General features: G+C 38.6%; 1 protein-coding gene across 2 annotated transcripts; it reads left to right on the forward strand.

Moving 5' to 3' along the window:
• Window positions 1-52093: 52093 nt before the first annotated feature.
• LOC128648818 (chemerin-like receptor 1) lies at window positions 52094-222874 on the forward strand. Of its 2 annotated transcripts, none has more exons than XM_053701692.1 (3): window positions 52094-52204; window positions 162078-162135; window positions 217561-222874. In XM_053701692.1, the coding sequence occupies exons 2-3, from the start codon at window positions 162118-162120 to the stop codon at window positions 218605-218607; spliced, it is 1065 nt and encodes a 354-aa protein (XP_053557667.1). In that variant the 5' UTR covers window positions 52094-52204; window positions 162078-162117; the 3' UTR covers window positions 218608-222874. The 2 variants fall into 2 exon arrangements, with proteins under 2 accessions (XP_053557667.1, XP_053557668.1); XM_053701693.1 differs by lacking the exon at window positions 52094-52204 and adding an exon at window positions 138396-138462.
• Window positions 222875-288358: the final 65484 nt, after the last annotated feature.

The following is a 288358-nucleotide window of genomic DNA, read 5'->3' on the forward strand; positions in this document are numbered from 1 at the left end:
TCCTCGTATTACAAGTTGCTGAGTAATATGCACGTGGCCCGCGATATCAATAAAAATTTCAAGATTTTTTAACCACAGTTCTCACCTCTGGTTAACTAATTGGGCTTCTATGGTTTCAATAGGTTTCAGCTGCTTATGGTCAGGAATCATTACTAAGGTACTCACATAGGCCTATTGTACTAGAAATGAAGCAAACATCACAACCGATATGTCCCAGATAACCAATTTGGCATATCAGGCCGTTCTTACCTTTTTGATCACCATTGTGTATTAGTGCTATTTTTATTGACTAATTGGCTTCACTATTTGGATATGCAAATATGGATCCCAAGTTTGCTTGTTCACTTGCTCTTGGAGAACTCTGTCTCAACTTAATCATGCATGCCAGCCGTCCCCACAAGTGCAGGGTGTGTGCACTCACTGATGGTTAGGTTTATGACATGTATAGAATCTATACACAGCACATTATTAGTTTATATCATGCCATAAAGGATGACTCAAGGCACTTTCACTGTCATTATCAGGAAGTTTTATGAATTTCATCAAGTGACATCCTTTCTTAGGATTCCCTCACACAGAGGATGCTTGACCTGATCTCAAGAGGGACTAATAGAATATGTGGGGCATACCTAATATGTAGGGGCAATACAGTGCACCCATATTGCTCTGCTGCCCACCGTGGAACCAGCAAATGGCATGTCCACTTTGTGTGCAATAGCAACATGCACATTATGAACATGTTTGCAGAGTATCCTGGATCTATTTACAACTACCATATCCTCAGGCACTCATCTGTGTGGCCACAGTTGGGGGCCACAAAGTGGCCTAACAGATGGATTAGTGTTTAGTACTAATGCACAGCATGCCTACATACATTTACAAGGGACAATACAGGATTGGATGTCTTCAGACATATGTGTCTACTAAATATGTGCCAACCAAGGTTTATTTTTATCTTTAAAATGTCTCTAATGTTCTCTACATCAATAAGCACACAGCCATGCAATGTTTCTTGTCACGTCCGCAGCAGCACAGCTGTGCAGAGATTCTGTAGGCCCCATGCACTGACAAAAGAAGTCCGCAAATGACAGGGCAAGAGAGGTATTAACACGCACCAAAAGTTCACTTGTTCTCTAACAGCACAGAAGGCCAGTAACAGGGTCAGCAGCAACAAAGGCAGGATCTTCCCAGGGAAACTCCAAACATAGGACACTGACATTGGCTAACCTGAAGAGTGTTGACTTAATCTTGTAAGCATACTTTCTTTATGTGTTTCACATGCTTGCTACGGTGTTAGTGACATGACAGAGGCAGACATTTAGACAGAGGGAATTAAGCCCAGTATTTTAGGAACCTGGTGCTTTGTATTGGAAGATTAAGTCATACATTATTTTTTACATGTACATGTTTTACTTTTCAATTAAGGTCAGCTTTTGGTAGAAAGATATTGGCCTCTATTTATCAAGCTGTCAACCGCAAATACGCTGGAATTCCGCAGCGTATTTGTGGCGAGCCTGATTCGCAGTATTTATCAAAGGCTAGAGACCGGCAAAAGTAGAATTCCGCAGCGTATTTGTGGCGAGCCTGATTCGCAGTATTTATCAAAGGCTAGAGACCTGCAAAAGTAGAATTTAGTGACGTAACATACGATCCGCCGGACTCAGTCCAACACAGATCGATGCTTATGTCACTACAGATGTTCCGAACACAAGTTCTTCACAATCTGACTACTTTTGCTAGTTATCAAAGAACTAGCAGGTACGCTCGACACTTTTCCGGCCCAGCGTACCTGCTTTTCAATCCGCCGCCCTGGAGGTGGAGGATGCCATAGGAATCAATGGGAGTCAGCCACCTACATTATACTTATTAACCCCTAAACCTCCGCTCCCGGACCCTGCTGCCACCTACATTATACATATTAACCTCTAATCTGCCACCCCCTATACTGCCACCACCTACATAAAGTTATTAACCCCTATCCTACCGCTCCCGGACCCCACCGCACCTACATAAAGTTATTAACCCCTAAACTGCTACTCTCTGAGCCCACCGCCACCTACATTATACATATTAACCCCTAATCTGCCGCCCCTATACCGCTGCCACCTACATAAAGTTATTAACCCCTATCCTGAAGCTCCCGGACCCCGCCGCACCTACATAAAGTTATTAACCCCTATCCTGCTGCTCCAGGACCCAGCCGCAACTAAATAAAATGTTTAACCCCTAAACCGCCGTTCCCGGAGCCCATCGCCACCTACATTACATTTATTAACCCCTAATCTGCCCCCCCTACACCGCCACCACTATATTAAATGAATTAACCCCTAAACCTAAGTCTAACCCTAACCCTAACACCCCCCTAACTTAAATATTATTTAAATAAATTTACTATTATTAACTAAATTATTCCTATTTAAAACTACTTACCTATAAAATAAACCCTAAGCTAGCTACAATATAACTAATAGTTACATTGTAGCTATTTTAGGATTTATTTTTATTTTACAGGCAACTTTGTATTTATTTTAACTAGGTACAATAGTTATTAAATAGTTATTAACTATTTAATAACTACCTAGCTAAAATAAATACAAAATTACCTGTAAAATAAACCTAACCTTAAAAGGGCTTTTTGCGGGGCATTGCCCCAAAGTAATCAGCTCTTTTACCTGTAAAAAAAGAAATACAACCCCCCCAACATTAAAACCCAGCACCCACACACCCAACACTACTCTAAAACCCACCCAAACCCCCTTAAAAAAAAACTAACACTAACCCCCTGAAGATCACCCTACCTTGAGACATCTTCACCCAACCGGGCCGAAGTCCTCAATGAAGCCGGGAAAAGTGGTCCTCCAGACGGGCAGAAGTCTTCATCCAATCCGGCCAGAAGAGGTCCTCCAGACGGGCAGAAGTCTTCATCCAGGCGGCATCTTCTATCTTCTTCCATCCGACAAGGAGCGACTCCATCTTGAAGACATCCGACATGGAGCATCCATCCAGACCGACGACTAACGACGAATGACGGTTCCTTTATTTAGAATTCTATCAGCCAATCGGAATTAAGGTAGGAAAAATCCAATTGGCTGATGCAATCAGCCAATAGAATTGAGCTCACATTATATTGGCTGATCGGAACAGCCAATAGAATGCAAGGTCAATCCTATTGGCTGATTGGATCAGCCAATCGGATTGAACTTCAATCCGATTGGCTGATTGCATTAACCAATAGGATTTTTCCTACCTTAATTCCGATTGGCAGATAGAATCCTATCAGCCAATCGGAATTCAAGGGACACCATCTTGGATGACGTCATTTAAAGGAACCTTCATTCGTCGTTAGTCGTCGGGATCGATGGATGCTCCGCGTCGGATGTCTTCAAGATGGAGCGGAGCCGCTCCTCGTCGGATTGAAGAAGATAGAAGATGCCGCCTGGATGAAGACTTCTGACCGTCTGGAGGACCTCTTCTGGCCGGATTGGATGAAGACTTCTGCCCATCTGGAGGACCACTTCGCCCGGCTTCGTTGAGGATTTAGGCCCGGTTGGGTGAAGACGGTTCAAGGTAAGGTGATCTTCAGGGGGTTAGTGTTGGGTTGGGTGGGTTTTAGAGTAGTGTTGGGTGTGTGGTGGTGGGTTTTAATGTTGGGGGGAGTTGTATTTCTTTTTTTACAGGTAAAAGAGCTGATTACTTTGGGGCAATGCCCCGCAAAAAGCCCTTTTAAGGGCTATTTGTAATTTAGTATAGGGTAGGGATTTTTTTTTTTTTATTTTTTTTATTATTAGGGGCTTAGATTAGGTGTAATTAGTTTAAAATTATTGTATTTATTTTTTTATTTTCTGTAATTTAGTGGTTTTTTTTTGGTACTTTAGTTAATTTTATTTATTTGTATTTAATTATAGGTAATTGTATTTAATTAATTTAATTTATTTAATTGTAGTGTAGTGTTAGGTGTAATTGTAACTTAGGTTAGGATTTATTTTACAGGTAAATTTGTATTTATTTTAGCTAGGTAGTTATTCAATAGTTAATAACTATTTAATAACCATTGTACCTAGTTAAAATAAATACAAACTTGCCTGTAAAATAAAAATAAACCCTGAGATATCTACAATGTAACTATTAGTTATATTGTAGCTAGCTTAGGGTTTATTTTATAGGTAAGTATTTAGTTTTAAATAGGAATAATTTAGTTAATAATAGTAATTTTATTAAGATTTATTTAAATAATATTTAAGTTAGGGGGGTGTTAGAGCTAGACTTAGGTTTAGGGGTTAATTAATTTAATATAGTGGCGGCAGTGTAGGGAGCAGATTAGGGGTTAATATGTATAATGTAGGTGACGATGGGCTCCGGGAGCGGCGGTTTAGGGGTTAATAACTTTATGTAGGTGCGACAGGGTCCGGGAGCAGCAGTTTAGGGGTTAATAACTTTATGTAGGTGCGGGGGGCTCCAGGAGCGGTGGTTTAGGGTAAAACAGTATAGTTTAGTGTGGGTGCTTAGTGACAGTATAGCAAGAAGGCTGTAAAAAAGCCGAAGAGCAGCGAGATCGATGACTGTTAGTTAACAATAGTCTGCTGCGCATCACCTGTACTTGGTTTGCGGCTTTTTGACAGCTTTCTTGATAATTTTGGAGAGCGTATTCAGGTCCACGGCGGCAATGTTAGGCGATCTGAGGCGAGCGTATTGGGGCCGTTGAATGCAAGAAAGTCGACGGCTTGATAAATAGAGGCCATTGACTGAGATATTCTGAAATAATCATATAACTGAACGAGAAATATCAAGCAGATGCGGACAAACTTTGGAAAACATCTTTTTGGGAAAACTAAAAGGTAAATGTTCTTTGTAAAATTAATATAATTGCAGAATGCAAATTTAGCCTTGCACGACGCAGTGACTCATATCTACAGCTAACACAAGAGAAAACACAAATGACAGGCATGACGTAGTTCTTTTTTTTTTTTCTTAGAATCACCCAAATGAATAAAGAAGTCACTCCAAAGAAAGCATGACTCATTTTCAAATCTACTGCAAATCGTCCATAAATGTCCTTTTTTTTAATAAGTGCCCTGGAGGATTTCACTGTATCAAATACACATTGAAGTAACTGAGGCCTAGATTTGGAGTTCGGCGGTAAAAGGGCTGTTAACGCTCCGCGGGTTTTTTTTCTGGCCGCACCATAAATTTAACTCTGGTATCGAGAGTTCAAACAAATGCTGCGTTAGGCTCCAAAAAAGGAGCGTAGAGCATATTTACCGCAAATGCAACTCTCGATACCAGAGTTGCTTACGGACGCGGCCGGCATCAAAAACGTGCTCGTGCACGATTCTCCCATAGGAAACAATGGGGCAGTTTGAGGTGAAAAAAAACCTAACACCTGCAAAAAAGCAGCGTTCAGCTCTTAACGCAGCCCCATTGTTTCCTATGGGGAAACACTTCCTACGTCTGCACCTAACACTCTAACATGTACCCCGAGTCTAAACACCCCTAACCTTACACTTATTAACCCCTAATCTGCCGCCCCGCTATCGCTGACCCCCTGCATTACACTTTTAACCCCTAATCTGCCGCTCCGTAAACCGCCGCCACCTACGTTATCCCTATGTACCCCTAATCTGCTGCCCTAACATCGCCGACCCCTATGTTATATTTATTAACCCCTAATCTGCCCCCCACAACGTCGCCGACACCTGCCTACACTTATTAACCCCTAATCTGCCGAGCGGACCTGAGCGCTACTATAATAAAGTTATTAACCCCTAATCCGCCTCACTAACCCTATCATAAATAGTATTAACCCCTAATCTGCCCTCCCTAACATCGCCGACACCTACCTTCAATTATTAACCCCTAATCTGCCGACCGGAGCTCACCGCTATTCTAATAAATGTATTAACCCCTAAAGCTAAGTCTAACCCTAACACTAACACCCCCCCTAAATTAAATATAATTTTTATCTAACGAAATAAATTAACTCTTATTAAATAAATGATTCCTATTTAAAGCTAAATACTTACCTGTAAAATAAATCCTAATATAGCTACAATATAAATTAGAATTATATTATAGCTATTTTAGGATTAATATTTATTTTACAGGCAACTTTGTAATTATTTTAACCAGGTACAATAGCTATTAAATAGTTAAGAACTATTTAATAGTTACCTAGTTAAAATAATAACAAATTTACCTGTAAAATAAATCCTAACCTAAGATATAATTAAACCTAACACTACCCTATCAATAAAATAATTAAATAAACTACCTACAATTACCTACAATTAACCTAACACTACACTATCAATAAATTAATTAAACACAATTGCTACAAATAAATACAATTAAATAAACTATCTAAAGTACAAAAAATAAAAAAGAACTAAGTTACAGAAAATAATAAAATATTTACAAACATAAGAAAAATATTACAACAATTTTAAACTAATTACACCTACTCTAAGCCCCCTATAAAATAACAAAGCCCCCCCAAAATAAAAAATTCCCTACCCTATTCTAAAATACAAATATTACAAGCTCTTTTACCTTACCAGCCCTGAACAGGGCCCTTTGCAGGGCATGCCCCAAGAATTTCAGCTCTTTTGCCTGTAAAAAAAAACATACAATACCCCCCCCCCAACATTACAACCCACCACCCACATACCCCTAATCTAACCCAAACCCCCCTTAAATAAACCTAACACTAATCCCCTGAAGATCTTCCTACCTTGTCTTCACCATACCAGGTTCACCGATCCGTCCTGGCTCCAAGATCTTCATCCAAGCCAAGCGGGGGTTGGCGATCCATAATCCGGTGCTCCAAAGTCTTCCTCCTATCCGGCAAGAAGAGGACATCCGGACCGGCAAACATCTTCTCCAAGCGGCATCTTCTATCTTCTTCCATCCGATGACGACCGGCTCCATCTTGAAGACCTCCAGCGCGGATCCATCCTCATTCTTCCGACGACTAGACGATGAATGACGGTTCCTTTAAGGGACGTCATCCAAGATGGCGTCCCTCGAATTCCGATTGGCTGATAGGATTCTATCAGCCAATCGGAATTAAGGTAGGAATTTTCTGATTGGCTGATGGAATCAGCCAATCAGAATATAGTTCAATCCGATTGGCTGATCCAATCAGCCAATCAGATTGAGCTCGCATTCTATTGGCTGATCGGAACAGCCAATAGAATGCGAGCTCAATCTGATTGGCTGATTGGATCAGCCAATCGGATTGAACTATATTCTGATTGGCTGATTCCATCAGCCAATCAGAAAATTCCTACCTTAATTCCGATTGGCTGATAGAATCCTATCAGCCAATCGGAATTCGAGGGACGCCATCTTGGATGACGTCCCTTAAAGGAACCGTCATTCGTCGTCTAGTCGTCGGAAGAAGAGGATGGATCCGCGCTGGAGGTCTTCAAGATGGAGCCGGTCGTCATCGGATGGAAGAAGATAGAAGATGCCGCTTGGAGAAGATGTTTGCCGGTCCGGATGTCCTCTTCTTGCCGGATAGGAGGAAGACTTTGGAGCACCGGATTATGGATCGCCAACCCCCGCTTGGCTTGGATGAAGATCTTGGAGCCAGGACGGATCGGTGAACCTGGTATGGTGAAGACAAGGTAGGAAGATCTTCAGGGGATTAGTGTTAGGTTTATTTAAGGGGGGTTTGGGTTAGATTAGGGGTATGTGGGTGGTGGGTTGTAATGTTGGGGGGGGGTATTGTATGTTTTTTTTTACAGGCAAAAGAGCTGAAATTCTTGGGGCATGCCCCGCAAAGGGCCCTGTTCAGGGCTGGTAAGGTAAAAGAGCTTGTAATATTTGTATTTTAGAATAGGGTAGGGAATTTTTTATTTTGGGGGGCTTTGTTATTTTATTAGGGGGCTTAGAGTAGGTGTAATTAGTTTAAAATTGTTGTAATATTTTTCTTATGTTTGTAAATATTTTATTATTTTCTGTAACTTAGTTCTTTTTTATTTTTTGTACTTTAGATAGTTTATTTAATTGTATTTATTTGTAGCAATTGTGTTTAATTAATTTATTGATAGTGTAGTGTTAGGTTAATTGTAGGTAATTGTAGGTAGTTTATTTAATTATTTTATTGATAGGGTAGTGTTAGGTTTAATTATATCTTAGGTTAGGATTTATTTTACAGGTAAATTTGTTATTATTTTAACTAGGTAACTATTAAATAGTTCTTAACTATTTAATAGCTATTGTACCTGGTTAAAATAATTACAAAGTTGCTTGTAAAATAAATATTAATCCTAAAATAGCTATAATATAATTATAATTTATATTGTAGCTATATTAGGATGTATTTTACAGGTAAGTATTTAGCTTTAAATAGGAATTATTTATTTAATAAGAGTTAATTTATTTCGTTAGATAAAAATTATATTTAACTTAGGGGGGTGTTAGTGTTAGGGTTAGACTTAGCTTTAGGGGTTAATACATTTATTAGAATAGCGGTGAGCTCCGGTCGGCAGATTAGGGGTTAATAATTGAAGGTAGGTGTCGGCGATGTTAGGGAGGGCAGATTAGGGGTTAATACTATTTATGATAGGGTTAGTGAGGCGGATTAGGGGTTAATAACTTTATTATAGTAGCGCTCAGGTCCGCTCGGCAGATTAGGGGTTAATAAGTGTAGGTAGGTGTCGGCGACGTTGAGGGGGGCAGATTAGGGGTTAATAAATATAACATAGGGGTCGGCGATGTTAGGGGTAGCAGATTAGGGGTACATAGGGATAACGTAGGTGGCGGCGATTTGCGGTCGGAAGATTAGGGGTTAATTATTTTAAGTAGCTTGCGGCGACGTTGTGGGGGGCAAGTTAGGGGTTAATAGATATAATACAGGGGTCGGCGGTGTTAGGGGCAGCAGATTAGGGGTACATAAGTATAACGTAGGTGGCGGTCGGCAGATTAGGGGTTAAAAATTTTAATCGAGTGGCGGCGATGTGGGGGGACCTCGGTTTAGGGGTACATAGGTAGTTTATGGGTGTTAGTGTACTTAGGGTACAGTAGTTAAGAGCTTTAAACCCCGGCGTTAGCCAGAAAGCTCTTAACTCCTGCTATTTTCAGGCGGCTGGAATCTTGTCGTTAGAGCTCTAACGCTCACTGCAGAAACGACTCTAAATACCGGCGTTAGGAAGATCCCATTGAAAAGATAGGCTACGCAAATGGCGTAGGGGGATCTGCGGTATGGAAAAGTCGCGGCTGAAAAGTGAGCGTTAGACCCTTTACTCACTGACTCCAAATACCAGCGGGCGGCCAAAACCAGCGTTAGGAGCCTCTAACGCTGGTTTTGACGGCTACCGCCGAACTCTAAATCTAGGCCTGAGTTTGCCTATTTGATTTTTCAGGATTCTTTTGAAATTATTATACACACATTTCCTTAAGTGGTACATGTTCTCAACAAATATTTCTCACATATCTGTATTATTTGGTTCCATTTCTGTAGGCTCAGCTTGAATGTTCAGATCTCATCCCTTTTTACAACATCTGTAAATGTAAAAAAAATGGGTTAATGTCATGTATGTATTAATTATAGACTTTTAATATTCTTTAAAATTACCTTTCATGCAGACACTTGTGCCTTCTCAAAAGGTTGGTCTTTGTCTATTAATTTGTTTTTTTTCTCAAAAAAGTCAAGACTGAAGGATTCTCTGAAATGATGAATTTGTGATGTTTGCAAATAATATTTCTCCTTATTATACATTGCAGTTCTGACTTTTCCATTAACGGAGCTCTGTCGCAATAGAGTTTTGTTCCGCTATTGCCAAAGTACAGTAGAAGCTCAAATTCACCCATCTCCACTCTCTTTGTTGCCTCCGCCTGGGGGATTCAAGAGAAGCAAAGCATCAATACAATAGTTTTACTTGGGGTGAATGCTAGAGCATCGGCGGCCCATTTTTGCTGAATAACCTGGGTTATTCTTGCTGATTGGTGGATAAATTCATCCACCAATAAAAAAGTGCTGTCCAGAGTCTGAATCAAAAAAGAAGCTTAGATGCCTTCTTTTTCAAATAAAGATAGCAAGTGAACGAAGAAAATTTGATAATAGGAATAAATTAGAAAGTTGCTTAAAATTGCATGTTTTATCTGAATCACGAAAGAAATTTTTTTTTGGTTCAGTGTCCCTTTAAGCTTCTATAATACTTTGGCAATAATGGACCAAAAAATCTATAGCACAATTTGCTAGTGATAGCGATCCAGTAAAGGAAAAGTATCCTAAATTATTTGTTATTAGATGGACATAGGCAGTATAGATTCGCTAGTAGTTTGTAGATATTAGTAAATAGTTAAGAGATAAAAGTAAGTAGTTCATATTAATAGTTATTAGGTTAGATTTGTTAAGAGTTAATAGTAAGTAGTTCATAGGTAGTAAGATATAGTTATTAGTTAATATTTTGCATACCATGACCTTTTGTTTTCTCTTTCTGCTCAGATATGTTTTGATATATGTAAATAAAAAAAATTAAACAGTGTTAATTATCAAATATCCGCATTCACTAATAAAAATATAAATATATGTCTATATATATGTGAATACATTTATATTTTTATTTGTTATTGTTTAACATTTTACATTGCAAATAGTTCATTCAATATCACGTTACCTAAGAAATCAGATATCAGTATAGTGAAATCTGGAATTTCTGGCACAAATGAGTCTAGAAAAATATTGCTATTTTCCATAATATCTGAAATATAAGGTAAACATTCTTTGTAGGCAAACAATATGTAACTTGACAATGGACATTTTATAAAAAAGGTTCTTACCTGCTGAATGCATAAAAGGGATGTGATGGGTCCACAGAACAAATATTAATCTGTTACGAAATGTTGGAAAATGGATTTTCCAACATCAGAAGGTTCAGAAAATATTTTTCATACTATGTAAATTTTGGTCGTCTAATTTTTCCAATTATGTTCTTAGCTTTAAGTTTTAAAATTGCCTTAATTGTTTTATCTACCTTAAAACCTTCCTTTTGATGTCAGAAATCCTTTTCGAACATTACGCAACAGATTTCTCATTCTGCACAAACAAGTTGACAATATCTGCAATGTCCCTTTCATGTGGGTTCTTTGCCCTCCTCCACGATCCCATTAGGTTGATATATTGTGGCTTTAAGATGGCCACAAGCACTTCAGTTTCTTCCAGGGTAAAGCATAATGCCAACATGGCAATATTTTTAAAGACTAATGGGATTTAGGGAAGTGGTTCAATTTATATATTTTTTTTCAAGCAATTAGTAAAATGTGTTATAATTTTTTTATTGGCTGTTAGTATGGAAGTTAATTGAATTTTTGTGAAAATTTACTTTGCACTGAATTATGGTTGACGTGTGATTTGTGATTGGTTGAAAAGTGTGGTGCAGTTAGATTTGCAAATGAATCAAATTGCATTATGCATATGTCAGATACCTATTTTGGTTGTTATGAAACACAACTGACCATATACTTTATTAGTGAAGACAACAATAGCCGCCATACAAATGTCGCTTATGGATTGTAAAACCGCAAAATATAAAATACAGGCGATTACCAAACACATTAAAAATCAAGAAAAAAATATGCTTAATTAATTTGTGAACACTAGCCTTATTGGGAATGCCTTGAGATCTCTGTGCATCCAATGATTCTAGCAGAGGCCTATTTGATGTTAACTGCAAGGCCTAAGGGAAGAAGTATCACATATTGCAAAAATGAATGGATACAGCAATTTTGTAAGTGATCAGCGGCGGGATATAGATGATCCAAGGGAGCATACAGTTTCCCAGAGATCATCTATATCCCGCCGCTGATCACTTACCTCATAGGATTGAGGTTGACTCTGGTAAGCGCACTTACCCTATACCAGAAATCCGCTGGAAAAGAAAAAAACTTGTACCACCACATTGGTTTTGAACATTTTTATGTATATACCATACAGTTAACTATCATTATAGTATCTATTATTGTTCAGCGGTGCGCCTTACTTACTATTGAGAATTTCTCTTTGACTCACATTTTACACAGTGACACAGGTACACTGACTCATAACATAGGCAGCACGCTCAGATCTTATACTAATAATTCCCTGTACTCCCTACCAACATAGTGAGTATAAACCTTAAAAAAGGACAATTACATCATTAACTATTGGTAAAGTTTCTCTATACAATAGATTATACTTGAGTAAATACTCTTATTGTAGTTTTAGCGCTGGTGACCCCTCCTTTCTTTTCATATATACATATATATATACATACTTATCCCCCACAGTGTTTGTCATTACTACTTCTTGTGGAAGTTTATTCCATGAATCAATCACCCTTTCTGTAATGAACTGCTTCTGCAAATTACTCTTGAATCTGCTACCCTTCAGCTTGTGATCATGACCCCTTGTTCCATGAAAGTGATATTGAGCAACACACAATATTACAATTTAATTAAATCCAAATCAATGTAATAAAACTAAATTAAAGTTTATAGTAGGACGTGTGCAATTATTCTTTCCTTTAAACACAACTATTTAAATAGAGGTTACTTCTTTGTGCTATATAGTAGGGATGGGCATTTGATTTCGCAAGAATGAACGAAAATAACGAAAATAGTATTTTTGTTATTTTATATTTTTTTGCATACCGAAGACGCAACCATCCGTAAACGAAACTGGAAAGATAACAAAAATAATTGTGCATTATTTTCTTTTGCATTTTTGTTTTTCGTTTTCTATATAATACCTAATAACCCCTATCCTACCCCCCCTATACCGCCGCCACCTATAATAAATTTCTTAACCCCTATCCTGCGGATCCCGTACCCCGCCGCAACTAAATAAATTGTTTAACCCCTAAACCACCGCTCCCGGACCCCGCCGCCACCTATATTAAATTTATTAACCCCTATCCTGCCCCCCCTATACCGCCGCCGTCTATATTAAACTAATTAACCCCTAAACCTAAGTCTAAAACTAAACCTAACACCCCCCTAACTTAAATATTTTTATTTAGATTTAATAAATCTAAATAAAAATTACTCTTATTAACTAAATTAATCCTATTTAAAACTAAATACTTACCTATAAAATAAACCCTAATATAGCTACAATATAACTAATAATTATATTGTAACTATTTTAGGATTTATTTTTATTTTACAGGCAAATTTAAATTTATTTTAACTAGGTACAATAGCTATTAAATAGTTATCGGATGGAAGACTTCTTCAGCGCCCCTTGGCTGATGACTTCTATCGGATGGAAGACTTCTTCAGCGCCCCTTGGATGATGACTTCTATCGAATGGAAGACCTCTTCTGCGCCCCTTGGCTGATGACTTCTATCGGATGGAAGACTTCTTCAGCGCCCCTTGGATGATGACTTCTATCGGATGGAAGACCTCTTCTGCGCCCCTTGGATGATGACTTCGGCCCGGCTGGGTGAACACGATTCAAGGTAGGGAGTTAATATAATAGCTAACTAGATAAAATAAAGACAAATTTACCTGTAACATAAAAACTAACCTAAGTTACAATTACACCTAACACTACACTATCATTAAATAAATTATTCCTATTTAAAACTAAATACTTACCTGTAAAATAAACCCTAAGATAGCTACAATGTAATTAATAATTACATTGTAGCTATTTTATGATTTATATTTATTTTACAGGTAACTTTGTATTTATTTTAACTAGGTACAATAGCTATTAAATAGTTAATAACGACCTAGCTAAAAGAAATACAAATTTACCTGTAAAATAAATCCTAACCTAAGTTACAATTAAAACTAACCCTACACTATCATTAAATTAATTAAATACATTACTAGGCAATACCTACAATTAAATACAATTAAATAAACTAAACTAAATTACAAAAACAAACACTAAATTACAGAAAATAAAAAATATTACAAGAATTTTAAACTAATTACACCTAATCTAAGCCCCCTAATAAAATAAAAAAACCAAAATAATAAAAGTCACTACCCTATTCTACATTACCAAGTAATCAGCTCTTTTAACAGCCCTTAAAAGGGCTTTTTGCGGGGCATTGCCCCAAAGTAATCAGGTCTTTTGCCTGTAAAAAAAAAATACAACCCCCCAACATTAAAACCCACCACCCACATACCCCTACTCTAACCCACCCGCTACCCCCCTGAAGATCTCCCTACCTTGAATCGTGTTCACCCAGCCGGGCCAAAGTCATCATCCAAGGGGTGCTGAAGAAGTCTTCCATCCGATAGAAGTCATCATCCAAGGGGCGCTGAAGAAGTCTTCCATCCGATAGAAGTCATCATCCAAGGGGCGCTGAAGAAGTCCATCCGATAACTATTTAATAGCTATTGTACCTAGTTAAAATAAATTTAAATTTGCCTGTAAAATAAAAAGAAATCCTAAAATAGCTACAATATAATTATTAGTTATATTGTAGCTATATTAGGGTTTATTTTATAGGTAAGTATTTAGTTTTAAATAGGATTAATTTAGTTAATAAGAGTAATTTTTATTTAGATTTATTAAAATAATATTTAAGTTAGGGGGGGTGTTAGGGTTAGTGTTAGACTTAGGTTTAGGGGTTAATTAGTTTAATATAGATGGCGGCGGGAAAAGGGGGGGCAGTATAGGGGTTAATACATTTATTATAGGTGGCGACAGTGTAGGGGGGGCAGATTAGGGGTTAATAAGTTTGATATAGGCGGCGGGGTCCGGGAGCGGTGGTTTAGGGGTTAAAAATGTATTTAGTTGCGGCGGGGTACGGGATCGGCCGGATAGGGGTTAATAAATTTATTATAGGTGGCGGTGGTATAGGGGGGGCAGGATAGGAGTTAATAGGTATTATGTAGGTGGCAGAGGGGTCCGGGAGTGGCGGATTAGGGGTTAATACATTTATTATAGTTGCAGCGGGGTCCGGGAGCGGCGGTTTAGGGGTTAATATATTTATTATAGTTGCAGCGGGGTCTAGGAGCGGCGGTTTAGGGGTTAATAACTTTATTTAGTTGCTGGGGGCTCCGGGGGCAGCAGTATAGGGGGTAGAACAGTATAGTATAGTGTGGGTGCTTAGTGACAGCTTATCAATAAAGCTGTAGAAAAGCCGAAGAGCAGCGAGATCGGATGAGTGATAACTATCACAGTCCGCTGCTCATCGCCCCGTACTTGGTGCGCGGCTTTTTGACAGCTTTTTTGATAACTTTGGTGAACGTATTCAGGTCCGCGGCGGCGATGGTAGGCGAGCGTATTGGGGCCGGCGAAGGCAGATACGTACGGATCTTGATAACTAGAGGCCCATATATTAAACAAAGTTAACAATAAGGAATTATTAATTTAAAAAGTTCAGATTTTTTTTACTAAGTTAGTTATATTACTTGTGTAAGTTCATCTTACATTGCTGCTAGGCTGCAGGTGGACTTGTGTCTCTGGACATATTTGTTTTCAGTACTAAGTTAATATTTAAAAATACAATTTTTCTAATAAGTTTTAGTTCTATTAATTGCAAGGTGAAAAAGTTCCTTACATAGCTGCTAGCGCTGCTGGTGAACTAGTTGTGTCTCTGAAAGGGGCATATTTGCTTTCAGTACTAAGTTAATATTTATAAAGTCAAGTTCTCATTTTTTTAAATAAGTTATAGTTCTATTACTGAGACTTTAATAGTGCTGTTCTGCTTCTGTGTCCACATCTGCCTCCTTCCACACCATTAGTTTGTTGAGGCTATTAGTGTAGCCTACGCTGCTGTTGTGACTGTCTGTGTATTTTTAACAAACATACATTCAATTCAATCCTTTGCCCACCACTAGGGTGAAGGATCCAAGGTATCAGTGCCAATTCCAGAGAATTTGATGATAGTACTGTTCTGCCCCTTTGTCCACAAGCTACCTGCCTTCCACACCATGAGTTTGTTAAAGATACTACACTCTGGGTGCTATAACACATATCCTATCCTTCACCCACTGCCAGGATGAGGGACCAGAGAGTCTCACCTCCAATTACTGAGGCTTTCTTCCTGCTGCTGCTTCCAACTATACACTCTGTAAAAATGCTTTGTGATTTTCTATACACCTTGAGTTCTACATACTACACTCTGGGTGCTATAACACATAATCTATCCTTCACCCACCACCAGGATGAGGGACTGGAGAGTCTCAGTGCCAATTACTGAGACATTCTTCCTGATGCTGCTACAACACTACACTCTCTAAAAATTCTGCCTGTCTTCATTCTCACCTTGAGTTCTACATGCTACACTCAGGGTGCTTTAGCACATATCCTATCCTTCACCCACCGCCAGGAGGAGGAACCAGAGAATTTCAGTGCTTAATTACTGAGACTAGCTTGAAGCTTCCTACTGCTGCTGCTGACACCCTACACTCTCTAAAAATACTGCCTGACTTCATCCTTACCCTGAGTTCTACACGCTACACTCGGGGTGCTATAACACATATCATATCCTTCACCCACCGCCAGGATGAGGGATCAGAGAGTTTCAGCACTAATTACTGAGACTTCCTGCTGCTGCCATACTCCTTCTAAAAATGTTGCATGTCTTCCTCCTCGCCTTGAATTCAACACTGCCACACTACATTTGGGGTACTAAAATACAAAACAACACATATGCAATCCTTCACCCATCACCATTTGAGGGACCCTATTGAGACTTTATCTTCCTGCTGTTGCTCAACATACAACATAAAAAACACCATTCTGCATTTAATCCAACAGTGTGGATCCTTAGGAAATAGAGCATGGCTGTGTCCACAAAACAGACACCTCCGGATAATGATACATACAACTTATCCTTCAACCACCACCAAGGGCAGGGTCGTTATTCAAAGTCTTAGTGCTAATAATTAATGAGACTATTTCTTACTCATCATCATATTTCTTCTTCATCCTTCTGAAAACCAAATTATAAGCTACCTTTCTAACTAACTAGCTAGTAACTAACTATCATTAGCCTTCAAACCAAACCAACCTCTCGAACGCAACACTAGTATTACTTTAAATCATGTCATTCTCTAGTCTCTGTTGTCTCTACTACTAGTACTAACCCTTCACCTTCCCTAACCGAATGTGAGTATTAACTAAAGCATAACCATAACATAACCAAGCGACCAATCAATAGCTAGATTCCAGTAGTGCACTGCTGCTTCTGAGCCTATCTAGATATGCTTCTTATCAAAGAATAACAAAAGAAGAAATGTTAACCCCTTAAGGACAAGACCATTTTTCAATTGTCTTACCCTTAAGGACCAGGGCTATTTTTACATTTCTGCGGTGTTTGTGTTTAGCTGTAATTTTCCTCTTACTCATTTACTGTACCCACACATATTATATACCATTTTCTTGCCATTAAATGGAATTTCTAAAGATACCATTATATTCATCATATCTTATAATTTACTATAAATATTTTTATAAAATATGATGAAAAAATTGAAAAAAACACTTTTTCTATTTTTGACCCCCAAAATCTGTTACACATCTACAACCACCAAAAAACAACCATGCTAAATAGTTTCTAAATTTTGTCCTGAGTTTATAAATACCCAATGTTAACATGTTCTTTGCTTTTTTTGCAAGGTATAGGGCAATAAATACAAGTAGCACTTTGCTATTTCCAAACCATTTTGTTTCAAAATTAGCGCTAGTTACATTGGAACACTGATATCTGTCAGGAATCCCTGAATATCCCTTGACATCTATATATTTTTTTTTTAGCAGATAACCCAAAGTATTGATCTAGGCCCAATTTGATATATTTCATGCCATCATTTCACCGCCAAACGTGATCATATAAAAAAAAATGTTCACTTTTTCACAAACTTTAGGTTTCTCACTGAAATTATTTACAAACAGCCTTCCTGCAGCAGCTCCCACCCATCAATGATTGCACTATCGCTGTAAAAAAAGGTATTGCAGTGATGCCTCAATATCGAGGCATCACGGCAATACCTTGAAAACATCTGGAAGTGATCAGGATCACTTTCAGCCGCTTTAAACCCCTAACGTCGTACAGGGTACGTCGTTGGTCTTTAAAGACCAGTTTGTGTCTGACGTACCCTGTACAATGTGTGTCATTAAGGGGTTAAAGAACTTTCCAATTCTCTTCTATTATTTAAATGTGCATAATCTTTTTAGGTTTACACTTTTTGAGGCAACAGTTCCTACTAAGCATGTGCAAGATTCACATGCCAACAATTATTAAACTTAGCCAAACAACAGTTACTGACTCTTCTATTAACTTACGTAAGTAACTAATTAAAACCTAAACAACCTAAAATAACCTTAACCAACAAATAGCAAGTAACTTGTAGTATTACTAGTATTAACTAACTATTAGTAGTAGTAAACATAAATAAATGTAACACACTAACTACTAAACCATGGAAAGACTACCCCCCATATAATCTTGCAATCTATGCTAATATCATCAAATTAACCCTTTGAGTGCTAATGACGGCTCTGAGCCGTCACAGAGTTTCTCACTCTGGTGCTAATGATGGCTCAGAGCCGTCATGAGCACTCTCCCACCTTGAGGGAGATCAGGGGGCTCCTAACTGCTCCTACCCTGGCGATCGTGTCTGTAGAGTGACAGGCATCGCCGTGGCTTCACGTGATGCACGGTGACGTCACGCACAATGACGTGATGACGTCACCGCGCAACTTTATTTATACTTAACAATGTTAAGTATAGGAGGAGGGGGCATTCTGCTTAGAAGCCTGTATCTCAGGCATCTAAGCAGCTACAGACCCCCAAGACCCACTGTTGGAAAGGTAATCGCCTAACCTTTCCACCAGTGTAAATCTTGGGGGTCTGTAAAAAAAAAAAAGTTAAAAAAAATGTTTTCAAAAATTAAAAAAAACTTAGAAAATATTAGCACCCTGGTGGGAAAGTGCTTAGCACTCAAAGGGTTAAATTATCTATCTATTTTTATGCATCCACAGATGTTGTCACCAGGGATTTACAAAGGCCAACATTTTCGGTTTCATTGTGTTATGATGATCTTGTGGAAAAGAAGAATCAACATTTACCGGATGATGAGGCATTTGGATAGATGGTACGAAAACATCATCATGGACATTGTTCATTTCTCGTCTCTACCAAATATACTTCCCTATTATTCTCAATCTGTTTATCAATCATTTCCAAATTCAGAAAGATGTGTAACCTAACCAAGAATCACAGCATCAAGCCAACTTCACCAGGCGGAAGGTAATTGACAGATCAAGCAGACTTCACCAGAAGGAAGGAAGCTAAAGTATTGTGATGTAGCCCAAGCCCAGGTAAGTTTTTCTACTAATCCTTTTTCATCTTAATTTTCAGAATTAACCTAACCTTCCTATTGCTATCCTTACATTAATTTAATTTCTTTCTACTGTACTTTCTTGATAATTTATTCAACCAACTTAACGTTAAGCTGTAACCAATAACAAATCATTACTAATTCCTGCAATTCCTTCAATGGAAATAATAATAAGTAAGTATAACCCACCCCTTCAGAGGTATGAACATGAAAATAAATGTAATATTTCAGCTGTATCGGACAGCCATCGCCACCTGAACTTCAGCTTTTTAATCAACGCATCATCACGTGCGACGTTGAAGCTTGTCATTCTGTCTTTTTCCTCTGCCCTGCTGTCTGTTTAGGTACCTTTAAGTACATTTTTTTAGTTTTACCAAAAATGCTGTAAACAAAATTTAGATGTATAAATAAAAAGTAAGTTTAAAAATGACATAGATTGACAAAAATGAAGCTAATATAGCTACAGTAAGTACAGGTAGCCCTCAGTTTACGCCGGCGTTAGGTTCCAGAAGGAATGGTTGTAAATTGAGACCGTTGTAAATTGAAACCCAGTTTATAATGTAAGTCAATGGGAAGTGAGGGAGTTAGGTTCCAGGCCCCTCTCAAAATTGTCATAAGTTACACCAAATACATTATTTTTAAAGCTTTGAAATGAAGACTTTAAATGCTAAAACGCATTATAATCACACAACACAGAATATATAATTAAACTAAGTTAAATGAACAAAAACATTGCTAAACAGGATTATAAACCTAATAAAATAATCACACAACACAGACTTCACTTGCATTTTTCTGCAAACAGTTCTTTCTATGTATTCCAGTCTGAACTGATTTATAGACAGGAAGATCTTGTTCCTTTGAAATCTGCTTGATTGCTCAGGTCTGGTTAAACTGATTAATTTCAGCTTGCTTGGTTTTTCTGCAACACAAGCGGACAGCTCCACCTACTGGCTATTTTAATAAATGCACTGCTTCTCAATGCTTTTTAATAGCAGTCACATGACTGGAAAAAAAGGTTGTTATTCTGAAACGGTGTAAATTGAAACGTTGTAAACAGAGGGCCACCTGTAGTTCAAAAGAACATTTCTAATGAAAATTATTTGAAACAAATGCGACCATGAACGAAAATGAATTAAAACAAAAATTTGAATTTTTTATTGTATTTTTATTTAAACAAAAAATTAGGAAGAAACTGAAAATTTTCACCTGCACATGCCTAATTACTAATAACTAACTAACGGCAAGATTACAAGTTTTTCCCTTAACCCGGTGTGTAAATAACGCAAAAAAATTAGCGGTATCACACTCTCCATAGCGCTGCCATTACAAGTTACTGAAAAACCTTCATCAGTTGTGTGGTATGGTGCGTTAAGCTCCATACTGCACAAAATCCAAGGCCTGACTTTACGTACTCGTGCACACTTTCCCCCATAGACATCAATGGAGAGAAAGTGTTAGAAAAAACTAACACCTGCGATCGCGGAATGGCCATCGCCGTAATCCCCATTAATGTCTATGGGGACAAGAAAGTTATGTAAAAACCTAACACCCTAACATAAACCCCTAGTCTAATCCGACACCTTCCAACATCGCCAAAACTAAATAAAGTTATTAACCCCTAAACCACTGTCCCCGCAATGCTAACACCAAAATAAACCTATTAAGCCCTAAACCGCCACCCCCGCATCGTTAACACCTAAATAAACCTATTAACCCCTAAACCACCCCACCCCCGACATCGCCGACACTAAGTAAACCTATTAACCCTAAACTGCCGGCCCCCCACATCCCATATCACTAAATTAAACTATTAACCCCTAAACCTAACACTTCCCTAACTTTAAATTAAATTTACAATATAACTATCTTAAAATAAATAAAAACTTACCTGTGAAATAAAAAAAAAACTAAGATTAAACTATAAATAAACCTAACATAACTATTTTAAGAAAATAAAATAAACTACAAATAAAAATAAATAAATTACAAGATAGCATGTAGATTGCACAAATGTATTTGTGTGTGTGCGCAATACAAGTATGTTTGGAACACACGCTCTAAAAAAATCTCCTTACGTGTATAAAGCTATTACTGCATTTTATTAATGTTCATTTTGTAACATTAGCATCAGCAATGTAATCAAATTATTCTAAAGTATTGCACACGTAATTACTGTCTTAACAGTTGTTTGCAAACTACATAATGCCTTTGTCATGTTTTACATGTAATCGTAATGCATTCACACGATTATGTAATAGTCTACAAAGTGACTTTTTCTCAGTATACTCGTTTCAGTAGCAGTGTTTACATTGCACAAAAGAGATTGAACTGAATGTGTCCCCTTTCATATGTGTGCTTGCAGTTTGATTTCTCTCAATAATTGCAATTTACTTTTACTTTGTTTTCTACAAAGTACGTCCCCAATGCCTGACAGTGATTGACGTTTTTGTGCGGATATGAATTTGATGTTTGCACATTGTAGATGCATTGTGTACTTTTAACTGAAAGTTGAATGTATCAACACAAGAATTAAAGATAAAAAAATGTCTATTAAGCAATGCTATAGTTAAAGGGACATTGTACACTAGATTTTTCTTTGCATAAATGTTTTATAGCTGATCCATTTATATAGCCCACCTGGGAGTATTTTTATAAAAATGTGTAATTTTGCTTGTTTTGTAAGAACATTGTGCTAATTTTCAGACTCCTAACCAAGCCCCATAATGTCAGATGTATGTATACACGTGTTTACAAACTCCTGCAGGCTCCTGTTTATGTTATCTGTCTTTTGATATGCAGGGAAGGGGGGGGGGAGGTGGAGAGTATCTGCTCTTTTTGTTTACCCAGCCCCTTTCAGTTGGTGTCCCAGACTACCTCATCAACAGTGCTAAACTTGGAGCTTCTAAGTAAGTTTTTAAAAGGTTTTATACTGGATTTTTAGATCGCCATCTGTTCATATTCTTCTTTATAGTAGTAGCAGTTATATGAAAATTGGTGTATACTATCCCTTTAACCATTGAGAGCGCAACCCTCTTTATGTTGCACTTATGATTGTCACCCCATCCCTGTTTCTTATTACAGTTCTGAGTTACCCATGTTTCTGTCAGGAATATACCCTTCCACCTTATCCTTGCACTCCTTGCTATTCAGAATACACAATACCACCTTTAAATCCTGAGACCTGCCCACATACTATATTTAACCTGTGCTGTGACGTCAGTCCGGTGCTTAGTTATTGAGTTTATATTGTTCCTGAGCCTTATGCTAACCATTCAGTTTTGGAGATTCAAGATACCTTGGATTACAATTCCTTTATTCACATCTTATAAGCAGTTTGGGTTATCAAAACACTTTGTTCTTTTATCCTGAGTCATAACCTGCTCTGTCATACTTTTTGCCTGGGAAGTTTCAACTCGTATCCTGAACATTCTGGGTCTTACCTTCTGTTACGCTCAAGTTGTCATCATTCTATTATCACCCTTACGCTGGTATTTGGAATACAGATTTCTACAACGGTGCGCCGACACGCCCACTAGGGGACTTCATCTGCGCTCTACCAGAGATCTGAACGGTTCAGCTGTCACTCAGTAGCCGGAGCTGTTTCAGTGTTTCAAGTAACGGACAGACTTTCCTATCCACCGCTATAGTAGCTGGGGTAAGTCCCACTTTGTTCTCCTGCTTATTACGTTCTTGTGACTGAGCACATAAGACTGTGGGATATTGGCATAATATTACGAGGTGCCTGAGTTGCAGCTATTTAACTTTTTCCCCCTGAACTGCCTGCATACCTGCTTCATTAAATATATGAGACTGCTGCATGTAAATCTTGCTCACATTTCTCAGACAGTTATTGAATTTACCAATTCACTTCAAGCCGCCAGATTATTCTAAATAAAATAATCTTAAAGTGGCACAAATACATATAAGCTCTGTAGTTGAAGATCCAGTTGCTTAAATTTATACAGAACTTCATAAAGCTCTGTTACATAATAACCAAGCCTGAAATGGATCCAGCGGATCTGCCACAAATCGTTTATGGCCTTTCACAAAAGGTTGATCAACTAGGACAGGCTCTCAGAGACTTACAAGTCGAAAATGAGACCCTAAGGAAGGTTATTAAAGATTCTGTTACCTCTAAAATAATACCCCCTGAAAACTTCCCAGAACCTCAGATTACTTCACCTGATTTGATCTCTGGGGACAGGCATGTTTACCGACAATTTAAAAATGCCTGTCTCCTCACCTTTACATTGAAGCCGAAGACTTTCCTTACCGATAAAATAAAGGTATTAACAATCATGTCATACCTAAGGGGAGAGCCATGGGTCTGGGCAGCTTCCTTCTATGAAGCCAACAACCCTATAATCTCATCCTTAACTGACTTCCTGGCAGCAATGGATGAGCTGTATTTAGATACTTACTTACAACTTACTGTTGAAAGTAAGATGAGGGCTTTGAAACAAGGCTCTAAACCCGTAGAGGTGTACATCACCGAGTTCAAGCAGTATGCTACTGATTCCCAATGGAATACAGTAGCATTGAAGAATCAATTCAAGCTTGGACTGTCGGATTCAGTAAAAGACAAGTAAGCCAGGGTAGAGTTACCTGATACTTTGGAAGCCTTAATGAGGCTATCTATGCAAATAGACAGGAGACTCAGGGAAAGAAAAAGTGAACGGCATTATACAGAACCTAATTACAGGCACACTACCAACCCCTTTTAACATACAAATACTGGAGCAAGTTCTCAGGAACCTATGGATATAGGAATATTGAGAGGACCGTTAACTATAGAAGAAAGACAGAGAAGGAAGGCTAAGGCCTTATGCATGTATAGTGCCAATCCAGCACATACCGTAAAGGATTGTCCCATATTAGAGAGGAATAAGAAGATTAAGTTGATTATGAGTAATTCATCTCTCTTTTTGCAGAATAAACCTGTTTATTGTACCATGACTCTCTTTTTACAGTGGGAACATAAGCGCTTGACTTCTGAGGCAATAGTCGACACAGGGGCCTATGGAAATTATATAGATTTAGAGTTTACCACTTGAAAAGAAAACACTGCCTGTCTATTCGTGTAGTAGATAGGAATTACATTTCCAGTCGTCCCATAACACATCACACCATTCTTATTTTAGTAACAACTCACGATAACCATCAGGAATATATTCGTTTCAATGTGCTTCCTTCCCCTTTGTTCCCTATAGTCCTAGGACTCCATTGGATAAGATTACATGAACCTCTTATCGATTGGAAAACTTTAAAGCTTACTCTAAACTCACCATACTGTCGTAGAACCTGTTATAACTATTCTCCCACATTACATTTAACAGCTGAAACAGATCTCATTCCTAAGGTTTATTCATAATTTATTGAAGTCTTCAGCAAATGGGAGGCATAGAATTTGCCCCCACATCGTATTTACGATTGTCCTGAAACCAGGTTCTACTGTCCCATACGGACACCTCTACCCCTTGAGTCAACCTGAATTGACCCACTTAAAGACATATTTAGAGGAGAATTTGAAGAAGGGTTTAATTAGGCCTTCTGTGTCACCTGCAGGAGCTGTTATGCTCTTTGTTAAGAAAAAGGATCAAACATTGCGCCCTATTATCGATTATAGGGAGTTGAATAAAATTACTGTTAAAAACAGATACCTCCTCCCCTTAATCCCAGAACTTATCGAGCGCTTACACCAAACAAAGATTTTTACCAAGTTGGATCTCAGGGGGGCGTACAATTTTATACGTATAAGAGAGGGAGATGAATGGTTAACTGCATTTTGAACTAGATATGGGCTGTACAAGTACTTGGTCATGCCATTTGGCTTATGTAAGGACCCAGCAACATTTCAGCATTTTATTAATAATGTATTTAGTGATCTCCTTGATAAATGTGTAGTAGCCTACCTAGATGACATCTTAATATATTTCCAAAATTTGGAAGATCATATCAAACATGTTAGTTGGGTGCTATCAAGATTACAAGTCCATCAATTGTACGCCAAAGCAGAAAAATGTTTCTTCCATACTGATAAGATATCCTTCTTGGGTTATACCATATCCCCTGAAGGTATACAGATGCAAGAGAATAAAGTGGAAGCAGTTAAGGACTGGCCCACACCTTCCAATCGAAAAGAATTACAACACTTCCTTGGGTTCAGTAACTACTATAGGAAATTTATAAAAGGGTTTTCTGGAATTGCTAAACTTTTCTTACTGGCAGCACAACACCTTTCCAATGGAACTCGAAGGCTGCCCAAGCATTTGAATATCTAAAGACTTTTGGCTAGATTACGAGTTTGGCGTTAGCCTTAAAAAAAAGCATTGAGGGGTTCCAACGCTGCTTTTTTTTTTTTTTTACAATATTATTTTTTTTTAGTACACACATTTTATATTAACATCTTAAAATATTCAATGTCCCTTTTAATTGCAAAAAAGGGATTATTAAAAAATGGATATTTTTATTTTATTACTATCAGTGACACACTTTTTTTTTTTTTTTTTTTTATTGAGGTTTTTAAATCAGGCATACAAATAATATTCAAAATCCAGGTACAAAACTGCATTGAATAAAAATAGAACCATAGTACATTCCACATTCAAGTATAGAGGAAGTAAAGTTATCAATGCTTCTAGTACAATGTAATAAAACAAAAATGTAGTTGACAATACATTGGACAGCAGCAGTATCAGATGCCTGTCTATGGGTAAACCTTCACAAGAGAACTCAGGAGGCCACTCTTTGGCCACCAATGTTGAGATGTGAATACATATAGGATAAGGTTTAATGAGAGGAAGAGACCACTTTTGGGTCTCATCATGGAAACCTCAGGTTTATATTTTGGTGTTTTTTTAGATTACTAGGGACATCTGCATTGTATAGTAAACAAACTGTAGTCTGTATACTCTTGGTAAATGAAAAATATTGGTAAGTGGTGTCGCTCTTAACTATCCAAAGACAGCGTGGAGTAAGTGGGGATTGAGAGTAGAGTTTAAAGGTTATAATCACCTCTGCTAAAGTAATCTGCCATGGAACCAGTGAGAGTTCTTAAGTTTTAATTATGGCCATAAACTAGCTAGCTGCATATATAGAAAATAGTTTTCTTGTAAGGCAACTATGTACTCATGATCATGAACTAAATTAGAGTGCATATATAAAAAGGACAGGTATGTTGTGGCCTGGCAAGAGCACACCTAGGTGTTGCAAACTACTGACAGTCAGGCTTACCTCACTTATGTTTTCAATAGTAAGTCCTGCACAAAACATAGCAGCCCTATATTATAATATACTTATTTAATATAAACTCATACCCATGGCTCCATCACATATGCTGGAGTTTATAGCGTATGGCAAGTCTCTAAGGGAAATTAATGACTATATAGGGACCAACAGGGTCTGAGATATGAGGTGGGAGGGAATGGTAGGTGATATAACTCAATTACTGCTAGTGGATCTGTAGCAAACATGAAGCTGATGAGGAACCAATAAAAGCAACTCAGGGTAGTTAGGCAAGATGTACATTACTAGCCATAACATAACATCATAGACTGGGGCCCCCCATTAACATTATTAAACACAGGTAATACTGACCATGGTATAGAAAGATTTGCAAAGGTCAAAAAGCCTTATATAGTCTGGCCGCAAACATAGAATTAAGGCACAATAGCCATTGAATTAACTACAGATTCCATTGTGCTTATCTGAAAATTTTCTGCTTATTACTAAAACAACACATGTACTATATATATTTAAAAACAGAAAACACAATTTAAACTGATTTAACTCTCAAGTTTTTGCTAATGTTCAACACCCTTTATGGAGAGCATAACAAGTATCGCCATCATCTTATACTGGCTGCCAAACTTAGGGGTCAGGTTGGAGATTCCCACATAAATAGTTGGGAGAATAAAGTTTCTTCAAAACTCAATATGAAAACCTTCTTATATGTCTACGAGAAACATCCAAGTTGGGCCCTTACCTCACCACAGTTCTCTGAAAACAGATCGACTCAATCGTAGTGCATATAATTGCAATGAACCGGGTTGGTTACTTTTGTAAAATTGGGTCTCTTATTGTAGTCTGACTAGGAGAACAGCAGAATCTCTAGCCTACCATGTCTAGATCTATTGCAGTAGCTGGAACAGCTTTAACTTTGCAGCAAGAGGCTCAGGAACCTACGCACCTAATCAGCAGAAATGACCCACCAGGGTCCCAGCTCTCATGTGCCGAAGCAGCAGAAATAACTACACAAGTGCGCGTCCGGCTTGGCAATGGGGTTAAATAAATATGACACTGCAGCTGCACACAACCGAGACCTACTATGGTAAGTATCAGCATCGATTTTTCCCCAGTGTTTTTATTAGAGGCCCCAGTCGATGTTGTAGGTCTGGGCTTGGCGGCCTCCTGTGTCAGCACATAGTGGTTTACTGGAGGCTTCCTTTTTTTGTCTGGCCAGGATACAAGGTAGGCTGTAGCATTCCGGTCATTGACTCCATCACGCCACAATGAGGTATTCATTTGGGATGGCTCTAGGACTTTCAGACGCAATGATCCTTGTTCTAGCAAAGCCGGCATAGGCTCAAGTAGGTGCCTCTTCACTTGGGCAGCTATATCGCTGGCGGAGCCAGCCCCGACAGTCAGATCCTCCACTCTCTCATGCCTATCATCATCTGCTATCAGGTAATTATCAGCCTGTTGAGCGGTGGTTGCTTTTTTCGAAGTCTTTCATGTGTTTTGCAAGGGCCTCTGAGTAAATTTTTGTGGGGAAATCAGTAGGTCACACAATTTCTGCTCAAGTTGTGCAAAGTGATCTTCTAGGATTCGTGAGATTTCTGACTCCCACCTATCCCCGGCTTCCATCCTGTGAGCGGATGTCTGGACAAGAACTGTGTACCAGGCACAGCTAGTTATGCGGACAGAGCTGAGGCTTCAGTTATAGGGGAAGGCCTCAAAATAAATTGTCCGGTACTGAGGGCATTAAAGCCACGAAACGTAGTCTAAAACCCTATATCTCAGACTAGGTCACCAACATACAAGTCTCTCCACTACTTTAGATAAGTTATTACCAAATCTGGGTTGATAAATTGGTATATTGTGAAGATAGCTTGAGGAGCTGAAGCTCAGTGCGACCAGTAAGATGGCCGCTGCCCGGAAGTCCCCCCCAACGCTGCTTTTTAACGCCCGCTGGTATTATGAATCTGACAGGTACAGGTGTACAGCTCACTTTTTTTCTGCGATTTTAACATACCGCAAATCCCCTTACGTCAATTGCGTATCCTATCTTTTTAATGGGATTTTCCTAACGCCAGTATTACGAGTCTTGGAAAAAGTGAGCGGTACACCCTCTCCTGTCAAGACTCCTACCGCATTTAAAAGTCAGTAGTTAAGAGTTTTATGGGCTAACGCCATAGCATAAAACTCTTAACTAAAGTGCTAAAAAGTTCACTAACACCCATAAATTACCTATTAAACACTAAACCGAGCCCCCCCCCCCCCACATCACAAACACTTAAATAAAGTTTTTAACCCCTAATCTGCCGACCGGACATCGCCGCCACTTAAATAAATGTATTAGCCCCTAAACCGCCACACTCCCGCCTCGCAAACACTAGTTAAATATTATTAACCCCTACTGCCGTCCCTAACATCGTCAACACCTACCTACATTTATTAACCCCTAATCTCCCGCCCCCAACTTCGCCGCCTCTATACTAAATTTATTAACACCTAAACCTAAGTCTAACCCTAACCCTAACAACCCCCTAACTTAAATATAATTTAAATAAAACGAAATAAAATTACTATTATTACCTAAATTATTCCTATTTAAAACTAAATACTTACCTGTAAAATAAACCCTAAGCTAGCTACAATATAACTAATAATTACACTGTAGCCATCTTAGGGTTTATTTTTATTTTACAGGCAACTTTGTATTTATTTTAACTAGGTACAAAAGTTATTAAATAGTTATTAACTATTTAATAACTACCTAGCTAAAATAAGTACAAATTTACCTGTAAAATAAACCCTAACCTAAGTTAGAATTACACCTAACACTACACTATAATTAAATTAATTACCTAAACTAACTACAATTAAATACAATTAAATTAAATAAACTAAATTACGAAAAAAAACCTCTAAATTACAGAAAATAAAAAAATAATTACAAAATTTTAAACTAATTACACCTAATCTAATCCCCCTAATAAAATAAAAAAAATCCCCCAAAATAAAAAAAAATCCCTACCCTATACTAAATTATAAATAGACCCTAAAAGGGCCTTTTGCGGGGCATTGCCCCAAAGTAATCAGCTCTTTTACCTGTAAAAAAAAATACAATACCCCCCAACATTAAAACCCCCCACCCACAAACCCAACCCTACTCTAAAACCCACCCAATCCCCCCTTAATAAAACCTAACACTAACCCCTTGAAGATCACCCTACCTTGAGACGTCTTCACCCAGCCGGGCACAAGTGGTCCTCCAGAGGGACAGAAGTCTTCATCCGATCCGGGCAGAAGAGGACCTCCAGACGGCCAGAAGTCTTCATCCAGGCGGCATCTTCTTTCTTCATCCATCCGGAGCGGAGCGGGTCCATCTTGAAGCCATCCGATGCGGAGCATCCATCCAGACCGATGACTATCCGATGAATGACAGTTCCTTTAAATGACGTCATTCAAGATGGCGTCCCTTGAATTCCAATTGGCTGATAGGATTCAATCAGCCAATCGGAATTAAGGGATTAATTAAGGTGTTAATTAAGGTAGTCGTCGGTCGGATGTATGCTCCGCGTCGGCTGGCTTCAAGATGGACCTGCTCCGGATGGATGAAGATAGAAGATGCCGGCTGGATGAAGACTTCTGCCTGTCTAGAGGTCCTCTTCTGCCCGGATCGGATGAAGACTTCTGCCCCTTTGGAGGACTACTTATGCCCGGCTGGGTGAAGACATCTTAAGGTAGGGTGATATTCAAGGGGTTAGTGTTAGGTTTTATTAAGGGGGGAAAAGAGAGTGTCCAATGGCACTACCTACTATACAATAAAGTTATCCCCTATATTCATTAATAACTCATGTGAATTCTGCACATTAATAGAGTTAAAGAAATAGGTGCTATGTAGTAAGCAAGGTTTAAACAAAAACTATCAGATAGACTGGGTGGCCTTGTCTGAAAAGGACTACATTAATAGCACTCTGGGGAATACTATTACATCAAATTGTGGTAACAGAGTAACTCGCGCAAAGATGTGCAAAGAACAAAGACAAAAACTGTCTGGATAAACTAGTCTGCATTAAAAATTAACTTTTATTAGAGGCTAATTAAAATTGGAAAACACACACTTAAAAACACTCTTAGGAGCCAAGAAAATCTTTATTGTAGAACATGTAAAAGTGGGTATAGTGGATATATAATACCTTAAATGAATTAAATATATGGTATTGGGGCTGAGAACAATCACTCGTATTAAATGTACAACAGTTGAAAAAACTCAAGTAAGGTTAGTCTATGTTATGCTGCTGAGGAATTGTGATTTATATTCACTTGTATTCACTAGTCGTGATATTGGGGACTTTATATAAAATCCCTTAGAATTGATATACTCCGTGAATAGCAGCATAAATATACATGTATGGCTGTATTATAACCTGTTGAGGAGCTCAAGTGTTAACTTTGTCGTGATTGGTGTTATGAGCACTTTTGAAATTAGTTTGTGCCTCTTGGTTTAGAGTGACATGTTGCTGGACTTTAACACAACAGTGTAGGTAACATTACTAGGTGCATTTGCACACTCAATAGCGTATTCCAGCAACTATATTGTATGTCAGAAAACATAGAGGCTTTGGACTAAATAATGATATTGTCATCGATATTTAGAAAAACAAAGTCTGGCGAGCATACACACTGATATCTAAGGTACCAGTGTAATTAGAGGACACACTTCATAGTAATAATATTAGCAATAATGATATAGTGTTTTCATTGTTTGCATTGGTACTAGTGTATATTATATCTTTTAAGTGTAGAATTTACACCAAGTTGGAAGATATTATTGATCTACCATCCATAAAGTTCCATTAAATTTATCCCTGCAGGTGCAAAGATACCTGATATTGGACTGAAACTTATATAGACTTGTTATAAGATTCTTGTTTTAGATTGCCAGTACCGGTGTGATTGCACATGAATAAACACTTTAATATATAGCGTTCCTCATATTATGTGTGACAGACTATTGTGATATAAATTTCAAATATACCCATAAGTAAATACCATTTACTATAAAACCCGTGATCTAGGTAATGAGAAATTAACCGCTGCTGCCTGAACTGATCATTTCCTCTTATAAGTATACAACCGATGTGTGAGCTTAAGTTAGCTTGTGGTATCGTAACAATTCGATCTATCAGTTATGATCAGTAGGCATATGTAAGTTGCGGTTTGTCATTCCCAGGAAATATCATATAAGTGGGGTACTTAACGCTTGTTAATAAATACTTTTTAGGAATAATATATGTGCTGCTAACAGTTCAGTCTCGGTTAGTATGATTGGAGGACTGCCCTGCTGGTAGCTAAATCACAAGCTGTTTAGAGAGCAGCTGGGTAAATTCACTAGTAGTATGCTCCCGTTACCTTAACTCAGTATTGTATATAAGTATTGCATAAGCAGCAGTACCTATGTGGTTGTACTTCAATATTTCTGCTGCTGAGGTTCAGTAATACCGGATCATTAACTAGCTGCCGTAGTAAAAAGTTAAGCTATAAGCTATCCAGCGGCTATATAATCACCAGCGTTCTGCCCCAATTGTCCACACCCAAGTCAAGTTTACATTTCTTTCATGTAATTAACAAGAGTCCATGAGCTAGTGACGTATGGGATATACATTCCTACCAGGAGGGGCAAAGTTTCCCAAACCTTAAAATGCCTATAAATACACCCCTCACCACACCCACAAATCAGTTTTACAAACTTTGCCTCCAAGGGAGGTGGTGAAGTAAGTTTGTGCTAGATTCTACGTTGATATGCGCTCCGCAGCAAGTTGGAGCCCGGTTTTCCTCTCAGCGTGCAGTGAATGTCAGAGGGATGTGAAGAGAGTATTGCCTATTGAATGCAGTGATCTCCTTCTACGGGGTCTATTTCATAAGGTTCTCTGTTATCGGTCGTAGAGATTCATCTCTTACCTCCCTTTTCAGATCGACGATATACTCTTATATTTACCATTTCCTCTACTGATTCTCGTTTCAGTACTGGTTTGGCTTTCTACAAACATGTAGATGAGTGTCCTGGGGTAAGTAAGTCTTATTTTCTGTGACACTCTAAGCTATGGTTGGGCACTTTATTTATAAAGTTCTAAATATATGTATTCAAACATTTATTTGCCTTGACTCAGAATGTTCAACTTTCCTTATTTACAGTCAGTTTCATATTTGGGATTATGCATTGAATTATCATATTTTTCTTACCTCAAAAATTTGACTTTTTTCCCTGTGGGCTGTTAGGCTCGCGGGGGCTAAAAATGCTTCATTTTATTGCGTCATTCTTGGCGCGGACTTTTTTGGCGCAAAAATTCTTTTCCGTTTCCGGCGTCATACGTGTCGCCGGAAGTTGCGTCATTTTTTGACGTTATTTTGCGCCAAAAATGTCGGCGTTCCGGATGTGGCGTCATTTTTGGCGCCAAAAGCATTTAGGCGCCAAATAATGTGGGCGTCTTATTTGGCGCTAAAAAATATGGGCGTCGCTTTTGTCTCCACATTATTTCAGTCTCATTTTTCATTTGCTTCTGGTTGCTAGAAGCTTGATGTCTGGCATTTTTTCCCATTCCTGAAACTGTCTTATAAGGAATTTGATCTATTTTGCTTTATATGTTGTTTTTTCTCTTACATATTGCAAGATGTCTCACGTTGCATCTGAGCCAGAAGATACTACAGGAAAACCACTGCCTGCTGGATCTACCAAAGCTAAGTGTATCTGCTGTAAACTTTTGGTAGCTATTCCTCCAGCTGTTGTTTGTAATAATTGTCATGACAAACTTGTTAAAGCAGATAATATTTCCTTTAGTGATGTACCATTGCCTGTTGCAGTTCCCTCAACATCTAAGGTGCAGAATGTTCCTGATAACATAAGAGATTTTGTTTCTGAATCCATAAAGAAGGCTTTGTCTGTTATTTCTCCTTCTAGTAAACGTAAAAAGTCTTTTAAATCTTCTCTCTCTACAGATGAATTTTTAAATGAACACCATCATTCTGATTCTTTGGACTCTTCTGGTTCAGAGGATTCTATCTCAGAGATTGATGCTGATAAATCTTCATATTTATTTAAGATGGAATTTATTCGCTCTTTACTTAAAGAAGTACTAATTGCTTTAGAAATAGAGGATTCTAGTCCTCTTGATACTAATTCTATACGTTTGGATAAGGTTTTTAAAGCTCCTGCGGTTATTCCAGAAGTCTTTCCTGTTCCTAATGCTATTTCTGCAGTAATTTCCAAGGAATGGGATAAATTGGGTAATTCATTTACTCCTTCTAAACGTTTTAAGCAATTATATCCTGTTCCGCCTGACAGGTTAGAATTTTGGGACAAAATCCCTAAAGTTGATGGGGCTATTTCTACCCTTGCTAAACGTACTACCATTCCTACGTCAGATGGTACCTCGTTTAAGGATCCTTTAGATAGAAAAATTGAATCTTTTCTAAGAAAAGCTTATCTATGTTCAGGTAATCTTCTTAGACCTGCTATATCATTGGCTGATGTTGCTGCAGCTTCAACTTTTTGGTTGGAAACTCTAGCGCAACAAGTAACAAATCGTGATTCTCATGATATTATTATTCTTCTCCAGCATGCTAATAATTTCATCTGTGATGCCATTTTTGATATTATTAGAGTTGATGTTAGGTTTATGTCTCTGGCTATCTTAGCCAGAAAAGCTTTATGGCTTAAGACCTGGAATGCTGATATGGCTTCTAAATCAACTCTACTTTCCATTTCTTTCCAGGGAAACAAATTATTTGGTTCTCAGTTGGATTCTATTATTTCAACTGTTACTGGTGGGAAAGGAACTTTTTTACCACAGGATAAAAAGTCTAAAGGTAAAAACAGGGCTAACAATCGTTTTCGTTCCTTTCGTTTCAACAAAGAACAAAAGCCTGATCCTTCATCCTCAGGAGCAGTTTCAGTTTGGAAACCATCTCCAGTCTGGAATAAATCCAAGCCTGCTAGAAAGGCAAAGCCTGCTTCTAAGTTCACATGAAGGTACGGCCCTCATTCCAGTTCAGCTGGTAGGGGGCAGGTTACGTTTTTTCAAAGAAATTTGGATCAATTCTGTTCACAATCTTTGGATTCAGAACATTGTTTCAGAAGGGTACAGAATTGGTTTCAAGATGAGACCTCCTGCAAAGAGATTTTTTCTTTCCCGTGTCCCAGTAAATCCAGTGAAAGCTCAAGCATTTCTGAATTGTGTTTCAGATCTAGAGTTGGCTGGAGTAATTATGCCAGTTCCAGTTCCGGAACAGGGGATGGGGTTTTATTCAAATCTCTTCATTGTACCAAAGAAGGAGAATTCCTTCAGACCAGTTCTGGATCTAAAATTATTGAATCGTTTTGTAAGGATACCAACGTTCAAGATGGTAACTGTAAGGACTATATTGCCTTTTGTTCAGCAAGGGAATTATATGTCCACAATAGATTTACAGGATGCATATCTGCATATTCCGATTCATCCAGATCATTATCAGTTCCTGAGATTCTCTTTTCTAGACAAGCATTACCAATTTGTGGCTCTACCGTTTGGCCTTGCTACAGCTCCAAGAATTTTCACAAAGATTCTCGGTGCCCTTCTGTCTGTAATCAGAGAACAGGGTATTGTGGTATTTCCTTATTTGGACGATATCTTGGTACTTGCTCAGTCTTTACATTTAGCAGAGTCTCATACGAATCGACTTGTGTTGTTTCTTCAAGATCATGGTTGGAGGATCAATTTACCAAAAAGTTCTTTGATTCCTCAAACAAGGGTAACCTTTCTGGGTTTCCAGATAGATTCAGTGTCCATGACTCTGTCTTTAACAGACAAGAGACGTCTAAAATTGATTACAGCTTGTCGAAACCTTCAGTCTCAATCATTCCCTTCGGTAGCCTTATGCATGGAAATTCTAGGTCTTATGACTGCTGCATCGGACGCGATCCCCTTTGCTCGTTTTCACATGCAACCTCTTCAGCTCTGTATGCTGAACCAATGGTGCAGGGATTACACGAAGATATATCAATTAATATCTTTAAAACCGATTGTTCGACACTCTCTAACGTGGTGGACAGATCACCTTCGTTTAATTCAGGGGGCTTCTTTTGTTCTTCCGACCTGGACTGTAATTTCAACAGATGCAAGTCTCACAGGTTGGGGAGCTGTGTGGGGATCTCTGACGGCACAAGGAGTTTGGGAATCTCAGGAGGTGAGATTACCGATCAATATCTTGGAACTCCGTGCAGTTTTCAGAGCTCTTCAGTTTTGGCCTCTTCTGAAGAGAGAATCGTTCATTTGTTTTCAGACAGACAATGTCACAACTGTGGCATACATCAATCATCAAGGAGGGACTCACAGTCCTCTGGCTATGAAAGAAGTATCTCGAATTTTGGTTTGGGCGGAATCCAGCTCCTGTCTAATCTCTGCGGTTCATATCCCAGGTGTAGACAATTGGGAAGCGGATTATCTCAGTCGCCAAACGTTGCATCCGGGCGAATGGTCTCTTCACCCAGAGGTATTTCTTCAGATTGTTCAAATGTGGGGGCTCCCAGAGATAGATCTGATGGCCTCTCATCTAAACAAGAAACTTCCCAGGTATCTGTCCAGATCCCGGGATCCTCAGGCGGAGGCAGTGGATGCATTATCACTTCCTTGGAAGTATCATCCTGCCTATATCTTTCCGCCTCTAGTTCTTCTTCCAAGAGTAATCTCCAAGATTCTGAGGGAATGCTCGTTTGTTCTGCTAATAGCTCCGGCATGGCCTCACAGGTTTTGGTATGCGGATCTTGTCCGGATGACATCTTGCCAACCATGGACTCTTCTGTTAAGACCAGACCTTCTGTCACAAGGTCCTTTTTTCCATCCGGATCTGAAATCCTTAAATTTAAAGGTATGGAGATTGAACGCTTGATTCTTGGTCAAAGAGGTTTCTCTGACTCCGTGATTAATACTATGTTACAGGCTCGTAAATCTGTATCTCGAGAGATATATTATAGAGTCTGGAAGACTTATATTTCTTGGTGTCTTTCTCATCATTTTTCTTGGCATTCTTTTAGAATACCGAGAATTTTACAGTTTCTTCAGGATGGTTTAGATAAGGGTTTGTCCGCAAGTTCTTTGAAAGGACAAATCTCCGCTCTTTCTGTTCTTTTTCACAGAAAGATTGCTATTCTTCCTGATATTCATTGTTTTGTACAAGCTTTGGTTCGTATAAAACCTGTCATTAAGTCAATTTCTCCTCCTTGGAGTTTGAATTTGGTTCTGGGAGCTCTTCAAGCTCCTCCGTTTGAACCTATGCATTCATTGGACATTAAATTACTTTCTTGGAAAGTTTTGTTCCTTTTGGCCATCTCTTCTGCTAGAAGAGTTTCTGAATTATCTGCTCTTTCTTGTGAGTCTCCTTTTCTGATTTTTCATCAGGATAAGGCGGTGTTGCGAACTTCTTTTGAATTTTTACCTAAAGTTGTGAATTCCAACAACATTAGTAGAGAAATTGTGGTTCCTTCATTATGTCCTAATCCTAAGAATTCTAAGGAGAAATCGTTGCATTCTTTGGATGTTGTTAGAGCTTTGAAATATTATGTTGAAGCTACGAAATCTTTCCGTAAGACTTCTAGTCTATTTGTTATCTTTTCCGGTTCTAGGAAAGGCCAGAAAGCTTCTGCCATTTCTTTGGCATCTTGGTTGAAATCTTTAATTCATCTTGCCTATGTTGAGTCGGGTAAAATTCCGCCTCAGAGAATTACAGCTCATTCTACTAGGTCAGTATCTACTTCCTGGGCGTTTAGGAATGAAGCTTCGGTTGACCAGATCTGCAAAGCAGCAACTTGGTCCTCTTTGCATACTTTTACTAAATTCTACCATTTTGATGTATTTTCTTCTTCTGAAGCAGTCTTTGGTAGAAAAGTTCTTCAGGCAGCGGTTTCAGTTTGAATCTTCTGCTTATGTTTTTTGTTAAACTTTATTTTGGGTGTGGATTATTTTCAGCAGGAATTGGCTGTCTTTATTTTATCCCTCCCTCTCTAGTGACTCTTGTGTGGAAAGATCCACATCTTGGGTAGTCATTATCCCATACGTCACTAGCTCATGGACTCTTGTTAATTACATGAAAGAAAACATAATTTATGTAAGAACTTACCTGATAAATTCATTTCTTTCATATTAACAAGAGTCCATGAGGCCCACCCTTTTTTGTGGTGGTTATGATTTTTTTGTATAAAGCACAATTATTCCAATTCCTTATTTTATATGCTTCGCACTTTTTTTCTTATCACCCCACTTCTTGGCTATTCGTTAAACTGATTTGTGGGTGTGGTGAGGGGTGTATTTATAGGCATTTTAAGGTTTGGGAAACTTTGCCCCTCCTGGTAGGAATGTATATCCCATACGTCACTAGCTCATGGACTCTTGTTAATATGAAAGAAATGAATTTATCAGGTAAGTTCTTACATAAATTATGTTATTGCGGTACAAAGTATTATTTAAGATAGAGGTTCCTAAGGCTGACTAAAAATACATGAGCTCCAAGGGCTCATCACCAGTACCCTAGCGTCCCTAACGTCCCTAACATGTTTCGCCTCGCGGCTTTTTCAAAGGGTGAGCGCGCCGCTCACATACCGGTCATTTAAAGCCTTATGATCACGCCTCCTTAATGACGCTATTATTAGCAACCAGTCCTCTTCATCCTCATTATAGGACCCGCCTGTCATTGCTAGTTTGATACATCCTGATACATTGCTAATCACAAATGTAACCTTATTGTTATATTTGAAGTTTTACCAAGCTTGCAATAGGTTACATTGAAATGGCCTTATGCATATATATATATGCAAGCTTATTGATAAAATTTAAGATAAGAACTTAAGGTTATTACATCCTTAAGTTGATTAAGAATGTTACACAAAATATTTATATATTCGAAAATAATTACAATAACTTGATATAATCCATGTGATTTTTTTTAAAAAAACTTGTGATAATGTTTAGTGCATTAACCCTGTGGCAGCAACTTTAAAGATGTGCTGTATATAACAGGTGCTGACGACCTGCATTGTGAAAAGTATTTATAGTTTTCAAAATTATTATTATAACTAATATATTCCACCTAATTCTGTGATATCTTATGGAGGTGTTTGGTGCATTAATTCTGTGAAACCTACTACTGAAATGTGCTATGTAAAGTAAATATTAATAAACTTCATTTGAATTAGTGCATTAAATAATATTTAATCATAAATATAGTGCCTAAAAAAAGAACAAGTGACTGTGAGACATAATTATTCATGGACATAGAGGCTATAACACGAAAAGTGAACTGATAATACAGTGAACCACCATGGATGTGTGCAGAATAACGTTGAATTTTGTATTGAAAAATTAATAATAATAAATAAAATAATGATAATATAGAAATCCTGATACACCTAGTGCACAAAAATATAACCTAATATGATTATAGGTGTCTATTCTGATTGTAAAACTTTAGATGATCTTATTTGATAGTAAAGAGTAACTTATATCTAACAATAGTAGGATTAGGTTTAGACTTAATTTATAAAGCAAATATAACAATAGATATTATTTCCATTTTTCTACAATTATAATTGATCTAAACCTTATAACCTTAAGATAATTTGTTCATCTTATAAAGTGTGCATATTTATCATAAAGGCTAATTTTTAGCTATGGATATCTGTTGGTTTTGAAAGTTAATTATGATTAACTATTAAGATACTGGCGATTGTCGCAAAGATGTTTGGAGGATTGGGCTGTGTTGTCATAAAAATTGTGCTGTCTCTTGCACATTTACAGAAAAGGAGAAAGGTTATTACACTCATTTAACCCTGATGGGTAAACTGTGTTTAGGAGAAAAATCCATTTACTTTCAGCTTTTAGAAGGGTTTTTTTCTACATCTCCACCTCTGATCCCCAGTTTAACTCTTTGTATTCCAAAACATTTTAAATCACTTTGTTTTGAGTTATGTTTGTACAAAAAGTGTCTGGCCACAGAGGTGAGTTGTTTACCTGCTTGTAAGTCTTTTCTGGCATTTTTAATGTTTCTCAAATGTTCTTGCAACCTTACTCTTATTTTCCTGGTTGTCATGCCAACATAGAATAGATTACAATTGCAGCGTAATGCATATATTACCCCTTCAGTTTGACAGTTGATGTGTGCATTTACTTTATGTGGTTTATTGAACCGATCATGTATTGTTTGTAATTTCAACATGAAGCTGCATGTGGTGCAAGTTCCACATTTAAAGGAACCGTTGGTAAAAGCACTTTTGTTTTTTTCACTGGCGAGATGACTAGAGCTGATAATGTCCTTTAGGTTTCGGGTTCTTCTGTATCCCGTCTGTATTTTGTCACCCAGAATTGTTTTTAATTTGGGATCAGACATCAGGATATGCCAGTTGGATTTAAACAAGGATTTAATGTAATTACTTTTTGGATTGTAGGTTGATATAAACCTTATCTGATCTTCCTTTGGTTTTGATCTTTTTTGGAGTAATTCTGTTCGATCAGTTGTTCTAGCTCTGAATTCTGCCCTTTTAATTGCCCTTTTACTATAACCTCTTGATAGTAAACGTTCTGTGAGTTCTTTGGCTCTCTTATTGTAATTAGAGTCAGAGGAGCAATTTCTCCTCATTCTCAAGAATTCTCCTGTAGGGAGTGCTTGTATAGTATTTGGGGCATGGGCACTTGAGCTGTGTAGAACACTGTTTGTGGCTGTTACTTTTCTGTGTACATCCATGGATAATGAACCATCTTCTGTTTTTGAAATTTCCAAATCCAAAAAGTTTACTTTCATTTGGTTGGCTTCATGAGTCAATTTAATATTAAATTGATTTGTGTTCAGGATGAGGAAAAAAGAATCCAGTTCCTCTTTGGAACCCACCCAAAGGAACAGCACGTCGTCTATATATCTCACCCAGAAAGGAATTTTTTCCAGGTACTGTGAGTTGGTATCAGAGAAGACATGCTTTTGCTCCCACCAACCTAAAAATAGGTTAGCATAGGTGGGAGCGCATGCTGTACCCATCGCGGTACCTCTTGTTTGTAAATAGAACCCATTGTTAAAAGTGAAAAAGTTGTGTTTTAATACAAATTGTAATAATGTAAGGGTAAATTCATCATGCATAGGTTCTTCTTCTGAGCCCATCTCTAGGAACCATCGTACTGCCTCAGTTCCTAGCTCATGTTTGATACAAGTATACAAAGATTCGACATCAGCTGTCACAAGCCATGTCTGTTCTGAAATGTGAATATTATTCAATTGATTTAGGACATCAGTGGTATCTTGAACGTAGGAGGTAATTTGAGTGAGATAATTCCTAAGTCTGTAGTCTACATATTTACTAGCCTTTTCAGTAAGGCTATTTATTCCCGATACTATTGGTCGCCCTGGAGGATGGGCTTGATTTTTATGTATCTTCGGAATTAAGTAAAAAGTAGCAACAGTGGGGTTAGATACTTTTAGAAATTGGTATTCTTTGTTGTTAATAATATTGTCATTTTTGGCTCCTTCTATCAGATTTGCATATGCTTGAAGGTATTCCTGTGTGGGGTTATAATTCAATTTAGTATAACAGGAATTTTCCCTTAATTGTTTGTCTGTTTCAAGACGGTACATATTTAGAGGCCACAAGACAATGTTACCCCTCTTATCTGAATTTCTAATGATCGTATCCTTCCACGTTTGCATTTCTTTTAATGCTTCACGTTCCTTGGATGTTAAGTTTCCATTGGTTCTTATCTCTGGAATTTGAAGGATTTTCTCACATATGATATCACTGAAAACTTGCAGTTGAGAGCATTGGTTGATATTGGGCATGAATTTAGATTTATTTTTGATTTTGTCACGCCATTTTGTCCTTGTCTCATTTATATCATCAGAAACTGTGTTGTCTATAGTCTCATTTTCTGCAAGTAAGCCCTCCAAGTTGGTCAGAGTAATTCTCTCTTCTGCCGAGAGTGAATTATTTTCTGCATAGGTTGTTTCTTGAGATTTATTAAGAAAGAGTCTTTTTAAGGCAATTTTACGAATGTAAAGTTGTACATCTTTAATTAATTCGAATGTGTCTAATTCAGGAGTAGGGCAGAAGGTCATGCCTTTAGAGAGTACTTTTATGTGTTCATCAGTCAACAATTTTTGGGAAAGATTAATTATCCTTATTGAGTCACTCTCATCTGTGAAAACGGGCTTGGGGGTCTCTGATATGGTTTCCAGCCTTTTTTGTTGGTTTTGTGTGATGGTTGACTTTTGTTGTTCCTTTTTGGCTTTCCCCCTGCCTCTTCTGGTGTGTCTAAATTGGAAGAGGCACTTTGTCCTAAAAAATCTTTCCTTTTTCCTCTAGTAATTCTTGCGCTAGTCCCCCCTGTAGAGGTCTGTGGTTCAACATCAGATTCGGGGGTTTCTGAATCTTCACCCTCTGTATCCGAAATGTCGCTTTGTACAATAGTGACTTTAGATGATTTGGAATTTGTTGCATTGAATCTCTTTTTCCATTTGTAAACTCTATTATTGGCATAATCCGATTTGTCTCTGCCTAATTTGCCTTGTTTCATGAGTTTGATTTCTGCCTCATATTTGTCTAACTCTTTCTGGTATTGTTTGTATGCTGATTCGAATTCTTGTAATTTTGTGTTTAGATCTTGTACTTTGGTTTCTAACAGCTCATATTCTTCTTTGTCATGTTTAATTAAGATTCGCATTAGTTTTACCGAACATTCTGAGAGGGCTGTTTCCCATTCATGATTGTGTTCTGGGTTGCGAAACTCAAAAGCAGGAAAAAGCTGTATTCTCAAACCTCTAGGTATGAGGTTGAGTTCTATGTATTTTTCAAGAAAGTGATGGTTCCACCACAGTTTGTCCTGCTTAAACATTAACTTGTGAATATCTTTAAGTGTTTGGTTCATTGAATCTGTACTGATTGTAGTATTTGCTGATGGATTCTCAAACACAGAATTTAAGTCTATTTCTCTCTTTTCTTGTCTGGATTTTCTATCTGTTTCCCACTTGGAAGACATATTTATTAATTTTGGTATTAATAATACCTATAGTGTGCTCTATTGGACTGGAAACCTGTTGCCAGGCTGAACAATACTTAGAACAAAAGAGAGTGTCCAATGGCACTACCTACTATACAATAAAGTTATCCCCTATATTCATTAATAACTCATGTGAATTCTGCACATTAATAGAGTTAAAGAAATAGGTGCTATGCTGCTGAGGTTCAGTAATACCGGATCATTAACTAGCTGCCGTAGTAAAAAGTTAAGCTATAAGCTATCCAGCGGCTATATAATCACCAGCGTTCTGCCCCATGATGAAGAGGACTGGTTGCTAATAATAGCGTCATTAAGGAGGCGTGATCATAAGGCTTTAAAAGACCGGTATGTGAGCGGCGCGCTCACCCTTTGAAAAAGCCGCGAGGCGAAACATGTTAGGGACGTTAGGGACGCTAGGGTACTGGTGATGAGCCCTTGGAGCTCATGTATTTTTAGTCAGCCTTAGGAACCTCTATCTTAAATAATACTTTGTACCGCAATATGTAAACTTGACTTGGGTGTGGACAATTGGGGCAGAACGCTGGTGATTATATAGCCGCTGGATAGCTTATAGCTTAACTTTTTACTACGGCAGCTAGTTAATGATCCGGTATTACTGAACCTCAGCAGCAGAAATATTGAAGTACAACCACATAGGTACTGCTGCTTATGCAATACTTATATACAATACTGAGTTAAGGTAACGGGAGCATACTACTAGTGAATTTACCCAGCTGCTCTCTAAACAGCTTGTGATTTAGCTACCAGCAGGGCAGTCCTCCAATCATACTAACCGAGACTGAACTGTTAGCAGCACATATATTATTCCTAAAAAGTATTTATTAACAAGCGTTAAGTACCCCACTTATATGATATTTCCTGGGAATGACAAACCGCAACTTACATATGCCTACTGATCATAACTGATAGATCGAATTGTTACGATACCACAAGCTAACTTAAGCTCACACATCGGTTGTATACTTATAAGAGGAAATGATCAGTTCAGGCAGCAGCGGTTAATTTCTCATTACCTAGATCACGGGTATTATAGTAAATGGTATTTACTTATGGGTATATTTGAAATTTATATCACAATAGTCTGTCACACATAATATGAGGAACGCTATATATTAAAGTGTTTATTCATGTGCAATCACACCGGTACTGGCAATCTAAAACAAGAATCTTATAATAAGTCTATATAAGTTTCAGTCCAATATCAGGTATCTTTGCACCTGCAGGGATAAATTTAATGGAACTTTATGGATGGTAAATCAATAATATCTTCCAACTTGGTGTAAATTCTACTCTTAAAAGATATAATATACACTAGTACCGATGCAAACAATGAAAACACTATATCATTATTGGTAATATTATTACTATGAAGTGTGTCCTCTAATTACACTGGTACCTTAGATATCAGTGTGTATGCTCGCCAGACTTTGTTTTTCTAAATATCGATGACAATATCATTATTTAGTCCAAAGCCTCTATGTTTTCTGACATACAATATAGTTGCTGGAATACGCTATTGAGTGTGCAAATGCACCTAGTAATGTTACCTACACTGTTGTGTTAAAGTCCAGCAACATGTCACTCTAAACCAAGAGGCACAAACTAATTTCAAAAGTGCTCATAACACCAATCACGACAAAGTTAACACTTGAGCTCCTCAACAGGTTATAATACAGCCATACATGTATATTTATGCTGCTATTCACGGAGTATATCAATTCTAAGGGATTTTATATAAAGTCCCCAATATCACGACTAGTGAATATAAGTGAATATAAATCACAATTCCTCAGCAGCATAACACAGACTAACCTTACTTGAGTTTTTTCAACTGTTGTACATTTAATACGAGTGATTGTTCTCAGCCCCAATACCATATATTTAATTAATTTAAGGTATTATATATCCACTATACCCACTTTTACATGTTCTACAATAAAGATTTTCTTGGCTCCTAAGAGTGTTTTTAAGTGTGTGTTTTCCAATTTTAATTAGCCTCTAATAAAAGTTAATTTTTAATGCAGACTAGTTTATCCAGACAGTTTTTGTCTTTGTTCTTTGCACATCTTTGCGCGAGTTTCTCTGTTACCACAATTTGATGTAATAGAATTCCCCAGAGTGCTATTAATGTAGTCCTTTTCAGACAAGGCCATCCAGTCTATCTGATAGTTTTTGTTTATTAAGGGGGGATTGGGTGGGTTTTAGAGTAGGGTTGGATGTGTGGGTGGTGAGTTTTAATGTTGGGGGGGTATTGTATTTTTTTTACAGGTAAAAGAGCTGATTACTTTGGGGCAATGCCCCGCAAAAGGCCCTTTTAAGGGCTATTTGTAATTTAGTATAGGGTAGGGAATTTTTTTATTTTGGTGGACTTTTTTATTTTATTAGGGGGATTAGATTAGGTGTAATTAGTTTTAAAATTTGTAATTATTTTTTTATTTTCTGTAATTTAGTGTTTTTTTTCGTACTTTAGTTTATTTAATTTAATTGTAATTAATTGTAGTTAGTTTAGGTAATTAATTTAATTATAGTGTAGTGTTAGGTGTAATTGTAATTTAGGTTAGGTTTTATTTTACAGGTAAATTTGTCTTTATTTTAGCTAGGTAGTTATTAAATAGTTAATAACTATTTAATAACTATTGTACCTACTTAAAATAAATACAAAGTTGCCTGTAAAATAAAAATAAACCCTAAGATAGCTACAATGTAACTATTAGTTATATTGTAGCTAGCTTAGGGTTTATTTTACAGGTAAGTATTTAGTTTTAAATAGGAATAATTTAGTTAATACTAGTAAATTTATTTAGATGTATTTAAATTATATTTAAGTTAGGGGGTGTTTGGGTTAGACTTAGGTTTAGGGGTTAATAACTTTATTATAGTGGTGGCGACGTTGGGAGCGGCAGATTAGGGGTTGATAAATGTAGTTAGGTTGCGGCGACATTGGGGGCAGCAGATTAGGGGTTAATAAATATAATGTAGGTGTCGGAGATGTTGGGGGTAGCAGATTAGGGGTTAATAAGGGTTAATAAGTATAATGTAGGTGGCGGTGGTGTCCGGAGCGGCAGATTAGGGGTTAATAATATAATGTAGATTGCGGCGATGTCTGGGTGGCAGATTAGAGGTTAATAAGTGTAAGATTAGGGGTGTTTAGACTCGGGGTTCATGTTAGGGTGATAGGTGCAGACATAAAATGTATTTCCCCATAGGAAACAATGGGGCTGCGTTAGGAGCTGAACGCTGCTTTTTTGCAGGTGTTAGGTTTTTTTTCAGCCAAATCTGCCCCATTGTTTCCTATGGGGAAATCGTGCATGAGCACATTTAGCCAGCTTACCACTACCGTAAGCAGTGCTGTTATTGAGGTGAGGTGTGTAGCTAAATTTTGCTCTCAGCTCACTTTTTAGAGGCTAACGTTGAAAAAAAACCATAATACCAGCGTTGTTTGTAGGTGAGCGGTGAGCTGGAACTGAGCGTTAGCAACGCACGCCTTTACCGACAAAACTCGTAATCTAGCCGTTTATTTGCTACTGCTCCAATACTACCTTATCCAAATCCTGAATTACAATATTTCCTTGAAGTAGATTCCTCAGACTATGCTTTTGGTGCTGTTCTCTCCCAGAGAGAGAGCTTGAGTCATCCTCTACATCCTGTAGCCTTTTACTCCAAGGTGATGTCCCCTCCGGAAATGAATTATCTGATAGGCGAAAAGGAGTTATTGTCTATCAAGAGATCCTTTGAACATTGGAGGGATCTTCTGGAGGGTACACGTTTACCAATTATCGTTTACACTGATCATAAAAACTTAGAATTTCTGCAAAGGAGTAAAACACTTTCAGCCAGACAAGTACGTTGGAGTCTTTATTTCAGCAGATTCCACTGTCAAATAATTTACAGACCTGCCTCTAAAAATGGTAAGGCTGATGCTTTGTCTTGAAGAGACTCAAAGCCCACCTATGATCAAACCTCTAACACCATAATTCCTCATAAAAAATTCCTGCAGATCGAAATATACCAAAAAATCTTCAGACAGGGTCTGATGGACTTTACTACTTGAAGGATAAGCTTAAGCCCTCAGGTCAGACACAATTAAAGATCATGACTCTCTCTAATACAAGAACAAAGGAACTCTTGGGAAGGGATTATTGGTGGCCGAACATGATCAACGACATTTGATATTTTATAAGGGGCTGTTCCATCTGCACTACCTCAAAGTCTGAAAAAAGCCCCCTTACGGGTTGTTAATGCCCATACAGGTGCCCGAGAAGCCCTGGACCCATTTGGGTATGGATTTTATTGTTGAATTACCTATCTCCTGAGGAAAGAATACCATTTTGGTTGTAATAGACCAACTAACAAAGATGGCCCACTTCATACCCCACCATAAACTTTCGACCTCAGCAGAAACTGCTCAACTTTTCTTAGATCACATTGTGAAGATCCATGGCATCCCTTCTATTCTCACCACAGATAGAGGGAGCCAATTTACCTCTCGGTTTTGGAGACATCTCTGCCAAAAATTACAAGTCAATCATCGTTTCATTACTGCTTATCATCCCCAAACGAATGGGCAATCAGAACGCTGGAATCAATGGTTGGACCAATACTTAAGGTGCTATTGCGCGTACCACAAAAATGAGTGGAAAAATACCTTTTTATGGCTGAATTCGCTTATAACAACAGTCTCAACTCTTCATCTAAGATGACTCCTTTCTTCGCTAATAATGCTTACCATCCCAAAATGTCGTTGTTAACAACAGAAACATCCCCTTGTCCAAATGTAAGCAAAAAAAATACTACGATCTCAGAAGAAGTTCACCACCTCAATATGCAGTTGGAGACTGGGTCTGGCTTTTAACTAAAAATGTAAAGTTACAAATACCTAGTAAAAAATTAGCCAGTCTATTCAAAGGACCATTCCAGATCACACAAATCATTAACCCTAATGCATTTACTTTTCAACTTATCTCATCACTTACCATTCACCCCACATTTCATGTGACTTTGCTGAAACCAGCCAATGCTTACAGCACACAAGTCCTCAGCTTTTTGACTCTGATGTCTACAAGGCGCAGGACTTATTGGACTCCTGGGAATATAATGGCAGATTGCAGTACCTTGTCCGTTGGAAGGGTTATTCTCCGGATGACGATACTTGGGAGCCTTCATCACATATAAATGCTCCGAGACTCATCGCCCAGTTCCATAGGAGGAATCCACATCGGCCCAGATTACAAGCCATGGGACGGCTTCCTGAAGGGAGAGTCATGTCAGGAATATACCCTTCCACCTTATCCTTGCACTCCTTGCTATTCAGAATACACAATACCACCTTTAACTCCTGAGACCTGCCAACATACTCTATTTAACCTGTGCTGTGACATCAGTCAGGTGCTTAGTTATTGAGTTTATCTTGTTCCTGAGCCTTATGCTATAACCATTCAGTTTTGGAGATTCAAGATACCTTGGATTACAATTGATTCATTCACATCTTATAACCAGTTTGGGTTATCAAAACACATTGTTCTTTTATCCTGAGTCCTAACCTGCTTTGTCATATTTTTTGCCTGACCTGACTTAGGGAAGTTTCAACTCGTATCCTGAACATTCTGGGTCTTACCTTCTGTTACGCTCAAGTTGTCATCATTCTATTATCACTGTTACTCTGGTATTTGGAATACAGATTTCTACAACGGAACGCCGACACGCCCACTAGGGGACTTCATCTGCGCTCCACCAGAGATTCAGACGGTTCAGCTGTCACTCAGTAACCGGAGCTGTTTCAGTGCCTCAAGTAACAGACAGACTTTCCTATCCACCGCTATAGTAGCTGGGGTAAGTCCCACTCTGTTCTCCTGCTTATTACGTTCTTGTGACTGAGTACATAAGACTGTGGGATATTGGCATAATATTATGAGTTGCTTGAGTTGCAGCTATTTAACCTTTTCCCCCTGAACTGCCTGCATACCTGCTTCATTAAATATATGAGACTGCTGCATGTAAATCTTGCTCGCATTTCTCAGACAGTTATTGAATTTATCAATTCACTTCAAGCCACCAGATTATTCTAAATAAAATAAACTTGAGCTAAGTGACACAAATACATGTAAGATCTGCAGTTGCAAGATCCAGTTCCTTAAATTTATACAGAGCTTCATAAATCTCTGTTAAATAATAACCAAGCCTGAAATGGATCCAGCGGATCTGCCACAAATCGTTTATGGCCTTTCACAAAAGGTTGATTAACTAGGACAGGCTCTCAGAGACTTACAAGTCGAAAATGATTCAGATAGGGCATGCAATTTTTAACAACTTTCCATTTTACTTTTATCATCAAATTTGCTTTGCTCTCTTGGTATTCTTTGTGGAAAGTTAAACCTAGGTAGGCTTATATGCTAATTTCTAAGCCGTTGAACTGCCTCATATCAATGCATTTTGACAGTTTTTCACAGTTAGACACTGCTAGTTCATGTGTGTCATGAAGATAACATTGTGCTAACTCCCGTGGAATTATTTCAAAGTCAGTACTGATTGGCTAAAATGCATGTCTGTCAAAAGAACTGAGATAAAAGGGAAGTCTGCAAAGGCTTAGATACAAGGTAATCACAGAGGTAAAAGGTATATTAATATAATCTTATTGGTTATGCAAAACTTGGTAATGGGTAATAAAGGGATTATCTATATTTTTAAACAATAAAAATACTGGAGTAGACTGTCTCTTTAATTTGAATGTAAAATATGGCAGTGATGAAATGTTACTCTGTTTAAACAACAAACGGCTAGATTTAGAGTTCTGCGTTATCTGTCAAAAGCAGCGTTAAGGGGTCCTAACGCTGCTTTTGGCCGCCTGCTGGTATTTAGAGTCAGCCAGGAAAGGGTCCTATGAATAGGAAAAATCTGAAGTTCAATCCGATTGGCTGATCCAATCAGCTAATCAGATTGAGCTTGCATTAAATTGGCAGTTCCGATCAGCCAATAGAATGCGAGCTCAATCTAATTGGCTGATTGAATCAGCCAATCAGATTTTTCCTACCTTAATTCCGATTGGCTGATAGAATCCTATCAGCCAATCGGAATTCGAGGGACACCATCTTGGATGACATCATTTAAAGGAACCTTCATTTGTCGTTAGTCCGTCGGGGAAGGAGGATGTTTCGCGTCGGCGGAATGAAGATGGATCTGGAAGACAGAAGATAGAAGATGCCGCTTGGAAGAAGACATCGCCCGGATGGAAGACCACTTCTTTTCCGCTTGGATCAAGACTTCTACCGGATGGAGGACCACATCGCTCGGATTGGATGAAGACTTCGGCTCGGCTGAGTGAAGACGACTCAAGGTAGGGAGATCTTCAAGGGGTTAGTGATAGGTTTTTTTAAGGGAGTTTTGGGTGGGTTAGAATAGAGGTATGTGGGTGGTGGGTTGTAATGTTGGGGGGGTATTGTATTTTCTTTTACAGGTAAAAGAGCTGATTACTTTGGGGCAATGCACCGCAAAAAGCCCTTTTAAGGGCTGGTAATAGAGCTGATTACTTTTGTAATTTAGAATAGGGTAGGGACTTTTTTTATTTTGGGGGCTTTTATATTTTATTAGGGGGCTTAGATTAGGTGTAATTAGATTAAAATTATTGTAATATTTTTTTATTTTTTGTAATTTAGTGTTTGCTTTTTTTGTATTGTAGATTAGTTTATTTAATTGTATTTTAGTTTAGCTATTTATAGGTAATTTATTTAATTAATTTAATGATAGTGTAGTGTTAGGTTTAATTGTAACTTAGGTTAGGATTTATTTTACATGTAATTTTGTAATTATTTTAACTAGGTAGCTATTAAATAGTTAATAACTATTTAATAGCTATTGTACCTAGTTAAAATAAATACAAAGTTGCCTGTAAAATATATATAAATCCTAAAATAGATACAATGTAATTATTATTTATATTGTATCTATATTAGGGTTTATTTTATAGGTAAGTATTTAGTTTTAAATAGGAATAATTTATTTAATAATAGGAATATTATTTAGTTTAATTTAAATTATATTTATGTTAGGGGGGTGTTAGGGTTAGGGTTAGACTTAGGTTTAGGGGTTAATACATTTATTATAGTAGTGGCGATGTTGCGGGTGGGAGATTAGGGGTTAATAATTGTAGGTAGGTGGCGGTGATGTTAGGGAGGGCAGATTAGGGGTTAATAATATTTATTATAGTGTTTGCGAGGCGGGAGTGCAGCGGTTTAGGGGTTAATACATTTATTATAGTGACGGCGAGGTCCGGTCGACAGATTAGGGGTTAATAAATATAATGTAGGGTTCGGCGATGTTATGGAGATTAGGGGTTCATAGAGATAATGTAGGTGGCTGCGATGTTATGCAGATTAGGGGTTCATAGGGATAATGTAGGTGGCGACGGTGTCCAGTCGGCAGATTAGGGGTTAATAAGTATATATAATAAATATATAAGTATATAATAAAATGCAGGTGTCAGCGATAGCGGGGGCAGCAGATTGGGGTTAATAAGTGTTAGGTTAGGGGTGTTTAGACTCGGGGTTCATGTTAGGGTGTTAGGTGTAGACTTAGAGAGTGTTTCCCCATAGGAAACAATGGGGCTGCGTTAGGAGCTGAACGCTGCTTTTTTGCAGGTATTAGGTTTTTTTTTCAGCCCAAACTGCCCCATTGTTTCCTATAGGGATATCGTGCACAAGCACGTTTTTCCAGCTTACCGCTACCGTAGGCAACGCTGGTATTAAGAGTTGAAGGGAAGGTAAATTCTGCTCAACGCTCCCTTTTCTGAGCCTAACGCAGCCACTCAGACAACTCTAAATACCAGCGTTGTCTTAAAGGTGCGCTGGGAAAAAAAGCAGCGTTAGCTACGTGGGTCTTTACCGCCAAAACTCTAAATCTAGCCGATTGTTTTTTTACACATCAGTTAGTCACATATAGCACAGATTGAGCTGTGAATTAAAGCTTCAAAGTGGATTTTTCACATACATGTAATGTTATTCTCAATTAAAGGAGTTCTACCTTCTTACCATTGTTTACCAAAATCATAGGACAATTGCCCATCGTGCCTCATAGTGGTGACACCACTAAACACAAAAAGGTCAAAACTCCAGGAGCACCTATGTAGTTCCCAACAATTAAAGTGTTAATCATGGCTAACAGAGATATGCCCAATACAGTGCCCCACATAACCAGAAACTGGCTCCATTTTTTTTTTAAATAACTATAATGTAAAATAAAAATATAAATCAACAAAAATGAATATCCTAGTCCCTGAGTGTTTGGAAACCTGATAATTTTCTGGTTGTGTAACTCAGACCGTCATCAATTTGAGAAAAAAAAATAGGGAAATGAAAATGACTAAACAAGAATGCCTGATTTTTTAGAAAAAAAATGTAATGTAATTGTTTGACATCAAGAGAGTGCGTTAGCTATTTTTGATGCCTTGCCAGGAATTATGGTGCCATTTATTGTTTGTGCACGTTGCTCTAGGAAGTAGAGGGATCTAAGACTGGTATTGTTCTGCATGCTGTTCTGTAAAGCAGACCAATACGTTACTGGAATATTTATCAGAAGATTGCTAAGGTCCTGGCAGTCAGACAAGGTAATATAATTTAAGTTTTATAAGTAGATTTAAAAACAATGTTTAGTAGAGTGGACATTGTTTTTATTTATAGACAGATGTCCTTTTTGTATGTATATTGAAATGGCAATTTGATATTTGTTATTCAATTAAATATTTAAAAGTGATTCTATTTCTCACCATTTATCCACCAAATGTGTTCTTTTATTAATGTTAGCTCAATGCAAATATGTCCAGCACCCTGTAGATTTGATTACACAGGTCTATAAATTATTTGTTATAAAAAAAAGATTTTCTGATTCATATAAAATATTCTATTAAATGTTTTTTTAAGGCTTTACTAAAAAGGGACAGTAAAGTCTAAATAAGACTTTCATGATTTAGATAGATCATGCAATTTTAAACAACTTTCTATGAATCTTTTGGTACACCTTTTTGGAGCATCAATGCACTACTGGGAGCCAATGATAAAAGGCATATAGTTGAGACTACCAATCAGCATCTGGCTCCCAGCAGTGCTCTTGAGCTGTATACCTAGGTATGCTCTTAAAAAAAGGATACTAAAAGAATTAAGCAAATTTGATAGAAATATAATAGAAAGTTGTTTAAAATTTAACAATGAAAGTTTAATTTACACTGTACTGTCAGTTTCAGTAAAACCTTAAAATGTGTGTAATACAATATTGTATTTGAATTTGTTAAATTTTGACAGTAAAGTAAAAAAAACTAACTTTAATTTCCCTTTAAGAAACACTAATTGTGAACATTGGCAGATATAAAAACACAAACTTAATAAAAAGTAAACAATTATAATGTGTAGTTATACTTAAACATATCCATATGCACAGTTGTCCAATAATGTACAACTCACGTTACAAATCTGGTTGTCAAAAGTAACATGTTATAATGTCAAAATACAATTAGAATATAATATATTAAGTCATATAATATGCATGTAAAGTCTAGGAAAGCTTAATTCTCTATGACTAATGTAGAACTTATATTGTAAGTTTATTGACTATTTTCTTTGTTAATTTTTTTTTTAATTTGAGGTCTCATCTACAGATCATTTTATGGTTCAGTAAATTAAAAATATGATATGAAAAATTAAATTGTGAACCTTTTCTGTATCATCATCCATGCACAGAAATCTCCAACAAGTCTACATTTAGGTCTGTAACATTGAAAAAAATCCTAAAAAAACAGATTGAATCATTTGCATCCAGGTTTTATATTTGTAATCATTATGTTTTCCAGACTATATTTAATATGAAAATACAAAATTGATAAACATTTTTTATAAAAAATAATATAAACCAGTATAATCATTTTTTTCCCACTAAAACCTTATTTACAATATATTTTGCATTACAACTTTGGTCATAATTTTTTAATATTGAAAAATAATGAATATACAGTGGTTTTAGAACAAAATAGAATAAGAATTAATACAAAATAATAATAGAACAAAAATATAATTAACAAAGGTTTAAGACAAAAGATTCTAAAATTCCCTGGATCATCTATTGAGCAATAAGACCCCAAAGTCTATTAAATAAAAATATCTTCCACAAACAAATAAAAAATGAGGAACTGATTTCTGTATTTCAAATGTGTCTTGAACATAATATATTGAATTAAGCCGCATTTGTTGCTATTTGTTTATATTTACAGGTTTAATCACTGTCATAGAAATATACTGTTAATATTTCAGGTACTTTACTGCAGGTAATGACCCACACATAAAAACAAGCTTTTCCTTAAAGATTTTCACTGTCACACTGTACCAAATGGGATTTATTTTAACAACATATTTGGTACAGTTTGACCATGATATTAGATTGAATGCCGCTCAGTAAAGTCTGAACTTTAAAGTTGCATAATTGTAGCAGCTGAATAAATACAAGGTTGAAAAATACATCTTCTTTTAAAAACACATTTTACATAATGCAATGTTTAAAAAATGCACTATTGTAAAATGAAAAACATGCAGCCAATGTCTTCTATGGGATAAAAATATCCCATACACAAAATCTTGTTCCTAAAAGCAAAAATAACATGCAAAAAATTAAAAGCATGTTTATGTAAATTAAAGTGCCCTTGTTTTTAATAGGATTATTAAAAACCGGGCACTAATTTGTCAAAATTGACCTTCACTTTAAGCTCCATACCGCACCAAAAACAAGCGCTTATTTGACGTGCTCATGCACGCTTTCCCCATAGACATTAATGGGGAGAGCGGGTCACCTGCGATTGCGGAAAGAAAAGCTCCGTAACGCAGCCCCATTGATGTCTATGAGGAAAGTTTAAACCTAACACCCTAACATAAACCTCACGTCTAAACGCCCCTAATCTGCTGCCCCCGACATCACCGACACCTACCTACAGTTATTAACTCCTAATCTGCCACTCCCGATATCGCTGCTACCTAAATAAAGGTATTAACCCCTAATCTGCCTCTCCCGTTATCGCTGCCACTATACTAAAGTTATTAACCCCTATTCCACCACACCCCAACATCGCCCATACTATAATAAATCTATTAACCAATATTCCGCCGCTCCCCGACATCGCCACAACTAAATAAAGGTATTAACCCCTGAACCTCTGGCCTCCCACATCACTAACACTAAATAAACCTATTAAGTTTTAACCCCTAAACCCGCCAGTCCCCCACATAACAACAACCTAAATTAAACTATTAACCCCTAACCCTAATGTAACCCTAACCCTAACGTAACCCTAACACCATTTAACTTTAACATAATTAAAATAGAGCTAAATTAAACTTACAATTATTAACTAAATAAACCTATTAACCCCTAAACCACCAGCCCCCCACATTGCAACAACCTAAATTAAACTATTAACCCCTAACCCTAACATAACTCTAACCCTAACACCCTCTAACTTTAACATAATTAAAATATAGCTAAATTAAGCTTACAATTATTAACTAAATAATACCTATTTAAAACTAAATACAAACTTACCTGTAAAATAAAATCTAAGCTAGCTACAATATAACTAATAGTTATATTGTAGCTAGCTTAGTTTTTATTTTTATTTCACAGGTAAGTTTGTATTTATTTTAACTAGGTAGGCTAGTTAGTAAATAGTTATTAACTATTTACTTACTACCTAGTTAAAATAAATACAAACTTACCTGTCAAATAAAACCTAAGCTACCTTACACTAAAACCTAAAATTACTAAAAATAAAAAAACTACCATTAAAAACAAAACAAAAACGAAATTATCCAAAACATAAAAATTATTCCTATTCTAATACCCTTTAAAAAAAAACCCCAAAATAAAAAAGTCTAATCTAAAATAAGCTACCAGGGGCCCTTAAAAGGGCCTTTTGGGGGACCCTTAAAAGGGCCTTTTGCAGGGATAAGGAAAAAAGGGGGGGATGGGTAGCGCTACTGAAAGCTTAGAGCGATGTGAATGTAGAACTAGTATAGACAATGCTAATGAGCTAAAAAGTTGTATCTACAACTAGCTATGTAGTGTAACTTGGATAGATCAACTATCCGGTGTGATAAAACTCATAAATCCTTAATATAGTATTATTAAATGAGGGACAGAGAATAAAAATAATATGTATAAGTGTAAGTATAATTAGAATAAAGAATGAACATATAAAAAATTAACAATAAAATCAATTTAATAAAAGTAAAAAATGTAGTTATAATAAAAAATATATGTACTTTAGTGCAGGCACTAGATATAACAGTGTTACAATAAAATAAAATACAAATAGATATTGACAGATGATACGCTTAGAATTGAGCTGACAATCCATTTTAATGTACACAGACTAGTTAATATCTTCTTTTCTTAATGTAGCTTATTTAAACTTGTTGCAAAAAATGTAACAGACAATAATTGCCGTTTTGAGAGAAAGTTCTTATCTAGTAAGATGGTTACAGAATTACCGTCTTTGATATAGTGGATGTATCTGTTATTCGTTTGAAAAAAGTCCAGTGCCTTTGTGCTAAATAAATTAGCGCTCCGGTTTGAGAGGTCGTGCAGTAATCCAGGTAAAGCACGTTTATTGAAGACTTTCAGACCTAGTGAATTATATCACTTGTGGAGCACAGTTCGGCGTCCTCGAATGTCGGTGATAGCGAAGGGGAGCGGGTAGGTCCTGGGACTGAGGTATTTGCTGGCAGCTTTCGTCTCCTTAGTAGCTGTACCTACGGGTCCTGCTACCGGTTCCGGTGTGAGAGGTGAGGAGCTGGAACAGCTTGTAACTTCGTTTAGGTCCCAGATATTTAGGCAGCTGAACAGACCAAATGCCTTTTAGATACAAACGTTGTACAGATCATGGGTGGGAAAATTAAGCATATATATTCCACTTAAAGTATGGTGTGCGGTGTGAAGCGGGGTGGTGCGACGTGCGGTGTCCATAGGTCATGGTGCAGGCTGGGATGTCTGGTGACGACACTGGAGTCAATGGTGCTGGCGTCGGGGGGCCCGGGGCTGTGGTGCGGGATGGGACGGTGCTTCGTGTACCTCACGAGCGGTGTCCACAGGCCATGGTGCAGGCAGCGGCGCTGGTGTCAGCGAAAGCATCATCGTCGGGGATGCCAGGGCTGCGATGTGAGCAGGCGATGCCGGAGTGTGGGCCCCACAGGTCGCAGTGCGAGCAGCGGCTTGTTGAAGCCGTCCAATGACGGCGTCGATGCGACCAGTGTTGCGGTGCGAAGCAGGGCAATGTGGCTCCGTTCGGCGTCGACAAGTCATGGTGCAGGCCAGCGGCGTCGGTGGCGACGTTGCAGTGATTTCTCCTCTTGAACAGCACAAAGCACACAGTTCCCAGTGCTGCAGGTCGAGGAAACTGAAGTCTTTGGTGTCCCTGAGACTTCCAACAGGAGGCAAGCTCTAATCCAAGCCCTTGGAGAGCTTTCTCAAGCAGGACACACAGCAAAGTTTACCCTTTGCACTCTTTTCAGGCAGAAGCAGCAACTGCAGGCCAGTCCAGCAAAGCAACACAGCAAAGGGACAGTACTCCTCCTCCAGGTCTTCAGCTCTTCTCCTTGCAGAGGTTCCTTGTGAGTCCAGCAAGATCCTAGAAAGATTCCAGAAAGATTCTAAAGTCTGTAGTTTTGGGTGCTCTTCTTATACCAATTTTGGCCTTTGAAGTAGGTTTACTTCAAAGTAGATTCTCACTTGCTTGTGAAATCCTGCCTTGCCCAGGCAAGTCCTCAGGCACACACCAGGGGGTTGGAGTCTGCATTGTATGAGGGCAGGCACAGTTCTTTCAGGTGTGAATGACCACTCCTCCCCTACCTCCTAGCAGAGATGGCTCATCAGGAAATGCGGGCTACACCCCAGCTCCCTTTGTGTCACTCTCTAGTGAGAGGTGCAAACAGCCCTACTGTCAAACTGACCCAGACAGGGAATCCACAAACAAGGCAGAGTCACAGAATGGTTTAAGCAAGAAAATGCTCACTTTCTAAAAGTGGCATTTTCGAACACACAATCTCAAAACCAACTTTACTAAAAGATGTATTTTTAAATTGTGAGCTCAGGGACCCCAAACTCCACCTGTCCATCCGCTCTCAAAGGGAATCTACGCTTTAATCATTTGTAAAGGTAGCCCCCATGTTAACCTATGAGAGAGATAGGTCTTGCAACAGTGAAAACCGAATTTGGCAGTATTTTACTGTTAGGACATATAAACCATATTACTATATGTCCTATCTTAACTATACACTGCACCCTGCCCATGGGGCTACTTAGGGGTGTCTTACATGTAAGAAAAGGGAAGGTTTAGGCCTGGCAAGTGGGAACACTTGCCAAGTCGAATTGGCAGTTGAGAACTGCACACACAGACACTGCGGTGGCAGGTCTGAGACATGATTACAGGGCTACTTATGTGGGTGGCACAACCAGTGCTGCAGGCCCACTACTAGCATTTGATTTACAGGCCCTGGGCACCTCTAGTTCACTTTACTAGGGACTTACCAATAAATCAAATATGCCAATCATGGATAAACCAATCAACAGTACAATTTACCTAGGGGGCACTTGCACTTTAGCACTGATTAGCAGTGGTAAAGTGCGCAGAGACAATAAACCAGCAAAAACAGAGTCCAAAACCAGGAGGTCAGAAGGCAAAAAGACAGGGGAGACACGCCAAAAAGCTGCCAGGTCTAACACATGTCCCCTCCAGCTGAGAGTAGGGGGGAACTACCCATCCCTTGGGGAGTCCTCCTCACTAAGGCGGAAGAACCTGGAAAGACCATCAGCATTGGCGTGTTCTGTACCAGGGCGGTGTTCCACCATAAAGTCCATCCCCTGTAGGGAAATGGGCACCTCAACAGTCTTGGGTTCTCACCCCTCATCTGCATTAACCATCTGAGGGGCCTGTGGTTGGTCTGAACCCGGAAGTGAGACCCAAACAAGTAGGGTCTTAGCTTCTTCATTGCCAAGACCACAGCAAAAGCTTCCCTTTCAATTGCACTCCACCTTTGTTCCCTGCGGAGTAGTCTCCTGCTAAGAAGACTACAGGCCGGTCTAGGCCCTCTTTGTTTAGCTGCGAAAGTACTGCTCCCACACCATGCTCAGAAGCATCTGTCTGTTCCACAAACTCCTTGGAGAAGTCAGGGGCCAGTAGCACAGGGGTCGTGCACATGGCTTCCTTTAGAGTGTCAAACGCGGTCTAGCACGCCTCAGTCCAGATCACCTGTCTGGGCTGCTTCTTAGAAATCAGCTCTGTCAAGGGGGCAACAATGGTGCCATATCCCTTGACAAATCTCCTGTAGTACCCGGTGAGGCCTAAGAAGGCTCTCACCTCTGTCTGGGTCTTGGGGGGTGCCCAAGCCCGAATGGCATCAACTTTGGGTTGTCTTACATGTAAGAAAAGGGAAGGTTTGGGCCTGGCAAGTGGGTACACTTGCCAAGTCGAATTGGCAGTTGAAAACTGCACATACAGACACTGCGGTGGCAGGTCTGAGACATGATTACAGGGCTACTTATGTGGGTGGCACAACCAGTGCTGCAGGCCCACTAGTAGCATTTGATTTACAGGCCCTGGGCACCTCTAGTGCACTTTACTAGGAATTACCAGTAAATCAAATATGCCAATCATGGATAAACCAATTAACAGTACAATTTACCTAGGGGTCCAAAACCAGGAGGTCAGAAGGCAAAAAGACAGGAGAGACACGCCAAAAAGCTGTCAGGTCTAACACCCCCTAAAAAAATACAATACACGAAATAACAAACAAATAATGAAAAATAATAAAAATGATTCCTTTTCTTATAACCATTAACCCCCCCCCCTTCAAAAAAAAAAAACTAAAAAAAAAACTAATCTAGAATAAACTACCAATGTAGGGCATTGCCCTAAAGAAATCAGCTCTGTTTCTGAAAAAAAATTACAAACCCCCACTAACATTACAAATCCCCACCCCCCAGACCCACAAAATAAAAAAAACTATCTAAAAAACCTAAGCTACCCATTGCCCTGAAAAGGGCATTTGGATGGGCATTGTCCTTAAAGGGGCATTCAGGTCTTTTACTGCCCAAACCCTAATCTAAAAATAAAACCCACCCAAAAAACACTTAAAATTACCTAACACTAACCCCAAGATGATCCACTTACAGTTTTTGAAGGCCCACTTGAACGATCTTCATCCCGGCGAAGAAGTCCTCATGCAGGCGGCGAGAAGTCTTCATCCAGACGGCCTCTTCAATCTTCATCCCGGCGTCGAAGTCCTCATCCAAGCGGCAAAAAGTCTTCATCCAGGCGGTCTCTTCAATCTTAATCCAGACGGCATCTTCTATTTTGATCCCGGTGGCGCGGAGCGGGTCCATCCTGACGACATCTGGCATGGAGCATCCTCTTCATATGGTCGCCGCCGCACACTGAATCTTCAATGCAAGGTACTCAATAGGATATAAGCAGCTCTAATTCTATTGGATGATGAATCAGCAATAGAATGAGAGCTGCTTAAATCCTATTGTCTGTTCAAATCAGCCAATAGGATTTAAGCAACTCTCATTCTATTGGCTGATTCATCATGGATGAAGACTTCTCAACCCCTGGATGAGAACTTCTTTGCCAGGAGGAAGATTGTTCAAATGCCCTTTTCAGGGCAATGGGTAGCTTAGGTTTTTTAGATAGTTTTTTTATTTTGGCGGTTTGGGGGGGTGGGGGTTTGTAATGTTAGTGGGTGTTTGTAATTTTTTTTTCATAAACAGAGCTCATTTCTTTAGGGCAATGTCCTACAAAAGGCCCTTTTAAGGACCCTTGGTAGTTTGGGGGGTGGGGGTTTGTATACTGTTAGGGGGTGTTTGTTTGTTTTTTGTAGCAAAAGAGCTGTTTAACTTAGGGCAATGCTCTACAAAAGGCCCTTTTAAGGGCCCTTGGTAGTTTATTTTAGATTAGGCTTTTTTTATTTTGGGGCGGATTTTTTTTAAAGGGTAAATAGAATAGGATTTTTTTTTATTTTTTTGGATAATTTCATTTGTAATTCTAGGTTTTAGTGTAAGGTAGCTTAGGTTTTATTTGACAGGTAATTTTGTATTTATTTTAACTAGGAAGTTATTAAATAGTTAATAACTATTTACTAACTAGTCTACCTAGTTAAAATAAATACAAACTTACCTGTGAAAAGAAACTAAAACCTAAGCAAGCTACAATATAACTATTAGTTATATTGTAGCTAGCTTAGGTTTTATTTCACAGGTAAGTTTGAATTTAGTTTTAAATAGGAATTATTTAGTTAATAATTGTTTAAAAGTTTAATTTAGCTATATTTTAATTATGTTAAAGTTAGGGGGTGTTTGGGTTACGTTAGGGTTAGGGTTAGGTTTAGGGGTTACTATAGTTAAATTTAGGTTGTTGCAATGTGGGGGGCTGGCGGTTTAGGGGTTTATAGGTTTATTTAGTTAATAATTGTAAGTTTAATTTAGCTCTATTTTGATTATGTTAAAGTTAGGGGGTGTTAGGGTTAGGGTTACTTTAGGGTTTAATAGTTTCATTTAGGTTGTTGCGATGTGGGGGACTGGCGGTTTAGGTGTTAATAGATTTATTTTGTTAATTGTAATTTTAATTTAGCTATATTTTAATTATGTTTAAGTTAGGGGGTGTTAAGGTTAGGGTTACGTTAGGGTTAGGGTTACATTAGGGTTAGGTTTAGGGGTTAGTAGTTTAAATTAGTTTATTGCGATGTGTGGGGCTTTCAGTTTAGGGGTTAATAGTTTAATTTATTATATTTCATTGTGGGAGGCTTTCGGTTTAGAGATAATAGGTTTATTATAGTGGCGGCGGTGTAGGGCTTAATAACTTTAGTATAGGGCCGGATGGCAGATTAGGGGTTAATAATATTTAAGTAGTGTTTGCGATGTGGGAGGGTAACTGTTTAGGGATTAATAACTTTAGAATAGTGTTGATGATGTCGGGGAGCGGCGGAATGGGTGTTAATTAATTTTATTAGTGGCGGCGATATCGGGATCATCAGATTAGGGGTTAATAAATTTCATTTAGTGTTTGCAATGCGGGAGGGCCTCGGTTTAGGTGTTAATAGGTAGTTGATGGGTGTTAGTGTACTTTTTAACACATAAGTTATGAGTTTTATGTTACAGCTTTGTAGCGTAAAACTCATAACTACTGACATTAGATAGCGTTACGGATCTTGTCATTTTAGAGTGTAATGCTCGCTTTTTAGCCTCACCGCAAAACTCGTAATGGCAGCGCTTTGTGAATCCCATGAAAAAACGTCATTTTTACGAGTGCGGTACTGATATTGCGTTACAGGCTAAAAGGCTTGCGGTACAAATGGGACAATTTGGAGAGGGGACAGAACAAAGAGTAAACAATAATATCTTATCAAAAAACAAACTCCCAAAGAAATCCAAGCAAAGGAAGAAGGTGCCACTGGATACCAGGAGTAAAACATCCAAATTCTTTATTAGCTCATATTAAAAGGGTAGTGAACTCCATACAGAACATATGTGAGCATAGGAAAAACGTGTGACTCGTTTCGGCCAAATAGACTGTAGTCATAGACTTAAAATGAAGTAACAGGTATGTAGTATTTAAAAGCCCAAAGCTCCTCCTAATAGGAAGTACCATAGAAGTCCTCACAAAGTGTAACTCTCAAAGGTAAATATGTACAATGAAACAACCTCTTAGTTGATATATGAATATGCTATATGTTACGTATAATTAACATGAAAAAATGCTATATAAATGAAATCAACTAAGTTGTATGTCACAAATAAAACAAGAAATATATGTAAACAATAGCAAACGCAGTACCCTTATTATATTAGACCAGTAACGGGTGAGGCTAACACAGACTAGGGCCTCTATGTATGAAGATGTGTACTTTCCTGCATTCGCCGCCCCAATACGCTCACCTAAGCTAATTTTTATTTAGATTTATTTAAATAATATTTAAGTTAGGGGGGTGTTAGGGTTAGGCTTAGGTTTAGGGGTTAATAAGTTTAATATAGTGGCAGTGGTATAGGGGGGGCAGGATAGGGGTTAATAAGTTTAAGATAGGTGGCGGCATTATAGGGGGCAGGATATGGGTTAATAAATTTAATATAGGTGGCTGCGGTATAGGGGGTGGCAGATTAGGGGTTAATAGGTATTATTTAGGTGGCGGCGGGGTCCGGGAGCGGCGGTTTAGGGGTTAATATATTTATTATAGTTGCGGCGGGGTCCGGGAGAGGCAGTTTAGGGGTTAGTAAGTTTATTTAGTTGCGGCGGGGTCTGGGAGCGGCGGCGGTGTAGGTGGGGCAGATTAGGGGTGTTTAGACTCAGGGTACATGTTAGGGTGTTAGGTGCAGACACTTCCCATAGGAATCAATGGGATATCGGTTAGCAGCGAACATGAGCTCTCGCTGCTGTCAGACTCCCATTAATTTGTATGGGATCCGCCGCCTTCAGGGCGGCGGATTGAAAACCAGGTACGCTGGCCCGGAATAGTGGTGAGCGTACCTGGTAGGTATTTGATAACTACCAAAAGTAGTCAGATTGTGCCAAACTTGCGTTTGGAACATCTGTAGTGACATAACCATCGATCTGTGTCGAACTGAGTCCGGCGGATCGTAGGTTACGTCACTAAATTCTACTTTTGCCGGGCTGTAGGGCTTGATAACTAAGGCAAATCAGCCTCGCAACAAATACGCTGTGGAATTCCAGCGTATTTGCGGTTGACGGCTTGATAACTAGAGGCCTAGGTATGGAACTTGTCAAAAATTGAAGTGGTATAATATTAACCAGTTACAATGTTGATGTACAGAAATACACATAACCTAGGGCCCACAAAATAGTACTGGTAGGAAAAATTAATGTTATGTTACATATATACTGTAAGGACAATGAGGTGGAATAAAACCTTAATGGTGTTTTTAACCGGACAGACCAGTAAATTGTTCACAAAAGAGAGTTAACAATGGCACTAACTGAGTGGCAGGCCCCACAAATTATATGTGTTCTTGTAGCGCCCTTTAAATAAATGCGCTATCTATCACTTGGTATTATTGTTGTGGGTTGGTGCTGAGCATTAATTAATTATCCAAAAAGATAGTAGATAAAGAATTATCCACTGAAAGAATGCACGTAAGCACTCTTTGCCCAGACTTGAAGCAGTTAGTTCCGAATCTAATTAAAACGTAACTTTTAATTTAATATAAATAAAAAGCAAGACTAACAAAATAGGTTAAAATACACACTCTGTTGTACTCCAGGTACAGATAGACCATGAAGGTGACTATATCAGTTATATAGTATGGCCTGATTGTAAGTAAGTGTCACCACATTAGGTCATAAGTGATCTGGTTTGAGTACGTAGCAGTAATAATAATTGTGTATTCTACTGTCTAATATAGTAGGGGCATACTTCAAAATCTGAGTACTACGTGCACTATAGTACCAAGATAAAAAGATCTGTTATATTCCCTAAATAATTGCTAAGTAGTGTCTAGGAATGATGGTCACTGTCACCTTCCTAATGGATATAGGAGAGGTGTCCTAGGTACCAGTTATTATGATGCTGATCAGTTATATAGAGGGTACTTATACTGTGGACCCGTCTTGTAATTGAGAACAGGTATAAAACTCGATCTTTATTTACAGATCTATATTGATATCTCTCTTTATATCCAATAAAGTATCATAAACTATATCCACTTGTTATATATGACCCAAGCGTGGTTTGTGACGATGCATGTGTGGAGTAATGTCTGTTTTCGTTTCACCTGTGTGGCAAACGATTACTTGTAGATTTAAAGAACAGGATTGGTTATCTTAGTTATCAGTAAAAAACAAGTAGTCTTGTTTGTAAATATGTTAAGTGCGACTCCAAGCGTACACAGTATGATGTTAAGCGAGTTGCCTAATCTGTATCACCACATTATATTAAGTCAATTACAACACACGTTTGGGAAAGTTGTAACTAAATCTCGTTACAGTTTATGTCTATTATTTTATATTATGAAGCTGGAGTAATTCCTGTGTGCTATGACACGTCTGCATAAATCAGGTAAATAAAACTAACTCTAATCCCTGTAATAGAGCAGATGGTGCGGTTTCACTGTTCTATGACATGTCCACATCTATCAGTATGGTGGAACCGACTGTTATACTGTCCGGGGTAACACATACCGAAGGGCCATAGCCCTATCTTGCTATAGACGGTATCAATAATATATTAAAAATATATATAGCGCGGTAGTGTTGGTTCCTGTGTGCTATACTGCGTTAACACCCGTCAGTGTAATGGAGCTGACTTAAATCACTATCAAGGTTAATTCATACAGGAAAGCCGCTGCTCTGTCATGCTACGGTTATGTCAATACTGTGTATATTGTAGCGGTAGCGTTAATTTCTATATGTTGTGACACATTCGCGTCTATCAATAAATCTCAGCTAAACTAGATCACTGTTGAAAGTGTCCAGATAGCTAAAAATATATTGTGTTACAAATTTCTACATATAGATTAGCTATGCTGCGTTCACGTTCACTTTCAAGGATATCGCATACAAGAGAACCGCAGCCCTATCTTGCTACAGTTTGTATCAGTACTATGTATATTGTGGCGGTAGCTTTGATTTCTATATGCTATGACACATTCGCATCAGTCAATAATTCTCTGATAAATTAGATCACTGATAAGAATATCTAGGTAGCTAAATATATCTTGTATTATCAATCTATGCATATAGCATTACCCCATGCATTTGCCACTATTGGTGATTCAGCGTTCTGACAATGTCAGATATGATTCCCAAGTCAGTTAAATTACTGCCCCATATTTAAACTATGTATTCAACAAGTAAATATAAATTATGCTAGAAACTCAGCAGAGTCAAAACAGAGTGAGGTTTTTAAAAGGCGTCTAGACTGCTGACGCGTTTCGTCCGTTAGGTCTTTTCAAAGGATTTATTTTACAGGTAATTTTGTAAGTATTTTAGCTAGGTAGTTATTAAATAGTTAATAACTATTTAATAACTATTGTTAAAATAAATACAAAGTTGCCTGTAAAATAAATATAAACCCTACAATAGCTACAATATAATTATTAGTTATATTGTAGAAATCTTAGGGTTTATTTTACAGGTAAGTATTTATTTTTAAATAGGAATAATTTAGTTAATAGTAATTTTTATTTAGATTTATTTAAATAATATTTAAGTTAGGGGGGTGTTAGGTTTAGGGTTAGACTTAGGTTTAGGGGTTAATAAGTTTAATATAGTTGCGGTGGTATAGGGGGGGCAGGATAGGGGTTAATAAGTTTAAGATAGGTGGCGGCGGTATAGCGGGGGCAGGATAGGGGTTAATAAATTTAATATAGGTGGTGGCGGTATAGGGGCTGGCAGATTAGGGGTTAATAGGTATTATGTAGGTGGTGGCGGGGTCCGGGAGCGGCGGTTTAGGGGTTAATATAGTTATTACAGTTGCAGCGGGGTCCGGGAGCGGCGGTTTAGGGGTTAGTAAGTTTATTTAGTTGCGGCGGGGTCTGGGAGCGGCTGTTTAGGGGTTAATAAGTATAATGTAGGTGGCGGCGGTGTAGGGGGGCAGATTAGGGGTGTTTAGACTCGGGGTACATGTTAGGGTATTAGGTGCAGACACTTCCCATAGGAATCAATGGGATCCTCCACCTCCAGGGCGGCGGATTGAAAACCAGGTACACTGGCCCAGAATAGTGGCGAGTGTACCTGGTAGGTATTTGATAACTACCAAAAGTATTCAGATTGTGCTGAACTTGCGTTTGGAATATCTGTAGTGACGTAACCATCGATCTGTGTCGGACTGAGTCCGGCGGATCGTAGGTTACATCACTAAATTCTACTTTTGCCGGGCTGTAGGGCTTGATAACTAAGGCGAATCAGCCTCGCCACAAATACGCTGCGGAATTCCAGTGTATTTGCGGTTGACGGCTTGATAACTAGAGGCCTAGGTATGGAACTTGTCAAAAATTGAAGTGGTATAATATTAACCAGTTACAATGTTGATGTACAGAAATACACATAACCTAGTGCCCACAAGATAGTTACTGGTAGGAAAAATGAATGTTATGTTACATATATACTGTAAGGACAATGAGGTGGAATAAAAACTTCAAACTTAATGGTGTTTTTAACCGGACAGACCAGTAAATTGTGTGAAACTGGAGCAAAGGTATTTAAGATAGAGAAATCCGGTATAGATCATGTCCACTGTTTCTATTACTTTTTAAATCCAAAAGGAGAGGTGTCAATATAGACAGGAGAACTTGATAGGATATAATGGCTAATCAATAGAGTAAGTATACAAATACTACATGGCTTAATAAGTGTACTTTCTGTGTACCATTCGATGCACATACATCTAAAATAAATTAATTAAATAATATTATTAAAGGGCTACCTAAAGCACACAATATTAAGACGTATTGTATAGAGTTAACGGGTTAACAGCAAGTGACGATATTAAAGGGGCCAATTGTAGAAATATAATGAATAGTGATACTTTCCATAACAGCAAATAATAATAATGACTAATAGTGAGACCACAGTAAAGGTCTAGTGGTCGATAGAGGATAACTAAATGCTAAATGTATAGCTAACAGCTAAATGGAACATCTCCTACTCATCTATCTATGCCAATAATTGATAATGTCAAATTCTGAGTTGAATACAACAGGCAACAGACAACCGAGCTTGTATATCCAATATATCTCTTGTCTAGAGAGTATATGGAATTTATCACCTCCTCTCAGGGGTTTAACTCTTTGCTTGATTGCCTGCCACTTTAAGGACTCAACATCTCCATTATAAACTTCAAGAAAGTGTTTAGACAATGCTGACACTGCTCTCTCATTTGAAATGTAGGACAAGTGTTCTTTAATACATTTCCTTATCTCCCTTGTAGTCCTACCTACGTATTGCCTACTGCATGAGGTACACTCCACCAGGTATACCACAAACTTGTTACCGCACTTGACACATCCTTTAGTTTCAAAACATTCGGCACTAGTGGCTGAAACAAATGTAGGTGACACATTTATGTGGTCGAACGACCCACAGGACCTCTTACCACATTTAAATCTGCCCTTAATCTGCCCTTAAAGTGAAGCAACAAGCTCTTACGCTCTTCATTTTTTAGCATACTAGGCGACCAAAGGTTACGTAGGGTCAAGTTCTTTTTTTATACAAACTTACAGCCATCATTTATCACATCACATAGGACTTTGTCCCCCCGTAAACTGGGTATGTTTTTTCTAATGACATTGCATACTTGATGGTATTGATTAGAGTACAGTATGCTGTCACTAAGGTTTGTTTACTATTGACTTCTACGGCAGCTTTTTGTTTGTTAAATTTATTCTTAGGACGGAACAACTGGGCCCTCTCCATTTGATGTACCTCCCAGAATGCCTTGTTTACAACTTTTTCTGGATAATTTCTGTCTAAAAGGCGTTTTCACTCTCTATATGGTAGTCCTCCTCTAGGGAACAATTATGTTTCACCCGCATGAATTGACCTTTAGCAATCCCTTTAAATACATGTTGGGGGTGACTGCTATTAGCGTGCAAAAGAGTGTTTCAAGAGATAAGCTTCCTATATAGAGACGATCCTCTTAAGAGTCATTATTTGCCGTTAAAGTGACTTCCAAATAATTGATGGTCTTCTTATGCCACTCAAAAGTAAATTTCAAACCTACTTTATTCTCATTTAGATAGTTCACCAATTCTTGGGCTTGCAACTCATTCGAGGACCAAATTATCAGCAAATCTTCAATGAACCTCATATGTTTGACAATGTGTGAAGAAAATCTGTTTCCATCTCCATAGACGTGGAACCGCTCCCACCAACTCATGAACAGGTTGGCATAGGAGAGGGCAAACTTTGCCCCCATCACGGTCCCACACCTCTAGAGATAGAAAACATCAGAAAATTTGAAATAAATTATGCTGTAACAAGAACTCAATAGTTCTGATCAAAATGTCCCTGTGTTCCTGGGTAAGACTTGTATATCTGTCCAGATAAAATTTCACAGCTTGAACCGCAAATGTGTGGGGTATAATGGAATACAAGGATACAACATCTATCGTAATCCAGCTGTAATTGGATTCCCAATGAATTGCTCTAGTTTACTCAAGGTATGTGCCGTGTCACGTAAGTAGCTTGGAAGACCATGTACCAATGTATGGAGAAAACTATCCACCCATTTGGATAAAGGCTCTAATAGAGAGCCAATCCCAGCCACTATAGGCCTCACAGATGGGCATCACAGGACAGTCTACCTTGAGACAATCAAACGTGAGCTTATCTATGATGCCCATCTTCAAACCATCATCCAGTAGGTCCCTCAAAACTTCTCCGAAGGATGAAGTTGGATCTATTGTTAGAGTGGTATATGCTTCAGAATCTCCGAGCTGCCTCAGTGCTTTGTGGGTATATGTATCTCTATCTAACACCACAACACTCCCACCCTTATCCGGTTGTCTAATGACAATTTGAGTATTGTGCTGTAGGTGTGTGATAGCTTCTCTTTCCCTTCTGGTTAAGTTTGAAGTACATCCTGTTTGTGATTTTGAGATCTTCTACCACTCTTTTATGAAATACTTCAAGACTTTTACCTCTTGTCTTTAATGGGTAGAAGTTTGATGTGGATTTTAATTTATGTGATGTATTGGTATCTAATACATAATTGCTTCCATCTGCCCCTGACAGATCTTCTAAACTGGCGAGGATAAAAATGTCAGTAAATGACATATCGTCAAAGTTAGTCGTAATTTGTGTACTGTTAGTATGAACCTGTGTCTGAGGGTTTGACCCTGAGAAGAATTTCCTAAGAGTAAGATCTCTGACAAATCTGTTTATGTCCAGAATAGTCTGAAATAAGTCAAAATTACGTGATGGGACGAATCCTAGACCATAACTTAGGACTTTTCTCTCAAGGTCAGAGATATCATACCTGGACAAATTAATCACTGTATTATCTCTCACTGATATTTGTGTCTCGTTATGCCCCTGTTTTCCATCACTGGATATCTTTGTTGTTGGGGCTCTAGTGTATGTGAGTTCTGCATGTGGCCCCTCCTCCTCGGGGTCATAATATGTCATTTAGACAATATTTACATTTTATTATACAGCTTATACATTCAACCTAAAGGTAGTTTATATTATTGTTAATACTGTGTATACATAGCACCATCAGAAAGAAAGTAAAGTACTGTAATATTTGTTGTTTTAAATAAATGTAGACTAGCCAAATAGACAAATAGTATACCAAAGACACAGACAGAGAAGATTGTGACTTACAGGCAGGGAAAAATAGTATATTTTGATAATTTTATTTTTAAAAGAATATAAATTAAAAAGTTTGGATTTCAGAATGTTTGGATTTTGGATTTTATGTGGATTTGTACCTGTATGACAAATTCTATACACATGTACAATATACCACAATCTCCCTACTGGTTCTCTGAATCATTTACACGTTTCAATATTGTATTGTAACTAAAGAGTTTGAGTTTGAGTTTACACAATTTAATTGTATTGTCATTTAATACTGTCTAAAAGGGATCATATACATTAAACCCAAACTGTACGTGATGCTGCTTTGAACATTCCACCAGTAGCAGAGAAACCTCACATCCCACAGGGAAGTGTACTAAAACAACTGATTTCTAGACTACCTTTTTATATAGATTAGAACACTTTAGAATATTTCACCTGCAATCTCAATTGCTATGCGGATACCTTTGCAACACAGGACCATAGTGATTAAAATTTGTATAATTTAAATGTCTTTTTCTAAAAAAAAAATAGGTTATAGATAATTTGAGCTTTACAAAGCACCTTAGCTTTAAAAGTTGTTGCCATGTGTAACTTATGATGAACATTCGCAGATAGGGCACATTTACTATTGTTAGCACGGGTTAAAATAAAGTGTAACACAAATATACATATATACTTTCTAATAAAAATGTATATATATATATATATATATATATATATATAGATATTAATAAAAAAATGATATAAGGGTTAAAAGGTTATTGGTATACTACAAGGTATTTGAATGGAAAGGGCTATAATGTTTGTGGGAGTGTGTGTGTGGTGTAAATATATCTATCTACCTATATTATATATATATATATATATATATATATACTAGTCCTAAAGCCCGTGTACACGGGCCATTTTTTGCAGTACAGCGGTCCCACCCCTTGCTCTCTCTATCCCCCCTCTCTTTTGCTCTCTCTTTCTCCCCTCTCTTTTGCTCTCTCTTTCTCCCCTCTCTTTTGCTCTTTCTCTCTCCCCTTTCTTTTACTCTCTCTCCCCCCTTTCTTTTGCTCTCTCTCTCCCCCCTCTCTTTTGCTCTCTGTCTCCCCCTCTCTTTTGCTCTCTCTTTCCCCTCTCTTTTGCTCTCTCTCCCCCCTCTCTTTTGCTCTCTCTTTCCCCTCTCTTTTGTTCTCTCTCTCATTCCCTCTCTTTTGCTCTCTCTCTTCCCCCTCTGTTTTGCTCTCTCTCTCCCCTCTCTTTTGCTCTCTCTCTCCCCCCTCTCTTTTGCTCTCTCTCCCCCTCTTTTGCTGTCTCTCTCCCTCCCCCTCTTTTTGCTGTCTCTCTCCCTCTCTTTTGCTCTCTCTCTCCTCTCATTTGCTCTCTCTCTCTCCTCTCGTTTGCTCATTCTCTCCTCTCTTTTGCTGTCTCTCTCCCTCTCTTTTGCACTCTCTCCCCCCTCTCTTTTGCACTCTCTCCCCCTCTATTTTGCACTTTCTCCCCCCTCTATTTTGTGCACTCTCCCCCCTCTCTTTTGCTGTCACTCTCCTTCTCTGTATCCCCCCACTTCTGCTTTCTCTACCCCCCTCTTTAGAGCTCTCTCCCCCTCTCTTTTGTGCTCTCTCCCCCCTCTCTTTTGTGCTCTCTCCCCCCTCTCTTTTGTGCTCTCTCCCCCCTCTCTTTTGTGCTCTCTCCCGCCTCTCTTTTGTGCTCTCTCCCCCTCTGTTTTGTGCTCTCTCCCCCTCTCTTTTGTGCTCTCTCCCCCCTCTCTTTTGTGCTCTCTCCCCCCTCTCTTTTGTGCTCTCTACCCCCTCTCTTTTGTGCTCTCTCATCCCTCTCTTATGTGCTCTCTCCCCCCTCTTTTTTGTGCTCTCTCCCCCCTCTTTTGCGTTCTTTCCCCCTCTCTTTGCGCTCTCTCTCCCTCTCTTTTATGCACTCTCCCCCTCTCTTTTGTGCTCTCTCCCCTCTCTCTTTTGCTGTCACTCTCCGTCTCTTTATCCCCCCTCTTCTGCTCTCTCTATCCCCCCTCTTTAGAACTCTCTGTCTCGGCAGTCGGTCCCTGCATCTGGCCCCGACCACATCTCGTCTGGCCCTGTCCGTGTCACGCCCGCCCATGTCATGTCCAGGCCCATCCACGTCGCACCCGTCCTGCCATGCCCACATCGCACCCACCCATCCACGTCGCACCCGTCCTGCCACGCCCACATTGCACCCACCCGGCCACGTCCACTCCATCACATGCTGACGCCAGATGCCAGGTCAGTTGGAAAGCCAGGTGTGTTTGTCCTTGTGCGCAGTCTCTACTGCGCATGACAGCTTCGGACAAACACACTTGGCCTTTTATTATATAGGATATATATGTATATGTCTAAATATGTGTATGTGTATATTTATATGTACATATATATGCATATACAGGGCTTTTTTGTGGGAGTACTCACCAGTACTGAGTACCCCCACCTCTGGCAACTCATAACAGGTAATATTTGTAATCATCTTTTAAATACAGTAGTTTTCATAAGAGGGGGCTGCAAAATACATCAACATTGCAAATAATGTTGTCCCTTTGCTTTTCTCAGTTATTGAGCTGAATTTCAATCAATCAATAATCAATGAGTACCGGCCCTTTTTTTTGAGTACCATTACCTTTTCTTTTCCAAAAAAAGCACTGTGCATATACATGTGTATTTATCGGCTAGATTAAGAGTTGTGCGTTAGGTTTAAAAAGCAGCGTTTAGAGGTCCTAATGCTGCTTTTTAACGCCCGCTAGTATTACGAGTCTTGCAGGTACAGGCTCATCGCTTCCAGACTTGGGAATACCGCAAATCCACTTACGTAAATTGCGTATCCTATTTTTTCAATGGAACTTGCATAGCACCGGTATTACGAGTCTGACAAAAAGTGAGCGGTAGACCCTCTCCTGTCAAGACTGGTACCGCATTTTAAAGTCAGTAGTTAAGAATTTTACACTACAACGCCGTAGCATAAAACTCTTAACTAAAGTGCTAAAAAGTACACTAACACCCATAAACTACCTACCCCTAAAACAAGGCCCTCCCGCATAGCAAAAACTAAAATAACATTTTTAACCCCTAATCTGCCGAACCGGACATTGCCACCACTATAATAAACATATTAACCCCTAAACCGCCGCACTCCCGAAAACATTAGTTAAATATTATTAACCCCTAATCTGCCATCCCTAACATCGCCGACACCTACCTACATTTATTAAACCCTAATCTGCCGCCCCCAACGTCGCCGCCACTATACTAAAGTTATTAACTAAACTTTAGTATATATATTATTAACTAAAGTCTAACCCTAACCCCCCCTAACTTAAATATAATTAAAATAAATCTAAATAAAAATTCCTATCATTAACTAAATAATTCCTATTTAAAACTAAATGCTTACCTATAAAATAAACCCTAAGCTAGCTACAATATAACTAATAGTTACATTGTAGCTAGCTTAGGCTTTATTTTTATTTTACAGGCAAGTTTGTATTTATTTTAACTAGGTAGAATAGTTATTAAATAGTTATTAACTATGTAATAGCTACCTAGCTAAAATAAATACAAAGTTACCTGTAAAATAAAACCTAAAACATAAGTTACAATTATACCTAACACTACAGTATAATTAAATGATTTCCCTAAATTAAATACAATTAAATACAATTAAATAAAATTATCTAAAGTACAAAAAAAAGCAAACACTAAATTACAGAAAATAATAAACAAATTACAAGATTTTTAAACTAATTACACCTAATCAAATCCCCCTAACAAAATAAAAAAGCCCCCCCCCCCAAAATAAAAAAGCCCTACCCTACACTAAATTACAAATAGCCCTTAAAAGGGCCTTTTGCAGGGCAATGCCCCAAAGTAATCAGCTCTTTTACCTGTAAATGTTTTTTTTATAAAATTAGAATTTAAAATGAATAATAATTATTAAATCCCCCCAACATTAAAACCCACCACCCACACAACCAACCCTACTCTAAAACCCACCCAATACTCCCCTAAAAAAAACTAACACTAACCCCTTGAAGATCACCTTACCGAGATATATATATATATACATATACTGCATACTCTTTTGAACCCGTTCCACTCAAATACAATAAAACATGAAAAATAATTTGTATTCAATTTTAATACTTTATAATGTGTTTTTCTGTGTATTTACTGTAAATATTTTACTTTACAATGTTCTTCACATAGTAGAAATGTATTTATATATATATATATATATATATATATATATATATATATATATATATATATATATATATACTACCTTTGGTTTTAGCTCTGTTAGTCTGACACTGTTTTTTTAACAGTGCAATTCCTTAAAGTCTATGGGGAGAAGTTACCACAGTCGCAATATCCAAAGTCCTGAAGTTAACGCATACGATTTTGCTCGCACACAAACATTATACTTTCAACTTGCAATATGCACGCTAACCTGTCTGCATTAAAAGTTTACTTTCAGTGGTGTGTTAAGCCCAGGACCACTTTGAGATTTCTTCTCTCCTGGGCCCCTACCTACAGCCACACAATGCATGCTTTTAATCAAATAATTGAGAAAAAATCATACACAACATATATATGATGTTCCAACAAGAAACAAATCCAGGGAAAAAAGCAATTAGTTAATTATTAGGAACATTTAAATAAGAAAACACAACACCCTGATTGCATAATTCTGCAAACATTACTTGGAAGCACCTTTTGCTTTTATTAAAGCAGTGAGTCTCCATGAATAAGTCTCTATTAACTTTGCACATCTAGACTCTTTGTAAAGTTATTTGTAAAGTTTCACCTGTGTACTGCTCTCTTTAGCTCATTCAATAGGTTTTTCGATGGGATTGAGTTTTGGGCTTTGACTGGGCAATTTCAAGACATTGATTTTCCTTTTCTGAAGCCATGTTTTGTTCTACTTGGATATGTGCTTTGGATCATTGTCATGTTGGAATGGGAAATTACTCTTTAGCTTTAGCAAGCTTTGTTGCAAAATAGCTTGATATTTGGAGCTATTTATTAACCCATTTATCTTGACAAGAGCCCCTATCCCAGCTGAAGAAATGCATCCCTAAAACATAATGCTACAACCACGTTTCAGTCAGTATGGTTTTCCTTGGATGATGAGTTTTATTAGATTTGCACCAAAAATATCTTTTACAATTTAGAACGAAATTTTTAACCATTTGTGTTGTCAGACCAGAGCAAATTTTCACACATTTTTTGGGGTGACAAGAAATATTTTGTTAATTTTTTTAAGAAAGAATTTCTGTCTCACCACCCTATCCCATAACCCAGACACGTGTATGATACAAGAAATGATGGCCACATGGTACCATTTAAAAATCGCTGTAGCTCATTAAGTGTTGCTGTTGGCCTCTTGGTAGCCTCCTGATAAGTTTTCTCCTCGTCCTCTCATCAACTTTGAAGGGTCATCTCGGTCTTTGCAATGTCTCTGTGGTGCCACATTTTCTCCACTTATTGATGATGGTTTTGACATTGCTCCATGGTAAATCCAGTGCCTTTGATATTCTTTTATATCCCTTCCTGATTGATACATTTCAGCAATTAGCTCTCAAAGTTTCTTTGGTAACTCTAGATCATGGCTCTCAGAGTAAAATGAAACCCCAAACATTCAAGCAGATCCTACAGCAACAGCTGACTTTAATCAGAATCACTTTCATTGATGGCAGGTGTATTCTTTTTATCTACATGCATGATGTAATTGGTTAACTGTGAACACAGCTAGAGCCTCCATTATGCATACTTATGTATTTTTGTATTTTATTTAAAATGTTCCTAATAATTAACCAATAATTTAAAAATTAACAATTATTTTTTTTTTTTCTTTGGATTTTTGTTTGTCGGTTGGAAGATCACACTGTAGATGGTAAAATATGTATATAGTGTGTGTGTGTGTGTGTATATATATATATATATATATATAGATGAAGGAAGGCACTCACTGGTCTTTCAAGTGAATAATTTAATGAATAAAGTGTGACGTTTCGGGGACACACTCCCCTTCCTCAGACCTGGTCTGAGGAAGGGGAGTGTATCCCCGAAACGTCACACTTTATTCATTAAATTATTCACTTGAAAGACCAGTGAGTGCTTCCTTAATCTATATACTTACCTGCTGGCACCCTGGCATTTGCCTTTGGAAGTGAGAGTGCTCTCTTTGAACATTATATATATATACAGGGAATGCAGAATTATTAGGCAAATGAGTATTTTGACCACATCATCCTCTTTATGCATGTTGTCTTACTCCAAGCTGTATAGGCTCGAAAGCCTACTACCAATTAAGCATATTAGGTGATGTGCATCTCTGTAATGAGAAGGGGTGTGGTCTAATGACATCAACACCCTATATCAGGTGTGCATAATTATTAGGCAACTTCAAAAGAAGGACTTGACAGGCTCAGAAAAGTAAAAAATAGTGAGATATCTTGCAGAGGGATGCAGCACTCTTAAAATTGCAAAGCTTCTGAAGCGTGATCATCGAACAATCAAGCGTTTCATTCAAAATAGTCAACAGGGTCGCAAGAAGCGTGTGGAAAAACCAAGGCACAAAATAACTGCCCATGAACTGAGAAAAGTCAAGCGTGCAGCTGCCAAGATGCCACTTGCCACCAGTTTGGCCATATTTCAGAGCTGCAACATCACTGGAGTGCCCAAAATCACAAGGTGTGCAATACTCAGAGACATGGCCAAGGTAAGAAAGGCTGAAAGACGACCACCACTGAACAAGACACACAAGCTGAAACGTCAAGACTGGGCCAAGAAATATCTCAAGACTGATTTTTCTAAGGTTTTATGGACTGATGAAATGAGTCTTGATGGGCCAGATGGATGGGCCCGTGGCTGGATTGGTAAAGGGCAGAGAGCTCCAGTCCGACTCAGACGCCAGCAAGGTGGAGGTGGAGTACTGGTTTGGGCTGGTATCATCAAAGATGAGCTTGTGGGGCCTTTTCGGGTTGAGGATGGAGTCAAGCTCAACTCCCAGTCCTACTGCCAGTTTCTGGAAGACACCTTCTTCAAGCAGTGGTACAGGAAGAAGTCTGCATCCTTCAAGAAAAACATGATTTTCATGCAGGACAATGCTCCATCACACGCGTCCAAGTACTCCACATCGTGGCTGGCAAGAAAGGGTATAAAAGAAGAAAATCTAATGACATGGCCTCCTTGTTCACCTGATCTGAACCCCATTGAGAACCTGTGGTCCATCATCAAATGTGAGATTTACAAGGAGGGAAAACAGTACACCTCTCTGAACAGTGTCTGGGAGGCTGTGGTTGCTGCTGCACGCAATGTTGATGGTGAACAGATCAAAACACTGACAGAATCCATGGATGGCAGGCTTTTGAGTGTCCTTGCAAAGAAAGGTGGCTATATTGGTCACTGATTTGTTTTTGTTTTGTTTTTGAATGTCAGAAATGTATATTTGTGAATGTTGAGATGTTATATTGGTTTCACTGGTAAAAATAAATAATTGAAATGGGTATATATTTGTTTTTTGTTAAGTTGCCTAATAATTATGCACAGTAATAGTCACCTGCACACACAGATATCCCCCTAAAATAGCTATAACTAAAAACAAACTAAAAACTACTTCCAAAACTATTCAGCTTTGATATTAATTAATTTTTTGGGTTCATTGCGAACATGGTTGTTGTTCAATAATAAAATTAATCCTCAAAAATACAACTTGCCTAATAATTCTGCACTCCCTGTATATATATATATATAAATATATATAATGTAGAGAAAATAACTAATTGTGCAAACTATTTACAAATCTAGACAAGTCAGAACACTTGCCTTTCCCACAGAAACTCTCAGATTACACTGTTTCCAATGCAGCAAAGGAGTCTGGGTAAGATATGCAAATGAGGTTCACAATGACTCACCTTTTTACTTTAAAAGGTGAGTCATTGTGAACCTTATTTGCATATCTTACCCAGAATCCTTTGCTGTATTGGAAACAGTGTATTCGGAGAGTTTCTGTGGGAAAGTCTTCTGACTTGTCTAGATTTGTAAATAGTTTACACAATGAGTTGTTTTCTCTACATTTTGTATTTAGTGGAGGATTTTAAACTCACTTTTTGCCTCGCCATAATTGTTTATATATATATATATATATATATATATAATACAGTCCAAAATACAGTGTTACCCTCCTAAGGTCATCTGCCTGGGTGCAGGAATGCAATAAATAATCCTCCAAGAATAATGCACTTGCAGGTCTTTTTGAAGTAAAGCAAAATCTGTTTTAATGGAACGTTTTCAGGGAAATCATCCCCTTCATCAGCATAACAACAAGTGATAAACATGCACACCTTATATACACACTAGTGAAACAACAAATGTCAAATACCTGTGTTCAATTCAGTGAAAGCGCCAAACAAGCGTGTTGGAATGCAAACCATGCATTCCAAAGTGTATAGATGGAAAGTGTTACAATCTACCTCACTTCCGGTGTGCTAACTCTAAGCAACAAATTACTAACGTATATTCATAATGTAAAAAACATAATAAACATTTCACATTGGCATAGTGTGAGCCTGCTCTACATAGTAAATACACTAAGTAATTGCCTTTAAATAGCCTAAAACACTTTGACTTTTAGTCTATATATGTGACTGAGAAAAAACAACAGGAAATGTGCACAGTCCTAGGTTGTTAGATGGTACTTGGCTAAGTAGGTTATATGGAAGTCCTTTATATGTAGCTATTAAACAATAGCTGTATGTTTCTTAGTGATTTGAGCCTCTCCCCTCTCTGTGTGGTCTGCTAGTATTTTGATATGAGCATTCTTTAAACAGTATAAAGAAAATAGACAATACTGTGTCTTAAAGCTGTGTTTACGAATGCGGTATCAACTCACCAGCAATCGCTCTTTGTCCTCGCGGTGACCCGCGCTGCTCGATGTTTATGCTGTTCCTTCGAAAGTGCAACCGTCCGGTTATCTGTGCTGAGTAGATTTCTTGGAATGCGCGGGTGATGCCGTGCCTAACTCCTCCTCTGTAGGTGACGTAGGGGCAGGAAGATTGCCAGATTGGTAGTTGCGGGTAGAGGCGCTTCTGTCTCTCTCCGTTGTGACGAGTGTAACTGCTTCAGTGGAAAACAAAGGTATATCGAAGGAAAGCAGACCAGGGGTTAGTAAAGGCGTAAAAGGTAACCTCTTAAGGTAGCCAAGGGTACAGTACCATAAGTGTCAGATCCAGTCCTCAGGGCTCGCTAGCCATAGATACAGGAACAACAAAAAATGAAGACTTTCAGGATCGATTTCAACCAAGTGGTTTATTCAAGCATGGGTGATAGAACACTCAGTGGTATACAAGGTAGGTGTTATTGATCTGACGCGTTTCACGCATGTGCAATGCGCTTCATCAGACTTTTAGACTATATATGTGACTGTATGTGTACTGATCTGGAGACGAAACCACATATAACAACACTTACAGTTTAAGCCTACATCGCCAATCTCTACAAAGATGTATCTGCAAGGTGTAGCTAACTACATATTGATACTGTCATCACTTCCCTACTACGGGCGCACAACTCTGCACTCAATGTTGATGGTTGCCATGGTGGTTGCTATAGCGACAAGCATAAACATATGCTATCGTCAGGGGTCTTTTTGCATACCAAATTGGGTCTGTCAGCTGTATCAAACCAATAAGCGTATGCATGTACAAACCATATAAACTTCAGCCCTGCGAGCCACACCAGCAACCATCATCAGAGTAGTGGGTGTCAGTGATATGTTAAGATAGCAATATGTCGGTTACTCATACTGATACATCCTCAATCATTTTCTTCATCAGATATATAGATGATGTCTTTCTAGTCTGGCGGGGGGGGGGGGCAACATACACTATTAAACTGGATTGAACAGTTTAATAACACAGAGACACTAGTGAGGTTTAAAATCACATATAGTGACAGACAGATACATTTTCTTGACCTGAATATCTATATACAGGAGCATACTTTGGGCACTACATTATACAGCAAACCCACCGATAGGAACTCTATACTTAATGCAGCTAGCTGCCACCCCCCAGCATTACTTAGGGGTATCATTAAGTCACAAATGATCAGGGTAGTACGTAATAACTCAAAGACAATGCCACAGGGGTCTCCCAGCTACAGTATATGAGGGACAAGTTCCTCCAAAGGGGTTATAAAACACAGGTTGTGGATGATATCTTAATAGAAGTTTTAACATCTACACAAGATACCCTCATCTATAAAGAAGCAACAGCTCCTGAACAAAAAAGATTAATTATGGCAACCACTTTTGCACCAAACACTACAGAAGTGGGCAAAATATTGAGGAAATACTGGCCTATGATTCAATCGGATCCAAGACTGGCATTTACACAAGATTTTACTCCCATGATTGCGTATAGGAAGGGTACAAATCTCTGTGACATCTTGGAAAAGACGGATCCTAAGAAAAGTTATACCACGACTACCCATCAAGGGATCATGTCGGTGCTTGGGCTGCACTACGTGCAATGGCCTCATTTCTACTAAAACATTCCATCATTCACGCACAAATAAGATCTACACTATCAATCATTCTATTACATGCAGTACCACGTATGTGATATATTTGCTCTTTTGCCCATGTGCAAAACCATTGGGAAAGGATGGCCAACCACAGACGGGCCATTTGGCTTGCTCTTACTTCTGGAGAATCCGATCAGCCTGTGGACAGGCACTGTGCACAGATGACCCACCAGGTGTCCTCCATCAGATATATCCTGATAGATCATATCCCCTGCCTGGACAGGGGTGGAGATTGTGACAAGGCTTACTCAGACGGGAGGCAGAATGGATGTACCGGTTGGGCACGGTGTATCCAGGGGGTTTGAATTCACCACCGGATATTAAGGCGCTCATTTAGATTGGAGACACATACTAATGATACGGTTAAGGGTGTGGTGCACCTATACATGGGGCATGCTAGAGGTCAGGCCTCATAGGGGGTAGATCTGCCAACATTTACCCAAGTCCTGAGTGGTACTGGGACACAATGTGTTCCTCTCCATTCGGGGGATAAGACACCCACCGGGCTAGTTACCATCCTACTTTCTCCTATATCTATCTTATGGGCGGGCCGGGCGGGATACCCCATGTACACTGGACGGATACTGCAAGATCTACATAGGAGATCTACCGAAGGGAAACAGCATCACCAGATCACCATCGGGGCATTTATATAACCAAATCAATATGAGCTGAAGATTGTGAAAAAGTGTAAAAGTGGACATAAGTGTGGTTAATACGGGGCAGGGACCTCTAAAAATAAGGTCCATAATTCAATCTGTCAAAAGTTCATAATGTGGGAATATGAATAATGCAGTTTTACATGTTATTGTGCTATTTGTGCCATTGTGTGTTTATGATGGATACATAATGGAAAGGATAGGTAGAAGCAGTAGGAACAAAGATCCTATATAGTTGTATACACCGGATTGGAGATAGTTAATTGTAACTTGTATGCTATATTTTGTCTTAATGTTGGTTACAGACATTGATGTAGATTTATTTTAATTCATTTGATTCATAGTGTTTTATGTTAGCGATTGAGTAAGAGACATATCGCTATCTTAAAGGATTACTTTCTGTTATAATTTTTAAGCTAAACAACTAACATATTAAAGTTAATAAACATTAATTAAAACCTACTGACCTATATTTTCTCCAAAACAAAGTTTCATAACGTTCTAAAAGTTATATCTTTTATTCGCCGATGATGTCACGTTATCCTGCCCACTGTTTTCAGCACTGCGCGTTCAAAATACTTAAACCAATAACTTTGTGTTTAAAGCGCCATTTTGAAACCTAGGTATTGTAAGCGGATTGGTACAGAGCAAAGGATACCCACGGAGTGGGTTTGGAAAACAATTAAATTTGCAGACAAGATTTCTGATATACGGTAGAGATATGTTAATGAAATGCTATTGATAAAAAGCGTATTTGGGGTAGTTAGTTAGTAACAGGCATAGAAAATATTTACTTTCAGTGGCCCTTTAACATATCACTGACACCCACTTCTCTGATGATGGTTGCTGGTGTGGCTCGCAGGGCTGAAGTTTATATGGTGGGTACATGCATACGCTTATTGGTTTGATACAGCTGATAGACCTGATTTGGTATGCAAAAAGACCCCTGACGACAGCATATGTTTACGCTTGTCGCCATAGCAACCACCATGGCAACCGTCAACATTGAGTGCGGAGTTGTGCGCCCGTAGTAGGGAAGTGATGACAGTATCAATATGCAGTTAGCTACACCTTGCAGGTACATCTTTGTAGAGATTGACGATGTAGGCTTAAACTGTAAGTGACGTTATATGTGGTTTCGTCTCCAGCTCAGTACACATACAGTCACATATATAGTCTAAAAGTCAAACGCCTAGATTTAGAGTTCTGTGTTAGCCATCCAAACCAGCGTTAAGGGGTCCTAACGCTGGTTTTGGCCACCCGCTGGTATTTAGAGTCTTGTAGGTAAGGGTCTAACGCTCACTTTCCAGCCACGACTTTTACATACCGCAGATCCCCTTAAGTCAATTGCGTATCCTATCTTTTCAATGGGATCTTTCTAATGCTGGTATTTAGAGTCTTGGCTGAAGTGAGCGTTAGAAATCTAACGACAAGACTCCAGCCGCAGAAAAAAGTCAGGAGTTAAGAGCTTTATGGGCTAACGCCGGTTCATAAAGCTCTTAGCTACTGTGCTCTAAAGTACACTAACACCCATAAACTACCTATGCACCCCTAAACCGAGGTCCCCACACATCGCCGCCACTCTATTAAAATTTCTTAACCCCTAATCTGCCGAACGGACACCGCCGCAACCTACATAATCCTTATGTACCCCTAATCTGCTGCCCCTTACATCGCCGACCCCTATATTATATTTATTAACCCCTACTCTGCCCCCCCAATGTCGCTGCTACCTTACCTACACTTATTAACCTCTAATCTGCCGACCGGACCTCACCGCCACTATAATAAATGTATTTTTGTAAAAATCTGATTGGCTGATTGAATCAGCCAATCAGATTCAAGTTCAATCCGATTGGCTGATCCAATCAACCAATCAGATTGAGCTCGCATTCTATTGGCTGTTCCGATCAGCCAATAGAATGCGAGCTCAATCTGATTGGCTGATCCAATCAGCCAATCGGATTGAACTTGAATCTGATTGGCTGATTCAATCAGCCAATCAGATTTTTCCTACCTTAATTCCGATTGGCTGATAGAATCCTATCAGCCAATCAGAATTCGAGGGACGCCATCTTGGATGAAGTCACTTAAAGGAACCTTCAGTCGTTGGGAGTCGCCGGAAGAAGAGGATGGATCCGCGTCAGCTGCTTCAAGATGGTCCCGCTCCACGCCGGATGGATGAAGATAGAAGACGCCGCCTGGATGAACATGTCTACCGGTCCGGATGTCCTCTTCTTGCCGGATAGGATGAAGACTTTGGACCCTCTTCTGGACCTCTTCTTGCCGGATAAGATGAAGACTTCGGACCCTCTTCTGGATGGATCGGTGATACCCGGCGTCGTGAAGATAAGGTAGGGAGATCTTCAGGGGCTTAGTGTTAGGTTTTTTAAGGGGTGTTTGGGTTAGATTAGGGGTATGTGGGTAGTGGGTTGTAATGTTGGGGGGGGTATTGTATGTTTATTTAAATGCAAAAGAGCTGTTTTCTTTGGGGCATGCCCCGCAAAAGGCCCTTTTAAGGGCTGGTAAGGTAAAAGAGCTGTTAACTTTTTATTTTAGAATAGGGTAGGGAATTTTTTTATTTTGGTGGGCTTTGTTATTTTTTTAGGGGGCTTAGAGTAGGTGTAATTAGTTTAAAATTCTTGTAATCTTTTTTTATTTTTTGTAATTTAGTGTTTGTTTTTTTGTAATTTAGTTTAGTTGATTTAATTGTAGATAATTGTAGATAGTTTATTTAATTAATTTATTGATAGTGTAGTGTTAGGTTTAATTGTAACTTAGGTTAGGATTTATTTTACAGGTAATTTTGTAATTATTTTAACTAGGTAGCTATTAAATAGTTATTAACTATTTAATAGCTATTGTACCTAGTTAAAATAAATACAAAGTTGCCTGTAAAATAAATATAAATCCTAAAATAGCTACAATATAATTATTTGTTATATTGCAGCTATATTAGGGTTTATTTTACAGGTAAGTATTTAGCTTTAAATAGGATTAATTTATTTAATAAGAAATAATTTATTTCGTTAGATAAAAATTATATTTAACTTAGGGGGGTGTTAGTATTAGGGTTAGACTTAGCTTTAGGGGTTAATACATTTATTAGAGTAGCGGCGAGGTCCGGTCGGCAGATTAGGGGTTAATAAGTGTAGGTAAGGTAGCAGCGACATTGGGGGGGGGCAGATTAGGGGTTAATAAATATAGGGGTCGGCGATGTTAGGGGCAGCAGATTAGGGGTACATAGGGATAATGTAGGTTGTGGCGGTGTACGGAGCGGCAGATTAGGGGTTAATAATAAAATGCAGGGGTCAGCGATAGCCGGGGCGGCAGATTAGGGGTTAATAAGTGTAAGGTTAGGGGTGTTTAGACTCGGGGTACATGTTAGGGTTTTAGGTGCAGACTTAGGAAGTGTTTCCTCATAGGGAAACAATGGGGCTGCGTTAGGAGCTGAACGCTGCTCTTTTGCAGGTGTTAGGTTTTTTTCAGCTCAAACTGCCCCATTGTTTCCTATGGGGATATCGTGCACGAGCACGTTTTTGAAGCTGGCCGCGTCCGTAAGCAACGCTGGTATTTAGAGTTGCAGTGGCGGTAAATATGCCTGTACGCTCCCTTTTTGGAGCCTAACGCAGCCCTTCAGAGAACTCTAAATACCAGCGTTGTTTAAAAGGTGCGGGGGGGGGGGGGGGGGAAACACGCGTAGCTAACGCACCCCTTCTAACGCAAAACTCTAAATCTAGGTAAAAGTGTTTTAGGCTATTCAAAGGCCATTTCTTAGTGTGTTTACTATATACAGCAGGCTCACGCTATGCCAATGTGAAATGTTTATTTTGTTTATTTTGTTTTTTACATTATGAATATACGTTAGTAATTTGTTGCTTAGAATTAGCACACCGGAAGTGCAGTAGATTGTAACACTTCCGGTCTATACACTTTGGAACGCATGGTTTGCGTTCCAACACGATTGTTTGGCGCTTTCACTGAATTGAACACAGGTATTTGACATTTGTTGTTTCACTAGTGTGTATATAAGGTGTGCATGTTTATCACTTGTTGTTATGCTGATGAAGGGGATGATTTCCCTGAAAACGTTCCATTAAAACAGATTTTGCTTTTTTTTTTACTGCATTATTCTTGGAGGATTTTATATATATATATATATAGTTTTTGCATTTATTTTTTTGTGGAAAATACTTTCAGCTTCCTCTTTATAAAGTCCCTTCATATATTTGAAGGTTTTCTATTATGTCACCTCTTTTCCATCTCTACTCTAAACTATTGATAATTAGATCATAGAGTTTTTCTTTGTACATTTTATATTTTAGACCATGTACCATTTTAGTAGCCCTTCTTTGGACAGTTTCTAGTTTATTTATATCCTTCTGGAGATATGGGGCCCCATGTATTAAATGGTATGTGAAAAGCTTCTCAACTTGAGAAGCTGTCCGCAAGCCTGTGCTGCATATGGGCACCGGATCTGTTCTTCAGCTGGCCGGTATACATCATTACAAACTCAATGGAGTGTGTAATGCCTGCCCCTTCACTCACACAAGAGACGGGACTGTCATTCACCGAGAATGAGAAAGCTGTCTGTGATTTCTCTTCGCCACCTAAGAGGTGACGAAGAGTATAAGAAGCAGCAGTCTAATGACCGCTGCTTCTTACATTGCTGGAAGCAGGCTCACACGTGTGAACATTGCCCGCAAGGGCTCCAGAGCAGCTTACACTACTTCCTACATGGAACCCTTGGTCTCCAGAACTGTAAAGAGTATTCTAGATGACGCCTAACTAATGATCGGTAAGGTGGCATAAGAACCTTGCTATATTGCTATTTAGGATTTTAAACTTAAACACAAATGTTTGTGTTTGTTTCTGTGAATTACCCAAGTCATATAATGACTCTTTTTTTTCCAGACCACATCCTTTAAGAAAATACTTTTAGTTTGCAGAAATCCAAAAAGCCACAAAACAAAGTAGAAAGCAAATATTCATTTTTATCTGTTTTTTTATTTTAGCGCTTTTTAAAGCTAAGATTGTGGTAATGAGGTTCTTTTAGATTGATGTTACAATAGGTATTGCTTCTATATTTAAAGAACGTGTCCCTACATTAAAAAAGAGGAATTTAAATTTGTTTAAATAAGGGTTATAAATTATCATTAAAGGGGGGACAAAAAATCCCCTCGATAATTAAATATATATGGTGTAAAGTGGTAAATTAAGATATCTAATGCCCTCTAGTTTGTGCTGGGGAAGGGAGGAGCAACACTTACTAGAACCACTCTGCTGCTATGTTGTAGATTTTTTATGATTACGTTTAGAAGGATGTCAAAGACAAGTTACTTAAGCATAAAACATACTTACCTGTTGGAAAAAAAGTATCCTCCCTTCTTTTAATTGTGTTGAAGCCCACATAACCTTTAGCACTTTCCACTGCCATATCAATGTGCTTTATCGTGCATCATTCTTCTATGGGCTCTTGATTTAAGAAAACAAATAAGTGTTCCTTAGGGATCAGTAAAGTCATTGTTACATTTTCGTGATCCAGACAGAGCAAGCAATTTTAAAAAACTTTCCAATTTACTTTTTATCTAATTACTCTTATCTAATTAGTTAAGTTCTCTTGGTATTCTTTGTTGAAAAGTATAGGTAGACTCAGGAGCAGCAACGCAATACGTGCTAGCTGCTGATAGGTTGCTGCACATGTATGCCTCTTGTCATTGACTTACACAATGGGCTCAATGATTTGAAGCTCTCTGGTATTGTTAGTACTAAAAGGTCCCTCAGATAAGGTTTTGAACGCAATGTTAAATTAAGGGTTATTGATTTTAATGTGCTGGTACTCAGCGTTCGTATGGAACTGTTTATTCCCATCTTCTTTTAAGTGTCCATAAACAGGTACAAAAGCTCTGACATATGTGTCCCCATAAGCAAGCTTTTTTACCTGTTTGTGTACACTTCACAGAAGCCTTGCTTTTCTAAGGCCTAGATTTGGAGTTCGGCGGTAAAAGGGCTGTTAACGCTCCGCGGGCTTTTTTCTGGCCGCACCATAAAATTAACTCTGGTATCGAGAGTTCAAACAAATGCTGCGTTAGGCTCCAAAAAAGGAGCGTAGAGAATTTTTACCGCAAATGCAACTCTCGATACCAGAGTTGCTTACGGACGCGGCCGGCCTCAAAAACGTGCTCGTGCACGATTCTCCCATAGGAAACAATGGGGCTGTTTGAGCTGAAAAAAAACCTAACACCTGCAAAAAAGCAGCGTTCAGCTCCTAACGCAGCCCCATTGTTTCCTATGGGGAAACACTTCCTACGTCTGCACCTAACACCCTAACATGTACCCCGAGTCTAAACACCCCTATCCTTACACTTATTAACCCCTAATCTGCCGCCCCCGCTATCGCTGACCCCTGCATATTTTTTTTAACCCCTAATCTGCCGCTCCGTAAACCGCCGCAACCTACGTTCTCCCTATGTACCCCTAATCTGCTACCCCTAACACCGCCGACCCCTATATTATATTTATTAACCCCTAACCTGCCCCCCACAACGTCGCCGACACCTGCCTACACTTATTAACCCCTAATCTGCCGAGCGGACCTGAGCGCTACTATAATAAAGTTATTAACCCCTAATCCGCCTCACTAACCCTATCATAAATAGTATTAACCCCTAATCTGCCCTCCATAACATCGCCGACACCTAACTTCAATTATTAACCCCTAATCTTCCGATCGGAGCTCACCGCTATTCTAATAAATGGATTAACCCCTAAAGCTAAGTCTAACCCTAACACTAACACCCCCCTAAGTTAAATATAATATTTATCTAACGAAATAAATTAACTCTTATTAAATAACTTATTCCTATTTAAAGCTAAATACTTACCTGTAAAATAAACCCTAATATAGCTACAATATAAATTATAATTATATTATAGCTATTTTAGGATTAATATTTATTTTACAGGCAACTTTGTAATTATTTTAACCAGGTACAATAGCTATTAAATAGTTAAGAACTATTTAATAGTTACCTAGTTAAAATAATAACAAATTTACATGTAAAATAAATCCTAACCTAAGTTATAATTAAACCTAACACTACCCTATCAATAAAATAATTAAATAAACTACCTACAATTACCTACAATTAACCTAACACTACACTATCAATAAATTAATTAAACACAATTCCTACAAATAAATACAATTAAATAAACTAGCTAAAGTACAAAAAATAAAAAAGAACTAAGTTACAGAAAATAAAAAAATATTTACAAACATAAGAAAAATATTACAACAATTTTAAACTAATTACACCTACTCTAAGCCCCCTAATAAAATAACAAAGCCCCCCAAAATAAAAAATTCCCTACCCTATTCTAAATTAAAAAAGTTACAAGCTCTTTTACCTTACCAGCCCTGAACAGGGCCCTTTGCGGGGCATGCCCCAAGAATTTCAGCTCTTTTGCCTGTAAAAAAAAACATACAATACCCCCCCCCCCAACATTACAACCCACCACCCACATACCCCTAATCTAACCCAAACCCCCCTTAAATAAACCTAACACTAAGCCCCTGAAGATCTTCCTACCTTGTCTTCACCATCCAGGTATCACCGATCCGTCCTGGCTCCAAGATCTTCATCCAACCCAAGCGGGGGTTGGCGATCCATAATCCGGTCCAGAAGAGGCTCCAAAGTCTTCCTCCTATCCGGCAAGAAGAGGATATCCGGACCGGCAAACATCTTCTCCAAGCCGCATCTTCGATCTTCTTCTATCCGGAGCGAAGCGGCAGGATCCTGAAGACCTCCAGCGCGGAACATCCATCCGGACCGACGAATGAACGACGAATGACTGTTCCTTTAAGGGACGTCATCCAAGATGGCGTCCCTCGAATTCCGATTGGCTGATAGGATTCTATCAGCCAATCGGAATTAAGGTAGGAATTTTCTGATTGGCTGATGGAATCAGCCAATCAGAATCAAGTTCAATCCGATTGGCTGATCCAATCAGCCAATCAGATTGAGCTCGCATTCTATTGGCTGTTCCGATCAGCCAATAGAATGCGAGCTCAATCTGATTGGCTGATTGGATCGGCCAATCGGATTGAACTAGATTCTGATTGGCTGATTCCATCAGCCAATCAGAAAATTCCTACCTTAATTCCGATTGGCTGATAGAATGCTATCAGCCAATCGGAATTCGAGGGACGCCATCTTGGATGACGTCCCTTAAAGGAACAGTCATTCGTCGTTCAGTCGTCGGTCCGGATGGATGTTCCGCGCTGGAGGTCTTCAGGATCCTGCCGCTTCGCTCCGGATGGAAGAAGATCGAAGATGCCGCTTGGAGAAGATGTTTGCCGGTCCGGATGTCCTCTTCTTGCCAGATAGGAGGAAGACTTTGGAGCACCGGATTATGGATCGCCAACCCCCGCTTGGGTTGGATGAAGATGTTGGAGCCAGGACGGATCGGTGATACCTGGATGGTGAAGACAAGGTAGGAAGATCTTCAGGGGCTTAGTGTTAGGTTTATTTAAGGGGGGGGTTGGGTTAGATTAGGGGTATGTGGGTGGTGGGTTGTAATGTTGGGGGGGGGGGTATTGTATTTATTCTTTTACAGGCAAAAGAGCTGAAATTCTTGGGGCATGCCCCGCAAAGGGCCCTGTTCAGGGCTGGTAAGGTAAAAGAGCTTGTAACTTTTTTAATTTAGAATAGGGTAGGGAATTTTTTATTTTGGGGGGCTTTGTTATTTTATTAGGGGGCTTAGAGTAGGTGTAATTAGTTTAAAATTGTTGTAATATTTTTCTTATGTTTGTAAATATTTTTTTATTTTTTGTAACTTAGTTCTTTTTTATTTTTTGTACTTTAGATAGTTTATTTAATTGTATTTATTTGTAGCAATTGTGTTTAATTTATTTATTGATAGTGTAGTGTTAGGTTAATTGTAGGTAATTGTAGGTAGTTTATTTAATTATTTTATTGATAGGGTAGTGTTAGGTTTAATTATATCTTAGGTTAGGATTTATTTTACAGGTAAATTTTTTATTATTTTAACTAGGTAACTATTAAATAGTTCTTAACTATTTAATAGTTATTGTACCTGGTTAAAATAATTACAAAGTTGCCTGTAAAATAAATATTAATCCTAAAATAGCTATAATATAATTATAATTTATATTGTAGCTATATTAGGGTTTATTTTACAGGTAAGTATTTAGCTTTAAATAGGAATAATTTATTTAATAAGAGTTATTTTATTTCGTTAGATGTAAATTATATTTAACTTAGGGGGGTGTTAGTGTTAGGGTTAGACTTAACTTTAGGGGTTAATACATTTATTAGAATAGCGGTGAGGTCCGCTCGGCAGATTAGGGGTTAATAATTGAAGGTAGCTGTCGGCGATGTTAGGGAGGGCAGATTAGGGGTTAATACTATTTATGATAGGGTTAGTGATGCGGATTAGGGGTTAATAACTTTATTATAGTAGCGCTCAGGTCCGCTCGGCAGATTAGGGGTTAATAAGTGTAGGCAGGTGTCGGCGACGTTGAGGGGGGCAGATTAGGGGTTAATAAATATAATATAGGGGTCGGCGGTGTTAGGGGTAGCAGATTAGGGGTACATAGGGATAACGTAGGTGGCGGCGCTTTGCGGTCGGAAGATTAGGGGTTAATTATTTTAAGTAGCTGGCGGCGACGTTGTGGGGGGCAGGTTAGGGGTTAATAAATGTAATACAGGGGTCGGCGGGGTTAGGGGCAGCAGATTAGGGGTACATAAGTATAACGTAGGTGGCGGTCGGCAGATTAGGGGTTAAAAATTTTAATCGAGTGGCGGCGATGTGGGGGGACCTCGGTTTAGGGGTACATAGGTAGTTTATGGGTGCTAGTGTACTTTAGGGTACAGTAGTTAAGAGCTTTATGAACCGGCGTTAGCCAGAAAGCTCTTAACTCCTGCTATTTTCAGGCGGCTGGAATCTTGTCGTTAGAGCTCTAACGCTCACTTCAGAAACGACTCTAAATACCAGCGTTAGAAAGATCCCATTGAAAAGATAGGCTACGCAAATGGCGTAGGGGGATCTGCGGTATGGAAAAGTTGCGGCTGAAAAGTGAGAGTTAGACCCTTTAATCACTGACTCCAAATACCAGCGGGCGCCCAAAACCAGCGTTAGGAGCCTCTAACGCTGGTTATGACGGCTACCGCCGAACTCCAAATCTAGGCCTAAGTGACTAAACAGAGAATGTGTAGTACTATACAGTGCTCTCTAACCCATAGATCTTGTTATATTGTTATTGGTTCATTGTATGCCTAGGTGTATTATAGTCCTTTTTATGATATATTTTTTAATACAAACTAAAGATTGTATCCCAGTGTCTCCTTTACATTGGTGCTTTACATTGCTGGAGTGGGATACTAAAAGTGTGTTTATTACTAAGTGCTTAGTCATTAGCTGTCTATTATGTTATCCTGAAGCTATTACAAGAGAATCCAGTGATTTGATGTATTTCCATTGAGGACTACAGCGACTTAGGACTATATCCTTCATTCATCCTTTTTCATTGTACACATTATCTTATTTTATTAGTCACAGTGTTTTTCATATAAACAATTATTTGTATATCCTAACTTACTGTGTGTAAGTACAAAGGGGTTAAACACAGTAGAAATACCCCTTGGGCCCCCTGCAGAACAATGCTGGTCCCAAGTGGAAAATGCTGATGATTCAATCAGCATGGTGATTGTTCCACACCTGAGTTGTGTAACTAGCGATGCTGGTTGGATCATCTGCGTTTTCCGATCGGGACCAGCAGTGCTTTGTGAGTCCTAAGCAGGGGTAGATAGTCTTAAAGGGCCACTGTAAGTAAATAGTTTCTATGCCTGTTACTAACTAACTACCCCAAATACGCTTTTTATCAATAGCATTTCATTAACATATCTCTACCGTATATCAGAAATCTTGTCTGCAAATTTAATTGTTTTCCAAACCCACTCCGTGGGTATCCTTTGCTCTGTACCAATCCGTTTACAATACCTAGGTTTCAAAATGGCGCTTTAAACACAACGTTATTGGTTTAAGTATTTTGAACACTCAGTGCTGAAAATAGTGGGCAGGATAACGTGACATCATCGGCGAATAAAAGATATAACTTTTAGAACGTTATGAAACTTCGTTTTGGAGAAAATATAGGTCAGTAGGTTTTAATTAATGTTTATTAACTTTAATATGCTAGTTGTTTAGCTTAAAAATTATAACAGAAAGTAATTCTTTAAAACTACATACTCTAATGGATTTAATCATGTATTTTCTTTATATATATAATGGCCATTTAAGCTAATTTACAATTCTATACAGCATCAAGTATCCCTGATTACTAGATGTTTTTGAGAAACTTAAAAAAAAATGTGTTCAGTTTTTACTCAATATGCACACACAATAAATATATGAAAAACAAATGCGGTATAAAACTAACTTTGTTTCATTAATATGAATGTTAGACGCTTTGTTAAATAACTTTCAGTTTTTGTGCATGGAACAGCATTAATTTAAGTTTGTATTTGTATTCACATATTCTTATGATAAAATGAATTCATAATTTGAAATATAACTCATTTTATGTTATATTGGCCAAAATATAAATAAGGAAATGCAATAAACAAATCTTAAAAGCTCTGCTTGCTTTATTTTTAATTTATGTCTTATAGTCCTTGAATTATCATGCCGATGGTGAATTACAGCAAATTGCGCAGTTCCTTTTAATTAAATCAAGCTATTTTTACTGCCAGCTGCTGTGGAGAAATCAGCCTGTGTCCTGACAGTTCTCGTCTAGTAAAAACATGATATTCCATCAAAACACAACAGAAGGATCAGAATCAATATAATTTAGTGAGAACTGATCTGCTAATAAGAAAACAGATTTTTATTTAATGTTTTTATATAGGTGTCTATCTGGGAAATATAAGTTATTTAACAGCTTGTAAATACTGAGAATGGGCATGACATTTTAATGTTTTAATTGTAAATATAAAACAAGTACAATAAAAACAGAAAAATAGCTAATGAGCTAACATATTTTATCTTAGACCTTACTCATAGACAGTATCCTTTTCAATCTGTTAAATCTATAGCTAATCTTCAAATGTCTATTAAATCCCATTGCTTAACATACAGCTGGATGAATATCATTATTTGTTGTCATAGTATAAATATCATTAAATATATAATAATATATAATTATGTAATACATGGCACAAATACATATCACTTCCTAACATACAATGCTCAGTTGATAACACTGTTTAACATACTAGTATAAAATGCATGAATTGGGAAAAAGGCAGATATACAAGGGTCATTTAATTGAAAAGTGTATTTAAATTATAATAAAATATAAGCTCATAAACATATTAGATTAAATAAGTTAATAACCATACAATTGTCTAATGCTGAAAATGATGTCAGTTTCAATATTACAATCCCAAGGCCTCCAAGTTCTCAAATTGAAGATCCAGAACCGTAGCCAACTGCTAGTACATTGCATTCTCACTATACTAGGAATGAAATAGTTGTCCAAATCCTTATTTTGTTAAGAGGTAAAGATACAACTTTCGTTAACTATAGAATTTAAATAATCTGCCAGTAGGTTAGACAGATTTTCATGAATAGGGGCCAATTTATCAACAGTTGGGCGGACATGATCCGCTGTAGCAGATCATGTCCGCCCGACATCGCTGAATGCTGACAGCATACGCTGTAAGCGATTATCATTGCACACCCCCTGCAGATTTGTGGCCAATCGGCCGCTAGCAGGAGGTGTCAATCAACCCCTCAGAAGCGGCAGACTAGTTGAGGAGCAGCATTCTTAAGACTGCTGCTTCTTAACTGCTGTTTCTAATGAGCCTGAAGGCTCGCACAGAAACAAGGGGATCAGGGGCCATTGAGCCCTTGTTTAATTGGCCCCATAGTATGCAGATATCTTTTGAACTGAACGCTACAAGTAGTCACAAAAACAACATTGGAATCCTTTACACTATGCTATTTGGCTTTACCTTTCAATAAACTATTTGTATATAGATATTCTTTCTTGGTATTTCAGCTGGGACGACACTCCCTTATGAAGAGTCTTAAACTTAAACAACATGTCAAATGTGCATTCTTCCGAGAAATTACATATTTTTATATTTATCTAATTGAAATCTGGCATGTTTTGGATGTAGATTCAAGAAAAGCAATACGTTATTTACTGTTATACAGTAGGTGTTCAGTATAGCCCTATGACTACTCTACCATAATCTCCATTGATAGTAAATGCCACATCCAAAAATAAATTCTATCTTAAACATAAGAAAAATTCAGTCTTTTGTCATTCAAATTCAGGTATTGAAAAATGATTGTACCATCTTCTGTTTATCCAGCCAAATAAATATGAAATCATCTATTTAACTGTTCAAAAGATGTATAAATTTCCCATGAGTGATAACCGTCCCATATAGTGGTTGGCATAGAAGAGGGGTCAACATTTCATTACTACAAGTTCTGTAACATGACTAGTGATAAATAAAAAAATAGGGTGTAAAATAGGGTGACATTATAAATAAAAAAAAAAGCTTGGACATTATTTCCAAAATAGCTCACAGGTAAAAGTTGTTAGTGTAACAACTAGGATTCTAAGATGTGCTCCATAAAAATATTAGATAGCCAGCAGGTGTGATTTTATCTCATCTGAGATTTCTTACTATTCAGCTCCTCATTCTAACATCAAACATAAATAAAACCATAGTTCTGCTGCAACCCATTCACATGTAACCTCAACTAAGATTTTGGTCTAGTAACCCCTTGCCTGATTATAGCTACTAAGATTGTTGTCAATAGATGCTATTTCCTCTGCAGGTGAGTGGGGCTAAACTATAGCAGTTTGTAATTTTATCACTATCGGCTATACAAATATATGTGCTTAACCCAGTGACTCAATCAGCAGCATTAGTCAAACCACTCAGCTATGCAACTTGCACTGCTGATTGTCACACTGAGTTTCCACTTGTAAACAGCAGCTCTCTGTGGCTCCTGAATGTTACTTTGACCTTGTTTTTGTGGGAGTTAAAGGGACATTAAACTCCCATGCACAACTATAAAAGAATAGTAAATTCTCACTAGGTTAGTGCATTTCATCCTGTTCCTGCAGCTCTTTTCAAATCAGTTTCCTGTTGTAATATCTTAAAGGTGCCAGATTACTGAAGCTCCGCCTCTTTATACTGAGTTCCGCCATCTTGGAGCTATGACAGAAGCTGTGCACACTCACAGACAAGTAATATTACATGCTTTTTTACAGCTCTATTATTTGCTTGGAGTTGCTGTGCATGATACATAAAATGTATTTTTTAAAATACACTTAAAAAAAATATACAGCAATGCAGCAGCTGCAAAAATGTGCAGCTCCAGCTTTGTATCATGCACCCTAACCTGAAGCACATTATACAGTTGTCAAAAAGCTGACAACCTCATTGATATGCAAATGCCCACTGCTTCTGTCACAGGCTGTGAAAATATATGAACTCCAAGATGGCGGTGCCCAGTATGAAGAAGTGGAAAACAGGAAAACTGATTTGAAAAGAGCTCTATGAAGATGAGGAAATGCAATAGAATAGTCAGTAGTTACTATGGCCTAGATTTAGAGTTCGGCGGTAAAAGGGCTGTTAACGCTCCACGGGCTTTTTTCTGGCCGCACCATAAATTTAACTCTGGTATCGAGAGTTCAAACAAATGCTGCGTTAGGCTCCAAAAAAGGAGCGTAGAGCATTTTTACCGCAAATGCAACTCTCGATACCAGAGCTGCTTACGGACGCGGCCGGCATCAAAAACGTGCTCGTGCACGATTCTCCCATAGGAAACAATGGGGCTGTTTGAGCTGAAAAAAAACCTAACACCTGCAAAAAAGCAGCGTTCAGCTCCTAACGCAGCACCATTGTTTCCTATGGGGAAACACTTCCTACGTCTGCACCTAACACTCTAACATGTACCCCGAGTCTAAACACCCCTAGCCTTACACTTATTAACCCCTAATCTGCCGCCCACGCTATCGCTGACCCCTGCATTACACTTTTAACCCCTAATCTGCCGCTCCGTAAAACGCCGCCACCTACGTTATCCCTATGTACCCCTAATCTGCTGCCCTAACATCGCCGACCCCTATGTTATATTTATTAACCCCTAATCTGCCCCCCACAACGTCGCCGACACCTGCCTACACTTATTAACCCCTAATCTGCCGAGCGGACCTGAGCGCTACTATAATAAAGTTATTAACCCCTAATCCGCCTCACTAACCCTATCATAAATAGTATTAACCCCTAATCTGCCCTCCCTAACATCGCCGACACCTACCTTCAATTATTAACCCCTAAACTTCCGATCGGAGCTCACCGCTATTCTAATAAATGGATTAACCCCTAAAGCTAAGTCTAACCCTAACACTAACACCCCCCTAAGTTAAATATAATTTTTATCTAACGAAATAAATTAACTCTTATTAAATAACTTATTCCTATTTAAAGCTAAATACTTACCTGTAAAATAAATCCTAATATAGCTACAATATAAATTATAATTATATTATAGCTATTTTAGGATTTATATTTATTTTACAGGCAACTTTGTAATTATTTTAACCAGGTACAATAGCTATTAAATAGTTAAGAACTATTTAATAGTTACCTAGTTAAAATAATAACAAATTTACCTGTAAAATAAATCCTAACCTAAGTTATAATTAAACCTAACACTACCCTATCAATAAAATAATTAAATAAACTACCTACAATTACCTACAATTAACCTAACACTACACTATCAATAAATTAAATAAACACAATTGCTACAAATAAATACAATTAAATAAACTAGCTAAAGTACAAAAAATAAAAAAGAACTAAGTTACAGAAAATAAAAAAATATTTACAAACATAATAAAAATATTACAACAATTTTAAACTAATTACACCTACTCTAAGCCCCCTAATAAAATAACAAAGCCCCCCAAAATAAAAAATTCCCTACCCTATTCTAAATTAAAAAAGTTACAAGCTCTTTTACCTTACCAGCCCTGAACAGGGCCCTTTGCGGGGCATGCCCCAAGAATTTCAGCTCTTTTGCCTGTAAAAAAAACCATACAATACCCCCCCCCAACATTACAACCCACCACCCACATACCCCTAATCTAACCCAAACCCCCCTTAAATAAACCTAACACTAAGCCCCTGAAGATCTTCCTACCTTGTCTTCACCATCCAGGTATCACCGATCCGTCCTGGCTCCAAGATCTTCATCCAACCCAAGCGGGGGTTGGCGATCCATAATCCGGTGCTCCAAAGTCTTCCTCCTATCCGGCAAGAAGAGGACATCCGGACCGGCAAACATCTTCTCCAAGCGGCATCTTCGATCTTCTTCCATCCGGTGCGGAGCGGGTCCATCTTGAAGCAGGCGACGCGGATCCATCCTCTTCTTCCGATGTCTCCCGACTAATGACGGTTCCTTTAAGGGACGTCATCCAAGATGGCGTCCCTCGAATTCCGATTGGCTGATAGGATTCTATCAGCCAATCGGAATTAAGGTAGGAATTTTCTGATTGGCTGATGGAATCAGCCAATCAGAATCAAGTTCAATCCGATTGGCTGATCCAATCAGCCAATCAGATTGAGCTCGCATTCTATTGGCTGTTCCGATCAGCCAATAGAATGCGAGCTCAATCTGATTGGCTGATGGGATCGGCCAATCGGATTGAACTTGATTCTGATTGGCTGATTCCATCAGCCAATCAGAAAATTCCTACCTTAATTCCGATTGGCTGATAGAATCCTATCAGCCAATCGGAATTCGAGGGACGCCATCTTGGATGACGTCCCTTAAAGGAACCATCATTAGTCGGGAGACATCGGAAGAAGAGGATGGATCCGCGTCGCCTGCTTCAAGATGGACCCGCTCCGCACCGGATGGAAGAAGATCGAAGATGCCGCTTGGAGAAGATGTTTGCCGGTCCGGATGTCCTCTTCTTGCCGGATAGGAGGAAGACTTTGGAGCACCGGATTATGGATCGCCAACCCCCGCTTGGGTTGGATGAAGATCTTGGAGCCAGGACGGATCGGTGATACCTGGATGGTGAAGACAAGGTAGGAAGATCTTCAGGGGCTTAGTGTTAGGTTTATTTAAGGGGGGTTTGGGTTAGATTAGGGGTATGTGGGTGGTGGGTTGTAATGTTGGGGGGGGGTATTGTATGTTTTTTTTTACAGGCAAAAGAGCTGAAATTCTTGGGGCATGCCCCGCAAAGGGCCCTGTTCAGGGCTGGTAAGGTAAAAGAGCTTGTAACTTTTTTAATTTAGAATAGGGTAGGGAATTTTTTATTTTGGGGGGCTTTGTTATTTTATTAGGGGGCTTAGAGTAGGTGTAATTAGTTTAAAATTGTTGTAATATTTTTATTATGTTTGTAAATATTTTTTTATTTTCTGTAACTTAGTTCTTTTTTATTTTTTGTACTTTAGCTAGTTTATTTAATTGTATTTATTTGTAGCAATTGTGTTTAATTAATTTATTGATAGTGTAGTGTTAGGTTAATTGTAGGTAATTGTAGGTAGTTTATTTAATTATTTTATTGATAGGGTAGTGTTAGGTTTAATTATAACTTAGGTTAGGACTTATTTTACAGGTAAATTTGTTATTATTTTAACTAGGTAACTATTAAATAGTTCTTAACTATTTAATAGCTATTGTACCTGGTTAAAATAATTACAAAGTTGCCTGTAAAATAAATATTAATCCTAAAATAGCTATAATATAATTATAATTTATATTGTAGCTATATTAGGATTTATTTTACAGGTAAGTATTTAGCTTTAAATAGGAATAAGTTATTTAATAAGAGTTAATTTATTTCGTTAGATAAAAATTATATTTAACTTAGGGGGGTGTTAGTGTTAGGGTTAGACTTAGCTTTAGGGGTTAATCCATTTATTAGAATAGCGGTGAGCTCCGATCGGAAGTTTAGGGGTTAATAATTGAAGTTAGGTGTCGGCGATGTTAGGGAGGGCAGATTAGGGGTTAATACTATTTATGATAGGGTTAGTGAGGCGGATTAGGGGTTAATAACTTTATTATAGTAGCGCTCAGGTCCGCTCGGCAGATTAGGGGTTAATAAGTGTAGGCAGGTGTCGGCGACGTTGAGGGGGGCAGATTAGGGGTTAATAAATATAATATAGGGGTCGGCGATGTTAGGGGCAGCAGATTAGGGGTACATAGGGATAACGTAGGTGGCGGCGATTTGCGGTCGGAAGATTAGGGGTTAATTATTGTAAGTAGCTGGCGGCGACGTTGTGGGGGGCAGGTTAGGGGTGAATAAATATAATACAGGGGTCGGCGGGGTTAGGGGCAGCAGATTAGGGGTACATAAATATAACGTAGGTGGCGGTCGGCAGATTAGGGGTTAAAAATTTTAATCGAGTGGCGGCGGTGTGGGGGGAGCTCTGTTTAGGGGTACATAGGTAGTTTATGGGTGTTAGTGTACTTTAGGGTACAGTAGTTAAGAGCTTTATAAACCGGCGTTAGCCAGAAAGCTCTTAACTCCTGCTATTTTCAGGCGGCTGGAGTTTTGTCGTTAGAGCTCTAACGCTCACTGCAGAAACGACTCTAAATACCAGCGTTAGAAAGATCCCATTGAAAAGATAGGCTACGCAAATGGCGTAGGGGGATCTGCGGTATGGAAAAGTCGCGGCTGAAAAGTGAGCGTTAGACCCTTTAATCACTGACTCCAAATACCAGCGGGCGCCCAAAACCAGCGTTAGGAGCCTATAACGCTGGTTTTGACGGCTACCGCCGAACTCTAAATCTAGGCCTAAGTTTTTATAGTTGTGCACAGCAGTTTAATGTCCCTTTAAACAAATTGCAGGGATGGTAGTGATAAAATTACATAATCTAACAAATAAGATAATGTCATTTTCACTACAATGGCCTTATAATGCAAATGTTTTTTATTACATATAATGCTGTCAATACTGTTACTGTAAATTTGTCTGTGTAATACAGGAGACTGAGGCCCTGATATTCAAAACCTCTCCGCTCAGATGAGATATTCTAAAATGATCCTCCAGGACTGCGAAATCCCTAGTGTAGTGAACTATTTAAAAGGCAGATGTTGCTTTCTTCTCCAAGGGGCATTCCCTGCATTTCTGTGTGTGAAGGAGAGTCAAGCCCAGAACAATATAGCACTGCATGACATGAGAGTTCTGCTGCATTTGCACTTACTATTTTCTATTACTTTACACTTCCGATTACATTTTATTACATACAAACTTTGCACTTTCTAAATTGTATTTTATTTTCAGTACAGCAGTGTATTCAGGATTGGGATTTTGCAAAATCTAATTATAGTGCAGACCTCACTGAATGAAAGAAAAGGGGAGGAACTTGTAAATTCCAGCATAGGTTTTAACTTCAGTATTTAACTGAAGTATTTACTCTTACTGGTAAATAAGGGAGTTGGGAGATCATTCTAAATGGTATTTTATTTTTGACAATACCCCATGATTTATTGGCTGAGATTCAATAAAACCCATAATTAATATTTCACTACAAAAAAATGCTGTGACACTGCAACTCAAAAATTGGTAAATTCATAGGGATTTGTGTAATCGCTTCCTCACCACCAAGAGTTGCAAGTCACTCTCCATTATAATCAAAGGAGCATCATGTAACTGTTCATCTCTTGGCACTATGGGGCCGATTTATCATAGTGCAAGCAGACATGATCCGCTGTAGCGCAACTGGGAGAGTGAGGGTAAACACAAATATGTGCTCAACAAGACTTTATGTTTGTTAAATCTTAATTCATTAATGTGTTGCTTGCTACTTAAAATATATTTTAGATAGTAAAAAACTTTAATAGATGTGAGTAATCTGCACATGCACTATTGTTTCCTCTATAAAATGGGTTAAAAATCTGGTACAGGTTGCAAGTAAAATGTTATCTCTCTCGTGGTCGCATCCTCGGGCATAAAAAAGACTTCTCGAAGTTGCGAACGCAGGATTGTATTCCCATAGACGGAGCCTTGTTTTAAACAAAAATGTGAATAACAGGTGCAACTGCTTGCACAAACACGAGCGTAGGATTGCAATGAGATATATAAGTGTATTTTATACATAAGTATATCTGTATTTATATATGTATATATGTCTGTAAATACCTATATTCACCTATAAATACCTTTAAACATATATATAAAAATACATGTATATATATTTATATACATACATATATTTATACATGTGTTCCTATGGATTCCTATGTAAAAGCACTTTTGGCCATATTTTTTCTCTAACACCTGACATCTCATATCTTTCAGTCCTCGTAACTTTTTATTGCAATTTTTTTAAAATAATTTTTATCAGACAGTATTATTATGAATGTAACTGTACGTTTAAATGTACTTTTAAATGTATTTTTGACATTTTGTTACACTTTTTTGTCTCGCGTAACAGTTAACCAGAATTCTGAAGTTGCAGTAATCATTCTAGTGTAAATTGCGATTGCGCTCACTTGTTAGCATTTAGTTTCTACTTGTAATAAAGACGGAAGATATATAGATAGCGCACCACTAGTAGTTTAGCCCAAAATCTCTATGTATTTTCAATGTATTACATGATTTGGTCAACACGGTGAGCACCTTGGTGTGCTGCATTTTTTTTAGCTTTTCAATACATTTATTAAAAATTAAGAAACTAACAAAGATTTCAGTTTGTTGACAAGATGTCATATCACATGATGTTAACGTTAGAACCCTTGTCATTCACAGTAACACTGAGCTTGTTTTGCTAGCTCTGCCGTTACTGGCCAAGGGCATGTTCTGGCATTCCTGTTATAAAAATTGTTGACAAATATTTTATGCCAACTGAAATGTGATTTAATATTACATTTTGAATGCAGATATATTTATTTTATATTGATTTCTTTATAAAGTTCAAGAATTTCACCATTGTTAAAGTCCCTTTAATGAGTTATTATTTTGAGAAATAAAAAAAATAATGCTTAGTATAGAAAGATTAAATTCACATACCATGAAATAAAGTCAGGATGGCACATGGTTACACTATAATTTATACTGTCCGACTGCTATATTTTTTATTGGAGACAACACATACTAAGAACATAACCAACTCTCCTATAAGAAAACAGGTCTGGATCCTTTATGAACTATTACACTTATCTATGATAAAGATTTTAATTATGTTTCAAAATTAAGCTATATACTGTATGTATTGAATTAGCTTTCATTTAAAATTATAAAAGGACATTGTAATTCATCTATATGAATAAGCAACGTTAAAATATGTTGAAAATATGTTTGGCTTGAAAAACATTGGGCTCTGTTTATCAGGATTTGGATACAGATTTGGATGTCTTGCAGTGCAGGCAGGCATGAGAAAACGATAGTTAAAGGGAGGTTCTACTTAAAAATAGTTATTGTTTAAAAAGATATATAATCCCTTTATTACCCATTCCCCAGTTTTTCTAACCAACTGTTATATTAATATACTTTTTGCTTCTTGTGAAACCATTATCATTCTCCATGGGAGTGAGCACAATGTTATCTATATAGCACACTTGAATGAGCACTGTTTGGTTGTAGTTCAAGATTATTAAAAGCTAAAAAAAAACACTGAGATAAGGGGCGGCCTGCAGGGGGTTAGAAACAGACAATCATAGAGGTTATACAGTATATAAAAGGGCCATGACACCCAAATGTTGAAACACTTGAAAGTGATGCAGCATAGCTGTAAAACGCTGACTAGAAAATATCACCTGAACATCTCTATGTAAAAAAGAAAGATATTTTACCTCAAAATGTCCTAAGTATTCAAACCCCATTGCAAAGGACTTTAAGCAGCAACTCAGTATGTCTGTCCCAGGACAGGCAAGGAAGTGAGTCTTGTGCACACTCATGTTATTTCCCTATTTAGTTTAAATCGCATGAGAGTTAAGTGAAAACTCATGGGATCACAGTAAAAGAGTTCATGACCTCAGCACTGCTGATGCTGATTGGCTGCAGATCATTTTTTCATTTTTATTTGTTTTTTCCTGCAGCTGGGCAGCAGCTGAAGTATAACTTTTTACACAGACCTTACTCTAGTTAGCTGAGGAAATTGTGAGGTAAAATATCTTCCTTTTCTACATAGAAATGCTTAGGTGATATTTTCCTGTCAGCTTTTTACAGTTATACTGCATCAATTTCAAGTGAATTAGCATATGAGTATTATGTCCCTTTAATATAACAATGTTAGTTATGCAAAGCTGTGGAATGGGTAATAAAGACGTTATTTATCTTTTCAAACAATAAAAAAATCAAATAAACTGTCCCTTTAAGAAGCAGGAATCTTAAGATTGTTGTTTCTAAACTTCCTTGACACCTCTTAGCTGGTGACTAAACTGACTGGGGTGATTTACAACCTGTTCACTCATGCACTTGATTGCTTAAGAGCGGGGTGGGGGGGGGGGAGCTACATTGCAAATGCATCTGCCCATGCAATTATAAATACAGACTGCAAGATGCTCTCCATTGCGATCATAACCAGACAGGTTTCTTTGTTATGAACCTTGTTGGCCTACACAAGTATTAAAAGAGCACCCATCGTGTTTACATGTAAACAGAAGCTTTTACAAATAAGTCTAGATTATTCAAAATTTATATTAATTTGAATAGAAATTTAAAGAGTTTTAACTACACTTTTTTTTAATACTGATGATAATAATTTTTTGAATACAATGTCCCTTTAAAGAAAATCCACAGTGGTAATGGGAAGACATAAAAAATCTAAATTGGTACCAAGACCATTATTCTTTAGAAATTTAAATGTAAATTACTTTAAATTGAAGCCAGTTGATAAAAAGTTCAGCTAATGATAGTTTACTTACTGAAACGTTGGCTAAATATGCCAATGTTTCAAGTCATTGCATTCATTAGAACACTGTATCTCCTTCAATTATAAAGACTTTTGACCTCAATGTTTTCCATTTGCTTTGAGGAGAAGTTAATTTAATTTTTATTTAAAATAAATGTTTCCATCATACATTTTATGACCAATTACAGAAGTTACTTAGTGGTTACAGATATTTTATTAAGTGCTGGTTTTATTAAACAAAATTCTGTTTCTAATGCACACTTTTGATAAACTGTTAGGAATATCCATTAATTTCTTTAATAATTGAACTCAATTTATTACTCTATATCTTTTTCTTCTAATTGCATTTCATGCTCTATAAAATATGCAAGTGCATTAATTATAACTACTTATGAAAAGTGTCAAAAGATAATTTAGACTGCAGAGTTTTAATTAAAAAAATAATGTATTCTGTCTCACAGCTATCATGGTCTGTAATCTAGTGCACCACAGAAAATTAGAGGTACAATTTCATGTAAACTTCTATCTATCTATCTATCTATCTATCTATCTATCTATCTATCTATCTAGCATCTATCTATTTAATTTTACTCTATGTATCTCTATATTGTATCACTCTGTCAATCTATCATCTATCTATCTATCTATCTATCTATCTATCTATCTATCTATCTATCTATCTATCTATCTATAATCTAACTTTATCTCTGTATTTATCTCTCTCTCTCTCTCTCTCTCTCTCTCTCTCTCTCTCTCTCTCTCTCTCACACACACACACACACACTCTCTCTCTCTCTCAAACAAACAAACAAACTCATAAACTAGGTAAATGTATTGTTAATTTAAGATCACTTGGGTTATGCAGTGCAGTAATTTCTCTAGTTTATTTGCATGCTGTATTTTTAGGGAAAGAACAGAGAAGGTAATAGATATATAGATAAGTAGATAGATAGCGATATTAAACTGTAAGCAAAATACTATCGCTTAGATTACGAGTCTTGCATTAGGGTTAAAAAGCAGCATTGAGAGGTCCCAACGCTGCTTTTTAACGTCCGCTGGTATTACGAGTCTTACAGGTACAGGTGTACCGCTCACTTTTTTGGCCAGACTTGGAAATACCGCAAATCCACTTACGTCAATTGCGTATCCTATATTTTCAATGAGACTTGCAGGTATTATGAGTCTTACAAAAAGTGAGCAGTACACCCTCTCCTGTCAAGACTAGTACCGTATTTTAAAGTCAGTAGTTAAGAGTTTTACACTACAACGCTGTAGCATAAAACTCTTAACTAAAGTGCTAAAAAGTTCACTAACACCCATAAACTACCTATTAACCCCTAAACCGAGGCCCTCCCGCATCGCAAACACTATAATACATATTTTAACTCCTAATCTGACGAACTGGACATCACCGCCACTATAATAAATATATTAACCCCTAAACCGCCGCACTCCCGCATCGCAAACATTAGTTAAATATTATTAACCCCTAATCTGCCATCCCTAACATCGCCGCCACCTACCTACATTTATTAACCCCTAATCTGCCACCCCCAACGTCGCCGCCACTATATTAAAGTTATCAACCCCTAAACCTAAGTCTAACCCTAACACCCCCTAACTTAAATATAATTTAAATAAATATAAATAAAATTAGTATAATTAACTAAATTATTCCTATTTAAAACGAAATACTTACCTATAAAATAAACCCCAAACTAGCTACAATATAACTAATAGTTACATTATAGCTATCTTAGGGTTTATTTTTATTTTACAGGCAAGTTTGTATTTATTTTAACTAGGTACAATAGTTATTAAATAGTTATTAACTATTTAATAACTACCTAGTTAAAATAAATACAAAAGTACCTGTAAAATAAAACCTAACCTAAGTTACAATTACACCTAACACTACACTATAATTAAATAAATTAAATAAATTAAATACAATTAAATTAAATTATCTAAAGTACAAAAAAACCCCACTAAATTACAGAAAATAATAAAATAATTACAAGATTTTCAAACTAATTACACCTAATCTAATCTCCCTAACAAAATAAAAAAGCCCCCCCCCAAAATAAAAAAGCCCTACCCTACACTAAATTACAAATAGCCCTTAAAGGGGCCTTTTGCGGGGCATTGCCCCAAAGTAATCAGCTCTTTTACCTGTAAAAAAAAATACAAATACCCCCCCAACATTAAAACCCACCACCCACACAACCAACCCTACTCTAAAACGCACCCAATACCCCCTTAATAAAACCTAACACTAACCCCTTGAAGATCCCCTTACCAGGAGACGTCTTCACCCAACCGGGCCGAAGTCCTCAACGAAGCCGGGAGAAGTCTTCATCTAAGCTGGGCGAAGTGGTCCTCTAGACGGGCAGAAGTCTTCATCCAGACGGCATCTTCTATCTTTATCCATCTGGCGCATAGCGGGTCCATCTTCAAGATATCCGACGCAGAGCATCCTCTTCATCCGACGGCTCTTCTACAATGAAGGTTCCTTTAAATGACATCATCCAAGATGGCGTCCCTTCAATACCAATCGGAATTAAGGTAGAAAAAATCCTATTGGCTGATGCAATCAGCCAATAGGATTGAAATTCAATCCTATTGGCTGATCCAATCAGTCAATAGGATTGAGCTTGCATTCTATTGGCTGTTCCAATCAGACAATAGGATTTTTTCTACCTTAATTCCGATTGGCTGATATAATTCTATCAGCCAATCGGAATTGAAGGGACGCCATCTTGGATGACATAATTTAAAGGAATTCTCCTATCTATGGGCTAAATTATCGCACTCTCGCAAATGGGCAAATTGGCCTGTTTGCAGTAGCGCGATAATTAACCAGCTATTACAAGTGGCTGGTTATTGCTACCGTAAGTTTGCGTAGCAATTAGCGCTCCAAAACTTAACCAGATATTATATCTCTGGTTGATTTTCTAAAAGTGCCCCAAATGCACTCAAATTAGAGGGCATTGTAGTTTTTAATTTTTAAAAAATGTAGTCATATACATATGCATTTATAAATGCTGCCCACTACGCTACGCTGCCCACTACGCTACTTATCCCCTTTGCTGCGCAAGGCTCTGATGCCATTTGTGATGGCATCAGAACAAGGTTCCCATAGGAGCCTATAGAAGCGTGCTCTCATGAGCTCAATGCTTCCTAGCAATGTGAATGCAAGCTCATGTTTGCATTGCGCTTTACTTGCAATATCAGCACACATTATCTTGTGATGGTATTACAAAGTGGAGTGATAATATCTTGTTTAAAATCCTTTGAGATTATTCATTTTAAAAAAAAAAGATGATTCACTTCATTCATATGTTAAAGTTTAACTTTTAGCAAACAGATTAACTGACAGGGCTGGATTGGGCCGCCGGGATACCGGGAAAAATCCCGGTGGGCTGGCAGAGGCTGGGCTGGGGCAGCTGCAGAAGTGTGTGGAGAGGAGAGCAGCAACGTTGTGACAAACGTGTGAGGGAGCGCGCCACAGTGAGGAGGCAGTGACAGGGGAAGTAAGGGGTTTAGAACGAATGCTGGTTCCCCTTCCGTTCATGAGGAATTCAGGTTGGTTCTGCTGGGATAAGGAATGTTCAAAGTAATACAACTACAGTCACTCTGCTCACTTGCAATGCTCAGGGCAAGCTCCGGTGTTCTAAAGAAACTGGTATATCGCATAGGAATGTGTATACCACGTCACTTTAGATCACGTGACTCAGCTGCTAGAGGTGTGGTGCGCAAGAGGCCCAACCTCATCCAAACGACGGTGTTATATCTGATATTCACATGCATACGATTTTGCTACCCTCAAACTGAGCATGCTCAGTATGAGGTAATTGCATTCCACTACTGGAAGAAAATTCTGAAGGGAGAGACATTTACTTCTTAAACAGGCAACTCAACCCCACGCATGCTCAGTAGAAACAGAGGGGATTTTGTCCGATAATCCTACCCCTCAAACTGCCCATGCGTGACAGCCATATGTTTCAAATCCAATAAAGTGTTTTATTCTTAAAGGGGCAGGTGGGGAGGATTTTATCAGATATTCATACCATTATATGCCCTCAAACTGTCTTAAAGGGGTAGGTGTTTTTTGTTTTACTCATATCCCTCTGTCTTAAAGGGGCAGGTGGGGTGGATGTTATTGCTCACAATGTTTCGTTATGAGACACACTATATGGGCTCTGTGCTCTGCATGTTTCACTATGTGACACACTGTTTGGAGTCTCTGCTCTAGATGTTTTAGTATGTGACACACTCTTTGGTGTCTGTGCTCTCGCTCTTTCAGTATGTGAAACATTCTTTGGAGTCTCTGCTCTGGATGTGTTAGTATGTGACACACTGTTAGGGGTCTGTGCTTTGGATGTTTCAGTATGTGACACACTATTTGGAGTCTGTGCTTTGGATCTTTCCGTATATGACACACTATTTGGGGTCTGTTGTCTGAATGTTCCAGTATGTGACACACTGCTTGGGGTCTGTACGCTTGATGTTTCAGTGTGTGACACACTATTTGGCATCTGTGCTCTGGATGTTTCAGTATGTGATACAAAGTTTGGAGTCTGTGCGCTGGAATTTTCAGCATGTGACACACTCGTTGGAGTCTCTGATCTGCATGTTTCAGTATGTGACACACTCTTTTGAGTCTCTGATCTACATGTTTCAGTATATGACACACTCTTTGGAGTCTCTGCTCTGGATTTTTTAGTATGTGACACACACTTTGGAGTCTCTGCACTGGATTTTTTAGTATGTGACACACTCTTTGGAGTATCTGCTCTGGATGTTTCAGTACGTGACACGCTAATTTTTTATGATTATCCTGTGCCTTAAAGGTGCAGTTGAGGTAATTTAACTGATTACCCAGTGTCTTAAAGGGGTATTGGTGTGAAGTTAAACTGTTTACCTTGTGTCTTAAAGGGAAAGTTGTGTTAATTTAACTGTTTACCCTGTGTCTTAAAGGGGCATTGATGTGAAGTTTTACTGTTTACATTGTGTCTTAAAGGGACAGTTGGGTTAATTTAACTGTTTACCCTGTGTCTTAAAGGGACAGTTGGGTTAATTTAACTGATTATACTGTGTCTTAAATGGACAGTTTCAGGAATGTAACTGATTATCCTGTGTCTTAAAGGGGCAGTTGGGTGATTTTACTTTTTACCCTGTGTCTTAAAGGGACAGTTGGGGGGGAATTTAACTGATTACCCTGTGTCTTAAAGGGGCAGTTGGGGGCATTTTACTTATTACCCTGTGTCTTAAAGGGACAGTTGAGGTAATTTAACTGATAACCCTATAACTTAAAGGGTCAGTTGGGTGATTTTACTTATTACCCTGTGTCTTAAAGGGACAATTGGCAGCATTTAACTGATTACCCTGTCTCTTAAAGGGGCAGTTGGGGGCATTTTACTTTTTACCCTGTGTCTTAAAGGGACAGTTGGGGTAATTTAACGGATAATCCTGTGTCTTAAAGGGACAGTCGAGGTAATTTAACTGATTACCCTGTGTCTTAAAGGGACAGTTGGGGGAATGTAACTGATTATCCTGTGTCTTAAAGGGGCAGTTTGGTGATTTTACTTTGTACCCTGTGTCTTAAAGGGACAGTTTGGGGGAATTTAACTGATTACTCTGTGTTTTAAAGGGGTAGATAAGGGTGAATTTACTGATTACCCTGTGTCTTAAAGGGGCAGTTGAGGGGATTTTACTGATTACCCTGTGTCTTAAAGGGGTAGTTTTTGTTTTTTTACTGATATCCCTTTGTCTTAAATAGGCAGTTGGAGGAATTTAACTGATTAACCTTTGTTTTAAAGGGGCAGTTAGGGTGATTTTACTCATTAGCCTGTGTCTTAATGGAGCACCTAGGGTGATAGTACTGATTATCATGTGTCTTAAAGGGTCAGTTGGTGGGATTTTAATGATTACCCTATATCTTAAAGGGGCATGGGGGATTTTAATGATTACCCTGTGTCGTAAAGGGACAGTTGAGGTTGATTTTACTGATTACCCTCAGTCTTAAAGGAACAGTTGGGGGAATTTAACTGATTACCCTGTGTCTTAAATGGTTAGCTGGGGGGGGTGTATACTGATTACCTTGGGTGCGATCAAATATACGGCGCAGGTTTTGGCGCAAGCGTGGAAACCTGCTTCGCCCGTAATTTCACCTTGCACATCGGGGTATTGCAAATATGGCTCCGGCATTTCCTATGTGGCGTAAGTTGGATAAACTAGCGATGTCCAGAAATAAGCGTAAACTCAAATTTCTGGAGTCGCCAGTGACTTACGGCACTTTAGAAACTGCCGGCGCCTAAGAAAAGTAAAGAAAATAACAAATCTCCCGTAAAACTCTGACATGCCTCCCAAAAATAAGCCCGACACGTAAAACCCCTATATCTGCAATCCCCCCTCTCATTACTAATATTAGATGTATTAACCCCTAGACCGACAACCCCCCACAACGCAATATGCCTATTTAAACTATTAACCCCTATACCTGCCATCAAACCCACACCGCAAGTACTAACTAAAATATTAACCCCTAAATCCGCCAACCCCATCATCGCAAACTACCTCTTAAAACTATTAACCCTTAATTCGCCATTAACCCACAACGCAATAAACCTATTCAAGTATTAACCCCTAAACCGCCATAGCCTACATAGCCTATTAAATGTATTAACCCCTAATCTGCCACCGCCAATGTCGCTGCCACTATAATAAAGTTATTAACCCCTAAACCTAAGTCAAACCCTCCTAACTTAAATATTATTTAAATAAATCTAAATAAATTTACTATTATTAACTCAATTATTCCTATTTAAAACTAAATACTTACCTATAAAATAAACCCTAAAATAGCTACAATATAATTAATAATTACTTTGTAGCTATTTTAGGATTTATTTTTATTTTACAGGCAACTTTGTATTTATTTTAACTAGGTAGAATAGTTATTAAATAGTTATTAACTATTTAATAGCTACCTAGTTAAAATAAATACAAATTTACCTGTAAAATAAAAATAAATCCTAAAATAGCTACAAAGTAATTATTAATTATATTGTAGCTATTTTAGGGTTTATTTTATAGGTAAGTATTTAGTTTTAAATAGGAATAATTGAGTTAATAATAGTAAATTTATTTAGATTTAACCTAAGTTACAATTACACCTAACACTACACTATCATTAAATAAATTAAATTAATTAACTACAATTACCTAAAATTAAATACAATTAAATAAACTAAAGTACAACCTCCCCCCACACTAGATTACAGAAAATAAAAAAAATACAAGAAGTTTAAACTAATTACACCTAATCTAAGCCCCCTAATAAAATAAAAAAGCCCCCAAAATAATAAAATTCCCTACCCTATACTAAATTACAAATAGCCCTTAAAAGGGCTTTTTGTGGGGCATTCCCCAAAGTAATCAGCTCTTTTACCTGTAAAAAAAGAAATACAACCCCCCAACATTAAAACCCACCACCCACACACCCAACCTTACTCTAAAACTCACCCAATCCCCCCTTAAAAAAACCTAACACTAACCCCTTGAAGATCACCCTACCTTGAGCCATCTTCACCCAGCCGGGCACAAGTGGACCTCCAGAGTGGAAGAAGTCTTCATTTGGGCAGAAGAGGACATCCAGACCGGCAGAAGTCTTCTTCCAAGCGGCATCTTCTATCTTCTTCCATCGACGAGGAGCGGCTCTATCTTGAAGACATCCGATGTGGAGTATCCTCTTCCATCCTACCTTAATTCCGATGGGCTGATAGAATTCTATCAGCCAATCGGAATTGAAGGGACGCCATCTTGGATGATGTCATTTAAAGGAACCTTCATTCTACAGTCACCGTCGATGGAAGAGGATGCTTCGCGTCGGATGTCTTCAAGATGGAGCCGCTCCTCGTCGGATGGAAGATGATAGAATATGCCGTTTGGATGAAGACTTCTGCTGGTCTGGATTTTCTCTTCTGCCCGGATCGGATGAAGACTTCTTCCCCTCTGGAGGTCCACTTGTGCCCGGCTGGGTGAAGATGGTCAAGGTAGGGTGATCTTCAAGGGGTTAGTGTTAGGTTTTTTTAAGGGGGGATTGGGTGGGTTTTAGAGTAAGGTTGGGTTTGTGGGTGGTGGGGTTTAATGTTGGGGGGGTTGTATTTCTTTTTTTACAGGTAAAAGAGCTGATTACTTTGGGGCAATGCCCCGCAAAAAGCCCTTTTTTAAGTTTATTTAGTGTTTTTTTTTTTTGTACTTTAGTTTATTTTATTTAATTGTAGTTAATTAATTTAATTAATTTAATGATAGTGTAGTGTTAGGTGTAATTATAACTTAGGTTAGGATTTATTTTACAGGTAAATTTGTATTTATTTTAGCTAGGTAGTTATTAAATAGTTAATAACTATTTAATAACTATTGTACCTAGTTAAAATAAATACAAACTTGCCTGTAAAATAAAAATAAATCCTAAAATAGCTACAATGTAATTATTTATTATATAGTAGCTATCTTAGGGTTTATTTTAGAGGTAAGTATTTAGTTTTAAATAGGAATAATTTAGTTAATAATAGTAAATTTATTTAAATTTATTTAAATAATATTTAAGTTATGGGGGTGTTATGGTTAAGGTTAGACTTAGGTTTAGGGGTTAATAACTTTATTATAGTGGCGGCGACGTTGGCGGTGGCAGATTAGGGGTTAATACAATTAATAGGCTATGTGGGCTATGGCAGTTTAGGGGTTAATACTAAAATAGGTTTATTGCGTTGTGGGCTATGGCGGTTTAGGGGTTAATACTAGAATAGGTTTATTGCGTTGTGGGCTATGGCGGTTTAGGGGTTAATGCTAGAATAGGTTTATTGCGTTGTGGGCTATGACGGTTTAGGGGTTAATAGACTTTATTATTTATTGCGGTGGGGGATTGTGGTTGACAGATTGATGCATGCATTAGGTGTTAGTTTATTTTTGCAGACATTTTCGGGAGTTACGGTGCTCCCATACTCAGCGCAAGGCCTGCTATGGCTGCCTTTTATGGCGAGGTAAAAATGGAGTAAGATTTCTCCATTTTTGCCACGTAAGTCCTTGCGCTGGATATTGGATACTGATTTACGACGCGGCCCCATGTTAGCCTATGGGAGTAATAATTACGAGCAACGGGTGAAATATACACGCATAACTTGTATGCTACGCCGTATATGTAATACCAAAATCTCGTAAAATCGAGCGCCGGAGGATTTTGAGGGCGAAGCTGCATATGTAATGGAAGCCCTTGTGTCTTAAAAGGGTAGGTGGGTAAGGCTTTTATTGATTACATTTTGTCTTAAAGGGGCATGTGGGATAATTTTTTCGCTCACAAAGTTTTAGTATGAGACACACTATATGGGGTTTGTGCTCTGGATTTTTCAATATGTGACACTATTTAGGGTCTTTTCTTTGGGTGTTTGATTATGTGGCACAATTTTTGGTGCCTCTTCATTTTATAATTAGAAGATGCACATATATATTATAGCTAAATTATTTTAAAAATAGTTATTATATGTACACATACATATATATATATATATATATATATATATATATACACATAAACACTGTCGTGTGAAAAAGAAAGTACACCCTCTTTTAAATCTATGTTTTTTTTTAATAATATTTCCTTCTAAACACTCATTTTTTGCAAATACAGAATAATGCAACATATATCGAGAATAATGTCTAAAACCTGATTCCAGGATAGAACAGTTGGTTTCAACTATAATCTCGCTATGGCTAATTTAGCCACAGCAGTATATAGCTAAGTAGGAATTTGTTTTGGCTGGAGAGCCCCCCCCCCAACCCAATATGAAAGAGTGCTACAGGGGCTTGTAAATACTGGATCAATTTTAAGCTCTTCTGAACCTTAATTACATCAATATAAAAATACTTTATTTTGGGGCAGCTCCACCAGATATGTAGTTGGAAACTTACTTTTCCACATTCTCTCCATCATAGAGACGAACGGCTAGGGAATATTTTGTGAAGCTTTGTTGAGACCATGTGCCACCTAGTAAGGAGTTTTAAGTATAGTTCATATAGAGAAGCACAGTGTACAGCCATTTTAGAGGAAGCAATGGCACAGCTCCAATCTCGTTCTTCAAGGTCATAACCCCAATCTCGTTCCCACTTCTCCATTTGCTGACACTTCAGAAAGACAGGACAATCAAGGAGTGTCTAATAATTAAAAGACAAAATCTTTCTTGGCTGGTGGCCTGCCAGCCATTTTTGTTCCCATGATGTCCTGTCTCTAGGAGAGCAAGCCAGGAATTTCCATACTTGTAAGAGTGTAAAAAGTCTAATATATTCAAATCTCATTTTTTGAGGGGCGATAGTGAGTCATCAGTGCCCCCCCCCACATAAAGATCTTGTATGGTTCCAAGCCTACACTGTTCCCACCACCTTGGGTGTGATAAGAAAGCTTGAATAGCGTGAGCCACGGAGGGATGGGGAGCAACATACGGCTCATGTCTTAGCCTCTTTCAGGTTCTCAAGCAGGCTAGTACTATTTTATTTGTAATGTCTGAATAGATCGGGGTATGAGCTGATAAACATATTAAGTTTGTTAATTTAAGTTCTGATGGTAAAGAGGTCTATTCAATTCGTCTACATCTGGAATGGTCTTCTTCATCTGATCACAGCCCTATATTGCAGCTTTATAGTAGAGATGGATGTTGGAGACTGATAATCCTCCCATTGTAATAGGCAATTTGAGAAGCTTCAAAGATATGAGGTGAAAATTGTCTGTAATTGATTGAGATATCGCGTTGCGAATGGTGATCGGTAGGCATCGGAACAAATAAGTCAACTTAGGGAGTAGCATCATTTTAATAGCCATAGTTCTGCTATACCATGAGACTTCCGGAAAAATTCCACTTGGGGGTTAAACTCCTACATTCCCTGAGTAAGGGGTTAAACATTTTTTCAGAGGTTAAACCAAAGTCGCGAGATAGGAAAATGCCTAAATGTTTCAATTCCATGGTAGACCAATGGAAGGGAAAGAGCTGAGGAAACTTCGGGTTTTTGGGTGTCCGGTATAGCAGGAGGTCAACGCCAGAGGTGAAGCAAAAATATGCTTTGTTGCAGATAAGTAACAGTGTGTTGGGATCCATCCTTATTGATGAGTAGTCTTGTTAGATACCCCCAGTGGTATCTAATGCCTAGTTTTCTGCTGTTTAAAGGTAACTCCCAAGAAAAATCTTCTGTGTAGTAGAATATAAGTAAATATGTCTGGGAAGAGCTGTACGCATGAAAATTCTCCCTCAAATACTTGAGATCTCAGGGCTTCTTTCACTAGCTTTTCTTTGCACTGGTAATAATGTAGTTAGGCTATAGTGTCTCAAGGTTTATCTGTCGGCAAGTTTTAAGGTCTGGCAATTTTTTGTATTCAGTCGATTCGATTTTCATCGTTATTTTGGAGTCCAAGAATGGAATACAGTAGTGATATAGCAAATGTTTCAAGATCTTGTGGGGAGAGCGACTCTGGGATCCCCCTGATATGCACATTATTGCATCTGGAGCGGTCTTCAACGTCAACTAGCTTAGCTTCTAAAGCAGTGACTTGGTCAGCTACATTTTTTGTAAAATTGACCCATCTTCTTGATTCTTCTTCTAAAGTCATTAACTCCATTGGGGAGCGCACAATCTCTTTTCAGATCATCTAGTGATCTCTCCAGCTTGTCAAATCTCTTGTTGATAGAATTGTGGTGTTTATCTAGAAGCTGTTTTAGGGAGTCTACCGTATTATTAGAGCGTTCAGGAGAGTACCCTTTATGGTGATCTGAAGACCATAAGCGGGAGTGTGAATCTTCCAATCTTAGAATAGGGGAACTAGGTCCTTCTTCATCCGATCCTATAGGGTCAGGGTCCATCTGATATTGGAAGTGTTCTATCACAGATCTCTTTGGTAGAGAAGAAGATTTTAATTTATTTTTAGAATGCGCTGAAATGGTGTATCAGCTAGGGGTCCCTTACAGGGTATAAACAGTAGTTAATAGCAGATGTAGATTGTAGCTGAATCAGTAGCCAATATGCTACACAGAAAATAAGACTGGTGTAGATAGAGTATATGATTTTTTCTGGACTTAGTATATAGGCCTTACAGAAATGGTGCTCCCACCTGTAGGGTAGAAGCCACTCTTGATTTAAGTGGCCATATTGGAAATCTTAAGTCATTCAGGAAATGTCCATAAGTTTAGGCCATCCTTAGTTTAGTAGAATATAAGCACTAATATAGACTGAGTTGTGCCATACTATGTAAAGTTTTGTATTATGATTCCTTGAAAAAGCAAGTGACAGATAAGTAATATCTGCAAAACACCTTTGCCAAAAAATAAACTTTTATGTGGTGTCAAGATTTTTTTGTGCCATAAACTGGTAAATAATGGGAGACACCTGGACCTAGGTATAGGCTGAGGCTATGGGGGATAAATCCAAGTTGTGTGTCTCGCCCCAAGAAGACTGTTGAAGAGCCTGGTGCCATAGGCATTATATTATTGACGCTCTCACATTAGAGTTCCAGGGTAGTGATGTCGCGAACCTAAAAATTTGGGTTAGCGAACAGCGAACGCGAACTTCCCCAAAAGTTTGCGAACCGGCGAACCGAGCGAACCGCCATTGACTTCAATGGGCAGGCGAATTTTAAAACCCACAGGAGGGGGATCCATGGAAAAACCCCCATGGAAAATTACATAGTTGATGCAGAGTCTGGTTTTAAGCCATAAAGGGCATAAATCACCTAACATTCCTAAATTATTTGGAATAACGTGCTTTAAAACATCAGGTATGATGTTGTATCAATCAGGTAGTGTAAGGGTTATGCCCGCTTCACAGTGACAGACCAAACTTCCGCAGCGGGTACAACATTATCATCATCACACCGTACGTCCATGTGTGTAATGCTGCCTGACTGAGACATATCCCTGTTATCTACATCCTCTGGCAATAATGGTTGAGCATCAATCATTTCTTCCAACTGATGTGTAAATAACTCCTCTGACAGATCAAGTGAAGCGGCTGTGGTGCTAGTGTTGGTGGTGGCGGCAGGCGGGCGAGTGGTAACTTGAGAGGTGCCCGAAGCTAAGCTGGAGGAGGATGGTGCGTCAAGGTTCCGAGCGGAAGCTGTAGAAGATTGGGTGTCCTGTGTTAGCCAGTCAACTATGTCCTCAGAAATGTTCGAGTTCGGGGTACGTGGCCTCTGAACACTGGGCATTATTCTAGGGCCAAAGGGAATCACAGCACCACGAACACGACGGCCCCTGCGGGGTGGCCTGCCTCTGCCTGTCATTTTTTTTTCGACTTGTGGTACTATGCGTGCAAGCTACTGTGACAACAGATATGAGTAGCACTGTGCACTGGCAGAAGTTGGCAGAGTAGACGCTGTAGGCCTGACACACACGCTTGCAGACAACTAACTGCTATTCAATCTATTACAGTCAAAATTGTATTTTTTTTTTAAATGTATACTACTGTTACACCAGATATGAGTTGCACTGGTGTGACACTGTGCCCTGGCAGGCACTGAAACGCACACGTGTGAAGGAAACTGACTGCTATTATTTAACACAGTCAAAAAAGTGTTGTTTTTTTTAAATCTACACTACTGTTACACCAGATATGAGTTGCACTGGGGTGACACTGTGCCCTGGTAGGCAAGCCCTAAAACACACACGTGTGAAGGAAACTGACAGCTATTATTTAACACAGTCAAAAAAGTGTTGTTTTTTTTAAATGCACACTACTGTTACACCAGATATGAGTTGCACTGGTGTGACACTGTGCCCTGGCAGGCACTGAAATGCACACGTGTGAAGGAAACTGACTGCTATTATTTAACACAGTCAAAAAAGTGTTGTTTTTTGTGTTGTTTTTTTATAAATCTACACTACTGTTACACCAGATATGAGTTGCACTGGGGTGACACTGTGCCCTGACAGGCAGGCCCTGAAACGCACACGTGTGAAGGAAACTGACTGCTATTATTTAACACAGTCAAAAAAGTGTTGTTTTTTTAAAATCTACACTACTGTTACACCAGATATGAGTTGCACTGGGGTGACACTGTGCCCTGGCAGGCAGGCCCTGAAACGCACACGTGTGAAGGAAACTGACTGCTATTATTTAACACAGTCAAAAAAGTGTTGATTTTTTTAAATCTACACTACTGTTACACCAGATATGAGTTGCACTGGGGTGACACTGTGCCCTGGCAGGCAGGCCCTGAAACGCACACGTGTGAAGGAAACGGACTGCTATTATTTAACACAGTCAAAAAAGTGTTGTTTTTTTAAATCTACACTACTGTTACAACAGATATGAGTTGCACTGAGGTGACACTGTGCCCTGGCAGGCAGGCACTGAAACGCACACGTGTGAAGGAAACTGACTGCTATTATTTAACACAGTCAAAAAAGTGTTTTGTTTTGTTTTAAATCTACACTACTGTTACACCATTGACATAAAAGATAGAAACAAAAAAGCGCATCCGGATTCAAGTGAGTTTATTAACAATAGCGGATATGACACACAAACAGAATTGCACTTACAATGTTTATGATAAAACTTGCATTAGGTTTATAGAGATGTGCAAGGCAATGCTGACCGGATCAAAGACCACAAGCCCTCCAAGTGAAGTCTGGACCCCCTCAGTCGACCGCCAATGCAGGTACTCTCAAAAAATTACCAAACAGATTGCAATATTAACCTCAACGCGTTTCCCCCGTTTACGAACGGGCTTTCTCAAGAGGACAGGTAGTTGAAACCTGTGTTAGCACTAAATAAATAGTAATGATAGACCAATCAAAGTTAAGTTGAACAAAGTATAACACCCCTTCTAAGTGATGTCAAGACTTAACCCTTTCACATCTGTTATACATGTGGAATAGCATTCTTAGATAAATTACAGAGCTAAATACACATAAAATAGATAAAAATAAATGACATAAAATTCATACATGATCGCAATTGCATTGATATTTTTTTTAAAAATTTTGATTTAAACACATTTAAAAAGACTTAATAAGTGCCTTTTAAAATTATATCTTAAAAATGGTCCCTATGTATAAAAACACTATAATAAACATTAAAATATAATATTTTCTACATTATTTTAAAATTATGTATAAAAAAAGTGCATGGTATTTCAATATGCTCCAGTGAATGTATAAGTAAGTAGGTCATATTTGGAGCACTGATTGATGGATTTACATATGTGCTGCCACATCAATATCAATGTTCATTCCCCTAGGTGTTAGACAGTTTATCTTGTATATCCAAAAGGTTTCTAATTTCCGCAATTTCAGCAGTCTATTTCTTTCTTTGGGAGACACCCAATCTATCACCTGTATGCGTAAACTACTAGGATCACAATTGTGTTCCTCCATAAAATGCCTCGGCACACTGTGTTTGGGATATTTTTCTTTAATATTATGGACATGTTCATATATTCTCCTTTTTATTTTTATTTTTGTGCGGCCTACATAATACAGGCCACACCCACACTCAAGAAGATAGACTACATATGTGGAATGACAGTTGCTTCTAACTTTGATGTTAAACTTTTGTGTCTGATCAGAGTTCATAAATGTAGGAGAACTATTTATATGTTGACACATCACACATTTGGACCTGCCACATTTAAAGGTTCCTTTTTTACTTGTCAACCAACTAGAGTTGTTGTTACAATTTTCTGATCCTTTTTTCAGTTTACTCGGAGCCAGGATGTTTTTTAGATTTCTCCCTTTCTTGAATGTTATATCTGGGCCATTCCCTAATTGACTTCCTAGGAGGGGATCCGCTTTTAAAATAGACCAATGTTTATTAAGTATCTTCCTAATTTGTTTAGCTCCCTCATTATATGTTGTAATGAACCTAATAGGGGTCTCTCCTTGCTCCTTATCGTGTTGTTCTCTATTATCTTTCTTCTTATTTTTTATAAGTAATTCACTTCTATTCTTGAGCAGTGCTTTCTCTTTTGCATCTGTCAATAGTTTTTTATCATAACCTTTATGAATCAATTTGTTTTCTAAAATTTCGGATTCCAACTGAAATTTAGTTTCGTGAGTACAGTTCCTGCGCATACGCAGGAACTGACTGTACGGAATGTTTTGTTTCCAGCTTTTTTTATGTGCGCTGGAATAGTCTATATAACTATTTCTTTCAGTCTTTTTTCTGAAATTCGTGACTGCAATCTTGTTGGATTCATCTTTATATAAAATCAGGTCCTGGAATTCAATGGATGCATCAGAATGATTGCCAGTAAATTTTAAATTATATTCATTATTATTGATATAAGCATAGAACTCCTGGATTTCTGTTTCATTGCCCTGCCATAGAATAATAATATCATCGATAAAGCGGCTATATTGTATAATATTTTTATCAAATGTGTTTTTGGCCCATATGTACTGATTCTCAAAATGGTTCATATAAAGGTTCGCGTATGAGGGTGCGAAAGTCGTCCCCATCGCGGTCCCTTTGGTTTGTAAATATATTGAATTCTCAAAATTGAAGTAATTGTGAGACAATATAAATCTAATACTATCAATTAGGAAATGAGTATGTTCCGTAGGGAAATTGGATCTTATAAGTTCCGATTTTACTGCTTCAATACCCAAATCATGGGGAATACAAGTGTACAGAGCGGAAACATCACACGTTATCCAAAACATGTTTTGTTTCCACTCAATCCCTTCAAATTTAATTATAACTTCCTGTGTGTCTTTCAAAAAAGCTTGAGTTCTACTGACTAGGGGCTGTAAATAAAAATCCACATACTTGGATAGGTTGTCACAAAGTGAGCCAATCCCCGACACAATGGGCCTTCCCGGTGGATTGGCTACATCTTTGTGCACCTTGGGTAAATGATAGAACAATGACATAGTGGGATATGGATTTGAAACAAACATATACTCATCACTATTTAGAATGCCATCATTTTTGGCTCTTGCCAGTAAGGTCTCTAATTCTTTACTGAAAATAATAGTGGGATCCGATCTCAAAACTTTATAGGTAGAGACATCATTAAGTAGATTAAATGCTTCCCCCATATAATGATCTCTTTTCTGTATTACAATTCCTCCGCCTTTATCGGCGGAGCGAATTATAATATCCCTGTTATTGCTGAGGTTCTCTAAGGCCTTCCTTTCTAATACTGTCAAGTTGTCATTGTGTTTATTAATAAATCTGTTATCATTTTTAAAAGATGTTTCTAAATCCTTGAGTACCAATTTCGTGAAAAGAGGTATTTGCTCCCCTTGTGACCCTATGGGGTTAAATGTAGATTTCCCTTTAAAATTAGAGTGTTGAATATCAGGCCCTGAATCATGCAATGAGATATTAAACAAAGCCTCTAATTCTGCGTTGTTAGTATCAGTCCCCTCGTTACAACCATCATCATGATCGTGTGTTCCCTCTTTCTCCAATTCATGTAGAGTCCTAAGTGCTTCTATGTCTGATGCCTGAAAATATTCAATTTGTTTAGTAGGTCTATCAATTGGATTTTTAAGAAAATGCCTCTTAAGTGTAAGTTTCCTAATGTACTTATGTACATCAACAAAGGTCTCAAATTTGTTGGGTTTTGATTTAGGGGCAAAATTTAACCCTTTATTGAGCAGGCGAATATCATTATTACTTAAAGGAATATCGGCTATATTAAAGATCTCCGTTCTGGCATTATCTAATTTTTCCTTCGTCTCTCTTGATGCCTGTACTCTTCTCCCAGCTCTTGTTCCACGTCTATTTCTAATGGTCTTTTTCCTGATCTTATTAGTGATTGGACGTGGTTTGGGGAGGGTGTTATATCTGGTTCTTTTGGGTTTTCTCGATGACCTAAAAAATGTGGATGACTTACTGCAGCATTAGTTTTTGGTTTAGCCCCCGTTTTATCCCAATTGCTTTTATTAGTGTGATGATTATATAAGGGTTCAAATCTGTTTATTGTGGGAACATAATAATGATCAGAATCTTGACCCCTGTGTTGATGGGAACCTCTAAAATTGGGATAACCATCTCGATGGTAGTGGGGATTATTGTTTCTCCTCCAATTGGAGGGGGAGTCTCTATAACTAAAATTGTGACTGGGTCTATAGGATTGAGTCCTATTATATATAGGGGATTTAGTTGACATATTAGAGTCCCTAACCTGATGTGTTCTCCTATAAGGTGAGTCATTGTAATGATTATAGTGTCTGAAATTATTTGCTGTCCCAGAATGGTTGTTATAGGCAGCATTATTTCTAAAATCTTCTAAATTTTGGACACCACTATTGTAATCCATATTGTAGTTGTTAGAATATGTGCATGTAGTATCATTACTACTATTAATCTTACTGGGTTGTTTGGCTAATCTCACATCTTTAGCTTCTTGTTTATAACTATATACTCTATTTTCTTTGAAATCCTCCATATCCCTAACTAATTTTTTATGTTTTTTAGCTTGCAATTCCAAATCTAATTTTTTAATTCTAGATTGAATGCTAGCATTCCTAGTTATCCATTTTTCTTCATTCTTATATCCTTGTATGTTCTGTATTATGTTTTTAATTTCAATTTTGTTTTTTTCTAATCTCTGCTCCCTATATTTTACCAGAATTTTGATTAATTTAATAGAGCACTCATGCAGTGCCTCCTCCCACTCAGTTGCATGTTCAACTTCATCCAACTGAAAGGCTGGATGTTTAAATATCCTTAAACCTCTAGGCACAATGTTGTGTAATATATAATTATCTAATAGTACCAAATCTTACTACTACTGTTACACCAGATATGAGTTGCACTGGGGTGACACTGTGCCCTGGCAGGCAGGCCCTGAAACGCATACGTGTGAAGGAAACTGACTGCTATTATTTAACACAGTCAAAAAAGTGTTGTTTTTTTTAAATCTACACTATTGTTACACCATATATGAGTTGCACTGGGGTGACACTGTGCCCTGGCAGGCAGGCACTGAAACGCACATGTGTGAAGGAAACTGACTGCTATTATTTAACACAGTCCAAAAAGTGCTGTTTTTTTTAAAATCTACACTACTATTACACCAGATATGAGTTGCACTGGGGTGACACTGTGCCCTGGCAGGCAGGCCCTGAAACGCACACGTGTGAAGGAAACTGACTGCTATTATTTAACACAGTCAAAAAAGTGTTGTTTTTTTTAAATCTACACTATTGTTACACCAGATATGAGTTGCACTGGGGTGACACTGTGCCCTGGCAGGCAGGCCCTGAAACGCACACGTGTGAAGGAAACTGACTGCTATTATTTAACACAGTCAAAAAAGTGTTGTTTTTTAAAAATCTACACTACTGTTACACCAGATATGAGTTGCACTGGGGTGACACTGTGCCCTGGAAGGCAGGCCCTGAAACGCACACGTGTGAAGGAAACTGACTGCTATTATTTAACACAGTCAAAAAAGTAGTTTTTTTTTTAAATCTACACTACTGTTACACCAGATATGAGTTGCACTGGGGTGACACTGTGCCCTGGCAGGCAGGCCCTGAAACGCACACGTGTGAAGGAAACTGACTGCTATTATTTAACACAGTCAAAAAAGTGTTGTTTTTTTTAAATCTACACTATTGTTACACCAGATATGAGTTGCACTGGGGTGACACTGTGCCCTGGCAGGCAGGCACTGAAACGCACATGTGTGAAGGAAATTGACTGCTATTATTTAACACAGTCCAAAAAGTGTTGTTTTTTTAAAATCTACACTACTGTTACACCAGATATGAGTTGCACTGGGGTGACACTGTGCCCTGGCAGGCAGGCACTGAAACGCACACGTGTGAAGGAAACTGACTGCTATTACACTATCAATAAATTAATTAAATAAATTACCTACAATTAGCTAAACTAAAATACAATTAAATAAACTAAACTATAATACAAAAACAAACAAACACTAAATTACAGAAAATAAAAAAAATTACAAGAAGTTTAAACTAATTACACCTAATCTAAGCCCCCTAATAAAATAAAAAAGCTCCCCAAAATAATAAAATGCCCTACAGTATCCTAAATTACAAAGTAATCAGCTCTTTTACCAGCCCTTAAAAGGGCTTTTTGCGGGGCATTGCCCCAAAGTAATCAGCTCTTTTACCTGTAAATAAAAATACAATACCCCCCAACATTACAACCCACATACCCCTACTCTAAAACCCACCCAAACCCCCTTAAGAAAACCTAACACTAACCCCCTGAAGATCTCCCTACCTTGAGTCGTCTTCACTCAGCCGAGCCGAATTCTTCATCCAAGCGGGGAAGAAGAGGTCCTCCATCCGATTGAAGTCTTCATCCAAGCGGGGAAGAAGAGGTCTTCCATCCGATTGAAGCGGCATCTTCTATCTTCATCCATCCGGAGCGGCAGCATCCTGAAGACCTCCGACGCGGAACATCCATCCTGGCCGACGACTGAACGACGAATGATGGTTCCTTTAAATGACGTCATCCAAGATGGCGTCTCTCGAATTCCAATTGGCTGATAGGATTCTATCAGCCAATCGAAATTAAGGTAGGAAAATTGAATTTCAATCCGATTGGCTGATCCAATCAGCCAATCGGATTGACCTCACATTCCAGCAGTGGATCATCCACTGCTGGGCTAATCATTTTAAAAAAATGAAATAAATTGCAATATGTGAAACTGGACCTAAGCAGTACTAATAAGTAAATAAATATATAAATTCCTCCACTGTGGATTCATTTAATATTCTTTTGAATGTGATTCTGGTGTGAGGTTAGCTGGTTAAAGAGATTTAGGGCAGCCAACAGGAGCAAAGCAAGGTAAAGACTGAGGAGGAAGCATGGAGGTGCAGACAAATATAAGTTTACTCTCACTGACCAGAACAGCAGAACTTCTATGGGAAGCTGTAAAATCTGAGACAGAGAGAAAATAAAAACTATAAAAATAAACCTTACATTAATGTGTGAAGTATCAGCATGACACTATACATCAGCCCCAGCAGCACATGTCGCTTCTTTGCTAGGAACAAGTTCCCTCTAACCCTGCACTAGATAATGCTGCATGGGGAGGGGCGTGTATGCACTCATTTATTCTTCCCACTGGCACCTTTCTACAAAGCACTGTTCCCCTAACAAACTTCAGTTAGTTGATCATAGGGCCACAGCAGAAAGAGCAGGGCTAAGGGGACCAGTAGACTGGATGCTGTCTGTCCAAGGATGCATGGATACAGTGTGAGATGAGTCACACAGCCTCAAGACTGAAGAGAGCAGTGTATGCAGCTGCACAGATGCTCAAATACTCACATGCCTGCCGCTCCAGCTTTCTGCTGCATGCGCCTACAGTCAGCCCTACCCAGAAACAATCCCCACAACCAAAGCAGTTACCTGGTAACAGTGGTAACCCCAGTAGGACCTTTTTTGATGCAGTGGAAATGGCTGGATGCCGAGTTAGGGCTTTGCATTCAGTGCTGCACAGTGCACATCTAAAACAGCACATGGCAATAGCTTGGCATGTCACATGACACCGGCACGGTCTGGCACAGTTTTTAAAAAAAAAATATATAAGCAGAGTACTTTTGACTGTGACAGTATTAGGACTGAATGTGTTTGTTTTTTTTAGGACTCTTGGGCCCCTCAACAGAGACTGGGCCCTGGGCAGCTGCCCCTTTTGCCCTGTGTTAAAGACGGCCCTGCTTCTGGCCCATTGGTGCCCGGCTGGTTGAACACGGCTAAAGGTAGGGTGATCTTCAGGGGGGTAGTGTTAGGTTTTTTTAAAGAGGGATCGGGTGGGTTTTAGTAGGGGTATGTGGGTGGTGGGTTGTAATGTTGGGGGGGGGGTGTATTTTTATTTACAGTTAAAAGAGCTGATTACTTTGGGGCAATGCCCCGCAAAAAGCCCTTTTAAGGGCTGGTAAAAGAGCTGATTACTTTTTTAATTTAGGATAGGGTAGGGCATTTTATTATTTTGGGGGGCTTTTTTATTTTATTAGGGGGCTTAGATTAGGTTAGGTGTAATTAGTTTAAACTTTTTGTAATTCTTTTTTTATTTTTTGTAATTTAGTGTTTGTTATTTTTTGTACTATAGTTTAGTTTATTTAATTGTATTTTAGTTTAGATAATTGTAGGTAATTTATTTAATTAATTTATTGATAGTGTAGTGTTAAGTGTATTTGTAACTTCGGTTAGGTTTTTTTTTACAGGTAATTTTGTTATTATTTTAACTAGGTAGCTATTAAACAATTTTTAACTATTTAATAGCTATTGTACCTAGTTAAAATAAATACAAAGTTGCCTGTAAAATAAATATAAATCCTAAAATAGCTACAATGTAACTATAAGTTATATTGTAGCTATATTAGGGTTTATTTTATAGGTAAGTATTTAGTTTTAAATAGGATTAATTTATTTAATGATAGTAAGTTTAGTTTGTTTCATTTAAATTATATTTAAGTTATGGGGGTGTTAGGGTTAGACTTAGGTTTAGGGGTTGATAACTTTATTATAGTAGCGGCGACGTTGGGGGCGGGAGATTAGGGGTTAATAATTGTAGGTAGGTGGCGGCGATGTTAGGGAGGGCAGATTAGGGGTTAATACAATTTATTATAGTGTTTGTGAGGCGGGAGTGCGGTGGTTTAGGGGTTAATACATTTATTATAGTGGCGGCGAGGTCCGGTCGGCAGATTAGGGGTTAATAAGTGTAGGTAGGTGGCAGCGACGTTGGGGGGGGGGCAGATTAGGGGGTAATAAATATAATATAGGTGTCAGCGATGTTAGGGGCAACAGATTAGGGGTTCATAGGTATCATGTAGGTTGCAGCGGTGTCCGGAGCAGGAGATTAGGGGTTTAAAAAAATTATTATAGGGTTTGCGATGTGGGGGGGCCTTGGTTTAGGGGTTCGTAGGTAGTTTATGGGTGTTAGTGTACTTTATAGCACAGTAGTTAAGAGCTTTATGTTTCCACGTTAGCCCATAAAGCTCTTAACTACAGACTTTTTTTTGCGGTTGGAGTCTTGTCGGTAGAGGCTCTACCGCTTACTTCTTCCAAGACTCGTAATGCCAGCATTAGGCAAATCCCATAGAAAAGATAGTATACGCAATTTACGTAAGGGGATCTGCGGTAGCCTCGAGTCGCGAAAGAACGTGAGTGGAAGACCCTTTCCTGGCTGACTCTAAATACCAGCGGGTGTTAAAAAGCAGTATTAGGACCCCTTAATGCTGCTTTTTAACCCTAACGCAGAACTCTAAATCTAGGCGATAGTATTTTATATACTAAACTGTATTTGTATTTGGTTGTGTTTTGCCTCTCGCCAGCTTTCAACAATTTAAATATCTATGTACTCACACTTATGTAAACAGGTCAGTCTTTATTCTAACATATTTTGTCTAATGATTTTAATGATTGTAAATGGTCTACTGGTTTTGTATAATGATTGTTTTGTTTTTGTTTACTGATTTGAGCTCTCTGTGTGCACTGTGCAAGCCACCGCCATGTAAATCAGCTGTTTGTAAAAGGTTGGGTCTCTAGCGCATGCGCAGTGAGCAGCACAAACCTCCAACAGCTAATTACACATCACCGGAAGTGACGTAGGTCGCGCATTTCTATGGTAGACAACTTAATTTAGAACACGTGCGTGAAAATCAGATAGAACACCAGTGTTCTAAAGTAACAGCTGATAATACATCACCGGAAGTGACGTGGGTATACACATTCCTATGATATACCAGTTTCTTTAGAACATCGGAGCTGCACGGACACAAGGGAAGCAGCAAAGCGGTGTGAGTTTATTTTCTGCACAGGCGTCTGGTTTTCTTGCAACATGCAGCTTAATTTGACTGCACTTGTATCTAACTATGCATAAATAAAATCCCACATTCCTTTACTCAAGGATTAACCTCTTGACTACTAGAGAGCGAATAATATAATATACATAAAAATGTTTTTATAAACATCTATGAAATGTATTTGTTATTTCGGATTTGCCTGTTTTCATATTAGTTCAGAAGGTTAGCTTTCAGCAATGTAACTGTATCCTGGCTGAATCTTGTTTGGATAAAATAAAATATGTATTAGTCTTTTGCAGGCAATAGCATTTAAGTTGTTGCATATGTTTAATGTTTGAAGAAGCTCACAATTTTTTTTATTATAAGTGGTCATATATCAACAGAAACTGTTTGGAAATCAATGTGGAAACAAGTTAGCAGATTAGTAACATAATATTATCAATATAGTATACGAACAGAACTGGAGGTCAGGGCTGATTTAGTTTGGTGTACACTAAAAATAGGCTCACGGATTGTATAACCACTATCTGTAAAATTAACTATCTAGGTACAATTCTGGAGCAGTGTACATCAGACTAAGAGAGCTGACAAGTTCAAGTAAACGGTGGGGCACAATGGCCCTTGAAATATATATATTATTAATTACGCTGTATAAAACCTGATAACACCAAATTGAATATATAGAAAGTGCAAATTAAAGTAACTGGTCTCTAGCTACATTGATTTTCAAACAGTTTCTGTTGATATATGACCACCTATAGGTACTTAAGTATGTTGGTACTCTCTCTTTCTCAGTTTTTAATCTAAGTTTTATGCATTCACTACACTGTTAGACTACCCATTATTTAGCATATATTTAATAAACTTTAAGTTTTAATTTGCTCATCCCCTTGGCAACCTCCCTGCCCTGTGTTTTTCAATGTAATACCTAGAGGATTATTTTTTCCTTTGAGTGCTTTACCTATGTCCACCCTTTTCTCTACATTTATTTAAAGTCAGTCTTCATTAGCCACGCAGGTACCAACCTGTGCTGGGTGATGTTGTTCAAGTGTGGGTCTATGGGCACGTGTATACTTGATCACAATTCTGAAAGGGATTGGTGTCTTTAAATGTATTGCAGATCATGATTATGCACTGTCACTGTAAAGTAGCCTAGCCATCCAGTTTCTATCGCAGCAAAGCCCATATCAGAGTTGCAGCTAGTGGCTTCACATTGTGCTGCTGTCCTACTGCAGATGCTTTGCTGTCTTGGATAAAACTAGGGGGCATAGTTGACTGGGCTGGAGGGGGTAGGGATGGAGGGGCATGGCGGGGATGGAGGGGGCGGGGCAGGGCCGGTCTATTCAAATTTCCAAGGCTGGTCTGATTTCCCAGTCCGGCCCTGTTAACTGAATCATCATCATTTTTTTTTATTTTTTTTTAAATAATCTCAAAGTATTTTTTTTTTACTATTTTTTTATATCATGCATGATATGGACTTTTATAGAATGCCTTCACTTTTATTACATTTTTTGGGAGTCATAGCATATTAAATAAATATGAGCATTTAATTAAATGTGTATCAGTATTTTAGATTTAAAACCTTTGAAAAACGCACACATTCAAACCCAGTGTTTAGTGCTTCTTTGGTATATCACAAGTTATTATGATTGCTTGTTTTTTAATGTGTTGTTTAATCAAAAAAAAAAAATGTTAGCGCAAGATATTGTTGTACTTGCTATATTCACAAATAGGCCATTTCCCTACTTTATCCAGTCCCTTTAGGTGTCGAGTTCAGTAAGTGCAAAATGGCCATGGAGACAAAATTGGATTGTGATATTTTATCCCCTGAAAACCCATCAAAAATAGTGGCTGATAGATTGCAATCAACCCATTAATTGTTTAAACAATTTCAATTTTACTATAATCAAATTTCTGTTAGTATTCTTTGATAAAACTTAAAGGGACAGTCTACTCCAGAATTTTTATTGTTTAAAAAGACGGATAATCTTTTTATTACCCATTCCCCAGTTTTGCATAGCCAACACTTTTTACCTCTGTGATTACCTTGTATCTAAGCCTTTGTAGACTGCTCTCTTATTTCAGTTCTTTTGACTGACTTGCATTTTAGCCAAATAACTCCACGGGAGTGAGCACAATGTTATTTATTTGGCACACAAGAACTAGCGCTGTCTAGCTGTAAAAAAACCTGTTAAAATGCACTGAGATAAGAGGCAACCTTCAAAGGCTTAGAAATTACGATATGAGTCTACCTAGGTTTAGCTTTCAACAAAGAATACCAAGAGAACAAAGCAAATTTGATGCTAAAAGTAAATTGAAAAGTTGTTTAAAATTGCATGCCCTATCTGAATCACGAAAGTGCCAAAAAACGTGTACATGCTTCTGTTTACCAAGATATGCTTTCTTAGAAATTAGCTACATTTTAACAAAAGATATCAACATTTTTTTATCTTTAATTGTTGCTTTAAAACTAAACATTTTTTGCAGAAGTAGTTTTGATAAAACAAACAAAACATATTTCATGTTAATCTCATTGGTAAAAATGATACCTTTCATTATATGTATGCAACACACATATTTATTAATTTTAACCATTGTAATCTAAAAATAGATTATAAAATAGATTTATAAAAGTATAACATGCAGAAATGTCAAACGGATAGGAATAAAACCTTTGTAATACAAAAATATTCAAAACAACAGATTTTTGAACTTTGTCAGCTTGTAACACAAACCATTACAAGCAAGTTCTTGTTTTCTGAATATAAAGTGCCCAGGTCTATGTATATTTTTTTTTTTCATGTAATTTAAAATATCTATCTTCTTTGGGAGTTCAAGCGGAATATTGAAGCACAGCTAAAGGTTATATGTTCTCATGTATCACAGTTACTATTAGTTTGTCATCATCTTTGAGACATTTATCTAAATGATTTATTGCAATATGAACTACAAGTTAAATGCATTTATTTTACTTCTTTTTAATGTTGATAGGGACAATAAGTGACAAATAGCTTGTATAACGTGACTAGACTGGCCACTGATTTTCTTACAGACTCAAGGACCCTCATTCCATTGTTAGAGTTGCCGAAGCAAAAAAACTTCATGCTCAGAAACATTCCTTTAGTATACAAAACCCTTAAAGGGACAGTAAAGTCAAAATTAAACTTAAAGGGATAGTCTTCTCCAGAATTGTTATTGTTTAAAATGATAGATATTCCCTTTATTACCCATTCCCCAGTTTTGCACAACCAACACAGTTATATTCATATACTTTGTATCTAAACTTTCTGCAATCTACCCCCTTATTTCAGTTCTTTTGCCAGCTTGCATTTTAGCCAATCAGTGCTAGCTCCACTGGAGTGAGCGCCATGTTATCTATGTGGCACACATGAACTAGTACTGTATAGCTGTGAAAATCTGTCAAAATGCACTTAGATAAGAGGCGTCCTTCAAGGGCTTGGAAATTAGCTTATTAGCCTACCTAGGTTTACCTTTTAACAAAGAATTCCAAGAGCACAAAGTAAATTTGATGATAAAAGTAAATTGGAAAGTTGTTTAAAATTGCATGCCCTATCTGAATCATGAAACATTAATTTTGACTAGACTGTCCCTTTAAATGGATTGGATAACACATGAATTTTTAATCAGATTTCAAATGTATTTGTTTTATAAATTTAGCTTAGTTCTCTTGCATCTCTTGTTAAAAAGTAATCCTAGGTGAGCTCAGGAGTGTGCACACGTCACAATGTTTCTCAACCATGGGTCTCAAGTACCCCTAACAGACCAGGTTTTTATTATAGCTAAACTAGAGCACAGTTGAAATTACATATGCGTCGTCGCCCGCAAAAGCCGGCAACAACGTTTTTTATGCGATTTTGGTATTACCTTTACAGCGTAGCATACAAGTTACGAGCGTATATTTCACCCATCGGCCGCATTTTTTACTCACATAGACTAACATAGAAAGCAATTCAAATCCTTAATAGGGTGCATACTGCAGTAGGATTACTGCAAAAATCCTCAAAGTAATATAGAACGAAAGTAGCAGACGCACCACTTTGTGGTGCGTCTGCTACTTTCGTTCTATAGACTAACATAGAACTGGCGGGCAATTCGGATCGGTATCCAATATACAGCGTAAGGACTTAAAGGGACATGAAACCCACATTTTTTCTTTCATGATTTAGAAAGAGAATGCAATTTTAAACATCTTTCTAATCTACTTCTATTATCTAATTTGTTTTATTCTCTTGATATTCCTTGCTGAAAAGCATATCTAGATATGCTCAGTTGCTGCTGATTGGTTGCTACACATAGAAGCCTTGTGTGATTGGCTCACCATGTGCATTGCTTTTTCTTCAACTAAGGATATCTAAAAAATGAAGCAAAATAAATAATAGAAGTAAATTGTAATGTTGTTTAAATTTCTATTCTCTATCTGAATCATGAAAGAAAGATTTTGGGTTTAGTGGCCCTTTAAGCTCATAATTCAGAAAAGCTACTCCATTCTCATCTTGCCACACATTGCAGGCGCAGAAACCCTTGCACTGACTAAAAAAGCACCATAACTCCCTGGAAGTCCTAACAAACACCTAACGCATGCGCAATCACATACATATCAGCAACAAATCTCAAACAGTTAAACCTCTTCTAAGCACTTTATTATTACAAACAGTAGTATCCTCCCTCTGCAAGTGTATCAAACCAATCACAAACACAACCTCTCACCTGCAGCATTAAAACACCTGACAATGCACACCCTCATTAGCCACCATGTTTCCCCTGCTTTACCTGCAATATCTATAGAGACAGCATCGTGGGGCACAAGGGGTTCTGGAAGGCCTACAAGCCCCTGTTGTGGAGGATATACCTGGTGCTGCTGTGGAGGATATACCTGCTGCTGCTGGGGATGCTCTCCCTGCTGCTGATATAGTTGCTGCAGCTGATCTACTTTCTGCTGAGGTCCCTGGTCGTGGTGCTGTAGCCGTCCTTGCTCCTGCTGCTGCTGTCCCTGCTCCTCCTGCTGCTGTCTGTTCCTGGTACTGCCCCTGCTGCTGTTGTTGCTGCAGCTGGTCATAGGTCGGCAGGGCCTATAAGACATTGGCATCAGCAGAGGGGAAGAGCAAGGGCAACAAGAATCCACACGGTTAGGGTCACCCTGTTTGGAATGACAGAGGAGGAGGTCAGGGAAAAGTATTGCTTGACTTCTGCAAGCCTCATTGACCTATATGAGGTCTTGAAGGATGATATTGACCCTCAAGTGAATAGGAACTGAGCTCTGACTGGTATGCAGAAGCTGTTGTGTGTTGTGCACTTCCTGGCATCCGGCTCATTCCAGTCAACAGAGGGCCTAGCACAGTCCACCTTCCCCAGGCTCCTAGGGAAGGTTTTGACTGCCACCCACACAACCAACCCTACTCTAAAACCCACCCAATACCCCCTGACAAATACCTAACACTAACCCCTTGAAGATCACCTTACCGAGAGAAGTCTTCATCCAACCGGGCTGAAGTCCTCAATGATGCTGGGAGAAGTCTTCATCCAAGCCAGGTGAAGTGGTCCTCCAGACGGGCAGAAGTCTTCATCCAGACGGCATCTTCTATCTTCATCCATCCGGCGCGGAGCGGGTCCATCTTCAAGACATCCGACGCGGAGCATCCTCTTCATCTGGAGTCTTCTTACTGAATGAAGGTACCTTTTAAGTGACGTCATCCAATATGGCGTCTCTTCAATTCTGATTGGCTGATAGAATTCTATCAGCCAATCAGAATTAAGGTAGAAAAAATCCTATTGGCTGATGCAATCAGCCAATAGGATTGAGCTGGCATTCTATTGGCTGATTGGAACAGCCAATAGAATGCAAGCTCATTCCTATTGGCTGATTGGATCAGCCAATAGAATTGAACTTCAATCCTATTGGCTGATTGCATCAGCCAATAGGATTTTTTTTCTACCTTAATTCCGATTGGCTGACGTCACTTAAAGGTATCTTCATTCAGTAAGAAGACTCCGGATGAAGAGGATGCTCCGCGTCGGATGTCTTGAAGATGGACCTGCTCCGCACCGGATGGATAAAGATAGAAGATGCCATCTGGATGAAGACTTCTGCCCGTCTGGAGGACCACTTCGCCCAACTTGAATGAAGACTTCTCCCGGTTTCGTTGAGGACTTCGGCCTGGTTGGATGAAGACTTCTCCCGGTAAGGTGATCTTCAAGGGGTTAGTGTTAGTTTTTTTTTAAGGGGGTATTGGGTGGGTTTTAGAGTAAGGTTGGTTGTGTGGGTGGTGGGTTTTAATGTTGGGAGGGAATTTGTTTTACAGGTAAAAGAGCTGATTACTTTGGGGCAATGCCCCGCAAAAGGCTGTTTGTAATTTAGTTTAGGGTAGGACATTTTTTATTTTGGGGGGCTTTTTTATTTTGTTAGGGGGATTAGATTAGGTGTAATTAGTTTAAAAGTCTTGTAATTTGTTTATTATTTTCTGTAATTTAGTGTTAGTTTGTTTTTGTACTTGATCTAATTTTATTTAATTGTATTTAATGTAGGGATTTAATTTAATTATAGTGTAGTGTTAAGTGTAATTGTAACTTAGGTTAGGTTTTATTTTACAGGTAAATGTATCTTTATTTTAGCTAGGTAGTTTATTAAATAGTTAATAACTATTTAGTAACTAGTCTACCTAGTTAAAATAAATACAAACTTGCCTGTAAAATAAAAATAAAACCTAAGCTAGCTACAATGTAACTATTAGTTATATTGTAGCTAGCTTAGGGTTTATTTTATAGGTAAGTATTTAGTTTTAAATAGGAATAATTTAGTTAATGATAGGAATTTTATTTAGATTTATTTAAATTATATTTAAGTTAGGGGGGGTTAGGGTTATACTTAGGTTTAGGGTTAATAAATTTAGAATAGTGGCGGCGACGTTGGGGGCGGCAGATTATGGGTTAATAAATATAATGTAGGTGGCGGCGGCAGATTAGGGGTTAATAAGTATAATGTAGGTGGCGGCATTGTCCGGAGCGGCAGATTAGGGGTTAATAATATAATGTAGGTGTCGGCGATGTTGGGGTTGCAGATTAGGGGTTAATAAGTGAAATATTAGGGGTGTTTAGACTCAGGGTTCATGTTAGGGTGTTAGGTGTAAACATAACTTTTATTTCCCCATAGGAATCAATAAGGCTGTGTTTGGAGCTAAACACTGCTTTTTTGCAGGTGTTAGACTTTTTTTCAGCCTGCTCTCCCCGTTGATTCCTATGGGGAAATCGTGCACAAGTACATTACACCAGCTCACCGCTAACGTAAGCAGCGCTGGTATTGGAATGAGATGTGGAGCAAAATTTTGCTCAACGCTCACTTCTTGTCTGTTAACGACGGATTTGTAAAAACCCGTAATACCAGCGCTGTCTGTAAGTGAGCGGTGAGCATAAACTGCTCGTTAGCACCGCATAGCCTCTAACGCAAAACTCAGAATGTTTTTTTTGTTATAGGCAAAATAAAGTTTGTTTGTATACAAGAAGTGCATAGATTAACCCATTCACTACCAGAAATTTCAGAGGAAAATGTGCCCAAAGTACAGAATCATTTTTAGCATTTTTTGCTGTCATTCAACAGAAAAAGAGCCTTTGTTTTGTTTTTTTATTTGCCTATGAAAACTATATATATTTTTAAAGCAGACAACCCAAGGTATTGATCTATACCCATTTTGATATATTTAATGCCACTATTTGGCCTTAAAATACAATCATATTAAAACAATGTTAAAATGTTCACATAGTTTGGATTACTAACTAAATTGTTTACACACAGATACTGCAGTCATAAGACATATGATTATAATATCTTTTCTGGGATCCCCTTTGTTCAGAAGTAGCATAAATGCATGGCTTTGCCATTAATTTTGGTAATTAGAAGGCGACTAATTGCAGCTGCGCACTTCACTGATGAAATTTTCAGCAGTGAAGGGGTTAATCAATTAGAGTGTAAATTTAATATTTGCTCTTCCCCTCTGAAAGCTACCACCATCTTAGGTACTCAGTCCAAGAGTGAGCACAGCACAGAGGTCCGGGTGCACAGGAGACCAGGGGCACTGCCACAGCCCCCCAATAATCTGTCAATGGTATACACAAAGAGGAACTCCAGCACTCCAGTATTTGAAAAAGGCAATTTTATTAAGCAACGTTTCGGGGTCACAGCCCCTTCCTCATGCTATATCTTTATTACACAACACATCACCATTTAAATACCCTCCTCTAGGCGCCAAAAATGCACCTACATTGGGGAATTGTCTCCCTCTAGTGGTTACTTGTGGTCACTATACCAAATGTATATACTATTTCCTAAGTGATATATATTGCTACTTATATGTAGCCTTTTTAGACACAAAAGTCATCAAAGCGGGTAGACTTTTAGAGTTTGATTTACACTGTAAAGAAACAGACAAAAATAACCTCCTTCTGTACAATAGTTTTCACCCCCGAAATTTGATAGAGTCACTTCCTAGAAGCCAACTACTCAGAGTAGATAGGATTGTAAGCTCTAATGACAGGAAATCCCATAGGTTCAAAGAAATGAAAGAAAAATTCACTAATAGGGGATACCCTGACAAATTATTGGATAATACACTTACTGAATTGGATATAACTAGGAGTAGGAACACAGACAAGAATATGGATAGAATGGTTTTTGTGAGCCAATATAATCCACTCAGTAACAAAATGGCTAAACTTATACGCCAAAATTGGCATATTTTAGAGGAATGTAACAAGGGAGTTACATATTTTAAAAAACCACCACTCATGGCCTATAAAAGGGTCAAGAGCCTAAGAGACCAGCTTGTTAAAACAGACTTGGGGACCACAGGTAAAATACAGCAGACAATCACTGGGAAAAAGAGAGTAGGTACGTTCCCCTGTTACAATTGCATGAGTTGCCATTCGATCATTAAAGGAGAGAATTTCCACCACCCTCAAAGTGGTAGGAAATACAATGTCAAAGGCTTCTATACCTGCGAGACAACTCATGTAATTTACCTTATAAAATGCCCATGTTCCTTGGTCTATATCGGCGAGACTACTCGCAAGGCCCGTGACCGTATGAGTCAGCACAGATCGAACATTAGGTGTAATAACAAAGATGCCCCAGTCTCAAGTCATTTCCTAGAGAAAGGACATAGTGTCAGCCAGATGAGGTGGCAGATAATAGACCATGTAGGCCCCAATAGAAATGGAATGGATAGGGAACGTCTCCTCCAACAAAGGGAAATGTGGTGGATACACCAACTAGCTACACTTCAACCTAGGGGTCTCAATAGAGATTATGACTTGTCTTGTTTTTTCTAAAAGTATTATGTTTTTTCTAAAGTTTATTCTAAAGCATCACTTCCTCCAAGGAGCATATTTCTTTTAGTAGTTTATCCAAGTAGTTTATCCAAGGGTATAATATTGCATAACAAGATTTGAACATAATATAAGTCTGCTTTTCCATATATTCCCCCTATGATTATCCAAATAGCAATATGATTTTGGAAAATGAGCTTTGAGTAAGTGAACCTATATTAATTGAGTAGAGTAAAACATACAAAAAATATAGATATCTGCATCTTCATATATATTTTTTAAACATTTGTTTTACAAAATAATTCTTTTATACATTTGTAGATAAGATTTTTCATACATTTAGGCATTTGTCACACATTTATGCATTTTTGATATTGTTGTATATTCCTGTATAGTTGTAAACATAATGTAATGTGTTTATAAGTAGCAATATATATCACTTAGGAAATAGTATATACATTTGGTATAGTGACCACAAGTAACCACTAGAGGGAGACAATTCCCCAATGTAGGTGCATTTTTGGCGCCTAGAGGAGGGTATTTAAATGGTGATGTGTTGTGTAATAAAGATATAGCATGAGGAAGGGGCTGTGACCCCGAAACGTTGCTTAATAAAATTGCCTTTTTCAAATACTGGAGTGCTGGAGTTCCTCTTTGTGTATACCATCTTAGGTACTGGCAGACAATCTGCCAGTATGCAGTATAATATTTTTTAAAAAAAAATAAAAAATAAAAAAAAATTATATTTTTGTAGTGTAGATTCCTTCTCAACCTCACACCTCCATGATCCCCCCCCCCCCAAACAGCTCTCTAACACTCCCCATCTAACTACTCTTCACCATTGCAGCCAATCTGCTAAAACAAATTATTGTTTTTATTTTATATGTATTATTTATTTTTTCTCCCTGTTGCAAAGGGCCCTCCCCCCCCCCCCTTTCCTGTAGCGTAGGTTCCCCTCTCCAGCCATTATTGTTCTATAGGGTAGGACCCCATCACTGCCTCTTCCTTCATAACTTTCTGTAGTTTAGACAGAGAACCTTGCCTCTCCCTTCCCCCCTCCTCTGCTGGGCTGCCCACCCGCCCCCCTCCCACCACTTCCATTCGGCACCAACAGTGTCACTCTCTGTGACAATCAGTCATTTGGCAACTGCCCCCAGCTGCAGTCTCCACTCTCTAATCTGACAGCTGGGACCTTCACATGCACCTCTGTGTTAAACGTAGGTACTTTGTCCATATTGCGAATGGGTTAATGGTTGTTGTTTTTTTATATTTGACAAAGAAAAAATGTAATTTAATTTGAAAGTTTAGAGTGTAAAAAAAACACACAAAAAACTACTATTTTTACTTATTTAAAAGTTATTCCATATTCCATCCTGCAGAAAAACAGGCTGAGTGCATTTTTTTTCTTCAAAAATGCAGTTGTCAAATTATGTATAATTCCAAAAACCATGGAACTGAAAATCATTCTCAATATAGAATAATGCTAGATATCATGGAACATGACAAGTGAAGGGCAAAATGTAATTAGTATACTGCAGACTGTTTTTAAAAGTTATCCTCCCACTTACAATTCATCTTGCTTAACAGTATCTCATGTATTTCATCTGCTCTGCATCTATAAAGCTTAACCCTTTGGGTGCTAAGCTAGTTTTGAGCTTTTTGTTGCAGCTCATGTTTAAACACTTTTAGAAGTAAATTTTGTGGGAATAAACTATACAAACTATATATTGTTTTTTTCAGACCTAGCAGATTCCAAATATACCATTATTATATGTGTATGTCTCAACAGGTTTTAAAAATAAAGCATAAAATATGAGAAAAGTGTATTTTTGTACTCCACAATCAATACAAATTAGTTTGTAATTTTATTTTTCTAAACTCTATCATCAAAACCTGTGTTGCTATATATTTGCAGTAGGTAACCTGTCTAAAATAAGCAGAAATTGTGAACATTTTACTGTGTTTTTCTACTGTTTTATTGCCGATGTGTCAATTTGATAGACCTTAACAAAAAGCATCTTTAAATTTAATGTATTGTTGCCAGCAACTAAACAGCTTTAGCTGCCTGGGAAATTAATATATGGCAATAAAACTATATGATTTTAGAAACTACACCCCCAGCTCCATCAAATGAGGTCTTATTTGTATTTTTATCACATATCTGAAGTGTGCAACAAATAAGCGAATATCACACTTGTAAAAATAAATAAATAAAATAATTAAATAAAGCGGCATGTTCATTTATATCTTACACACTCCAAATTTGAGCTAGCAATACATGCAGCCTCTCATTTGATGCGCCAAGGGGTGTACTTTCCACAATTGTGTACCTTGTATACTGTATCTTAAATTCCCAGGTGGCTACAGCTGTCTAATTATAGACATCACCCCAAATGTTTAAAGACAATTTTTAAATAAGATTTTCAAGGTTGCTATATCTGCAGTTAAATAGCTCTAGCTACCTGGGAAGTTAAATTAGGATACATAAAGTACACATTTGTAGAAAGTACTACCCCTGATGCATCAAATGAGGGGCAATATGTACTTCTAGCACAAAAGAGGAGTGCACAAATATTCATGGAATATGGTGCTTTGCTTAGAAAATATGTTTTACTAAGCAAAGTGACATGTTTGTTTATGTCTTACGCACTCCAAATTTGTGCTAGCAATACATGCAGCTCCTCATTTGATACGCCAAGGGGTGTACTTTCCAAAACTGTGTACCTTGTATACTGTATCTTAAATTCCCAGCTGGCTACAGCTGCTAAACTGCAGACATCGCCCTAAATTTTTAAAGACAATTTTTAATTAAGATTTTCAAGGTTGCCATGTCTGCACTTAAACAGCTCTAGCCACCTGGGAAGTTAAATAAGGGTACATAAAGTACACATTTGTAGAAAGTACACCCCCTGACGCATCAAATGAGGGGCTATATGTACTTCTAGAACAAAATTGGAGTGTACAAATATTCATGGAATATGGTGTTTTGCTTAAAAAATATTTTTCTCTAAGCAAAGTGACGTGTTAATTTATGTCAAATTTGTGCTAGCAATACATGCATCCCCTCATTATATGCGTCAAGGGGTGTACTTTCCAAAACTATGTACCTTGTTTACTGTATCTATAATTCCCATGTGGCTACAGCTGTTAAACTGGAGACATGACTACCTTGAAACACTTTAAACATATAGGGGTTATATATGCAATTAAACAGTTTTATCTACCTCATTAATTGACTAACCTAATTCTAAATGATTTTATTTTATGTTTAAAAATATAACACTCTTTTGCATTACCCACACAAGCATTACAGGCACTCACACTGGTTGAATTAGCACATGGATAGCCATGTGAGCAGTAACGCCACGTCAAGGCTTCAACCCTTGCTACTGACCATTCACACACCTTTCATGTCTGATTCACTCACAGAAGCACCCACCCCTACATACATCAAGACTTTCATCCCTACTACTGACCATACACACACCTTTTGTATCTCTATTCACTTACAGAAACACAACCCCTACCACTGGCCAGTCACACACCTTTCATATCTCACTTCATACGTACCTTTTGCTAGGGGCAACTCAATCACTGGGCTAGTCAGGCGTAAGCCTCAACTAGGGCATGGTGCTGATAAAACATAAGCCTCAACCAGGGTACTGGGTTGGTCAGGCGTAAGCCTCAACCAGGGTACTGGGTTGGTCAGGCGTAAGCCTCAACCAGGGCACTGGGCTGGTCAGGCGTAAGCCTCAACCAGGGCACTGGGCTAGTCAGGCATAACCCTCAACCAGGGCACTGTGCTGGTCAGGCGTAAGCCTCAACCAGGGTACTGGGCTGGTCAGGCATAAGCCTCAACCAGGATACTGTGCTGGTCAGGCGTAAGCCTCAACCAGGGCACTGTGCTGGTCAGGCGTAAGCCTCAACCAGGGTACTGTGCTGGTCAGGCGTAAGCCTCAAACAGGGTACTGGGCTGGTCAGGTGTAAGCCTCAACCAGGGCACTGGGCTGGTCAGGCGTAAGCCTCAACCAGGGCACTGGGCTGGTCAGGCGTAAGCCTCAACCAGGGCACTATGCTGGTCAGGCGTAAGCCTCAACCAGGGTACTGGGCTGGTCAGGCGTAAGCCTCAACCAGGGTACTGGGCTGGTCAGGCATAAGCCTCAACCAAGGCACTTGGCTGGTCAGGCATAAGCTTCAACCAGGGACATGTATCTGCATTTCAGAGCCTCCTGGGGTTGTAAGTGTATGCAGCTAGTATGTTTCCATAGTATAATAAATACGGAAGCATTCTGGCATGAATAGCCCTGGTTTAAAGGGGCAGTCTGGACAGTAATAACGGGTCTCTTTATGACGTCCATGCTGAAAGCACACTCTACACCTTCTACTAGGGAAAATTTTTTTTCTCAGTAGCTGGTATATACGCAGCAAAGTGACGGCCATGCAATCTTGCATTCTCCTCACTTGGCCCAGTTACTGGAATATCCCCTGAGGAGAGAAGGCTTTTAATAATAGATTCCTGAAATTTCAGGAAACGTAGCCCTCTTCCTTGGGTAGCCTGATACAGTACAAATGCATTAAGCATTGGCAATTATATCAAGTGGACTGCCAGTTTCTTGTACCATGTATTTGCTTTGCGAGAAGCAGAGTATTGTTCAAGCATCTGGTCAGTCTTATCTGCCCCTCCCATATGCTGATTGTAATCCAGGACACATATGGGTTTCATAGTTGGAGTGCTCTGCCCCCTGACATAAACAGGTGATGTTCTCTCATCATGTATAGTGCACATCCTTCTTGTCTGTGAATTTCACAGCTAGCAGCTCATCAGAGCGCAAAGCTGAGGTCTCTCCTCTTTTTTGCTTTCTGAACATGTGAGTCAGAAAGCCTTTGCGATTGGCACGGATTGTGCCACATGCAACAGTGCCCTTGCTATATAGCAATTTAAATAATGGCACACCAGTGTAAAAGTTATCCACATATACATGGTAACCTTTATTAAATATTGGGTGGAGTAAGTCCCACATTATTTTTTCACTTGCAGCAAGGGAGGAGGGACAGTCAGGGGGTGCTAGAACAGAATCCTTGCCAGTGTATACCCTAAAACGATAGATGTATCCACTAGAGCTCTCACACAGCTTATACAGCTTGATCCCATAGCAAGCTCTCTTAGAAGGAATGTATTGTTTAAAAACAATACGTCCCTTATATAAGATCAAGGATTCATCAACCGATATGTTCTGGCCTGGAGTATAGCACTCTTGAAATCTTGCCAATAAATGGTCAAGAACAGGCCTTATTTTAAACAATCGGTCATGTTCTGAGTTGTCCCGTGGCAGAGCATTTGCATTATTATTATAATGCAAAAACTTGAGCAATAAGATATATCTGTCCCTGCTCATTGTAGCAGGGAAGATAGGGGTCATCTGAGTAGACTGCTTTGACCAATATGAGGCTATGCTTGGCTTTTGCACAATCCCCATTAGCAGAGTGAGGCCCCAGAATTTCCTCATCTCTTGCAAATTGGTCGCAGTCCATCGATGTGCTCTTGCATGGCGGCTATGTTCTGCACCAGCATTTTGAAAAAATTGCTCAGCATACAGATTTGTCTGCTGAACAATAAATTCTAAGAACTCATCATCCACAAACAACTGAAAGTAGTTGATTGGTTTGAAGTGCCCACCAAGAGGCCAGAATTGCCAGTAAATGGAGGCAACACTGGCTGAACCATATTAGGGGAGGTCCAGTTGTAGCTTGGAACAGGCCTGCCCATGACTCCCATAGTATGCTGTGCGGCCACTGAGGATTTTGTTGCAACATCCCCTATGCCCTTAACTCCCACAGTATGCTATGTGGCCACTGCAAATGTTGTTGCAACATCCCCTATGCCCATGACTCCCACAGTATGCTGTGGGGCCACTGCGGATGTTGTTGCCATCCCTCTGCCGCGAGAACTGACAGCTCTGAACTGTCTGCGGCCACGCCGTGGCTCAGTTGGTTCATCTGTCTTACTTGAACTGTCACTATATGATGACAGCCCAGGGAAAAAGTCGCTGTCAGAATCTTCTGCAGCAGATGTGTCATCAGAGAAGGAATCAGAGTCTAAGTTCATAAGAATCTCAGCTGCTTCCTCAGCACTCATCAGACGCTTAGCCATAATTCTCTTAACAAAAATAAAGATATTTTCAAAGAAATTATGCTGCTAGAAATAAAAGATCTACATTTTACTGCAAAAAATAAGCTTTTTGCAGCAAAAATGAAAGGATTTTAGACTATGGGAAGAGCTGAGCAAAGAAGATGCTTACTCACCTAACACACAGGCCAAAAGACTGATAATAAAAATATTATTAATTTTTCATAAAAAGCATCCCTCTACCATTGGTAATTTGTAACTGCATGATCTAGGTGATCATGGGATTACAAATATAATATCAGGAGCCATACTGGGAAAGGGAATGTGACATTTTATAGCTAAGTGATCACTGCATTTACACTGCCTACTACAGTGATTATTTAGTTAGAATATATAAAGCAATATTTTTGATTTTTTTAAAATATATTAGTTTATTTTTTAGAAAATATATTTTGGGGGTCTCTAGGCAGTTTTGATTTTTATTTATGAGCCCCTAAACACCCCCACATCTTTTTTTTTCAACATTTTGTTTAATAACTTTTTTCTTTTATTCAAATACCGCCTACTATATACCGTTGGAAAGGTTAGGAGATTACCTTTCCAACGGTTGGTCTTGGGGGTCTGTATCTGCTTAGATGCCTGAGATACAGGTTTCTAAGCAGCATGCCCCCATTTCCCAATTGTCAGTTATCAATAAAGTTGTGCGGTGACGTCGTCACGTCGTTGCGCGTGACGTCACCGCATGTAACGTGAAGCCCCGGTGATGCCTGTCACTATACAGGCCAGATGGCCCGGGGTAGGAGCTGATGGAAGCCCCCAGATCTCCTTCAAAGTGGGAGAGTGCTAGTGATGGCTCGGAGCCGTCATTAGCACCTGACTGAGACAATTTGTGATGGCTCAGAGCCGTCATTAGCACTCAAGGGGTTAAACATACATAGAAATTGTATAATTACAATAAAAAAAGAAAATGTATGCTTACCTGATAAATTTATTTCTTTTTTGACACGATGAGTCCACGGATCATCTTAATTACTAATGGGATATTCACCTCCTGGTCAGCAGGAGGAGGCAAAGAGCACCACAGCAGAGCTGTTAAATAGCTCCTCCCCTCCCTCCCACTCCAGTCATTCGACTGAAGTTAGGAAGAGAAAGGAAAAGCCAAGGTGCAGAGGTGTCTGAAGTTTACAATAACCCACAACCTGTCTAAAAGAACACGGTGGGCAATGGATTCATTGTGTCAAAAAAGAAATAAATTTATCAGGTAAGCATAAATTTTCTTTTCTTTTTTAAGACACAATGAGTCCACAGATCATCTTAATTACTAATGGGATTCAATACCCAAGCTAGAGTACACAGATGATACGGGAGGGACAAGACAGGGAACCTAAACGGAAGACACCACTGCTTGAAAAACCTTTCTCCCAAAAGCAGCCTCAGTCAAGGCAAGTGTCAAGTGTCAAAAGAGAGGACCAAGTTGCAGCTTTGCAAATCTGTTCCACAGAAGCTTCATTTTTGAACGCCCATGAGGAAGCAACAGCACTCGTGGAATGAGCCGGAACTCTCTCGGGAGGCTGCTGTCCAGCAGTCTCATATGCAAAACGTATGATACTCTTCAGCCAAAAAGAAAGAAGTAGCCATAGCTTTCTGTCCCTTGCGTCTTCCTGAGAAAACCACAAACAAAGAAGAAGACTGACGAAAATCCCTAGTCGCCTGCAGGAAAAACTTTAAAGCACGGACCACGTCCAAATTATGCAGAAACCTCTCCTTCTGATAAGAAGGATTAGGACAAAGAAAAGAACAACAATCTCCAGATTAATGTTCCGATCAGAAACAACCATAGGAAGAAATCCTAATGTGGTACACAAAATTTAATATCTAAGGAATGCATAGGCTCAACCAGAGCCCCTTGAAGAACATTGATAACTAAATTTAAACTCCATGGAGGAGTAACTGGTTTGAACACAGGCCTGATCCTGACCAAAACCTGACAAAAAGACTGAACATCTGGAACATCCTCCAGACGTTTGTAACAAGATAGATAATGCCGAGATTTGACCCTTTAGGGAACTCGTCTTTAAACCTTTCTCCAACCTTCCTGGAGAAAAGACCAAACCTAGGAATCCTAACTCTACTTCATGAGTAGCCCTTGGATTCACACCAATAAAGATATGTACACCAAATCTATGGTAAATCCTTCTAGATGCAGATTCACAAGCCTGAAGCATAGTCTCTATGACCGAATCAGAAAACCCCCGCTTGGACAAAATCAAGCGTTCAATCTCCAAGCAGACAGTTGCAAAAAGTTTTGAGGAGAGGTTGAGAAAACCTGATCCTCAAGAAAGACTACAGAAACAGCAATATTAACTGTGACGAAATTTCAGGCATCAGAAGATAAAACCTTAGAGTGTTTTTAATAAAGTGTTTCCAGTTTTATTTTGTAATCTGTGTACAATAAAAGTTATGTTTTATTCGCACCCCCCCCACAAAGGTAATTAGTCTGTCAAGTCCCCAATAAGCACACAGAACTTTAATGCATATACGCAATAGTAGAATTAATGTATCTGAACACTTAACCCATGGAGTGCTGTTTCTGTAGTCTTTCTTGAGGATCAGGTTTTCTCAATCTCTCCTCAAAACTTTTTGCAATTGATATTCACTACATAGCACCATACTAAATTCACTATACTATTAGTGGATCTAATTTGGAATAGAAGGGTCTAAGTTATTTGTAGTGCCATTGGTTCCACACTATTTCCAAGCAGACAGTGCCAGAGAAAACTAGATTTGGGATAAAGAAGGATCCCTGAATCAGAAAGTCCTTCCGCAAAGGAAGTCTCCAAGGTGGAAAAGATGTCATCTCCACCAGATCTACATACCAAATCCTGCGAGCCCAGGCCTGTGCTATGAAAGTCACCGAGGCCGTTTCGTGTTTGATTCGAGTAATTACTCGAGGAAGAAGAGCAAACGGAGGACAACAGGTATGCTAGATTGAAGGTCCAAGGGGCTGCCAGAGCATATATCAGTTCCACCTTGGGGTTCCTGGAAGTCTCTAATTCTGACTGAACCCACTTGAGAATCAGACTTGAAACACTTCAGCATGGAGATTCCCACTCCCCTGGATGAAAGGTCTACCTGCTCAGGAAGTCCACCTCCCAGATGTCCACCCCTGGGATGTGGATCGTTGACAGGCAGCAAGAATGGGCCTCTGCCCACTGAAATTTTTTTTAGGTACCTCTGTCATCGCCAAGGAACTTCTCGTTCCTCCCTGATGATTGGAGCAAACCACTGAGCAATGTTGTCTGACTGGAACCTGATAAACTGGGCCAAAAACTAACTGAAGCCAGGCCAGAAGAGCATTGGACATAGCTCTCAGTTCCAGGATGTTTATATGAAGAACAGACTCAGACTGAATCCAAACTCTCTGAGTCAGTAGGGAACCCCAGACCGCGCCCCACCCCATAGGGCTGGAGTCTGTTGTCATAATCACTTAGAACAGTCTGCGGAAGCAGGTTCCCTGAGGAGAGAAGATCCAGAGACCACCACCATCAAAGAGAGTCCCTTGTCTCCTGCTCCAGTCGAGGAGACAAGTCTGTAAAATCTCTGTTCCATTGCCTGAGCATGCATAGCTGCAGAGGACTGAGATAGAACCAAACAAACGTGGATGATGTCCATGCACTGGGCCACTGACGGCCGAGGAATGGGCTGAAGGGTTAGACAATTATCTATAATCTTGATTTCCTGACTTCTGTCAAAAAAATCTCACATTGATATGGAATCTAATATGGTTCCCAAGAAGTCACTCCTGTATTTGGGACTAAGGAACTCTTATTCAAATTTACCTTCCACCCGTGAGTTCTAAGGAAGGATAACCTGCCTGGACTATAATATAATCCAGATAAGGTGATTAGAGACCCCAGAACCTTAGTGAAGAGACCAAAAGGAAGAGCCACGAATTGGAAATGCTTGTCTAGAAAGGCAAACCTTAAGAACTTGTGATGATCCCAGTGGATAGGAACCTGCAGATATGTGTCATAAATTGACCCTCCTGGATCAATAGAAGAATGGTACATTAAGAGTCTAAACAAATTGAAAAATTTGTTTAGACTCTTAAGGTCTAAAATTGGTCTGAAGGTTCCCACTGGGAACCACGAACATATAATGATCACCAAACCAAAATTGATTGAGAAGAAGAAACTGCCCCCTTACGGGTCAGGTGCACGCCCCTCATGTTGTGTCAGCAACACGTTGCTTAAAATCCCTTCTCCTATTCCTGTGAGAGCGGTATCTGTCCATAGAAACAGACAACGTAACAAGGCAGCACGACGCCGCACTGGAAACAGTAGTCACCTAACCGCAGGTTGACAATGTAGACCCTCTAACTATTAATCATAGAGTCCATCATCTGCATAGAGTCCCGAAGGACACTCTCCTTTATGTTAAAAAATTCTAGACCAACGAGGGGATTCTATTTTCCCCTGGTTATCTTCCTTCCAAGTAAAGGGGGAAGAAACCTATAACCCTATCCGGTACAGGAATACTTCCACCAAGACAGGTCCATCATAATATTAGAAAAAAAACTCGGAGCCACCCAGAGCTGCTAAAACTCCTCAAGAAGCTCCTGATCAGATAAAGGCATTTACCTCATCTGAGATTAAGAATTCCTTGTCCAGAATTACCGAAATATCTTCCTCTTAACTGCAGGAAGAAAACATTCTGAAAAAAAAACACCACTGAGTCAGTCACACATTCTGAGATAAGAAGACTGCCTGCACATTTCTCTTTTTTTTTTTTAATAACATGGAGAAAAAAATGAATTAAAAACAGGACAACTCCACCTGGGCTACAAACTTTTTGTAACACCTTAGGAGAAATTTGTTGTATAATTGACCAATGTCCAGCTTCATAGCAGATGTGCCTAGAATAAGGATGTTTGGAACTACATTGGAATCCAAGCCAAAAGCAAGAGACCTCTGGTAGGATCTCCTGGACCACCCTTAATCCTAAAAGATGATTTACACAAAGAAAACAGCTGGATTCATTTACGAAAATTAATACATAAAAAAACGTTACTGTCTCTTTAAATTTTAAAAAGTAACTTTTTATTTCTGTGTGCAAAGGTAAGCTGAATTAGCCTGCAAACATTGTACAATCTTATCAACAACGTCACTTCATTGTTCACAGACATTACCTATGACTTTGAGGAAGCAATGACTTGAGCAGCAATTCCAGATGGAAATTGCAAGAAACCACAGGGCACTGCATATGAGATAGAAAATGTAATGTATACCTTATTAATCAATCTGCCTCCCATATGGCAAAAATTGCAAGGAACCGCGGGGCACTGCATTTGAGACAGAAAATGTAATGTATACCTCTTTAAGCAATCTGCCTCACATATGGCAGAAATTGCAAGGAACTGCAGGGCACTGCATTTGAGATAGAAATGTAATGTATACCTCTTTAAACAATCTGCCTCACATATGGCAGAATACTGAAAAAGGACTTAACCTGCTGTAATGTATAGTCAGCGTTGCTTCTGATAACCTTTATTTTATTACGAGGTTTGACAAGGTTAAAACGTGTATGTGGGAATTGTCAATACTATTCTACATTCCAGCTTGACCCATCTGAGGCGTCAGACAGCCTCTCTATGCATATCCTGACCTCCTTATAGCGCTGACTTGAGCGCAAAAAAGTCTACCAGTACTCGATTCTTCTGATAACCGGAAGTAGAAGACAGGAAGTGTCTGCTATAAGGCACCATCCTCCATTCCTAGCAATCAGTTAGAAGAGCTAGAAGGGGGAAGAGAAACACTTTGGCTGCGTTTACAAGCTCCGCCCCTCGTGAGCGTTACTCAAGTCATCTCCCGGTCGCCATATTCTTAATATAAAACGCTGGGAGCCAAAAGATAGATCCTACTCAATTAAAAGAAAGATCTGTACCCAAAAGAAGCAATGCCAGTCCACTGTTAACACTCGGGGAAACACCACTCTCACTGCAAATAAATAAACAAATAAAATAAATCTCCCGGTTGCCATTGTTCTAAATATAGCCACAGGGGGCAAGGGACAGACTGAACAGATACAGTTTAAACAGCTGCTCAGTCCGATTAATTACAGTGTTTCCTCTGTGTACTAGATGTTCCGTAAAGGATCTTGCACAGATTCTATGTCAGCATTCCTGCACATTTTTTCCCTTATGCTAGAAAGACAATCTCACTGTTTCACAGTAAAAACATGCTAGTGCCTGCTTCCTTACTGCCATCATGTCCCCTAATAACACTAGGGGAATCTGAGTCCAAGTTAAATCAGGTGAAAAGAAAAAATAACAAAGTGCCCAAACTTTTTCTGAGATCCTCTCCCCCAGAAATAAAGTTAGCACTTACCTCATTTTCTGCCTGGCAGCAAGGCAGTCCTCAGGTTTAAGAGGTCCTCTCCCTCCCATGGACCTAGAAACAAATGAAATTCCTGAGTAAAAATCCCTCAGGTTTTCTTGGTAAGGGCAGCATCAGAATATGGGAGGCGCAGTGAGAATTATGTCCCACAAGTTCCCATTGCTCTAAAGCCACCAAAAGCTCTACTGAAGAGACTGATATGGACTATGGCTACAACCTAGAACAAAGCAGCACACTCTGGCACTTTAAAAATAATAAACTCTTGATTGAAGAATTCTAACTAACACCTTACTTTACCTCTTCCTATCACTAACGTAGGCAAAGAGAATGACTGGAGTGGGAGGGAGGGGAGGAGCTATTTAACAGCTCTGTTGTGGTGCTCTTTGCCTCCTCCTGCTGACCAGGAGGTGAATATCCCATGTAATTAAGATGATCCATGGACTCATCGTGTCTTAAAAAAGAAATACACCATATAAATGTCTTCAGATGCATAGTACTTTAGTTGGTTTATGTCGTGGTTATGCATGTCAAAGTGACATAAGCTTACATACAAAGATATATACAATGGATTCCCCTTCGGAGGGATATAATGTGTCAGTGCACAGAGAATGTTTTCTTCTTTAGCTCTATGGATGAATTATATCCAATATTCAAAGATTGAAAAAGGCACTTACTGTAGACAGAGAAAAAGGGAGCAGACAATTCCACATAGCTATTTTCCAGCTACTTTGTTTATTTAAAATGAGTTTAAAATAAAATAAGTGACAGGAAGTAAATATGTATAACATACATGTATAACAGTAGGTGTGAAATAAATGCTGTAAAGTAAGAATGCTTTCAAAAATAGAAATAATGAATAGAAGAAAAATCTAAATGAAATCAATATGATGTGACTCTTTGCCTTCAAACAAGCATCAGTTCTTCTAGGTACAATTGCACATAGTTTTCTAAGGAGGGCAGGTAGGTTGTTCCAAACATCTTGGAGAACTAACCACAGTTCTGTGAATTTAGGCAGCCTCAGTTGCTTCTGTCTCTTCATGAAATCCCAGATAGACTCAATGTTGAGATCAGGGCTCTGTGAGGGCCATAACATCACTTCCAAGAATTCTGTGAAGACCACTTATGACCAGACTTCTCCGTACAGAAGATGGATGTACCAGGGTCCCACTGCCAATTCTGAGCTTATGGCACTGCTGGACATCTTCTGATTGTGAGCCAGATTACAAGTGGTGCACTATTTAGCGCTTTTGCTTGAGAGCAAACTTCCCTAGAAGTAATATTTTTGTGCGTTGAGTGGAGTAACCAAAGGATTTTGCATTTCAAATACTGAAATGCAAGTAACTCTCCTTTGTGAGACACACTGTTCTCAAGGAAAAAACTGCCTTTAGAGAGCTTCAAGTGCTTCATAGCTTCAAAATTCTTCCAAATCTCACAAGTCCATAAAACCTTAGATCATCAGATCATGTCACATGAGTTCTCCTGAGCCAACCTCAGTATGCTCTCATGGAAGGGAGAAAACTTTCAACAAAAGATACTAAGATAATGAGTAAACTGAAAATTTGTATTATTATTTTGTAATTGTACTCTCTATCTGAATCATGAAAGTTCAATGTCCTTTTACTTTTAAAATGACAAAGCCACCAACTTTTGATTTAGATAAAGCATTACATTTTAAAGGAATTTTCCAATTTACTTTTATTATCACATTTGCTTAATTCTTTTGGTATCCTTTGTTGAAGGTCAAGTAATGCACTATGGGGAGCTAGTTGAATGCATTAGATGAGCCAATAACAAGAGGCATATGTGTGCAGCCATCAACCAGCAGCTAGCTCCCATTAGTGCTTCTCTTTAGCCTACCTAGGAATGCTTTTCAACAAAAGATACAAAGAGAATAAAGCAAAATAGATAATGGAAATAAACTGGAAAGTTGTTCAAAATTGCATACTCATATCTAAATTTCTGAATATCATATTTGAGTCATGAAAGTTTCATTTTTACTTCATTGTCTCTTTAATGCTAGCAATCAAGTACACTAGTTTGTAATGTAATACATTTGAACCACATAGTTCCCTTACCATGGTCATACTGTATATCACATTTAGCTTCCTCAGACTCTTCTGAGAAACGATAGTGTGAAAATGACCACATTAGCGAAAACTTTGTAAAGAAATAGACTTTTTCTCAGCTTGCTTACTTGTTTACTAACAATAACTTTGGGAAAAACATGGAGTAATCATGGATAAACATATTAGCAAAAGAACAAATTATATTTGATATAACAACAAATAATGCATAATTTATCAAGAGTGCAAATTTCATTACAATTTCTTTATTTTAACATAAGATACTTTTGAATGGATAGAAAGGTCAAACTTGAAATATATATGGATACATTTCATATATACTTCTGTTATCAAAAATGCTTCAAGAAGTATATTAGAAATTACAAAAATGCTTCCATTTAACATTGAAATACACCCATGCACATTTAAATTGTGATCTTTCTATCCATTTAATTACTATATTTATGGTCAAAAAGCATATTATTTATAAGAAGGCTGATTAAGAAAGAGCAATGATATGAATTAGGAAAAACAAGCTTTTTCTAACATTAAAGGGACACTAAACCAAAAAAAAATATTTCATAATTCAAGTAGAGAATAAAATTGTAAACAACATTCCAATTTACTTCTATTATCTAATTTGCTTAATTTTTTATATATCCTTTGTTGAAGAAATAGCAATGCACATGGGTGAGCCAATCACACGAGGCATCTATGTGCAGTCACCAATCAGTAGCTAATGAGCCTATCTAGATATGCTTTTCAGCAAATAATATCAAGAGAATGAAGCAAATTAGAAAATAGAAGTAAATTAGAAAGTAGTTTAAAATTGCAAACTTTTTCTATATGATGAAATAAAAAAAATTGGTTTCATGTCCCTTTAATCTATTCTTCCAATTTATATTGTAGAACATGCTTTCTGCTCAGTGAAAGAAATACAACTTTTTTTTATTGTAATACAATTGAAGATAATAATATATATATATATTTTTAAAACAAATATTGCTGCAGGATGCAAGGAACAAAATGTTTTACTATAATTAAACAAAAATGACTTTAAATAAAAGTTGTCTTAATAAAAAGTAAAAGACAAAACGTCACTCTAACGCTTAAGTATTTATTGATCATACATAATTTTTCAGAACGGAACATGCCTCAGTCCACAGAATCTATTTATTTTGAATTGAGTGTGTTTTATTGACACATTAGCAGTAAGAGGTTTGAATAGATAGATGGTTGTATGTCTATGGGTTTGTAAATGGTCATAACAGGAAATGGTAAGAAGATTTCACTGAGTGTAAAAAACTAAACAGGTAAGCCCTTATATCCCTTCCTTCCTCCCCCCCTCTCTTGATCCTCCCCTGGCCTATCCCTATCTCTCCCCCCCCCACTACCCCCCTTTTCCTGGTTACCACACAGCGTCCTCCTCTCCTGTTCACAGGTAGGGAGGGAAGGAAGCTGCTGCTGTGTTTCCTTCATTCCATTGTCCCTTGCACTTACTGTGCTCCCTGCCTATTAGGCACTCCACACTCAAAATGCTTTTTTTTCCTTACTGGCTATGTTAGCTGAGAACAATATATTCAAGAGAAGTGCTGAACATATCTCTCCATCACTGCTACGTAAATACAAGATATTTACATTATGGATTTAACATGAATTTATAGCTATACATGTTTACTAAAATAGAATTATATTATATATAAATTATTATATATTTAATACTATACATGCTGCTCTGCCATCTGGTAATACATAAGACCATGTTTCTTTTCCTAGACAACATATACTTAACTTATTTGGATAAAAGATATATTTCTAATATCATTGTTGGCTTTTTTTTGTAGAAGCAATGTTAATGTTTTTTTTTTTATAATTAGTAAATTAACAAAGTCAGCAATTATCAATTATTAATAATAATTCATGTTCTATTTAATTGGGATTTGAATAAATGGACCACTTGACTTATTTCTGTCATCTACTTCTATTTAACAATTATATATTTATTTAATGATGAGGAAGTTTTACATTTGAATATACTTTAGTAATCCAAAATCTCATGACTGAATTTTCATCTAATAAGAACTGTATTTCAAATGCATGATACATTGTTGTTTGCGTTAACTGGTTATGTTAGCAATATTTACAACTTCTTTCTTTAACAAATGAACCCACATTTTGCCTTTCATGATTCATGCAATTTTTAACAACTTGCTTCTATTTAAACATTTGCTTCAGTCTCTTGGTATTCTTTGTAGAAGGAGGAGCAATGCACTACAGAAAGCTATCTGGACATATTAGGTCATCTATTGACTAGAGGCATGTACATGCAGCCAACAATCAGCAGTGCATTGCTATGCCTAAGCCTAGCTAGGTATGTTTTTCAACAAATGATACAAAGAGAATGATACAAGAAATAGATTGGAAAGTTGTTTAAAATCGCATGCTCTTGCTGAATCATGAAAAAAAAAAAAAAATCCCTTAATGACCACAGCACTTTTCCATTTTCTGTCCCTTTGGGACCAAGGCTATTTTTACATTTTTGCGGTGTTTGTGTTTAGCTGTAATTTTCCTCTTACTCATTTACTGTACCCACACACATTATATACCGTTTTTCTCGCCACTAAATGGACTTTCTAAAGATACCATTATTTTCCTCATATCTTATAATTTACTATAAAAAAAAAAAATATGAGAAAAAAATGGAAAAAAACACACTTTTTCTAACTTTGACCCCCAAAATCTGTTACATATCTACAACCACCAAAAAACACCCATGCTAAATAGTTTCTAAATTGTGTCCTGAGTTTAGAAATACCCAATGTTTACATGTTCTTTGCTTTTTTTGCAAGTTATAGGGCAATAAATACAAGTAGCACTTTGCTATTTCCAAACCATTTTTTTTTTCAAAATTAGCGCTAGTTACATTAGAACACTGATATCTTTCAGGAATCCCTTAATATCCATTGGCATGTTTACATTTTTTTTTAGTAGACATCCCAAAGTATTGATCTAGGCCCATTTTGGTATATTTCATGCCACCATTTCACCGCCAAATGCGATCAAATACAAAAAATAGTTCACTTTTTCACAAATTTTTTCACAAACTTTCGGTTTCTCACTGAAATTATTTACAAACAGCTTGTGCAATTATGGCATACATGGTTGTAAATTTTTCTCTGGGATCCCCTTTGTTCAGAAATAGCAGACATATATGGCCTTGGCGTTGCTTTTTGGTAATTAGAAGGCCGCTAAATGCCACTGTGCACCACACATGTATTATGCCCAGCAGTGAAGGGGTTAATTAGGGAGCATGTAGGGAGCTTTTTGTGGTAATTTTAGCTTTAGTGTAGTGTAGTAGACAACCCCAAGTATTGATCTAGGCCCATTTTGGTATATTTCATGCCACTATTTCACGGCCAAATGCGATCAAATTAAAAAAAGACGTTAAATTTTTCACAATTTTAGGTTTCTCACTGAAATCATTTACAAACAGCTTGTGCAATTATGGCACAAATGGTTGTAAATGCTTCTCTGGGATCCCCTTTGTTCAGAAATAGCAGACATATATGGCTTTGGCGTTGCTTTTTGGTACTTAGAAGGCCTCTAAATGCCGCTGCGCATCACACGTGTATTATAGCTAGCAGTGAAGGGGTTAATTAGGTAGCTTGTAGGGATCTTGCAGGGTTAATTTTAGCTTTAGTGTAGAGCTCAGTATCCCACCAGAAACATCAGACCCCTGATCCCTCCCAAACAGCTCTCTTCCCTCCGCCACCCCACAATTGTCCCCGCCATCTTAAGTACTGGCAGCAACTCTGCCAGTACTAAAATAAAAGGTATATTTAGGCTTTTTTTTTTAAAAGCATATTTACATATGCTGCTGTGTAGGACCCCCCCTTAGCCCCCAACCTAACTGATACCCCACCAAACAGCTCTCTAACCCTCCCCCTCTGCCTTAATGGACGCCATCTTGGGTACTGGCAGTTGTCTGCCAGTACCCAGTCTAGTATAAAATAGTTGTTTTTATTATTTTTTCCCCTTTTCTGCAGTGTAGCTCCCCCCCACCAAAGACCAACCCCCAACCCCCTCCTTGATAGCTTCGATTTATTTATTTTTTAACTTATAACACCCCTTTCCCCACTTTTATAACAATATATTTTCTGTAGTGTAGCGGTTCCCACCCACTCCCGCCCCCATCAGTCCCGCCCCCGATCCCGTCCCCCTCTATATTATCCGGCCCATCAATTGCCGCCCACCCGCCTCCCAAGTCGGCTCCCACCCACCAACGATACCGGCCACCGATGTCCGGTGCAGAGAGGGCCACAGAGTGGCTCTCTCTGCATCGGATGGCCAAGGGGTGTTATTGCAGGATGCCTCGATATCGAGGCATCACTGCAATAACCGGAAAGCGGCTGGAAGCGAGCAGGATCGCTTCCAGCCGCTTTAAACCCCTAATGTCGTACAGGGTACGTCGCTGGTCTTTTAAGACCAGGCTGTGTGCGACGTACCCTGTACGACATGCGTCATTAAGGGGTTAATACGACTAAAATGTGAGAAGTTAGTTTGTGTACTTTTAGGAATGTGTTGTCACTCACAACATGACCTGAAGCAATGTTATAAAAGTGACCTGAAGAGGGAGTTTCAGCTCCACCAGGCTGTGCTGAGGGACCACAGGGTATACACATATATCTGTCATTGGTTTTCTACAACTGCACATTTTGCCTAAATTAGTGGAGCACAAAAATATTAGCTTATTGTGCATCTCTCTAGCACAAACAATAGCAATTCTATTTTTGCGCTCATATACAAGTCTGTTATTGTTTATTGATTGAGTAAAAGGACACACTAACATCTGCATGTCAGTGAGTCAGCAAGTCGTGAGTTAAAGGGAAAAATATTTATTTCATGATTCAGATAGAGAATACAATTTTAAACATTTCAATTTACTTGTATTATCTAATTTGCTTCATTCATTAGATATCCTTTGTTAAAGAAATAGCAATAAACATGAGTGAGCCAATCATGAGGCATCTATGTGCAGCCACCAATCAGCAGCTACTGAGCCTATCTAGATATGGTTTTCATGAAAGAATATCAAGAGAATGAAGCAAATTAGATAATAGAAGTAAATTAAAAAGTTGTTTAAAATGTTATTCTCTAGCTGAATAATGAAAGAAAACATTTGGGTTTAATGTCCCTTTAAGTGTTGTGCTCGAGCAAAATCTAAAATATAGCAGTAATATTGATGGTTTTTAAGCTCTGAAGTAAACTATTTCTGGGGTATAAAAAAGGTAGAAAAAGATTGGAGGGGCAGGAACTACGAAAATAAATTATTATATCAAGAAGCCCAACTTATATTCAAATTTGGAAGTTTGACACCTAAAGGTCTAAATGCAGAACTAGACCTAAACCCTTTCCTTTAAACTTATGTTAAAGTGAATGTAAACTCAACAGTATTGTTTATCACCATATTAGCAATCTCTACAAATTAGGGGGACTTTAATTCATCTGGTTTTTTTTTGTGTACCGGCAAAATCCAAAATTATACCTTTTTATCTAATTTTCTGACACGCGATTCCTCCGCCCGCCATGTTGTCTCTCTTTTTGCCAATAATTGCCAACAGCGATTGCCAATCCGGTTTTCCCACCTGTGGCGTTATACCCCTTTTATGCAACGTCATGCGCTTCTTCTGCACATGCGTTAGCATATAATACCCAGCTTCAGAAGGGATGCACGTCCACGAGACGCGCATGCTCTATTAGACTCATATACAAATTCTGGCTAAGAACGTATTTTGGTTAGTAAACGCATGCGCAGATAAAGTACCAAGGTTTTTAAGGCATGCGCATAGTAAGGGCTCCATGGGTGCGCGCTTTAGAGATACGTATAGAGCGGGTGGGACTGCTCTATACGTCACACTCTGAAAAACACAGAAGTGCCGGATAGGAGGAGTTCGACCTGAAAACGGAGCAAAGTTAGTATTTAAAATAAATTAAAAATGATTTATATTTTTTTTAAAAAAGTTTGGCGGTTTGAATAAGGATGTGTAATAGAAGTATTAGGAGCCTTGAGTAATTGTAAGATTTACATTCACTTTAATATCTAGACTATTTTTAACCTTACTAGGTCTAGTTTACACGCAAAAGTGAAGGTATAAAAATACAAAATTTACATTCCCCCAAAAAATATACATTAACTATATCTGCAATGTAGTATCTAAGATATTTATACAAGTACTTTTAGTATATAAGTATATAATTTCCTGGTCCTTAATAAAACATCTGTTATGTTTGTAAATTTAGTAGTCTCACTCTTGAAGATTTCACTCAAGAACTGGATATAAACACTCTTCCACAAAACATTTGTTTAAGCTATAAAGTATAGTTTATATACACCTATAAGGGTAAAAGTATTAGATTTATATTCTTAGAATATGCTAGACTTCATCCACAATATATAATCATTTCATGTACACTTAGTTTGTACTTATACTAACTGTGTCCCATAAATAATATCTAATAAATTTCGTATAATAATCCTGTTATCCTCCCCATATATATATGTTTATGAAGCTCCAAGAATTAGTCCGTAGAATTATATAATGCTAGCACAATATAATATATAAGTGAGCTGAAAAGTGTGAATTTGGATGTGTGTATGTATATATGTACATGTAGATATATATATATATATATATATATATACGGTATATGTATATACAGTATGTGTAATGCAAATATGACATATAAGCAAGCTATACTTAGTGAGATTCATATCTACATGCTAAATAATAATACTCCAAGATGAATGAATCAATGTAATTAGAATATATGATGAGATAAGCAAATGAATAACAATATTCATGCATAATGATTTTCTATACTGTAGATCGCATTTTGAAAATATTGGTTGCATGTTTGTAAGATCTAGTAACTGTCTCACCTATCAGATACAATGTTTCTGAAAAAAATGGTAATATGTAAAAGTATCCTGTCTAATACATCTTAATTTAAATACACACAATGAATTTATATGACTATTGGACACAATGGGGCCCATTTATCAAGCTCCGAACGGAGCTTGAAGGGCCATGTTTCTGGCGAGTCTTCAGACTCGGCAGAAACACCAGTTATGAAGCAGCGGTCTAAAGACCGCTGCTCCATAACCCTATCCGCCTGGGAAATCAACACGATCGAGTACGATCGGGTTGCTTGAAACCTCCCTGCTGGCGGCCGATTGGCCGCGAGTCAGCAGGGGGCGGCGTTGCACGAGCAGCTCTTGTGAGCTGCTGGTGCAATGTTAAATGCGGATCAGGTCCTCAAGACCTTTGATAAATAAGCCCCTATGTCTAGAAACAAGACATCTATAAGTATCCTCTGTAAGTAGAAAGACAAGAGAATTTGGAGTGACAAGCTCCAGACCCAATCAGAAAATGGAATGAAAGCAGGAAACTCCCAGGGAGGCTATGAAACATACCATAAAAGGCACAATAAAGGAACACCAGTTCATCTTGATAAAGGCCCACGACTGGCTGAAACATGTAAACGAACCTGGATAATACTATAGCCCAAGAACAGAGCGCTCTGATACACACTTGGGAGAAAACATGCTGAAACTCACTGGATCGAACACACAGCAATCTGATAGGCAGAAAGACGACACATGACGACACACACGGAAGCGGCTGAATCAAACAGAAAGTAAGATGCCGAGAAAAGGACGCCAACAGCTGAGTGCTGTAGATTCCGGAGTCGCATCACTTGAGGAAAGGGAAAGTGTGGTAAGAGACCCTAAAAGGCCCCTAAAGGACACCAACTATTATAAGGCAAAACGTGACACGTACCCGTATAGTTGTTTTAAACCGGGGGAATTAGAGGTTCCACTGATCCCTAATATTTTAAGAAGCAATACTCTGAAATTAACACCTTGTGGAAAAACACCATCTTATGGACATTTAATAGCAAGCTGCAATTAAAGCTGCCATACATACAAGTGATACACAGAGTGGAAATATTAACTTTAATAGTTGTCATACATCTGCTACTTACAAAATAGAGAATATTATTTCTGGATATCTGCTTTAACTTATCTGGACATTTATTTTTTACTTTTTACGTTTCTGGACATAGTCCATTCTATATATATATATATGTTTTTTATATTTTTATACCACCGGTGGTTCCTGCACTACACATGGGGGCCTATTTATTAAAGGTCTTGCGGACCTGATCCGACAGTGCGGATCAGGTCCGCAAGACCTCGCTAAATGCAGAGAAGAGCTGCTGGTGCAACGCCGCCCCCTGCTGACTCGCGGCCGCCAGCAGGGAGATGTCAATCAACCCGATCGTACTCTTTAGACCGCTGCTTCATAACTGCTGTTTCTGGTGAGTCTGAAGACTCACCAGAAACACGGGTCCACAAGCTCCGTACGGAGATTGATAAATGGGCCCCATGCCATGGTATGAATGGTGAAGTGTGATTGTTACTTGCAGCTGTAAAAGCTTTTAATAATAGCAATGGAATAAAACATTTTTATTTATTCATTCTGGTTGATGTTGTTGCTTTTCTAGCGCACTTGTGTTATTATATATACACATACTGTATATTGCCATTGACTTTCTACAATTGCACATTTTGCCTATATTAGTGGAACACAAAATATTAGTGTATTGTGCATCTCTCTAGCACAATCAATAGCAATTCTTTTTTTGCATTTATTGAGTAAAAGGACACACTAACATCTGCATGTCAGATAGCAAGAGTGCGCTAAATTCCTCACAGAATAGACTTCTATGAGGGAGCACAGTAAAATTGTGCAAAGTGCGCTTTTGTGTGACCTCCCTCAAAGAATAACACACCATCTGTTATTACAAAGGGATGGTTAAATATTTTAACCAAAAGATCTTAGTGTGGCAGACACTTTTTTAGTGTGCCCAATACTTTTAATGGATAGTGCAGAGATCGCTATTAGTGCACTCATTGTACTTGTATTACAAGTCGTGAGTTAAAGGGAAAAATATTTATTTCATGATTCAGATAGAGAATACAATTTTTAACAACATTTCAATTTACTTGTATTATCTAATTTGCTTCATTCTTTAGATATACTTTGTTAAAGAAATAGCAATAAACATGAGTGAGCCAATCACATGAGGCATCTATGTGCAGCCCCCAATCAGCAGCAACTGAGCCTATCTAGATATGGTTTTCATGAAAGAATATCAAGAGAATGAAGCAAATTAGATAATAGAAGTAAATTAAAAAGTTGTTTAAAATGTTATTATCTAGCTGAATCATGAAAGAAAAAATGTTGGTTTAATGTCCCTTTAAAGGGACAGTATACACTCATTTTCAGAGAACTGCATGTAATAGGCACTACTATGAAGAACAAGATGCCCAGATACTGATATAAAAATCCAGTATAAAATGGTTTAAAGACTTACTTAGAAATTCTCAGTTTAGCTCTGTTGAAAATGTAGCTGGAAAGCCCATTGCAAGTGGGAAATAAGACACTCCCCCTCCCCTTCTTTTGTATATGAAAAGACCCTTTACACAAACAGGAGCAAGCTGGAGAAGGTAGCTGATGGTATTCTCATAAAACTTTGGGGCTTGGTTAGGAGTCTAAAAATCAGAGCAATGTTATTTAAAAATAAGCTAAACTATTCTATTTATATAGCCCATAAAGTTTGATTTTTTTTAAAAAAAGATCATCTACAAAACATATATGCAAAGAGAAAATGAGTGTATAATGTCCCTTTAAGTGTTGTGCTCAAGCAACTCCACTACTTGTGCACCATCTGCTTAGAGCATCCTCGGCTTAGTGCACATCAGCAAAGTGCTTGTGCAACATCCAACATGAATTACACTCCACTTGTAATCTAGCTCATTGTATTATATAAAGATAGATTCACTCATAGTTAAATATCTCTCCTAGCTTTGTATACCATAGAGTTTTTACTAGTGGCTGAAGCCTCTGTACTCTAAAGCTCCTTCTAAGGGTTAATTGTAAAACATTGCTGCAAATACAACCGTCACATAGTTCTTAAGGCATATGCATGCTTGTGAACAAACTTCATTATCCTGTTATGGAAGAACTGAAAAGTTATTAAACAAAATGACACTTTATCTGGAATTTTTACTTCCATGTCCTGTTATGTGATCTGTGGGCTTTTGCAAAAGTACCTTGACCATGCATTAGTATATTTGTATGAAGGACTTGCAATTTAAAACATTTCTTTCTTTCCCTTAGAGAATAAATTGACTGCTGTCAAGCGAAATTCAATTTCTTCATGGAGGTATCGTATTATGTAAGCTCTTTTTGCCAATTTACTCTTCCAGTGTAATTTTAATATGCTAATGAAAATATACAATTAGGCATCTAATGTAAAGAATACTGTGCAATAAGAGCATATACTTACATTTTCAGTTTACATATTTTTTTTTACTGTAACAATAAATAACTTTTATGTTTTTCACAAATGATAACAAATAAATCATAAAACTGTATTAAATGAATTATTATTGTGTAAAATAGGAAAAGCTCAAACATTGATGCATTAAAGGGACACTGAACACAATTTTTATCTTTCCTGATTCAGATAGAGCATGACATTTTTGTTGGTTCAGATCTATGGACAGAACTTTTTTATTGGTGGATGAATTTATCCACCAATCAGAAAGGACAACCCAGGTTGTTCACCAAAAATGGGCCGGCATCTAAACTTACATTCTTGCATTTCAAATAAAGATACCAAGAGAATGAAGAAAATGTGATAATAGGAGTAAATTAGAAAGTTGCTTAAAATTGCATGCTCTATCTGAATCACGAAAGAAAAAATTTGAGTTCAGTGTCCCTTTAATTATATTAAATATCCAGAAGATAAATTTAAAACAGAAAATAAATACAATAAATAAATATAATAAAACTGTCTAAAAGTACAGTAAATGTTGCAGGAACCGCCCCCCCCCCCCCGTACTACAATTGCCCAAGAACATAACGTTGACCCCTTCCACTCAAGTAAATAAATATGTTTTCACTTAAAAGCCCATTATTAGCTTTTAGACTGCCCATCCACTTACATTTATTTTTTTTCTCTCAATTACTCTTTTTGCTGTGTATTGACCACCGCTTGAAAGGGCATAAAGCCCATAAATAAATGCATAGATAGAAATATAAACTATCCATTAAGAAGGGGTCCCAACAATGGATTTTATGTCTTTATAACTGTCATGTATTATTGGTAGTTTTAACAAATCCCTCTCAACAAACACAACCTTTATTTCATTTTGTTGCAGCCATTAGGGCTTGCAGATCCTTTTTGAGTAAATAGACATCTAGTAGGTGTCCTAATAAATGTGAGATGGAGGTTAAAATAGGTGATTTGTTAATTGGTGCTTGGTGTATGTATATATATATATAGACTCCCATGATAGAAAAGGCATTCACTTGTCTTCATAAAATGTAATATTTATTTCAAATAATTAGTAAAAGGACATAACATTTCGGTGTATCATTACACCTTTGTCAAATGTCAAAACAGGATCAAAAAACGTATCCCCAAAGAAACACATAACACGACATACCATCACCTACCTTATATACATTTAAAAACAACCTGCTTCGTCGCATCGGTCCATATATTGGCCCTCTGTTACCATAGTAATCTATACATGGAAGCGTAATCATGTATCTAGCTACACGGGACATCGCTGTCTAGCTAACAGAAAAGATGCAAATATTCCATCTTAGTGACAAAAGGCACAGTACAGTGCATAACTTTATATGGTACTGTATTTTCTTAGAACATTACCATCAAGCATGTCACTCATTAAGTCAGCATAAGCATCACGTCCCATAACTAGAAGGGTAATTACACTCTGTGTGAGAAATATTACATAAAAAGCATATAAAAAAAACAAAAATTATATACATCATATTGCAGTAATGCATAAGCACAGTGTTGTCATCCCATTTATAAAAAGCAACTATAATGAAAATTTAAGTATTAGCCATCTATATGAAACTTCCTCCCTTCATATATCAATTACTACCCCCTTCATATCTCCAGGAGTATAGGTAGAAACCCATGAGTACCCACTAAAATGAACATTCATGTTGATCCCCATCAATCCAGAAGGTGTTTAATCCTCTTGGTATCAGTGTCCAAAGTATAGATCCATTTGGTTTCCATTTGTAGAAGCCTTTTGGCTCTATTACCCCCTCTAGTCAGTGGAGGAACATGGTCTATCAGCATAGTTTTCATACTAGAAATGCCATGGTAATACCTAGCAAAGTGGCGTGCCACTGATTGCTCTGAGTCCCCCTTGTTGAGGGCTTCCCGGATGACACAATGCTGGTTGGCCATCCTGTAACTGAAGCTTGTAATTGTCTTTCCGATGTTGACCAGGGAACATGGGCAAGTTAACATGTATATAACATGTGTGCTTGTGCATGTTAGCCTATGGCAAATTGTGTAACGCTTGTTAGTGTGGGGATGTTTTAAAGTTTTCCCTCTCATCATGCTGTTGCATGTTGTGCAACTTCCACAGGTAAAGCAACCTTTGCTCGAAGTTTTCAGCCAGGTATCCTTTTGATAGCATCCAACTGAGTCAGTTTTCACCAGTATATCCCTCAGATTATCGGCCCTCCTGTGCACAAAATTTTAGCAACAGGTTCCCTAACTTCTGTCTCAACTTAATGTCCCTCTTAGCATTGTCATATGCATCTTGCTCCTGGGTAAGTTCAGATAGGTCCCAGAAGTGCATTGCTTAGCAAAGCTGACTTTAACTATTTGTTTAGCCCAATTGCATGGATTAAATGTACATTTATCTGCAAGCAATAGTATAATAGTAAAATGTTCTAACACCATCATCATGTTTGTTAATATGAGAAGTCAATAGGTACAAAATTTAGAGTCCATAAAAGTGAGAGTAACCTTCACTACTGGGATCTTGCTGGTATTAGTGGTGGCTACACACATATCAGTGTCTTCTCATTGGCTTATCAGATGTTTTTAGATATCGCTCAGTAGATATCGCTCTGTATCTAACTTATCTATGTCTTAATCACTTTGCACTAGTTAAAGGGACATACACCCTCATTTTTTCTTTCCAATGTACTTATATGTACAATGTACTTGTGCTCAACTTTCCAATATACTTATATTATCTAATTTCTTTTGTTCTTTTAGTATACTTTGTTGAAAAGGATACCTGGGTAGGCTCTGGAACTGCTGATTGGTGGCTTCACAAATATTCCTCATGTAATTGGGTCACCCAATATGTTAACTAGCTCCCAGTAGTGCATTGCTGCTTCTTCAGCAAATGATACCAAGAGAATGAAGCAAATCAGATAATTAAATAAAATTGGATAGTTGTTTAAAATTGTGTTCTCTATCTGAATCAAAAAAGAAAATGTTGGGTTGCATGTGCCTTTAAGGTACAAAGACACTACACTGATTGACATTTAGAATACCTAACACCTCTTCTTCTTCTTCTACTACTGAGAGTAATAGACATGTTATAAAGACACTGGGGCCTATCTATCAAGCTCTGAAAGGAGCTTGTGGGCCCGTGTTTCTGGTGAGTCATCAGACTCGCCAGAAACAGCAGTTATGAAGCAGTGGTCACAAAGACCGCATCTCCATAACCCTGTCTGCCTGCTCAGGCGGACAGGAATTTCCACAATTCAACCCGATTGAGTACGGGTATCGGGTTGATTGTCACCCCCCTGCTGGCGGCCAATTGGCCCCGAGTCTGCAGGAGCGACGTTGCACCAGCAGCTCTTGTGAGCTGCTGGTGCAATGCTGAATACGGAGAGCGTATTGCTCTCCGCATTCAGCGAGGTCTTGCGGACCTGATCCGCAGAGTCGTATCAGGTCCGCAAGACCTTTGTTTAATAGGGGCCACTGCCTTAATTGAAACTCAGGGGACCTGACACCTTTGAGGTTTGGTGGTGCTACTGTAATGATTTGGGGTGCATAGCATCTCCTAGAATCATAACTAAAATTGATTAATATTTTTCTATTTAAATATTCATATTGTAATTATATTGCTAAACCTTCACAAAGATCTCTTGCAGCTTGAGTGTTCATGTATAAAGCTTTTATTATGTATATTTATGGGGAATTCAATCTTAAATATATATATTTTTTTAACCATTTGTCTGTAATGCATTTGGTAGTAATGAATACAGCCAAGAGTTTACAGGTCATTTTAATTACTATATAAAAAAATAAAAAAAGTGAAGTTAAACAGCAACAAGTATGTTCAACTGACATGGCAGTCAATAAAAATAATGTACAGAGGATACTTTCCATTCAGTGCCTGTGTTGATGCTAAGAAAATAGAATGTAAAGTATTTTTGCTACTTTAAACATTATAGAGACTTCAATTTGATTTTTTATGTATCTCGAAACTTTGGCGCTACCATGTGATGTCAGTATCACTAATGATAAGTAGTGATGTTATGAACAATCAATAAAACTGATAAACTGGACTGATGACAGAGCACTCTCCCTCTCCATGACACCGTGACAATTTTTTTTGTTTTTCTTTGGTGGTTTTTGGTTGATTTTTTTGAGAAATGTATTTAAAATTATAAGTAGTATCAGCCATTTTCATTCCTGGTTGCATAATTAATCATGCTAAAATGATTATTATTGATACATTTTTCCAACAAGGATAGAAATCTATTTTGTAGTGAATTATGGTCGAGGGAACTGGCACATATTAAATAACGTGCTATTTTTTACCTTAACCTAACCATTGCTGCCTCTTTTCTAGTTCTAATGTAAAATTACTTCCTGCAGGATATTGCTGGTTTATAAAAAGTAGAATACTTTTAAGAGATTTGAATCTGTATCAATATGTTTTACACCGTATAAAAGACAGACTGTTAGGGGCCTATCTATGATCATACGCTGTCAGCATTTATCATTGTGAACTGCTGGTGCAATGCTGCCCCCTGTCAATCAACCCAATCGTATTCGATTGGGTTGATTTCTGTCCGCCGCCTCAGAGCAGACAGGTTATGGAGCAGCGGTCTTTAGAAACGCAGAAACGCAGAGCATCAAGCTCCATACGGAGCTTTATAAATATGCCCCTTAGTGATCAGGAACTATTTTACTGCAATGTAGACACTATCTATGTAAACATGTGCTAGAAGAATGCAAACATGTAATACAACACGTTTCTAGTAAATATTTATATACTTGCTGAAGAACAAATAGAATCATGGGCTACATATATATCCTGCAAAACAGACATATACTAAATCTTGTTCTATAATAAACACATAATCAACAGGACCCACACATGTCTGGTCTTTCATGGTATTCCTACAATGCTGAACACATGTATGTTTGACCTCTCACTAAATACACTTACATTACAGAACATACACAGGGTTTTCTACCTCCTTACTCTCAGTGCGACAACATTTCAGAGTGATGAGGGGTTGTGGATATCCATTACCCGCTTCCCTCACTGGCTATGCTGAGCTTGCGCGCTAGAACCTCCTTCACGCTGCCTCCTGAAGCAGAGAGGGCGCAGTGTGAAGCAAACAGCAGGTAGGCATTTTAGAAACCTGGAACCCGCCTCTCTAAGTCACCTGAACGCTGCGCCCAGAATGAGATCTGGAGGGCACAGTGTGAAGCACCTCCCCCCAGGAATCATCCTTAGCTGCTCCCTGAAGAAGTAGTGCAGCATGAAATACACAAGCCGGCTGGGAATTCAGATTTTTCCGCCTCCCCTCTTGAGCGTCCTAAGCAGCCTTATGCTAGCGCTGGCCCTGTGTCTGTGTATATATATATATATATCCTATAATATATAAGGCCAAGTGTGTTTGTCCGAAGCTGTCATGCACAGTAGAGACTGGACGAGGACAAACACACCTGGCCTTCAACAAACTGGGCTGGCTGCTGGCATCTAATCCATGAAGGGGGCAGAGCCAACCAGCCATGAATGGGCGGAGCCATGTCATGAAGTGGCGGAGCTGTTCGTGAAGGGGCAGAGTCTGAGCGTGGTGGGGGCGGGGCCGGGTGGGAGCTGCCATGGCTGTCTGAGTGTCTGCATGAGAGAGAGAGCAGCACAAGAGGGGAGATTTAGAGCAAAAGGGGGGGAAAGAGAGCAAAAGAGAGGAGTGAGAGAGAGCAAAAGAGAGGGGTGAGAGAGAGCAAAAAAGAGGGGTGAGAGAGAGAGCAAAGGAGAGGGGTGAGATCAAAAGAGACAGGTGAGAGAGAGAGAGCAAAAGAGAGGGGTGAGAGAGAGCAAAAGAGAGGGGGGAGAGAGAGCAAAAGAGAGGAGTGAGAGAGAGCAAAAGAGAAGAGTGAGAGAGAGTAAAATAGAAGGATGAGAGAGAGCAAAAAAGAGGGATGAGAGAGCAAAATACAGGGGAGGGGGAGAGAGAGTGAAAAAGAGAGGGTGAGAAAGAGAGCAAAAGAGAGGGGGGAGACAGAGAGATCAAAAGAGAGGGGAGAGAGAGCAAAAGAGAGGGGGTGAGAGAGATCAAAAGAGAGGGGGGGAGAGAGATCAAAAGAGAGGGGGGAGAGAGAGAGCAAAAAAGAGGGGGAGAGAGAGCGAGCAAAAGAGAGAGGGAGAGAGAGAGTGTGCAAAAGATAGGGGGAGAGAGAGCAAAAGAGAGGGGGGGAGAGCAAAAAATAGAGGGGGAGAGAGAGCACAAAAGAGAGGGGAGAGAGTGCAAAAGAGAGGGGAAGAGAGAGAGCAAAAAAGAGAGGGAGAGAGAGAGCGCAAAAGATAGGGGGAGAGAGAGAGCAAAAGAGAGGGTGGAGAGAGGGAGGTAGAGAGAGAACAAAAGAGAGGGGAGAGAGTGCAAAAGAGAGGGGGAGAGAGAGAGCAAAAGAGAGGGGGGAGAGAGAGCAAGCAAAAGCAAGAGTAAGAGAGAGAGCAGGCGAAAGAGAAGGTGAGAGAGATAGTGCAAAATAGAGAAGGGAGAGAGAGAGCAAAAGAGAGGAGAGAGCGCAAAAGAGAGGGGGGAGTGAGAGCAAAAGAGAGGGGGAGAGAGAGCAAAAGAGAGGGGAGAGAGAGCAAAAGAGAAGGGGAGAGAGAGCAAAAGAGAGGGGAGAGAGAGAGCTAAAGAGAGGGGGGAGAGAGAGCAAAAGAGAAGGGGGAGAGAGAGCAAAAGAGAATGGGAGAGAAAGAGAGCAAAAGAGAGGGGGAGAGCGCAAAACAGAAGGGGGGAGAGAGCAAAAGAAAGGGGGAGAGAGAGCAAAAGAGAGGGGGGAGAGAGAACAAAAGAGAGGGGAGAGAGAGAGCAAAAGAGAGGGGGAGAGAGAACGAGCAAAAGAGAGAGGGAGAGAGAGAGTGTGCAAAAGATAGGGGGAGAGAGAGCAAAAGAGAGGGGGGGAGAGCAAAAAAGAGAGGGGGGAGAGAGAGCGCAAAAGAGAGGGGAGAGAGTGCAAAAGAGAGGGGAAGAGAGAGAGAGCAAAAAAGATAGGGAGAGAGAGAGCGCAAAAGATAGGGGTAGAGAGAGAGTAAAAGAGAGGGTGGAGAGAGAGAGAAAAAGAGAGGGAGGTAGAGAGAGAACAAAAGAGAGGGGGGGACAGCAAAAAAGAGAGGGGGGAGAGAGAGCGCAAAAGAGAGGGGAGAGAGTGCAAAAGAGAGGGGAAGAGAGAGAGAGCAAAAAAGAGAGGGAGAGAGAGAGCGCAAAAGATAGGGGGAGAGAGAGAGAGAGCAAAAGAGAGGGTGGAGAGAGAGAGAAAAAGAGAGGGAGGCAGAGAGAGAACAAAAGAGAGGGGAGAGAGTGCAAAAGAGAGGGGGAGAGAGAGAGCAAAAGAGAGGGGGGAGAGAGAGCAAGCAAAAGCAAGAGTAAGAGAGAGAGCAGGCGAAAGAGAAGGTGAGAGAGAGAGAGTGCAAAATAGAGAAGGGAGAGAGAGAGCAAAAGAGAGGAGAGAGCGCAAAAGAGAGGGGGGAGTGAGAGCAAAAGAGAGGGGGAGAGAGAGAAAAAGAGAGGGGAGAGAGAGCAAAAGAGAGGGGGGGGAGAGAGCAAAAGAGAAGGGGAGAGAGAGCAAAAGAGAGGGGAGAGAGAGAGCAAAAGAGAGGGGGGAGAGAGAGCAAAAGAGAAGGGGGAGAGAGAGCAAAAAAATGGGAGAGAAAGAGAGCAAAAGAGAGGGGGAGAGCGCAAAACAGAAGGGGGGAGAGAGCAAAAGAAAGGGGGAGAGAGAGCAAAAGAGAGGGGGGAGAGAGAACAAAAGAGAGGGGAGAGAGAGAGCAAAAGAGAGGTGGGAGACAAAGTGCAAAAGAGAAGGGGGAGAGAGCCCAAAATAGAGGAGGAATAGAGAGAGCAAGAGAGGGTTAAGAGAGAGAGCAAAAGAGGGGGGAAAGAGAGAGAAAGAGAGGGGGAGAGAGAGAGAGCAAGAGAGGGGGGAGAGAGAGAGCACAAGAGAGGGGGAGAGAGAGCAAAACAGAGGGTAGAGAGAGAGCACAAAAGAGAGGGGGAGAGAGAGAGCGCAAAAGAGAGGGGGGAGAGAGAGAGCACAAAAGTGAGGGGAGATAGCGCAAAATAGAGGGGGGAATAGAGAGAGAGCAAAAGATAGGGGGAAGAGAGAGAGCAAAATAGAGGTGGGGGGGGAAGCTAGGAGTGGGACCGCTGTACTGCAAAAAATGCCCAGTGTACACGGGCTTTGGACTAGTGTATATATATATATATATATATATATATATATATATATATATATAAATTATCTGCTAAAAGTTAGGTTTTAAGAGTATGAATTAGTAAAAATAATATTGTGAATATATTCAATCTGTTTATGTTTAGATATTTAATTCTTATTAATTTTCTGTATAAAGTAAAATGTGTAGCAAAACATACATATGAGTGTAACTTCAAAACAACTTGTCTATCAAATTAATATCTCACTTGAAAGAAACTTGCTGCAACTTTGCCACTGAAAAATTACTGAATTCAAAGAGATTTGCTCATTAGAGCAACAAAGACAATATCAGCTGCGTTGACATTAATAGAGTTTCTTCTATCTTGAAACTGTTAACTTCCAATAGCATAGAAATCCATTGTCAAGGATACGGACATCACAAAAATGTTTTGAAAAACATTACAAAACAGACAATAAATAAACAAATAAATATTTATCTAGATGTATTTAAATAATATTTAAGTTAGGGGGTGTTAGGGTTAGGGTTTGACTTAGGTTTAGAGGTTAATAACTTCATTATAGTGGCGGCGACATTGGCGGTGGCAGATTAGGGGTTAATACATTTAATAGGCTATGTGGGCTATGGCGGTTTAGGGGTTAATAATTTAGTTATTACTTGCGGTGTGGGTTTGATGGCGGATATAGGGGTTAATAGGCTTTATTAGTTATTGCGGTGGGGGATTGCGATTGACAGTTAGATAGACATTGCTCATGCGTTAGGTGTTAGTTTATTTTTGCAGGCATTTTTGAGAGTTACGGTGGTCCCATACTCACCGCAAGGCTTGCTACGGCTGCCTTTTATGGCGAGGTAATAATGGAGTAAGATTTTTCCATTTTCGCCACGTAAGTCCTTGCGCTGGATATTGGATACCGTTTTACGACACAGTCCCATGTTAGCTTATGGAAGTAAAAATTGCGGGCGACAGGTGAAATATACGTGCCTCATTATATGTGGCACTGTATATAGGATACCAAACCCGCGCAAAAACCGGCATCGCCGGCTTTTGCGGGCAATGCTGCATATGTAATGGAGGCTCTAGTCTAATTAAATCGGGCATGCTGAGTGGTGGTTTATGTGGAAATTCCAACCACACCTTGAGAACCCCCCAGGTGTCCCATTTTTGGATCTACAAGATAACCAAGACAAAGTTTGTTATATTAAAGTGATACTATACTAATATCCACTCCGTATTTCCAAATGACTTCTTATACCAGTGATGCCTAACCTTGGAACCCCAGATGTTTTGGAACTACATTTCCCATGATGATTAGGCACTCTGCAGTCTAGTTGTGCCTCATGGGATATATAGTTCCGAAACATCAGGGGTACCAAGGTTAGCCTACTGCAGAGTATTAAATTTATGGGGAAATGTTCCTATATATATATATTTCTGTATTTGAATTCACATTTTTTTTCTCATTAAAACCTTTACCTAGGACTTGTCTATAACAAAATTGGCTGAACCTCCAAGTTAAGCAGACCTGCTAATGTTGTTTATATTTTGTATTGAAATGCTAATTATGGCTGGGGGTTTAAGAAACACAGGCATCAGCTATTTCACATACACAATCTTTACATTGCTTTTCTACAGAGAAAAGGTTTGGTACTCATATTTTCAGTATTGGTGGGGATGCAACAGGCAAAAGCAGCTATTTCAAATAACACATCCAGGTAAAGTAGTTGTTTGGAAGCAATTAAATACACTCCAGCAGGTAAACTGGACCATTGGAACACATTGAAGGGGAGAACATTTTACAATGTCCCTTTAACCTTTTACCACCGTTATGGCGTTCTATTCCGTCCTAACCGAGCCAGGCTTTTGGCTGTCCTGAAGCCAAGGGCGCTTACAGGATGTAATGTTCTCCTTACTGCTCCTACCCCGGCGATCATGCCTGTAGAGTGACAGGCATCGCCGGGGCTTCACGAGATGCACGGTGACGTCACGCGCAATTACGTGATGAGTTGACGTCACCGCTCAACTTTATTTATACTTAACAATGTTAAGTATAGGAGGAGGGGGCATGCTGCTTAGAAGCCTGTATCTCAGGCATCTAAGCAGCTACAGACCCCCAAGACCCATTGTTGGAAAGGTAATGGCCTAACCTTTACAACAGTGTAAGTATTGGGGGTCTGTAAAAAAAAATAAAAAAGTTAAAAAAAATGTTTTCAAAAATTTCAAAAATAATAATAAAAAAAAATATTAGCACCCAGGTGGGAAATGGCTTAGCAGCCAAAGGGTTAATGATATGAATGCCCACTGGAAATAGACTAGAAAAGATGGGTGAAATTAGCCTCAATTCATTTTAAACAAGGGTCTATAAATTTAGCCTATTATCTTCTAATTTGCAAATATTGGTGCTAAATGTGGAATGATAAAGTATTTGATTTGCAAAAAATTACCCACGTTTTATTGTTTGCCATGCACCCCAAAAAAATGAAACAAAAATGTCACTTTTTTTTGTATTCTGGATGTGGTAATTCTGCAACAAAATTTAAAGGGTCAGTAAAGTAAAAATTAAATACAATTTTCATAATTCAGATAGGACATGCAATTTAAAACAACTTTCCAATTTACTTTTATCATTAAATTGGCTTTGCTCTCTTGGTAGACTCATTAAAGGGACACTGAACCCAAATTTTTTCTTTCGTGATTCAGATAGAGCATGCAATTTTTATTTTTTTATTTTATTTTTTTTATTTTTTATTTTTATTGTTCAGCAAAATAATTTCCAACATTTTATTTAGACCGTGCAAGGCCCAGTTTTAACATCAACAAAGAATTAAGTCAGGAATTGACTGACCTAATAATTTTACCTAAGTTAGTCACAATTTAATTGACAGATGATTATATAGAGATCAATTGGCAAAAAAAATAAGTCCTGGCTATACCAGGTACAATGGTTATCGAATATGGACCTATTTATTTCTTTAGGATTTCTGAGTTCCCCTGTCCAGATTATTTAGTTCCAGTGTAGGAAAGGCGTGCAACGTAGGATTAGGGGGGACAAACGGAGTATATGATTACATTCGGCTGAATTTTTACTTTATAGAGGGCCCCAGCCAAGCTGGAGAAGGAAGAAGAAAAAGAAAAGAGAAAGAAAAGAGGTAGGGGAAGAAAAAAAAAAAAAAAAAAAAAAAGGGGGGAACCTCCCCCCCTCCCGTCCACTCCCTCTGAATTCATGCCCAGCAGAAAGTCGTGAATTATGCTCAAGAAAGCGTGGTCATCCCATCATTGCTCATCCTTTTATTACCAGACTCCCAAGAGTACCAGCTCAGAATTTCTAAATGGAAAAATTAGGTCAGATATCTCCGTATCGGGAAATGACCTAATAAATGTTGACCATTTACCAAAGAATTGTCTAATGTCTAATTCATTGTCTAGATTGGTATCTCTTTGTTCTAGTAAACATTGTTTTTTAGGCAGTTTTTGATCTCTGGGATAGATGGTGTTGCTTTCAACTTCCATTTTTTGAGAATAAGGTATCTGGTTGCAAGTATGGACAGGAGAATTAGTTTTTCATCTGTATGTTGTATTAGACCAAATATAATTTGTAACTGTGTTAGACTCTCAAACGAAATTTTCAACGTTTTGCTGAGCCAGAATTCCAACCTCAGCCAAAGATGCCTTATCTTAGGGCATTCCCAGATCATATGCATTAAGTCAACTGCTGGAAGCGAGCATTTTGGGCAGTTTTTGAAATCAAGATTGTAAATTCTAGAACCCTTTTTGGGGGTGAAATATGAGTTATGAATAAGTCTAACATGCATCTCCCGCCAGGTTGCTGATAGAGTGACCTGGGCCACTTTCTGGATTGATAGTTGGATAGATTCGGTATTAATGTTCAACTGGGGTGTCATCTGGTTCCAAAAAGAGATAACTTTTTCTAGTTCTAATTCGGATTTACTGATATTGATCAGTTGGTAGCACAGAGAGATAGATCTGTGTCCGTTTTTGAAAAGCACTAACCAGTTTTCTAATGTACCGAAGGACCAGGGCCAATCTGATTCATTCATGAGGTCTATTAGAAAATGTCTAATTTGTAAGTATGCATAAAATTCCTTATTATTAATTTTATATTCTCTTTTTAATTCTTCAAAAGATTTGACACATTTTCTCTCTGTATCTATAAAATATGAGATCCTATAAAGGCCTTGATTATGCCATGTCTTAAACAAAATGGAGTTCAGGGCAGCTGGGAATTTCGGGTTTCCAAGTAGTGTTAAATGCTGTGAAACTTTACAGTTTAAAGACAAGAGATCTCCCGTCTTCCACCAAGCCTTAAGTGGGTTGGAAATTGTTTTGAGTAGTTTGATTTCTCTTGGTAGTTCTTTTGGTGGGCAGTGGATTAATGCTAAAGGGAGATACGGGAAACATATGGATTCTTCTAGTAAATTGTTTGCTACATAGTCGCTATGAAAAATCCAATCCGCCACTACTCGCACTAGGAAGGCATAGTTATAGAAGCGAATATTAGGAAGTGCAAGGCCGCCTTTCTCTTTCGGGAGGGATAGCCTGTTCAGGGATATCCTTGGTCTTTTCCCCTGCCATATAAATTTGCTAATTGCGCTGTTAAGTGATCTAACATCCTTTTCCATAAGTATTAATGGGGTGTTCTGAAGTATATATAAAAGCTTAGGCAGTAAAACCATTTTAAACAGAGCTATCCGTCCAGAAATAGACAATGGGAGGGACTGCCAGGATTTCATTTTCTCCCTTACACTTGTTAGGATTGGAGTGATGTTACGGTCGTATAGTTCACCTGGTATATAAGGAATAGAGATTCCTAAGTATTTAAGAGAATCTTTCACCGCAGTGAAAGGAATGTTGGGGGGGGGGGAATTATTGTGCTTCCTGAGCCATAGCAGCTCTGATTTTGCTTCGTTGATCTTATAACCTGAGAATGATCCAAAACGGGCAGCTATGTCCAGAAATTTTGGTATGCTAGTTTGAATATCGGAAAGATAGAGTAGTACGTCATCTGCGTATAAAGCAATTTTTATAGTTAGATTACCTATTTTGATTCCCGCTAACTGATGTCTGACCATAATTGCCAGGGGTTCAATTGATACGTCGAAGAGCAGGGGGGAAAGAGGACAACCCTGTCGAGTTCCCCTCCCAAGGGTTATCTGCGGAGAAAGAATATTGTTTACAATCAATCTTGTATATGGTTCTTTATATAGGTTGATAACAAATCTCAGGAACTCTCCCTTAAAGCCAAAGTTGGTTAATGTATCAAAAAGATGGTCAAAATGGATTGAGTCGAATGCTTTTTCTGCATCTATTGAGACAATGGCAAGGTCAGGGGCATCCTCCTCCCCCGGCTCTCCGACGTCCCAGCAGTCCTGAAATATTCGGTTATGGTGAGTGCCTCTCTGATTTTTGCAGAGGAGTTTCTTTTGTGTAAAAATCCTGCCTGATCTGAGTGAATTATATGGGCCAATGATAACTGTAAGCGCTGAGCAATTATGGAGGTTAAAATTTTATAATCTACGTTTAATAGGGCTATGGGTCTGTAAGATTCTTTAAGGGAGGGATCCTTCCCAGGCTTCAGCATCAAGACAGTATTAGAGGCAGAAAAGGAGGTGGCTACTGGGTCTCCCTTGATATACATACTATTGTAGAGATTGGTAAGATAAGGAGCAATCTCACCCGACATAATTTTATAAAATTCGTTCGGTAATGAATCTGGACCGGGTGTTTTGTTCGAGGGGAGATTCGTGATGAGCTTTACAATCTCCGTTTCCCTTATTGGGGCGTTAAGCGTATCAATCATATCGGATGAAATTTTAGGGTAGGAGATTTCGCTCCAGAATTGCCTCGCTTGATCAAGGTCCGAGATCTTATAGGAGTAGAGGTTCTGATAATAAGTTACAAATGTTTCCGCAATCTCCTCAGGTTTCTTAAGGAAAATACCGTCCCGCTGGATGTTCTCTATTAAAGATTACTTTTTCTCCTTTTTAGCCAAGTTAGCCAGCAGTTTACCAGATTTGTTCCCAAATCTGTATAATCTGGCTTGAAGCTTTAAATCTCTTTGGGTTTCTTGATATATCGCAAAGGTATCTCTGGCATTCTTGGCTCTGATGTATTTCGCCCAGTTGCTGGGCGATTTTTCTAAGAGAAAAGAGTTATAAGAGTTAATTATTGATTTGGTAATTTCCTTTTCTCTTAACCTTATTTTCCTAAGTCTCAGGGCGGTGTAGGCTATTATTTCACCTCAGAGAACTGCCTTTGCAGCCTCCCAAAAAATCAGAGGAGAATTTATATGTTGATGATTATGTTGGAGGTAATCAACAAATTTTAGCTTCAGCCAATTTTTGAATTTGAGGTCAGAGGCAAGAAATGACGGAAAGATAAAACGTAATGGTTTATTTTTAAAATGATTCAATTGGAAATCAACATAGATCGGGGCATGATCTGATAGGAAGATGGGAAGAATATCTGATTTTACAACAGAGTTGGAAATATTATTATTAATAAGAAATAGGTCAATCCTGGACAAGGATTTATGGGCCCTGGATAGGCAGGTAAAATCCCTAACGTCTGGGTTCTGAAGTCTCCATATGTCCTTAATTGCGAGATTCTGCATAATTGACTTCATTAATTTTTCTTCTAGGTTGTCTCTTTTTTGTTTGGCCATTTTTGTTGATTGTCTAAGTCTATCCAGTGGGCAATGGGGGGACATGTTAAAGTCACCCCCAAGAACCAGATGACCCTCCTGAACTGAGAGAATCTTAGGCCTAGATTTGGAGTTCGGCGGTAGCCGTCAAAACCAGCGTTAGAGGCTCCTAACGCTGGTTTTGGCCGCCCGCTGGTATTTGGAGTCAGTGATTAAAGGGTCTAACGCTCACTTTTCAGCCGCGACTTTTCCATACCGCAGATCCCCCTACGCCATTTGCGTATCCTATATTTTCAATGGGATCTTTCTAACGCCGGTATTTAGAGTCGTTTCTGAAGTGAGCGTTAGAGCTCTAACGACAAAATTCCAGCCGCCTGAAAATAGCAGGAGTTAAGAGCTTTCTGGCTAACGCCGGTTCATAAAGCTCTTAACTACTGTACCCTAAAGTACACTAACACCCATAAACTACCTATGTACCCCTAAACCAAGCTCCCCCCACATCGCCGCCACTCGATTAAAATTTTTAACCCCTAATCTGCCGACCGCCACCTACGTTATACTTATGTACCCCTAATCTGCTGCCCCTAACCCCGCCGACCCCTGTATTACATTTATTAACCCCTAACCTGCCCCCCACAACATCGCCGCCAGCTACTTAAAATAATTAACCCCTAATCTTCCGACCGCAAAGCGCCGCCACCTACGTTATCCCTATGTACCCCTAATCTGCTGCCCCTAACACCGCCGACCCCTATATTATATTTATTAACCCCTAATCTGCCCCCCTCAACGTCGCCGACACCTGCCTACACTTATTAACCCCTAATCTGCCGAGCGGACCTGAGCGCTACTATAATAAAGTAATTAACCCCTAATCCGCCTCACTAACCCTATAATAAATAGTATTAACCCCTAATCTGCCCTCCCTAACATCGCTGACACCTACCTTCAATTATTAACCCCTAATCTGCCGAGCGGAGCTCACCGCTATTCTAATAAATGTATTAACCCCTAAAGCTAAGTCTAACCCTAACACTAACACCCCCCTAACTTAAATATAATTTACATCTAACGAAATAAATTAACTCTTATTAAATAAATGATTCCTATTTAAAGCTAAATACTTACCTGTAAAATAAATCCTAATATAGCTACAATATAAATTATAATTATATTATAGCTATTTTAGGATTAATATTTATTTTACAGGCAACTTTGTAATTATTTTAACCAGGTACAATAGCTATTAAATAGTTAAGAACTATTTAATAGTTACCTAGTTAAAATAATTACAAATTTACCTGTAAAATAAATCCTAACCTAAGATATAATTAAACCTAACACTACCCTATCAATAAAATAATTAAATAAACTACCTACAATTACCTACAATTAACCTAACACTACACTATCAATAAATTAATTAAACACAATTCCTACAAATAAATACAATTAAATAAACTAGCTAAAGTACAAAAAATAAAAAAGAACTAAGTTACAAAAAATAAAAAAATATTTACAAACATAAGAAAAATATTACAACAATTTTAAACTAATTACACCTACTCTAAGCCCCCTAATAAAATAACAAAGACCCCCAAAATAAAAAATTCCCTACCCTATTCTAAATAAAAAAAGTTACAAGCTCTTTTACCTTACCAGCCCTGAACAGGGCCCTTTGCGGGGCATGCCCCAAGAATTTCAGCTCTTTTGCCTGTAAAAGAATAAATACAATACCCCCCCCAACATTACAACCCACCACCCACATACCCCTAATCTAACCCAAACCCCCCTTAAATAAACCTAACACTAAGCCCCTGAAGATCTTCCTACCTTGTCTTCACCATCCAGGTTCACCGATCCGTCCTGAAGAGCTCCTCCGATGTCCTGATCCAAGCCCAAGCGGGGGGCTGAAGAGGTCCATGATCCGGTCAAAGTCTTCATCCAAGCGGGGCAGAAGAGGATCTTCCATCCGATTGAAGTCATCATCCAGGCGGCATCTTCTATGGTCTTCCATCCGGAGCGAAGCGGCAGGATCCTGAAGACCTCCAGCGCGGAACATCCATCCGGACCGACGACTGAACGACGAATGACTGTTCCTTTAAGGGACGTCATCCAAGATGGCGTCCCTCGAATTCCGATTGGCTGATAGGATTCTATCAGCCAATCGGAATTAAGGTAGGAATTTTCTGATTGGCTGATGGAATCAGCCAATCAGAATCAAGTTCAATCCGATTGGCTGATCCAATCAGCCAATCAGATTGAGCTCGCATTCTATTGGCTGATCGGAACAGCCAATAGAATGCGAGCTCAATCTGATTGGCTGATTGGATCAGCCAATCGGATTGAACTAGATTCTGATTGGCTGATTCCATCAGCCAATCAGAAAATTCCTACCTTAATTCCGATTGGCTGATAGAATCCTATCAGCCAATCGGAATTCGAGGGACGCCATCTTGGATGACGTCCCTTAAAGGAACAGTCATTCGTCGTTCAGTCGTCGGTCCGGATGGATGTTCCGCGCTGGAGGTCTTCAGGATCCTGCCGCTTCGCTCCGGATGGAAGACCATAGAAGATGCCGCCTGGATGATGACTTCAATCGGATGGAAGATCCTCTTCTGCCCCGCTTGGATGAAGACTTTGACCGGATCATGGACCTCTTCAGCCCCCCGCTTGGGCTTGGATCAGGACATCGGAGGAGCTCTTCAGGACGGATCGGTGAACCTGGATGGTGAAGACAAGGTAGGAAGATCTTCAGGGGCTTAGTGTTAGGTTTATTTAAGGGGGGTTTGGGTTAGATTAGGGGTATGTGGGTGGTGGGTTGTAATGTTGGGGGGGGGTATTGTATTTATTCTTTTACAGGCAAAAGAGCTGAAATTCTTGGGGCATGCCCCGCAAAGGGCCCTGTTCAGGGCTGGTAAGGTAAAAGAGCTTGTAACTTTTTTTATTTAGAATAGGGTAGGGAATTTTTTATTTTGGGGGTCTTTGTTATTTTATTAGGGGGCTTAGAGTAGGTGTAATTAGTTTAAAATTGTTGTAATATTTTTCTTATGTTTGTAAATATTTTTTTATTTTTTGTAACTTAGTTCTTTTTTATTTTTTGTACTTTAGCTAGTTTATTTAATTGTATTTATTTGTAGGAATTGTGTTTAATTAATTTATTGATAGTGTAGTGTTAGGTTAATTGTAGGTAATTGTAGGTAGTTTATTTAATTATTTTATTGATAGGGTAGTGTTAGGTTTAATTATATCTTAGGTTAGGATTTATTTTACAGGTAAATTTGTTATTATTTTAACTAGGTAACTATTAAATAGTTCTTAACTATTTAATAGCTATTGTACCTGGTTAAAATAATTACAAAGTTGCCTGTAAAATAAATATTAATCCTAAAATAGCTATAATATAATTATAATTTATATTGTAGCTATATTAGGATTTATTTTACAGGTAAGTATATAGCTTTAAATAGGAATCATTTATTTAATAAGAGTTAATTTATTTCGTTAGATGTAAATTATATTTAAGTTAGGGGGGTGTTAGTGTTAGGGTTAGACTTAGCTTTAGGGGTTAATCCATTTATTAGAATAGCGGTGAGCTCCGGTCGTCAGATTAGGGGTTAATAATTGAAGTTAGGTGTCGGCGATGTTAGGGAGGGCAGATTAGGGGTTAATACTATTTATGATAGGGTTAGTGAGGCGGATTAGGGGTTAATAACTTTATTATAGTAGCGCTCAGGTCCGCTCGGCAGATTAGGGGTTAATAAGTGTAGGCAGGTGTCGGCGACGTTGTGGGGGGCAGATTAGGGGTTAATAAATATAACATAGGGGTCGGCGGTGTTAGGGGCAGCAGATTAGGGGTACATAGGGATAACGTAGGTTGCGGCGGTTTACGGAGCGGCAGATTAGGGTTTAAAAAAAAATGCAGTTGTCAGCGATAGCGGGGGCGGCAGATTAGGGGTTAATAAGTGTAAGGCTAGGGGTGTTTAGACTCGGGGTACATGTTAGAGTGTTAGGTGCAGACGTAGGAAGTGTTTCCCCATAGGAAACAATGGGGCTGCGTTAGGAGCTGAACGCTGCTTTTTTGCAGGTGTTAGGTTTTTTTTCAGCTCAAACAGCCCCATTGTTTCCTATGGGAGAATCGTGCATGAGCACGCTTTTGAGGCCGGCCGCGTCCGTAAGCAACTCTGGTATCGAGAGTTGCATTTGCGGTAAAAATGCTCTACGCTCCATTTTTGGAGCCTAACGCAGCATTTGTTTGAACTCTCGATACCAGAGTTAAATTTATGGTGCGGCCAGAAAAAAGCCTGCGGAGCGTTAACAGCCCTTTTACCGCCAAACTCCAAATCTAGGCCTTAGCCTCTATCTTACTCCAGAAACCTGGGTCCAACCTTTTGGGAGCATAGATGTTACATAGGGTGAAAGTTTCTTTAAATGTTTTTATTTTTACCAGGACAAATCTGCCTTCAGGGTCTGCTTCGCTATGGATAACCTCTACATTGGTTTTTTTTCCTAGCAATATGGCTATCCCTCTCTTCCTACCCAACCCTGGAGAGAAAAAGATTTCTTTCACCCAGGTAGATCTAAGTTTTAAAGATTCTTCTGCTGTCAGATGAGTCTCTTGAATAAATGCTATGTTGGTGCCGAGTTTCCTTAGATGTGTAAGAATGGATTTTCTTTTGATAGGGGTGGAGATTCCCCCCACGTTCCACGAAACTATTTTAAGATTTGCCATCTAGAAGAGAGGGGAGTCCACTGTCCAAGGAAGGGCAAGAGAGGGGAGCGGAGGGGAGAGGGAGGGGAGTGGAAGGGTGGGCGGGAAGAGAAAAAAAAAAAAAAAAAAAAAAAAAGGAAAAAGGGGGGAAGGGGGAGGGAAGAGGGTGGGAAAAAGGGGGGAGAAATAGCTTGTGTCCACAGACATAAAAAAAGAAAATTTAGGTAACATAGGAAAAAAGAGAAAAAGAAGAAAGAGGATACTAACAGACTATTTTTAACTTAAAAGTTATTTAATTGAAATATTAGAGTCTTTTAGGACGAGTTCTACCTCTGACATAGAATTAAAGACCCGGGTTCTTTCACCATCTATAATTTTCAATTTTGCAGGATAAATGATGGTGGCCTGATGTCCTAGCTGAATTCATTTGGTGCAAATTGGGGCAAGAGCCCTTCTCTTGGATGAAGTCTCCACTGAGAAGTCTTGAAATAAGAGGATTTTAATATCCCCCAGGAGAATAGGCTGATTCTTGCGAAAGAATTGCAATAGTGAAATTTTATCTTGGAAATTTAAAAGCTTTGCAATGACGGGTCTAGGTCTATAGGTTCCTTTATTGTCTGGCCAGGGCTTGCCTATCCTATGTGCTCTCTCGACTATAATTTGAGAGTGGTTGGGGGGCATTTTAAGAAGCTGAGGTAATGTCTCTGAGACAAAAATATTTAAATTTTCATGGGTCCCATTCTCGGGGACTCCTATTATACGGATGTTATTCCTGCGAGAACGGTTCTCGAGGTCTTCTAATTTGGCCTGTATTGTGGTTACGGATAGATTGAGTGTTTCAATGTTGGTAGTCTGCAGTGTGGTAAGATCTTCCAGATCTGACACCCTTTGTTCGAGTTCATTAATTCTATTAGCGAATTGTCTAACCTCTTGAGAGAGTAATGTGAGGTCCTGTTTGATCTCAATTTTAAGTGCGTCGAAGTTGGGTGCCAAGGCCTGTGAGATTTTCGTAACCAAAACTTGCATATTTAGAGTGTCAGTTGCAGAGGGTATAGTAGCAAATGTTGCTTGGGTCTCAATAGGGGGGTCTGCCGAGCCCTTTGCTCTTCTATCTTTTTGCCTTGCCGGCATCGTTGGTGAAGGAGTCCTAACGTGAGTGTGAAAAAATTTGTCCATGTGCAAGGTGAAGAGAGGAAAAAGGAATAAACCCAGTGACTTAGTTGAAGGAGATTTCTCTCTGTGACTCTAATTTAATAAAAAATGGGAAGGAGAAAAAGGAAGGGATGTGAAATAGAGAGTGAAGGAAAGTGAAGGGATAGTGTCCGGGGAGGGAGTGAATCTATTATACACTTATGGTGAAGACACAGGGGTGGAAAAAAGAGTTGGAGGCAAGGCCAAGTGATAGGGCTCGTTCACCCCGATAAGTCGACAACAGGTGCAAGAGGATAGAAACATGGGAAGAGCAGGGGGGTAGAAACCACCCTTGCTCTGTGAGTAGTTGTTGAAAACTGAAGGAGACCTAGAAAAGATTTAGTCTATATAATACTCTGTAAGGTTCAGCTATTAGACAATATGTATGAAGAAGAGAAACAATTACTTTGTTTTCAGTTACTGTCTAATGGGTTCTAAACTATATATTGCGCAGAGAACCAAGTATTTCAATCAAGTACCATGAACATATAACACAGTATCTATGTTTTTTTAAAATTCTGTCTATAGTTTAAGAATCAATCCTAACCTAGCTCAGCTTATGAGGTTTGTTCTTTATGTAGGTAATGAACTTTTTCTTCCCTCCCCAGTCCCCACCTCTTCACTATTCCTATAGGATTTCAATTTTTATCAAACAATTGTAGAGTGACTAGGGCAAAAGGAAAAAAATCATGGAAAGAATTCTGGTTTCTTAGGCCTAGATTTAGAGTTCGGCGGTAGCCGTCAAAACCAGCGTTAGAGGCTCCTAACGCTGGTTTTGGCCGCCCGCTGGTATTTGGAGTCAGTGATTAAAGGGTCTAACGCTCACTTTTCAGCCGCGACTTTTCCATACCGCAGATCCCCCTACGCCATTTGCGTAGCCTATCTTTTCAATGGGATCTTCCTAACGCCGGTATTTAGAGTCGTTTCTGCAGTGAGCGTTAGAGCTCTAACGACAAGATTCCAGCCGCCTGAAAATAGCAGGAGTTAAGAGCTTTCTGGCTAACGCCGGTTTATAAAGCTCTTAACTACTGTACCCTAAAGTACACTAACACCCATAAACTACCTATGTACCCCTAAACCGAGGTCCCCCCACATCGCCGCCACTCGATTAAAATTTTTAACCCCTAATCTGCCGACCGCCACCTACGTTATACTTATGTACCCCTAATCTGCTGCCCCTAACACCGCCGACCCCTGTATTATATCTATTAACCCCTAACTTGCCCCCCACAACGTCGCCGCAAGCTACTTAAAATAATTAACCCCTAATCTTCCGACCGCAAATCGCCGCCACCTACGTTATCCCTATGTACCCCTAATCTGCTACCCCTAACATCGCCGACCCCTATGTTATATTTATTAACCCCTAATCTGCCCCCCTCAACGTCGCCGACACCTACCTACACTTATTAACCCCTAATCTGCCGAGCGGACCTGAGCGCTACTATAATAAAGTTATTAACCCCTAATCCGCCTCACTAACCCTATCATAAATAGTATTAACCCCTAATCTGCCCTCCCTAACATCGCCGACACCTACCTTCAATTATTAACCCCTAATCTGCCGACCGGAGCTCACCGCTATTCTAATAAATGTATTAACCCCTAAAGCTAAGTCTAACCCTAACACTAACACCCCCCTAAGTTAAATATAATTTTTATCTAACGAAATAAATTAACTCTTATTAAATAAATAATTCCTATTTAAAGCTAAATACTTACCTGTAAAATACATCCTAATATAGCTACAATATAAATTATAATTATATTATAGCTATTTTAGGATTAATATTTATTTTACAGGCAACTTTGTAATTATTTTAACCAGGTACAATAGCTATTAAATAGTTAAGAACTATTTAATAGTTACCTAGTTAAAATAATAACAAATTTACCTGTAAAATAAATCCTAACCTAAGATATAATTAAACCTAACACTACCCTATCAATAAAATAATTAAATAAACTACCTACAATTACCTACAATTAACCTAACACTACACTATCAATAAATTAATTAAACACAATTGCTACAAATAAATACAATTAAATAAACTATCTAAAGTACAAAAAATAAAAAAGAACTAAGTTACAGAAAATAATAAAATATTTACAAACATAAGAAAAATATTACAACAATTTTAAACTAATTACACCTACTCTAAGCCCCCTAATAAAATAACAAAGCCCCCCAAAATAAAAAATTCCCTACCCTATTCTAAAATACAAATATTACAAGCTCTTTTACCTTACCAGCCCTGAACAGGGCCCTTTGCGGGGCATGCCCCAAGAATTTCAGCTCTTTTGCCTGTAAAAAAAAACATACAATACCCCCCCCCCAACATTACAACCCACCACCCACATACCCCTAATCTAACCCAAACCCCCCTTAAATAAACCTAACACTAATCCCCTGAAGATCTTCCTACCTTGTCTTCACCATACCAGGTTCACCGATCCGTCCTGGCTCCAAGATCTTCATCCAACCCAAGCGGGGGTTGGCGATCCATAATCCGGTGCTCCAAAGTCTTCCTCCTATCCGGCAAGAAGAGGACATCCGGACCGGCAAACATCTTCTCCAAGCGGCATCTTCTATCTTCTTCCATCCGATGACGACCGGCTCCATCTTGAAGACCTCCAGCGCGGATCCATCCTCTTCTTCCGACGACTAGACGACGAATGACGGTTCCTTTAAGGGACGTCATCCAAGATGGCGTCCCTCGAATTCCGATTGGCTGATAGGATTCTATCAGCCAATCGGAATTAAGGTAGGAATTTTCTGATTGGCTGATGGAATCAGCCAATCAGAATATAGTTCAATCCGATTGGCTGATCCAATCAGCCAATCAGATTGAGCTCGCATTCTATTGGCTGATCGGAACAGCCAATAGAATGCGAGCTCAATCTGATTGGCTGATTGGATCAGCCAATCGGATTGAACTATATTCTGATTGGCTGATTCCATCAGCCAATCAGAAAATTCCTACCTTAATTCCGATTGGCTGATAGAATCCTATCAGCCAATCGGAATTCGAGGGACGCCATCTTGGATGACGTCCCTTAAAGGAACCGTCATTCGTCGTCTAGTCGTCGGAAGAAGAGGATGGATCCGCGCTGGAGGCCTTCAAGATGGAGCCGGTCGTCATCGGATGGAAGAAGATAGAAGATGCCGCTTGGAGAAGATGTTTGCCGGTCCGGATGTCCTCTTCTTGCCGGATAGGAGGAAGACTTTGGAGCACCGGATTATGGATCGCCAACCCCCGCTTGGGTTGGATGAAGATCTTGGAGCCAGGACGGATCGGTGAACCTGGTATGGTGAAGACAAGGTAGGAAGATCTTCAGGGGATTAGTGTTAGGTTTATTTAAGGGGGGTTTGGGTTAGATTAGGGGTATGTGGGTGGTGGGTTGTAATGTTGGGGGGGGGGTATTGTATGTTTTTTTTTACAGGCAAAAGAGCTGAAATTCTTGGGGCATGCCCCGCAAAGGGCCCTGTTCAGGGCTGGTAAGGTAAAAGAGCTTGTAATATTTGTATTTTAGAATAGGGTAGGGAATTTTTTATTTTGGGGGGCTTTGTTATTTTATTAGGGGGCTTAGAGTAGGTGTAATTAGTTTAAAATTGTTGTAATATTTTTCTTATGTTTGTAAATATTTTATTATTTTCTGTAACTTAGTTCTTTTTTATTTTTTGTACTTTAGATAGTTTATTTAATTGTATTTATTTGTAGCAATTGTGTTTAATTAATTTATTGATAGTGTAGTGTTAGGTTAATTGTAGGTAATTGTAGGTAGTTTATTTAATTATTTTATTGATAGGGTAGTGTTAGGTTTAATTATATCTTAGGTTAGGATTTATTTTACAGGTAAATTTGTTATTATTTTAACTAGGTAACTATTAAATAGTTCTTAACTATTTAATAGCTATTGTACCTGGTTAAAATAATTACAAAGTTGCCTGTAAAATAAATATTAATCCTAAAATAGCTATAATATAATTATAATTTATATTGTAGCTATATTAGGATTTATTTTACAGGTAAGTATTTAGCTTTAAATAGGAATCATTTATTTAATAAGAGTTAATTTATTTCGTTAGATAAAAATTATATTTAACTTAGGGGGGTGTTAGTGTTAGGGTTAGACTTAGCTTTAGGGGTTAATACATTTATTAGAATAGCGGTGAGCTCCGGTCGGCAGATTAGGGGTTAATAATTGAAGGTAGGTGTCGGCGATGTTAGGGAGGGCAGATTAGGGGTTAATACTATTTATGATAGGGTTAGTGAGGCGGATTAGGGGTTAATAACTTTATTATAGTAGCGCTCAGGTCCGCTCGGCAGATTAGGGGTTAATAAGTGTAGGTAGGTGTCGGCGACGTTGTGGGGGGCAGATTAGGGGTTAATAAATATAACATAGGGGTCGGCGATGTTAGGGCAGCAGATTAGGGGTACATAGGGATAACGTAGGTGGCGGCGGTTTACGGAGCGGCAGATTAGGGGTTAAAAGTGTAATGCAGGGGTCAGCGATAGCGGGGGCGGCAGATTAGGGGTTAATAAGTGTAAGGTTAGGGGTGTTTAGACTCGGGGTACATGTTAGAGTGTTAGGTGCAGACGTAGGAAGTGTTTCCCCATAGGAAACAATGGGGCTGCGTTAAGAGCTGAACGCTGCTTTTTTGCAGGTGTTAGGTTTTTTTTCAGCTCAAACTGCCCCATTGTTTCCTATGGGAGAATCGTGCACGAGCACGTTTTTGATGCCGGCCGCGTCCGTAAGCAACTCTGGTATCGAGAGTTGCATTTGCGGTAAATATGCTCTACGCTCCTTTTTTGGAGCCTAACGCAGCATTTGTTTGAACTCTCGATACCAGAGTTAAATTTATGGTGCGGCCAGAAAAAAACCCGCGGAGCGTTAACAGCCCTTTTACCACCGAACTCCAAATCTAGGCCTTAGAGATTAGCAGAAAAAAACAGGAATTTAGCTTGGAGTCACAGTTAGTTAAGTGACAAACCAGTAATATTTTAAATTCTTTTGAATCAAATTACAGTGATTTGATTCAACCACTCAGTGTTGTAATGTATAACTGTTACCCTAAGCCCCAAGTTAGATTATGGGTTAAAGTAAGCCGAAGGCTAATATTGTGGGTATTTTCTATACAGGGGCCAATTACATATAACAAGAGCTGGGGCTAGTGGTGAAAGTGCTATATAAACAGTTGAAGTGAAATTAGATGGTTCTTTTAGCTAATAAAGACATTAGAAGGCAAAATACAAAGTACAATATTGTTTGATTGCAGAGTTCAGCAGTCTGTGAGAAAAATTTAAAGTGTCCATTAACATGGAAGACTGTTAATAATTGTGTAGTAGTTGAACTGTCTTGTTTCAATTTAAGGATAGTAGCAAGACAAGTGTGTTAGTTCAATATCCTTATATATTTTTTTTTTTTTGTATCAGACACCGACAGTAAAAAGAGAAGAGATGTGTGTCTCAGGATTTTCAGTGATTGCTTGCGAAGCCTCTCAATTTTAACAGTCACCAGTTTTAGGTAATGTTTCCATTGCTCCCCCACAATGGCCGTGCCCTCTTCTCAGGTTTATGAAATAACACTGTGATTATGGCAGACAATAAAGTAATCTCTGAGAAAATTCACTCACCCCCTCCTGCGTTTTTCAGGCGTTTGTCATCTGCAGAGGCTGACCGTCTGGCTCCAGTTGTTGTGGGCTGATTTTGTTCGTTAGAACTGCTGCATATGCTTTTAGAGATGTGTCCCAGCCAAGGTCCACAACCGGCTCCCCCCGCGCAGCACCGGTGGGGGGGGAGAGGGCAACGCCGCACCGGCGACCGAGGCGTCACAGGAAGAGCGCACACCTGACTCGACCAGCCTCCCCAGCCTAGCTCCCTCCCGCGCAGCACCGGTGGGGGAGGGAGGGGGCGAGGTCCGGCCAGCAAGGTCCGTGTGCAGGTCGGTAGGCAGACGGGAGGTAAGTTTTGGAGCGCTGCAGCCCAAAGTTGAAGATGGTCTGTGTGAAGGTGTGAGACGCCAGGAGGGGGAAAGAGTTCCTTTCCTCTGGGATAGCAAAGCTCAGAGTAAAATTAAGATGGTGAGATGAGGTAGAGACAGCGTTTGGATAAAGTTCCGAACTTTAATAAGCGGTGCCTTCAGGGTTGTACTTCCAAGGAATAGGGAGTTAGTATGCAGGGTCACAACAGTGGGCTGACATGCCACTGTAGGGTTCCGGAGCAGTTCTGTGTTAGCTACCAGGGAGATAGCCCCAAGCCTGAGGCTGACGCGGGAGTCCACCGCCAATATCCAAGGGCTGGAGATGTGAGCTGGGCAGCACCTGTGCGACCTGTGCAACACCTGTGCAGCACCTGTACAGCTCCTCCTCCACCAGAACTCTCTAGAGAATCAAGAGCATGCAATTTTAAGCAACTTTCTAATTTACTCCTAATATCAATTGTACTTTGATCTCTTGCTATCTTTATTTGAAAAAGAATGCATCTAAGCATTTTTTTTTTTGGTTCAGACTCTGGACAGCATTTTTTTTAATTAATTAACTTATCCACCAATCAGCAAGAACAACACAGGTTGTTCACCAAAAATGGGCCGGCATCTAAACTTACATTCTTGCATTTCAAATAAAGAGAGCAAGAGAAAGAAGAAAATTTGATAATAGAAGTAAATTAGAAAGTTGCTTAAAATTCCATGCTCTGTCTGAATCACGAAAGAAAAAAATTTGGGTTCAGTGTCCCTTTAACTGATTTCTAAGCTGCTGAAGGCCACCTCTTATCTCAGTGTATTTAGACAGTTGACAGTGCTAGTTCACGTGTGCCATATAGATAAGCATTGTGCTCACTACTGTGGAGTTATTTATGAGTCAGCAATGATTGGCTATGATGCATGTCTGTCACAATAACTGAGATTATTATTATTATTATTATCATTTATTTGTATAGCACCGCCAAATTCTGTAGCGCTGGGTATAATGATAGGGGTATACAATGACAAAGATTTGTGATAAAATACAAAAAATAACAAAACTAAACAAATCTAGCACAGGAGGAAGAGGGCCCTGCTCCAGAGAGCTCACAGTCTATAGGTTTAGGGTGCAGAGACATAAGGTTGGGGTAGCTTGTTACATCGGTTGTATTTGCAGCAGTGAGTCAGGAAGTTCATGTACATGTATTAGTTTGGTTCGGATGTGGGATGGAGGAGAGATGGTAAGCCTCTCTGAATAGGTGAGTTTTAAAGGATCGTCTGAAGCTATACAAGGTTGGAGACAGTCTAATGGAGCGGGGTAGAGAGTTCCAGAGGACAGGAGCAGCACGAGCGAAGTCTTGGAGGCGGGAGTGGGACGTAGAGATAACAGGAGTGGAGAGACGTAGGTCAGAGGTTGATCGAAGAGGACGGGATGGGGAATATTTCACGATGACAGAGGAAATATAGTTGGGAGTTAGACTGTTGAGTGCTTTGTAGGTTAGGGCTAGTACTTTAAATTGTATTCTGGAGTGTATGGGGAGCCAGTGTAGAGACTGAAAGAGCGGAGCAGCGGATGTAGATCGTCGACTTAGGTGGATTAGTCTAGCAGAAGCATTCATAATAGATTGGAGGGAGGAGAGGCGGTGTTTTGGAAGGCCATTTAAGAGTAGATTGCAATAATCAATGCGTGACAGGATGAGGGAATGAATAAGTATTTTTGTAGTTTTTTGAGTAAGGAAGGGACGAATTTTTGAAATGTTGCGTAGGTGTGAATGGCAGGATTTGGTAAGCGTTTATATATGTGTGTTGAATGTGAGTTCTCAGTCTAGTGTGACCCCAAGGCAGTGGACCTGGGGAGATATGGGGGCAGTCTGCAGAAGCTTAGATACAAGGTAATCACAGAGGTAAAAAGTGTAGTAATTTAACAGTGTTGTTTATGCAAAACTGGTGAATGGGTAATAAAGGGATTAACTAACTTTTTAAACAATAAAAATGTTCAAGTAGACTGTCCCTGTAATTCCCTTTAATTTTCTATTGAAAAAAATAAAATAAACCAACATATTATATGTTTGAGTAACTGATATTTAGGGGTCGATTTATCAGCGTCTTCGGCAGGCTTTCGCCTGCCTACGACTGCATTTTCTCACAAGAGAACCTGCACGTTAATTTAACAAGCAGCGGTCATTAGACCGCTGCTTCCCTACCCTTTCGCCACCTCTTAGGTGGCGGATTTCAATCTCCCTGGTCTCATCTGACCGGAGAGATTGACAGCTCCTGCCCGCGCGTGATTGGCTGTGCGCAGGCAGAGGGCGGGATTGCATGCAAGTGCAAAATAGCACTCGTGTGCAATGCTGAATTTTGCCAGGAGAATTCAGCCCGCCAGGGGCGAGCTGCGGCAGACAGGGGTGCGTATATGAGCCCCTGTCAGCCGCAGCTTGATAAATCGACCTCTTAATATGAGTGCAAAAGTCTTAAAATGTAAAGTCATCTTTATATATGCATCAGCAATAAATTACTGCAATACAAAATTTTGAATACATTTAACTTTTATTATGCTTGCAAAAGTGGTTTTCTTTTGTAGTCCATGGACACACTCCTTGAAAATTTTAAACTACTTTCTAATTTACTTATATTATCAAATTTTCTTTGTTCAGTGTCCCTTTAAGCTTTTGAGCGTGCTAGTGATGTCGCAAACATAAAAATTTGGGTTCACAAACAGCAAACGCGAACTTCCGCAAATGTTTGCGAACGGGCGAACCGGGCGATCCGCCATAGACTTCACTAGGCAGGTGAATTTTAAAACCCACAGGGACTCTTTCTGGCCACAATAGTGATGGAAAAGTTGTTTCAAGGGGACTAACAACTTGAATTGTGGCATGCCAGAGGGTGATCCATGGCAAAACTCCCATGGAAAATTACATAGTTGATGCAGAGTCTGGTTTTAATCCATAAAGGGCATACATCACCTAACATTCCTAAATTGTTTGGAATAACATGCTTTAAAACATCAGGTATGATGTTGTATCGATCAGGTAGTGTAAGGGTAACGCCTGCTTCACAGTGACAGACCAAACTCCCCGTTTAACGCACCGCAAATAACCGCAAACAGTCCATTTGCAAAACCGCAAACTCCCCATTTGCATAAGGTTGGATACCAAGCTAGCCATGTCCCTTTCCTTGTCCTCACTGATGTCATTGAAGGTCTTTTCCTCCACCCAGCCACGTACAACACCAAGAGTCCCTGAAAGGTGACAACAAGCCCCCTGGGACGCCTGCTGTGTTTGGTCTTCCACCTCCTCAAAGTCACCTTCCTCCTCTTCCTCCTCTGACTCGGTCTTCCAACTCCTCTGCAGAGCCACATTGGCAGCCATCAGCAGGTTTACCCAATGCGCAGTATAGGTGATATACCTGCCCTGACCATGTATTAGTGGTCAGATGGACCCTTGCCTCAACACTGTGTGCCAGACATGCCATTATTCCTTTTGCACAATCGAGTACAGGTTGGGGATTGCCTATTGTGCAAAGAAATTTTGGCCCGGTACCTTCCACTGCGGTGTCCCAATAGCTACAAATTTTTGGAATGCCTCAGACTCCACCAGCTTGTATGGTAAAAGCTGGCGGGCTTAGAGTTCAGACAAGCCATCTGTCAGATGCCAGGCAAGGGGGAGACTTTGTGACATTGGCTTCTTACGCTCAAACATGTCCTTGACAGACACGTGACTGTGGGCAGATGAGCAGGAAATGCTCAAGGCGAGAGACGGAGTGGCGGATGGTTGAGAGGGGGCAAGGAGGACAGCAGTGGTTGATGTGGCTGAAGATGCTGGACCAGGAGGAGGATGGCGGCTTTGAGTTTGTGCGCTGCTTGTACTCATGTGTTGATCCCATAGGCATTTGTGATGTGCGATCATGTGCCTTCGTAAAGCAGTTGTACCTAGGTGGGTGTTGGACTTCCCACGACTCAGTTTCTTTTGGCACAGGTTGCAAATGGCATCGCTGTTGTCAGAGGCAGACACACAAAAAAAATGCCACACTGCTGAGCTTTGCAATGACGGCATTCTGGTGGTGGCAACAGCATGCGTTGATTGGCGTGCTGTCTGGCTGACCCCGGGTGCCGATGCATGCTGTCTGACTGTGCCACTAGCTCCTTGCGACGACCTCCCCCTGCTTCCAACTCGTCTCCTCATCCTCTCTGTCTCCCCATCTGAACTTTCCCCCTCTTCTTCTTCTCTTCTAGCGGGCACCCACGTGACATCCACGGACGCATCGTCATCATCAACCGCTTCACTTGTATCTGACAACTCAGCAAAGGAAGCAGCAGCGGGTACAACGTCATCATCATCACACCATACGTCCATGTGTGTAATGCTGCCTGACTGAGACATATCCCTGTTATCTACATCCTCTGGCGATAATGGTTGCTCATCACTCATTTCGTCCAACTGATGTGTAAATAACTCCTCTGACAGATCGAGTGAAGCGGCTGTGGTGCTAGTGTTGGTGGTGGCGGCAGGCGGGCGAGTGGTAACTTGAGAGGTGCCCGAAGCTAAGCTGGAGGAGGATGATGCATCAAGGTTCCGAGCGGAAGCTGTAGAAGATTGGGTGTCCTGTGTTAGCCAGTCAACTATGTCCTCAGAGTCAGAACTTTTCGAGTTCAGGGTACGTGGCCTCTGAACACTGGGCATTATTCTAGGGCCAAAGGGAATCACAGCACCACTACCACGACGGCCCCTGCGGGATGGCCTGCCTCTGCCTGTCATTTTTTTTTTCGATTAGTGGTACTATGCGTGCAGGCTACTGTGACAACAGATATGAGTGGAACTGTGCACTGGCAGAAGTTGACAGAGTAGACGCTGTAGGCCTGACACACACGCTTGTGACACTGTGCCATGGCAGGCACTGAAACGCACACGTGTGAAGGAAACTGACTGTTATTATTTCACAGTCAAAAAGGTTTTTTTTTTTTAAATTTACACTACTGTTATACCAGATATGAGTTGCACTGGGGTGACACTGTGCCCTGGCAGGCAGGCACTGAAACGCACACGTGTGAAGGAAACTGACTGCTATTATTTCACAGTCAAAAAAGTGTTGTCTTTTTAAATGTACACTACTGTTACACCAGATATGAGTTGCACTGGTGTGACACTGTGCCCTGGCAGGCACTGAAACGGACATGTGTGAAGGAAACTGACTGCTATTATTTCACAGTCAAAAAAGTGTTGTTTTTTTTAAATTTACACTACTGTTACACCAGATATGAGTTGCACTGTTGTGACACTGTGCCCTGGCAGGCACTGAAACGCACACGTGTGAAGGAAACTGACTGCTATTATTTCACAGTCAAAAAAGTGTTTTTTTTTTTTAAATGTACACTACTGTTACACCAGATATGAGTTGCACTGGTGTGACACTGTGCCCTGGCAGGCACTGAAATGCACACGTGTGAAGGAAACTGACTGCTATTATTTCACAGTCAAAAAAACAGAATTTATGCTTACCTGATAAATTACTTTCTCCAACGGTGTGTCCGGTCCACGGCGTCATCCTTACTTGTGGGAATATCTCTTCCCCAACAGGAAATGGCAAAGAGTCCCAGCAAAGCTGTCCATATAGTCCCTCCTAGGCTCCGCCCACCCCAGTCATTCGACCGACGGACAGGAGGAAAAAACAGGAGAAACTATAGGGTGCCGTGGTGACTGTAGTTAGAGAAAATAATTAATCAAACCTGATTAAAAAACCAGGGCGGGCCGTGGACCGGACACACCGTTGGAGAAAGTAATTTATCAGGTAAGCATAAATTCTGTTTTCTCCAACATTGGTGTGTCCGGTCCACGGCGTCATCCTTACTTGTGGGAACCAATACCAAAGCTTTAGGACACGGATGAAGGGAGGGAGCAAATCAGGTTACCTAAACAGAAGGCACCACGGCTTGCAAAACCTTTCTCCCAAAAATAGCCTCCGAAGAAGCAAAAGTATCAAATTTGTAAAATTTGGCAAAAGTGTGCAGTGAAGACCAAGTCGCTGCCTTACATATCTGATCAACAGAAGCCTCGTTCTTGAAGGCCCATGTGGAAGCCACAGCCCTAGTAGAGTGAGCAGTGATTCTTTCAGGAGGCTGCCGTCCGGCAGTCTCGTAAGCCAATCGGATGATGCTTTTAAGCCAAAAGGAAAGAGAGGTAGAAGTCGCTTTTTGACCTCTCCTTTTACCAGAATAGACGACAAACAGAGAAGATGTTTGTCTGAACTCTTTTGTAGCTTCTAAATAGAATTTTAGAGCACGGACTACATCTAAATTGTGTAACAAACGTTCCTTCTTTGAAACTGGATTCGGACACAAAGAAGGTACAACTATCTCCTGGTTAATATTTTTGTTGGAAACAACCTTTGGAAGAAAACCAGGCTTAGTACGCAAAACAACCTTATCTGAATGGAACACCAGATAGGGCAGAGAACACTGCAGAGCAGATAACTCAGAAACTCTTCTAGCAGAAGAAATAGCAACCAAAAACAAAACTTTCCAAGATAACAACTTAATATCTATGGAATGTAAAGGTTCAAACGGAACCCCTTGGAGAACTGAAAGAACTAGATTTAAACTCCAGGGAGGAGTCAAAGGTCTGTAAACAGGCTTGATCCTAACCAGAGCCTGAACAAATGCTTGAACATCTGGCACAGCTGCCAGTCATTTGTGTAACAAGACAGATAAAGCAGAAATCTGTCCCTTTAGAGAACTCACTGATAATCCTTTATCCAAACCTTCTTGTAGAAAGGAAAGGATCTTAGGAATTTTGATCTTATTCCATAAGAATCCCTTGGATTCACACCAGCAGATATATCTTTTCCATATTTTATGGTAAATTTTTCTAGTTACCGGTTTTCTGGCTTGAACCAGAGTATCTATCACAGAATCTGAAAACCCACGCTTTGATAGAATCAAGCGTTCAATTTCCAAGCCGTCAGCTGGAGGGTGACCAGATTTGGATGTTCGAATGGACCCTGTACAAGAAGATCCTGTCTCAAAGGTAGCTTTCATGGTGGAACCGATGACATATTCACCAGGTCTGCATACCAAGTCCTGTGTGGCCACGCAGGAGCTATCAAGATCACCGAGGCCCTCTCCTGCTTGATCCTGGCTACCAGCCTGGGAATGAGAGGAAACGGTGGAAACACATAGGCTAGGTTGAAGGTCCAAGGCGCTACTAGTGCATCCACTAGAGCCGCCTTGGGATCCCTGGATCTGGACCCGTAGCAAGGAACCTTGAAGTTCTGACGAGACGCCATCAGATCCATGTCTGGAATGCCCCATAATTGAGTTAATTGGGCAAAGATCTCCGGGTGAAGTTCCCACTCCCCCGGATGGAATGTCTGACGACTCAGATAATCCGCCTCCCAGTTTTCCACTCCTGGGATGTGGATCGCAGATAGGTGGCAGGAGTGATCCTCTGCCCATTTTATTATTTTGGTCACTTCTCTCATCGCCAGGGAACTCCTTGTTCCCCCCTGATGATTGATATAAGCAACAGTCGTCATGTTGTCTGATTGGAATCTTATAAATCTGGCCTTTGCTAGTTGAGGCCAAGCCCTGAGAGCATTGAATATCGCTCTCAGTTCCAGAATGTTTATCGGGAGAAGAGACTCTTCCCGAGACCATAGTCCCTGAGCTTTCAGGGATTCCCAGACCGCGCCCCAGCCTGCTAGACTGGCGTCGGTCATGACGATGACCCACTCTGGTCTGCGGAAGCTCATTCCCTGGGACAGATGGTCCAGGGTTAGTCACCAACGGAGTGAGTCTCTGGTCTTCTGATCTACTTGAATCACTGGAGACAAGTCTGTATAGTCCCCATTCCACTGTTTCAGCATGCACAGTTGTAATGGTCTTAGATGAATTCGCGCAAACGGAACTATGTCCATTGCTGCAACCATCAACCCTACTTCTTCCATGCACTGAGCTACGGAAGGACGTGGAATAGAATGAAGAACTTGACAAGCGTTTAGAAGTTTTGACTTTCTGACTTCTGTCAGGAAAATCCTCATTTCTAAAGAAGCTATTATTGTTCCCAAGAAAAGAACTCTTGTCGACGGAGACAGGGAACTTTTTTCTATGTTCACCTTCCATCCGTGAGATCTGAGAAAGGCCAGAACGATGTCTGTGTGAGCCTTTGCCTTTGAGAGAGATGACGCTTGTATCAGAGTGTCGTCCAAGTAAGGTACTACTGCAATGCCCCTTGGTCTTAGAACCGCTAGAAGGGACCCGAGTACCTTTGTGAAAATCCTTGGAGCAGTGACTAACCCGAATGGGAGGGCCACAAACTGGTAATGTTTGTCCAGAAAGGCGAACCTTAGGAACTGATTATGATCCTTGTGGATAGGAATATGTAGATACGCATCCTTTAGATCCACGGTAGTCATAAATTGACCTTCCTGGATTGTAGGTAGAATCGTTCGAATGGTTTCCATTTTGAACGATGGAACTCTGAGAAATTTGTTTAGGATCTTTAAATCCAGAATTGGTCTGAAGGTTCCCTCTTTTTTGGGAACTACAAACAGATTTGAGTAAAATCCCATTCCCTGTTCCGCCGTTGGAACTGGGTGTATCACTCCCATTTTTAACAGGTCTTCTACACTGTTACGGTACCAACAGTGTACCAAGGGTTAATACCAGATGAACAATGTCCTGCATAGGGAATCAGCAATTCACAACCCAGCCAGTTTCCCTGCAAACATGAGACCAAGCTCCACATTTCAGGTTTAAAAAAGAATAACTACTTTATTTGAAGGCAGCACACAGATTTATACACCCTGGCTTCAGGTTACAGAGGGCATTGATTTAACAGTAAAGCAAACATATGAACAATGCATCAAACAATTGTCTATTCACAGGTAAAACAGATTAACATATTAAGTTAATTAACTAGGGAAGAACATTTACTCAGACAATCTGATGTTGGGCAGTCTAGTTAACATAATCACACAAGGACACAATCAGTTTACCCAGACAGACTCCTGAGACACAATCAGATCTGAAACATACATAGAATACATCTTATTACAGAATATAGGAACAGTTCTTATTAGCTATAAAGTCTTTTATGCCCACTTGGCTTATAGAGTCACAATTGCTCCCAAAAGGTGCACTCACACCCTGTACCCATCCTGTATTTATGGATACAGGGTGACATAGACATAAGACAGAGTTATGAAAGTACATGGGGTGTCCAGCATATAAAATTCCATATTTTCATGCAGTCTCTGGGTATCCTTAAGCCCATGTACCTCCAGCCCAAAGAATGTTCCATAACAGGCCCTCCAATGTACAGTGGCGAGATTGGTTTCGTCACATACACAATGTAAGAATGCCTGTCTCTTTATTTGGTTTGAGGATAAGTGAGACATGTGGAACCTTCCCCTTGGGGGTAGTTCCTTGAATTCCAGAAGATAACCCTGAGAGACTATTTCTAGTGCCCAGGGATCCTGAACATCTCTTGCCCAAGCCTGAGCAAAGAGAGAGAGTCTGCCCCCTACTAGATCCGGTCCTGGATCGGGGGCTACTCCTTCATGCTGTTTTGTTATCAGAAGCAGGCTTCTTGGCCTGCTTACCCTTGTTCCAGCCTTGCATCGGTTTCCAGACTGGTTTGGTTTGTGAAGCATTACCCTCTTGTTTAGAGGATGCGGAATTGGAGGCCGATCCGTTCCTGAAATTGCGAAAGGAACGATAATTAGACTTATTCTTGGCTTTGAAAGGCCTATCTTGTGGGAGGGCGTGGCCCTTTCCCCCAGTGATGTCTGAGATAATCTCTTTCAACTCTGGCCCAAAGAGAGTTTTACCCTTGAAGGGGATATTAAGCAATTTTGTCTTGGAAGATACATCCGCTGACCAAGACTTTAGCCAAAGCGCTCTGCGCGCCACAATTGCAAACCCTGAATTTTTCGCCGCTAATCTAGCTAATTGCAAAGCGGCATCTAAAATAAAAGAATTAGCCAACTTGAGTGCGTGAACTCTGTCCATAACCTCCTTATACGGAGTCTCTCTACTGAGCGACTTTTCTAATTCCTTGAACCAGAACCATGCTGCTGTAGTGACAGGAACAATGCACCAAATGGGTTGCAGGAGGTAACCTTGCTGTACAAAAATCTTTTTAAGCAAACCCTCCAATTTTTTATCCATAGGATCTTTGAAAGCACAATTATCCTCAATAGGAATAGTAGTGCGCTTGTTTAGAGTAGAAAATGCCCCCTCGACCTTAGGGACTGTCTGCCATAAGTCCTTTCTGGGGTCGACCATAGGAAATAATTTCTTAAATATAGGAGGGGGGACAAAAGGTATGCCGGGCTTCTCCCACTCCTTATTCACTATGTACGCCACCCGCTTGGGTATAGGAAAAGCGTCGGGGTGCACCGGAACCTCTAGGAACTTGTCCATCTTGCATCATTTTTCTGGAATGACCAGGTTGTCACAATCATCCAGAGTAGATAACACCTCCTTAAGCAGTGCGCGGAGATGCTCTAATTTAAATTTAAATGTCACAACATCAGGTTCAGCCTGTTGAGAAATTCTACCTGAATCTGAAATTTCCCAATCTGACAAAACCTCCCTCATGGCCCCTTCAGATTGGTGTGAGGGTATGACAGAGCAATTATCACCAGCGCCCTCCTGCTCTTCAGTGTTTAAAACAGAGCAATCGCGCTTTCTCTGATATGCAAGCATTTTGGATAAAATATTTGCTATGGAGTTATCCATTACTGCCGTCAATTGTTGCATAGTAATAAGCATTGGCGCGCTAGAATTACTAGGGGCCTCCTGCGTGGGCAAAACTGGCATAGACACAGAAGGAGATGATGTAGAACTATGTCTACTCCCTTCATCTGATGAATCATGTTGGGCAACTTTACTATCTGTGGCAGTACTGTCCTTACTTTGTTTGGACGCTATGGCACAATTATCACACAATTTTGAAGGGGGAGACACATTGACTTTCATACATATAGAACATAGCTTATCTGAAGGCACAGACATGTTAAACAGGCTTAAACTTGTCAATAAAGTACAAAAACCGTTTTAAAACAAAAACGTTACTGTCTCTTTAAATTTTAAACAGTGCACACTTTATTACTGAATATGTGAAAAAGTATGAAGGAATTGTTCAAAATTTACCAAATTTTCACCACAGTGTCTTAAAGCACTAAAAGTATTGCACACCAAATTTCAGAGCTTTAACCCTTAAAATAAAGAAACCAGAGCCGGTTACAGTTTTAACCCCTCTACAGTCCTAGCTACAGCTTTTGCTGCGACTTTACCAAACCCAGAGGGGAATACGATACCAAATGAAGCCTTCTAGGAACCTTTCCAACTACTTTCAGATCCACACACATGCATCTGCATGTCTTGCTCTCAAAAGTAACTGCGCAGTAATGGCGCGAAAATGAGGCTCAGCCTACAACTGGGAAGGCCCTTCCTGACTAGAAAGGTGTCTAACTCAGTGCCTGACGTTAAAAAACGTTCCCCAAGCTTATAAGTGTGAATTTCAAACAAAAACATGTATAAAATGCCCAAATAAAGCAATCGATTTTGCCCATAAAAGTGTCTACCAGTTTTATAGCCCATATTAAGCCCTTTATTCTGTTTGAGATTAAGAAAATGGCTTACCGGTCCCCATGAGGGGAAATGACAGCCTTCCAGCATTACACAGTCTTGTTAGAAATATGGCTAGTCATACCTTAAGCAGAAAAGTCTGCTAACTGTTTCCCCCAACTGAAGTTACTTCATCTCAACAGTCCTATGTGGAAACAGCAAACGATTTTAGTTACTGCTGCTAAAATCATCTTCCTCTCACAAACAGAACTCTTCATCTTTTTCTGTTTCAGAGTAAATAGTACATACCAGCACTATTTTAAAATAACAAACTCTTGATAGTAGAATAAAAAACTACAACTAAACACCACGTACTCTTAACCATCTCCGTGGAGATGTTGCCTGTGCAACGGCAAAGAGAATGACTGGGGTGGGCGGAGCCTAGGAGGGACTATATGGACAGCTTTGCTGGGACTCTTTGCCATTTCCTGTTGGGGAAGAGATATTCCCACAAGTAAGGATGACGCTGTGGACCGGACACACCAATGTTGGAGAAAGTGTTGTATTTTTTAAATGTACACTACTGTTACACCAGATATGAGTTGCACTGTTGTGACACTGTGCCCTGGCAGGCACTGAAACGCACACGTGTGAAGGAAAATTACTGCTATTATTTCACAGTCAAAAAAGTGTTTTTTTTTTTTAAATGTACACTACTGTTACACCAGATATGAGTTGCACTGTTGTGACACTGTGCCCTGGCAAGCACTGAAATGCATATGTGTAAAGGAAACTAACTGCTATTATTTCCCAGTCAAAAAAGTGTTTTTTTTTTTTTTAAATGTACACTACTGTTACACCAGATATGAGTTGCACTGTTGTGACACTGTGCCCTGGTAGGCACTGAAACGCACACGTGTGAAGGAAACTGACTGCTATTATTTCACAGTCAAAAAAGTGGTTTTTTTTTAAATGTACACTACTGTTATACCAGATATGAGTTGCACTGGGGTGACACTGTGCCCTGGCAGGCACTGAAACGCACACGTGTGAAGGAAACTGACTGCTATTATTTCCCAGTCAAAAAAGTGTTGTTTTTTTTAAATGTACACTACTGTTACACCAGATATGAGTTGCACTGTTGTGACACTGTGCCCTGGCAGGCACTGAAACGCACACGTGTAAAGGAAACTGACTGCTATTATTTCACAGTCAAAAAAGTGTTTTTTTTTTTAAATGTAGACTACTGTTACACCAGATATGAGTTGCACTGGTGTGACACTGTACCCTGGCAGGCACTGAAACGCACACGTGTGAAGGAAACTGACTGCTATTATTTCACAGTCAAAAAAGTGTGTTTTTTTTTAAATGTACACTACTATTACACCAGATATGAGTTGCACTGGGGTGACACTGTGCCCTGGCAGGCAGGCACTGAAACGCACACGTGTGATGGAAACTGACTGCTATTATTTAACACAGTCAAAAAAAGTGTTGTTTTTTTTAAATGTACACTACTGTTACAACAGATATGAGTGGTGGCACTGGGCAAGTGGGCACAGTATACGCTGTCAGCCTGACACACACGCTGGCAGGCAGGCAACTGCAATTAGATTACACAGGAAAAAAAAAAAGCAGACTGATGTTCTAGCCCTAAAAAGGGCTTTTTAGGGTGCTGTCCTTACAGCAGAGATCAGATGAGTCCTTCAGGACTGTAGTGGACACTGAATACACTAGCCTAGCTATCAATTTCCCTATTAAATCAGCAGCAGCTATACTGTCCCTCCTCTCACTAAGAATGCAGCTTCCGAATGAATCTAAAATGGATGCTGTCCAGGAGGTGGGAGGGTCTGGGAGGGAGGGTCTGCTGCTGATTGGCTGGAATGTGTCTGCTGACTGTGAGGTACAGGGTCAAAGTTTACTCAATGATGATGAATAGGGGGCGGACCGAACATCGCATATGTTCGCCCGCCGCGGCGAACGCGAACAAGCTATGTTGGCCGGGAACTATTCGCCGGCGAACTATTCGCGACATCACTATTGTCTAGAGCACTATATGGCAGCAGTTTTGCAAGAATGTTACTCATTTGCAAGAGCAACAGATGGCAGCGCTATTCCCTGCCATGTAGTGCTTCAGATGCCTACCTAGGTATCTCTTCAACAAAAAATACTATGGGAATGAAGCAAGCCTGACAATAGAAGTAAATTAGAAATTTATTTTAAAATTGTATGCTTTTTCTGAATCACAAAATATTTTTTTTGGAGTTTCATATCACTTTAAAGGGATAACCCATTTTCTTTATATTATATATTTAATAATCAATGCAGTAATGTTTTTCAGTCCCCTTCCTACAGTTACATGTGCTTCCTTAGGGCTAGATTACAAATGACGCGCTAACGTTAGCTCACAAATTGTATTGGAATATTGCAGGCGCACGTATTACAAGTTAAAAGCAAATGCATTCACTCAAGCTCAATTGAATTTGACATGCATTGGGTTAGTGAGATTGAAGACCTCACATAAAGGGTTAGGGGTAAAATAAAAGTTGTACCAAACACAACATAAATACATTAAAATAAACAGTTACAATGATATAAACACTATCTGATAAAAATGAGTCATAAACTATATAAAAAAATATTTATAAGGGTTTAATATGGTATATGTAATATGGCCATGTATTTGAATGCAGAGGACTATTTTATTATATATATATACAGGGAACAGGGAGTGCAGAATTATTAGGCAAGTTGTATTTTTGAGGATTAATTTTATTATTGAACAACAACCATGTTCTCAATGAACCCAAAAAACTCATTAATATCAAAGCTGAATAGTTTTGGAAGTAGTTTTTAGTTTGTTTTTAGTTATAGCTATTTTAGGGGGATATCTGTGTGTGCAGGTGACTATTACTGTGCATAATTATTAGGCAACTTAACAAAAAACAAATATATACCCATTTCAATTATTTATTTTTACCAGTGAAACCAATATAACATCTCAACATTCACAAATATACATTTCTGACATTCAAAAACAAAACAAAAACAAATCAGTGACCAATATAGCCACCTTTCTTTGCAAGGACACTCAAAAGCCTGCCTTCCATGGATTCTGTCAGTGTTTTGATCTGTTCACCATCAACATTGCGTGCAGCAGCAACCACAGCCTCCCAGACACTGTTCAGAGAGGTGTACTGTTTTCCCTCCTTGTAAATCTCACATTTGATGATGGACCACAGGTTCTCAATGGGGTTCAGATCAGGTGAACAAGGAGGCCATGTCATTAGATTTTCTTCTTTTATACCCTTTCTTGCCAGCCACGCTGTGGAGTACTTGGACGCGTGTGATGGAGCATTGTCCTGCATGAAAATCAGGTTTTTCTTGAAGGATGCAGACTTCTTCCTGTACCACTGCTTGAAGAAGGTGTCTTCCAGAAACTGGCAGTAGGACTGGGAGTTGAGCTTTACTCCATCCTCAACCCGAAAAGGCCCCACAAGCTCATCTTTGATGATACCAGCCCAAACCAGTACTCCACCTCCACCTTGCTGGCATCTGAGTCTGACTGGAGCTCTCTGACCTTTACCAATCCAGCCACGGGCCCATCCATCTGGCCCATCAAGACTCACTCTCATTTCATCAGTCCATAAAACCTTAGAAAAATCAGCCTTGAGATATTTCTTGGCCCAGTCTTGACGTTTCAGCTTGTGTGTCTTGTTCAGTGGTGGTCGTCTTTCAGCCTTTCTTACCTTGGCCATGTCTCTGAGTATTGCACACCTTGTGCTTTTGGGCACTCCAGTGATGTTGCAGCTCTGATATATGGCCAAACTGGTGGCAAGTGGCATCTTGGCAGCTGCACGCTTGACTTTTCTCAGTTCATGGGCAGTTATTTCGCGCTTTGGTTTTCCCACACGCTTCTTGCGACCCTGTTGACTATTTTGAATGAAACGCTTGATTGTTCGATGATCACGCTTCAGAAGCTTTGCAATTTTAAGAGTGCTGCATCCCTCTGCAAGATATCTCACTATTTTTGACTTTTCTGAGCCTGTCAAGTCCTTCTTTTGACCCATTTTGCCAAAGGAAAGGAAGTTGCCTAATAATTATGCACACCTGATATAGGGTGTTGATGTCATTAGACCACACCCCTTCTCATTACAGAGATGCACATCACCTAATATGCTTAATTGGTAGTAGGCTTTCGAGCCTATACAGCTTGGAGTAAGACAACATGCATAAAGAGGATGATGTGGTCAAAATGCTAATTTGCCTAATAATTCTGCACTCCCTGTATATATATATATATATATATATATATATATATATATATATATATATATATATATAGTATATGTGTGTGTGTGTCCATATAATAAAGCAATAATAATATTTAATAATGTGTTTTACTGTGTATTTACTGTAAATATTTAACATTCCAATGCTCTTGATATACAGGGACATGTTATTTTATTTTAAATAAATACTATAGATATATAGGTATAGATATATATTTCACATTAACATATACATTTATATATAATATTAGAAATTAAAAAAAATCCATGTGAAGAACATTGGAATGTAAAATATGCATAACACACTTCGGGTTTCATGCTTTAGGTCTAACGGTGTGTTGGGTTAGCGCACATGAAGAATTAGTTAACTTAAGACACATTATGTAAACATCAATTAACCCCTTGAGTGCTAACGACGGCTCTGAGCCGTTGCAGAGTTTCCCACTCAGGTGCTAACAACAGCTCAGAGCCGTCGCTAGCACTCTCCCACTGTAACAACCTGTTAGATTACACACATACATATTTAACAGGAGATAATGTTTGTGGACCTCAATTGGAACAGCCAATAGAATGCAAGCTCAATCCTATTGGCTGATTGCATCAGCCAATATGATTTTTTACCCTTTATTTCCGATTGGCTGATTGAATTCTATCAGCCAATTGGAATTCAAGGGATGCCATCTTGGATTATGTCATTTAAAGGAACCTTCATTCTTCAAGAGGAATCGAAAGAAGAGGATGCTCCTCGCCGGATGTCTTGAAGATGGAGCCACTCTGTGTCTGAAGGATGAAGTTAGAAGATGCCGTCTGGATGAAGACTTCTCCCAGCTTCGTTGAGGACTTCTGCCAACTTTGATGAAGACTTCTCCCGGCTTGATGAGGATGGATGTCCGGTCTTCAAAAACTGTAAGTGGATCTTCGGGGGTTAGTGTTAGGTTTTATTAAGGGTTTATTGGGTGGGTTTTAATTTTAGATTAGGGTTTTGGCACAGAAAAAGAACTAAATGCCCTTTTAAGGGCAATGCCCATCCAAATGCTCTTTTCAGGACAATGGGGAGCTTAGGTTTTTTAGATAGGATTTTATTTGGGGGGTTTAGTTGTGTGGGTGGTGGGTTTTACTGTTGGGGGGTTGTTTGTATTTCTTTTTACAAGTAAAAGAGCTGAACTCTTTGGGGCAATGCCCCGTAAAAGGCCCTTTTAAGGGCTATTGGCAGTTTTGTTTAGGCTAGGGTTTTTTTTATTTTGGGGGGGCTTTTTTATTTTGATAGGGCTATTAGAAAAGGTGTAATTAGTTTAAATATTTGATAATTTCTTTTTTTATTTTGTGTAATTTTAGTTTAATGTTAGGTGTTAGTGTGAGGCAGGTTAGGTTTTATTTTACAGGTAAATTTGTATTTATTTTAACTAGATAGTAAATAGTTAATAACTATTTACTAACTAGTTTACATAGTTAAAATAAATACAAGCTTAGCTGTGAGATAAAAATAAAACCTAACGGCTAGATTACGAGTTTTGCGTTATGAGTAAAAAAGCAGTGTTAAGCCTCATAACGCTGCTTTTTTACTACTGCTGCTATTACGAGTCTTGTAGGTACAGCTGTCCCGCACACTTTTTTGGCCGTACCTCAAATTAACTTACGCAATTTTCGTAAAGTCTTTTTTCAATGGGACTTCCATTGCGCCGGTATTACAAGCTTTTTTTTTTTAGGCCAAAAAGAAAGCGGTACAGCCTATCCCTCAAGATTCGTTACACATTCTAAAGTCAGTAGTTATAAGTTTTACACTACAAAGCAGTAGCATAAAACTCGTAACTAAAGTGCTAAAAAGTACACTAACACCCATAAACTACCTATTAACCCCTAAACCGAGGCCCTCTCGCATCACAAACACTAAAATAAAAATATTAACCCCTAATCTGCCACTCCAGACATCACCGTCACTAGAATAAACATATTAACCCCTAAACCGCCACACTCCCGCCTCGCAAACACTAGTTAAATATTATTAACCTCTAATCTGCTGTCCCTAACATCGCCGCCACCTACCTACATTTATTAACCCCTAATCTGCCGTCCCCAAAATCGCCGCCACTATACTAAATGTATTAACCCCTAAACCTAACCCTAACAACCCCTAACTTAAATATAATTAAAATAGATCTAAATAAAATTTACTATTAATAACTAAATAATTCCTATTTAAAACTATATACTTACCTGTAAAATAAACTCTAAGCTAGCTACAATATAACTAATAGTTATATTGTAGCTAGCTTAGGGTTTATTTTTATTTTACAGGCAAGTTTGTATTTATTTTAACTAGTTAGAATAGTTACTAAATAGTTATTAACTATTTACTAACTACCTAGCTAAAATAAATACAAATTTACCTGTAAAATAAAACCTAACCTGTCTAACACTAACACCTAACCTAACCTTACACTACAATTAAATAAATTACCTAAATTAATTACAATTACCTAAATTAAATACAAATACCTAAATTACAACCAAAAAAACCCCACTAAATTACACACACACACAAAAAATACAAGATATTTAGCTAATTACACCTAATCTAATAGCCCTATCAAAATAAAAAAGCCCCACCAAAATAAAAAAAAAAAACCCTAGCCTAAACTAAACTACCAATAGCCCTCAAACGGGCCTTTTGCGGGGCATTGCCCCAAATAAATCAGCTCTTTTACCTGTAAAAAAAAATACAAACAACCCCCCAACAGTAAAACCCACACAACCAACCCCCCAAAAAAAACCTAACTAAAAAAACCTAAGCTTCCCATTGCCCTGAAAAGGGCATTGGATAGTCATTACCCTTAAAAGGGCATTTAGCTCTATTGCAGCCCAAAGCCCTAACCTAAAAATAAAACCCACCCAATAAACCCTTAAAAAAACCTAACACTAACCCCTGAAGATCCACTTACAGTTTTGAAGAGCCGACATCCATCCTTAACGAAGCCGGGAGAAGTCCTCAGCGAAGTGGCAAGAAGTCCTCAACAAAGCTGGGAGAAGTCTTCATTCAAGCCGGGAGAAGTGGTCCTCCAGACGGGCAGAAGTCTTCATCCAGACGGCATCTTCTATCTTTATCCATCCGGTGCAGAGCGGGTCCATATTCAAGACATGAAGGTTCCTTTAAGTGACGTCACCCAAGATGGCGTCCCTTAGATTCCTATAGGCTGATAGAATTCTATCAGCCAATCGGAATTAAGGTTGAAAAAATCCTATTGGCTGATGCAATCAGCCAATAGGATTGAACTTCAATCCTATTGGCTGATCCAGTCAGCCAATAGGATTGAGCTCACATTCTATTGGCTATTCCAATCAGCCAATATAATGCAAGCTCAATCCTATTGACTGATTGGATCAGCCAATAGGATTAAAGTTCAATACTATTCGCTGATTGCATTAGCTAATAGGAATTTCTTTCCCCATAGGAATCAATGGGGCTGCGTTACTGAGCTTTACGCTGCTTTATTGCAGGTGCTAGGCTTTTTTTCAGTTGGCCATTGATGTCTATGGGGAAATCGTGCACGAGCACGTACAACCAGCTCACCACTGACTTAAGCAGCGCTGGTATTGGAGTGCGGTATGGAGCACAATTTTGCTCTATGCTCACTTTTTGTCTTTTAACACCGGGTTTATAAAAACCTGTAATATCAGTGCTGTAGGTAAGTGAACAGTGACAATAACGTGCAAGTTACCACACCCCTTATAACGCAAAACTCGTAATCTAGCCGTAAGATAGTTACAATGTAACTATTAGTTATATTGTAGCAAGCTTAGGGTTTATTTTATAGGTAAGTATTTAGTTTTAAATAGGAATTAATTAGTTAATGATAGTAATTTTTATTTAGATTTATTTTAATTATATTAAAGTTAGGGGTGTTAGGGTTAGACTTAGGTTTAGGGGTATATATATTTATTTAGAGTTAGTGATGTGGGAGGCCAGAGGTTTAGGGGTTAATAACTTTAGTATAGTGGCTGCGGCGACGTTGGGGGCAGCAGATTAGGGTTTAATAAATTTATGTAGGTGGCGGCGACATTGGGGGCGGCAGATTAGGGGTTAATAAGTGTAGGTAGGTGGCAGTCATGTCGGGGGCAGAAGATTAGGGGTGTTTAGACTCGAGGTTTATGTTAGGGTGTTAGGTGTAAACATACATTTTCTTTCCCCATAGGAATCAATGGGGCTGCATTACAGAGCTCTACACTCCTTTATTGAAGGTGTAAGGCTTTTTTTTTAGCCGGCTCTCCCCATTGATGTCTATGAGGAAATCATGCACGAGCACGTAAAACCAGCTCAAAGCAGCGATGGTATTTGTGTGCGGTATGGAGCTCAATGCTGCCATACTGCCTGCTAACGCCGGGTTTTTGCAAACCTGTAATAGCAGCGCTATTAAAGGTGAGCGGTGGACATAACTTGCAAGTTATTACCGAGCCGCTCATAATGCAAAACTTGTAATCTGGCCGAGAGATAGTTACCACTACAATATAACTGTGGGGAAAAAGGAATGTATGTACACACAACAGAAAAAGTAAGGAAATGTTACCGGATGCCTGTTTTGTCAAACACAGCGAATCAGCAGATGGAAACATATGGGTCCTTGATCCGTGTGCTGACTGATAGTAAAGGATCCAAGACAGCTCTAAACAATACTGAGGCAGGAGTGGTAGTGAAGAGCCAGCAAAGCAGGAGCTGCAAGTAGGAATCCGTAGGCAGTAGCCGTAGGTTCCGGTTAGATGCCGCAGCTGAGCTGGCAAGCTGATTGATTCTCCCGGCAGCAGCTGATGACATCAGGATTGTCTGTAGCGAAAGTGGAATAGACAGCCTGGAAATCTGTAACCCTCAGCGCAGGCGCGCAAGAGGATACTTGCGATGAGTAGAGGAATCAGCTTAGAGGAACAGGAGATGAAGACTCCACTTGAAAGCATGGAGTTCTGTAGCATGCAAGGTAGGGCTTCAGTAAATAGGAGTAGAGAGGTATACCTGCTCCTAGACAAAATACTTAAGCACAGAAACCTAGCAGAGGAGGGGTTATATAGCCCTGAGGTTTTAAGAGGTGCTTCCCCTTTGAAAGACATAAAGTGTTACATAATTCTTCTTCCAAGGAACCACTGCGAGGTTCAAGGACGAGGCCTATCCGGGTGTCTTTTATGAAAAAGGGAAACCAATCTCGGGGCATTGAGGTTTGTGGACAGTTCCCAAGAGTCATCATGATGTCCATAACCAAGCCAATAGACGAGGCACTACAGCTGTCCTCGAAAACGTCGGGAATCCAGTATACTAACAACCTCATATTCTGCATCAGGCAAAGGAGGGGGAGTAGATGCAGCATGAAGAGGAAGAGGAGGAATATCAGATGAGCAAGGTTTGACCAAAGAGACATGAAAGGTAGGGTGTATCTTGTAGGTAGAAGGCAGTTGTAGTGTAACTGTGTTAGGATTGGAAATCCTGATGATCGGAAAAGGACCTACAAAGAGCTTACTGAGTTTTATTGATGGGGTTCCAAGTTTGAGGTGTTTTGTAGACAACCAGACTAAGTTACCAACAGAATATTTAGGTGGAGTTTTGTGTCTGAGATCATAATAGTGTTTTTGATGATCTTGGGCCAACTTTATGTTGTCTTGCAGAACAGAAAAAGTTTGGGCAAGAGAGTTAGTAAGATCATTCACCTGAGGGCAAGAAGTGGCAGGTGGAAAGTAGAATGATAGACAAAATTTGCGAAGAATGGTGACATTTTGGTAGATGAGTTTATACTGTTGTTATAAGAGAACTCCGCTAGGGGTAGTTGGGCTACCCAATCATCCTGAAGGTGGGTAGAATTACAGTGGAGGTACTGCTCAAGGGACTGGTTTGTCCTTTCAGTTTGCCTGTTTGTTTGCTGGTGGTATGCCGTGCTGAGTTTTTGTTCAATCCTCAAAGCAATGCATAGATGTTTCCAAAACCTCGAGTTAAACTGTGATCCATGGTCGGTTGTAATAGAAGCTGGCAGGCCGTGCTTTTTTTACTATATTTGCAATGAAGAGGTTACTAGTAGTCTGTGCAGTGGGAAGGTTGAGACAGGGAACAAAATAAGCCATTTTGGTAAAATGATCTACTATAACTAGGATAGTGTTACAATTAGATGATCTGGGTAACTCAACTATAAAGTCCATTGCGATGTGAGTCCAGGGATGTTTTGGTATAAGCAATGATAGTAATAGACCGTAGGAATGATCTCTTTGTTGTTTCGAAGTGGCACAAGTTATGCATTTGTAGACATATTGTTGAACAGTATTATTCATGGATGGCCACCAGAAGCTCCTTTTTAGTAAATCCATGGTCCAGAGTGTCCAGCAAGAGGTGAGTCATGTACTGATTGAAGAATTTCTGAACGAAGTTCCGGTGGTATGTACAATTGTTTTTTGCGGAAATATAATCCATGACTATCTTGATATAGATCAGTAAGTGGTAAGGACTGATCAGTTGTTTGAGCAATTTTAACTTTCTGATATAGAGGGGAAAGAATTCCAACAAAATTTTCTTTTGGAATAATTGTAGATGGATTCGTGGGAAAAGTTGGTTTTGGGTCTTTCCTGGATAAGGCATCTGCCTTAATATTCTTTTTGCCAGGTCGGTAACTAATGAGAGAGTGGAGAGTGTTTTATTTGTTTGGACATACTGAAGGTTCCTATGGTCGGTGAAAATGAGAATGGGCAAATGTGACGCCAATGGTCAAATGAGGCCTTAATAGCCAACAACTCCTTTTCGCCGACTGGGTAATGTTGTTCGGCCAAATTCAATACCCTGGAGTAGAATGGGTGTATGATATTTTAGGAGGTTTTCTTTAGGAGATAATTGCTCCAAGAGCATGTTCGGAGGCGTTAACCTTAAGAATATACTGTTCTTTTGGATTCGGAATCAGTAGGATAGGAGCAGTAGTAAATTGATTTTTTAGGTAATCGAAAGCATTTTGAGCTGACTCTGTCCAAAGAAACTTTGGATTGTCCATGGTGAGGTTCATTAGAGGTTTAGCAATAGAAGAGAAGTCTTTAATAAATTTACGATAAAAAATGGAGAAACCGAGAAACTGTTGGACATCTCTTTTACAATTAGGCTTAGGCCAATCGATTATCATTTGAACCTTATTCTGCTCCATTTGGATGCCTTTATTACTAATGTTATAACCCAGGAGTTAGAATAAAAAATACATTTTTCAAGCTGGGAGTTGGTGAGCTCGCAAGCGGGATAGTACAGCCCGTACATGTCTTATATGATCTTGGAAGTTATCGGAGTATATGAGTATATCGTCAAGGTATACAACAACGTAAATGTCTATTATATCCCTGAAGATTTCATTGATGAATCGTTGAAATGATGCAGGGGCATTACATAGCCCAAAAGGCATAACATTATACTCATATAACCCATACCTAGTGCGGAAGGCGGTGAGCCACTCATCACCTGAACGAATCCTGATGAGGTTGTATGCCCCTCTAAGGTCCAATTTGGTGAAATAACTGGCACCTTGCAACCTCTCAATTAGCTCAGGGATGAGTGTCAAAGGGTAACATTTTTTATAGTCCTTTTATTGAGCTTCCTATAGTCAATTATAGGGCGTAGACTATTATCTTTATTCCTAATGAAAAAGAATCCTGCACCTGCTGATGAGGAAGATGGTTTAATAAAGCATTTTTCGCAGGTTTTCATCTAGATATGTTTTTAGATGGTTTAACTCCGGTTGGGGGAGGGGATACAAATGACCATATGGAATAGAGGAGCCTGGAATTAAATCAATCGGGCAGTCGTAAGAGTATCAGCCTCCTTTTTATCAAAAATATCACCAAAATCTTGGTAATGTTTAGGCAAAGAATGATTCGATCACCTGGAGTACTGAAGGGACGGGAAAACATGTTTTCTTACAGAAATCAGCGTTAAGGTTAATAGTTAAATCCTTCCAAAATATTTCTGGCAGATGCATTCTGAGCCATGGTAAACCTAATACAACTGGGAACATAGGGGAAAGAATAATGTCAAATATGAGGTACTCATTATGGTTATTGTTAGTGGAAGTGAAGAGGGGTACAGTTTGTTGTGAAATGTGTCAAGTTGATATTTGGGAACCATCAATAACACGCACAGATAAGGGTTTTGCTTTATCAATCAAAGGAATTTTATTAGTTTTAACAAAATTTAAATCAATAAAGTTCCACAAGATCCAGAATCAAGAACTTCTTCAGTGGTCAGATGGTTTTGGTTCCACTGTAAGGAAATAATAACAACACAGTAAGCAGATGATTTATTTTTTGTGGTGTAATAATCAACAAAAGTTTTAGGCTTACCATTCTTTTGTTTTGTTAAGGAAGGACAGTCTTTAACTTCGTGGTTCTTGGAAGCACAATAAATACATAAATTCTGGAGACGTCTGCGGGTTTTTTCCTCGGTGGTTAACGGACCCCTAATTATACCAATCTCCATAGGTTGGTCTTGAGGTTTAAGGGGGAGTGGTGAATAAGATTGTGAAGTTACAACTTTAAAAGAACTGCCACTAGCATATTTATCTTGCTTCCTCTCCCTGATATGGCAATCAATTGTTGTGGACAGGGTGTACAAGCCTTCAAGAGTGTCTGGAAGTTCAGTTCTGGCCAGTTCATCCTTCAATGTCTCAGACTAACCGAGGCGGAATTGATTCCTTGGGGAAATCTGGTTCCACTGGGAATCCAGTATCCACCTTTTGAAATCTGCAATGAAATCCTCCACAGGACGTTTTCCCTGTCTCAGGGTTCTGAGAGCATTATCTGCAGTCATTTGCTTATTTGAGCCCTTGTACAGGGAGGACATAGCAGCAAAAAAATCATCTAATGAATCCAGGAGTGGATCTTGTGACTCGAAGTAGGTGTTAGCCCACGCCCTGAGTTCACCTCTTAAATAAGAAATAACGGTTAGAACCTTGAGACGTTATGTGGGATATGTCTTAGGATGTAAAGCAAACAAGAGATGGCAGGCATTTTTAAAATCCCTGTACTGGGTCCTATTCCCAGAGAATTTCTCAGGGGGTGATGCCTGTGGCTCAGGGATATTTTCTGAAAAGGTTGCTTTAGAGGAAACAATGTCTCTAATATCAGATTTGAGGTTTTGATTTTCAATTTGTAGCTCCCTAACTGCAACATTTAGGGTGTCCACTCTTTGTGAGAGGGTGGCAACGTGATTCACAAGCTCAGATGGATCCATGAGGCTTAAGTATTATGTAACAACCTGTTAGATTACACACACAAATATTTAACAGTAGATAATGTTTGTGGACCTCAATTTGCTGTAGCTTAGAATTATGTGAGATGCAACAAAATATAGTAGTGTAACAGTGATCAATGAGAATAGTGATAACTAATTATAATTCTGTTATAGATCACAGTATTTATATGCCACTATATGTAGTGATAACTAACGGAGATAGTTACCACTACAATATAACTGTGGGGAAAAAGGAATGTATGTACACACAACAGAAAAAGTAAGGAAATGTTACCAGATGCCTGTTTTGTCAAACACAGTGAATCAGCAGATGGAAATATATGGGGCCTTGATCCGTGTGCTGACTGATAGTAAATGATCCAAGACAGCTCTAAAGAATACTGAGGAAGGAGTGGTAGTGATGAGTCAGCAAAGCAGGAGCTGCAAGTAGGAATCCGTAGGTAGTGGCCGTAGGTTCCGGTTAGATGCCGCAGCTGAGCTGGCAAGCTGATCAATTCTCCCGGCAGCAGCTGAAGACGTCAGGATTGTCTGTAGCGAAAGTAGAAGAGACAGCCTGGAAGTCTGTAACCCTCAGCGTAGGCACGCAAGAGGATACTTGTGATAAGAAGAGGAATCAGCTTAGTGGAATGGGAGATGAAGACTCCACTTGAAAGCAGAGAGTTCTATAGCACGCAAGGTAGGGTTTCAGTAAATAGGAGTAGAGAGGTATACCTGCTCCTAGACAAAATACTTAAGCAAAGAAGCCTAGCAGAGGAGGGGTTATATAGCCCTGAGGTATTAAAGGGGTGATTCCCCTTAAATAGACATACAGGAGAGACACACGCAATGACATGATGACGTCACCGCGCAACTTTATTAAAAAAAAGACTATGGACAATATAGGGAAAGGGGCATGCTGCTTAGAAGCCTGTATCTCAGGCATCTAAGCAGCTACAGACCCTCAAGACCCATTGTTGGAAAGGTAATCACCTAACCTTTCCAATAAGTTCTAGTTCTAATAAGTTCTAGTTCTAGGTCTTGGCCAGGCACAGTCACGCACGTGCAAGAGAGACAGATCAAAAGAGAGGGGAGAGAGAGAGAAAGAGAGGGGGATAGAGCAAAAGAGATGGAAAAGAGCAAAAGAGATGGGAGGGAGAGCGAAAGAGAGGGTAAAGAGCAAAAGAGAGGGGAAAGAGCAAAAGAGATGGGAGATAGAGCAAAAGAGAGGGGAGAGAGAGCAAAAGAGAGGGGAGAAAGAGAAAAAGAGAGGGGAGAGAGAGCAAAAGAGAGAGGAGAGAGAGCAAAATAGAGGGGAAAGAGCAAAAGAGAGGGGGGAGAGAGAAAAAGAGAAGGGGAGAGAAAAAAATAGATAGAGGGAAAGAGAGAGAGCAAAAGAAAGGGGGAGAAAGAAAAAGAGAGGGGGAGAGAGAACAGAAAGAAAGGGGGAGAGAGAGAGCAAAAGAGGGGGAGAGAGAGAGAGCGCAAAAGAGAGGGGGGAGAGAGCACAAAAGAAAGGGGGAGAGAGAGCAAAAGAGAGGGGGAGAAAGAAAGAGCAAAAGAGAAGGGGGAGAGAGAGAGGAGGGGGAGAGCAAAAGAGAGGGGGGAGAGAGAGGGGGAGAGAGAGCATAGAGAGGAGGGAGATAGAGCAAAAGAGAGGGGGAGAGAGAGAGCAAAAAAGAGGGGAGAGATAGAGAGAGCAAAAGAGAGGGGAGAGAGTGCAAAAGAGAGGGGGGAGAAAGAGTGCAAAAGAGAGGGGGAGAGAGAGAGCTCAAAAGAGAGGGGGAGAGCACAAAAGAGAGGGGGAGAGAGAGAGCACAAAAGAGAGGGGGAGACAGAGAGCTCAAAAGAGAGGGGGGAGAGAGAGCAAAAGAGAGGGCGGAGAGAGAGAGAGAGCAAAAGAGAGGGGGAGAGAGAGCAAAAAAGATGTGGAGTGAGAGAGAGCGCAAAAGAGAGGGGGAGAGAACGCAAAAGAGAGGGGGGAGGAAGAGTAAAAGAGAGGGGGAGAGAGAAAGCAAAAGAGGGGGGAGAGAAAGGGGTGGGACTGCTGTACTGCAAAAAATGTCCCGTGTGTTTAGAATATTTTCGTACATCTATAATTATTTACATTCATTATTAATATTTTTCAATATTTTATATTTAATAAATACATAACGCACCTTAATATAACTCAATTTGGGTTAGCACACATTAAGAATTAGTGTACTTCTGTCAAGTTTATGTGCAAAAATGAATCATAATATGTGAAAATGAGAGATTATACTAATAAATAATAAATAAAGTGATGGTAAACCTTAACTAATAAAAAGCCATATATTTAATCTTTCCTAATAAAAAAGTATATGTTTACCTTTTTTGTTTTTAATCCGTCTGTGAAAGGGTTAAATCACTGAACATAGTAATGCTTCTATTGCAATGTTATGCCGGCCCACTTGGATTTATTTTACAGGTAATATTGTAATTATTTTAACTAGGTAGCTATTAAATTGTTATTAACTATTTAATAGCTATTGTACCTGGTTAAAATAAATACAAAGTTGCCTGTAAAATAAATATTAATCCTAAAATAGCTACAATATAATTATTATTTATATTGTAGCTATATTAGGGTTTATTTTACAGGTATTTAGCTTTAAATAGGAATAATTTATTTAATAAGAGTTAATTTATTTCGTTAGAATAAAATTATATTTAACTTAGGGGGGTGTTAGGGTTAGGGTTAGACTTAGCTTTAGGGGTTAATACATTTATTATAGTAGCGGTGAGGTCCGGTCGGCAGATTAGGGGTTAATACTTGAAGTTAGGTATCGGTGATGTTAGGGAGGGCAGATTAGGGGTTAATACTATTTATTATAGGGTTATTGAGGCGGGAGTGAGGCGGATTAGGGGTTAATAACTTTATTATAGTAGCGGTGAAGTCCAGTTGGCAGATTAGGGGTTAATAAGTGTAGGTAGGTGTCAGCGACGTTGAGGGGGGCAGATTAGGGGTTAATAAATATAATATAGGGGTCGGCGGTGTTAGGGGCAGCAGATTAGGGGTACATAGGGATAAAGTAGGTGGCGGCGGTGTACGTAGCGGCAGATTAGGGGTTAATAATAATATGCAGTGTTTTTCCATAGGAAACAATGGGGCTGCGTTAGGAGCTGAACGCTGCTTTTTTGCAGGTGTTAGGTTTTTTTTCAGCTCAAACAGCCCCATTGTTTCCTATGGGGAAATCGTGCACGAGCACGTTTTTAAGCTGGCCGCGTCCGTAAGCACCGCTGGTATTGAGAGTTGCAGTGGCAGTAAATTATGCTCTACGCTCCCTTTTTGGAGCCTAACGCAGCCCTTCTGTGAACTCTAAATACCAGCGTTATTTAAAAGGTGCGGGGGGAAAAAAGCCAGCGTTAGCTAAGCGGGTCGTTACCGACAAAACTCTAAATCTAGCCGTAAGATTGTAAACATATTTTAAGTGCGTTTTTCTAATATCCTTCTACTTTCTTTTTACAGGCAACAGATTATCCAGATTACCAATTTAATGACTCTTTGGATGATTTCGATTATGTCTCTAAAAGTCCGGATGCAAAATATGAGATGAATCACATAAATATTGTATCAACTGTACTTTACAGTATAATATTTCTTCTTGGAACCATTGGAAATGGCCTTGTCATTGGTATCATTGCATTAAAGTTGAAAAAATCAGTCAATACCATTTGGCTTTTTAACCTGGCAATTGCTGACTTTTTATTCACATTTTTCTTACCTTTAACTGTGACCTATGTATCTATGGATTACAACTGGATATTTGGAAAAGCCATGTGCAAACTGAATTCTTTTTTGCTTATTTTGAACATGTTTGCCAGCATACTCCTGTTGACTATTATAAGCCTGGATCGCTGTATATCTGTAACACTTCCAGTCTGGTCCCAAAATCATCGTTCTATTAAATGGGCCAGAATTCTCTGTGCAGTGACCTGGATTTTTGCCTTTTTGCTGGGTTCCCCTTCCTTAATTTTCCGTGACACTACAAATAGAAACGGCAAAACAGTTTGTTTCAACAACTTTGCATTCTTAGCAAAAAATCATTACCAGGAATCAATACATAAAGCTGTTACTTTTGTACGATTTCTGTTTGGCTATACTCTTCCATTAATAGTGATTATATCAAGTTACATCATTATTGTCTACAAACTCAAGAAAAATCATATCACTAAATCTTCAAAACCTTTTAAGATTATATTTATCATCATTCTGGCTTTCTTCATCTGTTGGACACCATACCATGTGATGCATATTTTGGAATTTAAATTAAATCAGATACCCCTCTCCATATTTCGTATTGGCTTTCCATTTGCAAATGTTCTGGCAACCGCCAACAGCTGCATTAACCCTATACTATATGTCATTTTGGGCCAGGATTTTAAAAAGTTTAAAATGAGCATTTTATCCAGACTTGATAATGCTTTAAGTGAAGATACAATGCACTCAAGATTCACACAGAGGAGCTTTTCACGGGTTTCTTCAGTTCAAGAAAAAGAGACAATATTACACTGATATTTTCAGTATTTCTGACATAAAAATTAATTTCTGTGCAATAATTAGATTACATAATTTGGGAGCAATGCCTGAACTTGGTAAACCTTTACTTTATCCTCTGCCTGTCTAGTTCAATATATAAGAGATTACAAATGATGAATTATAAGGTTTAATTTAAATTATAAATAAATGATTATAGGTGGGGTGGTGCAATTTTTTAGCAAAAATAAAAAGAAACAGTATTTTAGAAGATGAATAAATGTTTATGAAAATTATGAAATGAAAGAATAATGTTCTTTATAGATTATGTTTTTACTTATTATATTGTGGACTTTTCTCTAAACATTCTTTGTACTTTTTCAGAGTGGATTCTTATCTAAAGTCGATTACACTGTCAGTCAGGAGTAAAACGTGTATATTGGCACCTTAGCACTATATTGCAAATGATCTGCACATGAAGGAATTTTTTAAAAACATTTAAGTGGTAGTTTTTTTTACTATGTGGATAGTTAAAGTGGGAAGTTCAAAAATCCAAATTAGAGGACCCCTTAGTAATTTTATTAATTAATTCTGAGTAATGTTCCTTCATGTATTTATATGTTTGCATGAAAAAACTGATGTATATAAAGATACACATATATTAATTAATATCAATTATCAATAAAACAGAGAAAAAGGGGGGTGCTAACTGTCAGTCATAAGTAGAAGCAAAAGAAGGAGAAAAGTTTGGGGACAACATCTACTTCTATAGTTGCTATTATAGCGATATTGGCTCATTTTTTGGGTTTTTACCCTGATGTATACCGTAGTCACACAGAACTGTGCTTACTTTTGCTCCAATATTGCATTTTGTAGATACATTGTGGCGGGGTCAATCCCCCTTTTTAGGTCATTTTCCTTGCAATTCGTGAGCTTGTACTTTGTTTGCACTGAACTGCGTGGCTTACGGTTTCTAATAGTATTTATATTTTCTTAGTGGATGTTGTTACCCTGTGTACGTATTTAATCTAAGTTTTAATGCACTAACACTGTATTCACAATATTTTAATCTACCTTTATTAAATGTTAAGTTTTATTAGATCCCGGATTCAGGTGATCTTCCTTATCAACACAATTATACATTATTATTTCAGTACTCATGAGTGTTGTTATACTGTCATTTTTCTCCTTCTTTTGCTTCTAGTTTTTTTTACTATAATTTGCAATGTTTTGCACTCCAGGAACACACCCTTTGAAAAGCCTCTTGAGTGTTGTTTATTATATATTTTCTGCTGTCGCCTATTGCAGACAGATATAATTGTCTCCAATACAAGCGATAACTCAAGGCAGCTGACAACAATCATATAAACTGAATGCTACACTTTTTCTTAACAGCTAAATATGTGTCATAATATTAACATATTTTCCAGCAGTGCTTAGATTTATATTTTGAAGCCCATTTATTCTTCAATAAATTAATCACTTATGTGCTCTAACTCTGTTTCTCTGTGACATCCTTAAATGGACATTGTACTATAAAATGGTATCCCCCTTTAATATGTTCCCAATGGTTCAGTTTACCTGCTGGTATCTATTTAATTTATTGCAAACAGCTCCTTTATCTTTATTTTGTTATTTTAAATATATACCATTGCCTGTTGTTTCCTGTCTATACTGAGAATATGAGTAACATATGTTTTATCTTTAGAAAAACTAGGTAAACAGGAGACAAAAACACTAATTACCTCCTAGTGGAAGATAGGAGGAAGAGAGAGATTTTGTATCCAAAATAGCTGGTTGTGTTCATTCAATTCCAGCTATAATTACCATTTCTATACCTAGCATAGATAGCATTAGCAGGTCGACTTTACTTGCAGGCTTAGCCCATTGTTTTCGACATGCTCTGGGGAGCAACAGATTAATATTTTAATGATTAAAAGCAGTTATTTCAAATACAAAATAAACATGAAGAAACAGTTTTCCATATATTTAACAGTTGGTATAACAAGAGACAGTGTATTTTAAAATTTGATTTTCCTTATAGGTTTCCAATAACAATAATAATAAATTGTTCCTTTAGGTTTTTTTTTTTAACATGAACTAGCTGGTTTTGCTCTTTTAAACCACAACCCATTAATATTGGATGAGCTTGCATGGATATAAAATCTCCTTACATTATCACTCCCCCCACCCCCCCAAAGCCTTCTATGGTATTTATGGTATCTCTACTTAGTAGAAATGTGCAGCCAAGAAAAAAAAATTGGATGAAATTTTCATTCCTAATATCCAGGGACATTTGTTTCCTCTAATATTCGGTGGCTGCACTATTCGGTATTTGTTTTGTTAAACATTTTAAAATGAATGTAAATGGTTCAAAGCTACAGGTGAAAGGTTCCCATGTAGTTACAATACTTACCTTAATATGCTCTGTGGAGCATGGAGAGCGCACTTAAGTAAGTGTTAACCCCTAAAAATAATAATAAAATAAACATATGAATACTGAAGGTTTTTCTCAAATGTTTTATTTTATGATTTAGACAGAGCGTGCAATTTTAAATAACTTTCCAAATGAATTCTATTATCTAAATAGTTGTGTTCACTTAGTATAATATCCCTTGTTGAAAAGTATACCTAGGTAGACTCGGAAGCTGCTGATTGGTGGCTGCACATAAATGCATCTTGCCATTGGCTTCCAGCTCACTGACAGTAGTAGGAAAACCAAGAGAATTAAGCAAATTAAATAATAGAAGTAAACTGGAAAGTTGTTAAAATTGTGTGTTCTATCTGAATCATGAGATACATTTTTTTAGGTTTCCTTAAAACAAAACGAGGGACATGAAAAAAATAAATAAAGGGACATAAAACCCAAGTTTTTTCTTTCATTATACAGATAGAGCATACAATTTTAAACCACTTTCCAATTTACTTCCATTAGCTGGTTTACTTCATTCTCTTTGTATCCTTTGTTGAATAGCATAGCTAGATAGGCTTGGGAGCTTGAAGCTATCGGCTGATTGGTGACTGAACTTGTATACCCATTTTCATTGGCTTACAAATGTGTTCAGCTAGCTTCTAGGAGTGCATTGCTGCTGCTTCAATAAAAGCAAAATTGATAACAGAAGTACATTGGAAAGTTGTTTAAAAATGTATAATATATCTTAATCATGAAAGAAAAAAACTGGGTTTCATGTCCTTTTAATTTTCTTTGAGCATTCATTTAGATTTTTGTTTCCTTAAAACAAAACAAAAATCTGATTTCCTTGACCAATGTGCATTCATCTGAAAACAAATGCACAACTAAAGCTTAACATCCCTATTACCCTCAATGTAGAGCGTAATTTATTCTCCTGGTTATGTTTACTCTGCTTTTTCAGTATAGGTGGGGATACAACAGGCAAAAACTGCAATTTCCAATGACAAAATAAAGCTAAATAATTTATTTGTCAATTAAATATTCTCCAACAGGTAAATAGATAATTGGGAACACTTTAAAGAGGAGAACATTTTATAGTACACTGTCCCTTTAAGCAGAAATACATTTTATAGTCCAGTGTCTCTTTAACAAAGGCCCATAATTGTCCTTATAACTGGGTGGAGAATCTCTCTTATTATTTAATAACAATGGGCATTATATTTTAAAGTCAGTTTACTTTGGACCTGAGTAAAGAAGTTTGAATGTAAAAGCTAAATATATAACTGGTGATTTTAGTCAGTAGAAATAAATGACTTATTTGTACAGATGATTATACTGATATCAGTTAATTGGATTCTCAGGCCAATGGCAAAAGCAGTATGAGAAAATATATATAAAAAAACTAATCCTTCAGACATGCTTTTATATAATGTGTACTTACTGTATATACAGCCTTTTGTCATGCTGGGTTTGATTACACACAACTTATAAAGAGTCTGAAGATTTATTTTTTTCCATTAAAATCATCTTTGAGATTTTTAGTGATTTTTTTTAAACTCCTTTTCAATATTGCCAAAGGCATCCATTAAAGATTACAGGATCCAACAAAGTGAGATTTTAAATGCAACTTTGCAGAGAGTCATTCAGTCTTATTTTTTTTATTTTTTTTGTAGCACTTGGGTGTAGAAAAGCTTAATAGAAATCTCTGCTGACCTTGAAAAACGTGTCTGTCACTTGCACATACTTTGTTGTAGCTTAGGAAACAATCTGTTTTAGATGTTATAGTAAGAATCTTGTCAAGACCAAAAGTAACTATTAATGAGTTACACAAAATGCTCAAATGATGTAACAGAAATTCATATAAATTACATATTATTAAAAATGTTAAAGATCTCAAGTTGTTTTTTAATATAATTAATGTTTTCTGTATCTAATTTCATGCAACAGTGCAAATTATACAAATAATATACATCAATATAAAACAAACACTAAATAATAAACACTGCGCACCCACACAAAGTGTATACAGGTATACCTCACTTTACAGCGCTTCACTTTACTGCACTCCGCTAATACAGTGCTTTGTGAAGCTGAACTTCAGCCTCCAAAGATTTTGAAACAGTGCTGTACTCATCGTGAGTTTGCCAGAAAAGTGACTGGCACCATTTTGTTATGCACAGTTCACTCTGGTTATAGCATTACAGTGCAATCTGTGTCTCAGTGTTATAGTCTGGCAAATTTTACTACAGTAATTGTCACTATTTTACAGGTACAGTTTTTATTGAATACTAATTGAACACTGTGCTGTGCTAGTGTTATTTATTGTTTATTTATTTATTTATATAATATTTTACCAGGAAGGATGCATTGAGATTTCTTTTGTTTTCAAGTATGTCCTGGGTCCACAAAACATTGCATTGATACAATAGGGTATAATGAAATACAAAAACAATAATAATACACAATATATGCAAATTTTAACATAGAACAGGTAGGAAATATATAATCAACCATGACGGGTGCATTCTGTTTTGAGATATGTAGAAAGGGATCTCTTAATGGATTTTAGGCTTGGGGAAGGTTTGAAAGTGTTCGGGAGGTCGTTCCATAAATGTTATGCTCTATAGGAAAAGGAGTATCGAGCTGCTTTCTTTTTATATTGAGGCAAACTAAATAATGTGCCGTACTGGATCATAGGTTATATGAGGTGGGAACAGCCGGGGAGAGCATTCTGCTCAGGTAGGGTGGGAGCTTCCCAGAAAAGCTCTTAAACACAAAGCTGGAAAGATGGATGGTGCATCTGGATATCAGCGACAGCCAGTTTAGTTCTTTTAGCATGTCACAATGGTGGGTCCTGTAGTTACATTGTAGCACAAAGTGGCAGAATAAGTTATACAATGTATTACGTTTATTAAGGTGAGTTTGCGGTGCAGGTGCATATACTACGTCCCCGTAATCCATGATAGGCATCAGCATTTGCTGTCCAATCTTTTCCTTTACTGTAGGGCTGAGGCAAGATTTGTTTCTGTACAGGGCACCTAGTTTTGGATAGAGTTTAGATGCAAGTTTTTCTATGTGGAGGCCAAAAGATAGATAGGGGTCTAACAACATACCCAAGTATTTGAAAGAATGGACTGTGGTCAGTGTGCAATTTGATTTTGTTTTGATGCATAGATGGGAATTTTGTAGTTTGTGTAATTTAGGTACCATTCCAAAGGTCATTGTAACAGTTTTGTCAGTGTTTAGGAAGAGTTTGTTTTTTGAGATCCACTTTTCTACCTCTGTGAACTGGTCTTGGAGCACTGCCTCAAGCTGCGGCAGATCGGATTTGCTAGCATAGATTACCGTGTCGTCTGCGTACATGTGTACAGTTGAGGATTTGCAGACATTTGGCGGATCATTTATAAATAATGTGTATAGTAGGCGGCCGAGAATGGAACCTTGGGGAACACCACACGTGACTGGGAGAGGGAGGGAGTCGCTGTCAGAAATCGCGACATATTGTTATCGATCCGATACATATGATCAAAAGCAGGTTAGTGGATGATCACCAATACCTGAGTTTTTTTAGTTTGAGCAGTAGTATGTCGTGGTCTAATGTGTCAAAGGCCTTTGCAAAATCAAGGAAAATTGCTTTAGTTAGGTCTCCTTGTTCCATTTATAGGGATCGAATGGGTAGTGGGCCCTGCCGAGAGTTGCACTATTGTAGGGGGGAGCAGTGCAGTTGAGGGCTCTGTATATCAGAGTGAGAATTTTTTGTTTAAGCCTGGAGGCAAGAGGAAGCCAGTAAAGGGATTGACAGAGAGGTGCAGCAGATGAAGAGAAGATCAGCCTGGCAGAGGCATTCATTATGGATTGTAAAGGAGCTATGCAGCAGCTAGGGAGACCAGAGAGGACAGAGTTGCAATAGTCGAGTGGGAAAGGATGAGAGAGTGGATTAAAATCTTAGTTGTGTCTTGTGCAAGGCAATATCTTATTTTTAGAGATGTTTTTAAGGTGGAAGCGGCAGGTTTTAGCCAAGGGCTGAATGTGAGGAGTGAAAGAAAGTTGACCCCAAGTCATCGGGCATGTGGGGTAAGGGTAATGATTGAGTTATCCGCAGTTATAGAGAAGTTGGGGGTGGAGATTTTTGAAGAAGGGGGGAAGTTTTGGAGAGATTTAGCTTAAGGTAGTGAGAGGACATACAAGATGAGATAGGAGAAAGACAGTTAGTGACAAAGGTTTGCATGGAAGAAGATAGGTCTGGTGCAGAGAGATAGATTTGGGTGTCATCAGCATACAAATGATATTGAAACCTTTGGGACTTTATTAAGGAACCTAATGATGACGTGTAGATTTAGAAGAGAAGGGGACAGAGGACAGAGCCTTGCGGTACCCAAACAGAAAGTGGTAACGGGACAGAGGAAGCCCCAGAGAAGGCTACACTAAAGGTACGTTTAGACAGATAGGAAGAGAACTACAAGAGAGCTGTGTCGCAAATGCCGAAGGATTGGAGGGTTTGGAGCAAAAGAGGGTGATCAACAGTATCAAAGGCTGCAGACAGATCAAGGAGGATAATCAGAGAGAAGTGGCCTTTGGATTTTGTAGTAAGTAGGTCGTTGGTAACTTTAACAATAGCTGTCTCTGTTAAATGTGAACAAGATTAGTTACAATCTTATGCAAAATATAAAGTTTTGATATAAATGTAATATGAAATACATAGATTGCATGAAAAGATAATATAATAAAACAAATATATGAGCATATATATAAAAAGATGGCCAAAGGAGATAGTCCAAAAATAGTGCCAACCACAGTTGAAAAATATGAATAATAATACGATCCAAGTGAAAAAATGTTAAATTGTTGTTGGTAGTACTATAGTTTAAAAATAATAAGACTCAAGTTAAAGAATCCTATAGTGTGATCTTCATCGTATATGAAAACAGTGGTACCTAGAAAATAAATAAATAAATCATAGTACAATTTCATGGAAATTAAAATAACCCCAACAAGTAAGGCTTACCGGATTGCCTTAGATAAAAGCATATATGTATTATCAAGCAGGAATCACTTGAGCAGATAGCCCTTAGTAATGGTTGTTTCAGCCTCAATAATAGGCCTTTCTCAAGGCGTAATTCTGCTGAGTGAGTGTATGATATAAACAGGGTAAACCAGCCTATAAGAGAGTGGTTCTGGTTTATCAAAAAATGCCAAAGATTAACTTAAAATGGCTGCCAAAGTAATACGCCTAGATTACGAGTCTTGCGTTAGCCTTAAAAAGCAGCGTTGAGGGGTCCCAACGCTGCTTTTTAATGCCCGCTGGTATTATGAGTCTGACAGGTACAGGGGTACCGCTTACTTTTTTCCGCGACTCGAACATACCGCAAATCCCCTTACGTCAATTGCGTATCCTATCTTTTCTATGGGATTTTCCTAACGCCGGTATTATGAGTCTTGGAAAAAGTGAGCGGTACACGCTCTCCTGTCAAGACTCATACCGCATTTAAAAGTCAGTAGTTAAGAGTTTTATGGGCTAACGCCGTAACATAAAACTCTTAACTAAAGTGCTATAAAGTACACTAACACACATAAACTACCTATTAACCCCTAAACCGAGGCCCCCCCACATCGCAAACACTATAATAAAATTATTTAACCCCTAATTTGCCGACCGGACATCACCGTCACTTTAATAAATGTATTAACCCCTAAACCGCCGCACTCCTGCCTCTCAAACACTAGTTACATTTTATTAACCCCTAATCTGCCGTCCCTAACATCGCCGACCTACATACATTTATTAACCCCTAATCTGCCACCCCCAACGCCGCTGCTACTATATTAAATGTATTAACCCCTAAACCTAAGTCTAACCCTAACCCCCCCAACTTAAATATAATTTAAATAAATCTAAAATAAATAACTACAATTAAATAAATTATTCCTATTTAAAACTAAGTACTTACCTATAAAATAAACCCTAATATAGCTACAATATTAACTAATAATTACATTGTAGCTACCTTAGGGTTTATTTTTATTTTGCAGGCAACTTTGTATTTATTTTAACTAGGTAGAATAGTTATTATCTAGTTATTAACTATTTAATAACTCAAAAGTAAAGAGTGTGCCCAGGCGCCAGACAAACGGAGGCTAAGGTAAGGTATAAGATATTAAAAATTTTTTTATTTAATAAACAATAATTGCAATATTAAATAGACAGTAATTACAAATAGCATGGATCCACGCATAAAATCACATAAAAATGCATAAAAATGACAATAGAAAACAGTAAGATAAAATCCTGCAACAATGGTTATAAATTCCTCAATAAATGAAAATTCAAAGAGTAGAATCAGAACAACACATGGATAACAGTGTGTAAACAGTGCGTATAAAATGTGATAAAGTCAATGATTCAATGATCCTAGTGAAAAAATCTCCAAAAATAACTCCAAAAAATAACTCCAAAAATTGTCCAAAGGTAATGTGATGTTTAGATGGTGTCAATCCTGTGGGGTAGTAATAGTGTAAAAAATCCAAAAATATGAAAATATACAATCCAAAAGTTAATTAAGCAAACCAATGATATTGGATGTGTCTATGTTGAAAGGATATATCCAATGTTAGTGATAACTGCCCCTAGTACTTTCGATACCAACAGGTACTAGGCCAAGATGGAAGAAGATGCTGTGGGGAAAAAACCTGTGAAAAAAAGAAGTAAAGAAGAAGAGAAGAAAAGAAGAAAACACAGGTTTTTTCCCCACAGCATCTTCTTCCATCTTGGCCTAGTACCTGTTGGTATCGACAGTACTAGAGGCAGTTATCACTAACATTGGATATATCCTTTCAACATAGACACATCCAATATCATTGGTTTGTTTAATTAACTTTTGGATTGTATATTTTCATATTTTTGGATTTTTTTACACTATTACTACCCCACAGGATTGACACCATCTAAACATCACATTTGGACAATTTTTGGGTTATTCTTTTGGAGTTATTTTTTGGAGTTATTTTTTGGAGTTATTTTTGGAGATTTTTTCACAAGGATCATTGAATCAATGACTTTATCACTTGTCACATTTTATACGCACTGTTTACACACTGTTATCCACGTGTTGTTCTGATTCTACTCTTTGAATTTTCATTTATTGAGCAATTTATAACCATTGTTGCAGGATTTTATCTTACTGTTTTCTATTGTCATTTTTATGCATTTTTATGTGATTTTATGCGTGGATCCATGCCATTTGTAATTACTGTCTATTTAATATTGCAATTATTTTTTATTAAATTAATTTTTTTTTAATATCTTATACCTTAATTTAGCCTCCATTTGTCTGGCGCCTGGGCACACTCTTTACTTTTGGCTTATCTGAGGTGATAGCTAGGTATCACCACCCTGGGAATTTAAGGTTTAGTTGACGCTGGGGTTTGCCTCTGTTTTACAACTATTTAATAACTACCTAGTTAAAATAAATACAAATTTACCTGTAAAATAAACCCTAACCTAAGTTACAATTACACCTAACACTACACTATAATTAAATTAATTACTTAAACTAACTACAATTAATTACAATTAAATTAAATAAACTAAATTATGAGAAACCCCCCCCCCACTAAATTACAGAAAATAAAAAGAAATTACAATTTTGTAAACTAATTACACCTAATCCAATCCCCCTAATAAAATAAAAAAGCCCCCAAAATAAAAAAGCCCTACCCTATACTAAATTACAAATAGCCCTTAAAAGGGCCTTTTGCAGGGCATTGCCCCAAAGTAATTAGCTCTTTTACCTAATTAAAATACAATACCCACCCCAACATTAAAACCCACCACCCACACACCCAACCCTACTCTAAAACCCACCCAATTTCGCCTTAAAAAAACCTAACACTAACCCCTTGAAGATCACCCTACCTTGAGACGTCTTCACCCAGCCGGGCCGAAGTCCTCCAAGAAGCAGGGCAGAAGTGGTCCTCCAGACGGCAGAAGTCTTCATCCAATCGGGGCAGAAGAGGTCCTCCAGATGGCAGAAGTCTTCATCAAGGCGGCATCTTCTATCTTCATCCATCCGGCGCGGAGCGGGTCCATCTTCAATCCAGCCGACACGGAGCATCCTCTTCCATCGACGTCCTAATGAAGAATAAATGTTCCTTTAAATGACGTCATCCAAGATGGCGTCCCTTTAATTCCGATTGGCTAATAGAATTGGCTGATAGAATTGAGCTCGCATTCTATTGGCTGATTGGAACAGCCAATAGAATGCAAACTCAATCCTATTGGCTGATTGCATCAGCCAATAGGATTTTTCCTACCTTAATTCCGATAGGCTGATAGAATTCTATCAGCCAATTGGAATTGAAGGGACGCCATCTTGGATGACGTCATTTAAAGGAACCTTCATTCTTCGTTAGGACGTCGATGGAAGAAGATGCTCCGCGTTGGCTGGATTGAAGATGGACCTGCTCCACGCCGGAAGGATGAAGATAGAAGATGCCACCTGGATGAAGACTTCTGCCATCTGGAGGACCTCTTCTGCCCCGATCGGATGAAGACTTCTGCCATCTGGAGGACCACTTCTGCCTGGCTTCTTGGAGGACTTCGGCCCGGCTGGGTGAAGACGTCTCAAGGTAGGGTGATCTTCAAGGGGTTAGAGTTAGGTTTTTTAAGGGGGGATTGGGTGGGTTTTAGAGTAGGGTTGGGTGTGTGGGTGGTGGGTTTTAATGTTGGGGGTACTGTATTTTTTTTTACAGGTAAAAGAGCTGATTACTTTGGGGCAATGCCCCGCAAAAGGCCCTTTTAAGGGCTATTTGTAATTTAGTATAAGGTAGGGAAATTTTTTATTTTGGGGAGCTTTTTTATTTTATTAGGGGAATTAGATTAGGTGTAATTAGTTTAAAAATTTGTAATTTCTTTTTTATTTTCTGTAATGTAGTTGTTTTTTTTTCCGTAATTTAGTTTATTTAATTTAATTGTAATTAATTGTAGTTAGTTTAGGTAATTCATTTAATTATAGTGTAGTGTTAGGTGTAATTGTAACTTAGGTTAGGGTTTATTTTACAGGTAAATTTGAATTTATTTTAGCTAGGTAGTTATTAAATAGTTAATAACTATTTAATAATTATTGTAGCTAGTTAAAAAAAATACAAAGTTGCCTGTAAAATAAAAATAAAACCTAAGCTAGCTACAATGTAACTATTAGTTATATTGTAGCTATCTTAGAGTTTATTTTATAGGTAAGTATTTAGTTTTAAATAGGAATAATTTAGTTAATACTAGTAAATTTATTTAGATGTATTTAAATTATATTTAAGTTAGGGGGGTGTTAGGGCTAGACTTAGGTTTAGGGGTTAATAACTTTATTATAGTGGCGGCGACGTTGGCGGCGGCAGATTAGGGGTTAATAAATTTAATATATTTGTGGCGACGTTGGGGGTGGCAGATTAGGGGTTAATAACTATAATGTAGGTGTCGGCGATGTTGGGGGCGACAGATTAGGGGTTCATAGATATAATGTAGGTGGCAGCGGTGTCCGGAGCGGCAGATTAGGGGTTAATAAGGTTATGCAGGTGGCAGCGATGTTGGGGTCGGCAGATTAGGGTTTAATAAGTGTTAGATTAGGGGTGTTTAGACTCGGGGTTCATGTTAGGGTGTTAGGTGCAGACATAAAAAGTATTTTTCCATAGGAAACAATGGGGCTACGTTAGGAGCTGAACGCTGCTTTTTTGCAGGTGTTAGGTTTTTTTTCAGCCGAATCTGTCCCATTGTTTCCTATGGGGAAATCGTGCACAAGCACGTTCAGCCAGCTTACCGCTAACGTAAGCAGCGCTGGTATTGAGGTGAGATGTGGAGCTAAATTTTGCTCAACGCTCACTTTTTAGAGGCTAACGCCGGGTTGGAAAAAACCTGTAATACCAGCGTTGTTTGTAGGTGAGCGGTGAGCTGGAACTGAGCGTTAGCAACGCACAGCTTTACCAACAAAACTTGTAATCTAGCCGATAGTTAGTTATTTGCCATTAACTGCATCAATTGTATAAACCCCCAAATCAAAGTGGGGATACAAGTGCCAGAAAATGCTATGCTCGTATATGCATAAAATTAAAACTATATACTGCAAATTGTAGGCTAGATTACAAGATGAGTGCAAAATATCGTTTCTGTGAAATCGATATTTACACTCAACGTAGTAATACCAGAGCACGCATATCGTGTTTGCATTTCACGGAAGTATTTTACTCACGAGAGCACACTTCCATAGGCTCCAATAGGATCCTCGTTCTCATGCCATGAGATACAACATAAGAACCAGCGCAGTGAAAGTGGTAAGTCGCACAGCAATGGGCATCAAATATAAATATATATGTATATGAATGTACTGTATATACAGTATATATAAATGTATGTGTTAATATGTGTATAACCTTATATTTAATAATAATTTAGTATAACAATAGTATGCATAGTTTCTGTGTGTGTGAATGTTTGTGTAAGTGTGTATGTTTGCGTGTACGTGGTTACATTTTTTAATAAAGTGTATTTTTTATTAACTATTGTATTGTTTATCAATTTCCTGCGTGAAATTTTGTGCGTTCCTAAGTCTCTCTTATTTTTTTTTCAATAAACGTTGGCAACCCTAGATTTCACATACTATGAAGATCACATAAATCGATTAATCAAGCCTCTACGGCAGCAAGTTCTCTCAAGAACTTGCTCGCCGTGATTTATCAAGCAGCGGTCACCAGACCGCTGCTTTCCTAACATCTACGTCACCTCTATTGTGGCAAAATTCAATCTCCTCGGTCAAGTCCGACCGAGGAGATTGACAGCTCCTGCCCGCGCGTGATTGGTTGTGGGCGGGCAGGGGGCGGGATTGCACGCAAGAGCAAAATTGCGCTTGTGTGCAATGGCGAATACCTGCGAGTAATTTCGCCCCGCCACAGGCGAGTTGAGGCGTACAGGGACGCGTATACGCGCCCCTGTACTCCTCATTGTTAATAAATCTAGCCCATAGGATTTTTTTAATTGGATCTTATAATATTTTTGGATCATTGAACTATACTACCTAAACCAATTTAACATTTTTTTTTTCTCATTTGGATCATATTATTATTCACATTTCTCCTTTGCTCATCTTTTTACATATATGCAAATTTATTTGTACTATTATATTATGTTTTAATGCAATGTATTTAATATTAAAGGGACTGTCTACAATAGAATTTTTATTGTTTTAAAACAGACATCTTCAAACTTGGCCCTCCAGAGGTTTTGGAACTACATTTCCCATGATGCTCAGCCAGCATATCAGTTGGCTGAGCATCATGGGAAATGTAGTTCCAAAACCTCTGGAGGGCCAAGTTTGAGGATGTCTATTTTAAAAGATAGATACTACTTTTATTACCCATTCCCCAGTTTTGCATAACCAACACAGTTATATTAATATACTCTTTACCTCTGTGATTACCTTGTATCAAAGCATCTTCTGACAGCCACTTGATTACATTACTTTTTTATTTATTATCTTTTGACTTGCATTTAGTACTGTGTTGTGCTAAATCTTAAATAACTCCTCTGGCGTTAACACATTGTTATCAATATGGCCCACATGAGCTAGCAGTCCCCTGTTGTGAAAAGCAAATAAAAAAGCATGTGATAAGAGGCTGTCTATAGAGCCTTTGAAAAGGCAGAAATTTAGGTTTAAATGTTATAAAGTATATTAATCTAGCAATGTTAGTTGTGCAAATCTGGGGAATGGGTAGTTAAGGCGTTATCTATCTTTTTAAACAATAACATTTTTAGTGTAGACTGTCCCTTTAAATTTATATTTCGCATACCATTGTCACTAATCTTGTTAAAAAGATGCTCCCTTTGCTACTAAAAAATTAAAACCGCATGGAAGCACCATAGGTTTCTCACAAGCAATGTTAGCTCAGTACTACACTTGTAATCTTTTCCAAAATATTTTTGTTTTATTAAGGGACACTGAACCCATATTTTTTCTTTTGTAATTCAGAAAGAGCATGCAATTTTAAGCAACTTTCTAATTTACTCCTATTTTCAATTTTTCTTCGTTCTCTTGCTATCATTATTTGAAAAAGAAGGCATCTAAGCTTTTTTTTGGTTTCAGTACTCTGGACAGCACTTTTTTATTGGTGGATGAATTTATCCACCAATCAGCAAGGACAACCCAGGTTGTTCACCAAAAATGGGCCGGCATCTAAACTTACATTCTTGAATTTCAAATAAAGATACCAAGAGAATGAAGAAAATTTGATAATAGGAGTAAATTAGAAAGTTGCTTAAAATTTCATGCTCAATCTGAATCACGAAAGAAAAATTTTGGTTACAGTGTCCCTTTAGGGAAACCAAATGGAACACAAACTTCTGGAGGCAAAGAGAGCAGTTATTGCCCAAATATTTGATGTGGTTATAAGGTTTTATACCTGTAAGTAGTTTAGCCTGCAAACTATCCTTAGAGACTGTGATGTTTGGAGATTATTGTGAAGCAAGGTTTTTGTTGCAGCTGTCAAACATTTATTGCGCATAATCTTTTTGTTTGTTAGTAGAAGCGTGTTTACAATTTGAAAAGGTATAATATACAACTAGCAACTATTTTTATATGAAGTTAACAGCTTCATAGCCATCTGTCCAAATCCTCACTGAACCACAAATTCAAGCAATATAAAACATTTAAAGGCACATTAAACTCAATACATTTTATATGGAACAGCAGTGATTCAAATTTTAACTTTTTTACAGATTTTTTTTATTTTTTATTAATGTTGATTAAATTGATTTATATATTGAACTTCCATTAGTTTTGCATTGCTTTATTCAGACTAGGGACTGTTAAAAATAATAATTTTATAAGAATATTTTAGATTAAAACATACAGCTACACCTGGGGGATCTAGAGGATCGCTCCAGGCGTAATAATATTAGTCTAGTGGGTTTACCAGAATTGCCAAAATATGATGATTTAATAACATTTACCACTACCACACTCTCCCAGGCTCTAGGTATGCCATTATAGCTCCTACCACTTGTTAATGAATCGGGCCCAAAAAATCTCTCTCAGAGGGGTCAACAAAGAACAGAATGTGAATATTTAAACTTTTAAAATTTCAAGATAAGCTAGAATTACTGACATTATTTAAAAAAGCTGACCCACCAGTATTTGGATAACACAGGGTTCTAATGTTCCAAGATTTCTCCAGTGAGACTTTTTCTAAAAGGAGATTAATGGCCCCGTACTGTACTCAACTGATTAATAAAGGTATAAAAGTGTGATTGATTTATCCAGCCCGAATTATAACAGAAGATAATGGTACGCGTCTCTCTTTTAATGATGTGGCCGAAGTAAAAAAAATCATAGATTCCAAATAATCATGGGCCTAAGATAATCAGAAGGAAGATGTTGAAATGATAAATATTATAGATATATAATTGTATATTGATGGCTTTTTCTGACATGGGTGCTTTTCTTTTTTTTGTAGTTTTTATTATATAATGTTTTTAATTTAATTTTTTTCTTCTCTCTCTCCTCGTTCGTGCTCTCTCTTCTCCTCTTTCCCTGGTCTCTATCCTGCTCTTGCCCTCGCTTCTCCTTCCATTTTTTCCTTGTTTAGAAGCACTATTACTTCCTAAAATTGAGATTTTAGCTGATGGAGGGAATTAATATATTGTCCTGGAACATTGAGGAATATCTTCCCCGATGAAGCGTAAATTGGTTATTAAAACACTAGCTAAGCACAAACCGGATATCGTCTTTATTCAGGAGACGCACCTTAATAAACAAGAGGCAGCCAAACTGAAGATAAAATGGGTAGGGGAGGTGATCTCCAAAACTGGGGTCAGTAGAAAATATGGGGTTGTGGTTCTTTTAAATAAAGAATTGGAATATAATTTAATAAAGGTAGATATAGATCCTAGTGCCAGAATTATTCTTCTCCAAATCCAAGTAAAACATATAAAATTTGTTTTATGTAATATATATGCATCAAATAAATTTTTGGCTGAGTTCTGGGAGAAGATTAAAATAAAATTATTTGTGGGGCCGTGTCAGAACTGTGATCGGGAACGGTCGCATCTTTCTGTGCTCTAGCAGAATCTCTTTTAATCTGCCGATTTTGGGAGTCATTCAACAACTTTCCCTTCAATATCCAGCCTAGTGCTGCTAAGTGACACCGGGGTGATCCCTATATCCTATACTAAGCTGTATTCTTGAAGCTAACAGCACGAAATCAGATGATAGAGGCCTAGTGCGGCAGCACCACCTAATAGGTTGCGCTACCCCCCCCCCCCCCCGGTTGTCCGAGGTATTTAGCCACAACAGGAAAAGCTTGAATTTATACCCAAACCCTTTCCAGGACACTCTCAAGATCCAAGAGCTTAGCAGGTTTGGACTGATTTTAAGACTCTACACAGACAACAGAAACTGACAATACATCCTATATTACATTTAAAATGGCCGACGGAGATGAATCTGACGCCCAGGACATTTTTGACAACAAGCACTGGCGCAGGATAGAAGCCTTATTCCTAAGCCTGGGGTGACAGCCTCACAGGAACCTCTATTGATGTCATTCAACTCAGTGAATGCCGAAGGAGACTTGGAACTTATTACAGAGGGGCCCGTCATCAGGGCGAGTATGGGGAAATCACTAACACTTCCTCAAGCAGGTCACAGTATACTAGTGCACCCTTTGAGATTCCGAGCAGCTCACACACAAAACTCACGAAGGTGGAGGACACAGTAGCACCCTTGGCACCTGTTTTTTTGGGTGTAACAAGCAAGACTCAGCGTATATTGAAATCCTCTTTACCGGTTGGGGCCCTGTGGGGTTTCGGGGGGGACCCTGGAGTGCCAAAGCCGAAGCCGTTGCCTGCACATCGCGTGAGTTAGCAACCCAATACATTACCCTTGTTCTCTTCACCCACCCTCCGGAGACTATCTACCTTATACATGGATACCCTCAATTGCTGGACAATTTTGGTAGACACAGTGTGGCATGTTACTTGGGGCTTCCTTTATCTTGCAACCTGTACTTAGAGGATGTATCACAAAAACATAATGTCTCATCTAAAGCCCATTCATTCCTGCAAATAAAATCATGGGGCTGATAGACGCTTGGTCTATAACATTCCCATGGCCTGTTAATAAAAGAAGTTTAAAGTTGTAAGAGCCTGGATTTAATATTTACTATTTATGTTTTGACACAGTTGTTTGTATTTTACATTTCCTTCTATGGCATAGCTGTTATTTATGTCTCTGTTAATGCACTAGCCTGCATTAGACTGTAGCCCCTGTAATTTGAAATTTGAGGTTTCTGTTTATACATCTGCAACCCTTTTAGATATTCTTAAACCTCTTAGTGGGGCTGGTAGTGCTAGGCAAACCCTTAGGATAATTTGCAATAGATCACTATCTTACTTGGTACATAGTGCCCTTCGCGTGAAGCCATATCCTGCCACGCACTAACTATTAAGCCCCCTAACCTCATGTTATAGCCAGTTTTTTTCCTGACTCTGCAGCTTGCGACCAGAGCCGTGGAGGGAGGACTGGTTTAACTCAGAATGTGGGATATGGCCATATGATCATAACAATCCATTACTATATTAATATAACACCCAAGGATGACATGGAACTCATTCTTTATAGAATTCCTATGATAGGCTATATACCTTGTTTGTCAGAACCTATTCCATAAAAAAAGGAGACTAATTATATGTCAACCTGGTCCACTATTATACTTTTTGTATTCTAGCTTACGCATTATCTTACCATACCCCACAGCTGGAGAGTGACAATAATTACACAATATGTTTCTGATGTTTATAATATATGTATGTACAAGTCTCAGGAATTTAATATTATTCGTCACACTATAGAAATGTCCTGTTGTGGCTTTGGCATCTTTAACATGGAGCTATTATACTAATTATTTTCACAATGATGCCAAAGTTGTTTTTTTTTGTGTTTTTTTTTATTGTATAGCTATACACAGCAACAACCCCTGTCCCTATAATGTTTCTATATACTAGATCCAAGAGGGTCTTACCATGTTATATCTGGGGTAGAAAACTTTAGTCTACTGTATGCATTCTCATCTAAGGAAAAAAGAGGTTTCTCAATTGAGACCCACAAGTGGTCTCCTAATAAAAATAATTAAAAAAAAATAAAAAAATTGATTCCCATTTATTAGTGATAATTTAATATTAGCCGGGGACTTTAATATGACATTATGTCCAGTATTAGAAAGATTTTCTAATAAAAATATGTCAGAATATAAGAAAAATGCAAAGTATTTTAAGAGCTTTTCTTATAATCTAAAACTGGTGGATATATGGAGGGTTAGAAACCCGGATACTCATCTAAAGCTCATAGAACTTTCTCAAGAATTGATTTATTTCTAATTGCTGAATCTTTAACCAATCTTAAAATGGAAGTAGACATTGGGGAAATTATAGTATCAGACCATGCAATTATCTCTTTGTCTTTTCCTGCCCCTAGATAAGCCGAAAATTCCGGCTTTTTTTTTTTTCCTTGGTACTTATATACTAACCTCAGATTTGGTATCTGGTTAAAACATAAATGGCAGGAATATTGTTATCATAATTTGGATTATATTGATAAAATAGAAACCTTCTGGGAGGCTTTTAAGGCAGTGCTACGGGGAGAAATTAAAGTGTATTTAAGTATACGGACCAAAAAGAGTAAGGCAATGGAAATTAAACTTACTAATCAGGTCAGATATGCATATAGGGGATATCATGCGGATCGCCCTTTGATGAACTAGAAAAAATATATAGAAAGCAAGGAAGAAAGAGATCTATTCTTGAGACAAAAACTATTGGAAGAAGATCTAAAAGTAAGTCTTCATTTTAAAGGTTTTCATGGCTGCTCAGCAAAATACCTAGCCAGGCTCGCTAAAAACAGAAAAAATAAAAATATCATTCCAGCCATTCAAAGTAGAAATGGTCGATACACAGAGACTAAAGAAATCTCTGAGGAACAACTTTATTCTAGAATAGATTCGAATGATTATAATGAAGATGACTTCTGATCTAAGCTTAGGATTCCCCAATTACACACAGAGAACTTGACCTTAATTAATGCCCCAATCTCTAAAGAGGAGATAAGCCAAGGTATAGATAGTTTAAAATTGAATAAAGCAGCCAGACCAGATGGATTGCCAGCAGAATTTTACAGCATTGTTATTAGCATTAGGAAAATTGTATAATTACTATTATATGGCGGAAAATCCCATTTCAAGCTATTTTTCAACAGCTAATATATCTCTCATTTTGAAGAAAGGTAAAAATTCGGAAGATCCTGTCTCATATAGGCCTATTTCTGTATTTAATACAGACTACAAGATATTAACATCTATTATATCTTTAAGGCACTCTTCCTTATCCATCCAGATCAGACAGGGTTTATGACTGCAGGAAACTTGGTAAAAAATATACGTAAACTTATACATTTTTTAGATTATGCTTGGAATGTAGATCAAAGCAGGAAGATGCCACTTTGGCAAGATGCGGCTATTCTCTCCCTTGACGCAGTTAAAACATTTGATTCTATTATCTGGGTTTATATGTTTAGGGCGCTAGAGAACTTCGATCTTAAGGGGTAATTTGCTCAATTTATACATAGATGATATCAAAAACCTGTGTCTTTTCTACTTCTAAATGGAACTTTTTCCTCTAAAATAACATTATAGAGAGGCACGAGACAAGGATGCCCGCTATCACCCTTGCTGTTTAATATAGCCCTAGAGTCCTTAGCAATACGATTTCAAGATGTATTAACTGGAGTGCCTCTCGGTACCCAGCGACTCAATACATTATTGTATGCGGATGATGTATTGTTTTTTCTGGCTAATGTACATCACTCAATCCCGCTGATTATACAGTGTCTGGAAGAGTTTAGTTCATTTTCAGGATATAAGGTAAATTTAGAAAAGAGCGAGTTAATGTGTGTAGGCAGTACATCTGACTGCTTACCTAGGTTCCCGTTTAAAGTGGTAGACACTGTTAGATACTTAGGTTTGGAGATGCATAAAAACCCTAAACATTGGTACAAGGCTAACTATATACCATTGTTTCAAAAGATTAAAACTGATCTCCAGTTATGGGCTGTGTTCCCATTATCTATTACGGCACAGGTTAATTTAATCAAATCAACAATTTTCCCGTGGCTGTTATATCCTATACAAAATCTTCCATTATTTATATTTAATAAAGACTTGAAGAAGATATATTCTCACTTCTCTAAATTTATCTGGAATAATAAAAAGCCTCAAATTGCCCTTTACAGGCTAATGCAAAATCGCGGATCTGCCAGATTGGCGCTTCCTAATTTTAAGATGTATAATTTGACTGCTTTAGCTAAAACGGCTATAGATTTTATTGCCGGGACTAATATAGTCTCATCCAGAGACTTAGAAACATTTTTAATCTCTCCATTTTCTTTCAAATCTATTTTACATTGTCCATTATGGAAGTTGCCTTCGAACATCACATGGCTTGTGTCAATAATAACACGGTCCTAGCATGGCATAAGTTCTGTTCAATTCTGGGTACTGATTACACTTTCTCAGAATTTTTACCTATAAATAATAATCCCTTATTTGCTCTGGGCATCAATCAAAGAGTTTTTAAATATTGGCCCGAAAAAGGCTTACAATTGGTGAGTCAGTTACTAGATGGAGACTATCAAATTCTTATGGCTGAAACAATTTTTCATATTTATGAGTTACCTATGTCTAATCTGTTCGCCTATTTTCAAATACGACACTTTGTTTCATCTCAGAATTGGCTCCTTCCTCCGGCAAGTGCATGGTCTGATATTAAGCTCTGCATACAAAAATATATATCTGGTGATACCTCCATATCACTGATGTATGACATAATGCTGACTAAACTAAAACGAACAAAGATGAACAGTGGCACTACTTAGGACTTTTCCTCTAATGATAATTTAAGTCAGGAGGTATGAGTATATTCTTATCAACTATATACTAGAGGAAATGATGCTTGTGCACAATTATATATATAAACACCAAAGAAGAATGGTATAAAGGATACCAAACTTCCCAAAGTATGCACTTACAGCACTCTAGGCCTGAACTAAGGGATGGGATTCCCCAACAGGATATTTAAAATATAACTTTTATTAGTGTTAATATTAAAAAACCAAAAGATTTGGTTAATACACACACAATTAAAATGTTTACCAGTATCCTAATCAGTGAATTAAATATACCTTAGATCACAGAAAGTAATGATTCGGCCTCAATGAATTTACTAATATTGGTGATCTAGATAGTCACTTCAATAAACTGGGTAGAGGTTACAGCAGTAGTTATAACTGGAGTTAAAGAACTTGTGTAAAAGTTCCGATCTAGGTAGTGTGATTTCTACTCAATGTGATTCAGATAACACTATTAAGTATGTAATTTAGTAAATAAGATCCAACTTAAGAATATTTCACATCGATGATAATAATCAAAGAATAGGGGTAATAATAAATTACAGACTCACAGAATAAAAAACTTGATCAATTGTAGCCTGAACTACAGTTGTAGCCAGTGTATTTATATGAATGACTCACAATGTGTACGTGATTGGTGCTACTTTATTTTCAGTATTTATTTTTTTAAACTAACCTAGTATCTCTCAATCATGTGGGGCAGATAGTTACAGCAGAAGCAGAGCTAATTATCGACATTTGTCCCATCCACGTAGTGCGGTCTGAATAGGGACCTTCTATATTAAGTAAAAACTAATTTAGACTCATACAGCCTGGGTTGTGCCAGACTTTATTTACTTTACTGATAGCTATTTATTTACTCAAATATTATGTTGTTACGCCGGTGACAGTTATAGTAAACCGTAAAATAGTGAGCGGTTAGAGAAACAGAGTTACGTCAGCCTTAACTTGAACCACAAAACTATTGTATGAATGAGAGTGTATCACATGGCTTCACAGACCAATGCGTGCGAGTGAGACTACTTTATAACCACAACATTCATTGTACCATACGGTACATTACAGAAATTTGCTGAACAATTGGCAACATAGTGGCGCATTTACTATACACCGTATTATAATTATTATTTAACAATCTGGGTTGTGCCAGACTTTATTTATCTAAATAATAATTGAGTGTGAAGAATGAATGTTTGTTACGCTGGTGATACTATTAAAAAACCAATGGAAACTTAGAAATGTGTTTCAAGGGGCTCTCTGAATGATTTGACGCTATACCGTTCACACTGATACAAACTAAAGGATAGCAAGCATTCATCAATTCTGGATTGTGCCAGATTTAATTTAATTTATAAACCTAGCATATGCAAGAGTGTGCATCACAAGATCTTACAAACAAATGAACAGGAGCTGTAACAATTTATAATCATAGTATTCGCTGTACTAAAAGGCACTATATTGAGAACTTCCATATTTACTCACAACCCTGTTGCTTATTTTCTATAAAGCCGCAGAACAATTACCATTTACTTAGTCTGGGTTGCGCCAGACTTTATTTACTTAACTATTTAATATAATATTTGAAATATTTATATGTGACGTTATGGAAACTAAACTATAAACTGAATGATATTTACAAACTCTCTTATAAAAGCAGGGCTGTGCCGAGTGTAACAGACTCAACCTTGATTACTCACTTAGGATATGAATGCATATACCCTGAACTTACAGAAAATTGAATTTAATTTAGGTGCTCTCTATACAACTAGGGTGGATCCTGAGTAATCACTTACCAAGTTGTTCTAAGGTTCTATGCCTAAGATCAGGTAGACTGATAAACATTAGCCATATCATTCTGGCAGCATTTGCTATATGTGCTTAACCCAGCAATTTGAGTATTGAATCTGGACTGTAACAGATGGAAATACATTATTAATAGGGTGAAACCATTTATTTATGAAATAGGCTATATTTGAAGTCTAGGAAATACAAAATTATATCCATCCCACCCCTTGTTGTTCGTCTAATAAAACATTGATTGTATCTCAATTTTCATGTATAGGCACTTAATACGATACTGAAAATAAAGTAGCACCAATCACGTACACATTGTGAGTCATTCATATAAATACACTGGCTACAACTGTAGTTCAGGCTACAATTGATCAAGTTTTTTATTCTGTGAGTCTGTAATTTATTATTACCCCTATTCTTTGATTATTATCATCGATGTGAAATATTCTTAAGTTGGATCGTATTTACTATATTACATACTTAATAGTGTTATCTGAATCACATTGAGTAGAAATCACACTACCTAGATCGGAACTTTTACACAAGTTCTTTAACTCCAGTTATAACTACTGCTGTAACCTCTACCCAGTTTATTGAAGTGACTATCTAGATCACCAATATTAGTAAATTCATTGAGGCCGAATCATTACTTTCTGTGATCTAAGGTATATTTAATTCACTGATTAGGATACTGGTAAACATTTTAATTGTGTGTGTATTAACCAAACCTTTTGGTTTTTTAATATTAACACTAATAAAAGTTATATTTTAAATATCCTGTTGGGGAATCCCATCCCTTAGTTCAGGCCTAGAGTGCTGTAAGTGCATACTTTGGGAAGTTTGGTATCCTTTATACCATTCTTCTTTGGTGTTTATAATGCTGACTAAGTCTAGGGTTTTTGGATAATATATGTAATAGCTGGTTGCCGGCAATTCCTTCAATAGATCATGAAAAAAGTTAAACAGAGCTTTGATACTGATTAACAAATATTATTTATCACCACTTAAAGTATCTTGGTTTTATGTAACTAAGTCCAGTACATGTACCTATTGTTCAAAAGATAATGTTGATTTAATCCATATGTTTTGGTCATGCCCTAAAGTTAACCAATTATGGCTGAAAATTATTTTCTGGTTCAATAAATTATTTAAACGGTCATAGTACTGTCACTAGAAGATATTCTTTTATTATTTCCGTCACAAGACACGGGTGATAATATGGCGATAAAGAGTTTAAATACTATTATTCTGACAGTTAGATATTGTATACTTCAAAACTGGAAAGCCAGTCGAGCCCCGGGAGTTGCTATGGTTCTTAAAGGCATTCAGGATCAAATTTTATATGAAGCTTATCATCTCTAGTCTGTTTCAGAGAAAATAATTAAAACATTTTTTATATAGATGGACACCAGTAATCAAAACATATCCTATCTCATAACAAAAACAAATTCTGTTACAAGATGTTTATCCATCGACATGGATTGCTAATTTTGTTACACCCCTTTTTTTTTCCTTCCTTTTTTTTTTTTACTGTTTTATTTAATTTAAAATATCCCAACAGTGTAATAAGGATTTGCTTAACTTACGTTTTATCTGAACTATGGCCCAAGCAGGACAGGTTGATACATATTCTTTCTATGAGGCCTATTTATCAAAGGTCTTCCGGACCTGATCCGACAGTGCGGATCAGGTCCGCAAGACCTTGCTGAATGCGGAGAGCTCTCCGTATTCAGCATTGCACAAGCAGCTCACAAGAGCCAGCAGGGAGGTGTCAATCAACCCGATCTGGCGAGTCTGAAGACTCGCCAGAAACACAGGCCCACAAGCACCATACGGAGCTTGATAAATGGGTCTCAATATATTGTTATGAATATGTCTTGTTTCATTTGTTTTGATTTATTTTAAGACACTCTGCGAGGTGCAATGAAAATGTGAAGATGAGTTGTTTGACTTATTTACACTGTTGGATTATAAATAAAGAGATAAAAAAAATATTTTAGATTAAATAAATGTTAAAATATTGTCATATTGCTCTTGTAAATATACTATAGTTGATCCATACATTTTCAGAGTTGTTTAACAACGTGTTGCAGCTCTTAGGCGCCAGGGTGATGATTAGTAAATGGCAGAAATGGAATGGGTTTCTTTCTAAGTAACATTTCAAATATTGCCTTCATTCTGATTAAGATTAAAAAATGCAATTAAAGAAGGATAATATAATAAAATGTTGAAAAATTATTATATAAATCATCTAGGAGGCGCTAAGGTAATGTAAGCAACGAATATTATAGTCATAACTATTGATAGTATAAATGCACAAAATAAAAAAAAATTCCCATAGGATAGTTATGTGATCCCAGAAGGGTAAAGAAGCAAAATTCACAAGGATAATTACATGTAACCCAAAGTCCAAACTTCAAGTCCAAACTTCAAACAGTATCCATACAATGGTAAACTTGATGTAAGGAATAATTAGGCAGCTCTCTTACTTCGTCATCAAGGATGGAGGATCTACGATATGTGTTAAAAAACAGAAAGAGGCGCCACATGTGTGAATCAGAAGTACAATGTATGATGTAAGCAAAAAGCTGCACACAGGGTACTCACATTCATGAATGGCATTCAGTCATGCCAATAGAAGCAGGCTGGATTTCTACAGCAGTCCAGCTAGCTGATCACCATCCGATCAATTCCCCACAGTGTAAGGCCTCACCGGATCAGGAACAAAAGGCAGGAGGTTGGGGTGGAAGGAATACACCCAAAAAGTTAGTGTAGGCTCAGAGATTAATGCTAGGCATTGAGAGTTAAAAACATCCAAGTGGTTTATTAAAAACACAGTTTAAAAACAGCTCATGCTTAATGTGGTATAATCTCTTAGCATATAGAGAAACCATGCAACGCGTTTCTCGGTAATAACCCTTTCATCAGGCATGTTACATACAAACTAAAACTGCCCTTAAATAGGGCTAGTCTACCTACAGGTGTGTTAATCACACCTCTTCCTAACACATTCATTAACCAATAGAAACACTTCATTTTTACACACCCATAATGCAATACCTCTATTGTACTGCACCCAGGTGTAATGGTCTCACCCCTTCCAAACATATTCATTAGCCAATAAAAACCCTGTGGGGAATTGATCAGATGGTGATCAGCTAGCTGGACTGCTGTAGAAATCCAGCCTGCTTCTATTGGCATGACTGAATGCCATTCATGAATGTGAGTACCCTGTGTGCAGCTTTTTGCTTACATCATACATTGTACTTCTGATTCGCACATGTGGTGCCTCTTTCTGTTTTTTAATACATATCGAAGATTAACAAATGGTAGTTCAAGCCCTGGATCCTGCAGAATTACACCTCTGTGTAACTGTGGGGCAGTTGAAAAAAAACAATTTTTTTAATTGACAATAAAAGTAAGCAAAATAAATAACAAAATAAATTAAAATGTTTTAAACTGTATCATTAAACATTTATTGAAAATCAAATTTTGACTTTAATGATCATTTTTGCTGCTGTAGCTTTATTTATTTATTTCAGATACAAAATTCCTTAAAAATAAAACAGATGAAAAGCACACATAGAATATAAAAATGCTATCTTCTTTTTTAATAATGTATCCTGAACACTTTGTTAACCTCTTCTGAGGTAGGTTTTGATAATGACAAATGTGTTTAATTTAAAGTGATTAGACTCAAGGGTAAGGGCTAAAGATACAGAGGATTAATGTAGTTTTGATTTAGAACACTTGAGGAGCACATGCAGTTTGTTATAATAAAACAAAACATTTATAAAATATTTTGACAGCACTGTTATTCACACTCTCCAGTGCGATACCCTAATGGGGTCAGCTGGGGTCAGCTGGGGTCAGTTGGAGTAGAGCACCGAGCCAAAGTGTATTCAGCTCTTTAGGAAACTTCCAATTTGGGAGATACTAGAAACAGCATAGTGAGCAGAGACAGCAGTTCGAAGAGGAAAGGTTGAAAGCTATTTGGTGCAGGGCACCGGAACGTCAAGAGGTTGTCCCTGGATATGAAACCCAACATTTTCTATCATGATTCAGATAGCACATAACATTTTAAACAACTTTCCAATGTACTTCTAATATCTAGTTTGCTTCATTTTCTTGGTTAAAAAGCATATCTAGATATACTCAGGAGCTTGGAACTAGCTGATGATTAATGGCTAAACTTTTATACCCATATTCATTGACTTACAAATGTGTTCAGCTAGCTCCCAAGCGTGCATTGCTGCTTCTTCAATAAAAGAAACCAAAACAATAAAGCAAAATAACAGAAGTAAATTAGAAATTTGCTTAAAAATGTATAATCTATCTGAATAACGAAAGAAAAATGTTGGGTTTCATGTCCCTTTAAGGCACAAGAGTTAAACTACCTTCCTGTGTATCGGACATCTGTAACAAGGTAAAGAAGTGTTTAGTAATACGTGAACGCGCAAGCGATATTCCAACTTCAGATTTTTGCACTCGGCTTACCGCTTGAGTGAAAACAGTTTACTTTCAACTCATAATACGAGTGCAACCCAACAAGTGCAAAAATCTTACATCTAGCGCAAGCGGGGAGCATTAACTAGAGGTCCACTTGTAATCTGGCTCTTTATGTTTAACCCTTTTATTGGACAGAAAATAACATTTAGGGATTAAAAACACAAAAAAAAAGCACTTTACTAAAATAAAATGATAAAAAAACTTCATAAAAATAAAATGTATTAAAAATATATACATTTATTATATACTTTAATAAAATGAATTTAACATGGAGATGTGTCTTTGGGCAGCACCTTCAGTGGAGGCAAAATTGGTAGCTAGATGCAGACTGCTCTTAAATTATTAGCAGTTCTTTAACCCCTTAATGACCACAGCACTTTTCCATTTTCTGTCCGTTTGGGACCAAGGCTATTTTTACATTTCTGCGGTGTTTGTGTTTAGCTGTAATTTTCCTCTTACTCATTTACTGTACCCACACATATTATATACCGTTTTTCTCGCCATTAAATGGACTTTCTAAAGATACCATTATTTTCATCATATCTTATAATTTACTATAAAAAAAATTATAAAATATGAGGAAAAAAATGAAAAAAAACACACTTTTTCTAACTTTGACCCCAAAAATCTGTTACACATCTACAACCACCAAAAAACACCCATGCTAAATAGTTTCTAAATTTTGTCCTGAGTTTAGAAATACCCAATGTTTACATGTTCTTTGCTTTTTTTGTAAGTTATAGGGCAATAAATACAAGTAGCACTTTGCTATTTCCAAACCATTATTTTTCAAAATTAGCGCTAGTTACATTAGAACACTGATATCTTTCAGGAATCTCTGAATATCCATTGACATGTATATATATATTTTTTTAGTAGACATCCCAAAGTATTCATCTAGGCCCATTTTGGTATATTTCATGCCACCATTTCACCGCCAAATGCGATTAAATACAAAAAATTGTTCACTTTTTTACTAATTTTTTTTCACAAACTTTTGGTTTCTTACTGAAATTATTTACTAACAGCTTGTGCAATTATGGCTTAATTGGTTGTAAATTCTTCTCTGGGATCCCCTTTGTTCAGAAATAGCAGACATATATGGCTTTGGCGTTGCTTTTTAGTAATTAGAAGGCTGCTAAATGCCACTGCGCACTACACGTGTATTATGCCCAGCAGTGAAGGGGTTAATTATGGAGCATGTAGGGAGCTTTTAGGTATAATTTTAGCTTTAGTGTAGTGTAGTAGACAACCCCAAGTATTGATCTAGGCCAATTTTGGTATATTTCATGCCACCATTTCACCGCCAAATGCGATCAAATGAAAAAAAAACGTTAAATTTTTCACAATTTTAGGTTTCTCACTGAAATCATTTACAAACAGCTTGTACAATTATGGCACAAATGGTTGTAAATGCTTCTCTGGGATCCCCTTTGTTCAGAAATAGCAGACATATATGGCTTTGGCGTTGCTTTTTGGTAATTAGAAGGCCGCCAAATGCTGCTGCATTTCACACGTGTATTATGGCTAGCAGTGAAGGGGTTAATTATGTAGCTTGTAGGGAGCTTGCAAGGTTAATTTTAGCTTTAGTGTAGAGCTCAGCCCAAACAGCTCACTTCCCTCCCCCACCCCACAATTGTACCCGCCATCTTAAGTACTGGCAGAAACTCTGCCAGTACTAAAATAAAAGCTATATTTGGGCTTTTTTTGTGTTTTTTTTTAGCATATTTACATATGCTGCTGTGTAGGATCCCCCCTTAGCCCCCAACCTCACTGATCCCCCACTAAACAGCTCTCTAACCCTCCCCCTCTGCCTTAATGGGTGCCATCTTGGGTAAAGTTTAGTAAAAAAGTTGCCTTTTTTTTAAAAAAATTCCCTTTTCTCTAGTGTAGCTCCCCCCCCCAAGACCAACCCCCCACCCCTTCCAGATCCCTTAGCTGTTAATTTAAACTTTCAAAACTTTTTTTTGTTGTTGCTTATTACATCTTTATTTTTCTGCAGTGTAGCGGTTCCCTCCCGCGCCCGCCCGCCACCCCCCCGTGCACGCGCGCGCTCCCGTGCGCGCTCCCGACTGGCCCGCCCCCGATCCCGCCCCCCTTCCCTCTACTCTGTACATCGATGGCCGCCCACCCGCCTCCCAGGCTTGCTCCCACCCACCAACGATACCGGCCACCGATGTCCGGTGCAGAGAGGGCCACAGAGTGGCTCTCTCTGCATCGGATGGCCATGGGGGGTTATTGCAGGATGCCTCGATATCGAGGCATCACTGCAATAACCGGAAAGCAGCTGGAAGCGAGCAGGATCGCTTCCAGCTGCTTTCCAGACCAAGGACGTACGCCACACGTCCTCGGTCATTAACTGTCTTTTTTTTGAGGACGTGTGGCGTACGTCCTTGGTCATTAAGGGGTTAAATTAATCACCCCCAAAACTACAAGACTGCAATTAAGGAGACTGAATGGTGTCAACTGATATTTTGAGAAAAAGTTCAATTCCTTCCTCCCTTACAAATATATCTATATTACCAGACAAAATGGAGAGTGGCATGCTATTTTTGAAAGGAGACTGGACTGTCTCATGTATTATAGAGTGATATGGCTAGTTTAGCCATGGTTTAACACAAAGACTTTGGTCCTCATTAGTGATGTTGCGAACCTAAAAAATTGGGTTCGCGAACGGCGAACGCGAACTTCTGCAAAAGTTTGCGAACGGGCGAACCCCCATAGACTTCAATAGGCAGGCAAATTTTAAAACCCACAGGGACTCTTTCTGGCCATAATAGAGATGGAAAAGTTGTTTCAAGGGCACTAACACCTGGACTGTGGCATGCCGGAGGGGGATCCATGGCAAAACTCCCATGGAAAATTACATAGTTGATGCAGAGTCTGGTTTTAATCCATAAAGGGCATAAATCACCTAACATTCCTAAATTGTTTGGAATAACGTGCTTTAAAACATCAGGTATGATGTTGTATCGATCAGGTAGTGTAAGGGTTACGCCCGCTTCACAGTGTGCAGTGTAGGTGATATACCTGCCCTGACCATGCTTTGCAGACCAGGTATCAGTGGTCAGATGGACCCTTGCCCCAACACTGTGTTCCAGACATGCCATTATAGCAGACTTATATGGCTTTGGCGTTGCTTTTTGGTAATTAGAAGGCTGCTAAATGCCACTGTGCACCACACGTGTTTTATGCCCAGCAGTGAAGGGGTTAATTAGGGAGCATGTAGGCAGCTTGTAGAGTTAATTTTAGCTTAAGTGTAGTGTAGTAGACAACCCAAAGTATTGATCTAGGCCCATTTTGGTATATTTAATGCCACCATTTCACCGCCAAATGCGATCAAATAAAAGAAAATTGTTCACTTTTTCACAAACTTTAGGTTTCTCACAGAAATTATTTACAAACAACTTATGCAATTATGGCATACATGGTTGTAAATGCTTCTCTGGGATCCCCTTTGTTCAGAAATAGCAGACTTATATGGCTTTGGCGTTGCTTTTTGGTAATTAGAAGGCTGCTAAATGCCACTGCGCACCACACGTGTTTTATGCCCAGCAGTGAAGGGGTTAATTAGGGAGCATGTAGGCAGCTTGTAGAGTTAATTTTAGCTTAAGTGTAGTGTAGTAGACAACCCAAAGTATTGATCTAGGCCCATTTTGGTATATTTCATGCCACCATTTCACCGCCAAATGCGATCAAATTTAAAAAAAACTTAAATTTTTTCGCAATTTTAGGTTTCTCACTGAAATTATTTACAAACAGCTTGTGCAATTATGGCACAAATGGTTGTAAATGCTTCTCTGGGATCCCCTTTGTTCAGAAATAGCAGACAGATATGACTTTGGCGTTGCTTTCTGGTAATTAGAAGGCCGCTAAATGCTGCTGCGCATCACACATATATTATGGCTAGCAGTGAAGGGGTTAATTAGGTAGTTTGTAGGGAGCTTGCAGGATTAATTTTAGCTTTAGTGTAGAGATAAGCCTCCCACCTGACACATCAGACCCCCTGATCCCTCCCAAACAGCTCCCTTCCCTCCCCCACCCCACAATTGTCCCCGCCATCTTAAGTACTGGCAGAAAGTCTGCCAGTACTAAAATAAAAGGTTTTTAAAAATTTTATATTTTAGCATATTTACATATGCTATGGTGTAGCATCCCCCCTTAGCCCCCAACCTCCCTGATCCCCCACCAAAACAGCTCTCTAACCCTCCCCATCTGCCTTATTGGCGGCTATCTTGGGTACTGGCAGCTGTCTGCTATTATTTCACAGTCAAAAAAGTGTTGTTTTGTTTAAATGTACACTACTGTTACACCAGATATGAGTGGTGGCACTGGGCAAGTGGGCACAGTATACGCTGTGAGCCTGACACACACGCTGGCGGGCAGGCAACTGCAATTAGATTATACAGGAAAAAAAAAAGCAGACTGATATTCTAGCCCTAAAAATGGCTTTTTGGGGTGCTGTCCTTACAGCAGAGATCAGATGAGTCCTTCAGGACTTTAGTGGACACTGAATACACTAGCCTAGCTATCGATTTCCCTATTACATCAGCAGCATCTACACTGTCCCTCCTCTCACTAAGAATACAGCTTCCAAATGAATCTAAAATGGATGCTGTCCAGGAGGTGGGAGGGTCTGGGAGGGAGGGTCTGCTGCTGATTGGCTGTAATGTGTATTCTGACTGTGAGGTACAGGGTCAAAGTTTACTCAATGATGACGAATAGGGGGCGGTTCAAACATTGCATATGTTCGCCCACCGAGGCGAACGCGAACATGCTATGTTCGCCGGGAACTATTCGCCGGCGAACTATTCGCGACATCACTAGTCCTCATACAAACCTGGTACTATTATTCAGAGACCCCTCATCAGTTGTTAGTTTTGTGGGGGTGCAGAAGAACAATTTGATTTATATACCCCTAGAGAATTTCTTTTTTGAATTTAGCAGGTTAAAATGTAGAAGAATATTCTGAACAGGCTATCCTTGCAATCGCCTGCCTAATTTCACTATGGGATTTTGATTAGTTGACTATTTGCTGTTTAGCTTGGGATTCTTCATGTTTAGACTGTGTTTCAAATTGTTTCACAACATTATTGTGTTACTAATAAATCATGTCGCAGTAAATAATGGTGACACGTAGATTATTCCTGTTACGCTTCTCCATCAATCTAACAAAAATATTATAAAAGCTCCAGAGCAGGGTTCTTCAAACCATGGGCTGGCACCCATTATTGGGTCGCATCATTATGTTTATTGGGTGATGGCTTGTGTGTGTGTTGTAGGAGAGTGTGTGTTTTGTGTGTGTTATATGAGAGCGTGTGTGATGTGTGTGTGGTGTGTGTTTTATGAGTGTGTGTGTAATATTACCTTTTACAACACTTTCAGGTTTGACGACAATCAGGAATAAAGTACACACACTTTTTAGCCACTTTGCTAAACATTGCAGCTATATTGTTCTATATTACTTCAGATATTTTCAGACCAAGCATAAAAATACGGTCACAAAGGTACAGTATGTGGTATGATAGCACTGGGTCTTGGGAACATTTTTTTAAAGAACCTGCAGTATATGGGGCAGATATCCTACTGAGGCCAGTCTATCTATAGCTACTCTATATGGTAATAATTTTCATGTATTGTGAAGTTTATTTATTTATAAAATATTTTACCAAGAAGGATACATTGAGATTTCTCTCGTTTTCAAGTATGTCCTGGGTCCACAAAACATTGCATTGATACAATAGGGTGCAATAAAATTCAAAAACAATAATAATACACAATAGATGCAAAAAATTTACATAGAACAGGTAAGAAATATATAATCAACCATGACAGGTGCATTCTATTTTGAGATATGTAGAGAGGGATCTCTTAAAGGATATTAGGCTTGGGGAAGGTTTGAAAGCGTGCGGGAGGTCATTCCATAACTGTGGCGCTCGGTAGGAAAAAAGAGGATCAAACTTTCTTTTTGTATTGAGGCATGCTAAATAATGTGCTGGTACTGGATCGGAGGTTATAGGAGGTGGGAATAGCCGGGAGAGCATTCTGCTTAAGTAGGGTGGGAGCTTTCCAGAAATGCACTTAAACACAAGGCAGGAAAGATGGAGGGTGCGTCTGGATTCCAGCGTCAGCCAGTTCTTTTAGCATGTCCCAATGGTGGGTCTTGAAGTTACATTGTAGCACAAAGCGGCAGAACAAGTTATACAATGCATTAAGTTTATTAAGGTGAGTTTGCGGTGCAGTTGTGTATACTACGTCCCCATAATCCATGATAGGCATCAGCATTTGCTGTACAATTTTTTCCTTTACTATAGGGCTGAGGCAAGATTTGTTTCTGTACAGGGCACCTCATTTTGTATAAAGTTTAGATGCAAGTTTTTCTATGTGGAGGCCAAAAGATAGATTAGGGTCTAAGAACATACCCAAGTATTTGAAAGAGTGGACTGCGGTAAGAGTGCAATTGGATTTTGTTTTTATGCGTAGATGGGAATTTTGTAATTTGTGTAATTTAGGCCCAGTTCCAAAGATCATTGTGACAGTTTTGTCAGTGTTAGGAAGAGTTTGTTTTTTGAGATCCACTTTTCTACCTCTGTGAACTGGTCTTGGAGCACTGCTTCAAGCTGCGGCTTGAATCAGATTTGTTTGCATAGATTAAAGTGTCGTCTGCGTACATGTGTACAGTTGAGGATTTGCAGACATTAGGCAAATCATTTATAAATAATGTGAATATTGGGGGCCGAGAATGGAACCTTGGGGAACACCACACGTGACTGGGAGAGGGAGGGAGTCACTGTTAGAAACAGAGACATATTGTGATCGATCAGATACATATGATCTAAACCAGGTAAACGGACGATCAGTTTTTTTAGTTTGAGCAGTAGTATGTCGTGGTCCACTGTGTCAAAAAGACATAAAAGAATTGTTATGTAACTAACTTAAATCCCAGAACCATATGAGTAAAAATGAGGGGTGTCAGATTAGCTTGAGGGCATATTGATAATAAGTAGTGGGTTTCTTTGTAATGTCCCAAATCAAATATGATTCTCTCAGGGTAGAGCACAGTCCCCTCTGTGTAATCAATACTCCTCCAAAACATATATACAAATCTTTTCTAGGAAAGGCACAATCCCCTCTGTGTGTAATCAATATTTCTCCATCAGATGGCACACAAATAGCCCAAATGACAAAAAGTTAGAGAGTTATATATAGTCTGGCGACATTTTATCAAAATTAATGGCAATAAATAGAGAGATCAGTAAAGAAGCTCACTGGCTGTACTCACATCTATCCGATTCCTGTCCACTTCAGTGGCGGCAAAGGTGTGATCCACACTGTAGTCGGGAGTGCTGTCTCTTTAAAGCATCTGTCACCACTCCAGTTGCTCTCCGCTACCCGGTGAAAACACACTGCTGGGTATGAGGACAGGTCCAAAATGCTCAAAATGGCCAAATACTTGCCCCCTAATTGCAGGCCAAAGTTGAGAGTGTATAAGAATATATAATATGTATATATATGCCCCTGTTGTAACTCGTGCTCACATTGTGGCCAAAGATACATGTAAAAAATGAAAGAGTGGAGCACCGAGTTCAATAGAGGTTAAAAAGTAATACTTTATTAGAACAAAAAAAAAATTCAGGGTCCAATGACCCCCGAGGCTAAAATCTGAGTTGAAGGTAGAAAATTGAAAAACTGGTTGTCATGTTTCGGCTCCCACGCCGTACTCCAAGCCCCGGGGGTCATTGGACCCTGAAAATTTGTTTGTTCTAATAAAGTATTACTTTTTAACCTCTGTTGAACTCGGTGCTCCACTCTTTCATTTTTTTTACTGTGTCAAAAGCCTTAGCAAAATCAAGGAAAACAGCTCCAGTTAGGTCTCCTTGTTCCATGCCAGTTTGGATGTCGTTGCAAACTTTTAGGAGGGCAGTTGTAGGGGAGTGATTTGGTCGAAAACCTGATTTATCAGGGGTCAGATAGTTAGAAAGTTGGTAATTATTTGGTCTCATAATAGTTTATATAAGTGGTGTATGAAATACAAGTTATAAAATAATCTTGTGCTTGTGGTATAGTTATATATTCTGTAGAGATTTTTAGCACACTATCCAGGAGGCACAATACCCTTACAATGTAATAATCTAACTGTTTCTGACAAGATTGATTGACCCTAAGTTCACTATAGCCATAATTATCATCTGCCTGTGCCACTACTATATAGCCTTTGAAGTATTATAATATAAGGCTCTCATTATTTCTATCAATTCTTGTTCATAATATTCTTTGGCACAGTAGCTATCTTTGTATACTTACTATTATTATCCACGCTTAGCTTCTCTTGTATTGTTAAATACTTGCTGCATTTAGTATTCTGTATATTAATGCTGGCTCCTTCTTTATAAGTGTCATGTGTTGTTGCCATTCAAAGTTTAACTATCTTTCATGGAGTAAGTGACATAGGTAGTATTGGAAAAATATCTCATATTTAATCCACTATAGCTTCAGCTTTAAGTAGTTTGCAAATTGTTGACAGTTTAGTTAATTTTCTTTATTTTGACTCTAAGAGTGGTCCTTGCTGCCCTTTGTCCACTAATATTCCCCTTAATATGTAATTTTATTCCAAGTGATCCCAGAGAGGCCATTATCTTCTAATAGATTAACAATTTTATTTTCAAATATCTCTCTCTATTTACATTATCTATCTATCTATCTATCTATCTATCTATCTATCTATCTATCTATCTATCTATCTATCATCTATCTATCTATCTTATCATAATTGATTTAAGATTCTGAGGTTAATAGTGCTTTACATGTTTTGCTTTTAAAAGCAGTAATACTGTTTGTTTGATTATACAAGTTTCTGAAGGTATGATATATGGTTATCACAGAGATTTCTGAAAGCCCATCAAAAAACCAATAAACAACTATACTGAATTAATGCCCAAGAACACTCTGAGATATTTGAAAATTCCTCATGAAAAACCAACTTATGGAATACATGATTAAAAGTTGATAGGATTATCAAATTAATAATATGTTATTAGCTCCAATTTGGAAACATTTAAAAAAAAATAAAAAAAAATATCCTATTTGTTTATATTAGATTTTTGTAGGATATTTGTATCCTTAAAGCTAGGAAATTGTTATATGGACATATATATATGTGTGTGTGTGAACCTTAGTTATTTTTATTGTTTTTTTGATGGGCTTTCAGAAATCTCTGTGATGACTCATCATTAATAATAGTGATACCTTAATTTGACAGCATTATTGGATTTATGTATAGAATTAGTAAAGGGCTGTCCAATATGTGCTTCTCTGGTTATGCTGCATTGGGTCCTTTCTGTGTAATATCTCAAGGTGTTATGCAGTGTCTGACATATTTTATACTAATATATCTATTTACACATGTTCAATAGTGTAATCACAGATACATTGGTTTGCAAACCCACTTTTTTCTTCCTCAGTAATGTAGTGTATGCAATTAGGAATATTTGTTTTTTATGATATATGCATATATTTGTATTTTATATATATTTGTATGTTGTTTCATTTAATTGTTTACAGGTGTATTTATCCCTTTAAATAGGGGAGACATCACCTGACCAACTTACCCTATGATTAAGTGCCCAACTGGGCACGAAACTAGCCAGGGAGTTTGGAACTGTGTACTTTTTAAACACATGTCTAAATAAAGGAAATATTTTTTAACTATTTTTGGCTCTGCGACTCCTTTGCTTAAAGTGCTGCTGTATTTGACTTTTGGGACTAATTTTTATTATTATCCTTCCTACATTGTTCTTTTAATATGTTAAACATAGTTATGTCTGCGGAGCAGGGTTAACATGGTTGACTCTTGCTTCTCACTCCTGTTCTCTCCCCCCAACAGAAGCCCACACTAGGGCTCTACTGAGGTGGACTATTTCCGCCAAATCCCATTCCCTCTTATTTCCCACCCTTTCACCCTCCTCACTCCCACTCATTTACCCACCCATACTCACCCATATACTCCAATATGGACCCTCATGTCCACTATTAGGATTCTGACACACAATGTCAGGGGCTTAAACTCCCCACACAAGCGTAGCCTTCTGCCAGATCACTCAAACACCACAACCCTGATGTTGTCTTTCTTCAGGAGACGCATTGGACACCTGAAAAACCCCATCACACAATATCGAAGGATTATAATATAATAGAGTACACACCTTTTTTTACAGAAAGCCAGAGGTACCGCAATCTTGATCCATAAAAGAACAGCTTACGAGCAAATTAAGGTCATAAAAGACCCTCAAGCTAGGTTTCTAATTTTAGTGTGCAAATTAGATCATGTCAGTTACACTTTAGTGTCTATTTATCTCCCTAACTCGCACCAACCTAGGTATCTTAAACGAATTCTCCATGCAGTCGACTGGATTAAGGTGGGCAGAGTCATATTGGCGGGAGACTTCAATATTATATGGGACCCAACTCTTGATAGGAAATCCACTAGACACATAAAACAGACATCCCACACCACACAAATCTCGACCAAATTTCGTCAAATCATCACCGAATATAACTATTATGATGTTTGGAGATCCCTCCAACCCAGGGACAGGGACTATACCCACTTTTCTCACCCACACAAAACGTATACTAGACTAGACCACATTTTCAGCTCAGCGGAAACTCTGGACCTGGTCAAGAGTTCCAACATATCTCTATGCCCATGGTCAGATCATGACTTTGTTATGGTAGCCCTCCGCTCGGCGGAGAATAACAACACAAAGTACTCCTGGTGCTTCCCCCATCAGGTCCTTCTGAACGACGTCCCCTTTAAAGAAGAACTTAGAAAAGATATCATTTTTTATTCCCAAACGAATGACAATAATCAGGTCCAAGATGACATTCTTTGGGGTGCTGCTAAGGCTACCTTTAGGGGCTCATCATAATGAGACAAGCCTACCTAAAAAAATTGTCAGGCCTACCCCTCTCCCGCTCCCACATAGAACTAAGACGATTAGAACTCTCTAACCGATCTACACCTTCAGACACTATTACTGAACAAATCACAACACTCAGAAACCACATTAGCCAGATAGAACTAAAACGTACTCAAGCTAACCGGCTTAAGATTAAACAACTCTTCTATTATAAGAGCAATAAAGCAGATACTCTCTTGGCTAATAAATTAAAAAGAAATTCCTGAGGAGGAAAAAACTTAAGAGGATGCGCTTGGAACACAGGTTATCAAAGTGGGACCTACCACTTTATGATTGGGTTTGTACCCGTATGCATAAATAAAAAAAAAAAAAAAAAAAAAAAAAAAAAATTATTTTTTTATAAACAGCACAGTGTTTGGTATGTGTAAAAAATTATAATAATGACGAAAATAAATTGTGTGTAAAACAAGTGCTCAGGACAATTTGTGTATAATATTAGTGATACATTGAAATAATCAGATATCACAGATAAACAATGATATTTGTGGCGATTAGTAAAATATATAAAAAAAAGTACTTATCAATGTCCCAAAAATTGCTGTGATGTAAAAAATAAGTGTCCAATCCTAATATGTGAACAGTGATGTGTTCAGGTGTTTGGCGTGCTCCTCTTGTGTCCCGCGGTGCGATGGGTCAGGGTGTCTAGAATGGAAGATAAACAAGGGGCGCCAACATAGTGTGAATCGTTCAAACAACAAATATAAAAGTGATGTGCAAAAAACTACTCACAAGGAAAGTGGCACCTTAAATGAATAAGGTGCGATAAAGCAGGCTGACATTCAAATTCCAGCAGTCAGTACGCTGGAGGTCTCACCCAGAGGACCTGTGGAATCCAGATAGGCGTCTAGAAAGTAGCACCCACGTTTTTCAGGGCCAATGGCCGGACCAGGTGAGCTGCAAGCTGATAGGTGTTCTCCTGCTGCACTCACGCCACCGAGACTTTTCTCCAAAAACGACAGTGTCAGTGTATGAAAGGTTCCGTGGTAAAAGTCCTGTTTCAAAAACAAGTGGATCGTGGAAAGAAGCAAAAATACCGGGTCGTGGTATAAAACAAACAGTATTTATTTTGCAACGCGTTTCTCAGTCTATTCCAGACCGTTTCATCAGGCATAATCATAGTTAACAATAGAGATCTATTTAAACCCACAGTGACCCGGAATTGAAACAAAAGGTCAACTCTATTAACAATGTTGCAATTGCAAAAACATTTAACTTTTGATACATTGTATAAATTGGTTTGAACAATTGTGACCACACAGATAACACTTAAATAAAAAGTATATAAAAAACCCTATTCGCAATTACCAAATATATCTGGAAAAAAATAATTTTTTTCCAGATATATTTGGTAATTGCGAATAGGGTTTTTTATATACTTTTTATTTAAGTGTTATCTGTGTGGTCACAATTGTTCAAACCAATTTATACAATGTATCAAAAGTTAAATGTTTTTGCAATTGCAACATTGTTAATAGAGTTGACCTTTTGTTTCAATTCCGGGTCACTGTGGGTTTAAATAGATCTCTATTGTTAACTATGATTATGCCTGATGAAACGGTCTGGAATAGACTGAGAAACGCGTTGCAAAATAAATACTGTTTGTTTTATACCACGACCCGGTATTTTTGCTTCTTTCCACGATCCACTTGTTTTTGAAACAGGACTTTTACCACGGAACCTTTCATACACTGACACTGTCGTTTTTGGAGAAAAGTCTCGGTGGCGTGAGTGCAGCAGGAGAACACCTATCAGCTTGCAGCTCACCTGGTCCGGCCATTGGCCCTGAAAAACGTGGGTGCTACTTTCTAGACGCCTATCTGGATTCCACAGGTCCTCTGGGTGAGACCTCCAGCGTACTGACTGCTGGAATTTGAATGTCAGCCTGCTTTATCGCACCTTATTCATTTAAGGTGCCACTTTCCTTGTGAGTAGTTTTTTGCACATCACTTTTATATTTGTTGTTTGAACGATTCACACTATGTTGGCGCCCCTTGTTTATCTTCCATTCTTGGCTAATAAACTTAAACATAGGACAAAAATATCCAGAATTCACCATATCCAATCTGGGAACCAGACTTATCGATTACCTTTACAAATAGGCACGTGTTTTGAGAAATTTTATTCCAGTTTATATAATTTAGAAAAGGATACAGGTCCTTCACTAGCCACTGCTCCAGACATTCGCGCTTTCCTGGAACGTCTGAAGCTTCCATCCCTTTCAGACGAACACTGAGAGGCCCTTACAGTCCCTTTAACACTCAAAGATATTAAAAATGTAATCAGATTCAGGAACTTAAAGGCCTTTAAGGCACCGGGCCCTGATGGATATTCGGCATCCTTCTATAAAACCTATGCCAATGAATTAGCACCCTTACTCCTTAGGATTTTTAATCAGGCCAAGGAGGAAGGAAAATTTGCCAAAGAGTTTTTAGAAGCCACAATAATAACTATCCCAAAACCCCAAAAAATCTCTTTGATAAACTTAGATGTCAAAATGTATGCTAAATTGTTAGCTAATCGTATATCCATGTTACTCCCCCACCTCATTGATTTAGATCAGGTGGGGTTTATACCTAACCGAATGGGCCCTGATAACACCAGGTGCCTACTCAATATCTTTTCGGAATCCACCAGATTAAATAGGCCATTCTCTGTCATCTCACTAGATGCAGAGAAAGCCTTTGATTGCATACAATGGAGTTATTTATGGGAGGTCCTTAAGACCTTTGGTTTCCCAGAACAAACCCTGATGGCCATTCAAGCGATTTACTCTACCCCCACAGCGATGGTTAAAGGCCTAGGATTTCACTCGCTCCCCTTTCCAATCTCTAATGGTACCAGGCAGGGATACCCCCTCTCGCCTCTGCTATTTGCCCTAGCAATTGAACCCCTCGTGGAACAAATTAGATCAGATAGAATGATAGACGGGGTTACCTTACATGGCACAAATCACAACATAGCATTATTTGCCGATGATATCACAATATTCTCTTCGGATCATTCCCTAAGTTAAAAGACACTTTGGAATCCTTTGGCCATATGTCCCTATATAAACTAAACGTAGACAAAACTGAAATCTTTACATGGGGCTTCCCCCCAAGAAGTGGCTGAATTCCTGACAACCCAATACAAAGTCAACTGCGTTGATAACTGTGTCTCGCACCTTGGAGTCAAGATATCAAACAGTATCCCACAGATGATAAAAGATAACTATTTACCTCTACTATCTGAACTACGCACACTGAAAGACAGATGGGACTACACTTATATATCATGGATAGGTAAACTCACAGCTCTTAAAATGTCATTTTTGCCTAAAATTACGTGCCTCTTTAGGTGTCTCCCTATTAGAGTGCCAAGATGTCTGCTACATCAGTTCCAAAGTGAGTTCACAAAATATATTTGGCAACATAAATATCCCAGAGTAGCCCACAAAATTCTACAGAGACCCCTACACCGGGAGGGGGGATAGCCTCCCCATCTATCCTTCGCTATTATGAAGTAGCAATGCTAACACACATCACACAGTGGGGAGCAATACAATCTTTAAGCAAATGGAAAGCTATAGAACAATCATGGCTGCCACACCACACATACCTATCGGACCTAATATGGATCACCCCCCACTCGCGTAGAACCCTGAACGTTACTAATCCCATAATATGTGAATGTCTAGCAATGTGGGACAAAATTAGACATTATCCTCACATAGCCCCACACCCCTCACCGTTCACTTCCCTGACAGGCCTGCTTTCGGGTCTACCCGACTCCCACCCTCAGAAGTGGACACAACTAGGTATACAAGTAGTTTTAGATCTTTGGTCTTTATCTTCAAATCCATGCTTCTATATTTTAGAAGAATTCAAAGTCGATTCTCTACTGCCCCAATATATGACATTTGAGTAAACTAGACTGAAGAGCTTCCTGACTAGTTGGGGATTTAAACCTGAATTATCTCGTCCCTGTACACTTTGGGAAACCATTTGGCGGCAAGGTAATAGATTAAGTAGACCCCTGTCCCTACACTACTCCTTAATAGGTAACACAGACAGTGAAAATAAAATATCCCATTTACTTAAATGGGAACTATACTTAGACACTACCATTTCCCCACAAATATGGCAAACTGTTATTAACCAGGAAAGCCCTACATTGTATTACGCTATTTGAAACATACTATAAGCTGTTAACACACTGGTACTACACCCCCACTAGACTTAATAAAATGTATGGATCTACCTTACCTTGTTTCTACCTTGTTGGTGAAACTGTGGGCAGATAGGAGACACTTTACACATATGGTGGGACTGCCCCAAACTCGCCCCCTTATGGAATACCTGTTTTCGGGTGCTATCTGACCTTGACATAACACTCCCTGAAACCACATCCAATGCTCTCCTCCACATTGGCATTTGCACCTTACCTAAACATCAGGCATATTTATGTATATACCTTATAATGGCAACCAAAGCGGCAATAGCCAAGTCATGGAAAAGTATGACCCCTCCACGTTGGCCCATGATACTAAATTCAATGGCGTACATACATAAGATGGAAAAAAGTATATTTTACACCCTAAACAAGTCAGACTTGTTTGAACTTATCTAGATTATGCTTAATCCTGGACAGGACCTTACCTTTCCTAATTTGACTCATTTCCCATTTTCTCCTCTCCTCCCGCTTTGCTTCTTCCTCTTTACCTTTCTCCCTCTCCCTAACCTCTACTAAATTACCACAAGATCTTATCAATATGTATATTGTATATGTAATATTTGCTAATCTTTGGTATTGATCACATGTTTGAAGTCTAGGGGCCTGCATGCCCCAAATATTCTAGTTTATACCGATTTTTATATCAGATTGTTACTTTTGATCCAATAAAAGTTTTTGAAACTTAAAAAAAATAAAAAATAATAATATTAAAAAAAAATGTAATAGAACACTTTTTTTAACTGTATGTGTTCACTGAGAGAGATGGGAAGAGGTCAAGACAAGCCATTGTTAACATGTAAATACATCCTATAACAAACTAATAATACATTTTTTTTATATATATAAATATATATATATATATATATATATATATATATGTATATATATTTGTATTAATATTTTACAGTATATATAATGATATTTAAAATTAATTATTACAATTTTTTAATATTTTATATTTATTATTCCAATAACGCACAGTAAGATTAGTAATTTTTCATGTATGCTAACCCGACACTCTGAAATACCTAAATCGCGAACTCCAAAGCAAGTTACGCACATTTTACATTCCTATGTTCTTCACATACAAAAAACTGTAATTTTTAATATATATATATATATATATATATATATATATATATATATATATATATATATATATATATAAAGAAATATGTATTTACAATAACAATTACATTATCCTGCATGTGAAGAACATTTGAATGTGAAATAAATAGTAAAACACATAAATATGTATGTATACACACATAAACACATAAGTAAGCAGGCAACACAGATTACTTCAACCACCTTTATTGTGTCAAAAAGCGTAACACAACACTTCGGCCCCTCACAGAGGCCTTGGTCGCATGAAAGATAGTTCACAACGTATCCCAACACACCCCTACATTAGTGCCTAATATACCTCCAGGAGATAACCTGATTTGCCGCAGAGTGGACCGCGTGACGCCTCGCATCAAATGCAAGTGAAAACACATGTAGTGTATACATCATCAGGACGAGTCTGTTGTCAAGGTGATCGCCAACCAAAATCCGGCAGCTATGTGCTATGCGGCATTATAACCAGCCGAACACATGACGCTCCATGACGCTCTCTCAGCTGATCTAGTTGGCGTTTCCAAAATCACCATGACAACGCATAGACAACACAAAAGGACGTTAGTCCAAAACTGCAGCGACTCTAGGGATCCCCTGTCATAAAATGTATAAGAACCTAACAGGAAATCACAGAAGAAGACTTTGAATAATATAGCCAGCTTGTCTGTAACCAAACATCTCAAAGCTATATTACATCTTATCTGTATGCAGAGCAGATATGCTCAAAAAATTATTTCCTAGCAGACCTAAAATATTAAAAACAAAAAACAAAAAAAGCAAAACTTTATGTACATCAAGGCTTATGGTAGAAACATATTAGAGTAAAGGAAACCAACAGTCCTATTTATAGAAGCAACTGTAGTCAATCATGGTATTTAGACCATTGGGTGAGGTGAGGTAGTGCCCAGACGATATATCCAACTCGATTCCAACCTCAATAGAGCTTTCGCTCGATCTCCACCATGCCTTGACTTTGGTACGTGATCTATCAAAATTGTCCTCATAGTAGAGATGGAATGGCGAGCTTGCGGGAAGTGGCGTTTCACTGGTTGGTCTGATCCGCATTTTTCAAAGGCCAATCTGATTGCAGATTTATGATTTTCCAACCTCTCCCTGAATATGGTGATGGTTTTTCCAATATAATATAGGGAGCATGGACAGATGATAATATAGATGGCATGGTCTGATGTACATGTCAGCCTATGTCGAATCTGAAACATCTGATTGGTGTGAGGATGGTGGAAACGATTCCCTGTGATCATTCCATTGCAAGTTGTGCAGTTTCCACAGTGAAAGCATCCTTTCTTGTCTGCTGGTAGCCATATTTCCATAAGGTAATTATTGACTGGGTACGTCTTCACCAATAGCTCCCTCAGGTTCCTTGACCTTTTGTAGACCAATTATGGTGGGGGAATATCATCATCGGCTTACTGAATAGCGTAGTGTATAACCTAAGCCCATTGCTTGTATCTTTCTTGTATATTTCTACATCTAGGAAGTGTATCCTATCCATATCATTCTCAATTTTGAACCGTACAGTAGAATTAATTGAGTTGAGTAGGTGAAACCAATCCAATAAGAATGATACACTGCCACCCCAGATAAGGAAGGCATTGTCTATATAGCGACGATAGAACTTGATGGAGCTCTGTTCAGGAAGAAAAATGTATTCCTGTTCATACATTGCCATGTATATATTGGCATATGATGGGGCCATATTTGACCCGATCGCAGTGCCTAGCATTTGTAGAAAAAAAGTATTTTCAAACCGAAAATAATTCTTAACTAAACAGAGCTCCATCAGTTGGATCAAAAATTCAATAGGAAGGCCGGTATAATGGACATTATCAATCAAAATTCATCTGACCATCTCCAGTCCATGTGTGTGTGGAGTAATGGTATACAAGTTGACAACATCCATTGTCACTAATATATCAGATGATTGTATATCATTAAGACTATTAAGTTGAGACATGAGTTCAGCCGATTCTCAGAGATAGGAGGAGGTAGCATGGACCACGAGCTGTAAAAAATAATCAATATATTCGGCCAGGGGTTGAAACAATGATCCCCTGGCTGAAACAATTGGATGCCCGATTGGGACAGATTGGGTTACCTACTGTCAGATAATGAAATTGCATCTTCATCAATATAATTAGCATTCAAAGCTAAAGTCAAACATGTATCCACCTGTTATTTAAACATGTTGGTCGGGTTAAATGTTAATTTGCGATAAGTGGACTCATCACTAAGTTGCCATAATGCCTCTGTCTGGTAATGTGTATAGTCTAAAAGCACAATGGCTCCGCCCTTGTCCGCGGGCCTAATCACAATGGTGCTGTCCTCTGAAAGAGTTTTCAAAGCACTTCTCTCATCTGCTGTCAAATTATCCCTAGTAACAGACTCAGACACTTTTTGTTTAGTAATGTTAGCATTACACATTAAATGTTTAATGGAAGTGTGAGTATTGGTTGGTTCAAAAGTGCTACTTACTTTAAAAGGTTAATGTATGTATGTTGGACTGTACTTAAAGTGATCATTCAGTTTTAACTGACGTTGGAAGCAAAACAGATCAACTTGCAGATAAAAGGCATCACACTTTGGGATAGGAATAAAGGACAAGCCTTTGTTAAGTAATGAGTATTCTGCACTTGATAAAATACGGGAGCTCAAATCGAACACTATAGTTTCTGTTTGCGGGCAGTGCTTTTCTTTGTTGTAATTGTGGTGTTTCCTACCACCCCCTCCTATTGTGTTGGTGTCTGACCCCGCAGGTAAAGGGGGTCTCTGTAAAGATCTGGTGCTAACCACACTGGTGGAGATTGTGGCATGTTGAGTATTAATAGCTTCACTCCCGGAGGAATCACCTCCACTGCTATCCAATGTCTCAAAATTCACTCGTCTGTTTTTATTTTCCTTTCCTCTAATATGTTTCTACCATAAGCCTTGAGGCACACCATGTTTTGCTTTTTTTGTTTTTTGTTTTTAATATTTTAGCTCTGCTAGGAAATAATTTTTTGATCATATCTGCTCTGCATTAGTGATGTCGCGAACCTAAAAATTTAGGTTCGCGAACGGCGGACTCAAACTTCCGCAAATGTTCACGAACCGGCGAACCGGGTGAACCGCCATTGACTTCAATAGGCAGGCGAACTTTAAAACCCACAAGGACTCTTTCTGGCCACAATAGTGATGGAAAAGTTGTTTCAAGGGGACTAACACCTGGACTGTGGCATGCCGGAGGGGGATCCATGGCAAAACTCCCACAGAAAAATTACATAGTTGATGCAGAGTCTGGTTTTAACCCATAAAGGGCCTAAATCACCTAACATTCCTAAATTGTTTGGAATAACGTGCTTTAAAACATGTTGTATCAATCAGGTAGTGTAAGGGTTACGCCCGCTTCACAGTGACAGACCAAACTCCCCGTGTAATGCACCGCAAACAACCGCAAACAGTCCATTTGCACAACCATGAGATAGATAGATTTGATAGATAGATAGATACATTGAAGGCAACTTCAATTAGATTACACTAGCAGACTGATGTTTCACAGTCAAAAAATATTTTTTTAAATATTTACACTACTGTTATAACAAAAATGATTGGTGGCACTAGTTGGCAAGTGGGCCTGGCACACACGCTGGGAGGAAGGCAACTGCAATTAGATTACACTAGATGACTGATGTTTCTCAGTCAAAAAAGTTTTCATTTTAAATATTTACAATACTGTTATAACAAATATGATTGGTGGCACTAGTTGGCAAGTGGGCCTGGCACACACGCTGGCAGGCAGGCAACTGCAATTCAATTGCACTAGCAGACTGATGATTCACAGTCAAAAAAGTTTTTATTTAAAATATTTACACTACTGTTATAACAAATATGATTTGTGGCACTAGTTGGAAAGTGGGCCTGGCACACACGCTGGCAGACAGGCAACTGCAATTAAATAACAATAGCAGACTGATGTAAAAGTTTTTTTTAAAAAAAGTTACACTAATGTTACAACAGATAGGAGTGATGGCACTCAGGATAGAAGTAGGCACAGTATGTGCTGGCAGCCTGACACACAGGCTGGCACTAGTGGCAGGCTGGCCTGGCAACTAAAATTAAATAACACTAGAAGACTGATGTAAAAGTTTTTTTTTACAAAATTTAAACTAATGTTACACCAGATAGGAGTGGTGGACTGGCACTGAGGATGGAAGTAGGCACAGTATATGCTGGCAGCCTGACACACAGGCTGGCACTAATGGCAGCCAGGCTGGCCTGGCAACTAAAATTAAATAACACTAGAAGAGGACTGATGTAAAAAAAATGTTTAAAAAAATTTACACTAATGTTACACCAGATATAAGTGGTGGGAAAAAGAGCTATTAATCACACTATATGATGTGGGCCTGACACACAGGCCTGATGGAAAATTAAATTAGATTACACTAGCAAAATGATTTAAAAGTTTTTTTTTTTAAATTTACAATAATGTTAAGCAGATATGAGTGGTAGCTGGCACAGCAATTAACCACAGTATATGCTGTGTAAGCCTGACACACAGGCCTGATAGAAAATGAAATTAGATTACACTAGCAAAATGATTTAAAAGTTTTGTTTTTTAAATTTAAAATAATGTTAAGCAGATATGAGTGGTGGCTGCTGGCACAGCAATTAAACAATGTTGTATGCTGTGTAAGCCTGATACACAGGCCTGATAGAAAATTAAATTAGATTACACTAGCAAAATGATTTAAAAGTTTTGTTTTTTAAATTTAAAATAATGTTAAGCAGATATGAGTGGTGGCTGCTGGCACAGCAATTAAACAACGTTGTATGCTGTGTAAGCCAGACACACAGGCCTGATAGAAAATGAAATTAGATTACACTAGCAAAATGATTTAAAAGTTTTGTTTTTTAAATTTAAAATAATGTTAAGCAGATATGAGTGGTGGCTGCTGGCACAGCAATTAAACAATGTTGTATGCTGTGTAAGCCTGACACACAGGCCTGATAGAAAATGAAATTAGATTACACTAGCAAAATGATTTAAACGTTTTTTTTTTAAATTTAAAATAATGTTAAGCAGATATGAGTGGTGGCTGCTGGCACAGCAATTAACCACAGTATGCTGTGCAAGCCTGACACACAGGCCTGATAGAAAATGAAATTAGATTACACTAGCAAAATGATTTAAAAGTTTTGTTGTTTAAATTTACACTAATGTTAAGCAGATATCAGTGGTGGCACTAATCACAGTATATGCTGTGAGCCTCACACACAGGCTGAAAGCCAGGCAAATGCAAATAAAATTACAAATAAAAAAAAGAAAAGACGACTGAAGTTCTAGCCCTAAAAAGGGCTTTTTGGGGTGCTGTCCTTACAGCAGAGATTAGATGAGTCCTTCAGGAATGTAGTGGACACTAAATACACTAGCCTAGCTATCAATTTCCCTATAATGTCAGCAGCAGCAACACTAAAGGTCCTCTCACTAAGAAAGCAAGATCGTAATGAATCTAAAATGGCTGCTGCCAAGGAGCTGGGAGGGTCTGTGAGGGAGTGTCTGCTGCTGATTGGCTCAAATGTGTCAGAAGGCTGTGAGATACAGGGTCAAAGTTTCCTCAATGATGACAAATAGGGGGCGGATCGAACATCGCATTGTTCGCCCGTAGCGGCGAACGCGAACAAAGCTATGTTCACCGGGAACTGTTCTCCGGCGAACAGTTTGCAACATCACTACTCTGCATACGGATAAGATGTAATATAGCATTAAGCTATAGGCAACTAGATGTTTGGTTACAGACAAGCTGGCTATATTATTCAAATTCTTCTTCTGTGATTTCCTGTTAGCAGGTTCTTATACATTTTATGAATGACAGGGGATCCCTAGAGTCGCTGCCGTTTTGGACTAAGATCCTTTTGTGTTGTCTATGCGTTGTCATGGTGATTTCGGAAACGCCAACTAGATCAGCTGAGAGAGTGTCATGTGTTCGGCTGGTTATAATGCTGCATAGCACATAGCTGCTGGTTTTTGTTTGGCGATCACTTTGACAACAGACTCGTCTTGATTATGTATACACTACATGTGTTTTCACTTGTGTTTGATGTGAGGCGTCACGCGGTCCGCTCTGCGGCAAATCAGGTTATCCCCTGGGGGTATATTAGGCACTATTGTAGGGGTGTGTTGGGATACATTGTGTACTATCTTTCATGCGACCAAGGCCTCTGTGAGTGGCCAAAACATTGTGTTACGCTTTTTTTTCAAAATATTTTTATTAAATATTCTTTGTCCAAAATTAGCATCAAGTTCAAACTTATATAATAAAGAAGAAACATTCTGTGTGGAACATAGTACATCAATTGCAATAATATACAAAGTTTCATGATAATGACATGCTGGTACAATAATTGGCCATATTATTCAAATATGGGATAAGCAAATATGGTATGTCACATTATCAGTAAATAAATAATCAGTTACATATTCTTTAGTGGTCTTATCTAACATAAACTATAATGACCTAAAGCCCATTCAAATAATGAGTGTTCAATACAAATGATCCCTAAGTTGGTGGTTGTCAATGAGTGGACCAACAAGAGTAGGGTAGGCTAGGGGAAAGGTGTTATAGGAAAGGAGTAGAGAAGATAACTAGGGAGAGAAAAAAAAGGGCAGATTGGTTTATACCATATACAAAAGGGCATCTTATTTATTTAACCAAGCGTCTCATATCAGCCAGTAGGTGTCCATCCGATCAATCGAGTTGTAAAAGTATCTCTCTATTGTTGCCATGTAGTCAATCACACCTTTAATTTCAGAAAGGCTTGGGGGTTCTGGAGATTTCCAGGATTGCGCTATACATAGCTTAGTTGCCGTGAAAATGTACACCAGCAGTCTCTTTGATGCTAGAGTTTTATCTCCTGCCATTATATGGAAAAGAGCATTAAGAGGCGTTAACTGAGTCATTAATTGTAGGGAATTGCACATGTCATTAACTTCTCTCAAGAGTGAAGATATTTTTGGGCACTCCCACCAAATGTGGAGGTCTGTCCCTTCGTCTCCACACTCTCGCCAGCACAGGGATGAGGATCCTAAATACATTTTGGCTAGTCTGAACAGGGGTTCTGTGCCATTTCAGCAGGACCTTAATATAAACTTCCAGCATTGTGACACAGTGTATAGTCCTTTTTGTGAGGGAAATAGCGTTGTCCTAGTCATCATCTAAAATGTTGACGCCCACCTCTCTAATCCATGCCTTATATTGCCAAGGTATCCCCTTGGTAAGATCTGATAGGAGAAGGTTATAATGCAATGTGAGTGGTTTAGAGTGCTTAGAGCCCTTACTCCATCCGGCCTCCCATGGAGTGGGATTTCTAACAGAAGTAGTGAGAAAGCCCCATGTCTTCAGAAAGCTGAGGACTCTCATGGATTCAAAAGGGAACCAGGGTGGAACCGGCCGGAACCTGGCCTATATCGAAGGAAGGTCTAGAGCTTGATGCTGGTCAAAGAAATCTCCAACTGCGGAATATACCCTCAATACCCAATCACCTGAGTGAATATTCTTAAGGTCCCAAAATAGACCAACTGTACTATGTATCAGTGAGGGATGCAGGGCAATTAGTAGTTGACTTCTTAGGGATTCCCAAATTGTCAAATATGTTTCACCACAACATTATGTAGATAGGGTTTAAGTTCTCTACTATTGGGGATCCAGATGAGGTTCAACAATTCCAGGTCTTCCGGAGTATCTCTGAGACCTCTAAGAGATACCAGCCTGGTCTATCTTCTTTAATGCTCCACGCAGTAACATGAGATAGCCTTACTACTTCAGATTAAGTGAAAATATTAGGTGCAGCAATCCCCCCTCGGGGGAATGATCTATGCAGTGTATTAGAGGCTATTCTGTGTGTCATATGTTGCCATATATAGTCAGCGAAAAGTTTATGTATATGAAACAGAGTGGATTTCGGAACATTAAGCGGGATGCATCTAAATATGTACAGAACCTTCGGGATCAAAGACATTTTAACTGATTCTATCCTGCCTAACCAGGATAGCTCTTTAAAGTCCCACTTTTCTATTAGGCACCGTAGGTTGTGAAGCAGTAAACTATAGTTGTCCCGTACAATCTGGTCAGGGTCCATACTTAAAAGTATACCTAAGTGCTTAAGATTCTGTGTAGACCAAGAAAAGGAGTAGAGAGACTGGAGCCGTAGTAGGGTGGGTTGATCAATCTGTATGGGGTATCCCTCCGTCTTAGTATAATTGATTTTATAGTAACTTAGTTCACCAAAGTGGTGAATCATGCTAAAAACTGTGGGTATAGAAGTCAGTGACGACGTTAGTCGCAGGATCGTATCATCTGCGAAAAGGACTATCTTTTCTGGGGGCGATGAGATGGAAATCCCTGTAATCAAGTCAGATTGTCTGATTTTCTGGGAGAAAGCTTCCATTGCCAATGCAAATATAAGCAGAGAAAGGGAACAACCTTGCCTAGTTCCATTACGGATTGGAAACCATGGAGAACAAAATCCCTTGCCCCTCACTCTCTCATATGGGGCTGAGTATAACATAGTAACATAGTAACATAGTAGATGAGGTTGAAAAAAGACCGAAGTCCATCGAGTTCAACCTATACAAATCTAAAATATATACAAAAAGCTCCAGTTAAGCTTAAATAATCCCACTAAAAGGTGACCCATTTAATACTAGCAATCATATCCATGAATTTTGTTTATAGACAGAAATGTATCCAAATAATTTTTAAATGTATCTAGGGTATTGGCATTCACTACCTCCTTTGGTAATGAGTTTCAAATTTTTATTGCTCTTACAGTGAGAAAATGTTTCCGTTGCAGGAGATTAAATCTCCTTTCCTCCAACCTTAAATTGTGACCTCTGGTCACAAACAGTTTTCTTGGAATAAAAAGCGCTTCTGCCATCTCTGTATATGGGCCTTGAATATATTTATATAAAGTAATCATGTCACCTCTTAAGCGCCTTTTTTCTAAAGAAAACAGACTCAGCTTGGCTAGCCTCTCCTCATAGGTTAAATTCTCCAATCCCCTTATTAGCTTTGTGGCCCTTCTCTGAACTTTTTCTAGTTCTGCAATATCTTTTTTTGCGATCGGTCCCCAGAACTGCACTCCATACCCAAGGTGAGGTCTTACCATGGCTTTATATAGTGACAGAATTATGCTTTCCTCCCTTGAGTCAATGCCTCTTTTAATACATGCTAGTATCTTATTAGCCATCTTTAGTTTGTTATCTATTACTACTCCCAAATCCCTTTCCTCCTGTGTTTGACTAAGTCTTGTCCCATTTAAATAGTATGTTGCCTGCTTATTTTTACTTCCAAAATGTAGAACCTTGCATTTTCCCGTATTAAATCTCATTTTCCATTTACCTGCCCATACTTCTAATTTTTGCAGGTCTCTTTGTAACAAAAGTTCATCCTGCTCTGGCCTAATGACCTTACTTAACTTAGTATCATCTGCAAAAATAGAGATGTCGCTATTTAATCCTAGCTTCAAGTCATTTATAAAAATATTAAAAAGAATAGGGCCCAGCACTGATCCCTGGGGTACTCCACTGATTACCTTTGTCCAATCTGAGTATGATCCATTTACTACTACTCGTTGCTCCCTATCTTTTATCCAGTTATTTATCCACAAACTAACATTTTCAGCTATTCCCAGTCCCTTAATTTTGTGCATTAATCTCTCATGTAGCACTGTATCAAACGCCTTTGCAAAATCTAAGTATATCACATCAACTGATTCCCCTTTATCTATATTTTTACTTACTTCCTCATAGAATCTAATTAGATTAGTTTGACATGATCTATTTCTCATAAAACCATGCTGATTAGAACTCATAATCTTGTTTACACGAATGTGCTCATCAATATAATCCCTTATAAACCCTTAAAATATCTTCCCCACTATTGATGTCAGACTAACTGGTCTATAGCTTCCTGGATCATCCCTACTTCCCTTTTTGAAGAGTGGCACCACATCAGATTTACGCCAATCCTTGGGTACCATGCCTGAGGATAATGAGTCTTGAAAAATTAAGAGTAGAGGTTTGTCTATAACAGTGCTAAGTTCCCTCAACACCCTTGGGTGTATTCCATCTGGGCCTGGAGTTGTATTTACCTTAATATTATCCAATTTGTTCTTGATATCCTCTATACATAACCCAATTAATGGAATGGGCTGGCATGTTCTATTTTGTTCCAAAGTATCATCCAATGGTTCCTCTCTTGTGTATACTGAAGAAAAAAACTGGTTTAGTATCTCAGCCTTCTCCCTGTCACTGTTAATCATGCTACCCTCCCCGCATTTTAATGTACCTATATTGTCTTTCTTAGATTTTTTGCTATTTATGTACTTAAAGAATCTTTTAGGGTTAGATTTAGAATCCTTTGCAATTAATTTTTCATTTTCAATTTTGGCTAATTTGATTGCTTTTTTGCATGCTTTGTTACATTCCTTATAAATATGGAATTTTGAGTCTGTATTATTTTCTTTGAATAATTTAAATGCCCTACGTTTTTTCATAATTTCTCTTAACACATTTATATTCAGCCACATTGGCTTGGATTTTTTTTTTTAATTTTATAACCATATGATATTTGTTGATATGTATATTTATTTAACAAAGTTTTAAATGTTATCCATTTATCCTCTGTATTTTTATTAGAGAATACTTTGTCCCAATTTAGGTTATTTAATGATTTCCTTAAATCGTTGAATTTTGCTTTCTTAAAATTAAAAGTCTTGGTTAAACCTTTAAGACACTGCTTATGAAAAGAAATTTCAAATGTGACCATGTTATGATCACTGTTACCCAAATGTTCTTTGACTGCTATGTTTGATATTATATCTGTATTATTTGATAGCACTAAATCCAATATAGCGTTACTCCTAGTTGGCTCCTCTATTAATTGTAACAAGAAGTTATCCCTGAGAACATTTATAAATCTATCCCCCTTAGCTGAATTACTAGTTTCATTGGTCCAGTTTATATCAGGGTAGTTAAAATCTCCCATAAGGGCCTAACCGCTGTAATGAAGGGTTCGGGGAACCTAAAAGAGCGGAGGACTTCCCAGATATAGTCCCACCTGACCCTGTCGAAGGCCTTTTCAGCATCCAACGACAGGGCCACCATAGGGATGTCTAGTCTTTTCGCTTCTGTGAAAACTGAGATCAACCGTCCCTGCCTACCTAACGTAAATCCGACTTGGTCGTGATGTAGTATTGTGGGAAGTAGGTGAACGATTCTGTTGGCGATTAGCTTTTAATAAAGCTTAGTATCCAGGCTAATGAGGGAAATGGGATGATAATTACCACATTCTGTTTGATCTTTTCCTGGCTTGGGATGGGAATAATAGCAGCTTCCAGGAATTCCCTACAAATCTCCCCGATTCCCTAATTTCATTAAAGAGGTTCTTCAATATTTCCATAAGTTGCGGTTTCAATTTCTTATAGAATGTCCCCGTGAAGCCATCCAGTCCAGGGGCTTTGTTGTTTTGTATCTGCTTTAGAACATTCTCAATCTCTCTGGATGAGAACGGCTGGGTTAGCATTTCTCTGTCGGTCTCTACCAGCTGTGGTAAATTTAAGGATTTCAGGAAGTCCGAAATATCTTGAATGGTGGCCGATTTGGGGTGCTCATGCGCTTCTAAGTTATACAATTTGGAATTAAATTCCACAAACATAGAGCCAATATCTGCAGGGGTAACCACCGTTCGACCTTCATGGGATATGAAGGGAATACGAGCCGCTGCTGCTCTTTTTCGTAGCTTTTTTGCTAAAAGCAAGTCCGCTTTATTGCTCTTGGAGTACATAAGCTGTCTGAACCGCATTGCGGCTACCTGTACTCTTTCAATTTCTCGCTCTTTAATGTGGGACTTAAGGTGAAAGATTTCATCCGAGAGAATTGGGGTGGGGTTGATTTTATTCTGTCTATCTGCTCTTTGGAGGTTGCACATTAATTTACCAAGGGGTCCCCCTCTATCTTTTTTGGCTTTAGCCAGTTTGCTAATACAGAAGCCTCGAATGTATGCTTTAAATGTGCCCCATCTAGTTTGCTGGGAGGTGTCTACCTCTGAATTATGTCGGAAAAAGTCAGTGGTTGCCTCTTGTAGCGACCCCAGAAATAAGGGATCTGTCCAGAGGAATTGCGGAAATTTCCATCTAGGTCTGGATGTAAGAGTCGTATTACCAGGCAATGTGATGGAGACTGCATCATGGTCCAACCATGAACAGGGAGATATTGTAGCTGTGCGGATGTCATTCAGTGTCCTCGAATCCGCAAAGAAAAAATCTATCCGTGAATAGGATCTATGTGTCGGAGATAGATAGGAATAGTCCTTTTCTGAAGGGTATAAAGACCGCCAGACGTCAAAGAGCTGATACTGGTATACCAAATCCCAGAACCTTGGAGCAGATGAGTTAACATGGGCATCACCAGAACCCAAACCAGAAAATTTCTTATCTAACTCTGGGTCCCATACTAAATTGAAGTCTCCTCCTATGAGGATAGTTCCTTGTTTAATTTTATCGACCAAAGCAAAGGTCTTTCTAAGAAATTTCAGTTGTCCTTGATTGGGAGCATAAATATTAACCAGAGTATACGTGCGGTTATTTCGCTTGCATACTACCATTATATACCGCCCCTCTATATCTATGTATGTAGGCATTGGAATGAAAGATGCCGATTGATCAGAATCGCAACCCCTCTACTTTTGCTCACATAGGACGCTGACTGTATATAAGGGAATATCGGAGTTTTAAGTCTCAATTCCTCTCCATCTACCCAATGGGTCTCTAAGAGGAAGCCAATGCCAGTTTTTAGTGATGACAAGTAATTAACTAAAAGGCTTCTTTTTGTTGGGGAATTTAATCCTCTAACATTTAACATGGTAAAAGTGAGGGGAGGTGAACGAGCCATGTTTGAGAAAAAAAAGGATGGGGGAGGGGTGAGAGGGGGCAGAGGAAAGGCAAGTATCGTAAAAGGGAAGAAGGATGAAAGCTAGAGGAGGAGAAGAGGGTGAAGGGATGTGGGGCTCAAGATAAGACCGACAGAGAAGGGGGGAAAGGAAGAGAGGTCCAAAATTAGAACTAACCAAGCAGACAAGGTTCAATCAAATTAAGGTATCATTAATTTTCCTAGAAGTCATACAATTGTATACAGTTAGACCATTATCAGATAATGATCATAGTGGGTGTAACAACCTGATGACATACATGGAAAGAATATGTAGGTGAAATTCTAAAGGATTTATTTTCCACTGCTTACGAAGTAAGCTCAAAGGTGTAAAAAAGTAGGAAAGGGCGTTTCAAATGTTCTGTATTTAAAATGTTTTATAGAAGGGTTGGGGAGGAGGGGAATCCCCTACCAGGTGTGAAAGGTAGGTCAGGGATTGTCAGGTAATGTTTAACCAAGATGAGGGGATGAAGGGAGTGGAGGGTGAAGTAGAGGGGCTAGACCTATTGGGCTGAGGGGGGTTTCAGTTCTGTATATATGAATCACGGGGTGTGATAATATCTGAAAGAGAGATAGTACAGTGGTATTAATATATACTATGAGGGCCTATCTCCCCGAGGGGCCAATCTGTAAGATTAAACTAGAGAAAGTAAGTGTTGTCTCGTGAAATAATAAAAAATATTAGGGGTCGTGTTTTGACTATTGGGTGCGGGGGGGGGGGGTTGAGAAAATTTCCTATGCTACTTGCTCTGGAACATAACCTTGGAACATCAAAACAAACAGAGAGGACAGATAAACATTTTACAAACATATAGCAATAACAGTAAAATAATTAGTTAAGAATAAACATCCAGGTCAAAAAAGCATAACTTCATAAACCAACATAAGGTATTATAGCTTCTGGAGACCATTTAAATTCCCTTTAGTATCCTAGGGGTTGTTACCTAGAATGCTTTGTACTAGCCATTACACATGTCCTAGCATGTAAATCCTGGGAGAACTGTTATCTCACTGGGTGTAGGCCTATTGCTAAGAAAAATAATTAGGCCTAGGTCAAGATGTCACATCTGAGGGGTCTCTAGTTAAGGCCATTAAGGGCTCATGTGATTAATTACCCCTCATAATTATCTTAGGTGTGAGTTGTAAAGTATCTAGGGTGGTGAACTATACTATATGGATGTCATCTCAATCATCCACAGACTAACTGCATGGGTAGCTAATTGTCACTTGACAGTCAGATTCCGGGTTTAATTCCAAGGTCTATTGTAGTATGTCTTAGAATTTCAGGACATAAATAAATGACGCTAGAGCTCCCCCTATGGTAGCCATTCAAACATATCTCCCAATAAAAGTGTACATTGGACTATGAGTGTGAAAGAGTAGTGTAACTCCAATATAACCTCTATTGGGAATTATAAAATCACTCAGGGAGCCTACATATAGTTAAGAAGCACAATTGGATTCTGTCATGTCTCTCCCTATTATGGTTGGCAAACAGGCAACTTGTAATAGACAGACCAAGATAACAATAGAATTAAGAAAACATCAAAATTAACTAAGAATATACATTACTGTTTGGTATTCTCAGGTCCCCGGTATTAATAGCTACCAACCCAGGAAACAGAACCGAGTTCATATTATCGCAGTCCAGGGTGGAAGAAGTCCTGGTTCTGACGCTTGGCACTCGAGGCTTGTGATCCCTACCTCGGGTAGGGTCATCCAGAGTGATTAGCGAACCGTCCTTGTGTATAAGTAGCTTTGTTGGGTATCCCCAGCGGTATTTGATCCCTCTTTTTTTAAGGGCAACTGTAGTTTCCCGCAAAGAAGCTCTTTTCTTCATTGTGTATTAGGGAGAGGTCTGGGAAGACCTGTATATGTCTGACCCCTTCCAGTAAAGAAGAGGTGTTGAAGGCTGCTTTCAGTATTTGCTCTTTATTTGCAAAATAATGGAACCGCACTATTGTATCTCGTGGCTTATCATATTGTATCTCGTGGCTTATCAGCTGAAACATTCCGCCCCCTCGGAAGTCTGTGTGCTCTGTCGATGAGTGATCTGATTGATTCGTGGATGGTTTGAGGTGTTTACAATATTACAGAATGAAATCTACAAGGTCACTAGGTGACACATCCTCTGATATGCGTCGGAACCTAAGATTGTTCCATCTCAAATGAACTTCGAGATCTGCCACTTTCGCCTCAAGTTAGCTTGGTCTATTGCAAGGTCTTCTTGCTTACGTTCTAGAGCTTCTGTGCGTTCACTAATAGCTCCAATGTCTCTTTGCAGTTCAGCCACAGATCCTCGAATAGTTTTAGCAAGGGTCTCTTCAAGATTTTTCATTGTTTCGGTTAAAGTGTCAACTATTGCTGATACCGTTGATCCATCCATAGTTGTCGGATAAGCTATCAGCTGTAGTGTGTTGTGAATCAGGGTTTTAGGTTGAGGAATTACTCCAGAGCTCTGAGAGTTGTTGTCAGTGAGAATAGCAGCCTTGAAGTGGTCTGTAAGGGATTTATTTGGCAGTGCAACTGACTCTTTCTATTGCCTTATGGCATGGTAATAGTAAACAGTCCAGTGTGAGATTATTTTAGCTTCCAAGACTCTGAGGTGGCCCCTCGGGTAGACTTGGCCTAGGGAGGTTAAGCCATATTAGCCCTCATTGGAGGTCCAGTATAGAAAAAGGTGAGAATTATTTTAAGGGAGGTGTAGCTTTCTTCCAGAGATATGTATGATCCTTTTATCTAGTTTCAAAATGTAGTGTGTCTGTCCTCAGGGGTTATGTCACCACTGGACACTGACAGCAAAAGGATATAGGATATGCACCGCTCTGGACTTAAGAGCGGGAAAGGATAAGGAGAGACACAGCTACATAGCCTTATAGGAGCGTTTTTAAGCAGATGAATGCAGCTGTTGGTGAATTACTAGAGGTATGGCTGGAGATTATGTGGTAAACAGATGGTGTGCTATATCCCACAGTGTAATATGAGTAGCAGGTCCATAAACAGTCTCCTTTGAATCCTCTCAGATTTTAAAGAATAATTAGGGAGATCTACTTAGCGTGCCTTTCGGTTCAGTAATTTGGGGTTAGTTAACGTAAATTAATGTTCTGCTTTAAGTGGTTGATGTAACATATAGCATGGGAGAAAGTGTCAGTGTCAGCCTTAGATATGCGGTGTGCCCCAGAAGATTTACTGGATTGCTAGGGATAATCTCGTATACACCTCTATAGCAGCTATACCATCCACAATCTCACTTCTTCATAATAGAGATATTGGAACCTAATTTTGCCTTGTCTCCATATAGTAACCTCAATGTACATATACTAATTTTAATTATCAGAGCTTCAGGGTATATGAGTGTAAACTACTCCTTGTGAAACTTTAATGGCAGGTCTGAGGTAGTTACATAACCTTATTTGCTGTCCAACGTCTGTCTGAGGGCTACGCTATGGGTTAAGGTGCTGCACACTTATTAGGCAATATAAAGAAGCCACCTCTGACTTTAAATAAATCTCCAGTTGCTGTGTTGGTAGTTACAGGGTTGTATAGCATAGAATCACTTTTATTGAGTCTTTAACTGAATATTAATATATATAATATGTATCGTTCTCCTGTCTGAAGGTTATGTGATATGTTATAGTGCTACGCACTAGCCAGGCAAAATGGCGGCTCCCCTGTATTGTAAAACTTCCACCTGATGCGTGGATACGTTGTCGCCTTCAATTATCTTAAGAAACCGGCAATCTAAGCATGTCCAGTAAGCTTTAGGGTGTTGATTGTACCTGGGTGTTGTGGTTCTCTTGACACTTGATGTCATGGTGGGAACAAAGGGGACTGTCGGTAAAGGCGCGCTTTACTCTCTAGTCTGCTGAGGTTCATTGCAAGCTTCTGTCCTCAGTGTCACCAAAGCTCCCCACAGGTCACTGTGCAGTAACTCCGGAGCGGAGCCCCGACCCTCCGGAGTTCAAGTAGTAAGGTTCCGTCCCTCTGCTACCCAGTGAAGATCCTGTATGCTATTACCTGAACAGTTCGGCAGAATTTAGTGCTCGTAGAAGTGCCCTGCAACGTAATCTCCAAAAGTCTCTATTTAATTCTCAGACACTTTTAGAATGTTAAATACAGATTTTTACCACTTTGAACAGTTTTAACAGCTTTTAGTACTCTTATAATAATTTTGGTCTAGGAGTCTTCTGAATGTGCGTCTGATCCATTGAACTGCTGGCTCTGCCCCTCCTGTGTTACGCTTCTTTGACACAATAAAGGTGGTTGAAGTAATCTGTGGTGCCTGCTTACTTGTTGTTCAGTTGGGATTATTACCGAGTCCAGTTCAACAAACCTGTTCATGGTATATATATATATATATATATATATATATATATATATATATATATATATATATATATATATATATATATATATATATATATATATATATATATATACATATATATATATATATACATATATATATTTACTGTATATATATATATATATATATATATATATATATATATATATATATATATATATATATATATATATATATATATATATATATATATATATATATATACAGGGAGTGCAGAATTATTAGGCAAGTTGTATTTTTGAGGATTAATTTTATTATTGAACAACAACCATGTTCTCAATGAACCCAAAAAACTCATTAATATCAAAGCTGAATAGTTTTGGAAGTAGTTTTTAGTTTGTTTTTAGTTATAGCTATTTTAGGGGGATATCTGTGTGTGCAGGTGACTATTACTGTGCATAATTATTAGGCAACTTAACAAAAAACAAATATATACCTATTTCAATTATTTATTTTTATCAGTGAAACCAATATAACATCTCAACATTCACAAATATACATTTCTGACATTCAAAAACAAAACAAAAACAAATCAGTGACCAATATAGCCACCTTTCTTTGCAAGGACACTCAAAAGCCTGCTATCCATGGATTCTGTCAGTGTTTTGATCTGTTCACCATCAACATTGCGTGCAGCAGCAACCACAGCCTCCCAGACACTGTTCAGAGAGGTGTACTGTTTTCCCTCCTTGTAAATCTCACATTTGATGATGGACCACAGGTTCTCAATGGGGTTCAGATCAGGTGAACAAGGAGGCCATGTCATTAGATTTTCTTCTTTTATACCCTTTCTTGCCAGCCACGCTGTGGAGTACTTGGACGCGTGTGATGGAGCATTATCCTGCATGAAAATCATGTTTTTCTTGAAGGATGCAGACTTCTTCCTGTACCACTGCTTGAAGAAGGTGTCTTCCAGAAACTGGCAGTAGGACTGGGAGTTGAGCTTGACTCCATCCTCAACCCGAAAAGGCCCCACAAGCTCATCTTTGATGATACCAGCCCAAACCAGTACTCCACCTCCACCTGGCTGGCGTCTGAGTCGGACTGGAGCTCTCTGCCCTTTACCAATCCAGCCACGGGCCCATCCATCTGGCCCATCAAGACTCACTCTCATTTCATCAGTCCATAAAACTTTAGAAAAATCAGTCTTGAGATATTTCTTGGCCCAGTCTTGACGTTTCAGCTTGTGTGTCTTGTTCAGTGGTGGTCGTCTTTCAGCCTTTCTTACCTTGGCCATGTCTCTGAGTATTGCACACCTTGTGCTTTTGGGAACTCCAGTGATGTTGCAGCTCTGAAATATGGCCAAACTGGTGGCAAGTGGCATCTTGGCAGCTGAACGCTTGACGTTTCTCAGTTCATGGGCAGTTATTTTGCGCCTTGGTTTTTCCACACGCTTCTTGCGACCCTGTTGACTATTTTGAATGAAACTCTTGATTGTTCGATGATCACGCTTCAGAAGCTTTGCAATTTTAAGAGTGCTGCATCCCTCTGCAAGATATGTCACTATTTTTGACTTTTCTGAGCCTGTCAAGTCCTTCTTTTGACCCATTTTGCCAAAGGAAAGGAAGTTGCCTAATAATTATGCACACCTGATATAGGGTGTTGATGTCATTAGACCACACCCCTTCTCATTACAGAGATGCACATCACCTAATATGCTTAATTGGTAGTAGGCTTTCGAGCCTATACAGCTTGGAGTAAGACAACATGCATAAAGAGGTTGATGTGGTCAAAATACTCATTTGCCTAATAATTCTGCACTCCCTGTATATATATACATTGTTCTCTGAGCTTAATCAGCAACATCATCCACTTAAATTCAAGATCAATTGGCATGAAAAAGAAATAGAGTTTCTGGATTTAAAAATCTTCAAGGAAAATGGCATACTACATAGCACCCTCTACAAAAAACATACAGACAGGAATTCACTGCTAGAGGCTTCAAGTTGTCATCCGCCAGCTGTGAAAAAAACACTCCCCAAGTCACAGTTTATTAGAGTCCCAAGGAACAATACTAAAAAAGATATGGCTGTAGGGCAACAAGTTGAGATGCAGCAACGCTTCAAAGAAAGGGGATATCACAATCAATCATTAAAAAAAGAAATGTTAGCCGCAGAACAAAGGCTTAATGCTGATCCTAGAGAAAAAAAAGTCTCAGGAGACGGAAATAAGGATGACCTTCTTGACCACCTATGCCGCAGACAAAAATAGGTTTAACTCTATATTGAAGAACAATTGGAGTATACTACAGAGTGATGAGTTGCTACCCTTTAAGAACATGGGAGCACCAAGAATAGGTTATCGGAAAGGTAAATCATTAAAAGACATTCTTCAAATGACTGATCCTTCACATTGCTACTCCTCGAACTGGCTTGATAAGACTAAGCCAGGATGCTTTCGCTGCATTGGATGTACCACTTGTAATGGGATGATAACGGGGAAATACTTCAGCCATCCTAGGCATAAAAAAAAGTGTTTTCTAAGACACAGAGTAACCTGCATTACTCCCTATGTTATCTATCTGTTGCACTGTCCGTGTACATTTTTTTACGTGGGGAAAACGATTGACAACCTGAGGATACATATGGCAAATCATCAGAGTGCTATAAGACAAGCTATAAAAAATCAGCAATCAGACCAGCCGGTAGCACGCCATTTCCTCCAATGCGGACATAATGTCTCTGACTTCAGATACACTATTATGGACCACGTAGCTCCTATGAAGAGGGGAGGTGACAGAAACCGTCTGCTGCTTCAGAGAGAAACGAGATGGACATATGAATTGAAGACACTCGTCCCTAAGAGATTAAAGACCAAACTAGAATGTCATTGCTTCCTTTGATTTAGCCTTGTGTCTTTTGAGTCCCTAACAGGATGGTCAGCTTAATTAGGATGTTGCCTCTCTTTTCTTTTTTGTTTATTACTTTCTTCTATTCTTTTTATTTTAATTTTTTTTTTTTTTTTATTGTTATTATATATTGTTTTGTTATGTTTATTTGCATTTTTTTAATTTTATTCTATTCTTTCTTTTTATTATTTTTCCTTTTTAATTTATTATTTTTTCCTTTTGGTTTTGTTATGATTTATGCTAATTTTTTCTTTTCTCTTTTTCTCTCTAGTATTTAGCTGCAGTGTCAATTGCTACATATGGAGTTTGTGTATGTACTAAGGACATTCTTGAGACAGCTTATATCACCAGTTCATAGCGTAATGGTAAAGTCTGTATTAGGCTACTGATAGACTGCGTTTTCTGTGTGCTTTAGTAGGTCTCTTGTTTTGTTAGTATTCCCTTTAGCATGCGATAGGGGTACTAGGTTCCCAGTATTGCTCTGTGTTAGTTGCATTGTCTTTCTGTGTCTTGTTTTTTATTCTCACATAGGTTGCTATTGGCACTTTGAATGTTTAGTTTACACGGCGGGTTGCTTAGCAATGGACGCCGTCTGATGACGCACACACAGTTCTCTGCGCCAGCTGTGTCTCACTCGTGCACTGGGTGTTTAGGGGTAAGTAAGGTATAAATGTTTGTTATACTGTTTGGTATTGTTGTTGGTCTGAAGACGGGGATAAAACCCTTAACCATCACTTGGGATTAAATTATACCCATTTTCAAATCTGGAGAGTGCCTTCTTTATTTATGGACTTGTAATATTTTTTGTAGTGCAACCCAGAAGTATATGTTCACCGTGAGTGCTAGTCCTTGGTGGTGTTTATATATACATATAGATATGCATACATGCACATATTTAGACAGGCATATGTATGTACTGTATATATACAATATACCCCTTCCCATTCAAGCACCTAGTCATATACCTTTTAACCCTTTATTATTATTTTTATTATTATCGAATATTTGTAAAGCACCAACAGATTCCGCAGCGCAAACCCTTATAACTTTTTAAAATATTTATATGAATAATTTTTATCAGATAGTTTAGGTGCAACTTTCTTAACGCACAACTCTTTTATGCGAGGGTTTCAGTCACCCTAACCCAACTAGCATGAAATATGATTGCTCTCTTGTGGTCGCGTTTACTTTCAACTTCTAAGACACACACTATTTCTGATGCAAGCAAAAACCTGATATCGATTGCATGCAATAGTTTGCGCGCCACTTGTAATCTAGGTTATATTTGCTTGTTATTGAATTGCTGGATGCCTGCATTCGCGGCTATACAGCAACAGCAAGACATACAAAGCATGCATCTCATGTAATGGAGGAGCCATGATCTTGATTTTCTCACACACTAGGACATAGCCACCATACATGGTACAGCGTGTGTCCTTAATGACGTAGGTGTCTGTCATTAAGGGCTTAAAAGGGACATTCTGGTACAAAGAATGCGGGGGCTATACAACATCAGCTTATGTTTCTAAGCAACATTTCTTTACACACTTGTCATGTTCTTTTACTAGCAAGCGCAACTGAGGTCTAACAAATAGTACTAAAAAAAGGAAATTTGACATGGCACACAATGATGCAGTATATTAATAACATTCGGCTAGATAACGAGTTTTGCGTTATGAGGGGTGCGGTGCTAACTTGCACGTTATTGTCACTGCTCACTTACCGGCATTATTAGGCAAGAAGTGAGCGTAGAGCAAAATTGTGCTCCATACCGCACTCCAATACCAGCGCTGCTTAAGTCAGCGGTGAGCTGGTTTTACGTGCACGTGCACGATTTCCCCATATACCTCAATGGGGAGAGCCAGCTGAAAAAAAGCCTAACACCTGCAATAAAGCAGCGTAACGCTCCTTAACGCAGCCCAGTTGATTCCTATGGGGAAACTAAATTTATGTTTACACCTAACACCCTAACATGAACCCGAACATGAACACCCCTAATCTTACACTTATTAACCCCTAATCTGCCGCCCCTGACATCGCCGATACCTATATTATACTTATTAACCCCTAATCTGCCACTCCGGACATCACCGACAACTACATTATACTTATTAACCCCTAATCTGCTGCCCCAACATCGCCGACATCTACATTATATTTATTAACCCCTAATCTCCCACCCCCAATGTCGCCGCAACCTGCCTACACATATTAACCCCTAATCTGCTGCCCCCAACGACGCCACCACTATAATAAACATATTAACCCCTAAACCGCTGCACTCCCGCATCACAAACACTAGTTAAATATTATTAACCGTTATTCTGCCGCCTCTAACATCGCTGCCACCTACCTACATTTATTAACCCCTAATCTGCCACCCCCAACGTCGCTGCCACTATACTACATTTATTAACCCCTAAACCTAAGTCTAACCCTAACACCCCCTAACTTAAATATAATTCAAATAAATCTAAACAAAACCTACTATCATTACCTAAATAATTTCTATTTAAAACTAAATACGTACCTATAAAATAAACCCTAAGATAGCTACAATATAACTAATAGTTACATTGTAGCTAGCTTAGGGTTTATTTTTATTTTACAGACAAGTTTGTATTTATTTTAACTAGGTAGAATAGTTACTAAATAGTTATTAACTATTTACTAACTACCTAGCTAAAATAAATACAAATTTACCTGTAAAATAAAACCTAACCGAGTTACACTAACACCTAACCTTACACTACAGTTAAATAAATTATCTAAATAAAATAAAATTACCTAAATTACAAAAAAAAGACACAAAATAAAAAAGACATTATCAGATATTTAAACTAATTACACCTAATCTAATAGCCCTATCAAAATAAAAAAGCCCCCCCAAAATAAAAAAAAACCCTAGCCTAAACTAAACTACCAATAGCCCTTAAAAGGGCCTTTTGCGGGGTATTGCCCAAAAGAAATCAGCTCTTTTACCTGTAAAAAAAAATACAAACACCCCCCAACAGTAAAACCCTCCACCAACACAACCAACCCCCCAAATAAAATCCTAACTAAAAAAACCTAAGCTCCCCATTGCCCTGAAAAGGGCATTTGGATGGGCATTGCCCTTAAAAGGGTATTTAGCTCAATTGCTGCCCAAACCCTAACCTAAAAAAAAACCCCACCCAATAAACCCTTAAAAAAACCTAACACTAACGCCCGAATATCCACTTACAGTTTTGAAGAGCCGACATCCATCCTCAACGAAGCCGGGAGAAGATAAAGATAGAAGATGCCGTCTGGATGAAGACTTCTGCCCATCTGGAGGAACACTTCTGCCGGCTTGGATGAAGACTTCTCTCGGCTTCGTTGAGGACTTCTTGCCGCTTCATTGAGGACTTCTCCCCGCTTCGTTGAGGATGGATGTCGGCTCTTCAAAACTTTAAGTGGATCTTCAGGGGTTAGTGTTAGGTTTTTTAAGGGTTTATTGGGTGGGTTTTATTTTTAGGTTAGGATTTGGGCAGCAATAAATCTAAATGCCCTTTTAAGGGCAATGCCCATCCAAATGCCCTTTTCAGGGCAATGGGTAGCTTAGGTTTTTTTAGTTAGGATTTTATTTGGGGGGTTGGTTGTGTGGGTGGTGGGTTTTACTGTTGGGGGGGTGTTTTTTTTTACAGGTAATAGAGCTGATTTCTTTTGGGCAATGCCCCACAAAAGGCCCTATTGGTAGTTTAGTTTAGGCTAGGGTTTTTTTTTTTTTATTTGGGGGGGGCTTTTTTATTTTGATAGGGCTATTAGATTAGGTGTAATTAGTTTAAATATCTGATAATGTCTTTTTTTTTATTTTGTGTAATTTAGTGTTTGTTTTTTTTGTAATTTAGGTAATTTTATTTTATTTAGGTAATGTTTTTAATTGTAGTGTAGGGGTAAATAATATTTAACTAGTGATTGCAAGGCAGGAGTGCGGCGGTTTAGGGGTTAATACGTTTATTATAGTGGCAGCAATGTCCGGAGCGGCAGATTAGGGGTTAATAAGTATAATGTAGGTGTCGGCAATGTCGGGGGTGGCAGATTAGGGGTTAATATTTAACTAGTGTTTGCGATGCAGGAGTGCGGCGGTTTAGGGGTTATGTTATTCTAGTGGCAGCGATGTCGGGAGCGGCAGATTAGGGGTTAATAATTTTATTTTAGTGTTTGCGATGCAGGAGGGCCTCGGTTTAGGGGTTAATATGTAGTTTATGGTTGTTAGTGTACTTTTTAACACTTTAGTTATGAGTTTTATGCTACAGCTTTGTAGTGTAAAACTCATAACTACTGACTTTAGAATGCATTACAAATCTTGTGGGATAGGCTGTACCGCTCACTTTTTGGCCTCCCAGAAAAATCTTGTAATATCGGCGCTATGGAAGTCCCATTGAAAAAATACTTTATTCAAATTGCGTAAGTTAATTTGTGTTAGGGCCAAAAAAGGGTGCGGTGCCCCTAAACCTGCAAGGCTCGTAATACCAGCGGTAGTGAAAAAGCAGCGTTATGAACCTTAACAATGCATTTTTACTCATACCGTAAAATTCGTAATCTAACCGATTGTTTATTATGAACTTATTGCATCAACATAAATCAGTACTCGGTTTATAAAGCAAGACAGTGTTTAAACTATAAATGCATTACTTATCTTCGGATTTCCTAAGGCATTAATATCAGCGTACAAAGGAGGTCAGAAGTATCAAAGCTATATTCAGTGTCATAACAGAGAACCACACAGCAGATGTGACTAGTGATGTTGCGAATAGTTCGCCGGCGAATAGTTCCCGGGGAACATAGATTGTTCGCATTCACCGCGGCGGGCGAACATATACTATGTTCGATCCAGCCCCTATTCGTCATTGAGTAAAACTTTGACCCTGTACATCACAGTCAGCAGACACATTTCAGCCAATCAGCAGCAGACCCTCCCTCCCAGACCCTCCTACCTCCTGGACAGCATCCCTTTTAGATTCATTCGGAAGCTGCATTCTTAATGAGAGGAGGGACAGTGTAGCTGCTGCTGATTTCATAGGGAAATCGATAGCTAGGCTAGTGTATTCAGTGTCCACTACAGTCCTGAAGGACTCATCTGATCTCTGCTGTAAGGACAGCACCCCAAAAAAGCCCTTTTTAGGGCTAGAACATCAGTCTGCTTTTTTTTTCCCTGTGTAATCTAATTGCAGTTGTCTGCCTGCCAGCGTGTGTTTCAGGCTCACAGCGTATACTGTGCCCACTTGCCCAGTGCCACCACTCATATCTGGTGTAACAGTAGTGTACATTTTAAAAAACAACACTTTTTTGACTGTGGAATAATAGCAGTCAGTTTCCTCCAGTGTCACACCAGTGCAACTCATATCTGGTGTAACAGTATTGTACATTAACCCCTTAATGACCACAGCACTTTTCCATTTTCTGTCCGTTTCGGACCAGGGCTATTTTTACATTTCTGTGGTGTTTGTGTTTAGCTGTAATTTTCCTCTTACTCGTTTACTGTACCCACACATATTATATACCGTTTTTCTCGCCATTAAATGGACTTTCTAAAGATACCATTATTTCCA

The sequence above is a fragment of the Bombina bombina genome, chromosome 2, assembly GCF_027579735.1.
Source record: "Bombina bombina isolate aBomBom1 chromosome 2, aBomBom1.pri, whole genome shotgun sequence".
Classification (NCBI taxonomy): domain Eukaryota; kingdom Metazoa; phylum Chordata; class Amphibia; order Anura; family Bombinatoridae; genus Bombina; species Bombina bombina.